This window comes from Pipistrellus hanaki, assembly GCF_964339955.1.
Source record: "Pipistrellus hanaki genome assembly, chromosome: 2".
In the NCBI taxonomy this organism is placed as follows: Eukaryota; Metazoa; Chordata; class Mammalia; order Chiroptera; family Vespertilionidae; genus Pipistrellus; species Pipistrellus hanaki.
Genome location: NC_140504.1, coordinates 38,803,560 through 39,053,352, shown reverse-complemented (window position 1 = coordinate 39,053,352; position 249,793 = coordinate 38,803,560). Strand labels below are relative to the sequence as shown.

Genomic DNA, 249,793 nt, shown 5'->3' with positions numbered 1-249,793 from the left:
AAGAACTAAGAATTAGCAGAGAAAACAAGATGGCTGCATAGGGTAGACACCTGAATGCAGCCTACCACAACAAATTTGAATTTAGAACTGGAAAACAGGAGAAACATCACCCTGAAGCGCTGGGCAGCTGGCTGAGAGGAGGCTCTACCATCTGGGAGGGAGAGAGAAGGCGCTCTGAACCTCAGGAACTGTGAAGGTGCGGTGAACTGTGCGCGCAAAAAGGCGGCTGCCAGGCTGCCAAACTTCGCTGCTGGCTTGCTTATGGAGCGCAGAGAGGGCGGGCCAGGTTTGCTACTGGCTTACTCCCTGCGTGTGGAGAGGGCAGAGAGCTAATGCAAAGCTAGCTTTCTTGTTCGGGAGGAAAATAGAACCACCCTATTGCTCTGATAGACTGCCCCAGACAGGGAGAGGCCAGACTGTCAGGCAGTGGGCAGAGATCTCTCGGAGGTGTGTGAAGCCAGCGGCCATTACTGCGGGACTTAGAAACCAGACCCTTGTAAGGAGGAGCTGAATAAAGCTTGTCTGCACCACCCAAGACTCCGCCCCATCCAAGCGGAGCACAGAAGCCTTTCCAGTGGCTAGCTTTCTCGTTTTCTGCGAATAGGACTCTCCTAGGGAGGGACAGACAGGAATCCAAAGCTTGTCTGTGCCTATACCAAAGAGGTGAGTGCTCCTGCAACCAGTCTTGCGGGATTTAACAAATTTGTCTGTGCCACCCCTAGACTCCACCCCATTCAAGTGGAATACAGAAACCCTCCTAGCTGAGACACTTCTGATCCTCATAGCCAATTGGCTTGGAGATCAACGCTTCCCAGTGATACCAACAAGAAGCAAGGCTTAACAATGACTGCACACACAGCTCACAAAGACTGTTCACCTCAGGTAACTGGGAGGCTGACTCACTGAACCATATAAGACACCTTAGCGCAGAAAGCCACCCTACAAATTCAGGGAAGCTGTGAAAATGCCGAGACAAGGAAACAGATCACAAACAAAAGAAATGGAGGACAAGAAGCAACTGGATATAGAGTTCAAAACCACACTTATAAGGTTTTTCAAGAATTTCCTAGAAAAGGTCGATAAAATAAACGAGACCTATGAGGATATGAAAAGGGATCAACTAGAAATAAAGAATACATTCTCTGAAATAAAAAAATATTTTACAGAGTCCTAAAAACAGAATGGAAGATTGCAAGACTCAAATCAAAGATTTGGAACACAAAAAGCCAGAGGACACTCCTCCGCAGAAGCAAGAAGATAAGAGAATCCAGAAAGTTGAAGATAGTGTAAGAAACCTCTGGGACAATTTCAAACGAACCAACATCAGAATTATGGGGGTCCCAGAAGAAGAGAGAGAGCAAGATACTGAAAACATACTGGAAGAAATAGTGACAGAAAACTTCCCCCACCTGGTGAAAGAATTAGACTTACAAATCCAGGAAGCGCACAGAACTCCAAACAAAAGGAATCCAAAGAGGACCACACCAAGACACATCATAATAAAATTCCAAGAGCAAAAGACAAAGAGAATATTAAAAGCAGCAAGAGAAAAGCAGGTAGTTACCTATAAAGGAGCACCCATATGATTGTCAGCTGATTTCTCAACAGAAACCATGCAGGCCAGACGGGAATGGCAAGAAATATTCAAGGTGATGAATAGCAAGAACCTACAGCCAAAAATAATCTACCCAGCAAAGCTATCATTCAGAATCGAAGGCCAGATAAAGAGCTTTACAAATAAAAAAAAAAGCTAAAGGAGTTCATCACCGCCAAAACAGAATTATATGAATTGCTGAAGGGGGTTCTTTAGGAAGAGGAAGAAGATAAAGATAAAAATTATGATCAACAGTGGAGGGGGGAAGAAATGAGGAACCTTTGTAATAATATGAACAATAAAGATTGATATAAAAAAATTATGATCAACAAATATGTAACTATCAACAAGTGAAACTAAAAGCCAAGGGAATTAAAAAACCTGATGAACAATATTAACTGGTGAATATAATAGAATCAGAGGTATGGAAGGGGAGTGGACTGACAATTCTCAGGAAAAGAAGAAGTGGGGGTGTGGGAAGAGCCTAAACATAAACTGCACCTATGGATGAGGACAGTGGGGGGGGGGGGGGAGGGCAGAAGGTGGGGTGGGAACCTGGTGGAGGGGAGCAATTGGGGGGAGGGAGGGAAAGAGGAACATTTGTAATAATCTGAACAATAAAGATTTATTAAAAAAAAAAAAAAAAAGAATTAGCTAAGCAGGGAATGAGGGAGGTTTCCAGCAGAGGGAAGTGTGTGCAGATGCCATGAGTTAGAAAGTGTGGAGCCTTACAGCGAATAAAGGAAAGTTACCGAATTATTCAGGGCTTTAGAATCTTATTAAGGATTTTCAAATCCCTGACCAGAACTGGGGATTAAATCTTCAACCTACGTCCATGCCCTTGACCAGGAACTGAACCGCGACCCTTCAGTGAGCAGGGCAGACACTCTAATCATGGAGCCACATCAACCACTGTTTTCTTATGTTCCTTCCACCATATATTGGAGAAGTTATCTTATGGAAATAAATACACAAGTGTTGCCGAAACCGGTTTGGCTCAGTGGATAGAGCGTCTGCCTGTGGACTGAAAGGTCCCAGGTTTGATTCCGGTCAAGGGCATGTACCTTGGTTGTGGGCACATTCCGGGTAGGGGGTGTGCAAGAGGCAGTTGATCAATGATTCTCTCTCATTGATGTTTCTAACTCTCTATCCCTCTCTCTTCCTCTCTGTAAAAAATCAATAAAATATATTTAATAAGTATTTAAGAGAATACAGTCAAGGATACAAACAAACCTGTTTTTAGGGACCAAAAAAAAAGAAGGGAAACAACCTGAATGTCCACCAAAAAGAGAATTGTTGAATGAATTATGGTGTGTCCATATCAAGGAACATTGTGTTGCTATGAAACAGCAGTGTACATTGGTGAAAGACAAAAAGCAAATTGCAGAATGATGTGACTCAATTTTTATAAAAATAAGTAATTATCAAAGTCCTCTAGAGATGATTTCAGTGTAGTGCAAAATTGCTGGGAGGAAAGGAATTTGTGAGAAGGTGACTGAATCACCTTGGCAGTCACTCCTTTATTACTTCTTTCCAAAACCTGAGGGCATGTCAGTTACCTCCTCCCCTCCTACTTCTCCCTCAGAGCTTAAAGGATTTAAACAGTTTGGTGGGAGGCAGCAAATGGGAGTGATCAATTGTGATGCTGTATGCTTTCTGCCCTAGGGCTGTTTCCTTCCCTTTCCTTGAATCCCCAGGACTGGATGTGAACTGGAGTGGGCCTTCAGACCTTTCCCAACACCCTCCCCAGAGGGACTGGCTGACACTCCCAGGGGAATATGAACTCCTAGGCCAAAATAACCAGACACCTGGAGGGGTGCAAGTGAAAGACAACAAACTAGACAACATATGCTTTCTAAGGTCCAAGTATTCAGAATATTCAGCCCAGTCAGTGTGGCTCAGTGGTTGAGTGTCAACCTATGAACCAGGAGTTCTCAGTTGATTCTTGGTGAGGCCATATGCCCGGGTTTCGGGCTCAATCCGCAGTGTCGGGTGTGCAGGAAGCAGCCGATCAATGATTCTCTCTCATCATTGATGTTTCTCCCTTTCCCTCTCCCTTCCTCTCTGAAATCAATAATAAAAATACATTTAAACAAAAAATGATAATGAGTGGGGTTACCCTACCAGATATGGTCTTGGTACAAAAACAAGTAGACCAATAGAGAATGTGACACATGTATTAATAAATATAATGTAATATGTTATATAAAATATGTAATACATAATATATATTATAAAAATGAAAACATAATATGCAATAAATATGGCACCACCATTACTGAAGAAAAGAGAGGTTAAGTAAATAATGTTGGAAAAACTGGTTCACTCTATGGAGAAAGGTGAAGATTGTGTTTCATACAACACATATAAGGATGAATTCTAGATGGACTGAACCTAGTAAGAAAAATAAAGCACATAATTAACAGAAAAATAATTGTATAGTGAAGCCAGTCAGAGAAAGACAAGTACCATGTGATTTCACTCATATGTGGAATCTAATGAACAAAATAAACTAACAAAAAAATTAGAAACAGACTCAGAACAGACTGACAGCTGTCAGAGAGGAGGGAAATTATGGGGCTGGGTGAAAAGGATGAAGGAATTAAGCAAAAACAAACAAAAAACATCAAACAAACAAATGAAAACCTCATAGACACAGACAACAGTATGGTGATTACCAGAGGGAAAGAGGGTGAAGGAGGGATAAATGGTGATGGAAGGAGGCTTATCTTGGGGTGGTGAACACACAACATACAGATGCTGTATTATAGAATTGTACACCTGAAACCTATATAATTTTGTTAACCAATGTCACCCCAATAAATTCAATAAAAAAAGAATGTTGCAGAAAACCTCTATCACCTACTGGTGGTAGGGAAGGACTCAAATACTTCAAAAGGACAAATCATGTTGCCAAACACTGATGATTTTGATTACATAAGAATTAAGTATTGCTTCTCCACAAGATACTTGTTAATTACAAAGGGAAGAATAGCAATTTACAGAATAGAAACCTGGCAGACATCACCTGAACCAAGTAATCAAAGTTAACATCACCAGTAATAGGACAAATTGACATCACATGCCTCCTGATCAGATGCTCTGAGAAGGCACAGCCTCTCTTCTGTGACATTCCTGCCAAAAATGCATAGCCTGAATCTAATCAAGAGGAGACACCAGACTAACCAAAATGGACATTCTACAAAAAAAAAAAAAAAAAAAAAAAAAAAAGTTCTGTACTCTTCCAAAATGTTAAGGTCATGAAAGATAAAGATCAATGGATTGTTCCAAATTACAGGAGGCTAAAGAGGCAAGATAACTAAATACAATTTACGTAGTGTGATACTATATTTAAGAAGAATTTTATAAAATAAATTGGTGGTGCCCTAGCTGGTTTGGCCTGTGGACCAAAGGGTCTTGGGTTCCAGTCAAGGGCAGGTTCCTTCCCAGCTCAGGCCCTGGTCAGGGTGCATGCAGGAGGCAACCAATTGATGTTTCTCTCACATTGATGTTTCTCTCTGTCTTTCCCTCTGTCTAAATATCAATGAAAAAATATTCTTGGGTAAGGACTAATAATAATAATAATAATAATAATAATAATAAATTAATTAAATTGGTGGTACAATTAGCAAAAATTGGTTAAACTTTATAGATTAGATAATAATACTGTCAATGTATATATCCTTATGTTGATAATTGTGCTGTGGTTATATAAGAGAAGCCCTTGTTTTTAGAAAACAACATAATGGGGTAGTTAGAATAAGTCTACAACTTATTCTCAAGTAGTTTGGGAAAAACTTATATACACATAAACACAAATACACAGAAAATGATATAGCAAATGTGCAAAATATTAACATTTAGGGAATCTTAATAAAGAGAAGAGCATAATTCCTTGTAATATTCTGCAAGTCTGAAATTATTTAAGTAAAATGTTATAAAAATTAAGAATTTGTTTAGTTCAGGACACTAAGGGGAAAGTTAATAGCTAACACATGAGATAAGGTATTTCCATATGCACAAATTTAAAGATGTAGATGTTCATATGTATTTTTTTAATTGATTGAGGAAAGGTGAGAGAGAAACATCAATCTGTCGTTCCATTTATTCTTGTACTAGAGGCACGGTACATGAAATTCATGCATGGGTAGGGTCCCTAGGCCTGGCCGGGATCAGGGCCAATTGGGGCCTTCGGGCTGCTGGGAGGATGGGGGTTGGGGGGGCGTTTTCTTTGTTCCATGCTGCCCCTGGTGGTCAGCACACATCATAGCGAGTTATCAAACTCCTGGGCTCAAACTCCCTAGGGAACAATTTACATATTAGGCTTTTATATATATATAAATGTGCCCAGGGTCAAACCTGAAACCTTGGTGTATTTGGGATGACACTCCAAACAACTAAGCTACCCAGCCAGGGACTACATGTTCATATGATTATAGATAAGGTTTGGAAAGATATCTATAAGTCTGGTAATAATGGTTTCTTTAGGGAAGAGGGTACTAGAATTGGGATGAAGTGGGTATTAACTTTATTTACATTTTTCAACTTGTTACAACACTCATGTATTACTTTTATATTTTTTAAATATTTAAAAAATCTGAATCTCAGCACATAGAAAATTTGAGATAAAGAACAAATCTCCACAACCCGTTATTTAATGTGTATTTTCTATAAATAAGGACATTCTCCTACATCACCACAACACAATTGTCAAAATCAGGAAGTTAATTCTACCTAGCAAATATATCATTTAGACTAGAAGGATAAAGAGTTTCCCAGAAAAAGGTAAAGGAGTTTATGACACAGAGAACGGATTGAAGTTTGATTGCCAGGAGGGCCTTTTGGGGACAGGGTGGAAAAGGATGTATACAAGTTCAATGGTTGATCTCTTCCCACCCACCCTCCCTTGCCTTCCCTCTGAGGTTCAACAATCTGTTCATCTTCTATGTCTGTGTCTATTTTTGTTCTGATGATGTTGATTTTGATTACTTGCTCACGGTGGTGTCAGTTAAGCTTCTCTACTGTACAGTAACTCCTTTTCCCTTTATAATGGATAAATGTTTGGGTGGAATTACTTTGAAAATATGTCCTGTTCCTCATTAAATTTTTAATTTATTCATATACTTATGTATATTATCAATTATTTTATTCAGGGGTCATAATCAACATATATTGTTCAAACTGTCTAATTTGTCCAGTGGGAGCATTTCAAGCTAACTTTTGTGTCCTTTTGCTATGTCCCAATTACTCCTTTTTTTTTTTGCTTTGTAGTATAAGATTTCTAGGCTCATCTTGTATCTCTCTCTCAGCCCTAGAATCAGCTCATTCACTAGGGAGCACTGGCACCTTACAGTGCAGAATGTTACTATGTAGAAGCTAGGATTTGGGCACTGTTCCTTGCCATTGGGGTGGGGGTGTCACTTCTCAATAGCTAGAACTGGGACAGAGCTACATATACAATTAAATCTATATTGATTTTTAAATCTACCTCCATTTATTGACAAACATGAGTTTACACCAATATCTCCAATTTTAATCCAACATCATAAGGTTCCTTCTAGTTTTCTCCCTTTCTTCTTAATATACATATATATTTTTTTAAATATATATTTTATTGATTTTTTACAGAGAGGAAGGGAGAGGGATAGAGAGCTAGAAACTTTGATGAGAGAGAAACATCGACCAGCTGCCTCTTGCACACCCCCTACCGGGGATGTGCCCGCAACCAACATACATGCCCCTGACTGGAATCGAACCCGGGACCTTTCAGTCCGCAGACCGACGCTCTACCACTGAGCCAAACCGGTTTTGGCCTTAATATATTTTTTATTGATTTCAGAGAGAGGAAGAGGGAGATAAAACATCAATGATGAGAATCATTGATCAGTTACCTCCTGCACATCCTTATTCTCACCCGCCCGCCCCCCCCCCCCCCCCCCCCCCCCGGGATTGAGCACGTGCCCTTGGCCAGAATCAAATCTGGGACCCTTCAGTCTACCCACTGAGACAAACCAGCTACGCCTTTCTCCCTTTCTGTATTTTTAATTTCCTACTCCAATGTGGGAAACTGGGCTGCCATTTTCCCTAATACATTTATCCACATGATTAATCCCTGTCACCACTGCCTTCTGCATTCGCTGTCCTTCTCACTCTTGTCTCCCATACTCTACACTGGGTTGCTTCCACCTGCCTCCTCAGTAAATACCCTCCTCACCCTAAACTTGCCTAACACCCTGTCCTGGGTTCTTCCCCTCTTCAAAACATCCTCCTTGCCCGGGCTAAAGTGGCTCAGCTGGTCAGCTGGTTGGGTGTCATCCTGTGCTTGAGAGGCCCCTAGTTTGATTCCGTTAGGGCCCATGCCTGGGTTTCAGGCTTGACCCCCAGTAGGGGGCATGAAGGAGGCAGCCACCAATGTTTCTCTCCCTCTCCCTTACCCTCTCTCTCTAAAATAAAAACTTAAAAAAAAAAAAAAAAAAAAAAAAGACATGGGACAGACTGATGAATTTTAGAGGGAAGATGGGGTTTGTTGGGGAGATAATAACCGGGGAACTTGTACGCATATGTGCATAGCCGATGGACACAGACAACAGTCTGGTGAAGGCCTGGGAGCGGCTAGTGGGGGGAGGAGGGAGTCAGTGGGGAACAAAACAAAGGGGACATCTGTAATACTATCAACAGTAAAGATGCGTTAAAAAATGATCTCCCCCTGCTTGGGCTTTGATTTCCCACCCGAGCGCAGGCCATTCCCAGGCATGAGTGCTCTCACCTCACTCAGGTTCTGACACCTCATACCGGACCACCTTCCTATACAGGTGCCCCCCTGCCTTGTTAGGTTCTGGCATTCTGCTTGAACATTGCCCATCTTGGACAATTAGGTTCAAAACACTTGCCTGAAAGGAAGGTGACATGACCCTGAGTATGCCCATGGGCAAGAGTGACAGGAGAATGCCATCCAGTGTATGAATAAATATGGAACAAAGTTGAGAACAGCGATCTGGTGAGATGTGATAAGTCTGGGGACCCAGGTACCTCTGATCTTGCCCCATTTCTGCATGCACAGAGGTATCTGAATCTAAGTACTAAGACACTTTCCATCTTTCTGCCTCAAGCTCTAGTTCTGTAAAATGGGGATAACTCATCAGGATCCACTTAATGGATTATGGAGAAGACAAGACCAAAAGAGAACATTAGTGAAAGCATTCCTCAGTGTTAAAAATGCTGTAGCATGGGTTCACAAATATTTAATTTAGGGTTTCAAAGGCCTCTCTATTTACGGTAAAGCAGAAATCACTTCCAAACCATCCATTTATTTAACATAAAGAAAACAAACCTAGAATTACCAGCAGGACATGACCTATATATATTATTAGAATGGGCTTAAATTGCATGATTTCTGCTTTACCCCATGCAACTCAGCAGGTGCCAGGCAGTCTCACGCAAGCTTGCTTTCTGATGCCTGGCTCAGCAGATGAGGGCTGAGTGGCCCTCCTGGGGCAATCGTCTTGATGATGGCCTGGAGTGTTTGCACATGTGCTAGTCTGTGTGTCTCCAGAGGAGGCCCCAGGCTGCCGCTGCCTCACTCCATCCATGAAAATGACACCCTTTGGGTCCACAGCTCTTTACAGTTCACAAAAATTTTTGTTCAGCTTACAAAAATTAAGTCTTTTGTCTCATTTAATCCTTCCAACTACTCAAAGAAGCAGGCAAGCCAAATTGAGTTATACCCATCTTATGGATAATTTCCTCAGGAAAGGTTGACTTGCCCAAGATGCTATTAGTGGTAGAGCTGTGCTAATCCCAGTGCGTGACTTGGCCACTATTTCCACGTGTTTTTTGTTATTAATTTAACAAACAACTTCACTGAACACCTGGCATGTCAGCCAATGCCAGGTACTCCTACTCATCAGTTTGCTCTTCTGAGTGAGAGTTTACTCAAAGCCCCTGCCTCCCACACCTCCCCATGCAGTTGATGAGTGTTAAGTGATGCAATGAACAAAACCATTGAGCAGGTCACAGGAGCTGAGCGATAGTACAGTATGACAGTTAAGAGTTCTAGAACCAGACTGGCCCGAATCCCAGTCCTGCCACCCACTATGTTAACTTCGTTTCCTCATCTGTAAAATGGTAGTAATAGGTCTGTGAAGATTGACTTAGTGGGGGTAAAAAACTTACAAAAGGACCTATTACACAATAAGAACTCAATAAATATTCTGTAATTATTTCCTTAGCATTGTCTTAAAAGGAAACAAGGCGAGGTTTAAAAACAAAAGGGTTCCCTTTAAATCTGTTCCTTAGGTCCCTAAGCTTTCAAGACTTTGGCCCAGAAAAAAAGTCCTTCCTTGTTTGGGCAGAGCAGACAGCTCTTTGCTGAATTTACACACCACCCTCCCTAGCCTTGTCTCCACCTGCACCGTGCCGGCCCCATGCCCTTAGGACTGGATTTTGGTTATGACCTTCTGGCTGGTTTCTTGGGTTTTCCCTCTTCTCTCTTCCAATCATTCTCTGCTTTTCTTCAAATAATTTTCCCCAATACTCATTCCTCAATCACTTTTATTGAACACATGTCTATAGGCTAGGCACTGTAGTAGGTGCCGAGATGAGCTGCCTGAACCTCCTTTCAGGAATGAAGGACTTGCTGCCCTAGCTGTTAAGAGTGCTGATGGCAAAGTCCTTCACTGTCAGTCCCTTTGGGGGAATTCTCAGCTGAAGAAAACTTCCTTTCTCAACTTCACATCTTCTTGTAGCAGCCAGCATTCAAAGACTGGTCAACTCAGCAGATAAAGGCCTGCCTGAGTCATTGTCTCAACTCAGGACAACTCTGCAGGGCTGTCCAGCTCTAGAATGTGGGGCCTTCAATGGTGCTCAGCTTCTCTGTCTGCTCAATCCTGGTGCTGGTCCCAGCAGCAAACCCCAATAAACATCCTGCATGATTTCTTCACACTGCTTCCCAGGAAACCCAACCTGTGGCAGGCACATAAGACACAAGGACGAGCAAGCCATGGTCTGGCCTTCTAGGCTAACAAGGCAAAGTGGGATTTACAACTTTAACAATGGCAAGCAGCTTATAACGGGGGAAGCACAAAATGCAATGAAGCCCACTTGGAGGAGGCAAGGTTGAAGGGAGTACACGCTCCAGGTTCAGGGACCCCGAGAGGCACTCCGGCCAGGTTGTGAACCCAGCCTGCCAGCCTGCCGGGATTTCCCCAGGTTCCAACATCCAGTCTGCATGTTCAGGCTGGTGCAGACCCATAAACTGATGATGCTAGAGATGTTTCTTACACCTGTGGATGGGCCAGACCTAGGCTTACTAAGTGGCTTTTACTAGAATTTTACATTCTAAAATGACAAATTAACCTGGGGCATAGTCAGCAAGGGTACATGGCATCTTTCCCCCTATTTCTAAATTCTAAAATTTGCCTGGAAAACAGTGAAATCTTAGCTTGACATTAGCAGGGCAGCTCCAACCTCAGCAGTTGGAAAAACCAGCTTCCCAATGGTTGGGTTAAATGGGCTCTCCAGTGTGAAAGGAGTGGCTACTGTGATAGGCCGTCTGTGGTGAACAGGGGGCTTTCCACTTATACATGTCAAATTTCTCTGCCCTGTACTTCCTGGAATGGAGTTGACATTGTCTATATTTTCCCTCAAGACAACTATCTTCTGCCAGCTCCCCTCTTCTAATCTCCAGAAATTCACCCTACCCTGAATGTAGTCGTTCTCAGCTGCTACAATTCATTCACCCCAATTTTCTGAAGGCCTGATATATAAGGCCTGTATTGTTATATACAGGCCCTTCCCATTTTGTTCCTGGAGTCATGACATTGGAAACCAACCTGAAAGAGCCCTTCTTGAGAGCCTGGCAGGGCTGAACAGTCCCAGAGACTGGAAACTTAACTCTCAGGAGGCAGCCTGAGCTATTAAAATTTTCCCTTCCTTTGAACCCAAACTTGTCTACCTCTGGAATCACTCAGAAAATTTGCTTTTCCCACAATAGTCCTTCAAATCAGACTGGCCACACTTTGTGAATCATATGCATAATGTGCTTGTCTGCTAATCCTCAATACAATCCTATCAAGAAACCAAAAAGGTCAAGTGATTTCTTACACACCTAGTATTTCTTAGTCTGGTGACTCCTATCACCAGTAATGGCACTGGGACTTGATCTTAGACCCAACTCCAATGTTCTTTGTAACAAAGTCACCCACCTTCAAAAGAAGCAGATTCTGTCACAGAACCCTTCAGCTGCACTCCCGCCAACTCTAAGGACTTAGGGAACTCATGTCGGGATTCACAAACTAGTGTGAGGTGAAGGAGCTGAGCCTGGCAAACAGGTAGGCACAAATCCCATACCAGATGGCCCCTGACTGGCCCATCTGCAGGTCTGAGGTTGGCAGAAGCGATGGGGGCTGTGAGAAGCTCTTAGGAGCATGAGGGTTCACAAAGCCACAGACATAGTTAAAAGAACCTCTCCTGTGGACTTCTGAAGGGAGTAAGAGAGGCTGAGGAGGCAGGCCTATTAGTGGCTCTTCTGCTGTTTTCATTCATCCATCACTGCCTGTTCTATGGCAAATCAGCAGAGACTTCCTGTCTTTCTTCTCATTTACTCCAAAAACAGGTATCTCCCTCCCAGCTACCTGCACCATAATCTCACCAGCTGAGTTAACATTCCCTGGTTGAACTTTGTGACTATAATTCTCCACGAAGCCAGCAAGTTCCTTCTGTTGACTGGTTTCCTTCATCACCACGGAGAGTAACACAATGTCTCTATGTTAGTGTCTTCTGTATAGCAATTACATAGAGCAGCTGAGCCCTCGAGAAACAATATTTATAAATATTACCCTGTTAAAAATCCCACCCCACACTTAAGGCTGCTTAATTTGAAAACAAAGTACTCTATTTCTTCCCATTAGACACCATTTTCAATTTCTTCCCAGGCCCCTCTTTCTATACATGGTTGAGGAAAAATAAAGAAACCACCCAAGCAAAACGGGGACAAAGACAGTTTCTCTTCAGACCCTTCTGAAGGTCCTGATCAAAGAAGCAGGGTGAGCCTGGGCCAGAGACCACGGGAGAAAGCAGATGATAAGCCTTGTCTAAAGCTGCAGGATTACAGAATCAGTTCACTCTCTTAAGCCGTGAGGCTGAAGCCACACTACAGGGACCAGCACCACAGTGATGTAACACACTGCCCTTCATCCAAACAGCCCAGCCCACCGCAAGCTCAGGCAGGTGACCTCTGAGCCCAGTGGCTTTAGATGTCTCCCTCCAGGGTCAAGGCTGGTGATGCTATAACGCCCTCCTTGTGATTGATACAAATGTCACAGGAGAATAATAAATCAGAGAGCCTACACCCCTTAACACATTGCAGCTCTGCCAGGGAACAGCAGAGATGAGGCAAGAAGATTTAATTTACACAGCAGCCACTTGGGGCCCATTCAGAGCTGGGGCAGTGGGGGAAGCATAACCCCAGAGGGTACCCCCTACCCCTTCCACTTACAAGACCAGTCCTCACAGACCCTTAGATGGGGTTCCCTGGATTGTGCAGGAGAGATTTGGGATTAAGGCTGTCCCCAAAGTCAGGGGAGGTCCGTGGCCTGGAGATGGTTCCCTACATGGTAGCCCAGGGGTCTGAGAGACCAGTCCATATCCTGGGCATAGCCCTCAGCTTGTTGGGCCTAGAGAAAGCCCTCACGGCGGAACTGTTCCTGGAGAAGGGCACGGTACTGGTCAAATCCCCCCTCAATTCGGGTGACGCCGCCTCCTTCGCACACCCACAACTCCTGGCACACCAGCCTGATGAAGCGCTCATCGTGGGATACCAGAATCACGCCACCCTGAAAGACAGGAGACCAGAGGCACTCAGGGGGGTGCGGGGCTCAGGAGTCCCAGGGCCTGGCCGGGAGTGGGCATTATGAAGACACACTCACCCTGAAATTGTTGAGAGCACGGCCAAGAGCCTCAATTGTCTCCATATCCAAGTGGTTTGTGGGTTCATCCAGAATGTAGAAGTTGGGGCTGGAAGGCAGAACCCAGAAAGGTGAATAGTTATGGGGAGCTGGAGAAATCATGAACTCTTCTGATATAAAGACAAAGATAATCATTTTGTACTAGGCCAGAGGGTACAGGGAGGGCAAGAATTCTAGAAAGTAAGGCCTTACCAGGGCATAGTCATCTGAGCAAAGGCTACCCGGCTCTTCTGGCCCCCAGACAAGCTGGCAACAGGGCGCACAGCCAGTTCTCCAGAGATGCCATACCGGCCCAGCTGGTGACGGTACTCCTCCTCAGGACGTCCTGGAATAGGCACCATTCGATCATGGCCCAACTCCCTCCCTTCACCCTCCCCCCAGCCCTACCTTCAAATATCTCTGTCCCTACACCTAGACTTGGAGGCCTAACTGTAGGCAATACCCTGAGCCTTTCTCCTGAACCCCAAGCCCTAACACACCAGGAAACTTGTGTGACAGCAGCTCCACAGCACTGACGTTCAGGTCCAGCTGGTCCACGTGGTGCTGGCTGAAGTAGCCAATCTTCAGATTCCTGCAGTCAGAAATGAAGGTGCAAGAGGGGATGAAAGGCAAGGACATAAAGAGTGCAGCTGCAAGTGTAGGGGTAGTTGGAGAGTGAAGGTGTGGGCCCTACCGGTGAGCATGTCTGATGCCTCGAACAGGTGTTAGGTCCCCCATAAGCAGCTTCAGCATGGTAGACTTCCCAGCCCCATTCTCCCCAACCTATAAGAAGAAACATGAGAACTTTAGAGTGTACATGCATAGGACACAAAAGGAAAGAAAAGGAGAATTGGACTTGGATAGTCCCAATGACTCTTTCAACTAAAATGTTTTTCAGAAACTCAAAAGAAAAATGAAGGGGGTAATAAATATGTAGAGACAGCCGAAACTGGTTGGCTCAGTAGATAGAGCTCATCAGCCTGTGGACTTAAAAGGTCCTGGGTTTGATTCCGGTAAAGGGCAGGTACCTTGGTTGCGAGCACATCCCCAGTAGGGGGTGTGCAAAAGGCAGCTGATAGATGACTCTCTCTTATCGATGTTTCTAAATCTTTATCCCTCCCCTTTCCTCTCTGTAAAAAATCAATAAAATATATTTTAAAAAATAAAAATAAATAAATATGTAGAGAACCTAATACTTGAGTACCTAGTAAGTGCTGGGGATTTAACTCTCCCAATAACTAAGTGAGGTAGACGCTATCTCCATTTTAAAGACGAGAAAATGGTTTAGTAACAAAGCTGGGAAATGGCAGAATCAGGATCTGAATCTGACCCTGAAGCCTATACTCTCTCCTCTATGTTCCATGGTTTGAGAAAACCGAGAGTGGAGATGAGCAAGACAGAATACTGCTTCAAGTATTCATCAGGTACCACATGCCGTTCTTTTCACCTCTGCAGGGCAGACCTGTGAGGCTGGAACATCAGGACAGTATAAGTATAGCCAAGTCCTTGGCTCAGGCCCTGACTCCTATCCAGTGGATCTCTTCCCCCTGCAGCCCGAGGATCTGGGCCAACCCCCAGCATGTGCTGGGGTGGGAGAGTCCTAGCTCCTGGAACCGAGAAACAACAACCATACCACACAGATGCGGGATTCAAGATCAGCAGAGACGGAGAGACGGCTAAAGATGACGTGTTTAGGATCATAGTAGAAATCCACCTCATCTAGTTGCAGAATTGGTGGTGAGAACTTCTCAAACCCATCAGGGAACCTGTGGGAGGGAAGATGGGGATGAACAGCACTGCAGTGGCCAGAAACAAGAGCTTCCAACCAGCCCCTCTGGCCCAGCACTCACTTTATCACTACTTCCAACTCCTTGTCCACGGGTTTCAGCTCTGGCCTGAGGAAAGAGGGGAACTCTAGATTTATGACTTTTATTTGTCCCATCACACAAGAAATATATGCTCAGAGAAAACTTAGAAAAGCTTGTAGTCTCACCACCCAGATAACATTCTTATTTTCAAGTATAGTTTTGTACTACATAACAAGGTTAACCACAGACCGCATACATGAGGGTGGTTCCATAAGGTTATAATGAAGCAGAAAATTCCTATCACCCAGTGGCATCAGAGCCAAGTCATAATGTCATACCACAATGTCTGTAGTGATGATGGTAAAAATAAGCCCACTGCACTGCCAGTTGTATAAAATACAGCATATGTAATTATGTACAGCACATAATACTTGATAATGATAATAAATGACTATGCTACCTATTTATGTACTTTTTGCTGTAAATATCCTGTGGCTACTATATCTCTTTTTAATACATATTTTTATTTATTTCAGAGAAAGAGAGAGAGATCAATGATCAGAGAAAATCACTGATCAGCTGTTTCCTGCATGCCCCCTACTGGGGATCAAGCCCCCAATCCAGGCATATGCCCTTACCAGGAATTGAACCGTCCCCTCCTGGTTCATGGGCTGATGCTCAACCACCAGCAACATCAGCTGGGCTTTTCTGTAACTTTTTTATGTTGAGTTACACAAATATTGTGTTACAAATGCCTACAGTATTCAGCATAACAACATGCCGTACAGACCTATAGTCTGGGAGCGATGGGCTATAACATACTGCCTATGGTATAGTAGGCTATTACCATCTAGGTTTGTGCACTCTATAATGTTTGTACAATGACAAAATTGCACAACAACACATCTCAGAATATATCCCTGCCATTAAGCAGCACATGACTGTACATTCTTCTAGTTTACTAAATGCTGGGAAAATATAGAATTATTCTTTTTGTCCTTCTAGTTAACATGTCATGATGTATGTTTCAATGTCAAAAAAATCCTAAGCTTTACGGTTTTAGGCTCTCCTACCACCAGCACTTCTAGTAAGATTATTTCAAGATTAGCAAAACAAAAACAAAACAAAATGATTTAACCTTCAGTGTTCACCAACCTTAGTCATTAAGGCATGCAATCAAAACCACAATGAGCAAAAACCAAGATGGCAGCATAAGGTATACACTTGTATGTCCTGCCTCTCACAACCACACCAAATTTACAACTAAAAGACAAAATGTCTATCACCCAGAACCACGGGAAAGCTGGCTGAGTAGCAGTTCTATAACTAGAAGGAAAGAGAAAAGAGCACTGAGACTGGATAGGACATGCACAGGTGTGGAAAGCAGAGGTAAGGAGGCACGTGAATTATGCTGGCGACTGGGTGCACTGTTGTTTTTTTCAATCAGAAGGGAGACACAAGCTCCCAACTACTCTGAACTCCAGTTTCTGGCAAGACTCTGGGGACTCACACTCCTACAGGGAGAAGCGGGACTGTCTGTCATCAGGTGGGAAAGGGAGGGTGGCTCTCTTGCAGAAGTGTTTACTGAGCTGGGGCGTGGGATGCAGGGACGCAGAAACTCGAAGATGTAGAGAGGGCTGACTGGCAGCCATGGCTGTTTGCCACGCTCTAGTGATTCCCTGGGACTCCGTCCAATTTACAAACCCACCCAAACTGTACGAAGTGGCTTTTGCATATGAATGGCCTGCCCTATCGCAGTTTAACCTAACAAACTGCAGCTGGGTCAGCTCCAAAACTTCCAAACCCCAAGCAAAAAGTAGAAATCTGCAGATCTTGCTGTAGCTCTTGCTGGTTGGCCTCAGACAGTAGCTGACATGCACCTCCTTGGAGATCCAGGAGCCAGTGTACCTAGTGGTCAGTGTGAGACGACACCAGATTTCAACTCCTCACATCCATAAGTAACACACTCAAGAGGCAGATTCAGTGAGCACCAAAGCCCCACTGAAGAAAGTCCTGCCCCATAAGGTATCTCCAGCACAGCAGTTCTTCCATTATAGACACAGTGGGTCTTCACAGCCAAATGGTCTGGAGGTCAATTCTTCCCAGTGTACCAACAGCAATCAAGGCTTAACTACAAGACTGTGCACTCAGCCCATAAAGGAGTGCACCAAGAGTGTCCACGTCAGGTGATTGGGGAGGCTGAACCACTGGGTCTCATACACAAAGCCACTCCATCAACACAGGGAAGCAGCCAAAATGCAGAGACAAAGAAACATGACATGAATGAAAGAAATGGAGGAAAGCAAACTATTGGATAGAGTTCAAAACCATAGTTATAAGGTTACTCAAGAATCTTCTAGAAATCACCAAGGAACTTAGTGAGACCTTTAAGGATCTTAATGAGAATGCCAAAAAAGGAAAAGGATGGGTCAGATATTAAGCATACATTGTCTGAAATAAAGAATATACAGAAACTCAACAGTAGACCAAAGGACCACAAGAATCAAACCAAAGATTTGAAATATGAGGAAGCAAAAAACACCCAACCAGAAAAACAAAAAGAATAAAAAAATATGAAGATAGTGTAAGGAGCCTCTGGGACAACTTCAAGCATACCAACATCTGAATTATGGGGGTGCCAGAAGAATAGAGAGCAAGATATTGAAAACCTATTAGAATAAATAATGACAGTAAAATTTCCCTACCTGGTGAAAGAAATAGACTTACAAGTCCAGGAAGCGCAGAGAACCCCAAACAATAGGAATCCAAAGAGGACTACACCAAGACACATCATAATTAAAATGCCAAGGGCAAAAGACAAAGAGAGAATCTTGAAAGCAGCAAGAGAAAAACAGTCACTTACAAGAAGCACCCATTGTCAGCTGATTTCTCAACAGAAAGTATGCAGGCCAGAAGGGAGTGGAAAGAAATATTCAAAGTGATGAACAGCAAGAACCTTCAACCAAGATTACTCTATCCAGCAAATTGAAGGTCAGATAAAGAACTTCACAGATAAGAAAAAACTAAAGGAGTTCATCATCACCAAACCAGGATTATATGAAATGCTGAAGGGTATTCTTTAAGAAGAGGGAGAAGAAGAAAAAGGAAAAGATAAAAATTTTGAACAACAAAGTGACAACAAATACATATCTATCAACAAGTGAATCTAAAAATTAAGTGAATAAAAAATCTGATGAACAGAATAAACTGGTGAATATAATATAATCAGGGGCATAGAAAGGGAATGGACTGATAATTCTTGGGGGGAAGAGGGTGTGAGGGGTGCGGGAAGAGATTGGACAAAAATCTTACACCTATGGATGACGAAAGTGGCGGGGGGGAAGAGCATAGGGTGGTGGGGAATCAAGTGGAGGGGAGCTATGGGCTGGGGAGGGGAAGGAGGGGGGCAGAGGAACAATTGTAATAATCTGAACAATGGAGATTTATTTAAAAAAAATAAACCATAATGAGATAACATGCCACACCCACTAGGATAGCTAAAATTAAAGACAATAGCCAGCCAAGGTGGCTCAGTTGGTTGAAAGAAAAGGTTTGCCGTTGGTCCCAGGTCAGGGCACACACCTGCGCTGTGGGTTTGGGGCACATACAGAAGGCAACCCATTGATGTTTCTTTCTCTCTTGCCATTCCTCTCTAAACATGTCCTCATGTGAATATTAAAAAAAAAAAAAATTAAAAAAAAAAAGACAGCCTAGTGGGCGTGACTCAGTGGTTCAGCTTTAGCCTATAAAGCAGGTCATGGTTCGATTCTGGTCAGGGCACATGTCCAGTTGTGGGCTCGATCCACAGTGTGTGGCTTGCAGGAGGCAGCCGATAAATGATTTTCTCACATCAATGATGTTTCCATCTCTTTCTACCTCTCCCTTCTTTAAAATCAAGATTTAAAAAAAAAAATAAAAAAAATAAAAATATATATATATATATTAATATATTTTATTGATTTTTTACAGAGGAAGAGAGAGGGATAGAGTTAGAAACATCGAAGAGAGAGAATCATTGATCAACTGCTTCTTGCACACCCCCTACTGGGGATGTGCCCGCAACCAAGGTACATGCCCTTGACTGGAATCGAACCTGGGACCTTTCAGTCTGCAGGCCGATGCTCTATCCACTAGGCCAAACCGGTTTCAGCTATATATTTATTTTTAAAGTTAAACATAGAATTACTATATAACCTAGCAATTCCACTCCTAGGTATGCATCCAAAAGAATAGAAAACATATGTCCATATAACAACTAGTACATAAATGTTCATAGCAGCATTATTCATAAGGGCCAAAAGGAGAAAACATAAATGTCCATCAACTGATGAATCAATAAGCAAAATATGATATTATCCATACAATGGGATATTATCTGTCATAGAAATGAAGTACTATGTGCTAGGACATAGATGACCCTCAAAAACATTATGCTAAGCCAAAGAAGCCAGAACAAGAGTCACATTGTATGATTCCATTTATATTAAATGTTAAGCATACACAAATATACACACACAGAAAGCAGATTAGTGGTTACGAGGGCCAGGGGACAAGATTAACTCTTTGAGAACAGTATAAAACTTTACTTTCTTATAAGGGAGTAAATTCAAGTTGGTTTCTAAAAAAAGGGGAGCCTATAATGAGAGGGCAAGGATGGCCTGCAAAAAGAGGCAAGAAATTAGGAGAACAGGAGCCAGGCCATGGGACATGTACTCACAGCTTCTCTAGCATCTTGAGTTTACTCTGTACTTGAGAGGCTCTGTTGGCATTGTAGCGAAACCGGTCAATGAAAACCTGCGGGTGGATGAGTGCAGGCACTGGTCAGGCTCCCTTACTCCCTGCAACTCTAATACCCATGGGATGGGGCCCTCAGCCCTGCCAGCTCCGTCACCTGGATATGCTGGCGATACTGCTGCTGTGCCTCATATTCACGCTGCTGGTTGAGTAGTCGCTCCTGTTTGGTTTTGATAAAGGTCTCAAAGTCTCCCCGGTAACCATCTAGCCGCTGGCTGTGCAGGTGGATGATGTCTGTGGCTATGGCATTCAGGAAGTTTCGATCGTGGGAGACAACCAGAATTGTGGAGGGCCACGTCTGAGGGGTCACAGGATAGTGCCCAGTTTGGGAGGGCAGTGAGCTCCCCAGCCTCTAGGTGTTCTGGAGGCAGACTTCCCCCAAACTTACTCCAGCACCTATAGGCACTCACCTGCAGGTAATTCTCCAGCCACAGTATGGCCCTTACATCCAGCATGTTTGTGGGTTCTGGAAAAGTGCACACATTTGGGATTGAAGGGCTGGAGGTGTAAGGAACTTGAGTGTTGCCACCTTTCCCCACCTGAAGTTGGAGTGTTACATTTCAAACTTACCATCTAACAGCAGAAGATCTGGCCTATGGACAAGAAGAATGCAAGGCTTGAGGTTTTAGGTCAGAGATCCATTGCAAACCCCTAACTGCCAAGGCCCATCCTCCATAATATCCATACACAGGCCCAGAAGACTCACCTAGCAAACAGGGCCCGGGCCAGAGCCAGTCTCATCCTCCATCCACCTGAGAACTCCCTAAAGACAGACAGAGCCGCATGAGAAGTGGGTGCTCACCAGCACAGGGCAAGAGCCAACAGTAACCACAGTCAAAAATGGCAAGGGCCACTCACCGTGTGGGCTGCCGCTGCATTTCAGGGGTAAAGCCAAGTCCAGCAAGAATGACTGATGCCCTAGAAGTGAAGAACCCAGTTGGAACAGGTAACAGAAGGGAAAGGTGAAATGTGAAGAAAGGGGGAATTTCAAATACCTGGCAGGTGCCTTGTCAGCCTCAATCTCCTCCAATTTGGCATAGATTTCTGCCAGCTGTGCAGCTTCTGAGCCCTCAGCCCTGGGATGGAAATGGGGGGCAGAGCAATCAGCCTGAGTAGGGACAGTTCGAGAGGATATCCCGTACCCCATGCTGTTGGAAAGCAGACCACTGGCTGGCTGCCTTTTTGCTGGGACAAGAACAGAGTACAGGAAGGACTTGCTCACAGTATTGAGGGCCTTGGGTACAATGGAAGGAACAAGGGCTTGGGTGTGCTGGTTCTAAGCTCTCCTGCTCACTGGGATGGGCATGCCAATTTTGGATTATGACAGAATGGCAGGCACTCTGTGAAGGACAGCTGCTGCTGTCCCTTCCTAGCACGGAGCCTTCACCTGCCAGCAGCAACCTGGGCACTGAGCTCCCGCTCTCGCTGCAGGAGGTCTTCTCGCACAGTGTCACTCGCCAGCACACTCTGCAGGGCAGGGGTGTCATCTCCAGCAACCTCCTGCTCTACGTGCAGCAGGGAAATGTGGGAGGGAACTCGCAGGCTCCGGGTGGCCAGCATCTTCAACAGCGTTGTCTTCCCCAGCCCATTTCGGCCCACTAGCCCATAGCGGCGGCCCCACGCCAGGTTCACATCTGCACCAGCCAGCAGTACCCTGCGGGGCAGCAGGAAGAAGACAAAGGGTGCTCTAGACCAGTGTTTCCCAACCTTCTCTCATGATGAGAATCACCTGGTGGAGTTGTTAAAACACAGATTCCTGAATCCCAACTAGGAAGTGCTAAACTAGAATTTTTGGGAACATATAGGTAAAATTGTGTACTTAACTAGTGCTCTGTATATAAAATCTGTCTTAGAGCACTAGTTAAGTATGCAATTTTACCTATATGTTCTCAAAAATTCTAGTTTAGCACTTCTTAGTTGGGATTCAGGAATCTGTGTTTTAACAACTCCACCAGGTGATTCTCATCATGAGAGAAGGTTGGGAAACACTGCTCTTGTGGACTGCAACTTTAACAACAGAAACCTAACATTACTTTTAACCCCATTGAATCTCCCCAAATTCTCTTTAATTGGTAAAAGAAAAGTATCACACCCCCCACTGCCACTCCCTCACCTATCGCCAAAAGACACGTCAAAGTTCTCAATTCGCACATCGTAGGATTTGTTCTTGCCAGATGATTCCAACCGGCTCTCCTTTCTGCTGCCTGCCTGGCTGGCTGATGCCTCTTCCAAGACTCTGTTAAAAGAATAAATGGATGGCTTTTGGCACTCCCAACCACACTTTCGTAGTAGAGTCTGCTCTGGTCTCTTAACCCTTTTTGCTAAACTCACAGAGGATTGCTGGTCTTGAGTGTGTCCTTCTCTGAACGTTTCTCCTGCTTTGCTTTTAGCCGAGCCTCAGCCTTCTCCAGCTTCTTTGCATTCACTGTCTAAGGGTCCAAACAAAACCGTTTCACTCTAGGGTGTAGGCTCAGAGAGAGCACCTTAAATTAACCCTCCCAATTTATCCGCGATGAAGAGAATTAAAGATTCAGAAATCCCCCAGGAAGATATTCCAGTATTTAGAAACAGTCAACTCCTCCCCAACCATACACAGCCCTTCCCTTTCATCCTCCTCCTCCTCCTCCTCCTCCTCACCGAGGACTGTTCCCTCTTCAGCAGTCCTGGAAGGTTGGTGCCACAGTCTGTAGATGAGAAGAAAAGCAGTCACCTTCTCCCTGAGGGAAGGGAAACTAATATTTTGAGTAACTAATATAAACCAGACACAAAGCTGATAAGCAACTCCAACAAGAGCATGCAGTTGGTTAGTAAGTCACAAAACAGGGGGTGGGGAGTGGGTGAACCCAAGTTTGTCCAGCTCCAAAGCCCATATGCTTCATACCATTGCCAAGAGCTTGGGGAGAACCCTCCAACCCTACTCCCTTCATCAATGGGCTCTTTTGCCTTCAGTAAAGACATCAACTAGCTTCTACAATCTTGTCCTATGGAAAAGAGGTGCCAGGAGTTCTGAGCTCCAGGAGGCAGGTGGCTGGGGCCTTGAGGCTGAGGAAAAGGAGAGGGTAGCTAGTTCAATATTCCCTCCTTTCTCACCGTAGTTCTCCGTCATCTTTGACAACTGGATGGGGGCGTCCAGCAGCACCTGGCTGTTTCCCTGGCTCTGTGGCTCGGCCCTACACGGCAGGGACGGCAAGCGCAGAGTTAGGGGTTGAGGAGAAAGCTCTTTGGCCATCAGACCTTATTCCCTCCTGGCCCCCGACCGTCCCCTTCCCATCTCCCCATAAGCCCCCCGGCCACGTACAGGCGTAGGGTGTTGTACATGCGCTGACACACGGCTCTGATGCCCGCGTCATCCTTGCTGTCCCCGGACACCTCTTGCAACAGTTCCCCCACAGCCTCCACCAGGTCGTCCACAGACTCGAAGTCCGCGCTGCCGCTGTGCAAGACGCCTGGGCGGGGCGGGGCAGGTCGAGGCACACACGGGGTAGGGTGGACACACAAGGAGTTTAACCCCGGAACCGCGACCCGAGAGCCTGGCCTCCGGACCTGTCCCGCCCTCGGGACAAGAGGTCACGCAGAGGCCAGACCCAGCCGCGGCCCCGGCCCTGCCCTCCCTTAGCCTTTCCCACCCGACTTCCACTTTGGCCCCCCCAGCACGCTGACTCGGTTGGGCTCACCGGTTACGTAGTCGAAGACCTGTCCGTCAATTTCGGGAAACTCGCTCCGCAGGATTTCAGCGCAAGTCGCCATGTTACAGCCCGGCTCCCTTCCGCGCAGCCGCGGTGAGACCCCGGCCGAGGCCCACCCCTGCCCTTCCCCCGAAAGCCCGTCCCTCCTCTCACGGCGCATGCGCAGTGGTGACCTAAGTAACGCGTGGATTGCGCGGAACCCGGTGGGCGGGGTCGAAAGACGCGTGCGCGGGCACCGGTGTCTACGCCGGAGCTCTCTGCGCTTGCGCAACGCCTTTTCCACTCGTGCGGCCTCGCGGCGTTCTGGGAGGTGGCTTCCGGAAGGCGGAGAACTCGAATGCCAAAGGTTCGGCGGGTGGGGACCGCCGGAAGACCCGCGGTGGGTGAAGCGCTTCATATTGGACTTGTTAGTCTAAACGCCTGAGCCAGGCTGACTCACGCTGGTTCCTGAGCTTTCAGACTATGCTCTCTTAACCCTTTTTGCTAAATTCTCAGGAGTTCTGTGCAGCCGCGGTTACTATGTTTCCCAACCTTTATGGGCTGTTGGTCTCACCCTGGAAGTTCGCCTGCTCTGCACGCATCTGGCAGCGCAACACAAGTTATGCCTATCCCACCACCCCAGGGCACAGCCTCACTCTGCCAAAGGGCAAGGAAACCAGGTGGAGAAAACCAGGTGGACAGCACGGCCTGTGTAAATTCATTGGTATGTGTTCTCTAAGTCTACCTAAACCCAAAGCAGACTTCTCTGCAGCCTGAATGTACTTCCTTTACCGGATTCTCTCAGAAATTAATGATGCTACTGCGTTACATTTACTGTAAAATTTAATGTGAATACTCTTCCAACCCTGCTGTAAAATTGTCACCTAAAATTACATTATTAATTCATCCTTGTGAGGAATCAGTCAATCCTGATATTTAAAATAAAGCTATAGAAGTTGTTAAGCTTCTAGATCTAATAACCACTTTATAGGAAACATTGGGAAATAGGAATTCTGAGGGGAAAACTATGTACTGTACAGAAATAGCTGGTTTCTTCAACATTGCAAGAGCCGAGGAGAACCTGCGGTTTATAAAATTTAAGAAGCATTCACCTACTATAATGGACCTTGTTTGGATCCAGATGCAAACTGTAAAAATTTGCCGAAGCCGGTTTGGCTCTGGTAGAGCGTGGGTCTGCGGACTGAAAGGTCCCGGGTTCGATTCCGGTCAAGGGCATGTACCGTGGTTGCGGGCACATCCCCGGTAGGGGGTGTGCAAGAGGCAGCTGGTCGATGTTTCTCTCTCGTTGACATTTCTAGCTTTCTATCTCTCTCCCTTCCTCTCTGTAAAATATCAAATAAAATATATTAAAAAAAATTTATAGGACACTTGAATTAAGTATGAACACAGATTGGACATGATATCAATGAATGGGCCATGAGCTGATAATTGTTGAAATTGGATGATGGGACATGAGCGTTCATTATATTTTGCTACTTTTTTTTTTTTTTTTTTTTTTTTTGAAACTTTCTAGATTTTTTAGGTTCAAAAAGGCTGAAACCAAGCAAGGAAAAACTGGTGGAAGGCGAATCTGCTCCTTTATCTGCCTAAAGCTAGGAGTAAATTAGAGAAAGAATCTCTACCCTCAGGGAACTGGGGCCAGGTGGGGCTGCTGGCCCTAGGAAACTGTTTTCTTTTCAGAGGAGTCAGGAGACCTGGGGTGAACACAAATTAGGATTAGGGACTGGGTGGCTTTGGAGGGGCCTAACAATTGAGACCAAGACAAGGGAAGAAGCCTTGAAAGGTCAAAACCGAAAATTGTACTCAAAGCAGTCAGTGTAAGACATGGGAAGAGCAGTCCCACCAGTCCCCATCCCCCCTGCATCAACACAGCCAGCTCCTTCACTCTACAGTTTATTGGGTCTATAACTGGACAAAGTCACACGTGTACAAAATGAAGCTCACACTATCCCAAAGCAGAACAGGGATTGAGGGCTAGGGATCCATTACTAGCTGTTGGGGGAGCTCTGAGGTGAAGGGCAACCAACCCTCCCACTTGAGAGATGTGGCCACAGGGGAGGGGAGGAGAAGCCCACCTGACTTTGGTCACAGAACTCATCGAGCCTGGCAATGGGCCAGGACAGACAGACGGATGGAGAAGCAGGAGCCCCGGAGACCACCTTGCCCAGGGAGCCCAGGGACAGCTCCACCAGTCCTACTTGCGATGTGGTTGGTCCAGACCTAGACTCAGGGGCTGGTGCAAAGGAAAGGCAGCAAAGCAGGAGGGAGGAGACACTGATGTGTGGTGGCTGGGGCACTTGGACTTGTGGAAGAGGGTGGGTGGGTGGGGAGGCGGGCTAGCTGCCACTAGGCAGCTAGCAGCGTGTCTCATAAATGCCACTTCGGCCAATGTAGCGCACCCATTTGATGACATCATGGTCGCTGTAGTTCAGCTTCGGTTCAAACACCTTCAAGTAGCGCACCTTGAGGCCAGAGGGTGCGAATGGCACCTGGGCAAGGGGACAGCTCGTTAGGAAAGTGGCCTTCCAGTCAATCTCTCTCTTCTGAGAAGTTCTGTAGCTCCGCCCTACCTTTATCTCTTTACTACTGGTGATTGAATGATTAGTGTCCTGAAAGAAGTTGGGGTAGTGAGGGGGTCCTCCTAAAGGTTACTAAAGAATAAAGCATATCTAAGAGTTTGAAGTTAGGCCTGCCTGTGATAACCTGAATAAATTCTTTTAATCTGCAGAAAGCAGCAACCAAAGACCTGACTTAGAACATCTCAATATTATGACTTAAAAAATAAGGTGGAGAAAATTGTATGTCTAACATAATTTGCACAAAGCAAGGTCAGCTCATTTTCCTGTTTGTTAAGTAAACTTTGTGTCTTATTTGGCATTCCAGCAATCTAAAGCTTTCTAAAGAATTATTTTACAATAAGCCTAAAGAAGGTAAAGATTTTGGTTAGTGTGAATAGCAATTTCTAGTTGGAAGCCTGAAAGGGGAAGAAATGGATCTGTGAATTAAAGTCACTTCCCTTCTCAAGGCCTCAGTTTGCTCATCGCAGGAAGTAGGTATAGAGGTTGACCTGAATGACTTCCAAGATCTTTCCCAGCATACCCTGCTTTGGCTCTAGGCCCCTCTCCCGCCATACCTCAAAGTTCATGGAAATGGGGGGTCGAGCCCACTTCTTCTTGTCATTGGTGGGCAGTAGCTCAATCTCTGCGCTGATCTGAGATTCCTTCATGCCTGCCATACGCTTGATCCTAGGAACACAGGAGCAATGGGCAGCAAGTGCCACTGGAAGCTTGGAGAAATTTTGAAGGGGGTGGGGAGGAAAGAACCCAGGAGCTTGTGGGAGGTGCTAGGACAAGAAAATTGATTACCACTTGCTATGGAACCTTGGGTCTGCTATTTCTTTAGCACTGTGGGCTACAGTTTCTGCTGAGATAGATGGTCGTGCCATCCCTTACTGTTTACTTCACAGACATAGGAAAATGTTAAAGCATCCTGATAAATAAATGTAGGCATGCACCCAAGTGCAAACAGGTGGCACACTCACATAGGTATAGGTGGAGAGCAAACAGAAGCTCCTGGAGAAGCAAATAGGTAGTCCAACTCCCTCCCCCCCAAAAAACACATACACACTCAGAGGACGAACAGTAAAACTGAGTAAGAGGGTACACTGAGGCTTCTTAAGCCCTGTTGTGGCCTCATGAAGGAAAGACTCACTTCCACACGATGGCGTTCTCACTGGCCTTGTACTTGGCCTTCCCCTTCATGCAGATCACCTGCACCCCACTTGTGTTCAGTGGGGTTGGGATCCTCACCTAGAAGTAACACACCTGTCAGGAAGCTCTGTCAAGCCCTGACATCAGCTGCCTTCATTCCTGAAGACAAGTGCTTCTTCCTCCCCAAGTCCCTGTCCTCACCTCAATCTTCTGAGCCAGCAGTGAGGGCTTGAAGTTGGACTTGATGACCACCTTGACCTCAAGCTTGGTGCGCCCCACTTCCCGCACCAGTGGGATCACCCGGAAAGGAAGGATGATGTCCTTGGTGGTGCGGTACCTTTAGAAGTAGAGAGCAAGGTTGGCATAGCAGAGTCTGTCCTCTTCCCTCTCCCCACTTTTCGCCCTTGCCTCCTCACACCCCAGCGGCACCTCATGAGCTCAAACTCTCCATCTGGTGGGATGAAGCTGATACTGCGTTCAGAGTCAAACTTGCTGAGTCGCACACACTGGTGGAAGGTGCAGTCATCGATGGCAATTGATTGCTTCCCGCTGCAAAAAGGGGCTCAGTGTCATCGGTACAGGAGTGTGGCAGGAGAGATTTAGGCTGGGAGGCTACCGCACCCACAAAGGCTGTCAGAGCCGGGTGAGGTTCCCACTATACACTATCAAAAGCTATCAGGAATAGCTTTTGATAGTGTAATACATTCAACAATAAAGATTAAAAAAAAAAAAAAAAAAAAGCTGTCAGAATACAGCTTTCTGACTTAAGGATCCCTGCCCCAGAATTAGGGATCAGTGGAAGCTTTGCAAGCTCATCTCTTGAGAGCTCTGCTGCTTAGGACCTAGAGGTTTCAGGTACACTGGGCAGAGGCCAGCAGTACATACAGAAAAGCCTTGGTTCTGGGGACCAAATAAAGGGGCTTACTCTGAGTAGGATGAGGGCAATCCCCTCTTCTCTCGTAAGCACAGATGTCAAGAGCAACTAGCCAAGTACATCCTTGGGAAGAGGGAGTTTGTATTACTGCAGAAATGACGTCCAGAAAGAATTTGTGATTTACCAGGCCCCCTCAACCCTCCAATTGCCACCCTCTCCCACCAGCTCCCCTGCCTCAGGCACCTCTTGCTTGTTTCATCAGCTGTGCCTTTGCCCTGCTTCTCAATTACAATCTTGTCATTCATCCCAAACTTGCACTCAGGCATGCCACTCAGGTAGCTCTTCATCACCACCCGCCCGGATACGTGGGCGCTCAGCACCTGCCCTGGTGATGGACAGACAAATGAAAAAGCTGAGTCAGGACCAGGACCTTACCCCCGCCCCCCCCAACCTTTATCGTAAGAGGCTCTCACCCTGCGGGGACATGAGCAGGTTCACACTTTCCAGCACATCCAGGAAGAGCTCGTTCCGGCGATACTTGATGCCCTCCCGCCGCCAGCCAATCTGCCCAGTCACCTGGCTGGTGATCTGGGATTGTTCCTCTTTTGTCTACATGGAAATAGAGACAAACAGCAATGGCCTCACTCCTCTCCACTGTCAATCATCCTGTCTCTGTCCCCTCTCCATCCTCATCCCTCTTTCCTTCTAGGCCCCACCCTGAAACCCATCTTCCCCCAGAGGCCCAGTGGGGCAGGACCTGAAGAAAGGGAGCGAAGCTGCAAGGGTAGAAGTTGAGGGAATACCTTACCTGATGCTGGAGGCCACAGGGTCAATGTGGAGCCCACAGGAAGCCGTAGGGGAGCGCAGATGGGGAGAGACAGGCAGAAAAGAAGGCTATGAGGCCTGGATCCCAGAGGAGGGTCCGAACTCTTTCCTCCTGAGGAACCAAGGCCTCCAGAGAAACCCCCATTCTTCCTTCCCCCGTGCAGAAGGAAACTGCTTGATCTGTATTCCCAGTAACAGAGATGCTGAGTCAGTTGCATCTCGGTTGGGAGAGGGCCACATGGGAAAATAAGCCTGCAGTCATGGCAGAAAGATCAGAGCAGCACTTCCTGTTAGAGGCAGCTTCATGAGTCAGCTAGGACACAGCTCAGGGGCCAGCTGGGACGAAGGGGTTGGGCTCCACCCGGACTGTGGCTGAATAACTCCAATACCTGGCTCTTGATGCCCTGCTGGGTAATGAAGGTTTTCAGTGCGCCTGTCTCTGAGTTCTGTGGATAGCCAAAGTCCAGGATCTCTGCAAAAGGAGGGGAACCATCAGATCCTGGAGAAAGCTGAAGGTCCCTTCATTCCTGTCCCTTCCGTGGCCTAGACATGTCTGGCCAGCACAGCCCCAGAAGAGTGTAGGATCACCTATAATAGTCTTAGAACTTTGTAGTATTAATCTGGGATTTATGCTTTGTAAGAAAATGTCAGATTTTGCCCTGGCTGGTGTGGCTCAGTTGGTAGAGCATCATCCTGTGCACCAAAAGGTCCCTGGTTCAATTCCTGGTCAGGGAACATGCCCAGGTTCTGGGCTCAGTCCCTGGGGTTGGGATGCATATGATAGGCTACTGATCAATGTTTCTTTCTCACATTTATGTTTCTCTCTCTCTCTTTCCTCCCTTCCTCTCTGTAAAATGTCAGATTTTATCAAATGGAGAAAATCAGTAGAAACGTCATGTGGTCAGTGGGTGAGAGGTCAAGAAGCACTGAGCCTTAGAAAACTCTGTTCACTTAAATCACACCCTACAGAGGAGCCAAGGTAACAATGTAATGCACTTGAGGGGCCTATGATACCTCACCCTCCTCCAGGCTCTGAGGCACGTGGTGTTGAAATGGAAAGCTGAGAGGACAGTCATGAACTAAGGCCCAAACCACAAAGGTAAGAGGAAAAAAAGTGCTTACTGCAGGAGTCCCAGCCACCAAATCCCAGACAGGTTCTCAGCCGAAAGACCTCCTCTACTCACTAGCGCCTATTTCTGTGTTCTACTTCAGAGCAGACTTTAGGTCTGGATTTGGACTAGCCTTCTCGGGGCTCAAAAGACCACATAGTCAGGAAAGGAAGTTCAGAAGGCACTGGAGCTTCAGACCTGCTCCCATCTCGAGGCCAGACCCCATCAGGTTCACCCCCACCCTAGGCCCGCCACTCTGGCCGTCTCACCATCCAGCAGCTCATATATGAGCACAAAATTGTTCTTGATGTTCTCCTCGCTGATCTTGCCAAAGTAGGCAGCCATTACGTCACACATCTTATAGAGGAATTCGAAGACCATGGCAGCATTGACATTCTGCTTGGTGACAGCTGCCAGCCAGATGTTAGACCGCTTAACATGGAAGAAGCTGGTGCGAGCGATGTTGGTGACGGGGCTGCGCACCTGTTGCCGAGCATGAATAACATTGACCCGAAAAGCGTCCACCGCGTTCCTCCTGAGGAAAAAAGGTAGACGGGCTGCTCAGCACTCAGGCAAGCCTCACTCTACAGGGATCAATCACAGCTACTAACAGCATCCCCACTTCCCTGCGGAATTCTGACACATACTCTCAAGTGCCATGTTAGGAAGACAGGTGTAACCTGAATAAAGTGAGGTCCATCAAGTTCAGGGATGCCTCCAATTTCCCAGCTGCCACTGCTCGAGCTTCTCGGTGAGCTCCAGGCCCACATGAGAAAGAGACCCAGTCTTCCCACTAGGAAGCCCACCAGTGGGGAAGGCTGGCTTCCCAACAAGTGAGACAAAGCCAGCATGACTTCAGAGAAGGCTCTGCTCCACTGAGGGAGAAGCACCGAGGAGCTGTGGAGCTGGGCCACCCATTTCTGTCTGGGATCCAATTCCAGGGCAAGCTCAGGGAATGAAAAAGGATGAAGAAAACAAGGATGGGGGCAGGACACCCCACCCTCCAGTACCTGGGCGGCAGCTTAACAGGCTGCTTACCTATTGCTACAGCAGCCAATGAGATGGGATGAGAGAAATGACGCCAGCAAGAAGAGGAGAGTGACAGCAACGAGAGAGAGGGTTAGACACACAACACACTGGGGTAGGCAGCACACACCATGAGGTAAAAACAGACAAGTAACAGGCAAGGGGTGGAGAGCGCAACAAGGCATGCAAGATGTGTACATCCTGGCCTTGGCTTAACCAGGTCCATGCAGGGCCAGAGCAGGGTGTGGATGGTGTAGCCAGCAGGCTCAGGCAATCCAGGTATTGCCACATCTTTAGCTCATGCCCCACCACCAGCCAATGGAAAAATAGACACAAAGGCCACACCAGTCCATCAGCCTGGGAGCCAAAAGCCAACGAGCTAGGGCACTGTAGCTAGCCCATTCTTTGACTGTCTATCCCAAGATCTTTGAGGAAAAACAGGGCCTAAGCAAAACAAACCAGAGGAGCCTAACCTCATTAGAGCTGCTCACTCAGGAAAGAACAGTAGCGTGCAGGATGGGGCGGAATGAGAAGTAAGGCCGTGCCCACTTGTTAAGGTCTGCGGGACCCAGAACAAGAAGCCATTCTGGGTCTACTCTGATAGGCCAGAAAGGGCAGCATGGCCTCCCTGACCTCTGCCTTTCCTTCAGTGACCCAGGGAGGGCCTCAGTGCTCACACTCTCTCCTCCAAGAATGGCCAAGAGGAACTGAAAACAGCTAAGTCAGCAGCCTGCCTCTTTCTGAGAAAGGGAGTGGAAGAGGATTTGGCAGCCGGGAGAGGCTTTCAAAAGAATCCAGTGAAGACTCGCATCATGAGAAGGGCTTTTGAAGGCAAGGCTTAGATGGATTAGTACCTCCAGCCTGGCCACTAACTCGACCCAGAAGACACGTCTCCCTCCTCCTCAAAGGAGGAATAAACCAGCCCAGGCAAAAGCACTCATCCCAGCAACCAGGTCTGTCACTAAGGGAAACAGGAGGCAGTAAAGGCAGTGGTGAGGGCCACGTCAGAATTCAGCAGGCAGAATTCCACCGCTCCCACCTGGGGGCCAGCAGCTGGGAGCCAGACCAATACTACCAGACCTCATGGGAGCCAGGCTGTACATGCTTAGCTTCCATGATGCAGCAGGGGGTGGCGGTGGGGTGGGAGTGGTCCAAGTCAAGTGACTGATAGGAACAGACCTGATCCTGCATGCTGGGGAGGAGGGATGGAAGGTGGGGCCCAGCTGGTTCAGCCAGGGGACTCACCCGATGTCATCTCGGTAGACCCGGGAGATGAGCACCTCCCCCTTGTGATTATAGATGAATAAGCCTCCAATCATGGCGGCAGCTCAGTCTCCACAGCCCATCGCTCTGAGAACAGACCTAGGACAGGCAGAGGCAGGGTAAGGGAAGGCCTCAGAACCCTTGCCCACATCCACTGTGGGGCTATGCAGGTCACAATGTGCTTTTTTCCCCTGACTCAACCCTCCAGCAAGTGACCCTGCAGCCCTTTGCAGGCATGCTCCTCCCCTTAGCCAGGCTCCAGTTCCTGTTTATCCCACATTGGTCGGGAGAAAGAAATGGTGAGGGACTTGGGCCCAGGATACTAAGGCCATTTTGATCCTCCCTTTTCTGGGACTGAGCCCAGAGAGTAGCCCCTCCCCCTCTTCACAGAACTGAGCTCAGCGAGAATCCTTTTCCGCCCCTTCCTGTGCAGACTCTCACCAGGGAGTCCCCGGGAAGGCCTGCCTGTGGCTGCAGGAATGGTGGCAGGAATTACGCCCCTGGGTTCAGGCCTGGGGCTCAGAGAGCACCAAGTCTCAGTCTCCACTACCCTTCTGAGAAGGGGCAGGGCCTGAATCTCAGGCTAATTCACTGAAAGCTAAACATTCCAGGAAAGGGTGTGCAAGGGGTGTGGGGGTGGGGAGGAGAGGAAGCCTTAGGCCCTGACTTAGATCCCCAAGTGTGGCTCCAACCTCCTCCAGGCAGTCAGATAAGCAGGCAAAAGAGCAGAGTAGAAAGGTCCCAGCCCTGACAGACTACACTTATAGGACCCAAGCTGCTTAGTAATTTTTGGCAAGCACCCCTCCTTTCAAAAAGGGAGGCTCCCTCTCAGCTCCCCAGTACAATAAAAAATAGGGGGGGGGGGGGGGAAGAGGAGGCGGGATGCAGGTACATAAAGTTAAGTGGAAATTCTGTTATTCCAGGCCCACGTCTGGCCTGGGTGCCGCCTACCTGTGAGGGACAGGATGCCCCAACTATCCAAATTATCTGGGTCAAACTAACCTAGGCTGTTTGCAAGGGCAAAAAGGGTTTGTTTAGTTCTAGATTTCCTGGATTAGCCCTGGTATTAATTTCACAGGAGGGTCATTTAGCAAGACTTTTTTTTGAAAACTGTAAAGTAAACCCTATTCCTATGGCCACCAGGGTCTCCCAGACTCAGCGAGAGGTCGGTCTCCGAAGGTGCTGGGCACAACCCATGCCTCAGTCCCTAAGGGTCCAGGGGAGAGAGAGAGGAAAGGCAAGATGGAGGCAGAGCCTGGGCCAGGAACCAAGTCCACAGGTATCCAGGCTTCGGGAGGGAGCTCGGGCCGCAGACAGGGACGGGTATTGACTTCAGCGGGAGACCTGGCGGCGGCGGCGGGCAGAATCCTCAGCCCTCCCGCCAGGTGAGCCCACAGCAGCGGCGGCGCTGGTGGGGCGCCCAGGGCAAGAGTTCGAGGATGGCAAAGGTCAGGGCTCTGGAGAGGAAAAACACGGCAGGGGGAGCCTGGCCGCGGTGTGTAGAGGACGCCAGGGAGACGGAGCCTGCTTTGGGGTTCAGGTGCGGAGGCAATGAGCGGGTGGATGGTGGGCTTCTGCCCCGGGAAGGAAGACATCGCGGGGAAAGATGGATCCGCGGGGTGCGGCGCTGTCACGGGCCTGAGGAATGAGAGCCCCAGGCTGTCACTCAGCGGGGAGGAGGGGGTGGGAGGCCTGTCACGGTCCCAGGAGGCGGCCCGGGGGTGTCACTGTCGGAGGAGATGGTGCAGCAGCCCTGGCCCCCCGGGGGCGGGGGGAGGCGCCGCGGGGTAGGGGTGCTGTCACCGCCCCAGGGAGGGGGCGCCGCGCGGGGTGCCTGCCCTGGGAGGGTTCCAGGAGATCTCCCTCTCCAGGAAGGCGCCGGGCGGGTCAGGTGGAGGGCGCGCTCCCCGAGCCCGTCCAGCAACCGCGCCCCGGGCCACTCCACCCGCCGCCGTCAGCTCCTCTGGGACCTAAAAGGCTGAGGCCACTCCCGGGTGTGGGCAGCTTCCCGCCTACCCTGTGCGCGGGGAAGGGCAACGCTGCAGTTTGGGCAAGGCGTCCTCCTTCCTCCCGTGAGGCCTGATCGCGAGCTCACCTGGTGTCCGCGGCCCGCTCTGCTCCGCCCGCCCGGCCACTCTCCGGATCCCAAGATGTCCGCCCGCCCCCTGCTCGCCTGCCCGCTGCCTCGGCTTTCACCGCAGTGCCGCGGCCCCGCCCTGGCCCCGGCCGCGCCTGCGCGTGCGCGCCGGGCTCCCGCACGGACTACAAATCCCGTCAGGCCCTCCGGCTTTCTCGTTTACAATGTTAAGCTCTCTAGATGTAGCAAAACTACAACTACCGACTGCCTTCGAGAACCTTCGAACGGGAGGGTAAGGGTTCCTTGGGGAGAGGGCTAGGAGTGGCCTTATCCAGCCTTAGCCGAAAGGCACACCCCAGCCTATCCGATTCCTCTCACGACCTTTCCCCCTTCCCTCCCACTGAGCATTCTGGGAATTGTAGTCTCTGGAGTCCCTCCAGTTCCTATTTCAATGTTTCTGAGAGCCTCAGAGGATTGCTACCATTAGAAGTCCGTCTGTTAAGTCTTGCATCGTAGGCCTTTTGTGACTCCAGAGTCCGAAGACTGGCTGTCCTCACTTTCCATACAACACACCACTTGGCAGTAGAAGTGTTTGTGCTGAATTTACTGCTTTCTAACTCCACCCCTGACTCTCCGAAATTTTAATTTTTCATTGTATATATTTGCCAGACATAAGCCTTTCTCCAGGGATCAAGACCCAAGGAAGGGAACAGGAAGAGAAGAGGCAAATACTCGGTAGAACCTAGATAAAGCTTTTCAAGACTATGTCCATGTTCCTACTTCATCTATACCTGTGTTACTGTCAGTTCCTCAAGGCCAGAACATGTGTGTCTTCTAGTGAGAGGCAGATATGTTGTTTAGAAAACCAATGGTGACATGGGATTTGAAATTCCCTCTATGAACAGAGTTAATCTTCACACCCAAGCTGAGAAGTCAGAGCCAACCCGCAAACATGAAAGGCATACCTGGCTCTTGCAGGACCTGAAAGAAATATGTTAGCTTTTCTCTTTGTATACAGAGAGATACCCTGATGCCTTCACTAGTCAGGGTTGAGCCCATCATGGGAGAAAGGACAAAAAAGGGCGAACCTGGATGCAAGCCTTACTGTCCCTCGCATCCTCTTGTCAGAAGCCAAGATTTGGCCTCCTTCATTAAAACTGTGGTCATTGCCTGAAGCCATTAAGTGGCCAAATATAGGCACTTCTGATCCTTGAACCAGCACACAAAGCTTCACTCTTACCTTTCCCAAAGATTTATCTTCAATAAATACCCTAAATCCTTACCAATTTATAGCAAATAATCATAATAATATTATTAATAATAATAGCTACCATTTATTGAGCACCTATTCTACTGTGTGCCAGGCACTGTGCTAGGCACTTCTCGTACAATATCTAATTTAAATCCTCACAACAACCCTGTGAGGTAGGTATTATTATCGTCATTTTACGTATGAGGGAACTGAGGCTCAGAGAGATTAAATAATCCTCCTATCACACAACCAAAAAGTAGTAGAGCTGGGATTCAACCCAGAACAACTTGACTCCAGATCCCATGCTCCTGTGAACTAGAGCAGAGGCAGAGGGGAGAAGGGCTGAATTCAAGAAAAGATTGTTGGAGTAGAATGGATATGATCTGCTGAATAGAAAGATATGGGAAGGAATTTAAGTCCATAAATGTTTCTAGCTGGTGAGCCTATGTTGAGTGTGAAAGTAACTAGGATTGGAATTCATGAAGTGGGGGAAATGCATTGAGTCCATACGGATATGTCCATGTAGATGTCCGGTGGATAATAAAAACACAGATCTAAAGATTGGAGGGAAATTGGGAATGGAGATATATATTTGAAAATCCCCAGCATATCCAAGGCAGTTAAGGACCTCCTGATGGATGATACCAATGGGGAGTAAATAGGAAAGAGAAATGGATTGAAGACAGAAAATAAGGAGCACCAACAGTGAAGGTATGAGCAACAGTGGAAGAATCCTCAAGAAAGTTGGACATGGCAGAGCCAGAAAAAAAGGAGAAGTACAGGAGCCAGTCCTCCTCCCAGGTGGCTAAAGGAAACCATGTCTGTGTTGGGAGCAAACCAGAACTGTTAAGAGTCAAATTTCTACCGTAGCCCTCACTCACAAAAAACAAACCAGGAAGTATTTAAATGAATGCCAAATGCCCCTTCCCTGGTTTGCCCCAAAGCCTGGTATTTAGTACTTCATCTCTTGACACCCCAGTTCTGAAAATATGGGAGCCCAAGTGAGCCAAAAGAATTTATAGAAGAGGCTTAAAGTCATAATTTGTTTAAAGTAAAAAATAGGCTAACAATACAAACCTGGCACTCCCAGAAGCCTCCCTGCCCAATCATGCTCTGGGGTATCATGGCGGTGTGAAAACAGGAAAAAGTGTGCAATGCAGGGGGCAAGGCGAAAACAGCCTGTTTTTTTGTCTAGGGAGTCCTCTGATGAGCCCCACATATGGGCTTTATCCTGGTAGGATGATGATAGGGACATGTGGGGGAGGCTTGAGGGCTATGAGGAAGGGGAGGAAGGATAGAGGTAAGTCAGGGGACCAGCCCCACAACCTGGGAGAAAATTGGGAGAGAGGCCAGCCCTCTGGACAGGGACCAGCCCTGAGGCTTAAGTGGCCTTGCATAGGCACCTGTGTGTGTGCATGTGTGTGAAAGGGAGAGAGAGCATGCACACTCTCTGGAAAGGCGAACAGTCTCTCATATTATATGGACCAAGGGCTGGAGCCCTCCCCAGAAGCCTAGTGAAGTGCTGAAGTGTGGGTGTGGGGGCTGGGTATCCTCGGGAAGCCCTGAGGGGCTGTTGAAGCAGGGTTCCTGGTTTCCTCGGAGGCTGGGCCTCCCCTCGCTGGGGGTTCACAGAAAGTCAAACAGCCCGAAATTCTTGGCTGCTCCAGGCCCAGGAAAAATTGGGGAGGAAAAAAGAAAGAGAAGAAATGTTTCAGGCCCAGAGGGGAGATGAGCCTGTTGGTTAGTAGGGTTAGGGGTCTGAAGGAACCAGCACACAATTGCAGGCAAAAGGGTGGGGGTAGAGCAGAGATGTTCCTCGGAAGCCACTAGCAGATCAGGCAGCGAAGGCCCCCACGGCTCCTGGTGAGGGCCCAGTGCAGGAGGGGAGGGCATGGGTACTTACTGAAGGTGACCCACACTCTAGGGTGCAAGCAGCAGGCAAGCGACAGTGAGGCAGCAGGCAGGGACAATTAGGAGGGGCAGATGAAGCAAGTATTTTTTTGGTGTCAGCATTGCATGTGCGTGTGCGTGTGCGTGTGCGTGTGTGTGTGTGTGTATGTGGGGGGAGTTCAGAGATTGGATACATGCTTGTGGGGACGAGGTTAATAGGGAGACTGTGTGGCTGAATGAATGGTGAAAGGGAACTGAGGTGGGGGGGGAATGGTGGGGATAAGGGGCTGAGCAGGCCCTCCCAGGCACAGTTGCATTCCTGAAGGGAGTAAGGTGAAGGGAGTAAGGAGCAGCACCAGCCAGTCGGGTCCCAGGGACACGAAGGATCCTGAGGAGTCCTGTGCAGCAGTTAGTGGGCAGAGGGACAAGCCGGGGCTGATGGCAGGTTAGGGGCTGCAATAGCTCTGTGTGGGTCACCCCACCCTCGCTGAGCTCAGCGAGCAGTTAGCGCGCCTGGATTTAGTTCCGTTTATTTCCCTTTCAGGTACCAGACAAAGTAAAAAAAAGACTGGACAGATGGAGAGAGGGACGCAGCCAGCCAGGTTAGGGGTGGGATGGGAGTGGGGGAGGGGCCCTGCTCACATCACATCCACAAAGAACTCACTGGGGTTTCCCATGGCCATGCGGAAGGACTGTCTGCTGGCAGTCAGTTCGGGGGGCACCGAGGCCAGGTCGCGGCCTGGGGGGGCTCCTGGGGGTCCCATGGCCGCGGGCGGCGGGGGCATCATCAGCATGGGGGGGCCGTAGAGAGGGGGCACCCCGGGGGGGCCGTAGCTCGGGTGCGTGTGGTGGCTGCGCAGGCTGCTGGCCAGCGAGTGGTGGCTGCGGTGGCTGTGCTCGCTGGCGGCGGGCCCCGAGCGCTCGCTGGGCGCCCGCTCCCGGGGCCCCCGCAGGCTGCTGCTGCGGGTTGTGTGGTCCGACTCGCTGCCGCTGCCGCCCGACTTGGAGTCTCCCGCCTTCGGGTCTTTCTCCTTCCGCCGGTCGCTGCCGCTGCGGTTGGAGCCACTGCTCCGGCTGCCTGCAGGGGATAGGCAGGGACAGGGCGGTGGGTGCTCAGAGCCTGCGGAGGAAGCCTGGCTCTCACCCGGGTCTCCCCTCCACCTTACTTACCTTCACTGTGCTGGCTGCTGGCACTGCCCCCGCCGTAGCTGTACCCCAGCTCCGGGAAGCCTGGGTGCGGGTTGTAGGGGTGCGGGGGCGGCGGGTACTGGTAGGGGAACGCCATGGGCCAAGGGGCGGCCCCCGGGTGCGGCAAAGGGGCCAGTGTGTCCTGGTCGGAGGCACCGCTGGAGCCGTCGTGGTCGTGGAGGGACAGGTTGGCCATGTCTGTGGAGGGCAGGAGAGGGCCGGATGCTGGGACTCTCCCACACCTTCTGTGTCAGGAGAGAGGTCCCAGCCCAGGCTGGACTGGATGCATATGAAATGACAACAGCAGCGGTAGTTCCCCGCCATTATGGGGGGAGGCACAGGCCAGTGAGCTCACATTCCTTCTTTAGACTCCCTCCACCACCGGCAGAGAAGGTAGAGAGGGAGCCCCTGCAGAGATAGCCCCGGGAAAACCCTCTGAGTCACCATTCCTAGCCTCAATGCCAAATCCTGACACCCAACTCCCAGAAAAGCCTTTGGCAGTTAGTTTCTCCTCCTTCCTCAGAGGAGTGGAAGGGAAAAACTCATTCTGTTCACTTAGCGCAGCGATTTTCAACAGGTGTGCCACAAGAATTTTTAAAACATGCAGGACCTGACTAGCGAGGGCTCTGACCTCTTTTTCCTTAGATTGTCAAATAAAAAAAGTGGCCAACACAACAATAACCCTCCCATGTGAGTGAGTCAAAATTATACCAATCTTTTTTTTTTATCAGATTGGCAAAACAATTTTTTGTGTGTGAGCCACAGAATTTTAGTAATTAGTTTATATGTGCCATGAGATGAAGAAGAGTGAAAATTGCTGACTCAGAGGGTAAAAGGTAGGGGAATGTAGGAAGCTGAAATCTCAGACAACGATCAGGTAGGTACTGCACACCTGCACTTCATTAGGCACAAATCAAAACACTATCTCATACAAATATTACCCCAACACTATGAAGAAGGTGCTAGAAGGTGCTAGGCACTTTTTTTCTGAGACGAAGTAAGTGCAGTCCAGAGAGGTTAAATGACCAGCTTCAGTTCAACCTAAATTATAGCCAGAGCAGAAGCTAAAACCTGCTTATTTTTTTACACTTCCAGATGAGGTTATTAGTAAGGAGTAGGGACCAGTTTGGTGAAATTGTGCCATTCCCCCTCACCTAACACTAAAAAAACAACACACCATTAAAAACCAGAATGCACATAGGGCCTTTCCAAACCTCCCCATACAAAAGGCCATTGGCCAGATCACTTTTCTGGTGCTGCAGGGAGGGTGGGAAGGGCCCAGAAAGAGAACAAGTTAGGTGCCTCTCTGTGCTCTCCCTCCATTCCCAGGGAGGTGTGGGTCCTCACTGTATTAACATTACTTCTTTCATGACTCTGGCTCCCCCCGTAAATTATGTACCTGTTAAGGATAAGGATGCCCCCACTAAGTTGGAACTGCCTGGAAGGGAATATAAGGAGCCACTAGACTAATGACTTGCCTCGGACACCCCTTGCTCACACCCCATCCGTACCAGGTCCCAGAGGCCTGCCAGATACAGACTGAGCCCTTAAGTAAGCCAGCCCAACCTTCCAGGGGAGAAGAAATAAGGAGAGGGGGCCCAAGGGGGCTAAAAAAGACAATGACGTCTTCCAGCCATGCCATGAACTTGTCAAGGCCAGCAGCTAGCATGAAGGGTGGTGTTGGCGGCGGGGGTAAGCAGGGGCCTGCCTTGGCTCATGCTCCAGGAGCTGGTGACTATTTCAATCTCAGGCTATCATCCCAAGGGGAGTGACTACATGCTCCTGGGGCTACCCAGGCCCTCAGCTTTTCCCTCTGAGCTTGCTACACTGCCAGCTTAGGACATCTTAGCCAGTAGCAGGAAAAGGCCTGTTATGTCAGCTTTTCCCTGAGCTGGGCCTCTGGTGGCCAGGGCCATGGGTAGAAGATCCAGGAGGACCCAGGGATGGAAGGATGTCTCTTGAACAAAAACGAGAGCTTTTCTGAAAAGCTTTATGTGTTCCTGGAAATTTGGGATCAGGACTGACTTCTGCTAAGGATGACAGTAACCACACTTGATTGAGTCTAAGAAGCCATAGGCTGTAAGATGCACTCCCATTTCAGATACTGAAATTCGAAATAAGTGTTCATCTTAAAATCAATTAAATATATGAAGAATGGAGAACTTTTTAAAGGGTACTTTCTGTGGGCTAAACATGGTACTGAAAGCATTATATACATTACATCATCCTCCAAACAGCTCTAGGATGTAGATTCTACTATTACTCCCACTTTACAGATTAACAAACTGAGGCACTGAGAGGCTGTGACACTCATATTATCACAGTAAGGAGAACTTGAACTCAGAACTGTCTAACTCCAAAACTCTGCATCTACTCCATGTGGCCACACTGGAGCTGCTGAGGGCCAGGGACCCACCCTCCACCAGGACTTGTGCTCTGCAGAAACAGCTTTTCTGATCCCTAAAACCTAATCTGAAGCATTTTAAGAGTTAGTTTTTGGACTCCAGCCAGCACCACTGGGCTCGGGTTTCAGCTCCCGACACTGGGCGATGCTGTCCTATTTTAAAAACTCCCCTTCCAAAGGAAGATAAGACGGCTTCCATGCAGACCCCTCTTGCTTACTAACCCTAATTGGTTTTGCACTCTTTCAGGACCAAGTCCAGCTCCTTGTTATAACTTGTAGAATCCTCTATAACAGCGGTGGAGAACCTTTTCCTGCCAAAGGCCATTTGGATATTTATAACATCATTCACAGGCCATATAAAATTATCAACTTAAAAATTAGCCTGTTTGCCGGGACCGGTTTGGCTCAATGGATAGAGCCCCGGCTTGGGGACTGAAGGGTCCCGGGTTCGATTCCGGTCAAGGGCATGTACCTTGGTTGCGGGCATATCCCTGGTAGGGGGTGTGCAAGAGGCAGCTGATCGATGACTCTCTCATCGATGTTTCTAACTCTCTATCTCTCTCCCTTCCTCTCTGTATAAAAAAAAAAAAAAAAAAAAAAAAAAAAAATTAGCCTGTTATATTTGGTCATGCATTTAATTAACTCACCCCTAATGCCTCAGCAGGGCAAAACCAAATGATTTCAAGGGCCTTATACCGCCCACAGGCCGATGTCCATCCCCCCCCTTTACAACCTGGCCCTGAGAGCTTCTCCAGCTCCATCCTGAAGCACAGTCCCTAACAGAGGTCTGAGGAAGCTGTGGACAGGGGGCCTCAGACAGAGCCTACGTCCTACCCTGGTGGAACTTGCTTGATGCTGGGAAGCTAAGCAAGGCCCAAGGACAGGAGCTCTGGCCTTGCTAAGACAATGTTTCTCCACCACCACACACCCGGTCAAACCCAGGTGGTGGGGCCAAAACCGGTTTGGCTCAGTAGACAGAGCATCGGCCTGTGGACTGAAAGATCCTGGGTTTGATTCTGGTTAAGGGCATGTACCTTGGTTGCAAGCACATCCCCAGTGGGGGGTGTGCAGGAGGTAGCTAATTGATGATTCTCTCTCATTGATGTTTCTGACTATCTATCCCTCTCTCTTCCTCTCTGTAAAAAAAATCAATAAAATTAAATAAAAATCTAAAAAAAAAAAAAAAAAGGGTTATAAAAAAACAACCCAGGTGATGGGGAGAACAAGGGTTCTGGAGCCAGAAAGACCTGGACCCATGGCCTAGTTCCTCTGCTTCTAGTAGTGAGGCCTGGGGTGGACTCTGTACCTTCTACTTATCTCAGTTTCCTCATCTGAACACAGGGATAGTAATCCATCTCCCCAAGGGTGGAGAGGAGGTTGTGAGGACTGAGTGACAGAGTGAGATGCTGTTTTAGAAACAATCAGCATGGTGCCAGCCACTTAGAAAATGCCGGCCCCTCCAGGGGACGCAAGGCAGGTGCAGAGACTGAACTGGGTTCTGCTTTCACCACAAAATTCTCAGGCCTAGAGCTGGGAGCCCAGCCCTGCCGCCCCCTCCTCTGGATTCCCTGGAGTCTGCTGCCACACCCGTGGGCACCGCCCCCTGCCCAGCCAGAACACAGGGAAGGAAGGGGGGAGGCACGTACTGCCGCAGAGGTCGCCGAAGATGTAGTAGCACTGCTCGGAGAAGGTGATCTTGTTGACAGTGTGGCGAATGAAGCCAGCTTTCAGCAGGTTGCTTGCGTACTTGCGGGCTTCTCGCCGGTCAGTGAAGCCTTCCACGTTGTGGTACAGCCAGTCCACCACATCCGAGCCTGCGAGCAAGGCTGCCTTTGATTGGGAGGTCCCCCTTGGGCTCATCTGGCCTCACAGAAGCCATGAGGCTGGGCCTGGTCCCAGCTCAAGGGAGTTACTGGGTGCCCAGCCTATCCTTCTCCCTCACTGCCCACCACCCCATCCTTCATCCCAACATGGGGCCCTCTCACCGATGAAAGCGTTGGGGATGGTGATCTTGAGCCACATGCGGTCGCGGACTTCCAGCCCGGACTCAGGGGAGGCCATGGCTTTCACGATGGCAGCCATGTCGCTGTGGATGGACAGGTGAAAGTCGTCTAGGCCTGGGGGTGGGAAGCAAAGTGGTCAGGCAGAAAGGGGGCGTGGAGTTAGGCAGACAGGAGTTTGCATTCCAGTTCTACCACCTAATAAATATAGACCAGTATTGGACAAATTATTGACTTCTTGGACACTCAGTTTCTTCTGTAAAAATAGGGACTTTCACATCTATTTTATAGGGATGTTTGAAGATAATTAAATAATGTAAATGAAGGTGCTTAGTACAGTGCATAATGTGTGTTATGATAATAAAAATGGCAGCCATTATTATGTGCTTGCTTTATGCCACACACTGTAATAATTGCTTCGCTTATATCCTCTCATTAACCCCCAGGAACCTGGTAAAGTGCACATCTTCAGTCCCATTTTACAAGAGGAAACTGAGGCTTACTGGGTGCTCAATACCAGTCAGAAGCAAATACTGTGTAGTGAGCTTCGGGTGTCCCCTGAGGGAAGCTGCAGTGTGAGGTAGCTGGAATGAGCTGAGACCCCTCCAGCCCCCTCTGCCTTTCAAGCAAGTCTCCACGTGGACCTCCACCAGTCCCTGTCCCCTGGCCCTGTCTGCTGGGACCAGGGGACAGGGCTGGACACTCACGCTCTGTGTCAGGGATGGAGCTGGTGATGGAGGAGCTGGTGGAGGTGATGGTGCTCAGGGAGGGGCTCATGCCGTAGGCAGGGAAGGTGCCGGTCATGGCTGCAGTGTGGGAGACCCAGGCCGCAGGGTCGATGGGCCGGATGGGCTCGCCTGCAGGGAGGATGAGGAGTTAGGGACTGCCCACTCTGCCCAGGGCTGGGCCCAACCGGGTAGATGTGAGGGTTCCGGGCTACACAGAAGACAGGACAGACAGGGCTCGTGTGTGCCAGACACCCGTTTCAGGGCCGAGTTCCCCATCCACTTACTCCTGGGCAATGTGAAGCAGCCACGTGGACTTGGGTCCCAGCACTTGGCTACAGTCAGGGTGATGGGCCTGAAAGCAAGGGGGTCCCTAGTGAGGGCAGGATGTAGGGAGGCGAGACCAAGCCCCTTGCCTGATAGCCAGCAATGCCTGGCACCTCCTCCGCAATGCTTCAGCCCAACCGTACCCTGGTTTGTGCACAATCTCCCGCAGTACCCGGACTGCGTCGTCATTACTCATGTTCTCAAAGTTGATCTCGTTTACCTGGGAAATAGGACCAGGAATGGGATAAGCGGCCGAGCTGGGGAGGGAGTTAGGGAAGCTTGGTGGATCAGGAGGTTTTCCCCACCAAGAAGGGGCCTCTGAATAGGGTAGAGAGGGTATACGGAATGAGAAGGAACAGAGGGCACCCCCACTCCTTGTCTGCACCCCCAGCCGCAGGGGACCATGGTACCTGTAACAGCATATCTCCGGGCTCGATGCGCCCGTCGGCAGCCACGGCCCCGCCCTTCATGATGGAGCCGATGTAGATGCCTCCGTCACCACGCTCGTTGCTTTGGCCCACAATGGAGATGCCCAAGAAGTTATACTTTTCTACAGGAAGTAACAAGACCTTGAAACGGGAGCAAGGTTCCTAACCAGATTCTGAGCCCCTTGTTAGAAAGAGTGGAAAGGGACAAGGACTAACATTTATGGAGCTGGAGCCAGGCACTGTGCTCAGCATGCTCATTTAATCCTTGTCTCTCAGTCTTATCTTACAGAGCAGACAACTGAGGTTCGGAGGATCTAAGTGACTCTTCTAAGCCATTAAGTGGCAAAACCAGTATTCAAACTCATTTAAATTCCAGACAAAGCTGGGGTTCTTTTCACTACATCCAGCTATCTCCTAAAAGAGTGGGTAGAGCAGAAATCAGAGAACAAGAATGCAACGGCTAAAACATGGGAAACGGGAAGGAATCAGAAATCACTTCCTCCAGGAAGCCTTCCCTGATGCTTTTCTCTGCTGCCATAGCTCCATGTGCTTCTCTCTGTCATAGCCCTGATGATGAGATACTGAAATAATCAGCGTAGGTTTAGGAAAGAGAGCTCCTTGAGGGCAGGGAACATAACTTGTGTCTCTTTAAACTCCTCGAGTCTGCCCAGTGTCCGGCATACAGTAGGCACTCAGAGTGTTGTTTCACCAGACTCACCCATGTTGAGAGTGACCGTGATGATGTTGAGTGACATAGTGGAGTCCGTGATGCTGCTGAAGGATGAGGACTGGAATAGACAGAGACTCTGAGCAGCAGGCAGGGGTGGCAGGAGCTCACTGCTCTCCCCTAGCTCCTCCTCGAGGTGAGCCTTCAGCCACCACCTTCCCTCTAAGGCTCTAACGCTGACCCGAGGGGAGGGGACCTGCGGACGGATAAGCCCCGGCCTTGCCCCACTCATCCCTAGCCTCCCAGGTCCCATACCCGCTCAATCCGGGAAACCTTCTGCTTCCGCCGCCGCCGCTTGTGTCTTCTCATCAGGCGTGAGGCACTGCTCTGCTCTGTGGAGCTGCTGAACCTGCGGGGCCCACAGTCGTTCCCCACCAGGCTGACCTAGCCCTGCCCCGTGAGAGGCACTGCAGGGCCCAGGTCCCCAGCACAAGGCCCACATCCCTCCCAGGGGCCCAGTATCCTCAGGGTTCAGAGCCCCAGAGGGGTCACCTGCCCACCAGTCCTCATGAAACCAAGGCCCTACCTGCTGGTGGAGTCATCCTCCTCGGAATCAAAGAAGCTGGTGGTCTCCAGCTCGCTGCTCATGAGGGTGGTCGAGCTGTCATAACCCCCGGGCTCTCGCCGCCGCTCCCCTTTTGCAGTTCCGTTTAGCCGGGTTGCTGCAGGGGATGGAGGCAGCTGGGTCCACAGTGCCCAGTGTGGGAGGGGAGGGAGGAGAGGCAGGTCAGGGGCTGCACTGGGGCCAGTCCTCTCCAGAGCTTGGGCAAAGGGGTGGTCAGCTGAGTGGAAGCTGTGGGGAGGGCATGGGGGCCGGGGGGAGGGGGGATGCATCTGCTCAGGGAAGACGCACTGTGCTCTGGGCCGTCCCTCCTGCGAGGCCGCTCCCGCTGGGCAGACACCAAGGAGTCCGTCTCTGTGTCGTTGTCCAGGTTCTCCTGGCTGCCCCCACCAGCATGAGGGCTGCAGGGAAGACAGGACTTGGTGGGGGAGGGGGCCGGCTGGGGGCTCCCTCCCCCAGCCCTGGGCTGAGCTGAGCTGGCCCTCCCCACAGGCCCTGTGGACCCTCAGACCACACTCACTGGAAGGACGGCGGCCGGGAGTCCCCGATGCCTCCTGTGCGCTCCATGGGAGGCGGCAGCTCCGATGGGTTATCAGCGCAGAAGGGAGCTGGCTCCGGGTGCGAGCCTTCAGCTGACACCAGCTGATGGGGAGAAAATGGGGAGGTATGGCACAAGGGCACCAGGGAGAAGTAGGATAGCTGGCTTCTGGCAGGGCATGAAGACTTGGGGCGAATGAAGCAGGGGACACGGAGGGAAAGGAGACAGGACTAGGCAGGGACGGCTGACCCACTGCCAGGCTGATGGTGGCAGGGAAGCATGGGTGGTGAAGAGGGATGGGGGCAGCGGGTAAGGGTCCAAGGCAGAGTCCAGCAGGTGGCAGAGGGAACCTGAGGCAAAATGCCTCAAAGGGCATAGGAATCCATTTTGCCTCCCATGTATAATATGTTTCTGTACCTGCCTTTTCCCTTTCACACCTGTCCCCCCGTTTTCACCCAGGCTATAGAATTTGGGGTAGAAACTGTTCAGTTAGAAACTCAAGGACCATTCAGATACTGAAACATAAAACCACCAGCTATACCTTAGCGATGTCTTCCCTCCACCCACTCCATGGCAGGAATGTGGACGGAGGGAGGGTTGAGGAAAGGGTCCTTACCCAGGATACCACCCGGCCATTGAAGCAGGGCAACTTGGCATTGTCATCTGAGATCTCCTCCTTCACCACTCTGCAAGGAAAAGAGGCTGTCAGTGAGCTCTCTGGGGTAGAAATGGAGGTGTCCTCGCAACCCCAGCTCTCAGGGGCTCCTCCGCCCTGAACTGGGAATCAAACCACCAGCACGAGCCTGTTCGAACTGCATGGGTGGGATGGCCCAGCTGCCTTTGGGGTGTCTCTCAGTCCCCAGGTGATGTGCAAATCACACCTGACAGAGCGCTGCCCCCATGAGCGCCACCACTCCCTAGAATCTCAAGAGTGCTTTATCCATCCCCAGTCAGGCTCTCAGGGGCTGGACTTTTTCTTTCCCTCTGACCCTAAACTAGGAAAAAGCACACCCTGATTACCGTCCTTCCCTTCTCAGCTGGGAATCCGGACATTCTTCTGGGAGGTGTGGGCGAGGAATTTAAGGAAATTAGGAAAGAAAAAGGGAGAAGACATTTACTGCCGTTACGATAATAGTAACGATTGCTCTCATTGATTGAATCTGTATATTATGGGCCAAGCACTAAGTGAACACTTTACTTGTATCATTTCGTTTAATACAGCAATGCTATAGGTAAGATACAGATGGGGAGACTAGGGTTCAGTAGGTTCAGAAATTCACCTATAGTGACACCACTACGTGAAGTGCTGGGATTTGAATCCTCATCATCCTGACTCCAAACCGATTATACCATCTTATCTCCACACAGTTATAACATATATTCTTCACACAGGCCTCATTGCATAGACCTGTGGTCGGCAAACTGCGGCTCGCGAGCCACACGTGGCTCTTTGGCCCCTTGAGCGTGGCTCTTGCACAAAATACCACAGCCTGGGTGAGTCTATTTTGAAGAAGTGGTGTTAGAAGAAGTTTAAGTTTAAAAAATGTGGCTCTCAAAAAAGAAATTTTAATCGCTGTACTGTTGATATTTGGCTCTGTGGACTGAGTTTGCCGACCACTGGCCTGGACAATATGATCCCCGTTTTATGAATAAGGAACTGAGAAACATTCAGTAACTTGTCCAAGGCCACGGAGCTAGAAGATGTCAGAGTTGAAATTCAACCCTAAGCTTGTCTGGCTCTAAACCCCACACTCTTTCGACAGTATTTCACGTTCTGTCCTGTACGACAGAGGGGATGTGGGTCTGTGTGGAAGGTGAGGTAGGGGAGGCAGTGATGTGAGGCATGCGGGGTGGGATGTGGTCAGAGGCCAGAAGTCACACCATGACTACAGTCTGGCGCCAGCGAAAGAAACCGGAGTAGTCTGAGGTCCCTCAGACTGCATCCAACACCCAGGACAGAGCTGGAAGGATGTGACCAGGGGAAAGAGGGAGACACACGCCTGGAGCTGTGAGCAGAGAGGGAAGGAGGCTGCGAAGCCCAGTGCTCCCTGTTCTTGAAGAAGTTCTGCCCAGAACTGGGAACGTGCTTGGCTCCTTGCGATGTTCACATTCTTGGACTCACAGCCAAGTTCGAAGGCCGAGCCTACCCTCCCCCCTCCCATCCAGCCCTGGCTCCTCCACCATTCCCAGCCCCACCACGACCCCGAGAGAGCAGCTCAAATCATCCTGCTCAGGGCCATTGTGGCAGGAAGCCTGGAGACAGAACAGGCGGGAAAGAAGGGACAGAGAGAAGCACCTCAGACCTGTCAGCCAGTCCAGCCAAAGGACACCCTAAGCTTACAGCCCCCTGTGGGAACTGGGGCGCAAAAGGAAAAGAGGGTGTGTGGGACGCATGGCAGGGGCTCTGTGACCTGCGTTAGAGAGGGTCTCCCCGTGGTGGGGAGCTGCGGCTGAATCCCCACAGCCCTCTCCCCCAGCAGGCCCCACCACACAGCTCTAGCTACAGATGTTTCCTCTCTTTCTGGGGGTCACTGACAGGTCGCCAAGGCTCTGTTGACTCATAACGATCAGCTGATCAGCCTCAGACAGCCCCCCCACCCAGTGGCGCTAAATGGCTCAGGGTTCCACTGCACGCGTGCACACACCACACTCTCACAAACTTGGGTTTAGATTCCAATTCTGCTCCTTATTAGCCCTCCCATCTTAGAGAAGTTCCTTCACTTCTCTAAGCCTTTGTCTCATCCTGGTAAGTGGGATTTGTAAACGCCTGGCACAGTCCAGACATACCATAAAAGCTAGTTTCTCACTTGGTGAATTTTTAGCAAGATCCATACCGGGAGTGAGTTTGCAAGGGCAGGAACCAAACACATCTGCCCATCATTCGCCGTTCATGCAATTAAAAAGCCTTTGCTGAGAGAGCCCAGTGAGTGTTAGCTCCCGTGCTTGCTGTTGTCTGAACCTCAAGAAGCATCGGACCTGGAGCCTGCCCTGCTCCCTGAGGTTACAGTCCAGTAGACAGTTCACATAAGCATATTCCATGTGGGAAGTGGTCAGAGTAGTCAGACCAGCAGAAGTGTTCACTGGACAGACATCTGCTCAGTGACACCGATGTCAAGTCCTGGCTAGGAGCAGGTGTATGAATGAACAGGATAAAATACCTTAACTTTAAAAGCTGCACCCAGAGGACAGGAGAATTTGGACATGGAGAGCCAGGGGAAGCAGCAGTGTCCCAGGCAAAAGGCCCAGAGGCAGGACAGTGTGAAGGCAGGACGGTGTGACATGGACAGGGAGGAACACAACCAGCGACTCTCCTTCCCATGGTGTCCCTTCCGCAGCTCAAGGCCACTCTAGCAATGGGTACTGTGTTCTACACACTGTCTCCTCAGGGGTAAAAATGCTTATTCTTCTTCCATTTCCCAAATAATGTAAGAGGGGTGGACCTACCCTGAGCTTGACAAATCGTCTGGAGACCTCACACACCAGAACCTGAGGGTGAGCCTGGAGGGATGCAGAGAGGCAGCCTTCCTCCTCTGGCCCACGGCCCCCCGTCAGCCGGGGTCACCGGCCTCTGCCTGACCTCCTCATACGGGGCTAAATGGCAGCCCTATCACCTCTACAGTTTGCCAAGGCCCAGCAGCTCCCTCAGAGAGGCTGCATCTGTAAAATGGGGATAATAATAGTAATGCCTACTCTAGTGGGATTAAGGCCTTGGGCTGAAGAGCCAGATTCCTGATGTTGAATCAAGCGTTGCCACTAACTAGCCAGACGGTGTGACCTTGGGTAAGTTACTTCAGGTTTTTGTGCTCTACTTTCCTCATCTGCAAACGGATAGTATTACTACCTACTTCATAAGGCTGTTAAGAGAATTAAATGAGTAAAAATTAGAAAAGCCCTTAGATCAGTGTCTAGTACACTGTAAGCGCCATAAAGAGTTGGTTAAATGTGTGTGTGTGTGTGCGTGGGCACACACACAGACACACACTCCTCTATTCCTCAGCTACTAGTCCTTTGTGGTAAGCCTACCAGGTCTGCTCATTACTCCTTCTGGGGATAAAAAACAAAATCAATCTCCAAAATCAATCTCCTCCATTTCATTTTTAGCATTGTTCTTGATCCTGTAAAAATGGCCTACTCTGATACTTTACAAAGGATGGTTCAAGTAACAGTGACGTATGCAAGCTGTGTTCAGGTGTTACCTGAATGAACATTGCTTAATTCAACAGTTAACATTTATTTTTAACACAGCTTATAAAGAAATATAAATAGAAAATCAGACGGGTGATTCCCTATTACTGATTTGGCCAAGCTAAGGAAGAGTGAGTGGACTGACAGTGAATTTAAAGAACAATATTGTCAAGAGTGAGCAGATGTGCTGAAACTGGTTTGGCTCAGTGGATAGAGCGTCGGTCTGCGGACTGAAGGGTCCCATGTTCGATTCCGGTCAAGGGCATGTACCTTGGTTGCGGGCACATCCCCAGTAGGGGGTGTGCAGGAGGCAGCTGATCGATATTTCTCTCTCATCGATGTTTCTAACTCTCTCTCTCTCTCTTCCTCTCTGTGAAAAATCAATAATAAAAATAATAATAATAATAATAATAATATATATATATATATATATATATATATATATATATATGTGAGATGTAATGGGGGGGGGGGGTCTCCTATGACTGCAGTTAGGCCTGGCCAGGTGTAGGGCCAGCGCACTGGACTCCAGCTGATGTGCCCTTATCCCCAGCCCCTGAGGCGGGATCTCAGACTCTCCTAACCCCATTCTTCTCTTACCAGGCCAAGGCATCACCCTCTCCCTCCCTTCCCTTGCCGATTGATGTCATCCTTCTTCAGAATTTTCCAGAGGAGATTCCCTGGAGAGGCTGGACCTCCAAGATCCAAAAGTAGGGGTGCCTGTCTCTGGGCTGAGGCCAGACTATATCAGACATCAGGAGTCCCCCACCCCGGGGTAAGCGTAACAGCAGCAGAAAGGAGGTGAGAAGCGGCACAGCACTTTCCACTGGAAAAGCACTTTCACACACAGGAGCTCTTGGGCTCATCAAACCCCGAGTTCCAGGGCGAAAGGTGACAACAAAACATGCCAGGCCAAGCGGGGAGAGGGTGCTTGCTTCCCAGGGCCAGGAGGGCTGGGGTCCTGGGAGAGAAGCCAGACGCACGAACGCTGGGGAGAAGAATGTCTGCCCTCACTCAGCTCCGGGGCCTCCGCTCCAGAGCAGGCAGGCCTCTGGCTAGGGCTGCAGCGGCTGCCTTCAGGCTTCCCCGCAGGCCTCCAGGCCCGGCGCCCAGTCAGTGTGGGGGCCTTCCCCTCCCCCAGTCCCCTAGGAGTTGGGGTGTGTGAGGGGCTGGCCCGGCTCCCCCTCCCAGGCCAGCTGCTGCAGAACCTTCCGGCTCCAACATTCCATCCCTTCTTAAAGGGGCAGTCCTTGCTTCCAAACTGGGCCCGTCCAAAGCCCACAGCTGGGGAGGAGAAGGCCAGGCAGGGAGGGAGGGGAGGTGACCCAGAGGCGCTTGCTTCCTGGCCCTCGGACCCAGGCTCTGAGGCCCTTTCCAAGACCACCCCCTGGGAGGGAAAGGCCCCAGGTTGGAGAGGAAATCAGCACCTGGGCTAGTGTGGGTTCCTCTCCTTCGGGGTCAGGCGTTCTGCTCCCTTGACAACAACATCCTCAACACCCCGCAAGGAAAAGGGGGGGGGGGACGGCTAAACTCCCTGTCTGCAGGCCTTAGCTTCCAGCCTGGCGCCTGAGCACCCCTCGCCTCCCCCTCCCCTCAAAGTCCCACAGCACAGCCCTGGGATGCACGGTACTCCAAATATGGCTCGGAGCTGGGGAGCTGAGAAGATGGAGAAGGAGAAGGCCGAGTGCCAAACCCCCCAAGTCTGTATTGATGAGGTGGCTCCGTGGGCAGGGGGGCGGGATGAGGTGGGGGTGCTGGGTGGAGGTGGAGGTGTGTGTGTGTGTGTGTGTGTGTGTGTGTGTGTGTGTGTGTGTCTGAGCCGCTGGCCTCTGAGAGGTGATGGGGCTTCCCGGGCTGGTCCTCTGATGGCTCTTGGGGAGCTGGACGTCCCCCCTAAACCAGGGGGGCCAAGGCTCCCAGAGAGGCTGGACCTCCAGGAACTGAAACGACCCAGGGGGGATCCCCAAAGGCCGAGGGGCCCCCAGCATCCAGGGCAGGGCTAGAAGCAAGGGGTGCAAGGGGGGTGCACCCTGCCCGACGGCCTCTGGAAGCCGGAGGGGCTGGGGTCCCCCGGAGGCGAGGCGAGGCGGGGGGCCGTCCTCACCCGAAATCGTCGTCCATGGACTTGAAGAAGAACTTGTAGCTGGGCCGCTGCAGGACGCCCTTAAAGTCCGCCAGGGTGACGCGCTCGGCGGGCAGGGGCAGCTTCACCAGGTACGGCGTCTCCTGCCCGTCCAGGTGGTAGATGATCTTGGTCTCGCCCATGGCGCCGGCCTCGGGCCCGGCGGCCCGCGCGCGGCCTGCTCCGGCGGCGGCGGCCGGGCCGGGCCTCTCGGGCGGCGGCGGCGGCGGCGGCGGCGCTCGGCGCGGCCCGCGGCTCAGCCCAGCCCCGCGCCCGCCGCGCCGCCCGCTCCCTTGTTCTCCGGCCGCTCCCGGGTCCCAGCGCCGCCGGCCGCCGCTTCCGCTCCGCACGCTCCCGGCCGGGCTGGTGGCGGCGACTCTTCCGGTGGCCGCGGCCCTCCCGGCTCTGGGCTGCGGCCGGCCCGCCGCTCCCCCACTCCGGCCCCGGCGCGCCCCGCCCCGCCCGGCCGGCCCCGCCCCCGGCCGCCCCGCCGCGCTGGCCCCGCGGCGGACCGCCTGGCCGCGGCCGCAGACACTCCGCCCGCCCGCCGGGCGGCGCGCTGGAGCTTGCGCTCAGGTCCCAGGCCCCCGGGGAGCGTGGCCGGGGAAGTCTAGGCCCCCCCGGGCCGGGAAGGCCGGTCTCCCCAGGGTGGCCACGTTCCTGGACACCCCTCCCCGGTCCGGGCTCCGGACACCGCGGAGACGGGCTGCTCCCCTGCAGCGGGGACGGGTGGGACGCGGAGGTCGCTCTGGTCTCCAGAGGTGAGAGGGGGACACTTCAGACCAAGTATCCCTGCCTGGGGGAAAGCGACCTCGACGTGGCCCTGTAGCGGCTGTTAAGAAACATAGCTGCTGGCTATCAAGTCTACCAAATCTAGTGCCGATGCCTTCTTACAACAGCAGTACCTAAGTGCAAAGCAGTGATTTAATAAATGCACTGAGCCCAGCTCATTTATTTAGCAGTGGTTGAGTGGCAACCTATGAGCCAGGAGGTCACGGTTTGAGTCCCGGTCTGGGCACATGCGTATGTTGTGGGCTCAATCCCCAGTAGGGGGCGAGCAGGAGGCAGCTGATCAATGATTCTCATCATTGATATTTCTCTCTCCCTCTCCCTTCCTCTCTAAAATCAATAAGACTATATTTAAAAATAATAATAATAAATGGACTGAATGCAGAATGAGTGCAAGAATGAAGATGCACGTCTGACTGGGATAAGTCTCAAACCAGAGCTAGATAGAACTGGTTCCTAACAGATCTCCTCATCCCTTACTAATGAATACTGAGTGCCAAGGCATACTGCAAGAGATAGAACAAAAACAAGACATAAGGTTGCCCTCAGGACATTTACTTATCTGGAAGGAGGCTTGCAAATAAACTTCAAAGTGACAAATGCTATGAAAAAGATAAAATGGAGTGCCAGGCCGGGGTGGCTCAGTGGTTGAGCATGGACCCATGAACCAGCAGGTCATGGTTTGATTTCCCATCAGGGCACATACTTGTGGTTGTGGGTTTGATCTTCAGCGTGGGGTGTGCAGGAGGAAGCGGATCAATGATTCTCTCTCATCATTGATGTTTCTATCTCTCCCTCTCCCTTCCTCTCTGAAAGCAATAAAAAAAAAAGTATATATGTTTTTAAATTTCTGAGTTCTATTTTATTTATTTACTAAATCCTCACCTGAGGATATTTTTCCATTGATTTTTTTTAGAGAGGGAAAGACAGAGAGAAACAATGACCACCAGGGAGGAGACTGCAATCTCAGTACATGCCCTTGACCAGAATCAAACCTAGAACCCTTTGATTTGTAGTCCAGTGCTCTACTCACTGAGCAAAACCACCTAGGGCTAAAAGTAGATTTAAAAAAACAAAAAAAAACAAAAAGATACCGGTTCGAAACCGGTTTGACTCAGTGGATAGAGCGTCAGCCTGCGGACTGAAAGGTCAAGGGCATGTACCTTGGTTGCGGGCACATCCCCAGTAGGGGGCGTGCAAGAGGCAGCTGATCCATGACTTTCATCGATGTTTCTAACTCTCTATCTCCCTTCCTCTCTATAAAAAATTAATAAAACTTATATTTTTTAAAAAGATAAAATAGAATGATGTGATGTAACAGGAGAAAGAAGGTTATGGGTGGTCAGAGGATGCCTCTCATTTGAGCTAAAACCTAGAACTAATGAGGAAGCAGCTATAAGAAGGTCTGGTCTGGAGGGAGAGCATTCCAGCAGAGGTCACGACAAGTATAAGGACTCAAGGCTGGAAAATACTTGCCTGATTTGAGGGACAGAAGAAGGCCATTGTAACCGCAGGGATAGTGTTAGGTGAGAAAATAAACTGGAACCAGCTCACACAGGTCCTTTCAGGTCACAGTAACAAGTGTGAGCTCCTTCTCACTTCATTTTGTACACTATTGCCAAATTAACATTTCAAGAATAAGTAGCTTTTTCAGACACTTCTGCTCCGAAACTTCTCCACATTCCCCAATGCTTTCCAGATATCCTTAGTATGACATGGAAAACCCTCCATAATCTAACCTATATCTTATTCAGACTTTTGTTTCATTATATATCCTCGCTAAATTTTTTTTTTTAATCCTCACCCCAGGATATATTTAGAGAGATGGGGAGGGAGGGAAAGAGAGAAACATCGATTGGTTGCCTCTCATACCCACTGGACTAGGGATCCAACCCATAACCTAGATATGTACCCTGAATGGAAATCAAACCCACGATGCTCCAAACAACTGAGCCACCCCACCAGGGCCTGACTAAAATTTTTACTTCAGCAAGGTGACCTATTAGCTATCTCCTACACTAAATATGTATTTTCATTTCATACCCTTCCCTTTATATTTTTACTAGAGGCCCAGTGCACAGATTTGTGCACCGGTGGGGTCCCTCAGGGTGGCCTGCAGGGATGGGGCGAAAACAGCAGTCCAACACTACCTGCCACTCCTGCTCATCTTGGCCCCACTGAGTTTGCTCCCCTCGGTAGGCTCGCACCTGCTCTGCTGTGGTGGGCAGTGGTGAGCCCTGAGTCTAGCGCCCTTCAATGGTCAGCTGAGTGGTGCTCCCTGAGGGGGGAGGAGAGGAGGAGACACCTCCTGCATTGAGAGTCTGCCCCCTGATGGTCAGTGTGTGTCATAGTAACCAGTCGACTGGTTGTTTAGGCTTTTATATGTATATATATTGAATTTATATATTTTAAATTGAATTTATTGGAGTGACATTGATTAATGAAATTATGTAGGTTTCAGGTGTACAATTCTATAATATGTAATCTATATATTGTATTGTCTGTTCACTACCTCACCTTCCCTTTATTTTTATTTTTTCTTATTCATTTGTTTGTTCTTTCTTTTTTTTATTTTAAATTCTTTACTGTTTAAAGTATTATATAAGTCTCCCTTTCCCCCCATTGACCTCTCCCCAGCCACCCCACCCCCCAGCACATATCCTCACCCCCACTCCCGCTGTCTGTGTCCATTGGTTATGCTCATATGCGTGCATTCAAGTCCTTTGGTTGATCTCTTCCCCTCTCCCCCACTGCCTTCCCTCATCGGTTGGACAGTCTGTTTGATGCTTCTATGACTCTGGTTCTATTTTTGTTCATCAGTTTATGTTGTTTATTCACCTTCCCTTTACTTTAAATTTCTATCAAACAAATGTGTGAATAGTCAAATAGTATTAAGAAAGCTCTGAACAGCCCTAATTGGTTTGGCTCAGTGGATGGGTCTCACCCAATGGGGGTGAGGCCAGCCGTATCTGCGTCTCCTGCGTTTTCAGAGCACGTGTGGGTGGTGGGCAGGGACTTGACTCTAGGTTCTGCAGCATGCCCAGACTCTGATAGGAGGGAGATTTTCATATACATTTTACTAATTTTCTTTCATCTCTGACACTTGTATTATAAAGAAAGGGCAAATAGCAATATTAAAATATTTCCTCTAATTCCCTTTTTAAAAAAATTATAACTGGAACTTTCTTTTTTTTTTATATATATATATCTTATTGATTTTTTACAGAGAGGAAGGGAGAGAGATAGAGAGCTAGAAACGTCGATGAGAGAGAAACATCAACCAGCTGCCTCCTGCACACCCACTACCGGGGATGTGCCCCCAACCAAGGTACATGCCCTCGACCAGAATTGAACCTGGGACCTTTCAGTCCACAGACCAACGTTCTATCCACCGAGCCAAACCAGCTTCAGACCTGGCTGGCCCCACCCCGATCAAGCCCCTCCAGGCAGGGGCCGCAGCCTGAGGTCCCCTCTCAAGCCCCGGACAGGGAGGTTGTGGACTGAGGTCCCCTGACCTGGCACTGGGGTGGGGGGGCTATGACCTAAGGTCCCCTGTCAAGCCCTGCCAGGCTGGGGGCAGAGCCTGATGTCCCTCGTTCCTGCCAGGTGCCATGCATATTTACATATTCCTCTATTAGATAGATAGATAGATAGATAGATAGATAGATAGATAGATGATAGATAGATGACTTCACTTTGTTGCAATATTTTAATATTGTTTTCAATCTTTCCTCTATCCAATTGAATAGGTAAAATATTCATAATTCAAAATTCAGAAAATATGTAAGGATGGATATAGTCTTCCTCCTATTTGGTCTCTAGTCCTCCAGTACTCAGTAGAAGGAAACAATTTATTTCTTTTTAATTTCTAAGAACTCTTTTGTTCTCTGGTTCTTCCTTTTTATATCACTTTCTTTATTATCTTTTAATTTTGAGAATTATAGTTTCATTCCTGAAGTTTTTAAAAAAACAAAAACAAACTCCTTGTCATTGTTTCCTTGGTTTCAATTTTGTTTTAGTCTCTGCCTTCTGCGCTGGAAGTCTCCTCAAATGGTTGACGGCCCTTGGCAATCTATTCACATTTGAGAGTGAAATACTAAAAAGCTGATTGGAAGCTGTCTCTGTCCAAGGCTTATTAACAGGCTTCAATGTAGGGTGATCAAGTTGGGGAAAGATAGCTTATTTTCCCACCAAAAGAAACAACAACAACAAACATTTTAGGCTCTTTTCTGCAGTGTTCAGTTTGTTTTTGCCTGGAGCTATGTAGGTGTGTGCTGATATTCATAGCCATGACACTAATAAGTCCTTCAATTTCAATCTAAACATATTTTATTGATTTTTTACAGAGAGGAAGGGAGAGGGTCAGAGAGAAACATCGATGAGAAACATCAATCAGCTGCCTCCTGCACACCTCCCACTGGGGATGTGCCCACAACCAAGGTTGCCCTTGACCGGAATCAAACCTAGGACCCTTCAGTCCGCAGGCCGATGCTCTATCCACTGAGCCAAACCGGTCAGGGTCAATTTCAATCTAGCCCCTAACCTCCCATCTCTGTATTTGCTGCTGAATCCAGAGACTAATAATGTACAATACATTTCCCCCAAAATTCTGAAATTTCATTTGTTATGCTGGGCACTCATGGGCTGTCAGTCTAGAAACTCATAACCTTTGGATTTGGGAAATCTTTGTATTTGTTTGGTAATTTCCTCCCCACCATTTCTCCAAAAACTGAATCTCCCATTTCTTTCAGGGGAGAAAAAGGGGTAATGACCTGGCTGGATCATATGATGGGGAATGGAGGGACTTTTATTTCTTAAAATTTTTATTGTTGCAAGTACTGTATTACATATTACAAAAGTCTCCTTTTGTCTCTTATTGATCTCTTCTAACCCACCCCAACCCCCTCCCCTTTGTGTCTATAGGTTTTCCCACTCACCCCACCCCACCCACCCCACCCCACCCCCTGCCTTCCCTCTGAGAGAATCTGCTCCATACTTCCATGTCTCTGGATCTATTTTGTTCATTAGATTCCACATAAATAAGATCATGTGATTCTTGTCTTTCTCTGACTGGCTTATTTTGCTTAGCACAACTCTCCCAAGTCCCTCCATGCTATCTCAAAGGATAAGAGATACTTTTTTACTGCTGCATAGTATTCCATGTACCACAGGGTTTTTTGTTTTTTTTAAAATATATTTTATTGATTTTTCACAGAGAGGAAGAGAGAGGGATAGAAAGTTAGAAACAAAGATGAGAATCATCGATCAGCTGCCTCTTGCACATCCCTTACTGGGAATGTGCCTGCAACCAAGGTACATGCCCTTGACCGGAATCGAACCCGGGACCTTTCAGTCCGCAGGCCGACACTCTATCCACTGAGCCAAACCGGTCCCGGCAACCACAGTTTTTTTATTCACTCATCTATTGATGGGCACTTGGGCTGTTTCCAGATCATAGCTATTATGAATTGTGCTTCTATGAACATAGGGGTGCACAAATCCTTTCTGATTGTGTTAGGGTTTCTTAGGATATATTCCTAGAAATGGGATCACTGGGTCAAATGGCAGTTTCATATTTCATTTTTTGAGGAAATTCCATACTGTTTTCTATAATGGCTGTATGAGTCTGCATTCCCACCAACGGTGTACTGGGGTTCCCTTTTCTCCACATCCTCACCAGCACTTGTCATTTGTTGATAGCCATTCTGACATGTGAGTTGATGCCTCATTGCATTTTAATTTGCATCTCTCTGATGATCAGTGTATTGGAGCATTTTTTCGTATGTCTCTTGGCCTTCTGTTTGTCCACTTTGGAGAAGTGTCTTATTTAGGTCCTTTGCCCATTTTTAAATTGGATTGTTTTCCTTTTGTTAAGTGGATATTAACCTTTTATCAGATGTATCATTGCCAAATCTGTTCTCCCATACAGTGTGCCCCCTTTTCGTTTTGTTGATAGTTTCTTTTGCTGCGCACCTTTTTATTTTATTTTTTTCCCAATTTACATTATTTCTTTTTTTATGTTTAATAAACCTTTATTGTTCAGATTACAGTTGTCCCCCCCACAGCTTCCCTCCACCCAGCTGCCACCCAACTCTCTGCCCTTACCACCTCCCCAACTGTCCTCATCCATAGGTGTACGATTTTTGTCCAGTCTCTTCCCACACCTCATCCCCCTAAGAATTGTCAGTCCACTCCCTTTCTATGCCCTTGATTCTATTATATTCACCAGTTTATTCTGTTCATCAGGCTTTTCTATTCACTTGATTTTTAGATTCACTTGTTGATGGATATGTATTTGTTGTGCATAATTTTTATCTTTTTAAAAAAATATATATTTTATTGACTTTGTACAGAGAGGAAGGGAGAGGGATAGAAAGTCAGAAACATTGATCAGCCGCCTCTTGCAAACCCCCCACCAGGGATGTGCCTGCAACCAAGGCACATGCCCTTGACCGAAATTGAACCCGGGACCCTTCAGTCCACAAGCCAACGCTCTATCCACTGAACCAAGCCAGTCAGGGCCATAATTTTTATCTTTACCTTTTCTTCTTCCTCTTCTTAAAGAATACCTTTCAGCGTTTCATATAATACTGGTTTGGCGGTAATGAACTCCTTTGCCTTTTTCTTATCTGTGCTTTTTATCTGACCTTCAATTCTAAATGATAGTTTTGCTGGGTAATTTTGGTTGTAGGTTCTTGCTGTTCATCACTTTGAATATTTCTTGCCACTTCCATATGGCTGTCAACTGAGAAATCACTGGCCAGGGTGTCATGATTTTTTTTTTTTTAATTTCCTTTATTGATTATGGTGTCTCATAATTGTCCTCATCCCCCCATTCCCATCCCAAACCCCTCCCCATCTGTGCCCACCCCCTGTTGTGCATGACCTCTGGATAGGCTTATATGCATACACACAAGTCCTTTGGTTGATATCTCCCCTTAGCCCCTCCCCTCCCCTACCTTCCCTCTGAGGCCCCACAGTCTGTTTCTGTTCATCAATTTATGTTGTTATTTCCCCTAGATGTGTTAGATCATGTGATATAAGGAATTCCCTTATAAGCACCGAAACTGAGACAAGCCATAATGGTTATGCTGAGAGGCAAATGAATCAGTCTGTAGTGAGTTCCTTTCTGGGCCAACAGTTCTTTTGAGTCCCCATTTCAATGTTAAACAGTTCCTTATGTGTACATGTCAGCCATGGTATTTCAGATCTGGTTGGTTGACAAATGGTGTTGATGCAGTTCAGACCATCTCTGGTTTGGTCCTGGGCATCCTTCAGCGAGGGAGTCATGTGTTTTTTAAAATAATCCTCTTAGTGGCGTTGAATAGGGTTTTGGAGTAGAAAGCCCATGTGTTTAATTTGCCGTATTTAAATGGCTCTGTTTTAAATGTTCCCTTCTATCCTTGTCTATTTTTTAGGCCACTCAAGCATCACAATCCTATCTGCCTTCCCTAATTACCATGCAAGTGGAAGGAATCTGCTCTTCCTAAAAAGTTCTATAGGTCACTCTTATCTCTGCCACCCATTCGGTACAAAGCAGAGGTGCCCTATACTTGTATTTAACTGATGCAATTGAGTCCATGACATGACCTTCATATGCTGTCCAGGCACTAGATCTTATACATGGCAAAGCAGAAACAGATTGACTAAGGAAAGTAAATAATGCCAAATCCTGGCCAGCCTGTTTTTCCTCTTTAAAAATACTTAGTAATGCCCTTTCATCATACCTCTTGAGTACAGTTCAGGATCCTCCTCTTCAGCTAACTCCATCCCACCTGACTGAAATGAAGGGAGGCAACCATTTTATTTGTGATTTCCAGGACATTTGCCACAATTTAAGTATCAGTAGAGGATAGGTTATATGAATACAACAAAGAGCTCAAAAAATGAGATAGGAGACCATATGGTTGAGATTAAAGGAGACAATACAGCAGTGACGAACTCCAGTTGTAGCGTCCTGTAACAAATCCTGGCCATATCCATTCCCAGTTACAGGACCTCTCTGAACTTCAGTCTCATATGAAAATAAGGATAAGGCTACATCATAGGGCTGATGTGAGTGAACTAACACATGCCAAGTTTTTAGCAAAATGCCTATTATACAGTAAACTCTCAATATTATGGGAAAACTTATTTTGCAGGATTTTACTGTTTTTAAGATATCCATTGCTGGCTTGGGTTAGATAAGCCTCTGTGGGCAACTTCCCTTTACCAGGCATTAAATCTGCTGAAGCAAAAAAGAACTCTGGCTTATGAGACTCAACTCCTTAGCTTTACCTCTCAAGAGTAATGAGACCTTGCCCTAGCTGGTTTGGCTCAGTGGACAGAGCATTGGCCTGTGGATTGAAGGGTTATGGGTTCGATGCTGATCCAGGACACATGCTGGGGTTGTGGGTTCGATCCCTAGTAGGGGGTGTGCAGGAGGTGGCTGATCAATGATTCTCTCTCATCATTGATGTTTCTCTCTCTCTCTCCTCTCCCTTCCTCTCTGAAATAAAAATAAAAATAAAAAATAAAAAAAGAGTAATGAGACCTTGAGGAAATTTCCTTATCCTTAAGATGAAGAGTAGCCCAGTTCCCCTGATAGTAGTGCAGGATCAACTGGACAAATCATGAGGGACTGACAGGTGGCTAATGGACTTTATACATCGTGGCATCATCACTCTTTGGCAGAAAAGTGCTTGGACTAGATGCTCTCTGGAAACAGGCTTAGGCACACTACTCCAGGGTCACAAATTGGTCTGCAGAGACTAAGTCCCCATTACCCAGGAGCCTGGCAATGGTCAATTAGCAAGGCACCACAGTGCCACCTAGTGGCCGTAATACTCCTCTTCTCCTGCTCCCCCAGGTGCCCGTCATGTCAGAGGTTCAGAATTACCTATTTCAACAGCTGATCAGACAGAGTTGGACAGAAACCAAACACACCCACTCTCTCTTTTTTTTTAATATTAACAAATACAAGCAGCAGAAAGGGCCAGCTGCTCTCTGCTGCTTCCTGAGGGAAGGCCAAAATACAAAACTGTGCCTCTAGCCTTCCTCTAACTGCAGGGCCTGCTTAGCTCCTCATTCGGCAGAGCTATTTTCCAGCCCAACTTCCCTCATCCCAGCTCCTCAGTCAGGATGTGAGGCACATGGTTGCTGGCGGTGAGAAGAATACTGTAGTTCCAGCTTCTGCTCCTTTAAGTCTCAGCCAGGATGGTGGTCACTCATATTCTGTAACTAGCCTCTCACTTGCTCTCACCCAGAAGCCAGGAGGGCCTTCACTCACACCCGCAGGAGCGGGCAGTAGGACTTCAGTCATCTTCAGATGACTCCTCTTCTGCCTCTTTTAACCACTGGATGAACCTTTGCAGCTGTAAGACAGCACAGAGGAGAGCTACTGAGGGAGGAGCACACACCCTTCGGTTCTCCTTGGTGGATAAACAGCTCAAACAATCAGAGTCCCAGGGACCAACCACCCTGTGGGCCAAGGGCCAGACAACCACCATGGCAAGAGGGGATAGCCTGACTCACCTGTTGGTTCTTACGCAGCTGCCGGCCCTTGTCAGTTGTATCCTTTTGGTTGTACCAGCTTAGGATTGTTTCCTCAGCCAGGATCTCCAACTGGTAGAAAGCCATCAATACCTGCAGGCCAGCAGAGATCTCAGGGATTATACAGATTCCAGCAAGATTAATGGAGAAGAGGAAGAGGAGGCAAGATCTTAGCACCTCTCATTACCAGGTTCTTAGCTCTCTTTTACACAATGAACAACCTTCTCCAAAACAGAAAAGAGTAAGCCCTTCACGGTGGTACTGGGACAGGTATAACTTCTGGAACTATTGCTAGGTAGTGCTCTGCGCATTCCCAGGGCAAAGCTGTACTAACTATCCCGGCAATGAACACAATACCAGAGATGGATGATGCTGTTAACCAAACTCCATATTGGATTCATGTCAGTCTCTGTCTGTAGCTCCCTGGAGGTCACCAAAGCCTGTTTCAAAGCAAATGCAGGAATACGAGTCTTAAGGTGGTATTCACCTTGGCCATGGAAGTACCAAGAGCTTCATGCTCCAGGAAGAAGTCCTCAATGGCTGCCAGCGCTTCCAAATGATCAGCTGCACGCTTTATGTAGTTCCTAAAAACAGGGCTCCAGACCTTGAGCAGCTGTGGAAGAAAGGAAAAGGGAGCTACAACATATGCCTGAGCACATACACCTGAACATCAAAGAAAATGAATATTGATAGCATCTTTCATGATATGGGAAGACAAGGAGGTGATACAGGCCTGTGGAATCATATCAGAAGGACTCAGTAACTGCTAGCAGTCAGGGTTGGGGAAAAAGAGGTTCCCCTGCAATGGTGGGAGGGGGTCAGATATGCAGGCTGCCTCAAACATACCTACTCCCAGCCTACAGGCTGCTCTCATTCTGAGTCAAATCATTTACAGTCAGAAAGTCTAAAGTCCAGATCTATTCTGGGTATACCTTTGGGGTAGGGTATAGCCTGAATCCTGGAGTCTCAAAGGCCCCTCAGTATTGAACCTAACTGGACTCTTCCGGACCAACCAAAGCTGCTCTAGAATCCAGTCTGATTCCAGAGGTGGGGAGAAAGGAACCCCGAGTAACATAATATGCCGCAACAAGACCTTCTATTCCTGATTTCTTTTAAAATCACCACGGCAAGGATGTGTATTCGCTTCCACCCAGCCCCTTGTACTCGGCCCCAATCCTTGCTCACCGGAAGCAGCAGGGCGCAGTAGCGGTTTGGGTCCAGCGGGGAATCTATCTGTTGCAGGGGGAATTCCAGGACCACGTGGCTCAGCACCTGCATCACCTCTTTCAGGCTGATGTTGTAGGCATACCTGTGGGGAGACTGTGGTGACACCAAGGCCTGCCTTGGCCCTTTCAGCATTTTAGGGCTGCCTTTGGTAGGACACGGGGGAAGAGGGAGTCAGATGGAACAACGTGGAAGGGGAGAATTCTGGAAGGAGGAATATGCTAAGACTAAGACCTAATGCTCTCCTTGCTCCAAATGCTACTGGCTTTGTACAATCGGGATGTCAAGGAAACAGGTTCCTCTGTGGGGAAGAAACAGGAGAGCCTCTGTCTGGGATTTCTCCAGGGAAAGAAAACAGGGAGGGGCTGCTCTTACTTGAGAGAGTTGATCTCTAGGACTAGGTTATCGCAAGAAATGTTCTCCTCCTTGCCCCGCTGTAGCGTTCCCAGGACTTCGTTCTGGAACACTAAAAGCAAGAATAAGTTCGTGGGGCCAACATTACTCCAGAATGTAAGTCATCTAGTTCTGACTTGATACCAAATACAAGTCTTTGGCTAGTTGATCCAGATAAAGAATAAACTGGAGGTTTTCCTCTTTAATCCCAAGATACCTTTGATGTCATCCATCTGTGGGGAGCCTGCCCGGCTATCTAGCTCCTCAGAATCCATACTTCGCTCACTTTCCGTTTCACTTTCTTCTTCTATGTTGATTGTGAGTCCTGAGAACCCATAATGGGTGAGAAGAAAGAAAAATAAGGAATGAGCCATTAACAGAGATTCAAATATATGGCCTGTCCGCGTGAATAAAGCAGTGAACAAGTAGCCTGACTCCAAAGTGTTCACTCTCCTTCAAAATGTTCTCATTTGGGAAGGGTGTGTATATGGCAGGAATAAGCCTAGCTCACCCCACAGACTCTGCTGCAGCTCCTCTTCTTCCACGTTCATATCTGTAGCTTTCCAGAGGTAGCCCTGGCCTGCAACTCCGACTTCTGCTGGATTGTAACCTGGAAAGACACTGATCTTTGGCAAAGGCCTGTGCAAGTACCCATCCCTCCAGGAGGAAACACTGGTTCTCCTATGGGGCAGAGAGACACACAGATGCCCCACACCTGCTGAGCCTCACACCTTTCAGCTTCACTTTCTCCTTTTCTTGATCAGCCCCAGAATCATCACTGAACTGGCCATCGTCCTCATCTTCCTCGGCATCTGGAGGGTGCAAAGAGATCACCGAGCCCTCAGGCAGTGTGATGTTTGGGCCCACTACCACCTAGGGGAGAAAAAAGGAGTGCGTGGCACCGATCCATTAGTGTGTTGGGGGAAGTTACATTCTGACAAAGAGAGTGACTATTTTTTAATAAGCCAAGTAGCAGGCCATGAAACCTCTGGATTTGGGATCTCAGTTCAGGCTGGATTATAGTTGGACATAGGTCCCTTCTGGTTTAGCATGACCACCACTCAGTTTGGGGCCTGTACAGAGTTTGGAACCGGTTCTTACCTGGGAAGTGAGGACACAGTGTGGCTTCAGTGTAACTTGTTCCTTGACCTCAGCATTGTCACAAAGCAGAGACTGATGGATCTGTGCTCCAGCAGCCACTCGAACACCCTTCCACAGGTAGGCTTGGTCCAGCACCACGTTATCACCTGGCTCAGGACAGGGAGAACTCCTGGTCACTCAGGGCTCCAACTCCAGACCAGGCCAATCCTGGAAGACATGGCTGACTGATACCAGCACAGCTCCCATCCAGCTCAAATACTCCATCCCCCAACTCACCAGAAATACCTGCTTCCCTTCTAAGCCCAGGCCTGAGAGTAGAACATTGCTCAGCCTGAACATTCTCCACCAGGTTTATGACAATTATAGACTATCACACAGGACTTAAGAACATGAGAACCTTCAAGATTTCTGGGGACCTCTAGAACTCAAGAAACTTATTAGATTCATGTGCATATCTAACCCCGCTCTTCTTGTACATTTCGAATTAAAATCTTATTGGTCTTTTAAAGGGACAGTTCAATTTAAAGCATCAGATTCCTACATCCAAAGTGAATCACTAAGAGGGTACCCAGGCAGTATGACAGAGTAAAAAGGACACTGGACTTAACTATCCGAATACTTAGATGTAAGCTCAAGAACCGCCTCTTTAGCTATGACCTTGGGCAACACAACCTCTTTGAGCCTTACCTATAAACTGGGGATGAGTAACACCTTTCTCACAAGGTTTTAGAGAGGACTAAATGAAATAATATATGCAAAAGGCCTTTGTAAGCTGTAATGTACAGATGTTATTATTGCACGCTAATTACCCACTTGGTCCTGAATATGAATATAGGGTAGCCTGGAATGTGAGGAATCACCCAGTAAGAAGCTCACAGGGCACAAATTAAAGCTTCCCTGTTTTTATACTCTGTTCCCTCCTTTATTAAGGTAGCCACTCTAGTTCCCTATTCTCAAGCACTATTCCTCTGTCTCCTTCTCTGGAGTCGTGGGCCTCCCCAGGTTCCTACTCTTTAGATGACTGGCTGGACTCCCCCACCTGTGCTCACCAATGTGACAGCCAGGGCCAATGACACTGTTGGTGATGGAGCAATTGCTGCCAATGACAGTGCCAGAGCCCAGGAGCACATTTTCCTCCAGGATGCTGCCATGGCCCAGGCTGACCTCAGGCCCTCGGTAGATGTTGTGCCGGGAATGAGTGCAGTTCTGAGTTGTGTTGTCAGTGAAGTTTGCCTCTGGGGTGAGAGGGTAGACCCATCGGCGGATGACATCAGCGCAGACAGCTGCATACATGTGAAGATTGGAGACCCGAGCACCATATTCCCTAGTTGTCACATGCATGTGGATCTGGTTCCCTAGAATCTGAATGAGGACAAGGAAAGGGAGGTCGCCCAAGCAAGCAAGAGAGAAAGAACACCCCCAGGTACAATATTTTTTTTTACCTTCTTAAGTTTCCCTCTGCCTCTCAATGTCACAAATGGCCTGAGACTTTCCTTTGTGTACTGCTTCCCCCCAAACCCAGCTATTTTCCTCTCGCCTGAGGCTCAATAAAACAGACAAGGGGACCAAAAGTTATCTGTATGAGCTGAAATCTTAGCCCTCTTTATTATATTTAAAACATTAAAAAAAAAATTTATCGATTGATTTTAGAAAGAGAGAGAAACATCAAGTATGCTGTCCCACCCATCCACGCATTCACTGGTTCACTCTTGCATGTGCCCTGGTAGGGGATGGAACCCCAAACCTTGGCATATTGGAAGGATGCTTCAACCAACTGAGCTACCCAGCCAGGCTTAGCGCTCTTTTAAAGAGGTACCGGGAGCCTTTCCTTACCTCCTCATTCACTAACAGGCCTCGCACAAAGTCGTCCCGAGTTTGATAGTCAAAGTTGTCTGTAAAGAGTTGAGCCACCTATGGGAGGAAGTTGGATGGGGTCAAGGTTAAGTGCTATTCTCTGGAGCTAAGATAGGTCCCCAGAGACCTATCAGACCCATGACAGTGGGACAAGGGCCAGAATCCCAATACTGGGGTCAAGATGACAGCACCTATTTGCCGTAGAACAGATTAGAGAAAGAGGGAGAAGAAATATAGCCTGGCCTTCTGGGGGCGGGGAGGGAAGTGACACATCCTCAGAGTTTACTCTTTGATGTGCAGCCCTGGCCCTGACAGGGTTCACCTGAGGAGAGCAGATGCTGATATGACAATCCAGTAAATCATAGCGAATCTCCACTCCATCTCCACTGCCCTGGAACAAGCTCTGTGGGGAGAAGTTATAAGGGTTTTAACCAGTCTCACGGAATCCTGTCACTTTCCCACTCCAAAAATCCCAGGCACCCACACACCAGAGGAAAAGAGAAACGTCGCAGGCCCTGGGTCTTCTGGAAATGGAGAACCCGGTTTGTGGCACTATCCATAGCCACCACGACATTGTCTTCATGGCAGCGAGTTGGGTGACTGGGAGATGACTCCTTGAAGATCATCGTCATCACAGACACATTTTTTTCTAGCTTTCGCCTCAACCTACAAGGATAGGAGGGAGAGTCTTAGGGCTCTGCTGGGCCCATACTGATGTCCCTACCATGTTCCCATCCTGACCTGTGTTCCTCCAGGGCTCTGGTAATGTTGATGTTTGAGATGACGTCCCCATATACCAGAAGGAAGTCAGAGCGCACCAAGGCCTTGGCATCAACGTCACGGAGAACATCCCCCAGTGATCGATATAGATCTGACGTAATTATTCGAACCACGTTGAGAGATGTAGGGCGGCACCACTTGGATTTCCTAAAGGAAGGGGGGTGGTGATGGTGAAGGGATTGAGTGAATCAAGTATAGAGATCATATAGAACTTCCCCATTTTTCTCCCTCAATCGACATTCATATTCCTTCTCTATGGCTTTTTTGAATTCCTGCCAGCGTCCCTCAACTTCAAAGAGCTTTATGAACTTATAATTAATGGTTTCAGCATCCTGTGTTACAAGGCTTGTTTTATGGGTTAGAGAAACATGGTTATTTCCTCTCCATAGCCTAACCCCCATCCTCAAACTGGATTTGAATTCAAATTCCTGCTAAGACTTAGGTTATACAAAATTTCCTGGGAACACACTTTCATGCCACTTTTTTTCCTTTAAAACCCCAGACCAAATTTAGGAACTATCTACTGGAAACTATGCTAATATCCAAGTCTTTATTTCCTAAGCTTCTATAAATCCTGACATTTACTTTTTCAAGATTTCACCAAATATTTGCTAAGTGCTTATTATGTGTTTGGTAGTAAACTAAGTACTTTAACTAAGTAAACTAAGTACTAGTAAACTAAGTAAACTAAGAATATTAAGATGAGGAACACCCACATTTAGTGGCTTACCATAGGAATACCCCCCCCCCCCAAAAAAAAAGTAAGAAAGAAAGAAAACAAAATGAGGAACAGCTCAATATTTAGAAGCTCAGTGGAAAAACAAACATTTTACTCTTATAACTTCCATATTAGAGCCATTCAATAAAAAGCAAAATCCACTGGGATCAAACTTTACAAGATTCAGGAAAAACCCAAATGTTATTCTTCAGTTTTTGTCACAGTTTCAGCTGCTCACCTCTGATAAGTGAAGGGAATGCCCTTAGACTTTATGATGGCCTCTACATGGAAACATTTTCCTGCTTATTTATTTATATTTATCCTTAAAAAACTGGACAAAAATGGTGAAACATGGAAAGAAAAGTTGCAGGGCCTTACAGTAAATGTTCCTTGATTTGAGCAGCTTTCCAACAACAAAACACAAAGGTTTCCTGTACACCCGTGGCAGTCAGAAATTCCAAAGTGTAGTCAATCAATGCCACGTTGGCCAGCGGCAAGAGGACCTAGACAGAAAAAAAAAGGTGTAGTCTTAAATCTGGCCCTCTGCTACCTTTCCCCCATTACAATTTTCACTCCTATATCAGTGTTTCCAGATGCTACAGTTTTGTTTTATCTTTCAAACTTAACCCTTTGCACTCCCAACCATTCTGGACATTGGCTACCAGCTACTCTCGATGCTACTTTGCAGCGGAAACGTGCATTTACAGACCCTCGTAATCACTAATAAACTGCAATGTCCCCTGAGAGGGGACATCCGAGTGATATGCTAGAATTCCGATGTCCCCTGAGAGGGGACAGCGGAGTACAAAGGGTTAAAAGTAATCAGGCCTCTGCCTTTGATGTTCATAAGCATGCTCTAAGCCAGGGGTCCTCAAACTTTTTAAAGTGGGGGCCAGATCACGGTCCCTCAGAGAGCTGGAGGGCCGGACTATATGAACTACTAATTCCTACTGTAACACCTCGGCTGCGCTCACTGCCCAAAAAACCTGGCGGGCAGGATCAGACTCCTCTGCAGACCGCATGTGGCCCGCGGGCCGTAGTTTGAAGACCCCTGCAAGCATTAGTCTGGTGTTGCAATTTTGATATAGTAAGTAAGCATAGAATCTACTTGCTTAGCACCAATCAGACACAGAGCTCTTACACTACCACCTCTGACAAAGGAGACTTCTGGAAACCAATGATATCTCCAGATACTTAAGCACTGCTAAGGCCTTTTCCCCATAAAATTTCCTCCTTGATCCCTTTCTAAGAGTCCGGGGTCTAGCCAACCGCAATCACCTGTCCAAAATGAGTGGCCATTACGTTTTTTGCTGGGAGTGAGGAGTTAAGAGTTCCCCTGAACTGAATGCAGTTCCCTCTCTTTGAACTAGGAATGGCTGAGTGACCCAGCAATATCCAGGAATAGCTCATAGCTCAGTCCAACCCTCCCACAGTGTCTAGACCAGGGATTTTCAATCGGCGTGCCACAAGACATTTTAAAACATGCAAATACCTGGCTAGTTACTCAGGGGCACTGACCACTTTTCCCTTAGATTGTCCAATAAAAATAGACAACAGCCAACACAATGACAGATAGCCGGTGTTAAAGAATCAACATTATACCTATTTTTTTTTTTTGGTCAGATCAGCAATATATATAATGGGTGCCACAGAATTTTTATAATTAGCCTTATGTGTGTCATGAGATGAAAAAAGGTTGAAAATAGCAGGTCTAGACAACAAGACAGAGGCTGCTGCTGGCAACCAGCCACTCAGCCTGTTCGGGTCCTTTAGACAGATGGCACTGGCTGTCATTAAACCCTGGGAGGGAAAAAGTACCCTTGTACCGAGATCCAAAAGAGCTGTTCCTCTGGGATCAGACCAGTCTGCTCTTTTTTTTTTTTTTTTTAGGCAAGAAGAAGTAATATTCCCTTTCACCTAAGGATTTCTTTTTTTCCCCCTCCGCATACAGGCCTCGCAGCCTCCTCGTTGACGCTCCGCGTGAAGGCTTCTCACAAGCGCTGCTTGTACAATTCAGCCCCCTCATGCCTCCCAAACCCGACTTTCACTCCCATATCAGTGTTTCCAAATGCTCTATTTTGTCTTATCTTTCAAACTTAAAAGTAACCAGGCCTCTGCCTTTGTTTGATGTTCATAAGCATGCTCTAAGTATTAGTCTGGCGTGCGACAAGAAATTTTAAACCATGTAAATACCTGGCTAGTTAGTCAGGGGCATGGCCACTTTTCCCTTAGGTTGTCCGATAAAAATAGACAACAGCCAACACAATGACAGATATCCGGTGTTAAAGAATCAACATTATACCTATAGACAGCACTAGCACTGCCAAGGCTGCCAGCCTCTCCCCGGCCAGGCTGTGACAGTCTGTCTGCCTTTCCCCTACCTAGATACACCCGATTTCAGGGAAAGAGCCTGGACACACGTCCTCCCGGGGCATGCCTCGCCAGGCAGACGGAAGGTTCACTGGCCTCAGCCTCCCGCCACCCGGGGCCCTCCTCCTGCTGTCCCCAAGGCGCTCACCCGAGGCTGGTCCTTGGAGATGGGGAAGAAGCGGCGGTTGAAGCTATCGGCCACCAGAACGGCTTGTAGGGGCGGCGGCGGCTCCTCCTCCGCCGCTCGGGCTCCGCCACCGCCGCCGCCTCCCCCCGGCCCGCAGGAACTGCGCTTGCTGGCCCGGCTGGGCATCGCACCCGGCGGCGCCGCCACAGGGGTCGCCATCTTCCTTCACGGCCACCACTTCCGCACGGAAACTGACACCGCGCGCGGTAGGGGACAAAAAGGACCCGGGACTCAAAACGCGGAGGACTAGCGAGGGGAGGGCGGGGAGGGAGGAGTGCGCATGCGCCTCGCCTGGGAGCCAGCCCTGGCCAGAAGGCTCAGAAGTTTGGAGTCGGCTTGGGGCGCGGCCGGCCGCCGTGAACCTGACCTGTTGAAGCGCTGGTGGGGACCGCAGACTTGACCTACAAGTTTAGTAGGCCCTCATTTGTGCAAGATGAGATTCTTGCGGGATGATGAGACTTGTGGTCTCTGCGAAGGTGCCAGATCTATTCTGGATATGTAATCTTCCCCGCCCCTAGCTTGTTAAAAATTGTAGTCTTCCGTGGTCATTCTACTCATGCAGTGTGGCCCGGCACCTTGGGGAGCTCCAGTCTGACACCCCCTTCCCGCAGGGAGCTCAGTCTACATAAACACAGAACGAGGTATATAGTAGGGCGAGCAGTCCTTCTCTTGAGCGCTGACTGTGGCCAGGTTCCACACAAGCATGATCTCAGTTCGCCACACGTCTCTGAAAGAACATAGTCGTTCAACAAACGTCTCTTGAACTCTATGAGGGGTGAGGATAACCCATCTAGTAAGTGGAAGACCTGATACTGGAACCCGATCTGTCTGACTTCATAGTTCCACTTTTTTTTTTTTGACTGTGAAATTTTTTTAATTAAATTATTATCTGTGTACATATCTTACCATTGCCCCCCCTCCCATACATGCCCTCCTTCCCCAGAGTTTTGTGTCCATTGGTTGTACTTATATGCACGTATACAAGTCCTTTGGTTGATCTCTTATCTCCCCCAGATCTCCCTACCCTCCCCGCTGTAATTTGACAGTCTGCTTGTTGCTTTACTGTCTCTATATCTATCTTTTGGTTCATCAGTTTATAATGTTCTTTATCATCCATAAATAAGTGAGGTCATGTGGTGTCTCTCTTTCATTGACTGGCTTATTTCACTCAGCATGATGTTCTCCAATTCCATCCAGGTTGCTGCAAATGATAAGAATTCCTTCTTTTTTATGGCAGCTCGTGGCACATTTTTTTTTTCTGCCAAGTTTTGTGGGTGAAAAAAATTACTCTTTCATGATTTCTTCAATCATTCATTCATTCAGCCTCTCAGCATTTATTGAAACCCTACTCTGTCTCCATCAGGGTGGAACTAGGGGTGGGTCCAAGAACATCATAAAGTTGAGGGGATCTGGAGTAAAAGCAGCAAGCTTTGCAGGCAGAAGGGACCGTGAGTGCAAAGGTCGGAGGCGCCCACTGCTTAGGGAAGGAGGCGGTGGCTGCAGGGGGTGAGCCGGGGCTGCGGAAGTGCAAGGCCCCGGGGGCGCGGAGGAGGCGAGGGGAGCCAGAGAAGGCGTCACGCGGTGATCCAGGGGCTTTCTGACAAGGAATGCATCCTTTCTGCAGGAGAACTGCCTGAATTCTAGATCCGCGGATCTCAGCAAAGGCTGTTTCCTCCCACGCGCGCGTTGCACCTCGGGACTTGTAGCTCGAAGGGCTGACGTTGCTTCGACGTGGCGGTTGCCGCTGGACCGCGTTACCGAGGCGTCCTCTGTCCCGTCTTCCCTCTGCTAGTTAAGGATAGCCCTGAGAAAACCATTTCTTAAGGATTTTGGAAAATTTAGCCTGGAGGAAGAGAGGCTGAAGGCAACTTGGAAAAAGTTCTCACTTAAAATGAGTGTACATTGTAGAAGAAGGTGCTGACTGCCCTGCAAATCCCCAGGCGGAGAGAGCAAAGAAGGGTGATTATTAGATAGCACTAGTGATTGGCCTGTAGTGGGTGCGCGCGCATGGGTGGGAACAACCTTTGCAGGGATAGGGGTGGGGATGGGTTGGGGATGGGGTAGGGGGATGGGGTGGGGATGGGGTGGGGATGAGGATGGGGGTGGGGATGGGGATGGGGTGTGGGAGCAGGTTCAATGACTCCTGAGACCTTGGAAAATGGTGATTGGTAAATTCAGGTCTTATTCTGTAGGCAAGGAGCTGATTAGATAAAGGTGTTTTTGTTTGTTTGTTAAAAGTAATATTTCCCTTTATTTTAGAGACTAAACGTGCCCCTACAGGTGGGAGGAGGGGGGCGGTATTGAATCCCAAACCTGGGTATGTGCCCTAACTGGAATTGAACCCGCCACCTTTCTGTGTACAGGAAGACACCCCAAGGACAGGGGCCAGGGCTGATTAGATAAGGTTTTAATGGATGGTCTCTGGGAGAATCTCTCGCAACTTATTTTTTTGTTTGTTTATTTGTTGTTTGTTTTAAAACTTAACCATAAAAAGCAAACAAATATGAGCAAATGTCTTAGGTAGTCATTTCTCCAAATATATATAAATGGGCAATAAGCACATGAAAAGATGCCCAACACTAAAAATTAGGGTATTGAAAAATCAAAACTGCAGAGATATCACTTCATTAGGATGGCTGCTGTAAGAAAAACAGAGGATACCAAGTGTTGGTGGAGAAATTGGAACCCTTGTGCATTGTTGGTGGCAATGTAAAATGTTACAGAGGCTGTGGAAAACATATAGGTGTAATTGTAGAAATTTTTTGTATGGTGGTTCTTCAAAATATAAAACATAGACTTGCCATATGATCCAGCAATTCTACTTCTGGATATATACCCAAAATAAGGGAAAACAAGCACTCAAACAGATATTTGTTTTAAAATGTATTTTTGTTGATTTTAGAGAGAAAGGAAGAGAGAGATAGAAACATCAATGATGAGTGAAAATCATTGATCAGCTGCCTCTTGCATGCCCCACACTGGGAATTGAACCTGCTACCCAGGCATGTGCTCTGACCAGGAATTGAACTGTGACCTTCTGGTTCTTAGGTCAATGTGCAACCATTGAACCATGCCAGCCAGACTCAAAGAGATATTTATATACCCATGCTCATAGCAGTATTATTCACAATAGATAAAACATGGAAGCAACCCAAGTGTCCATTGATAGGTGAATGGATAAACAAAGTGTGGTGTATACCTACAATGGAATATTATCTACCTCAAAAAGGAAGAAAATTCTGATATAAGCTATAACATGGATGAAAATTGAGGATATTATGCTAGGTGAAATAAGCTAGTCACAAAAAGACAAATATTGTATGATTCCATTTATATGAGGTATGTAGGGTAGTCAGACTCATAGACAGATTGTAGAATGGTTGTTGCCAGGGGCTTGGGGAGAGGAGGAAATGAGGGTTGTTATTTAATGGGTAGAGTTTCAGTTTTGCAACATGAAAAGAGTTATATGGATAGATGGTGGTGATGGTAGCACAATAATGTAAATGTACTGAATGTCACTGAACTGCACACTTAAAAATGGTTAAAATAGTAAATTTTATGTTATATATATTTTACCACAATAAAAAATTTGGTAAAAGACTTACTGGAAAGATATTGAAAACTGACAATACATAATGACACACACACACACACACACACACACACACACACACTATATAAGTAAATAAAAATCCCTTCCCCTACTTCTCATCCTACTCAACTCCTAGAGTTATAACCATCTATATCTATACTAATAAAAGGGTAATATGCTAATTAGCCCAGATGTCTTCTGGACATCCATCCAGACAAAGCCACAGTGGCGGAGTCAGAGGCAGAGGTATTTGTGGGCAACCAGGCCGGCAGGGGAGGTCAGTTAGGGGTGATCAGGCCAGCAGGCAGAGGTGGTTAGGGGCTATCAGGCAGGCAGGCAGAGGGGGTTAGGGGCAACCAGGCAGGCACGCAGGTGAGTAGTTAGGAGCCAGCAATCCTGGATTGCGAGAGGGATGTCCACAGGGATTGGGCCTAAACAGGCAGTCAAACATCCTCCGAGGGGTCCCAGATTGGATAGGTGAAGGCCAGGTGAGGGACCTCTGCCCCCATGCATGAATTTCATGCACCAGGCCTCTAGATATTAATAATTTGGTGGGTATTCTTTCCATTTCCCCCTGAAGTGTATATATTGACATATCTGTATTTATAAATATATTATATGCCTAAACACACATATACCATATACACATATTAAAAATACATATATGGCCGAAACCGGTTTGGCTCAGTGGATAGAGCCTCAGCCTACGGACTGAAAGGTCTCGGGTTTGATTCCAGTCAAGGGCACGTACCTTGGTTGCAGGCACATACCCAGTGTGGGGTGTGCAGGAGGCGACTGGTCGATGTTTCTCTCTCATTGACGTTTCTAACTCTATCCCTCTCAATTCCTCTCTGTGTAAAATCAATAAAATATATATATAAAAATAAAAATACATATATGTACACCCAGCTGATGTGGTAGTGGTTGAGCATCGACCTATGAGCCAGGAGGTCACAGTTCAATTCCTCGTCAGGGCATATGCCTGGGTTGCAGGCTCAAATCCTAGTAAATGACGACAGGAGGCATGCTGGAGGCAACCAATCAGTGATTCTCATCATTGATATTTCTCTCTTCCTCTCCCTTCCTCTCTGAAATCAATAAAAATATGTATAAAAAAACAAACAAAAAAACCCCAAATGCATATATGTACATGTATATTCACAGAGAAACTTATGTTTAGAGACAGTATACTAGATGATTATATGCTGGTACTCCAGAGTTCCTGAGTTGCATTCCAGGCTCTAGTCATTTACTAGGTGTTTAGCCTTGGGCAAATTATTTAATCTCTATGCATAAATTTCCTCATCTTTGAAATGGGATGATAATAATACCTAACCTTAAAAGATTGTGAAGATTACATGAGATAATATGTGAAAAGTTCTTAGAACACTGTTTGACACATAATCAACACAATTTAAGTATTAGCTATTATGATGATGATGCATTTTGTCTGCAACTTATTTAATATATAGTGGGATGTAGACAAATATAGCTTTTTAAATGATTCTATTCTGTAGTATGAATATACCATTATTTATCCAATTATTTCTTGATTAATAAACATAAAATATTTTTGCATTTTTTGCTATTATACATAGTACTGCAACAAGCATACAAGCATCTTCCTGTTGCTCTCTTTATATATCTGCATTTATTTCTTTTTTTAAATTGACTTTTAGAGAGAGAAGAAGGGAGAGAGAACATTGATTTGTTGTTCCACTTATTTATGCATTCATTGGTTGATTCTTTTAAAAATATATTTTGATTTATTTCAGAGAAGAATGAAGAGGGAGGAGAGTAGGAGGAGGAAGAAGAGGAAGAGGAAAGAGAGAGAGAGATATCAATGATGTGAGAGAAACTTTCATCGGCTGCCTCCTCCATGCTCCTACTGGGAATCCAGCCTGCAACCCAGGCATGTGCCCTGACTGGGAATCAAACCATTACCTCCTGGTTCATAGGTTCACACTCAACTATTGAGCCATGTCAGCCAGGCTGGTTAATTCTTGTAGGTGCCCTGATTGGGGATTGAACCTGCAACCTTGGTGTATCAGGACAAACACCCTAATCAAATGAGCTATCCAGCCAAGGCCTGCATTTATTTCTTAGAATTCCTTTTTAAAGTAGAATTACTGGTTCAAATTGAATATAATTCCCACATCAGAGGGTATGCTGTTGAACTCACTGGGAAGTCTGGGGAGGCTTAATTGTTTGTGTTACTATTTGATTGCTATCCATGAAAAACGTGCCATTTTACCCTTACACCAGCAATGTATGAGCGTGCCTTTCAACAGTTTGGACTGAAAGTCAACAGTTTGGACTTTCTGTCAGTTTATAGGAAGAAAAAGTGTAGTTTTAATTTTAATTTAATTTTTATCTTGTTTTGACTGGGATTGAACATCTTTCTATGTTAAAAGACATTTGTATTTCTTTGCTCAACTAACTGTCAGTACTGGTTCTTTTTGTAAATTAATATGTCAGCATTAGGTTTCAAAAGAAGTCTTGAATATCAGTCTAGATGTAAGCTCTGTGAAAATCAGGGCTTTCTGTCTGTTTTATTCACTACTGTATCCCATATGTCATCTGGCACATGTTTAATAAATATTTGCTGAATGAATGACTGGTTGTTGCTAGTCAGAAAATGTAATGAGAGTCTTATCAACTCTAGACAATAAATAAAAGTAATAAATAAAAGTAATTTCAGCCCTAGCCAGTTTGGCTCAATGGATAGAGCATTGGCCTGTGAACTGAAGGATCCCAGGTTCGAATCTGGTCAAGGGCACATGCCCAGATTACAGGTTCGATCCCCAGTATGGGGCATGCAGGAGGCAGCCGATCAATGATTCCCTCTCATCATCATTGCTGTTTCTATCTATCTCTCCCTGTCCCTTCCTTTCTGAAATATAAAAAATATATTTTAAATAAAATTAATTTCAGGCCCTCCCAAACTGAAGCTCATGTTTTTTGGTTTTGGCTTTGGCTTTTAATTGTGGTAAAATACACATAAAAATTTATTATCTTCACCATATTTAAGTGTACAGTTTAGTAGTGTGAAGTACTGGCAACTGCTATCCTGCTGTCTCTATGAATCTGAGTACTCCAAATACCTCATATAAGTGAAATCATATAATGCTTGTTCTTTTGTTCCTTTACATAATATCCTCAAGATTCATCCATTTTGTAGCATATATCAGAATTTCCTTATTTTTAAGGCTGGATAATATTCCACTCTATGTATACTTTATATATTGCTCATTCATTTATCTACCAATACACACTATTGTGGGTGGTAGGTGGGTGGGGGAGCAGCGGGGTCAAGCTTGGCAGACCACATTTTCTCTATTCCCCTCTAGCCTCGAGCCTGGATTCTGCCCCTGGGCTAAATCGGCAACATGAGCGGCAACAACTTGGATGAGAAAGATGACTTTGATGAGCAGTTGCGGATGCAAAAGTTGTATGGAGACACTAAGGATGGAGATACCCAGAAAGATCCCAGTGGAGAAACCGATTCTTTCAGGCAGCAGCCAGATGACACTCCCTATGAGTGGGACATGGATAAGAAGGCTTGGTTCCCCAAGATTACTGAAGATTTCATTGCTGCATATCAGGCCAATTATGGCTTTCCTAATGATGGTGTGTCTAGGTCTACTGCAAATGTTCAAGATATTAGTAGCAGGCCTGCAGAGGGAACTCCTCAAAGAAAGACCTCAGAACCCAGTGATCCCAAAAATAGGGGAGAAAAGAGAAAGGCTGAGTTAGGATGGTTTCATGTTGAAGAAGACAGAAATACAAATGTATATGTGTCTGGCTTGCCTTCAGATATTACACTAGATGAATTTATACAGCTCATGTCCAAGTTTGGCATTATTATGAGAGATCCTCAAACAGAAGAATTTAAAGTCAAGCTTTACAAAGACAATCAGGGAAATCTTAAAGGAGATGGGATTTGCTGTTATTTGAAGAGGGAATCTGTGGATCTTGCACTAAAACTTCTGGATGAAGATGAAATTAGAGGCCACAGATTACATGTCGAGGTGGCAAGGTTTCAGCTGAAGGGGGAATATGATGCCTCTAAGAAGAAGAAGAAGTGCAAGGACTACAAGAAAAAGCTGTCTCTGCAACAAAAGCAGTTGGACTGGAGACCTGAGAGAAGGGAAGGTCCATCCCGAATGTGCCATGAGCGAGTTGTCATCATCAAAAACATGTTTCATCCCGTGGATTTTGAGGATGATCCATTGGTGCTGAATGAGATCAGAGAAGATCTTCGCGTAGAGTGTTCCAAGTTTGGACAAATCAGGAAGCTCCTTCTGTTTGATAGACACCCAGATGGTGTGGCCTCTGTGTCCTTCAGGAATCCAGAGGAAGCTGATTACTGTATTCAAACCCTTAATGGACGGTGGTTTGGTGGCCGTCAAATCACTGCCCAAGTGTGGGATGGAACTACAGATTATCAGGTGGAGGAGACCACAAGAGAAAGGGAGGAAAGGTTGAAAGGATGGGATGCTTTTCTCAGTGCTCCCGAGGCCAATAAAGGTCTTGGGTGCTCAAATCCCATCTGTGATTCGGAAAGGGCAGGGCCTTCTAGGGTAAGGCATTTTCCAGAGCTCCCTAGCTCATCTAAAGTGAAGGCTCAAGAAGCTGGAACTCAAGTGGAATTTGAAGAACCTATAGATGAAAAGTTTGGAAAAACAAAGGATGGGGGAGAATTTGAAGAAGATGCTAAAGAAAGTGACATCAAGCGAGAGGCTGAAGAATGCTACCCCCAAAAAGGATCTGAAGGAAAGTATAAGGAAGGCTGTCCCCAAAGAGATCGTAGAGACTACCTTGAAAGAGAGTCTGGAGAAGGTAGTCCCAGAAAAGAGTTGGAAGAGGTTAGTCCTAAAAAAGAGTCTAAAGTGAATGGCCCTGGCAGAGAACCCAAAAAGCGATTAAAAAAGGATTTTGAAGAGAATGGCTTTGAAAAGGAGTCTAAAGAAGATGGCCCCAACCTGGGATCTGAAGAAGAGAATAGCCCCCAAAAGGAGTTTGAAGAAAATGAGTTGGAAAGGGAATCTGAAGAACACTGCTCTGAAAAGCTGTTTGAAGACGGCCCTGAAAAAGAATTAGAAGAAAATGGCCTCAAGAAACTTGAGTTTGATGAGAATGGCTATGACAAGGAGTTTCATGAAAATGTGCTCGAAAAAGAGTTAAAAGAAGAAAATGACTCTGAAAAATCAGAATTTGAAGATGACAATTCTGAAAAAGTGTTTGATGAGGAAGGCCCTGAGAGAGACTTTTATGAAGAATCAGATGAAATGGAAGGAGAAGGAGGTGCATATGAAGAAGTATTTGATGAGGAGACTGATGAAAAAGAGGATGAAGAAGATGCAAATGAAAAGGGGCTTGTAGATGCTGATGAAAAGGAGGAAGAAGATGAGGCAGATGAAAAGATGTTTGAATATTCAGATGAAAAAGAAGATGAAGTAGAGGCAAAGGAGGATGAAGAAGGAATAGATGGAAACATGTTCAAAGATGATGATTCCAATGAGAAGTTGTTTATAGAGGATTCCTGTGAGAAGCTGTTCGATGATTCTGATGAGAAAGGGATGGTGGGTGGTTTGGGGAATGCTCAGGAAGAAGGGGCCCTGTCCATAGGCAGCAGCTCTCTCCTCAGTAGTGATGATGATGATGATGAAGACATTTAATCCCTTAAATTTGCTTCTGTGGGAAATTCCTCCACTACATTTTGCCTATGCTCTAGGGAAGTGGTTGGCAAACTCATTAGTCAACAGAGCCAAATATCAACAGTACAACAATTGAAATTTCTTCTGAGAGCCACATTTTTTAAAGTTAAACTTCTTCAAAATAGACTCGCCCAGGCTGTGGTATTTTGTGAAAGAGCCACACTCAAGGGGCCAAAGAGCTGCATGTGGCTCGAGAGCTGCAGTTTGCCTACCACGGCTCTAAGGGAATTACTAGTAGTGTTAATGAACATTGCTTAGTGATAGAATGCCATCAGATTAATGCATTGACTTTTCCGTTGTTACCCGTACTTAATGATCATAAATATTTGTTAATTGGCAGTTCAGGTAAAGCTTCATAGTCTAATGCAAGTAAACTGGATATTTATCCTTTGTCAGATTTGTTAAATACATGCAGACTATTTTAAAAAGTATTCTGATGAAAGTTTGTGATATTCAAAAATAAAAAGTTCTTAATATGCAGAAACTGAAAATTGGACTTGAGTTTAATTACATTTAAAGTTTTTGCTATTTGCTTTATTCATATTTAAGTTTAGTTTTTTAAGGATCTGAAAAAATCTCATAGAATTCTTCTAGAGGGCATTTCTACACCGTCCACCAACTTGCTCCAATCAACTGAGTCACCTAGCCAGGGCAGTTTTTTCTTTTGGTTGTTAAGTTGTAGAAATTCTTTTTTAAAAAATATTTTATTGATTTTTTACAGAGAGGAAGGGAGAGAGAGAGAGTTAGAAACATCAATAAGAGAGAAACATCAATCATCTACCTCCTGCACACCCCTTACTGGGGATGTGCCCACAACCAAGGTACATGCCCTTGACCAGAATTGAACCTGGGACCCTTGAGTCTGCAGGCTGACACTATCCACTGAGCCAAACCAGTCAGGGCTGTAGAAATTCTTTATATATTTTTTATATATGAATTCCTTGTCAGATATATAATTTCTAAATATTTTCTCCAATTTTGTGGGTTTCCATTTTACTCTGTTGATAGTGTCCTTTGAAATTTTGATGAAGTCCAACTTATCCATTTTTTCTTTTGTTGTCTGTACTTTTGGTTCATGTCCAAGAAATCTTGCCAAATCTAATGTCATGAGGTTTTATTCTCATGACATGCTTTCTTTTAACTTTTGAATGGCACTTTTTTCATCTTCAGGTTTACTGATAAAAATGTCAAAATAATGGTATGTATGTCCCCTTCAGGGCACCCTTGATATGTGTACTGGATCTGGCCTTTTCCAGGTATTGCTAAAGAGGCAGGGCTCTGGTGATTGCATGCACCAAACTGATGGGCCAAAGCACTTTGAACGTAAATCTTAAGGCCTTTTGTGCTTCTCAGCTGAGCTCACTTGCTGCTGAGTGGTCAGAGTTGATCGTTTATTGCCATGAATGTTGTTTATTTTTTTAGTTACTTTTGGGCCTGGAGTTGTTCTGAAAGTTGAAGGTTCTTGGGTAGCTGAGGTTTTTAATGTTCATGTCCTAGCTTTCCAGGAAATAACAGAAGAACTCTGAGCTCTCCTTCCTGTGCTTTTCTTTTTTTTTTTTTTTCTGGAATCTTCACTATCACATCATATGATATGCCTTGTCTTCGTAGACATTAACAACCCTCTTGCCTGGTCTTCATAGATATAACAATCCTCTTTGTTTTCAGACTGAGAATTGATGGAAAATTATCCTTTAAACTTTTTTTTTTAAAGCCAAAATTACCCATTTGAAATTATATTTTCTTTTAAATATATTTTATTTTATTTATTTATTTTTTTACAGAGAGGAAGAGAGAGGGATAGAGAGTTAGAAACATCGAAGAGAGAGAATCATCCATCAGCCGCCTCTTGCACACCCCCCACCGGGGATGTGCCCGCAACCAAGGTACGTACCCTTGACCCGAATCGAATCTGGGACCTTTCAGTCCGCAGGCCGACGCTCTATCCACTGAGCCAAACCGGTTTCGGCTATCCTTTAAACTTTATAGTTCAGTTAAAACAGGTTGATTATTCAAAAGAAACTTTACTCAAAAAATTTAAGGGAAGAGAAGAAGGAGAAAAAAAAGACTCAAAATGCAGTAATACTTTGATGGGGCCTTGCTAGGATGCTGGAGGGTGGCTTGAGGAGTTAGACAACACCACCCCCTAGAGGGCATTACTATGCTGTGCACCAACTTGCTCACCAATTGTCTTAGACTGTTCAGGTACCTTTTGATATAATGTTCCAAAGCTGTGAAGTAGATCAGCCATATCCATGATGTATATGGAGCCCTGTTGGAAAGAATTTGCCCGGGATAGTCTGAGACACAGGCTGGCCTTCTTTTTTTTAAAAAAAATATATTTTATTGATTTCTTACAGAGAGGAAGAGAGAGAGATAGAAGTTAGAAACATCGATGAGAGAGATACATTGATCAGCTGCCTCTTGCACACCCCCTACTGGGGATATGCCCGCAACCAAGGTACATGCCCTTGACCGGAATCGAACCCGGGACCTTTCAGTCCGCAGACCGACGCTCTATCCATTGAGCCAAACCGGTTTTGGTGAGGCTGGCCTTCTTAAAGAGAGCTTGAGCTTCCTGGATAGGGCTGGACTGGAGAGCCAATACGGTTCCTGAGATAGAATTGCCAAAAGAAAGAAAAGCATCAGCCTGAATATTAGGGTTTTCAATCCAGATGGAACAGGGGTTGTAGGAACAGTGTGACACTGTGCCTTGGCCTTCTCTTTATCCAGCCTCCTCCAAGGAACACGTGTGTATGAAAGAGGAGAAGTAAGTAGGATGATGAACTATTTGCTCAGGATTATCCCAGAAGACAATGGCAGTCTGAGAAATGAAAGTCTGCATCCTGGACTCTAGCAAACTGGCATGGTTGGTCACCATACAAGAAAGTCACTAGGCGCCAAGAGTTATGCTGTGAAGCTCCCTCCTAAAGAGTTGACCAGCAGGATAACCAGTTTCCCTAATGGTGGCCACAGGATATTAGCAATGGTGGCCACAGGATGTTAACAACACAGTGGAACTTACTGCTGGCAGAACTGCAAAACAGCAAACACACACACACACACACACACACACACACACACACAGATTAAAAACAGAGAGCTTGGCTGGTGTGTCTCATTTGGTTGGAGTGTGGTCCCATACACTGAAGGGTCTTGGGTTCAATTCCTGTCTAGGACATATACTTAGGTTTCCAGGTGTGTGTGGGAGGCAATTGGTCAATGTTTTTCACATTGATTTCCCTCTCTCTCTCTCTCTCTCTCTCTCAAAAAATAAATGAACATGTCCTCAGGTGAGGGGAAAAAAAAAAAAAAAAAAGAACAAGCACCCTAGCCGGTTTGACTCAGAGCATCAGTCTGAGGACCGAAGGGTCTCAGGTTCGAGTCCAGTCAAGGGCACAAACAATGGTTGTGAGCTTGATTGCCAGTAGGGGTGTATAGGAGGCAGCCGGTTGATTATTCTCTCTTACATTAATGCTTTTCTCTCTCTCTCCCTCTCCCTTCCTCCCTCTGAAATCCATAAAAATATATAAAAAAGAAAATATGATAAAAATATATATGCAGCACCAAAAAAATTAATATACCTAGGGATAAACTTAACTATGGAGGTAAAAGACCTATATGCAGAAAACTACAGGACATTGAAAAAAGAGATAGAGGAAAACATAGACAGATGAAAGAACATACCATGTTCATGGATTGGTAGGATCAACATCATTAAAATGTCCATACTACCCAAAACAATCGATAGATTCAATGCACTCCCCATTAAAATACCAATGGCATATTTCACAGGCCTAGAAAGAACTCTCAAAAAATTCATCTGGAATAAAAAAAAGACCCTAAATAACCACAGCAATCCTGAGAAAGAAGAACAAAGTAGGTGAGATCTCAATACCAGATTTCAAGCTGTATTACAAAGCCACTGTTCTCAAAACAGCCTGGTACTGGCACAAGAACAGACATATAGACGAATGGAATACAATAGAGAACGCAGATATCGACCCAAACCACTATGCTCAGTTAATATTTAACAATGCGGTACCATCTCACACCTGTCAGAATGGCCAATATCAACAAATCAACAAACGACAAGCATTGGCGAGGTTGTGGAGAAAAAGGAACCCTCATGCACTGCTGGTGGGAATGCAGACTGGTGCAACCACTGTGGAGAACAGTGTGGAGTTTCCTCAAAAAACTGAAACTGGCCAAAACTGGTTTGGCTCAGTGGATAGAGCGTCGGCCTGTGGACTGAAAGGTCCTAGGTTCGATTCCTGTCAAGGGCATGTACCTTGGTTGCAGGCACATCCCCAGTAGGGGGTGTGCTAGAGGCAGCTGATCAATGATTCTCTCTCATCGATGTTTCTAACTCTCTATCCCTCTCTCTTCCTCTCTCTAAATAATCAATAAAAAACTGAAACTGGAACTCCCATTTGACCCAGTAATCCCACTCCTAGGAATATATCCCAAGAAACTAGAAACACCAATCAGAAAGGATATATGCACCCCTATGTTCATAGCAGCACAATCTACAATAGCTAGAATTTGGAAACAGCCTAGGTGCCCATCAGCAGATGATTGGATCAAAAAACTATGGTACAACTACACAATGGAATACTATGCTGCCATAAAAAAGAAGGAATTCTCATCATTTGCAGCAACCTGGATGGAATTGGAGAACATCATGCTGAGTGAAATAAGCCAGTCAATGAAAGAGAAACACCACATAACCTCACTCATTTATGGATAATAAAGAACATTATAAACTGATGAACCAAAAGATAGATATAGAGACAGTAAAGCAATAAGCAGACTGTCAAATTACAGCAGGGAGGGCAGGGAGATCTGGGGGAGATAATAGATCAACCGAAGGACTTGTATACATGCATATAAGTACAACCAATGGACACAAAACTCTGGGGAGGGAGGGTATGTATGGGGGGGGGGCAATGTTAAAATATGTACACAGATAATAATTGAATAAAAAAAGAAAAAATATTTTACAAAGGAGTAAAATACAGTCTCTTCAATAAATGGTGCTGGGAAAATTGGACAGATACATGCAAAAAAAAAAAAAATGAAACTAGACCACCAACTTACACCATACACAAAAATAAACTCAAAATAGATAAAGGATTTAAACATAAGAGGAGAAACCATAAAAATACTAGAGGAATCCACAGGCAGCAAAACATCAGACATATGCCAAAGCAATTTCTTCACAGATACAGCTCCTAGGGCAATGGAAACTAGGGAGAAAATAAACAAATGGGATTACATCAAAATAAGCTTTTGCATAGCAAAAGAAACCACCAATAAAACAACAAGAAAGCCCACTGTATGGGAGAACATATTTGCAAATGTTATCACTGATAAAGGTTTAATCTCCAACATTTACAGGGAACTCATACAACTTAATAAAAGGAATGATCCAATAAAAAAAATGGGCAAAGAACCTAAATAGAAACTTTTTGAAAGAAGACAGAAGGAAGGCCAAGAGACATATGAAACATGCTCAAAGTTACTAATTATCTGAGAGATGCAAATCAAAACCACAATGTGGTACCATCTCACACCTGTCAGAATGGCTATCGTCAACAAATCAACAAAGGACAGATGCTCTTGAGGATGTGGAGAAAAAGGAACCCTCTTGCACTGCTTGTGTGAATGCAGATTGGTGCAGCCACTGTGGAGAACAGTATGGACTTTCCTTAAAAAACTAAAAATGGAACTCCCATTTGACCCAGTAATCCCACTTCTAGGAATATATCCAAAGAAACTAGAAACACTAATCGGAAAGGATATATGCACCCCTATATTCATAGCAGCACAATTCATCATAGCTATGATTTGGAAACAGCCTAAATGCCCATTAGCAGATGAGTGGATTAGAAAACGATGGTACATCTACACAATGGGATACTACGCTGCTATAAAAAAGAAGGAATTCTTACCATTTGCAGCAGCATGGACGGATCTGAAGAGCATTATGTTAAGTAAAATAAGCCAGGCAATGAAAGAAAAATACCACATGACCTCACTCATTTATGGAAAATAAAAAAATTTTAACCTGATGAACAAAAAGACAGATACAGAGGCAGTAAAGCATCTAACAAACTGTCAAATTACAGTAAGAAGGCTGGGTAGTGTTGGGGAGGGAGGGAAAGAGATAAACCAAAGGACTTGTATGCATGTATATATGCACAAGGGGTGGGATGAGGATATGCGACAGGGGATAGGGGAGGCTAGGGGAAGGTCAATGGGGAAAAAAAAGGAGATATATGTACTACTATATGTAATACTTTTTTTAAACAAAAAATCAAATAAAATGACAACATATATATATGCATGCGTGTGTGTGTGTGTGTGAATATTGTTCTTAAAAAAAAATAAAAGAACCAGCTACAGAGACAACATATATTACCTAAAGGGGAATACAAATTAGATGGACTTCACTAGAGCTAATATGGAATCCAGAAGATAATGGCATAAAATCTTCAAAGAGTTGAGAGAAAATATTTGCAACCTAGCACTGTCTTCCCAGAGAAATTATCTTTCAAGTACATAGTTGAAGTAAATATATTTGAGATTAAAAAAGGAGATAATTGGTCACCTAAAGACTTTTACTAAATAGATATTCATATAATTTATTAAATTGTCACTATGATAAGTGTACTTTGGCATTCTTATCTGTAAACTTGGAATAATGTTAATATCCACTGTATAGAATTGTTGGGAGGATTAGATGAGCTAACAAATGTAATGGACTTTGCATATGGAAAGTATTCAGTAAATGATGGCTATTTGTAATCAAAATAACTTTTCTATGTCTAAACCAAGAAAAAGCCTAAACTAACAACCTTTATTACAACTGTAAAAGCCACCACATATTTATTTTACTGCAGGCCCATTAATTCTCAAACAAGCAGGGTTCTTGTTCCACAAGGACAAATGGAATAATAGCTCATCAACTCATTAGCTTCAATGTAGGTCAATGATGGAAGTTACAGGTGCATGTTAGTTGATACATGTTCTTTCTTTTCTTTGCAACTTTCATATTTTTTAATCATTTAAAAATTTTATTTTATTTTACTTTCATATTTCTTTTCATGTAATTTAGTTTTTTAATAAAGACATGTCACTAAGTCTACAAGGTAATTTTATTTATAGACTAGAGGACCAGTACATGAATTCATCCACTAATGGGATCCTTTGGCATGGCCTGCGGGATAGGGCCGAAACCAGCTCTCTGAAATCCCTCGAGGGGTCCTGGATTGCAAGAGGGCGCAGGCCTAGCCAAGGGACCCCACTGGAACTGATGCACAATTGGGGTCGGGGAGGGACTGGTAGGTTGGCCAGCCGGGGAGGGGTTGTAGGAGGGCTCCAGGCATGTCTGGCCCATCTCACAGTCCAGATCAGCCAGACCCCAGAAACAAGCTAACCTACCAGTTGGAGCATCTGCCCCCTGGTGGTCAGTGCATGTTAAAGCGAGTGGTTGAGCAGCCTTAGCATATTATTAGCATATTATACTTTGAACAGATGACTGGACAACCAGATACTTAGCATATTAGGCTTTTGTTATTTAGGGTTTTTAAAAATACATTTTTAAATTGATTTCAGAGAGAAAAGGAGAGGAAGATAGAGATAGAAACATCAATAATGAGAGGAAATCATTGATTGGTTGCCTCCTTGTGACTAAGCCCACCGCCCAGGCATGTGCCCTTTGTCAGAATTGAATCTGGGACCCGTGAGTCCCCAGCCGACGCTCTATCCACTGAGCAAAACTGGTTAGGGCTATTATTTAGGATTTTTATAAGGCTATTTTATAGAAATCATTTTACAAATTAGAAAAAAATCTGAAATGTCCAAATTTTAATCAGGAATATATGGATAAGGTAGGTACACTATGCATAGTCTGCCCGTTTACACAAATCCTAGGGTCACTGAGAGGCCTGAGTAAGGGCTCCCACTAGAGGGCAGTAAGGGCCCCTTGAAGGGCTGACAAATCCAAGCCCTTTCTTCAGCACTTCTTTTCAGCTTTACTTATTACTAAGAACATGCTAATTCAGGATTGGTAAAATGTGGCATTGGTAAACTAAAATTTGCTCATTATCAAAGTGTCCTCAAGATTCAAATCTGGCATTCTACTAAGATCCTGCAGCCTCTGGGAAAGTTGCAAAACTATTTCCTGCAGGAGACATGGGGGCTGTTGGAATTTTTTCAGTTTCCAGGGATTTTGTTATTAGTGCATCAACAGCATTGACCCGAGGTGTTATTCATGCTTTTTATTAATAAACTGTTAGCTATGTTCCAATATCCATCATCTATTCAATTATCACATGGATTATTTGATTCCTTCTTTAGGGTGTCCTGATCTATACTTTTATCAAAGTAGTTTTGCTTTGTGCTTAGGTCTCTATTTCTTGTGTATAAATCCCCTCAAAACCTGCTTGTGCAGTGACATTACATTGAGAGTACAAGCTAGTTAAATAACTTGTAATAAAAATATTACTTATTTTAAGTTTTTGGGCATTGTTTTATAATTTAAAAACACACCTATAAATGCATATTCTCTTACATAGTATCTAGTAAGTGAATCTATATGTAATTCTAGCAATGTTTGTTGCAACTTTCTTTTTGTTCTTTATCAATTCTATATTATCACCAGTTCTTTTTTGAGTGAGGCAGTATGCATGGATTAGTAAAATAGATTCTGTGATCAAAACTGTTTGAAAGGTACTAATTTAAGTGCTTTGAGTAGCTGAAACTGGTTTGGCTCAGTGGATAGAGTGTCGATCTGTGGACTGAAGGGTCCCAGGTTCGATTCCTTTCAAGGGCATATGCCGTACATTGGTTGCGGGCACATCCCCAGTAGGGGGTGTGCAGGAGGCAGCTGGTCGATGTTTCTCTCCCATCGATGTTTTTAGCTCTCTATCCCTCTCTCTTCCTTTCTGTAGAAAATCAATAAAATATATTTTAAAAAAATAAATAAATGCTTTGAGTGGATTGTAAAAGCTTACCCTCACAATTCTTAAACATTAAACAACAGGAACAAAAGAACCAACGTGGACTCTCCCTCCAGTTTCTCACCTCGCTCATCCAAAGACCTGGCTACCCAGATCGCTTCTCTAAGTTTAGTGCCTGTTATGCTTCACCCCAACCTCTCTTAATGACACACCAGTATGGCATATCTCATCCTTGTCTCACTCGTTTTTATTTTTTGTCATTCATTTCTGGGCTGATGCAAAGGTCACTTTCTCGGAGAGGTTTTCTTGGAACATGCTGTTAATCTATGTGTCATTTTCTGTTCTATTACCCTTTTTTATTGTCTTCAGAACAATTAAAGTACATGAAATCATCTTACTTAGTTTGTTACTATAGAAAACCAGCCTCCTCCTATCTGTCTTATGCATTGACATTTCCCCAGCACTTACAAAAGAAAATGTCTAAGGATAAGTAAGCACTTAGAAAAGACTGGATGAATCAATGACTGAATGAATGCTTCGCTCATTTACTTATTCCATGTTGCTGTTCTGGGGGCCAGATGACTGGACTGTCCACACAAGCAGAAGCTCTCATTTAAAGCCTGGTAGTGTGTTGCACGTACAGGAGCGCCACCTGCCAGCTGACCAATAGGGTTAACAGCTACCCCAGCCCAGAAAGCAAAGAGCGGCTGTTGTTCCTCATTGCACTCTCCCAGCCTCTCCTCCACCCTCATGCAAAATAAAGAGTTCAAGACTCTGGGAACTGCTGTCTTAGGTATAATATCTGAATCGCCAAATTCTATTAAGGAGCCCTGAGCTAGTCTGACTGGGAGAACTTTGAATCTAATCGTTAGAGATGGTGGCAGCTGTGTGAGAGCTGAAGCTGTGGTGATGCTGACATCAAGGAAGCTTTGAACACCTGACGGGTGAGTGGGGGGCTGAGGTCTGTGAGCACCTTGTGGGTCCTCGGTGGTGGAGGAGGACGACAGGGGCAAACACTGGTGAAAGCTGAATGAATGGGCCCAGGAGTCTGAGTGGGGGAGATGGCAGTGGGGAGCAGGGGCATGAGAAAATAAGCAGGAGGGAAGCGGTGGGCAGAGAGAATCTTGTGGTGGGGTTAGTTATTTTTTGTTAACAGCTTTATTGAGATATAATTTAAATATAATTCATCTGTTTAAAGCACACACGTCTATGGTTTTTAGCATGTTAATACAGAGTTATGCAAACATCACCACAGTCTAATTTTAGAACATTTTTATCATCATCCCCACCCCCCCACACACACACTAAATCTTGAACCCATTAGCAGTCTTCCTCACTCACCTGTCCCTTTCCCCACCAAGTCCCAAGCAATCACTAATCTACTTTTTAAAAAAAATTACGTTTATTTAGCATATGTACACATAAAAGAGAAATTGCCCTCTGATCCCACCCAGCAGAAAACATGCACAAACCCAAGGTATACGCAAGGGAAAGGGCCCGGCCCCAAGTTAGTGGTTGGAATGGTGTCAAGCCTCAGTCAGGAGAGGGCTGGACTGAAGCGTGGGGCAGGCTGGAGTCCCCCTGCTGGCTCTGAAATAAGCCTTCACCAGAGCCCAAGGCCTGTTGGATGCCCTCGAAGTGGTAGCGCTGCCAGCCCTGCCTGGCCTCTCCTCCTCGGGATCAGGGTTGCCTCAGCCTTCCACGCACAGTTCAGTCTCTCCGTTCTTATCACTGAAGGTCAAGGTGATGGTGGCAAAGTGCCCTCCTGGACAAGATTTGAACCTCCACGTCATCGCAGTATGCTTCTCAGGGACCAGATCAGCGAATTCCCCAGTGACATTGCCATCTTCCAGGTGAAACTTCCCACCTTTGTCTGCGTCTAGCGTCGCAGGAGCGTGGGTCAAAGCCTGAACCAGCTCTTGGGCAGTAAGCGCTGTGGAAAACTCTCCTGGTGATGTCAGGAAGGTGTCTCTAAGGGCGATCTTACAAGTGGGGATTCTGACACCAACAGGTCTGGTCTGGGTTTTTTTAATTTTATTTTATTATTTTTTATTTTTATTGATTTTCCACAGAGAGGAAGGGGGAGGGATAGAGAGCTAGAAACGTTGATGAGAGAGGAACATTGACTAGCTGCCTCCTGCACACCCCCCACTGGGGATGTGCCCACAACCAAGGTACATGCCCTTGACCGGAATCGAACCTGGGACCTTTCAGTCTGCAGGCTGACTCTCTATCCACTGAGCCAAACCGGTTTCATCTGGTCTGGGTTTTGGAAGGAGCAGATTTAGCCTTGTACTCCTTAGTTGTGGGTACTGGCTGACCAGTGGGGGCTACTGACTCTCCATTCAGCGCGGGCAAGATCATGCCCTGCATGAGCTCCGTTTTGAGGGTGCTGACGTAAATGCCCATTGCTTCTCTGAGAAGTTCCACCCCTTCTTTCGTTAAGGCCACAAGATCTGTGTCAGGCTCGTCTAATCTCTGCGTCATCCATGCTGTTTTCATCAGACAAATTGGGGGTCTCCACATGTCCCTGTACTGCACTCCAGACTTAGAGGTACCCGTCCAGTTTAGCGTGATACTCCACGCATAAAAGAAGATAAGCTTGCCTTTGCGATTGTGAATGGACGTCTCTCCATCAAGTTTGTTCACTTCTGTCACCTCACACTTGCCCTCCTCAGTTTGCACCCGCACTGCCAGGAACAGTGCTTTCAGCTTATCTGTGGACCCGTTTGAAGCATCCCTCTCTGCCCAGTGCCAGCTGTTGGTGGTGGCATCTGCCCGCTCCTCCTTGTCCAGCATGGGTCACCCTCACCCCACTTGGCCATCCGCTTTCTAATCACCACGTCACCAGGTCCCGAGCAGCCCCCGCAACCACCTCAGTACTGCCTGGCAGAGCGCCCGGGCAGCGCCTAGAAACTACTAGAAGCGGCCACAGAACCTTCTGGCTTGCTTTTCCCTCCACCCCCGCACCCGCCACTAATCTACGTTTTGTACCTATAGATTAGCATAATCTGAACATTTGGTGTAAGTGGGATTATATAATATGTAGATTTTTTATTTTATATTTTATTTTATTTTATTTTATTTTATTTTATTTTATTTTATTTTATTTTATTTTATTTTATTTTATTTTATTTTATTTTATTTTATTTTATTTTTGCTTTCAAGGTTCATCCATGTTGCAGTATGTGTCAAGGCTTCATTTCTTTTAATGGCCAAATAATATATCATTGTATGGATAATCACATTTTATTTCCATTCATCAGTTAATAGATATTTGGTTTGTTTCCATTCCCCCGTCCCCGCCCCCCCCCCCCCCCCCATGAACGTTTGAGTACAAATTTTTATGTGAGCATATATCTTTATTTCTTTTGGAATTGTATGTAGGAATGACATTGCTAGGTTATATAGTAACACCTGAGGAGCTGCCAAACTGTTTTCTAAAGTGTCTGCACCATTTTCCATTCCATGCTATTTCTTTATTTTTAAAAAAATTTAATATATTTTTTATTTCAGAAAGGAAGGGAGAGGAAGAGAAAGATAGAAACATCAATGATGAGAGAGAATCACCAATTGGCTGCCTCCTGCATGCTCCCCACTAGGGATCAAGCCCACAACCTGGAGCATGTGCCTATGACCTGAATCAAACCTGGGACCCTTCAGTCACAAGACTGATGCTCTATCCACTGAGCAAAACTGGCTGAGGGGTGGTGGTGGTGTTTTTTGTTTCTGAGAAAGTAGCAGTGATTCTATTTAAGCCCAGGGAGGGCTGGAGCAGGGACAGCGTGTGCAGAAGAGCAGGGTCTGCGGTGGTCATTGAGGCTGAAGGTTCTCTGGTACATCAGATCTCAGCTCCTAGGAACTCCAGAGGACGATGACTGTGATGATTGTTGAGGCCAAGAGGAGCAGGTAGAGGCGAAAGAGGAAGGTGTCCATCATGTGGCTGAACTGTACCCACAGGTCAGTTAGCTGGGCCTTTGTCATTCCTGAGCCCCCATTTAGGTCTTCCTCTCTGGGCTCCAGATTCTTCCCTACCAACCCCCTGGGCTCTGTCAGGCCTGCGGAGAGGACAGAGACCTAGCCATGAAGTGGATGGAAATATGATTAGAGAAGTAAATGTGGGCAGTGTGGCTTCTCTTACCAGGCAGGTGGGTGGGGGTGAGTCCTGGGCCCACATTCTCCTTCCAGAGTGCAGCGGAGCAGAGTATCTTTGGGCTGGCGCAGTAGAGGAGCAGAGGGTGGAGCCACCGGGGCATGGGTGGGGGCTGGGTGGTGGCCAGGTGCAGCAGGTAGGTGATAAAAATGGTCTCCAGCAGGCTGACCACCATCAGAGACAGGCACAGGGCAAAGTAGATACCTAAGGTGGGGGTGAGAGCGCGCCAGAGTGAGGCAGCTCCAGAAGGACCTCTCCCTCCCTCCTTTTCTCTGTCTCACACAGACAGCCCTTTCTAAGATGCTTTCTTTCTCCTTTTTGCCTTATCTGCTCAGCAGGTCTGGCCAGGTCACCTGCCTACCCTGCCTCATTTTTTCCCTTCTTCTCATTACCCAGTAGTTGGGTGAGGGGTGCATACTGATGAGGGGGGTGCCACTGGCAGGGAGGAGTTTATTCATCATGAGCAGGAAGACGTTGTAGCCAAGCAGAAGGGTTATCTTGAACGGGGCACGGCTCTCGCTTTCCGCGGGCAGGAAGAAGCTGAGGGCATCGATGACCATCAGAAAGCTACTGGGCATCAGGAGGTTGACGACATAGCGTCTGGATTTGCGCCTGATGGCCACCTGGTGGGGAGGAGAGAGCCGGGTGAAGCTAGGAGACCTAAGGATGGCTACAGCCTCTTCCTTTATTGGTGTCCTCCCCACGACAAGGGCTACTTCTGGAGCTGAATGACGAGGAGCAGCTTACATATGACTGACAAGACCCTCCCCTCCCCACCATGTCCACCAAAGAAAACCAAGGCCAGAGCTGACAGGCTAAGAAAAAGGGACTGCTTTGGGGGACTCAGGAGAGAGGAAGAATGAAGGTGATGGTGCCCAGGGCCTTTCTGGTCTTGGGGCAAGAAGCAAGAGATCCCGTGATGGAGGTCCGGGGGATGGAGATCCCTTCCTACACCTCTGGGCTTACATAGAACATGATCTGGTCATAGATATTAGAGCCCATATTCAGCTTTGGGTTGGCCTTGTTGATGCCCAGGAGCTCCCACTGCCCGTGTGTGCTGACAAAGTCACGCGAGGTATCCACTATCTCCCACACTTCCTTCTCCATGCCCAGCAACATGTTTTCCACTGCAAGGGAGACAAAAAACATTTATTCAACATAGCTTCAGTCCCAACTTGGGCAGGGCTCCAAGATGAATTAGAAAACTGTTTGAGCTACCTCTTTCAGACTGCCCTATAACATCACTTCCTTGCTGCTCAATGGCCTGTTTTTTTGTTTTTGTTTTTGTTTTTTAATATATTTTTATTGATTTTTTACAGAGAGGAAGAGAGAGGGATAGAGAGTTAGAAACATCGATGAGAGAGAATCATCGATCAGCTGCCTCTTGCACACCCCCTACTGGGGATGTGCCCGCAACCAAGGTACATGCCCTTGACCTGAATCGAATCTGGGACCTTTCAGTCCGCAGGCTGACGCTCTATCCACTGAGCCAAACCGGTTTTAGCAATGGCCCGTTTTTGATTCTGGGCTTTCTCAGGAAGTCTTGTCCCAGCCTAAGTTCCCCATCCCACCATCCACATCCTATCCAGTCAGCAAATACTCAACTGTCCCTTTTTATGCGTTAACATGACTCTGCTTGTGTGTACTTTTTTGTTGCTGAATGATCTCATTTTACCCCAAACCAGAACCTCTACTGCCACTCACCTGTGTAGAGGAAAGAGCTAAAGGTGAACGTGCAGTTCTGCCGGTCAAAGGGGAAGTAGAAGATGTCCAGTCTACAGATGCTGGTCACGCGCATTGGTTTGCTATATACAATGTGGCCATCACTAGCCACATATGCAGAGAGGCCTTCCATGGTGTGATCCACATCCATGCTAGGGAGCAGGACGGGAGGGAGGAAAGTGTTCTGGGTTACACACCAGTTTAAGTTTCTCTGTTAAGGTAGGGCTTCCCAATGCTGCTCGTTATGGCCACTCTGCCATCTTTTGGGCCCACCACTTCCCAATCTCTAGGGGACAAATTAGCAAGCTGTGACTGTGTTCCTCTCCGAAATCCATTTTTAGTGGCCCCACAGAATGAGTTTGCCCTGCCCTACCCTGGTCTTCTCCTTGCAGGAGGGTTTTCCCTCCAGCTTCCCAGCCCTGATACCCACGATTCCACAATGAAGATGTCTGGGAGCCACAGGTTCTCGGTTGTCACTGTGAGTTTATTGATGTGACCACATTCTTCTGGGTCCCAGCTGATGAATGGGTTATTCCAGATCTAGAGCACAAGACACAGAGGTATGGGATGGCTGAAACCTGGAGATAGTGATGTCAGCATCTCCTGCCCTTCCATTCCCTTAAAAATATATACATATGCATGTCTATTTCCTAAATGTATGTACTAAGGATATCTGATAAAACTTCAACCACTCCAGAAAGTGATAATAAAGTTATAAAAAGAAGTCTTCTCCCTCCTCAACACTCCAACTCTGTCCACATCCCCAACTCAGTGCCATTATTAACAGTTTCTTGTGTATCATTCTAGAAAAAAAAATTAATACATATTAAAAAAAATACATATTCCAGCATTGGTTTTTATTTATAAGATAGAATCATACTATGCACGTTGCTATGCATGCTGCTTTTCTGAGCTCATTTTGAACTCTGATTTGTCTTCTTATCCTCATGATAACGCCTCCCCTTCTCTAATTAACAGTCTTGCTGGATTTCACTTTCCACGGAGGGAAATCTTTAAGTTGGGTATTAGATACAGCTTAAAGATTTCCCTGAAACTTCCATGGGGGCTTCCAACTGTATTGTCCTTCTTCCTGTATTTTCCATTTGTCTTGGATTGGCAGCCCAGAACACGATTTGTCATCAGCTTTGGCCCCATTCTGGTTGGATGTGTCTATGCCTTTGGGCACTGTCAATTGCAACAAATGTGATTTTTGCAACAAAGCCAGAAAAAAAGGGAAGGAGAAAGAGAGAAGAAAGCAGACGTTACATACCATATCTAACCACATAAATGATGTCAGCAGCTGAAGTTGTGCATCCTGACCAAACAAACAAACAAACAAACAAAACCATTTAGGATGATTAATGACACAAAATCAGGTCCTGGTCTACTCCTCCCTCTGTTTCCTAAGTGGTCCTAGGTGACAGTTCAGCTTCTCATTCACAAGTTCTAAATGAAAGGTAGGTCAGAAACACGTAGGCTGAAGGAAAAGTATAGGGGGGAAAACAGCATGGGGACCCACTGGGAATATGCTTTTTATAGAATATTCCCATCAGGCCGAAACCAGTTTGGCTCAGTGGATAGAGCGTCGGTCTTCGGACTATAAGGTCCCGGGTTCGATTCCGGTCAAAGGCATGTACCTTGGTTGCGGGCACATCCCCAGTAGGGGGTGTGCAAGAGGCAGCTGATCAATGATTCTCTCTCATTGATGTTTCTAACTCTCTATCCCTCTCTCTTCCTCTCTGTAAAAAAATCAATAAAATATATTAAAAAAAAAAAAAGAATATTCCCATCAGGGCAGGACTCAAGGACACGTGTTCCCTGCAGAAATGTCACTGCAGCACTCCCCTTCGTGTTTCTCCATCCCATAGGATGAACCTCTAATTTGTACCACATCCATTCAGGGGATTCATTGCTCACCACTGGGCCACCGTAACGTTGGGTTAACAGGGTAAAGACCCTTTGTTCCCTATTAGCAGCCTATGGGGAACAATGTAGTCAGAACTTACCACTTCCAGGATGGCAGACAGAGTGAAGGAGATGTTGACCTGAGTAGGGATGCTGTAATTGATGACTGGACGGAAGTTCTTCTGTTTAAATGCAGTTCGGAAGGCCAGAGGGTCCACCCCATGCCGATCAAAACCTGAGCAATTGATGGTGAAAGCGTTCGCCCTTCCTGTAGAGAGCAGAGACCTTGTGAGGTGGGGATGGGGCTTTTGTGTTTCCTAAGTCAGAGGAATGTCCGGGTGAGGGGGTCTGAGAGGAATGCCCGGGCGGGCGAGGGGGTCTGAGCGCGTCTCTGCAGAGATAAACACGCAGACAGGGGGTGAGGCATGGGAGCCCCTCCTCCTGGAAGGCCAGGCTCTTCCTGCCGGGGCTGGGAGGGTAGGCTGGTTTGGTAAGCAAATGGCGGAAACTGATGTGGTGAGCTGACCTTTAAGGGCTCGGAGCTCAGACCTTTCTTTTTGCTCCTGTATAAAAAGTCTACCCAAATTTGTATGCAAACAGCCTCTCCGGGGAGTCCTATTCCTTTCATAGTTGCAACCTTTATTTTTTACTTTTAAAAAATATATATTTTATTGATATTTTACAGAGAGGAAGAGAGAGAGATAGAGAGCTAGAAACGTCGATGAGAGAGAAACATCGACCAGCTGCCTCTTGCACACCCCCTACCAGGGATGTGCCTGCAACCAAGGTACATGCCCTTGACTGGAATCGAACCTGGGACCTTTCAGTCCGCAGGCCGACGCTCTACCACTGAGCCAAACCGGTTTCGGCCATAGTTGCAACCTTTAGATGCACCTAAAGTTTTGGCTCTTTGTTGGCCATACTTTTTCTCTCTCTAGCTCTCTTATGATTCTGCCTCATAGTCACTGACCAAAATTTCCCTAACATCTTCTCAATGTTCCCTTCCCACGTTCATGTTCCCCCACTTCCTTGAAAGGAAAAGTTTGGAAGAGACTTAAACATGGGCGTGATGTGAAATATGTGGAAACTTAAGGACGTTGTATTCAATGTGAATTTATTGACTGCCTGCCGGGTGCTGTGCTCTGTGCCTTGCTCAAATTTCAGAGACTTCCTCTAAGATCTGGGTGCCATTTTCATCATCCACCATCTTGAGAAGATCTCTTTGATCATTCACTATGTGGTTGGTGAAGCTATATAATAAACTGTAAAAGCCTTTCTGCCCACCTCACCTGCACCCCAATCCTAGATGGCTCCATGGTTATTTCTGTACCATAGCCAAGCAAGTTCTTTCCCATGCCCCTTTTCACTATTCATCAGACCAGTTCACTCATTAGGCACATATCCAGACTAAGGAGAAAGAGGGAAGCAAATGTTCTCTTCTTCCCTCCATATACCTCTTCCACAAGATCTTCCCATGTTTTGACTGGACCAAGCTGCCCTGTTCATGCCTACTATATCTTGGTAGAAAGGAGAAGTTGGACATTATAAAAAGGTGGAATCGGATAGGTGATAAAATGGTAGGATAAACAGTTTGGTAGCTACCTATACAGGCCCATGAGAGAGGGACTGTGTTTACCCATCAGTGAAATGCATTTTTCATCTATTCCCCAAAGGAAACTAAAACATACCTACTACAAAGAAAGGAAATGGTTTAACTCAATTATTTTAGATACACTCTACTCGTTCTGGAGAATGAGAGAGTTTCTGGGTTTTTCCCAGAAAACCTTCCCATCTTTCTCTGTTCTTGCCCCATCTTACCTTGAAGCAGAAGGCTGGCAGTGAGGCAAAGTAGGAGTCCCCCGCTACCAGACCACCCCCCTTCCATCCTCCTCCTCTTCTGAACTCTTCTGTGGGGACTCACCAGGAGCCCCCAAACCCTTGAGCTTAAAGGAGCTCAGACCACACCTTGGTTCCTGGTTTTGAATACTGTTCACGACCGGTGACCACTCCCTGGTGAGAGGCTGTGGCCAGAGAGGTCACAATAGAGTGTCCTGCGTTGCCCCTGTTCAGGTATGTCTTCTGGGCTCCAGGAAGGGAAGAAGTTAGGCCAAGGTTTAGCAGCCTTGTCTAGGTGAGTGGTTTTACATCTGAGTCCCAAGTACTTTTTAAGGAAAATGGGTGACTTGAGAGATGGGGGAGGTGAGGCCATCGATACCGGCCTCATGAGGTCCTTCTGGGAGTTGCTGTGTCTCAGAGAACGTGCATGGAACCCTGAGAGAGGGAGAGTTATGCAGAGACTTGCTCATTTCGGAAGGCAAGAACATGTAATTATTGTGTTGATGGGTAAAGTGAAGTTAATGAAACTCTTTGTTGCAGAGTAACAAAGATCTAGAAATGCATCCTTTATCCAATTATTGTCGATATTGAGGTAAGTAGCTTGATTGAGAAGTTAAGATCCTTTTTTGTTACATAAAACTGACTGACAAACCCCTGTCTCCACAGTTAGCACCACAGTGTGGGTCTGCATCATCCTTTGTTCACACTGTTAGAATAGCTTATTCATCAGGTGTCTTCCAGATAGTCCACCCTTCCCAGGCTAATCCTTCATTTTGCCATTCTCCTAAAACAGAACTGTCCTGCTTACCCTTCCTTCTCTAATGTTTCCAAAAGCCTACAGCCCTGAGGCTACCAGGGAATGTGTGGAAATAAAAAATCATTTGATGAGCTTTTTGAAAATACCTGCACTCACATCTTCCCACACCTATAGAGGTGTGTGTGTGTTTAAAAGCCCTAGCCAGGCCGCAACCGGTTTGGCTCAGTGGATGGAGCATCGGCCTGCAGACTGATGGGTCCCGGGTTCGATTCCGGTCAAGGGCATGTACCTTGGTTGCTGGCACATACCCAGTGGAGGGTGTGCAGGGGGCAGCTGATCAATGATTCTCTCTCATCGATGTTTCTAACTCTCTATCCCTCTCTCTTCCTCTCTGTAAAAAAATCAATAAAATATATTAAAAAATAAATAAATAAAAGCCCTAGCCAGTTTGGCTCAGTAGCTAGAGTGTGGGCCTGTGGAATAAAACGCCTCAGGTCCCATTCCAGCCAAGGGCATATACCTCGGTTGCAGGCTCAATCCCCAGAAGGGGCCGTGCAGGAGGCAGCTAATTGATGAGTTCCTTTCTCATTGATGTTTCTATCTTTCTTTCCTTCTCTCTCTTTACTCTCTAAAAATCAATAAAAAATATTTAAAAAATAAATAAAAGCTTCCCAGATGGTTCTGATTCACACTCATTTCATTGACAATAGAAGTGTTGGTGAGGCTCTGGAGCCTCAGGAACTCCTATGCACTGTGGGTGGGAGTAAAACATTTTGGAAAACATTTATCATGGCCTCACAGAAGTTGGGAGTAATCCAGGGAGACCAGATAGATCCTGGGATGGGGCAGCAGCTCGAATCTTTTCCGATTCAACGAATGTACCTCCAGTGGGTGTGCTAGCCTCAGGCAAACCCCAAGGCTGAAGAGAAGGAGACTGATACAATGACCATTTCCCCCAAACAAGAGGGTTTCCTTCAGGAAAGAAGAAGGGGAGACCCACTGGCAGTGTGAACAAGCCTCCCTCAAGCCCCCTCAAAAACCAGAAGGTTCTGCAGATGGATGGAGAGCCAAAGCCAAAAAAGCAGAGGCAAAGGAGGAAGAGAAGGGGCACAGCCAAGGAAGTGGAGAACCAAATAAGCAGTGTAGAACACCACTGCCTAAAGAATGCCACCCAGCCACTGGGTAAGACTGTTACAAAGTTCCCGAACAATCAAGCAATGCAGGAGGAGAGTTTGGAGAGACTCACTGTATTCATCGCGAGATGGGCTTAGAGAAAATGAATTCAAATTCTAAGCAAAGATACAAGCAGAGCTTCCCTTTATATAAAGGAGCCACTCTGTGTGCAATTAGTGGTTATCGCGCTGCTGTCCTTGAAAACAAACACAGCTAAATTTACGGGCATACCTAGTCTTGACCTGCAAGGTCAGACAGCTAATTTTATGATCCTCATTTTACAAGCAGGCTAAAGCAAACATTTTTAGAAACAGCAAAAATTCCAAACAGCAGGGTTTTTTTTTTTTTTTTTTTTTTTTTTTTGTGTGTGTGTGTGTGTGTGTGTGTGTGTGTGTGTGTTTTACAAAATAGGGGTTTTCCTTCTCAAGACTGATGCTGAGAACAAGCCTTCCCCCTTATATCCAAGCAGTAAACTAGTGCGAACTTGGAGCTGTTTGTACAATCACCAACGCTGAAGAAGAACAGACTAAATTGCTGAGGAGGCCAAAACTGGTTTGGCTCAGTGGAGAGAGCGTCGGCCTGCAGACTGAAAGGTCCCAGGTTCGATTTCCATCACGGGCATGTACATTGGTTGCGGGTACATCCCTGGTAGGGGGTGTGCAGGAGGCAGCTGGTCGATGTTTTTCTCTCATCGCCGTTTCTAGCTCTTTATCCCTCTCCCTTTCTCTCTGTGGAAAATCAATAAAATATATATATTAAAAAATAGGAGGAGGATCCAAGATGGCTGCACAGGTAAACACCTAACCGCAGCAGCACACAACAATTTTGATAAAATACAACTAAAATATAAAATAGACATTGCCCGGAGCTACAGGAAAGTTGACTGACTGGAAATTCTACAACAAGAAGGAAAGAGAAAACCAGAAGGAAAAGCAGAGGAGCTGTAAAGGCCTAAGGCATGGAAACACACTGCATGCACGGAGAGGACGGAGCCAGAGAGGAGGGGGAGGCTGAGTGCCTGGCTGGCGTTCCCTAGCGGAAAGTAGATAAAAGCTCCGGACTGTGCTGAACCCCAGATCCGACAGCGCTGAACCCCAGTTCTAGGCCAGACCCTGGGGACCCAGGCTCAAACAGAGGGAGCCTGGGCTGTGAGGCGGAATCCCAGGGGAGCAAAGAAAGGCAGAGTCCCCGGAGTCGCACACATTGCACGCAGAGAATGGATGGTTGGCTGTGCCTCGGGATTGCCCTGGCGGGAAGGAGACAAAAGCTCCAGACTGGGAAGAGCGCGATGAGGAGCTGATGAGCTGCGCGATGAGCTGCTGCCATGGGCATTGGCAAGGAGCTGGGCGACAGGGCCCCCGGGGGGGAGGTGCCGCTGGGCCCTCAACCACTGATCACGGGCCATGGAGCCGAGACCGGGGGCTGCTTCCTGGGCGGCGTCAACCCTGGCAATAGGCTGAAGCTGCGCAGGAGGCCGCGGAGAACAAAGGGGCACCGTGGGCCAGCCTGCTGAGCTTCCAGGATGAGGAGGAAGAAACTGAAGAAGTTTTCAATGTGAAGAAGTCAAGTTATAGCAAAAAGATAGTAAAATTACTTAAGAAAGAATACAAAGAAGATCTTGAAAAATCGAAGATTAAGACAGAACTCAACTCATCAGCCAACATTGCAACATAAATGCGTTTTAAAGAGAGAGAGAGAGAGAGAGAGAGAGAGAGAGAATGTTGGAGCGGCTGTGGCCAGGCCCAGAGTGGCCAGGCTGAGGGCAGTGGCAGCCGGGCCCGGAGCAGCAGCAGCCAGGCCCCAGAACAGCAGCAGCCAGACCCAGAGCAGCAGCAACCCAGGCCAGGAGCAGCCAGGCCTGGGGCAGTGGCCGCCAGGCCTGGGGCGGCCAGGCCCAGGGTGGCCAGGCCCGGAGCAGCCGGACCCAGAGCAGCCGGGCCCGGAACAGCCGGGTCGGGAGCAGCCAGGCTTGGAGCAGCAGCAGCCAGGCCCGGAGCAGCAGCAGATGGACCTGGAGCAGCAGCGGCCAGGCCCAGAGCAGCTGGGCATGGAGCGGCGGCAGCCGGGCCAGGAGCAGCCGGCCCCGGAGCAACAGAGGCCAGGCCCAGAGCAGCCGGGCCCAGAACAGCTCGCTCCTCGCCTGCCCATGCCCCAGGGCTGCTTCTCAGACATGGCTGGAAACTTTTGGGAGAACTTGAGGGTCTGCTGAATCAAGTGATGAAGGCTTAGATTTGGATGTGTTGAGTTGTTGTAGTGCTGGGGTGTTGATCTGTGAGTGCCTTGTGTGGGGTCTGGATGAGGTTGGTTGATCTATTTGGATGTGTCTTCTGTTTGAAGTGTATCCTTGGGAATGTGGAGGTATTATTGATTAGAGAAAATGCTAAGTAATTGATTTGCTACCTGAAAAATTTAAAGTTCTGAAAATTTAAGGTCTCTTGCCAAAAAGAGGTTTTAAAGCTAACACCTTAATTTTAATGGAGAAAGGGGAGGACAAGCCATTCCCACCCAGAACAGGTAATCCAATTCTAGCCAGCAGCTATCTTTAAACAATGTGTTCATTTACATTTGAATTGCTATGCCTTTTGATAGCCCAAGGGCAAGTTTACATGTAAACAAGTTTGCTTCTCAGTTCCCGGGGCAGAAAAAACAAGGCTTAAAATTATTAGATTTTAAAATTTATTCTTAAAAATATAAAAGTTTATTAATTTTAAAAAAACAAGGAAATTAAAAAACCTGATGAACAATATTAACTGTTGATTATCATAGAATCAGAGATATGGGAGGGGAGTGGACTGACAATTCTGGGGGGGGAGGGGGGGAGAAAGGGGAGTGGTGGATTCAGGAAGAGACTGAACATAAACTGTGCGTGCACCTATGGATGAGGACAATGGGGGGTGGGGAAAGGGCAGAGGGTGGGGTGGAAACCTGGTGGTGGGGGGAGGGGGAAATATGGAACTTTTGTAATAATATGAACAATAAAGATTGATTTAAAATTTAAAAAATAAATAAATAAACTGCTGAGGGGCCAGAAGGAGCAGGGGTCTCTGACCTTCCACCCATCAGCACTGAAAGCAAGGTGCTCTCAGCCTGTCCTTCCTGCTGCAGGGGCCGGTGGTGACAGGCAGTCTTCTGCTATGGGGCACCAGGTTTGGTGGCTGCATGGCAAGTGGGATAGTTACCAGAAACAGGGGCGACCTCTTTTATCCTCAATATTATGCAGCTACTGTCCCAAAGAGCCCTGCTCCTAAGAGGGCCACACACATGCAGAGCAAAGTGTAAGGCAGAGAAGAATGAAAAGGAAAGTAGTTTGTGAACTCAAGATTGCTGAGACTAGGAGTCTAAGCAGATCTTTCTTCAGCAAGTATGAGGAAATAGGCAAGAGATATGGTCTCAACTTACTTACCCTGTTTCCCTGAAAATAAGACAGTGTCTTATATTAATTTTTTCTCCCAAAGTTGTGCTAGGTCTTATTTTTAGGGGATGTTTTATCTTTCCATGGGCTAGGCCTTATTTTCGGAGGATGTCTTATTTTCGGGGAAACATGGGTAGTAGGAATTAAGTAAGCAGGTAGAATTACTGCTCTTTTGGTATCTAGCGAAGGTCATAATAGAACAGGGCGGAGCAGGTAGCCAGGGAGTAAGTGAAACCTGGGCGTGGGAAACATTGGCTTTGGCCCTAACCAGTTTGGCTCAGCAGATAGAGTGTCGGCCTGTGGACTGAAGGGTCCCAGGTTCGATTCTGGTCTAGAGCACATGTCCGGGTTGTGGGCTCGATCCCCAATAAGGGGCATGCAGGAGGCAGCCAATCAATGATTCTCTCTCATCATTGATATTTCTAGCTCTTTCTCCCTTCCTCTCTGAAACCAATAAAAATACATTGTTTTAAAAAAGAGAAAATGTTGGCTTTGGGTAGCTTGGCAGAATTACTCAATTACTCCCAGAGGGAGTATCCTAATGATCTATTTCATAATTGCATTTACTTTCTGCATGCTAAATTGTGCCTTTATGAGTCCTCGTGCTTGCTTAGTGAGAAGCTCCAAACCTTTCTGGTGGTTCCCTGAAAGAGGCAGCTAACCACACATGTTAAGAAACATCTTCATGGTGTATTTAAAAAATGTTACTTATTTTGTACAAAATTCGTGCACCTTCTCTAATCTGGGACATCCCTCTCACAATTTGGGACTGCTGGCTCCTATCTGCTTACCTGCCTGCCAGCCGATAAGCCCCTAACCACTCCACTGCCAGTCTGATCAATGTCTAACTGCTCCCCTGCCTGGTGATTGCCCCCAACTGCCCTTCCCTGCTGGCCTGGTCGCCCCCAACTACCCTCCACTGCCAGTTATCTTGTGGTGGCCATCTTTGACCACATGGGGGCAGCCATCTTGTGAGAGGGTGTGAGGGTCAATTTACATATTACCTCTTTATTACTCTGTTTCCCCGAAAATAAGACAGTGTGTTATGTTAATTTTTTCTCCCAAAGTTGAGCTAGGTCTTATTTTCAGGGGATGTCTTATCTTTCCAGGCACTAGGTCTTATTTTTCGGAGGATGTCTTATTTTCGGGGAAACACGGGTATATAGGATAGATTTCTACAACCATGCATTAAATGTGAAATAATCTGTGTCAAGGCTATTAACTGTTTAGCTTCATATTTTAGGCCATAAGGCTCACCTCAAACCTAACATATGAGCAGGTTGTGTTTTTTGCAAAGGACATTGCCAATTATAACAATCTTGGCACAGAAAACCTAGTCACATGTTTATGAGATGGGAAAAATATGGCAAGATATCTAGAGAAATATAATGTGGAGGTGAGAAAGGGAAAATGGTGCAATGTGGTCTTGAGAAATTTGAAACTTCTCAACTATGTGGCAACCACTCTTCATTTTAAGTTATTGCAAAAGTCAAGAACAAGCTTCTGAAGGAGAAATGTGTTCCAAGTGATGGAAAGAAGGAAACATAAGAGAATCGGTAAGCAGAAATGCCTTCACTAGTATATAAGTAACATGTCTAAGAACTCAAAGATACTGAAGTTCACACATAAAAAGGGGCTGCTAACTTTCCACATTAATTAGGGAAAAATAAAATAAACTATTCCAGGATGGGATAAAGGGATTATACCTAGAGCTAGAAAAATAGTGGTTCTTTAAAAAAAAAAATTATTGTTGATAGTATTACAGATATCTCTCGTTTTCTCCTCCTTCCCTTCTTCCTCTAAAATAGTGCTTCTTGATTGGCTAGTATACATTCATACATTAACCCTTCAACAAGTCCGTATTAAGCACCTATGATGTGTTAGGCATGGTGCCATATATTGAACAATAAAAATGGATGAGCGCCCCAGCCAGTTTGGCTTAGTGGATAGAGCCTTGGCCTGCAGACTGAAGGGTCCTGGTTCCATTTCGGTCTTCTTTGTCCCAAGTAGATCCGGGAAAGGATCTGGGGTGTTTATCGAAGGCGCCCCTTGAGATAAACTTTAACCGTGCAGGAGTTAGGACATTCAAGTAGTTGCTAGCAAAGAGGCTACTCTATGCAAGCAGGACCAAGGGCAGGCATAGGACCAAGGAGACCAGGAGCTTTAATTTAAATTTTAAGCATACGCAAAATAATTAACTGCCAGAGGAAGCACACACACGAAACATATGCAGTTGCAAATCACACAGCACTTTATTACCCACATAAGTTCCTGATGCTGCCAGTACAGGCTGGATGGAGAGGCCGAGGTCTGCAGCTGGGCTAGGCTGGTCCGGATGCAGGGACCGGCGTTCCTAACCCCAAGGGGAGCTCGGTTGCGTCTCCATCGAGAGGTACTAGCCATTCTTTTGTTGTCTGTCAGGAAGAGGAGTGTGGAGCCGGTCTGACTGACAAAAGGACGTGCCTTTGTGGCTGCCTCGATAGGCGAGCACCGCGCTGGCCCGGATCTATTTTTAAAGCCTGTTCCGTACCCGCAGCAGTTGAGGTGGCTATCAATGATTAGGTCAATGCACACATGCTAATCTCAAACAGGGCGAGGGGCTACATGTGGTTATCTAGGGAGAGTACATCATTCACACAGATGGTTATCTTGGCAAGTCACTCTAAGTCAGTAACTGAAGTTCAAATCCTTATCTCTGGGGTACACATGCTTCAGGGCAGTGGGGAACGTGTCCTTCATATCACACTTTAAATTTCAAGGAAACACTTCAAAACCTTGCTAACGCTTTTAGACATCCTTTAAGCATTTTTAAACATTTCTACATTTCACTACGACATTCTTTTTCTTAAAGAAGACACTTTCAAATTTCTTGTGATACTAGTTTGATGGTGGTGAACTCCGTAGTTATTCTTGACTGGAAAGCTCTTTATCTGTCCTTTGATTCTAAATGATAGGCAGTAATAAAAACAATGAAATCTTGCCATCTACATCAACATAGATGGACCTAGAGCGTATTGTGGTGAGTGATATAAGTCAGACAGGAAAAGATAAATGCCACATGATTTCACTTATATGTGGGATCTAAAAAACAAAATACACGAACAATCAGAACAGAAACAGATTCATAGATACAGAGCACATTTTGATAATTGCCAGATGAGAGAGGGGTTGGAGAGGATGGGTGAAAAAGTACAAATTGGTAGTTACAGAACAGTCATGGGGATGTAAAATATAGCACAGGGAATATAGTCAATAATATAGTAATAATTAGTATGGTGTCAAGTAGCTACTGGAAATATTGGAGGGATTATTTTGTAAGTTACAAAAATGTCTAATCACCAGGTTGTATATCTGAAACTAATATAATATTATATGTCAACTGTAATTAAAAATTAAAAAATAAACATTTAAGATATGATTTTTGATAGTAAAGATAATATTTGTTCATTGAAAAAGTTAAGAAAAAATAGTTAAATATATAAAAGAAAATAGCAATCACTCATAATCCCAATCCCATTCATTATCCAGCACAAAGTTTGCTCATGTTTTGGTGTTTAGACATACATACCTTTTTCTCTGCCTTTTTTTTTTTCCTACAGAAATAATGTATACATATTGTTTTCTCTACTTTATATACCATGGACCTGTTTCCATGTTTATTAACATAGATCTATATTCTCACTTTAAATAGCTACAAAGCATTCCATCATGTGGCTGCATGACAATTTATTTAACTTGAACTTTTTTTTTTTTTTTTTTAATATATTTTATTGATTTTACACAGAGAGGAATTGAGAGGGACAGAGAGTTAGAAACGTCGATGAGAGAGAAACATCGACCAGCTGCCTCTTGCACGCCCCCAACTGGAGATGTGCCCGCAGCCAAGGTATATGCCCTTGACCGGAATCGAACCCGGGACCTTTCAGTCCCCAAGCCGACGCTCTATCCATTGAACCAAACTGGTCTCGGCCATTTAACTTGAACTCTAATTGAGGTCCTTAACTATCTTTCAGGCCCTCCCCTTAACTATCTTTCAGAAGGCCCTCTCTGTCTAATTTTGTGAAATCAGAGGAATCTGTCAGTATTAAAAAAATGACACAATGTTTATTTCAAAGAGCAATTTTAGAAATGAGAGAGGTAAAGGAAAATGAAATGGAAATGATTGATGAAAGAAATATTTTGCAATTATAACTATTTTATAGTAATTTCTTGCAAATGAGATTTTACTTTTGTATTCTTTTAATCTCTGAAAGTGTCTGAGAGACTTAAAATTAAATAATATTACAATACACTTGTTTAGGGTGAAGTATCAAAACTTCTGCAGGAGGACTCTCCACCCTAGAGTTTGTGGACCTATCTTAAAGGTACTGAGGGGTCAATGCTTCCTGGAAAGTCATTTATTGGGCCAATCAATCAAGGAGAGATTGCACTGACCTGGACCTTGATTGATAAGGAAGTCAGAGTTAAGTTAGGTGTGGACACTAAACTTGTGCAGGAATGATGACCATGGGATATGAGAGGACCATGGCTGTTCTGAACCTACTCGGTAGGACTGTGTTGAAGTTTTGAGAATGTAAAGAGGATATGGTAGTCATTGGAGAAGTAAGTGGTTAAGATTAGGAAAGAGGTCAGGGTTTGGCTGATCCTAATACAAGGAGAAACTCAAACTGTGGTTTGCCGAGAGAGATGGATGTGGTTGTCCGTTAGGTGCTCCAGAGGATGATGACCGAGGTGATGAAAGTGGCCATGAAGAGCAGGTAGAGGCGGAACAGCAGGGTGTCCAACAGCAGGCTGAACTGAACCCACAGGCTGACCAAGTGCTGCTTCTGAGCCTCATCTTCCTGTTGGCCCCTTGTTGGCTCAGGGCACCCATTTAACTCTGCCTCTGGGGGACCTGGCGCCTTCTCCACCAACTCCACAGGTTCCTTCAGACCTACAGAGAAAAATAGACTCAGCCATGGGCTGTGAAGGTTAACTGGGAGGGAGGAGGCTGAAGCAGAGAAACGAAGGTGTTGGAGGAGAAACTGTGGGCAGTGCTGACTTCCTTACCAGGCAGGTTGGCAGGGGCGAGACCCAGACCCTTGTTTCCCTTCTGGGGTGCAGTGGGACAGCATTTCATTGGGCTGGTGCAGTGCAGAAGCAGGGAATGGAGCCACCGGGGCATGGGTGGGGGCTGGGTGGTGGCCAGGTGCAGCAGGTAGGTGATGAAAATGGTCTCCAGCAGGCTGACCACCATCAGGGACAGGCACAGAGCAAAGTAGACACCTGGAGACAAATGCAATTATAATTAAACGAGGGTGGATCATCTCTACACGTTTCTTAAGCCTCTTTCCCCAAATCCAATATTCCCCCAGAACGCCTTTCCTCCTTAAGTGGAGAGGCAGCCAGTACTCTGGGTTCCCTTCTCTGTCCTCTGCTGCCTTCTCTTCCCCAGAAAACGGGAGGGGCCATACTGATGAGGGGAGTGCCACTGGCAGGGAGTAAGTCATTCATCAGGAGCAGGAAGACGTTGTAGCCCAGCAGAAGGGTTATCTTGAATGGCGCGCGGCTCTCGCTTTCCGCAGGCAGGAAGAAGCTGAGGGCATCGATGGCAATCAGAAAGCCACTGGGCAGCAGAAGGTTTATGATATAGAGTCTGGGTCTGCGCCTGATGGCCACCTGGTGGGGAGGAGACAGTGTGGAGAAATGCGTCAATTAAATTGATGCTAACGGCTCAATTGTCTATTGGACTCTAATTTCTGCTGATGTGCAGTTTGCCTGGTTACGGGATGATGTCTTTAGGTAACACATGCCCTTCTACAGAAATGCCCCCAGTTTGCCTTCTAATTTTCATTTGTGTCCAACCTGCTGGGAATACAACTCTAGATGTTTAGGGGAAAGTAGGGCCCTTTGCACCATCCGATGGTGGTTTTTCCATCGAGGTGGGAGCCCGGCTGCTCCTCTTCTCTGTAAGGCAGAGGCCCTTGGCGATCCTTCTTTAGGACCATTGGGGTATAGGTTGGAGTGGGGAGCAGATGCTTAACCCCCTAAAGCTTTTTTTTATACCTCAAGAAGCCTTGGAATGAGAGAAAAATCACAGAGCAGTTGGGATAGGAAGCCAAAGAGTGATTCCTGGACTTACATAGAACGTGATCTGGTCATACACGTTGCTGCCCACAGACATCTTTAGGGTGGACTTGGTGATGCCCAGGAGCTCCCACTCTCCCTGGGTCTGAATGACGTTACGAGACGTATCTGTTATCTCCCTCACTTCCTTGTCCAGGCCCAGAAGCATGCTGTCCACTGCAAGGGGGTCAGGGCAGCTCAGTCCACAAGTTCCTAAGCCTCCTGTCCACAAAATTCAATTCCTCCCCACTGAGTTTCCTCAACAAACTTTCCTCTTTGCCTTTTTAAAAGCAGGGCATCAGGCTTTTTCAGCAGTGGGTTCCAGGACCGGCAATTCATCTGCGTGTGCTGCGGCACTGATTTTGTTATTGTTGTTGAAAACAAGGATGAGTCAAAGTTGTTATGGGAATTTTGGATGTGACTCAAATGAGAGCCATTCCCATTTTCCTTCTCAATTCCCCGGGTGTATGGGGCTCTTTTAGTGGAATCAATCATGAACAGCTCAACATTTTTATCATTACCTGTATGCCCATTTAATGATTGATGTATTCAATTCTGCCACGTGATACCTGGTGGCATTCAGTTACATTGATTTAGTGTTTTAAGTGTGTTAGCTATTAAAGAAAAAGGGTTGAGCCAAAAATTATAGAGGTTCAGTAGCTCAGGGTCAAATACGGTGCAAAGGCCATTTAAGACTAAAGCAATAGTTTGGTGGCTTAAAAAAATAATTTATTGAGGAATTAAAGCAGTAATTCTTAACTCTGCACACTAGCAAAACCTGGGGAGATACATACAAAATAACAGTACCTCCTAGTGGATGTGGCTCAGTGGTTGAGTGTTGACCTATGAACCAGGAGGTCATAGTTTGATTCCCTGACAGGGCCTTTGGGTTGGGGCTCAATCCCCATTAGGGGACGTGCAGGAGGCAGCTAGTCAATGATTCTCTCTATCATTGATGTTTCTATCTCTCTCTCCCCCTCCTTTCCTCTCTGAAATCAATAAAAATAAATATATTTTTCAAAATATTTTTTTTAAATTATTTTTTTACAGAGAGGAAGATAGAGGGATAGAGCGTTAGAAACATCAATGAGAGAGAGAGACATGGATGTTTCCTGTACACCCCCTACTGGGGATGTGCCCACAACCAAGGTACATGCCTTTGACCGGAATCGAACCTGGGGCCTTTCAGTCCGCAGGCCGATGCTCTATCCACTGAGCCAAACCGGTTTCGGCAATAAAACTATATCTTAAAAGTTAAGAGCATCTGGGCCCCACCTGGAATAAAGAAATTGTTCTAAATGGAGTTATTTGGTCTCAGAAAGATATGCTCTAGGGTGTTGTATAGTTATTGCTATTTTTAAGAGCTTTAATGGGCAGCCAGAGTTGAGAAACACTGGTCCAAAACTTTCCCTCATAATAACTACACCACTTATTGTCTTCCTGTGAATCCAAAAATAGCGGCCAAAACGTGTCTCACTCACCTGTGTAGAGGAAGGAAGTGAAGGTGAAGGTGCAGTTCTGTTGGTCAAAAGGGAAGTAGAAGATGTCCAGATTACAGATGCTGGTCACCCGCACTGGCCTATCGTACTGTATCCGACCGTCACTGCTGATGTATGCGGAGAGACCTGGAGGTGCCCGGTCCACATCCATGCTGTTTTCGAGAGGAGAAGTGGGTGCTATGGGTGCCTGAATCAGCCTGTGTCTCCCTTTCTTCCCAGGCCTTCCCTTCTGGGCTCTGCTTTTGGGTTCTTTCTCTAATGTCCCTCCATGTCGCCTGTGCTACTCACTCCTCATGTGTTTTGTGGGAGTCAATGAATTGAGGCCATGCCCCTGTCTGAATCTTTTGGTGTCCCCGTCCCCTGCACTTGATCCTAGGCTGTTCTTTTCAGATGGGCTTCATACAGGCTTTTTCCAGCCCAGATACGCACGATTCCATAATGAAGATATCTGGAAGCCACAGGTTTTCTGCCGATACAGTGAGTTTATTGACATCGACACACTCTTCCGGGTTCCAGCTGATGAAAGGATTATCCCATATCTACAGGCAGGGCAGTGGGAAACAGAGGTCCAATCAACCTCTCCTATTCTTCTTTAGACTCCGATCCTCTAACGCCACTCATGTCCCTACTGACCATATCCTACCTCCTCCTTTATCTAGCCAGCTGTCATTGGCAAAATGCCTCACAATGGCCTTTTTTTTCAGCCAGCCTTTAAATATAGTCTAATATCACTTAGACCCAGGAACACATCAAGAGATTGGCTTACAACCACTTGGCCATGTTCTTGGGTCACCATTTCTGCCTTCCTAAGATGCTCGGGGAGATTTGTGTCCACATTGTTCTAAATGGAGTTATTTGGTCTCAGAAAGATTTATACATGGGCTATAGGTTTGGACTGGAAAACCTTAAAGTAACTCCTCAAAAATCCCTTGTAAATGGAAGTGGGAAGGGGATAGTTGAAGCTGCCTTACCAAAACAATCCACAGGAATGACGTCAGAAGCTGGAGATGTGCATCCTGGTGAAGAAATTCCCACCCAGGGCCATTAGTGCATGAGTGCAAGAAAGACTTGCCCTGCTCCAAGGTCATAGTCTTAATAATATTGACTAATGTATTGGGCAAGGGATAGTTCTAAATGTTGGACTGTCTAGCCAAAACCGGTTTGGCTCAGTGGATAGAGCATTGACCTGTGAACTGAAGGGTCCCAGGTTCTATCTGGTCAAGGGCATGTGCCTTGGTTGCAGGCACATCCCCAGTGGGGGGTGTGCAGGAGGCAGCTGATCGATGTTTCTGGCTCTCCATCCTTCTCTCTTCCTTTCTGTAGAAAATCAATAAGATATATTTTTAAAAAATAAATGTTGGACTGTCTTTTCATTACTTGCCTCCTCTTGTATCTAGGTACCATTCAGGTTTTAATCAACAGACAGATCACTTCCTTTTAGAGCTTTCAGAAAGAACAGGACTCACGGACAAATCAGTCCTGAAAAAAATACCACTGCAGCTTTCTTCTTTATGCTTCCCCATCCCATAGGGAACCCCTCTATTTATACAAAATCCATTCCGAGTACCTATTGCCCATCACTAGACCAGTACAATGCTGGGTCGACAGGACAGAGGATCCTTGTGCCTTATTAGAAGCTATGGAAAGTGGGGACCAGGCCTCACCACTTCCAGGATGGCAGACAGGGTGAAGGAGATGTTGACATGAGTGGGGATGCTGTAGTTGATGACCGGACGGAAGGCCTTTCTGTCAAACACTGCTTGGAAGGCAGCAGGATCCACCCCATGCTGGTCAAACCCTGAGCAATTGATGGTGAAAGGGTCGGCTCTTCCTGTAGAGAGCAGAGACTCCGTGAGAGAGGGTCTCCATGGCCAGGCCGGAGCCCCTTTACAGAGAGAGAAAACAGGGGACACACTGGGAGGAACAGGTAAACCCTCCTTCCTGTACCCAAACCACCCAAGGCCAAAGCCCTTCCTGCCAGGGTCGGAGGATGAGCTGGTCTGGTAGGCAAATGGTGGAAGTCTATGTGGTGAGCTGAGTCAGGGCTCTATCCTCATTCCCATTGTTTCATCCTCATGCAAAACCTGCCTAAACCTATATGCAAACCAGCCTTTTAGTGGGCCCAGCACAAGGCTCTTGGGCTCTTGGGCCCACCGAGTAGACCGCCCTAAAATGGGTAGTTAGTCTTCTCTGATGTATTTCTCTTTTGCATTTCTTCCTCAGGGACTTCTGCAAGAATGGATGCATCAAAAAGATACGAGAAGCAAACAGCAGCACTGACTAGGTGGATGTGGGAAATATGTAGTAGGTATTCTGAATGGATGTTTACTTTGAATCTATGCATTTTTATGTTGCTTGTCTCAGATTTAGTGACCCCAGATATGTTGGGGTTTGTTCCCAGCACTGGAATTATTAGGTGATAGCACTGAGCATATACTGTATGCCGATCACATAGTGAGGCCTGTGCGGTGGTGTTCCTTGGCCGTGGCCAGGGAGTACCTGAGCAGAATCTTTGCCCCATTTTCATCTTTGTTTGTTCTTTTTCTCTGCCTGCTCCTCTTCATCTCCATTTCCTTTCATGCTGTGGAAGCTATGTACCCTGACTTGGAACAAATATTCCCCTGGGGAAGCAAAGTATCTACTTCCTTTTGCCTCAGATTGTCCCCCACCTTCCCTCAATGCTTCACTTCTCCTTCAGGGCATGTTTAAAACTAGTTTGCTCTTCTCATAGATACCATATAAAAGGAAAGAGATAGATAGGAGAGTGGTGGAAGGAGCAATGGGGTCAGTGGAATGGTGGGATTGGAGAGGTGGTGAAATGGGACAGTTTGGTAGGCCCCTATGCAGGTAGGAATAGAGGAAGGCTGCATGCCCTAATCAGTGGAACGTCTTTCTATCTGTCACCAAAAGGGAATCAAGACACAGACATTATGGAAGAAATATTTAACATCTTAATTCTGAACGTCCTCCAAGTACTAAAGGGGAATTTCTAGATGTCCTTCAGAACCACTCTCTGGTCTTCCCTGTTCTTGCCCCGTCTTACCTTGATGCAGAAGGCTGACAGTGAGGTAGAGGAGGAGTTCCCCCCCAGGGGGCCACTCCCCTTCCATCTTTCTCTTCTGGATTCTTCTCTGAGGACTCACCAGGAGCTCCCAAACCCTTGGGCTTAAAGGAGCTCAGACCACACCTTGGATCCTGGTTTTGAATACTGCTCATGACAGGTGACCACTCCCTGGTGAGGGCTGTGGCCAGAGAGGTCACTGCAAACTGTTCTGCTTTTGCCTTCAGGCTCCGGGCAGGGAGGAAGTTAGGCCAAAACTAAGGGAGAAGGGCCGGCCTGTTCGGCTACTCTGTGCTGAGATCAGTAACAAAATAACTTGCCTTAGTGAGGAGTGTGGGCTGGGGAAATAAGAATTATGTTCTTTTTTTAAAAAAATATATTTTATTGATTTTTTACAGAGAGGAAGGGAGAGGGATAGAGAGTTAGAAACATCGATGAGAGAGAAACATCGATCAGCTGCCTCCCACACCCCCCCTACTAGGGATGTGCCTGCAACCAAGGTACATGCCCCTGACTGGAATCAAACCCAGGACCCACTGAGCCAAACTGGTTTCGGCAAGAATATTGTTCTTGTAAGACCAAGTAATCTGCAGATTTGGAAAGGTGACAATATTTAAGGATTTGGTTATGTATTCACTAGGTTTAATTGCAAATACCAAATTATAATTTTGGCTCATATCTTCATTATCTATTGTTTATATTTTCCCAACACCGTTTATCTAGATTTCCTCTTTCCAATCTCTCTGCCTCCCTGATTCATTCTCCACCAAATCAATGTTCCGAATACATTTTTTTTTTTTACTCTATGCATTAATTACCTGACACTAGAAGCCATAATATTAGCAGATAGCAGAGCTGTTTTTAATGTTTTATGTTATCAATAGTGTTATACATTATCATAAACTAGTAATCTCAGATAACATCCATATTAATGGCATGTATCGATATTATATCTTATGTCACACCTCTATAAAAAACAATCAGATGCCGAAAGAGTGAATTGAAGCATTGTTTTGTTACATTAGTTACATTTCCCAGAAAGACTTGGAAATTTTTTTCTTGCAGAAGGGTAAAGTTTCTTTTAGAATACAAAAGAGACTTTGTTCAGAATGAGAGATCATGACAGCACTCACTATAAAGTGCTGAGGAAGAGGGTAGGAATGACTCAGGGGCCCAGAAGAGGAAAGTATAGGAGAGAGGGCTGTAATATCTTCCACTTGGAGATGTGCCATGTGTGCAGTCTTTCAGCCCACAAATTCTGTACATCATTTCTTTCCTTCCTTAGAAACTTGGTCAAAAGATTGGACCATCGTGTCATGTAGGACCAAAGTCCTGCTATGTCTGTATCCACATGGACACATACACGTGACACAGGGGACTCCTGGACTGGATAAGAGAGAAGAACTTCTTAAGAATTATTTTATTTGTTTTTCTATTACAGCTTGCACTCAACACTATTTTTTAAAAACATGCTTTTAATGACTTTTAGAGAGAGAGGAAGGGAGAGGGATAGAGAGATAGAAACATCATCCATCAGCTGCTTCCTGCACACCCCCTACTGGGGATCAGATGCAAAACCTGGTATGTGCCCTGATCAGGAATGACCTCAACACCTGAGCCACACCAGGCAGGCAAGAATGAAGGACTTTTGAGGGGTGCTTGAGTTCTGCAGGTGGGCTAGGCTACCAGATTTGGGGTCCAGGAAAGGAAGGTTAGCATCGAGCCCTGCTGAAAGTGGCTGAAGATGGTTGCTGTAGATCTCGTTTTTATCCAGGTTGGCTGAAAAACTGCACCTACGTCTACGGGTTGGTTTCTAAAGTAAATTTAGCTGCCAGGGGATGGAGATGATAGGGGCAGGAGAAATAAAGTAGTCAGGCATGGATTTATCCTACCTGGGGAGTCAGAGTTGCAACTCTGGGATCTGGAAATCTCAGGTAATACTGCTGCTGGTGGTAGTAATGATAACTAACATTGAGTACCTTACCATATGCCAGGCATTGCGATGTCTTTCTTACCTACCTCACTTTAAGTATGCCTCCCAACAATCCTGTAGCGCAGATATTAGGCAGCAGTATGTGGTAAAAGCAATGTGGCCAAGGAAATAGATGGCGATTGGACCTTATATTTTCTGACCATATTTTAAAACACAGTAAGTTTGAGGAAAAATAAATCTTATCATTAACAACAACAACAAAATAATAATAATAATAAATGAACACCCCCAATTAATTGATCACCCTATCTAATGAAGAGGGAATATGCAAGTTGACTGTCATATCCACAAAATGGTGGCACCCAGTCCCCTCAGCCCTGCTGGAGTACACAGTCCTTCAGCCCAGCCAGGGGGGCAGTAGGCCCATGGTGTGCCCAGACCCACCCTCAGCTTCCAGTCACCCAGGGCCCGCCCGAGGCACAAGCAAGCCTTGGATGATGGCTGCCCAGCCACCCAGTGCCGCCCTAGGCTCAGATAACCAGGGCTGCCCGGTGTAGCCCCAGCAGAGGTGTGATGGGGACATTGCCTTCCCCTGATCGCCAGGTCGCCTCCCACCCCTGAGGGCTCCTAGACTGTGAGAGGGGACAGGCTGGAGTGAGGGACACTCCCCCCCCGCCCCCCCCCCCCCCCCCGCTCCAGTGCATGAATTTTCATGCACTGGTCTCTAGTCTTTTATAAGAAACATCTGAAATGATGAATGAGAGACCATATTCAAGTAAAGCAATAAAAATGGTAGTACTTAAAATAACGAGGGTTGCAGGTTTTCTAATGCTTACAGCGCATAACAAGCCATATAAGACTCACATATAAGTCTCGGCATGGACATGGGGCCCCTTTCAGCCTTCAGAGTTCTTGGGTGTAGTGTATGCTTCCCACACTCGCCAGCCCTCCGTCTCAGTCAAATAGTTAAGCACCTGGAATGCCTGTTTGGAAGGCCGGCTCTCCGAGTTCATCCCAGGACAGAGTTCCTTGTTACAAATGTGCTTTGGACATTCCTCCTGGGTGTGCCTGCCTCCTCCTTCCCTTCTCCAGTTGGCTCTCTGATATTTAGACAGGGCTTCAGTAGCTGGGTTATCATTTTCTAGGGCCATTAAGGAATAGCTTTACCCTACATTCCCAGGAATATCCTGGGGAGTCCCTAAAACTCCCATTTTAGCTCCAGGCACATGTCTGTCCTAAGCCAAGCTGTGGGCTTCCCTGGTGACCTGGGATTAGGAGGTGGTTCAAAAACTCTTAGCTGATTCGGGGGTCACTGTGTGAGGGCCAGGGACTTCCTCCACATTCCCTGCTTTCTCTGGGCATCTTTGGAGTCTCCATCTTGGTTTCACATATCTCTAGGATTCTTAGGCACTCAGCTGGGACAGCTGTAGACAGAGGCTTTGCATTTGGACTTTAACTGCCTCCTTGGGCAAATCTGGGGCCAGTTAAGGTCTCCAGTGAGCCTGGGATTGCCCAGAGCAGAGATTCCCATTCGTGGTACTATTGACATCTGGGCTGAATATTGATTTTTTTACAGAGAGGAAGAGAGAGGGATAGAGAGGGATAGAGAGTGAGAAACATCGATGAGGGAGAATCATCGATCAGCTGCCTCTTGCACACCCCTCACTTAGGATGTGCCCGCAACCTAGGTACATGCCCTCGACTGGAATCGAACCTGGGACCTTTCAGTCCGCAGGCTGATGCTCTATCCACTGAGCCAAACCAGTCTCGGCTGGGCTGAATAATTCTTTTTTGGGATGCTGTCCTAGGATTGTAGAATGTTTAGCAGCATCTCTGGCCCACCAGATGCCAGTAACATGCCCCTAAACCGGTTGCAACCATTAATAATGTCTGCAAATATTGCCAAAGGTCCAGCTGGGGTAAAATTGCCCACTGTTGCGAACCACTGGCAACTTGGATTCCTAGGGATTTAACAACTTTGTTGATCCCAAATCATTATAGGATGGCCACCATGTCCTCTCCTCTCATTCCTTGTTCTGACTGGCAGGGCAACTTCTGGTCTATCTCCATGGAATTTCCAGGATGCACAGTGAGTAGCCACCTGAATATCCTTTCCAAGCTTCTTGGTATTAGTATCTGATATCTCCATGGCTGTGCTCTGGGGAATCAGGAAAAGTGAGGTTGGGCAATAGAGTCCCCAAGGCTTCAGGCTACTGAGGCCAGAGGCACAGACACTGGGCTTAGGGTCCCAGGTGAGCTACAGTGTCTGGGGTTCAGAGACAGGGGTCCAGCGTCCAGACCAGCCAGGAGGGTCTGGGGAGGTAGGCTTGAGAGCTTGCTCTACTCTGAGAGTTGGGCAAGTATCATCTTGTTCAGTTACGTAGGCCCTGTGGAGGCACCAGATGGGTATGGTCCTTGCCCGGGGCACACATCTTGTTCTGGCTGAGGGCTACCCAGGGTGTCTGAGCAGAAAGAACCACGGAGCTTCAGAGGGGCCAGAGGCTGGGCTCAGAGCACTGGGCATGCCTTCAGGGGTTAAGAGATGTCAGCAGTGGTTTGAGTTAGTGCTGAGGATATGGCTGGGTTTCTGAGTCTCATATTTGGGAGCAGTCTTAGACCTACTAGAATTGGAAGATACCATCGGCCTAGGGCAGTGGTCTGCAAACTCATTAGTCAACAGAGCCAAATATCAAGAGTACAAAGATTGAAATTTCTTTTAAGAGTCAAATTTTTTACACTTAGACTTCTTCTAATGCCACTTCTTCAAAACGGACTCACCCAGGCCGTGGTATTTTGTGGAAGAGCCACACTCAAGGGGCCAAAGAGCCGCATGTGGCTCGAGAGCCGCAGTTTGCTGACCATGGGCCTAGGGGATGGGCGTTTCCTTGGAATCTTTGTTTTCCCCTGGAGTTTCCTTCACTCCAGTTGCAGCTCAACAATGGGCCCCCCCAGCTGGGAAAGCATATCCTTCATCTTCATGCAGCATAAGCCAGCTTTTCTAGGAGTGTAGAAAGCCAAAGTAAAGAATCTCTCATTCTGTACGTGTTGATATGATTGGCCAAGGAAGAGTGGCTCTCTTTTCCTCCCTGGCTGCCTGAAGATCAACCTTCATCATGAATGAAACAGTAACTATCCGGACCAGGAAGTTCATGACCAACAGACTACTTCAGCGGGAGCAAATGGTTGTTGATGTCCTTCACCCTGGGAAGGCAACAGTAGCCAAGACAGAAATTCTGGAAAAACTAGGCAAAATGTATAAGACTACACCTGATGTCATCTTTGTGTTTGGATTCAGAACCCACTTTGGTGGTAGCAAGATCACTGGCTTTGGCATGATTTATGATTCCTTGGATTACGCAAAGAAAAATAAAACATAGACTTGCGCCGAAACCGGCTTGGCTCAGTGGATAGAGCGTCAGCCTGCGGACTGAGGATCCCGGGTTCAATTCCGGTCAAGGGCATGTACCTTGGTTGTGGGCACATCCCCAGTAGGGGGCATGCAAGAGGCAGCTGATCGATGACTCTCATAGATGTTTCTAACTCTCTATTTCTCTCTCTTCCTCTCTGTAAAAAAATCAATAAAATATATTTAAAAACAAACAAACATAGACTTGCAAGACAAATAAAACATAGACTTGGCCTGTATGAGAAGAAAACCTCAAGAAAAGAGAGAAAGGAATGCAGGAACAGAATAAAGAAAGGCAGGGGGACTGCAAAGGCCAGTGTTGGTGCTGCAAAAAGTGAGCTGGAGATTGAACAACAGAAGGAGTAAAGATTCTTCAGGGACTTTATCTGCTGTGACTGTGCAGATTTTTCATGAGAAGATTAATAAGCTAAACTTTTATGTGGAAAAAAAAAAAAAAACTCTCTAGAAACTATGTGGTACCATCAGCGCCCTCTGGCTTCACACCTGATCACCTCCTTAGTGATATCACTCCCAGTCTGGCTTCTTCTAAATTAGCCTCCACTGTGCAGCCTGTGTGATTTGTTTGAAATGCAGATGGGACTGTATCCTTCTTTTTTTATTTTAAAAAATATATATTTTATTGATTTTCTACAGAGAGAGGAAGGGAGAGGGAAAGAGAACCAGATCCATCGATGAGAGAGAAACACCAATCAGCCACCTCCTGCACCTCCACCCCCCTCACCCCACTGGGGATGTGACCTCAACCAAGGCACATGCCCCCGACCGGAATCGAACCCGGGACCCTCCAGTCCACAGGCCAACGCTCCATCCACTGAGCCAAACCAGTCAGGGCAGACCCTATCCTTCTTATGTTTGAAATCTTTCCATGGTTTCCATTGTCTTTAGAGTTATGTTAAGAATGCCTGGGCTGAAAATTTGTATTTCCAACCGATTTCTGGGTGAGACTGTGTCTCCATGCCCTGGGACCACACTCAGAAAACCGCTGGCCCACAGGATGAAATCTAGCTCCTCAGCAAGACTAAAAGGCTCTTTGTGACTTATCTCCCACTGCTCTTTCAATCATTTTTGCCTTGGATTTTATGTTCTAAAAGAATTATTCTTTAAAAAAGAAAAAAGGAATTGTTCTTATCTCTTAAATGTGTAAGGATTAGCTTACACATTTGACCCTCACCTCTTTGGCCATAAATCAGAATCTTCACCCCATATCAGAATTGCAGGCAGTAGTGATCAAGAATTTACATTTTTAACTAGATCCACAGCTGATTTGAATGTTCATGGGCCTCGGACTAACATGGAAAAACACTGTGTATTATATAGCACCCCAATACTCACTATGTGATTTTACTCCTCCTCCCTCAACCTAAAATGTATCTTCTACCATTGACCACATGTTCCACTAATAAATTATTTTTAAAAAAATATATTTTATTGATTTTTTACAGAGAGGAAGGGAGAGAGATAGAGAGCTAGAAACATCGATGAGAGAGAAACATCGACCAGCTGCCTCTTGCACACCCCCTACCAGGGATGTGCCCGCAACCAACATATATGCCCCTGACTGGAATCGAACCTGGGACCTTTCAGTCCGCAGACCGACGCTCTACCATTGAGCCAAACCGGTTCCGGCCACTAATAAATTCTTAAAGATTCAGCTCAACTCAAGCTTTAGTCATCTATGAATACCTCTCTCTCTCTCTCTCTCTCTCTCTCTCTCTCTCTCTCTCTCCCCCCCCCCCCCCTCTCTCTCTCTCTCTCTCATACACACACACACACACACACACACACACACACACACACACACTGCTGAAATCTGTTGTGATCCTTCTATTGGAAACATCCTTTACAAGTGCGCCTACCCTCTTGCTCTGTAACCTGAGAGCAGAATGCATATTTTGTTCCACCCCCACCTTCCCTCAGTGTGTGGCTTACATTGGTGTTTAATCAATAAATGTCAAATACCTGGTTGTCAGTTCACCATGGATGCGGAAAGACACAGCCACCTTGGACAGATGTAAGAAAGGAGGTTTGGAACCTCAGGGGAGTCCTGAGGCCATAGCAGAGAAGTCACTCGCTGTTCCCCCATGTGGCTGAGGCGTGGGCCTTCATCCTGGGTGCAGGTAGGTGGGGGTGGGGGCTGGCAGAAGCACAGCAGTATGAAGCAGGTAGGATCCAGAGGGTAGGAGCCAGGGCTCAGCCTTTTCTTTCTGTCTGCTCCCTCTAAGTTTCCAGGAAAGGGCAGGCTCAGAATAGCTTAACCAGAGCTACCATTTATTGAGTTTGTGCCATGTGCCCTATACTATGTTAGGCATTTTATTTATAGTACTCATAGCCTCACCACTGCTTTGAGAGGTCAGCACTATTACTCTCATTTTACAGATTAGGAAACAGGTGCAACGAGGTCAGGTCATCCTGCTCAATGCCCACCCATGTGGGAATAGGAAGAATCCAGATTCAAACCCAGGTCAATCTGATTCCATTGCTCTTTCCTTGCTCTTTTCGTTATTCTACAGCCGGGAAGTCTGATGGACTGGATCAGTAGACCCTCAGGTTTCCCAATGAAATCCCAGGCCTAGACAATGCCTGAACATTGTTTAACAAAGTTAAACAGTGGGGACAGGAGTTATACTTTTGCAAGTCACAGACAGGAGCAACTTTCTCCTTAGCTAATTCTAAGGTGGTAGTGGGGGCAAGGGAAGGGATCACAATGCATGGCATTCTGGTGGCTCCATTCATCTGCAATCTGGGGGAATCAGGTTGAGAAAATAGCTTTAAACTGGCAAGGGCAGAATTAGTTGGTGGATGGGGAAGTGAGAGTCATTGTTTTGCAGCCCAAATGGATGGCACCCACAAGCAGAGACTGTTGCCAGGGCTCAGGAGTTAGGAGCCCAGGACGCAGGCCAAACGTCCTGCAGGATGGGGTAATAGTTGAGGTCAGACTGGCTATGGTGCCTGGAGCAGGAGAGGTGGAGGGTCAGGAAACTCTTGAAAGGCACCTGGGAAAAGAGCCCCAGAGACAAGCACTCACTTGTAGCTGCCACTTTGACAGGCCCAACCTCAGATCCGAGCTTCTTTGTAAGTGTGGCAACCCATTATTTGTCATTTTACTTTTCTCCACTTCATTTTTCTTATCTAAAAAAATGAGAGGATTGAACTATAAAGTCTGTAATTCTTTATGTCTATTACCTCCCACCTACAAGTCAATTCTGCTCTTTAGGTGTCAGCCTGCATGATAAATAGATGTTCTTTAGTGTGTCACATTTGGCTTTCTAGTTTCTGTACACTTACCAGTGATTTATAAAAAATATTTTATTGCTGCTCAGCCAGCGTAGCTCAGTGGTTGAGCGTCGACCTATGAACCAGGAGGTCACAATTCAGTTCCCAGTCAGGGCACATGCCTGGGTTGTGGACTCAATCCCTAGTGTGGGGCATGCTGGAGGCAGCAGATCAGTGATTCTCTCTCATCATTGATATCTCTCTCTCTCTCTCTCTCTCTCTCCCTTCTTATTTGAAATCAATAAAAATATTTAAAAAATATTTTATTGTTGATAGTATTACAGATATCTCCCATTTCCCCCTTTCCCTTACTCCCAGTCCCTACTCGCCCCTAGGTCTGTGGGCTGTACATATAAGTATATAAGTTTTGTGGTTTATCTCTTCTCAACCTTACATCAAGATATGTCAGTCTGTTCCATGCCTCCATGCATCATGCCTTATTTTATTGGACAATTGATTTTGTTCACTAGATTCTACAAATAAGTGAGGTCATGTGATATTTGTCTTTCTCTGTTTGGCTTATTTCACTTAACATATTTTCCAAGTCCATCCATGCTGTCGCAAAGGGTAAGAGATCCCCCTCTTTTTTTTTTTTTTTTTTTTTTTTTTACAGTTGCATAGTATTCCATAGTGTAAATGTTCCACAGCTTTTTTATTCATTCATCTACTGATGGCACCTGGGCTGTTTCCAAATATTAGCTATCATAAATAATGCTGCTATGAACATAGGGGTGCAGATGTTCTTTATGATTGGTGTTTTGGAGTTTTTTAGGATATATTCCCAGAAGTGGGATCACTGGGTCAAATGGGAGTTTCATTTTTAATTTTTTGAGAAAACCCCATACTGTTTTCCATAGTGGCTGCACCAGTCTGCATTTCCACCAGCAGTGAACTAGTGTTCCCTTTTCTCCACATCCTCACCAGCATGTGTTGTTTGTTGATTTTTATTTTTATTATTTTAAAAATGTATTTTATTGATTTTTTTGCAGAGAGGAAGATGAGAGTTAGGAGCATTGTTGAGAGAGAGACATCAATCAGCTGCCTCCTGCACACCCCCCACTGGGGATGTGCCCGCAACCAAGGTACATACCCTTGACCAGAATCGAACCCGGGACCTTTCAGTCCTCAGGCCGACGCCACTGAGCCAATCTGGTTTTGGCTGTTTGTTGATTTTTACAATAAAATGATAGCCATTCTGACAGGTGTGAGGTGATATCTCATTGTGGTTTTAATTTGCATTTCTTCAATGATTAGAGACTTTGAGCATATTTTCATATGCCTCTTGATCATTCATTCGTATGTCCTCTTTGGAGAAATGTCTATTCAAGTCTTCTGCCAATGATTTTTTATGGTGTTATTGTTGTTGTTTTGTTAATCCTCACCCAAGGATATTTTAAAAAATATGTTTTTATTGATTTTAGATAGGAAGGGAGAGGGAGAAGGACAGAGAGAGAAGCATCAATTGGAGAGGAAGGTAGAGGGAGAGAGAGAGAAACATCAATGATGAGAGAAAATCACTGATTGATGCCTCTTACACACCTTCTACTGGGGATGGAGCCCACAACTCTGGCATATGCCCTAATGGAATAGAACCGTGATCTCCTGATTCATAGGTTAAAATTCAACCACTGAGGCACACCAGCCGAGCCCCTTCACTGCAGAAATATTAATGTTGGATTATAGGGTGCTGAACCATATCCTACTTGGGTGTTTGGTATATACAGCTGAAAATATCTGAACTCCAAAACATTTGGCTCTAAGGGTTTGTGGATCTGTAGTACTTATAGGGTAATTGTGAGGATTAAATGTCACATATTAATAACTTAATAAATGTTGGTGACTAGCATTACTATACTGTGTCCTTTCTAAAGGCCCACTTTGTAGAAAGCTATGAGTTGAAGAAGTGCCAAAGTAATCACAGGTAGACTCATTTATGTAGGTGAATGCCAAGACTCCTGATTTGAGCCTAGATTGTATGCACTGGGCCTTGGTCATGCCTGGAGGCCTGGTGATGGTCAGGGGAATACTTGACAAGGTTCTGGAAACTGAGGAACCAAACACCTTCTTGGGAAAACAATGCAGAGAGGGGAAAAAGGGGAATTAAGGGGTACAAGTTTAAGGGAAGACCAGGAGCTTGAGCGAAAGAAGCGATTTGGAATACAGCAGAGTATTTCTGCCTCCATACTCCAGTTCCCATGGACTTCTGCCTGCAGAAGGGGACTGCATGGCAAGAGCAAGTAACAGCTGGTCCTGGCAACTCAGCATCCAGCTGGGAATATCTTCACTACAGGATTCAGCCCTCTAGTGGCTTGGGCTGGGGAGGGCAGGTGCTCCTGCAGAGAACACTGGGGTAGGACCATAGGCCCACACCACTACAGCAGCACTTCTGGTGGACATAGGCATCCTTGCCATTTTGGTCATCTACAGTGACTGGAGGGGGCCCAAGGCGTGTGAGGAAGAACAGTGAAGATGAGGATCCAGGAAAATACTGTTTAGTGAACAATATTATGACTCTCTTCTTACTCCTAACCGGTTGTGACCTGGGAAATTTAGGCTTCAGATGGAGAATAGAATAAACAAAAGAAAGGACAAGAGAGGGTTGTAGAAAGAAAGATCATGTTTGAGTTGTAATTAAGTTGCTCTCAAATCTGTACTTTTCTGAGCCTGGGGTGTCCAGCAAATCATGCCACAGCTCTCATGTACAGCGACACAGTGGGGTCTCTACCTTCCCAGGCAGCTAGTGGGAGCGGACCAATAGACAAAGACTTTCAAAACCATAAGGCAAGTGCTAGGAAGGGACATTTTCCAGCTCATTTGTGTAACTCCCAAATAAAGCAGATGCCATTTTCAAATGTGCTTTTCTTGGCCTAATGTTCTTTTTTTTTTTTTTTTTCATGATTAAGGGCAGATCAACTCATTGCAGCACAGTTAACGTTAATTTGGGATTATGTTAGCACTCTAAGTGCTTAATGATGAATGACTCATATGTCAGGCTGTGACAAAAGGCTTCACACTTCAAGCAAGAGATGCCTGGTTCTAGCACATTATTAATTTCTGAAGCTTAAATGCAGGATAAGTGGATTTAGGAGGTTAATTCCTCTTCTATTATAATTTCTTGTAATACATTTGGTCTCTTCTCTCCCTTCTTCTACTTCCATATGTTGTCTGATATGGAGGGGGTTGGGGAGAGAGAGAGAGAAGAAAAACACTATTTTTGTAATGAGAAGTTTCTTCAAGAAGACTCTTAATCCCAAGTTTTTTTTTTTTATACTATAAATTCAGGGAAGAAACAGTGCTTTCTGCAAAGGGGTTTATTGGGGTGATTCAATCAACGAAGTATTCCTGAGGAGTCAGGCAGGTAAGACTTATGGGAAGGCTGAGGGGCGTTGATGGCGTGCAGGAGCAAGGACCCAACTCTGGGAGGGTATAGGAAACCACCCAGGTCTGTCCTGACTGCACAGAAAGACTAGATTAAAACTAAGGTGAGGCTGGGATTCGATGGGCCTGAGAGCATCGCTGGTGTCCAGAGGCCAGAGAAGCTGCAGGCTGGAGCTTGCAGATGGGCATCTGCCTAGGTGCTCCAGAGGACCACAACCGTGATGATGGAGGTGGCCATGAAGAGCAGGTAGAGGCGGAACAGCAGGGCGTCCATCATGTGGCTGAACTGTACCCACAGGCTGACCAAGTGCTGCTTCTGAGCCTCGTCTTCCTGCTGGCCCCTTGCTGACTCAGGGCACCAATTTAACTCTGCCTCTCGGGGACCTGGTGCCTTCCCCACCAACTCCATGGGCTCCTTCAGACCTGAGGAGAGACAGAGACCCAGGCATGGGCTGCAAAGGTCATTTGAGGGTGGAGAGGAACAGGGAAGGAGGCAAGAACAGAGAAGTAGAGGTGTTACAAGAGGAAGTGAGGGCAGTGCTGACTTCATTACCAGGCAGTTGGATGGGGGTGAGACGCAGGCCCTTGTTTCCCTTCTGGGGTTCAGTGAGACAGCGTTCCCTTGGGCTGGTGCAGTGCAGAAGCAGGGAGCGGAGCCACCGGGGCATGGGTGGTGGCTGGGTGGTGACCAGGTGCAGCAGGTAGGTGATGAACACAGTCTCCAGCAGGCTGAGCACCATTAGGGAGAGACACAGGGCGAAGTAGACACCTGGTGGGAAGGCAAGCCTATGTGAGGGCCAGTGACAAGTCCCAGGACTTCTTGTTTCCTATTTTCTTTAAAGTACCCTTTTTAAAGATTATTCCTTTTCACACTGAACTGGTTCCACTATTCTCTCTCCCCACCTCATGCCCCCAACCTTGCTTTTATTCTCCTGAAAGAGGGAGGGGCCATACTGATGAGGGGGGTGCCCGTGTCCGGGAGTAAGTCATTCATCAGGAGCAGGAAGACGTTGTAGCCCAGCAGAAGGGTTATCTTGAATGGCGCACGGCTCTCGCTTTCTGCAGGCAGGAAGAAGCTGAGGGCATCGATGGCCATCAGAAAGCCACTGGGCACCAGGAGGTTTATGATATAGAGGAAGGGCCTGCGCCTGATGATCACCTGATAGGGAGAAGAGAGGGGCCAAGTGAAGAGTGGGTTAGGAGGCTGCCAAGCAAGTTAAGAGCAAGAGTTGAGAATTGGCCTGGTCAGTGTGGCTCAGTGGTTGAGCGTGAACCCATGAATCAGTAGGTCACAGTTCAATTCCCAGTCAGGGCACATGCCTGGGTTGCAGGCTCGATCCCCAGTACAGGAGACAGCTGATCAATGATTCTCTCTCATCATTGAGGTTTCTATCTCTCTCTCCCTCTCCCTCCCTCTCTCTTTGAAAATGAATAAAAACATCTTTGTTTGTTTTTTTCATAAAGAGTTGAGATTTGTCCCAGAGCAAACTGTCTAGTAAGAAAAAGTCACATTTACTGTCCTGTCTCTTCAACAGAGTCATCTTAATCACCACAGTCTGCCTTCCCAGGGTTTGATTTTTTCCATGCTGCTTACTACAGAAACATATCTCATTCCTTCTTGGCTCAAAGTGCCAACTTTTTCTACTTACATTTTTATCCCTACCAATGTGCTCTTAGCAAGGTTGAGGGACCAGATTCTTGGATTATCATGTGCATTTTATCCTGTATTTCTGCCTCCTCTCTTCATCAAGGTCCAATATAGTGAATTTGCTAGAAAATTTAAGACCAATGGGAGGGAAAGCAAGACAGTGGCAGATACTGTGGGGTCACTAGGATTTGAAATCATATCCCCAAGACAGTGTTTCATAACTTTCCCACCATCTCTTTTTATTTAAAAAAAAATTTTATTGAACTTATTGGTGTGACACTGGTTAATATAATTATATCAGTTTCAGGTGTACAATTCTACGGTACATCATCTGTGTATGGTATTGGTTGTTCATCACCTCAAGTCAAGTCACCTTCCATCACCATTTATCCCCCCCTGGACTCTCTTTTACCTCCCTCCCCTCTTTCCCTCTGGTAATCACCAGACTGTTGCCTGTGTCTTGCACCAACTCTTTGAAAAGGTGAACATAAACATTCAAGCCCTTCAAAAAGTTCTGATGTCCCTAGGTTGGAACGCTCCCTCTCATTGTAATCACTGCCATAGGAGCTTTGTTTCTTTGTCAGGGAGGATTGATTCCATCAATATTTACTGAGTGCTAGATACTGTGCTAGGTACTGGAGATTTATCAGTGAAAAAAGTGATAAAAATCTCTGCTTGTGTAAAGCTTGTTTTCTAGTGGGAGAGCTTATGCTCTAGTGAGGGACATAAGCTACGCATCTTAGGAGAAAATCACAACCAGGGCCCCTGAGCTCACATAGAAAATGATTAGGTCGTACTGGCTGCTGTCCAGAGTCATCTTCTTCGTACTCTGGTGGATTTCCAGAAGTATCCACTCCCCCTTGTTTTGAATGAGCTTCTGTGATGTGCTAGAAATCTCCTGCACTTCCTTCTCCATGCCCAGGACCATGTTCTCCACTGCAAAGAGATCCAGACAACTCAGCCTCCTCAACTCAACCTCCTTGCCCAGACTGTTAGATTTCTCGCCACTTTGCTTCCATATCACTTTCAGTGAGATTTCCTCACTGTTCCCAGCTTCCTGTTCTCTCCTCTTCCAAAACCCTTTCTCTGCTTCTCAACAGACTACTGTATACAAGCCTCACTCACCTGTGTACAAGAAAGAGGAGAAGCTGAATGTGCAGTTTTGTTCATCAAAGGGGAAATAGAAGATGTCCAGGTTACAGATGCTGGTCACCTTCATTGGCTTATCATATCTGATGCGCCCTTCACTGGTGACATAAGCATTGAGCCCTCTAGGTGTTTGATCTATTTCCATGCTGTACAGAAGGAAGATGAGGAGGTGGGTGCTGCGGTTCCCCATTAGACTTGGCCTTCTTTCTCTCTCAAGTCCCCTCATTCCTGTGCTCCAGCCCCACTTGTCTGGTCTCCCCCTTCTACCTATCTCCATGTTCTGGAGATTTTGTAAGTTCCTCAGTTCAGATTCTGCTCCTTTATGTGTCTTTGTGTGGCCCCTATGGACTACATTATGCTCCTCTCTGCAGATGTGGTTTCCTTCTTGCCTTTTTCATCCTTGGTACTCACAACTCATTGATGACGACATCTGGAAGCCACAGGTTCTCAGTTGCTATGCTGAGCTTATTGATGCCCCCACATTCCTCTGGGTTCCAACTGATGAATGGATTGTACCAGAACTAAAGGAAACCATGACATGGGCAAATGGGCTAGGAACTAGAATTTAAAAACACACACACACACATATATATATATATTTTATTGATTTTTGTGCAGAGAGGAAGAGGGATAGAGAGTTAGAAACATCGATGAGAGAGAATCATCTATCAGCTGCCTCCTGCACACACCCCACTGAGGATGTGCCCGCAGCCAAGGTACATGCCCTTGACCGGAATCAAACCTCGGACCTTTCAGTCCGCAGGCCGAGGCTCTATCCACTGAGCCAAACCGGTTTCCGCTGGAAACTAGTTTTAGTCCTGCTCTATTTTCTGCACTTTACATTCCTTTTTTCCTCTGGTGACAGCTGCCACAATGTCACTAACAGCCTTACTTACTTCCACTTCTTTTTCAGAGCTTTCAAGGGAGACCTCGAGTTTGGCTTTGGATTTCGTTGGGTAGAGCCATTTAAATATTGACTTCCATGACCTTTGTTTATTCTACCTTCTCCCTGTGCCCCATCTCTTCCCTCCTAAACTGGCAGAATAGTCAGGAAGCTTTGTGTTTTCATTGTTGGTCTCAGTCTGTTTGAAATTTCTAATTCGTTGGTATTCTCAGCTTTATACATTGTAATCTGCAAAGTTGGACTGAGGAGTAGAAAAAGGAAGGTACTATAGTAAAGAAGAAACTAAGAATATCATACCACATTTAGCCACAGGAATGATGTCATCAGTTGAAGCTGTGCATCCTGGAAAGACAATTTTCAATCCAGGATCGTTAATAAATATATGAAGTCAGGTCCAATGCCAACACTTACCTCTCACTCATTTCCAGTGTGGCGATCATGATTTTTAATCACAAGCCACTGAGAAATGTAGGTCAAATAATCCAGGGCACATGGGAAACATAAGAGAAAGAAAGCAGTATGAGGCCATTGGGATTATGATTCTTGTGGACTATTCCAAAAAGGGACAGACTTTACCTGCAGTGATATTGTAGCATTCCCTCTCATGTTCCTCTACCCATAGAATGAGCTCTTAATTTTACAAATTCCAGTCAGGAGACCCACAGGTTACCACTATATTATTGCAGTGTTGGGTCAGGACTTACCACTTCCAGGATGGCAGACAGGGTGAAGGAGATGTTGACTTGAATGGGGATGCTGTGGTTGATGACTGGAGGGAAGGCCTTTCTGTCAAACACTGCTTGGAAAGCAGCAGGATCCACTCCATGCTGGTCAAACCCTGAGCAATTGATGGTGAAAATGTCGGCTCTTCCTATAGAGAGCGGAGACTCTGTGAGAGAGGGTCTCCATGGCCAGGGCTGGGGCCTGGGGAGGTTTCTGCACAGTGAGAACATAGGAGGCGTGGGAGAAGCATATGTGTTCCTCCTTCCTGAGCAGGGAACATGGGCTGAGCTAGTAGGCAAATGGTGGAAGTCGATGAGGTGAGCTGAGTCAGGGCTCCATCCTTAATTCCATTGATTCTGTCTCCATGCAAAACTTATCCAAAGGTGCATGCAAACTCAGCCCTGACCACTGCTTTTCAGTGTCCTGCTATGTTCTTAACAATCTCACCACCAACCTTCTCACCTCCAGGCAATGTCCTTCCATTGCTCATCTCTGTCCTTGAGCCATCTGGGTGATGTGCTAGTGACAAATTTTGCAACCACAGTTCTCTTTCTCCCTATATTACTAAGGTGTAGATGTTGATAAATTAATGAAGAGGGGAGTAATCAGATAGGTAGTATGAGATCAGGCACGTTCAGGGTGGCGTGGCCTTACACGTTGTTGGCTTCAGGTAGGTAGTATGAGATATGTGAGACCTTAAAGAAGGGACCCAATTTTTCAATTTAATGAATATTTAAATGAGTTTCTACTATGTGCCGTGATTGTTCTGTTCTAAAACTTAGTAGTCATCACCACTGAGACTACCTTTTTATTTTTTGTTAATCCTCACATGAGGACATTTTTTCCATTGATTTTTGGAGAGAAAGAAAGAGGAAGGAGGAAGGGAGAGAGAGAGAGAAAGAGAGAGATCAATCTGAGAGAGACACATTGATTGGTTGCTTTCAGCACCAGAGATTGAATCTGCAATCCAGGTATGTGCCCTTGACTGAGGATTGAACCCAAGATCCTTTGATGTGAAGACTGTTACTCTAATCACTGAGCAACACTGGCCAGGGCACCACTGAGACTATCTTTTTAAAAAATATATATATATTTTTTTTATTGATTTCAGAGAGGAAGGAAGAGGAAGGAAGAGCTAGAAACATCAATGATGAGAGCAAACCATTGACTGGCTGCCTCCTGAGCTCCCCACACTGGAGATTGAGCCTGTAACCCAGGCATGTGCCCTGACCGGGAATCAGACCATGTACTCCAGGTTTATAGGTCAATGTTCAACCACTGAGCCACACTGCCTAGGCTGAGACTACCTTAAAGAGAGTTCCTTGATACCAATCTTATACCCAACCCCTTTCTAGTCTTACTTTGTGGAGTAGAAACAGAGAATGATGTGGTAACATCTATATTTACTTATTTATCTCTGATGTTGTACTCTTCCTGGTTGTTCATTTTCAATAATGAACAGGAAAAAATACTCTAGACTGGGAAAAATTATACTGGAAAAGTTTTCATCTTCATTACATCTTATCCACATTCTTTTCCTTAGCTTCCTTCCTGTTCCATTTCATTTGTTTCAAGAGAGCTAAAAAGGAATTTTCTTCTTAACATTACCTGATATTCAGAAACCATGGGAATGGATTATATGCTTGGAAAGAGAAAGACACAGGGAAGAGGAGGACAATGGGAGCAGGAGAGTGATGAAGTAACTGGAGAGAAGAGTGAACTAAATGTTAGGATCCTAGAAAGAGATACAAAGCTATCAGTGTTATAAGTTTCTGTTTTCACCAAAATGAATATCCAATCATTGGCTGCCTAGGAATAACAAGAATTAGCCTGGTTTCTCTGTTCCCCCAAAGTTATATGTCTGCTTTGCTCCTGCTCTTGTCCCGTCTTACCTTGAAGCAGCAGGTGGAAAAGGAGGCAGAGGAGGAATCCCTCCCCATGGAGCCAGCCTCTTTCCATCCTCCTCTCCTTGGCTCTTCTCTGGAGACAGTGGTGATGTTGACCTTAAAAAGGCCACACCTAGAGCCCTAGCTTTGAATAACAGAGGTGTCAGGTGGCATTAGTCACCCCTCTAACAAGCACCCCTGGTGCTAAAAGAATGTCATGGAGGACTACCCACCCTGTTACCTAATTGGACCTGAGTCTAATCTCCAAAATTAATCTGGAAAATCAGTTTGGAGAGGAGGAAGCAAAAATATTTGATCACTGGAGCAGTGCCTGTGACTTCCTCATACTGTGGAGTCACTTTGGCATACAATGCATCCTACAGAAGGAACACAATGACTGCATTGTCTTCAAGTGATTCATGCACTTGTTTTAACCCTCTTGCCATCTTTTTTTTTTTTTTTTTAGTGGGGTCTCCTTTTATATATATATATATATATATATATATATATATATATATATATAACACCATCTTTAGACTCTAAGGTTTTAAACATGACTCCAGTACTGATAGGTCTTAACTTTTGATTTTTTTGAGTGTATCAAAAGCAACGTGCACCCAGGTCTACTGGATGGAGGGAGTGATTAGTGGGGTAGAGGGGAGGTGGCAGAATATTGCTTTTAGTAGAAGTTGACTTATGAGGTTATGAACGATCAGCCTGCAAGTTTATGTTGTTTGGGGCAGTGCCAAAGTTTTAAAGAAATTAGTTGTTGCCCGGCCAGTGTGGCTCAGTGGTTGAGTGTTGGCCTGTGAACCAGGAGGTTGAGGTTCAATTCCCAGTCAGGGCACATGCCTGGGTTGCGGGTTTGATCCCCAATAGGGGGCGTGCAGGAGATAGCTGATCAATAATTCTCATCATTGATGTTTCCATCTCTCTCTTTCCCTTCCTCTCTGAAATCAATAAAAATATATTAAAAAAAAAGAAATTAGTTATCAACATTTTGGAATTGGGAGACTTCACATAAAAACTGTGTTTCCAAATTAATTTGAAAAATATGATCAAAGAATACTGGGCTCACATTTGTGCTTGACAACAATGGGGTAAAAGCTAAGAAACAGTTAAGCCCTGTGGTGGAGCAATCACAGTTTGTCACCAACTGTTGTCTTATTTCTGACCAGCTCCCCTCATTTATGTTATCTGCTTGGCCTCTCTAAGTGTTTGAGTTGGTTTTGACTGTTAAGATTTATTTTCTTGTGTGATTCTTTAGAACAAAAAAAAATTTTTTTTAATTGATTTTATGGAGGAAGAGAGAGATAGAAACATCAATGGTGAAAGAGAATCATTGATTGGCTGCCTCCTGCAAGCCCCACAGTGGGCATCAACTCTGCAACCTGGCATGTGTCCTGACCAGGAGTCAAACTGTGACTTCCTGGTTCATAGGTTGATGCTCAAAGGGCCTTGAGAAGTAATTTCAAAATATCATGTCCTGCCTAGGTGATCAGAGGTCTCATCAGATTTAGGGTGTGCAAATATTTGGTTCATAGAGGAAACCAGACATGGTATAGTTAAGTGGGCCAAATAATCAATGGTTTAACTTGTTTTCTCTAAAATTATTTCTGTCAGGGAATACTCCAGAGAGGGTAATCAGTGGTTTTGAGAACAAATGGAGAGCAGTTGAGTCAGTAAAGAAGCTTTAGACTGAGTAGGTAAGGTGCAGGAAGATGGGTCTAAGACCAGATCCTGTTTCTGTTGGAATAATTTCACTTTCAGCCTCAGATTTCTTATCTCTAAAATTTGAAGGATGGTTCAGCCAGCATGGCTCAATGGTTGAGCGTTGACCTATGAACCAGGAGGTCACGGTTGAGGCTTGATCCTCAGTGTGGGGCATGAAGGAGGCAGCTGATCGATGATTTTTCTCTCAACGTTGATGTTTTTATCTCTCTCTCCCTCCTCCTTCCTTTATGAAATCCATAATAATAATAATAATAATAATAATAAGTAATTGTTAAAAATAAATACATACATACATATAATTTTTAAAAAATCAGATGAAACCTATCTTGCAGGAGTTTTATGTGGTTAGAGATAATGTATGTGTAGTGCCTTTCCATCCTGAGCAATTAACAAATTGAAGCAGAAATAATGGCAGTAATAGTTGTTACTGTTATCCTGGCTCACCTGAGATTTGTTTGGGTTACTTCAGGCAGACAGGAATCTTCTGGACTTAAGCTGTCTGGTTTGACTGAAGCCACCCTGTTCCTATGAGCGCTTTTCACTCAGCCTCACTCAAGTAGGTACTGATAAGGTCCATCCCTCTGCTTTCCACAGCTGGAGTTCCTTTCCTGTTGTTATTTCACATTCAAATAAGTCTGAGAAATACTGAATTAAACAAGTCTAAATAGGGTTTTTGTGTGTGTGCGTGCTTTGGTTTTTATTTTTTTTATTAATCCTCACCAGAGGATATTTTTTCCATTGATTTTTAAAAAGTATATATTTTTTGTTGATTTCAGATAGAGAAATAGAAACATCAGTGATGAGAGAGAATCATTGATCGGCTGCTGCCTGCACATACCCAACTGGGGACTGAGCCCACAACCCAGGCATGATCCCTTGACCAGAACTCAGGACCCTTTAGTCATGGACTGATGCTCTATCCACTGAACCAAACTGGCTAGGTCTAACTAAATAGGTTTTATTTCTCAGAGTATTTATCTAAAATTTGTTCATGTGACTTGAATACCATATACATAATTTTCCACTTAGTTGATTTTGATAATATCTGCATCTCAGAATATCTTGCTGGACTAGTACTCCATTGATTATTTGGGGGTGGGAGGGGTGGAAATTGCTTTAGTTAAATAGAATAAATCCAGAAAAAAAAAATTACTACAAGTTTGAAAAAATTGTCTTAAAACTTACTATAGATAGAATATAGCATGCAAGTTGCAGATGTACAAATAAATAATTTAAAAATAGGTAAGTATCTTATTATTATTTGTTAATCTCACCCGAGGATATTTTCCCATTGGTTTTTAGGGAGAGTGAAAGAGAGAGGGAGAGACAGAAACATCGATGTGAGAGAAACACATCCACTGGTTGTCTCCTGCGTGAGCCCAGCCAGAGCCCTGGCCAGTGGGGAGCCAGCAACCAAGGTAGATACATGCCCTTGACTGGAATCAAACCCGGGACCCTTAGGTCCATAGGCTGACGCTCTCTATCCACTGAGCCAAACCAGCTAGAACTAGGTAAGTATTTTAAAACCTGAAATTTTATCTGAGCTACAAAAATCTACAAGCAAATAGAAGTAAGATATGAATTGCAAGCTGTTTCCGAATCTCTGGGCAATATAAATTTTGACTCAAGGAGGAATATTTTTCCTTTTCTTTTTCTTTAGATCAACGGGCTGTCAACTGCAAGCCACATATCATCCACCTAAATCTATATCTAATTTTGGGATAAGTGTTTAAAAAGATGCTTGGGTATAGTTACTTCTAAAATACACTCCGTAACTTTTTAGTAGCTGAAAAGTAACAAGTTTTTCATTAGTGGCCTTGGAATCAATAAAGCATATAATTTTTGTTTTAAGAATACATATGATTTCAGCCTGGGACTCCATAAATGAACTATTTGAAATGAAAATTAAACACAGCTTGTATAGATGTTTAGTTTTTCTGATCTGACATCTGTGCCAAAAAGGTTATCACCAATGTAGACCAAAGTTCTTTATCTCCTCTTCTGATAAAACAAAAACAAAAACCCACAAGCACCAGTATTTATAAAGCAAGACATTTGGGAAGTGTCTAGACCTGTTTGGGGCAGAAGGTTCCATCGTGGCTGGGCTGCTGGTTCCGGTCTCCCTTAGTGAGACTGTAGTGCCTCCCCTGTGGTGGCCTTACAGGTGTCCAGCCGTACTTTTCAGTAATGGAGGAGAGTCCTCATGTGCCTGTTCCGTTAGAGATGCTGGGCATTCTGTGTCCTTCTATTCATTTCAGTAAATAATGCTTCATTATTACTCTGGGAGGATTAACATCCCAAGGCATGTCTATGGGCTGTGGTGTTTGTTGTTTTAGCTGAGTAGATTTAGATGGCTTGTTCTGGGTGGAGGGAACAGCTAAGAGTAAAAACATGGAAATTACAGTGTTGCCAGGACCTCAGATTTGAGTAGGAGAGCGGCAGGAAACGAAGCTGTGGTATTATGTGGGGCCCGATCACGGAAGGTCTTGCAGACCAAACTGAAGTTGGTTTAATGCCCAGAGTCTCCCAAACTTGCATAAGGTTCAGACCTATTTGAAGGGAAATAATGACCCTAAAGCTCTGATGCTTATTTAAATTTATATTATAATATTACTTAAATATGTACTTCCATGAACCCATGTATAAAGTCCTTCTACTTACTGCTCTTCTACTACTATAAAGTTAACTTTAATGTATACACAAGACTGCAGAATTAAAACAACACTAATTTAATGTGGTGGATAATACTATTTTGCTAAAATTAGATAGTTGCTATACATCATTTTCTTTTTAATAAGGAACTAGCTTTTGAACACCTCTCTGTTATATTTGGGGTCAATTTGATAGTGCATCTCAATATAAGTACTTCAAAAAAAATTTAAAGCAATACTTTATTTTATTCTAACTATTAATTTTACTGCTAATGAGCTTGGAAAGTTATTACTACAAAGATGGCAAGTGTGTAATACTTTCCTTCATGAAATGAGTACGTGATGTGACTTATTAATATAACTATACTACTGTGTAATACACGGACACTCAGTTAATCCCACTGCTAATCTCTACTAATGCCACAAAACCTTTGTGTGCAAAACATGGTATGATATCAGTTGGCCTTTATTTGGCATTGTTTACATCGTAAATACTCTTCTAATTTTCCCGAGACCATTAAAGAGGTACCTTATTCTGTCACACTATGCTGTTTCTATGATGTCAAATAAAAGATTTAATTATTTTATTTTTTATAATGAAATAAAAATATAATAAAAATAAAGCCTTATATTTATAAGGCTTTATTTTTTAAAGCCTTATTTCATGGCAACGTTGATCTGCAAAAGAGATATTTTTGTCTTTATCCCTGGCAGAAGAATTCCAACGTGAGTACCACAGCCGATGTGGGATGATGGTTACCACTGGACATTAATTAGCTCCTGACAAGCCGGGTGGAGGAGGGTGTCAGAAGGCTATTGTAGCAGAATGCTTCTCATGTCAATCAATGGTCATCGCACCGTCCATCCGGTTCTGCAACCAGAAACCTATGTGTTTCCCTTGACACCTCTCTTTCTTAGCCATTACATGTGATTCATCAACAAGGTCTATGATTTTCTTTCTTTTAAAAAAAATATATTTTATGGATTTTTTACAGAGAGGAAGGGAGAGGGATAGAGAGCTAGAAAACATCGATGAGAGAGGAACATCGACCAGCTGCCTCCTGCACACCCCCTACTGGGGATGTGCCCACAACCAATGTACATGCCCTTGACCAGAATCGAACCTGGGACCTCTCAGTCACAGGCCGATGCTCTATCCATTGAACCAAACCAGTTTCGGCTGATTTTATTTCTTAAATTGCTCTCAAGCCCACTTCTCTCCCTCTTTTCCAACACAATCCCAGTCCAAGCCAGCACCCTCTTTCCTGGACAACAATCACTTCTAGCTAGACTCTTCTGTTCCATTCTAGCTGCCTTATTCTTTCTCCAGTCTGCCAGTGTCTTCCAAACTTGCATAAGGTTCATATCTATTTGAAGGGAAGTATTATCCTAATGCAAATTTGATCTCTGAACCCTTACCTAAGCATTCACCTTTAAAAAATATTCTGTTAAATTGCATGTATCTTTATGGAGAGGAGAAATATTTGTTTCTATTATATTAAAACTTTTTTTTTATGATACTAGCTGAACTTTACTCAGCTTGAATTTATAGCTGTACCTTCCTTTCACGCCCCATTCACCAGACACACCCAATCTGTTCAACATAACAAAGGCCTTACACACAACATGTCATGTCCACATACATTTGTTTTTCAGAATAAAACAACAGTTATGCTGGCAAGGGTACTGAATTAAAGGGGACCCCTAAGTTCCCAAAGCAACATCATTTTTCATGCCTACAACGTATATATTTATTTTCACAAATGTGGCAAATTGTACCCTAACAGGACTTTTTTCACCAAATCATAGATGTAGATGTGGAAATCAGCATCAAACTTGATGAAACCCACAGAGGGTTTGGCTTTCACTTGGTGAATGGTCATGCCAATCCATTTGGAGCCATCTTCTTTGGGATACTCCACATGTTTGCCTATCGGGCCATCTACAGCTCCTCCTGGCTCCAACTCTGCTCTAAGAGACTCACTGGCATGATATGGAGGACTCCTTTTTTTTTTTTTTAAAATATATTTTATTGATTTTTTACAGAGAGGAAGAGAGAGGGATAGAGAGTTAGAAACATCGATGAGAGAAAATCATCCATCAGCTGCCTCCTGCAAACCCCCCACTGGGGATGTGCCCGCAACCAAGGTCCATGCCCTTAACCGGAATAGAACCTGGGACCTTTCAGTCCACAGGCTGACGCTCTATCCATTGAGCCAAATGGTTTTGGCGTCTCCTTTTTTTTTTTTTTTTTTATATACTCACCAGAAAGCTGATACCAGACAGATGCATGTACAAGATAGGATCTTTCTCAATAGTGATATACGAGTGTCCCCCCACATCCCGCGTGGTTCAGGGTTCGGGTTCTGGAGGAGGCCGCACACAAATGAAGGAGACTAAACAAGAAGATATAATTTTGGGAATTGGGGGCCAGGCAGGAGCCCAGCTCAGGAGGAAGGACTCAGCTTTGCTCGGCCTTGCCATCCCCTTTATTCAGGATACACCCCTAGCCCTTAGGCAGGCAATTCCAATGATAGCCAATCAGAAGGATTTACGTAAGACTAAAAGGTAGAAGCTGCTTCAGCTACCATTGTCTCAACTAGACAGTGGATGCTTGGCTCCGACCTTTCAGAGCTTCAAGGTTGACCAGCCTTCCGGGTTCCTTGTCCACACCTCTCTGCTAGTGAAGACAATGGGTGGCTTCCAACAGTGATATAAAACCAGGCTTTCATTACTGGTGCTTGGGCTCAGACCATCCCTCTCCATTCATCCTTAGAACCATGCCTGTCCTCAGCCGTATGTTCTGCAGCTTTGCCAAAGATGGTATTTGCAAGGTTTGCATCTCTGAGTTGAGATGATGCCACCCGGTCCGAAAGAATTTTAAGAGACAAAATTCTTTCATCTTTGTGAAGTTCCAGTCCATAGACACAGTCAATTCCATCATATTTCGCCGAAAGAGAGAGGGATTTGTAAGCACTTGATCCAGAATGGCTTCTTTCCACAGGGTGAGATGATGGGCTCATCGCCTTCCTCCCATCTGTGCGAATTCTGTAGCCCAGGATGTGCCTGTGGGGCTGGGATAACGGTCTGCCCCTATGTTTCTTTAAAAAAAAAAAAAAATCATGTTTGCAGACCTAGTGGCCCATCCTGCTGGTGACCTGGGTTGTTTCTCTTCAGCTACCTGTGGGTTGGGGGTCTTTATGCCTGTGTGGCTTATTTGTGGTCCTTCCTTTTTCTTCTTTTCTTTCTTCCTTCCTTCCTTCCTTCCTTCCTTCCTTCCTTCCTTCCTTTTCTTTCTTTCTTTCTTTCTTTCTTTCTTTCTTTCTTTCTTTCTTTCTTTCTTTCTTTCTTTCTTTTAATTAGCATTGTTGGGTAAAGCACCTATTCTCCTGCTCTGGAAAGGGCAATGTTATTTCTTTTTCCCCCCAAATATATTTTATTGATTTTCCACAGAGAGGAAGGAAGAGGAATAAAGAGTTAGAAACGTCCATGAAGAGAAACATCCACCAGCTGCCTCCTGCACACCCCACACTGGGGATGTGCCTGCAACCAATGTGCATGCCCTTGACTGGAATAGAACCTGGGACCTTTGGTCCACAGGCCAATGCTATATCCACTGAGCCAAACCGGTTTCGGGTCTTCTTCTTTTTCTATATTAAAACATTTAAATTACGAAATACTTAAAAGCTACCCCAGACGAAACTGGTTTGGCTCAGTGGATAGAGCGTTGGCCTGTGGACTGAAGGGTCCTGGGTTCAATTCCGGTCAAGGGCATGTACATTGGTTGCGGGCACATCCCTGGTGGGGGGTGTGCAGGAGGCAGCTGATCGATGTTTCTCTCTCATCGATGTTTCTAGCTTTCTATCCCTCTCCCTTCCTCTCTGAAAAAGTCAATAAAATATATTTTTAAAAAATAAAAGAAAATAAAAGCTACCCCAAATACAGCAAATAATATTTGAAGCACTAATATACCCACCTCCAAGCTTTGTTAAATTTTAACATTTATAAGTCACTTTAAAAAGAAATAAAATATCACAGAAACATGTGAGCCTTTGTATGTCCCTCTTTTATCTTAGGCTTCTCCCTCTCTCCAATGGTAGAGATAACTATCTATACATTGAAATTGTTGTGTATCATGCTCAATACACATGTGTATCCTTCCTTAAACAATGTATCACATTTTTTCATGTTTATAAAATTAATACAAATGGAATCACACAATTTGAGTCTTTTTGTAATTTATTTATACTCGACATAGTTCTTGACATTTGTTCATATCTATATCTATATATCTATATATCTATATATCTATATATCTATATCTGTATCTATATCTATATCTATATCTATATCTATATCTATATCTATATCTATATCTATCTATAAACCCAGCGACTGGAACCACAGAACAACCAGAACAATGGGAATGACTGGTGGCTACGATGTGCACTGTGGCAGACAACCAGCCTGATCTGGCCCCCATCAGCCCCCAATACCCCAATCAGGGTTGGGCTGGCTGGACCCCACCCATGCACACATTCGTGCACCGGGCCTCTAGTTGATACATAATGGCCCTTGTTTTTTGACTACTATATAATATCCCATTGTACAAATACCATAACTAGTTATCTGTTCCTTTATTAGTGAAATTTATATTCTTTCTACTATTACAGACCATGCACAATGAATGTATCTCCTTGTGCAGCTGTGTGGGAGACCCTTTGGGTCACCTTTTCTCAGCTAATGGCATGAAGCCCTCATGTCCTAAGGTATTCATTGTGTGTGATGAATTCACTTCTCCGCTGGGTGTCTAGAATGATACTAGCTGTATGCTGTCCTTGGGAGAAATAACAGTCGCTCAGATAATTTTGTGTAGGGCTTAATTCACCTGCAGAAGCTCCTGCTGATAAAGGCTAGTCTAAAGCATATGTGCAAAAGTGGAATTGCTGGGTTTAAGAATGGGCATTAAAAACCATTAGCTTTTACCAAAATCTCTCCTTTTCTTCTGCCATTTTAATAGGGCTGTTGATGGCTCATAACCGCCATGTTGAGCATTGCATTTCCCAGTTTTTTTCTCAGTTAGATGTGACCATCTGACTAAACTGTAACCAACAGAATGTGATTAGAAGTGAAGTATTCAGCTTCCTGGCTGGTGCCTGAAGACCAGCTCACACCTTCACACTCTTTTTCCTTCCTTCCACCTGGGTGACTGGTGGTAGCAATGAGTGGAGCAACTTAGGAAGCCAAAAGTTGAACCTGAGAGAGCCACGGTCACCTTGGGTCTCTGATGAACTGCAAGAAGCAGAAATGCATGCCCTTGACGGAATCGAACCTGGGACCTTTTCATCTCCATCACAGCCCTGTGTGTAGGTACTAGGATCATCTATTTAAGAGATTGCGGGCACCCAGTAGGGGGTGTGCAAGAGGCAGCTGATCGATGATTCTCTCTCATCGATGTTTCTAACTTCTATCCATCTCTCTTCCTCTCTGTTAAAAATCAATAAAAATATATTTTAAAAAGAAGAAGAAGAAGAAGAAAGGGATGAGTTGGCATACCGCGTCCATGGCTCTTGCCACTCTGTGACAACTGCGATCCCGGCATTTTATTATCTAGAAGCAGGCAGCACCCACGACGCGTCGGGCAGTGGGATAAAAGCAAAGCGATATGGGGGAATGCAGGATTCCTGAGCGGTGCACAAGCAGATAAGGTTCGGGACTGGCTGGCGACCAGGACCTACGAACACGGTGACCTTCACGGTGTTTCTGGTGTAGACACGGCCGCTCGCCGGCGGCATCACCTGCCTGCAAACACCGGGCTGCTGGGCCACCCGGGCTCCAGCCCGCCCTCCCCGCCGCCCCCGAGGGCGCCCGGCTCCGGAGAAGGACTGCGGACCGGGTGGCCGGAGCCCCGGGCAGGCTGCTGCAGAGCTGGGATCGCGGTGGACAAGCACCCCGCCCCGCCCCCAGGGCGGCCGCGGGGCTTCTGGGAAATAGAGTCCTTCGCCGCACCCCCCGCCTCGGGCGCCTGGACGCGGGACTACAATTCCCTTCAGTCTTAGGGAAGGCTTTGTGCAGCACGCATGCGCAGTCCGGCGGCCAATGCCGCTATAAAGGCTTGTTTTGCCCCCGGAGCTGATGCTCGGGAGCGTGGTCGAGTGGCCGGCTCGGCGGGCTGGGACCCGGGGCACAGGTAAGTGGTGGCCGCCGCCGCCCCCCTCCCTTCTCCCTCGGTTGTCACGTGGCTCAACTCCCCTGTGCTTCCTCTGGGGCCGGTGGACTGTGATCCGGGGACAGGGGGGCAGTTCGGGAGAAGCCAGACACCTGAGGAACCGGGCCTTGGCCTTCCTCAGGTCCCCCGCCGCCCCCTCCTTTGGATTCGAGCCCTCGGGGCACGTGGGGAGGTGCAGGCCTGGGAAGGCATGCAAGGGTGGGATGAGCGGTCAAGAGTGCTGGCTCCATTCCCGGCTGCGGCCACCAGGGGGTGCTGCGCCCGTGGGTGTGGGTGTGGGTCGCTCTCGGCTCGCCAGGCCCCTACTGGACATGGGAACGCCCTAGGGTCCAGGGCATTCCAGGCGGAGCTGGCCCGAGAGAAGCCCCCATCCTCAAGTTGTGGGGAGGACGGCCTGGGGCACCCCGAATTAAGCCACACACACCGGACACTGAGCTGCCAGCGACCTGAGAAGCCATCCTCTCGTGTGTGTTTTTGTTTGTTTGTTTTTGCAAATGGGCAAATGAGGTTCGTGACTGAAGCACGCACGGCAAACCCTGGGCAAGGCCCAGGATGGGACCCAGATCTCTTGACTTGCATCAGTGCCCTTTCCACTCCCATCACACAGAGCTGCATGATGCTTTGTGTTTATCACACAGGGCAGGGCCCCTTTGGTTTCTGCACAGACATGTGGAGGCAGGAGGCACGGCGATGGTTGGCAAAGTTGCAGGTTTTGATGGAGGAGATGGGTAGGTTACACTGGGGTCCAGCGTAAGTAAAAGGTGCAGAAGGTTGGGAACACAACAAGTGGATTGGAAGAGAGTGGTAAATAGGAATTCTTGTAGCCTCAGGCCAGGTTCTCTCATGCAGCTTCAGGGCTTGGAACCAGATTTCCTGAGATGTTGGAAGCCGAAGTTATGAAGGCAATTTGGGGACACCTGACTGGCTAATTGAAATTCTTGATCCTGTGCAACGCCCATCTCCCAGGCCGGGTCACCTGTTTCACTGTACACTTGTATCACTGGAAGGAGAGTCTTGATGCAAAAGCAAGAGTGTTAGAGGTGATGGGAAATTGCTCCCCACGTCCTTCATATGTAGAGTAAATTGAAATCAAGTGATAGAAAGAAACTTTGGTTATTGTGAATTCTCATACCGCTGAGGTGATCTTCATGTTCCTCTTGACAGGGCATTTGATCATATAAATGAGTTCCTTTGGCCTCCTCCTTGCCCTCCTCCTGTCTTTTTTCCAAAGTAGGACTAATCTTTTCAGCTTCCAGAAATTAGGTAGGCTCCGGAACCTTTGGAGGGGAAGGTTGGACTTTTGTGACCCCGGTAACAAGGAGGATTACTAATATCTGCATCCAGACACTGCCAAGTGCCAGCTCTGTTTATAGTTGAGGCTTAATGAGGTCTCAGTGACGTGATTGCTTATCGTGTGATTTGCCATTGGACAAGGTGACTTTTTATTTTATTTTTTTAAGATAAGGAACTAAGTTTATCAACTCCGAGTACGAGTACTCGACTCAGACTTCTGAAAGGTAAGAAGTCAAGCTGTCTTTGTGCTGGAAGCACTGATCTCAGGAAATTTCGTCCTTCTTATTTAGAGGATTATTAAGTGTTCTCCTTTTTTCCTGATACCTTAAAAAAATGAATTGTAGCTGTCAGAATTTGGTTTGAAGAGTAGTTCTTTTAAGTTGAAGTGATTGCTAGCAAGAGTTTATGGCATTTAAGAGGCAACATGGCTGCACTTCTTTAATTTCTAGCGAGGCTGGTATGAATGGGGTTTCCTCAGCTTGTATCTGGGAAGGTTTGAGCCATCATAGAGTGGGGGAAATGTTTCAGAGAGCTGTGTATGTGTTTTATTTTTTTCAAAAGTAATGGAAGTTGGTACAGATATTGATTAGAATTAGAACAGTTTCAGGTCACACTAGGTAAGCCTTCATAGGGCAGGGTGAGAAGTTTGTTTTGGTTATTGCTTTTGAATAATAGCTTTGTTGAGATGTACTGTAATTTTTAAACCATGCGTGAAAATTCAGCCTTTTGAAGTGTTTTGTTAGTATAGTCACAGAATTGTGCATCACTACTATCTAATTTTAGAACACTTTCATATCCGTTTTAAAAGTGAAGGCATGTTATTGTTTTGTATGTTAGCTATGTAACTCCATGGTACTTTAAAGTAATATCAGTTTCTTCACTGTCAATTATAAAAATGCAAAGATGGGATAGACCATTGGTAAAATAAGTATTTTGTAAGTTTTCATGTAGGAAAACTTAGTAGGAGGAATAATGCCCATTTAAAAAATATATATATTTTATTGATTTTTGTACAGAGTGGAAGGGAGAGAGATAGAGAGTTCGAAACATCAATGAGAGAGAGAGTCATCGATCAGCTGCCTCTTGCACACCCCCTACTGGGGACGTACCGGAAACCAAGGTACATGCCCTTGACCGGAATCGAACCCGGGGCCCTTCAGTCCCCAAGCCGACGCTCTATCCATTGAGCCAAACCGGTCCCGATAATGCCCATTTTTAAATTGTGAAGCTTATAATCCTTAGAACAAACTCAAATTGTTTCCAGAAAGTCTTTTTTTTTTTTTTTTTTTAAGACCTATAAATATTCCCCTTTGAACCTAAGGGAAGAAGTTGGGTGTCTCTTTACCAGTGTGTCTGTTTTTCTTACCTTTTTTGTTTTCCTTAGCAGTGGGAGGAGAGAATTCTTGATCCTATTATATTGATTTTTTTTCCCCTTGAAAATATGAAGTGGTACTTGAAAAAGATTTCAAATATTTTTTTGTAGCTATAGAGGTAGAAAATCTCAGTGCTTTTGCCCTTTTTCCTATTTTAAAGCATTTTTGCATATTATAAAGCACAATTTAGGAAATATCTGTTCTTGGTGAATTTTTAATTTCAGAAATTATCAAGTGAAACCAGGAGTCTGTGAGCCCTGGCGTCTCCAATCAGAGAAGATGAAGGACCTCGACATAGGAAAAGAGTATATCATCCCCAGTCCTGGTTACAGAAACGTGAGAGAGAGAACCAGTACTTACAGACAGGACAAAGAGGACTCCAGATACAGGAGAACTGGGCAGGTCAGTATTTCCTTTCTGAGCTCCTTGTCTTAGCTGCTTGTTTTGCTAGACCACACCTTCTTTTATCACATAATGCATAGTTTCCTTTTCTTTATTGGCTTTACATCACTGTTAAAAATTTATGGGGAACACTTGAGATCTTGTTCCCTGGCATGTCAGTTTGGCACAGGTAAACTAAAAAGAAAAAGAGTTTATGGTTATTTACGAAAGAGGAGCCTTCTCTCTGCCACTTATGCTCACCTTTGGTGCCTTCTGCAAAGGTTTTGCTTAAGAGAAGACAACTTATGGGAGGGGAGGGGGGACGGAGCAGAGGAAATCTGAACCATTAAGCTTCATTCATGGGCTTAAAGTTATTTTCTTCCCCTCTGCTTCTGTTGGCTGTGTTTAAAATGACTCCTTCGGAGAGACTCATTCAGAATTTATACAATACTTGGCACAATTCTAGATTGTTGTAGGATAATCAGTAAGCTTTTCAAGTAAAAAACCTGTAATCTAGTTTCTCCTAAGGGAAGTAATTTTAAACAGGAGAAAGTGTCTTTTTCCTAACAAAAGAGATCATGCCTTTTCATGACTTGCAAAAGTCATGAAAAGGAGACGGGGAGATGACTGGTCTTAAGAAGACATGCGTTTGTGTTCGTGTGTATGTTTTGTGAAAACTTGAGGAAGATGTGAGCTTTGCAGCTGACACTGGAGTTTCATTAGCCTAACGTTAGCTGTCCCTCTTTGGCTGTCTTATTAACATTTTCTCACTAATGGGTGTTTTCTGTCCCCACTATAACCTGTACAATACTTTCCCATTCAATCTTAACTTTGGAGAAGCAGAGATTCAGTGTAATCAGTGTCAAATCTTTAAAGTGTCAGTTTTATAACTTTGTGTCCTTTTGTCTAGACCTTGTTAATTAAATATTTATTAACATCTTCTGAGTTTTTGACCTGTTAGTATAGCACTTAAGTCTAGAAGAAGTCACAAAGGTACCATTGGAGCAGGGCTTTGAAGGATGATTGGGTGGTGATGCTATCAAGCTACTTACCAGTACATCATCTGTGCCTTAGTGGTTTGGGAATAAAATAGTAGTCACAGGCCCTGGCCAGTGTGGCTCAGTTGGTTGGGCTCTGCCCTATATATGGAAAGGTTGCCATTTCGATTCGCGGTCAGGGCACATGCCTGAGTTGTGGGCTTGATCCTTGGTAAGGGATGTGCCGATTGATGTTTCACTCTCACATCGATGTTTCTCTCTCTCTCTCTTCCTCTCTATAAAAATTAGTTTTTAAAAATCTTTTTAAAAAGTTTCTTAAAGTAGCATTGATGGTAGAACCAATCAATGTGGAATCATTGATCATTGAGGATTAAATGAGGATTAAATGAGATAATACATAAAAATGCTTAGAATGGCACCTGCCATGTAGCCTGTGTTCTAAGATGTTAGCTCTTAGAACTAGTTGTCTCGATTGTCGGAGGTGTAAGGGAAATTCTACATGCCATGCTTTACTATGGGTATTGGGGAACTGTTAGTTGTCATTGAGGCGGGGTTCATCCTTTAGCTTTTTATTTTGAGATAACTGTAGAGCCGCATGCTGCTGTAAAAAATAATATAGAGAGATTCATATGCACTTTATCCAGCTTCCCCCAATGGTAACTTCTTGAGTAATTACAGTAGAATATCACAATAGGAGATTGATTGACATTAATATAGTTCATCCACCTAATTAAGACCTCACCAATTTTACAAGCACTCATTTATGTGTGTGTATTCTGTGCAGTTTTTTTTTCACATGTATAGATTTGTATGAACCTCTACCACAGTCAAGATACAAAACACCCTCATCCCATGCTAGCCTTTTATAACCACAGCCACCTCCCTGCCCTCTGCCCTAAGCTCTGGCAACCATGATTCTGTTCTCCATCTCTATTTGTCATTTTGAGTATTGTATATAAATGAAATCTAGAGTATGGAATCTTAGAGATTGGCTTTTTTTCATTCCGTGTTCGTCCCTTGACAGCCATCTAACTTGTGGTGTTTCAGTATTTCTTCCCTTTTAATTGTGAGCAGTATTCAGTGTTATAGATAAACCATAGTCTGTTTAACCATTTACCTGTTGAAAGACATTAGAATTACTTCTAATTTTTCACTATTACAAATACAACTGCTTTCAATATTTGCATGTAGGATTTTGTATGGGTAAGCTTCATTTCTCTGGAATGCCCAGGAATGCGATTGCTGGGTCATATGATAAGAACGTGCTTAGTTTCGTAAGAAACATCGATACCCTTTTTCATAGTAGCTGTACAGGTTTACATTCCCACCAATAATGTGTGCATCCAGTTTCTCTGCATGCCTGCCAATATTTGGTGTTATCATTATCTTTATTTTTTTTATTGAATTTACATGGGTTACATTGGTTAATAAAATTATATAGGCACAGTTCTACAGTACATCATTTGCACATTGCATTGTGTACCCGCCATCCAAAGTCTAGTCTCTTTCTGTCACCATTTATCCCGTTTACCTTCTTCCAGCTGATCCTTCTCCCCCTCCCCTGCCCAATAATCTTTATTTTAGCCGTTTGGATAGGTATGTCTGCTATCTCACTGTAGTCTTAATATGTGTGACCTAATGACTAATGAGGTTGAGCTGATAAGGGATTTTTAAGATTAGTTTTGAGGCATTTAAGGAAAAAATACCTGTAAAAGGAGAGAGAGAGAACACAGAGAGCAGGCTGGAGGCTCTTGTGCTAGCCCACGTGAGAGAGGCCCCGGGTCTGTCGTCAGTGTAATAATGAGGTGGAGGAGATGGGAGAGATTTAGGGGCATTTCTGGAAGGGGCGGGACACATCGGGGTGCCTAGGGTTGCGGGTAAGAATGAGTTTGCTTTTAAGCATGTAGAATTTGAAGTGCATCCAGGTAAAATGATCAGTAGCTAGATAGAGCATGGCAAGAGGAGAACAGGAAACAAATTTAGAGTCATTCGTGCATCCTATGTAGATCAGGGGTGGGGAACCTTTTCTCTGCCAAGGGCCATTTGGATATTTATAACATTTGCTGGCCGTATAAAATTATCAAAATTTTAATTAAACGTTAGCCTGCTGCCCAGCCAGTATAGCTCAATGATTGAGCATTGACCTATGAACCAGGAGGTCACGGTTTGATTCCTGTCAGAGCCCATGCCCAGGTTTCAGGCTCAACCCCCAGTAGGGGACATGTGGGAGGCAACCAATCAATGATTCTTATCATTGATGTTTCGCTCTCTCTCCTTTCCTTTCTGAAATGCATAAAAATATATTTTTAAAAAATTAGCCTGCTACATATGGTCAAATATTTGGTGGTGTTCTTCACCCCTGATGTAGATGAAGCGTTGGGAGTGTGCAGGCTTGTCCAAAGATGGCTTGTTGAGCAGGAAGAGGTCAAACCTGGGAAGCTGGGGTGTGGTCCTGTGAAATTTCTGGGGACAGGATCCCTCCCAGTTGGGTAGAGAAGAGTTGACATTGGGATTGCAGTGGCAGCAGTAAGCTTTTTCTTTGTAAGTGGAGATGTCCCCCAATTAAAGTGAGGCATCAGACAAGTTTACTTCATGTGATTGAGCCTTATCGTAACCCCTCCCTCGGTGACTGACGGACACTATACTTTCTGTCCGGAAGACAAAACAGGCTGGGCGCTAACATGTTAATGAAACAGGAAGGCTAATATCACTTTTATAAAATTTCAGGAGTCTATGAATTTCATTTTTATTATCCTTTTATCTTTCTAAAACTTGGAAGTTTGAATCCTGTGGGGTTTTTTGTTTTGTTTTGTTTGTTTTTTAGTATTTACCATATCCTTGTACCTTCAGAACTTTCATTACTTAAAATATTTTTCATTAGTTGTTTTTTTTCTTTTTGCTTAGCCTTGACCTAAGCAATCAAACCATAGGTTTATGCAACCAATATTTTTATACACACTAAAGTGAATACATATCAAATGCTTTCACAAGTTTACATGCCACCTAGAAGGCTCTTGCATTTAACCTGTCAAAAACCAGAATTTCTCAAGATTTATAGATCTTGAATTTGTCTGCTATATTCACAGTTTGCTGGCTGATAGATGGAACGAAAAAGGATGACAAAAGATTTTTGATTCAGAGATGATATAAAAAATGAATTCTTTAAGTAGCTGGGAAGTACAATGGCTACGTAAAGCATATCGTTTTTTTAAATGTAAGCTGGTAATTGGATAAGAGATTAAAATTTCATGTCATATAATCATAGCCATCATTTCTATATTAGTTAGAAAACCAGACATTCCAATTGCCATGTGTAGTTACTGTCCCTCAGAAAGAAAAAAATTACTCCATGGAACAAAAGATCTGTGGCTCTTAATTGAAAAACAAGGTTTTACTTACCACCATTAGCCTTTGATAGGCCTAGTTGACCTGAAACTGTGTTAAACAGAAGTCAGAAGCGAAGCTCCAAGGAACAGATTCTGATTTTAAACAGGCTGGTGATTTTTTTTTTCCCCCCCATTCTGTAAGCAAAGTTGCAGAGTGCACAGTTTGCCCATTTCTTAGTATTGTGGCCAAATCTTTCTTTTGAAATACTCTTTGGGAAAATTGCTCTAATCAGTCACATCTTCAGATATTTGTATCACCTCTGCTCAGAGATAATGAAGGTAAAAATAGTGTTAGTCACCCCAACAATGGGGTGACTAACACCTACGTTGGTTTAGGACTATTAAGTTAATGCTGTGGCCACACACAATTCCATGCTTAGCAGACACGCTTTAATCCTGAAGTGCTAATCGGGATCTCCTTTGTTGCTGTTAGTTCTTTGGGCTTAAATACTAATGTTGGCTGGCATTATTTCAGTAAACATGAAGATTTATGTCTTGACCACTCCTTCACACTGTTTCTGTGTCTGAGGCACGGTTCAGGCACGGCTTCTTTTTCTCATATATATATATATATATATGAACATGTAGATCACATAACTCCATGAGCCCTGGTTTGTTTATTTGTTTATTTTAAGATGAGATATTTATTCGTTTTCTTAATCAATGAACATTTGAACACTCTCCAAGATACATGCACAGCACGGAATGAAGTGGTCTGATGCAGATGAAGATACGTTGATGCTGGGCTTGCCTGTCCTCCACTAGAAGCTTAAACTCAGAAGCATGTACAACATAGATGAGTGTAATTTAGATGCTATGGATATTAATATGAAGAAGAAGGGAGTGTTTCAGTCTTTGAGGTCAGGGAAGACTTCAGGAGGAGGTAATGTTTGATTGGAGAGCTTTGGAGAGGGCCAACTAAGGACCCTGTTGGCTTTGAGCATGAAGTGTGAAGTCATAGAGGTAGAGGGATAGGTTGGTGAGTTTCAGATGATGCTCTTCGATAATAGGCCAGGGAATTTGGATTTTAGTTGCTTTAAATTAAAATTTAAGCAAAAGCAAGACAAATGCTTTATAATCCTTTTTATTATGTAGGTGTTTTTTTTTAGGTTTTTTTTTTTACTTTATTTCTTTTTCTTTTTTTAAATTTCTTTATTGACTAAGGTATCACATATTTGTCTTCAAACCCCCATTCCACACACACACCCACTCATGCCCCCACCCTCCTATTGTCCTTGACTACTGGTTAGGCTCATATGTGTGCACATAAGTCCTTTGGTTGATCTCTCCCTTTTATCCCCACCCTCCCTTTGAGGTCCAACAGTCTGACCCATGGCTCCTTATCTCTGGGTCTGTTCTTGTTCATCAGTCTATGTTGTTCACCATTTTTCCCCTAGATGAGTGAGATCATGTTCTACTGGAAATATACTTGTAAGAATAAAAAATGAGACAAGCAATAATCATTATGCTGAGAGGCATATGAATCAGTCTGTAGTGAGCTTCTTTCTGGGCCACCAGTTCTTTTGAGACCCAATTTCAATGTCAAACAGTTCCCTATGTGTACATGTCAGCAATGATATTTCAGTTCTGGATGGTGGACAAATGGTGGTGATGCAGGTCCAACCCTCTCTAGTTTGGTCCTGGGCATCCTGCAGTGATACACAGCTGTTGACTGCTATTATGGCAAGACATCGTCAGCAACTTCCATCTCTGGACTGCTTCTCTTCTGTCTTCATGGTTGGAGTAGTCCTGTCAATTACTCTCTGTTGCCAGAATCCACATGGTCTCAGAGTTGTTTTCTGAAAATATACAAACATATTCTTGACCAAAAGTTAATAAAATAATATTTTCTATAAATTTGACTTGGGATCCTTTTTCATTTTTTGCCCAAATGGTTTTCCTCTGGCTTGTTTGACACCATGTGTGTTCTTCATGGGTGTCTTGCTGATAGCATTACAATTAATTTTCTAAAGTACAAATTTTCTAGATGTAATTTACTTTCAGGATATTTTTCCTTATATGATATTCTTCTACTTTCCCCCTTTTTTGATTTAAATATTAAGAGGCTTTTGAAATTTTTATAATGTAATCTTGATAGCTTTTAAATTTTAATTTTTGCACTATAATTTGACTGCTTTAGGTTCATTTCCTGTTGTGAAATTTTATCCTGAGATGAACTACCAATAAAAATTTTAGTTAACACTTTAGGAACAACTTTTTGTCCAGTGCAATTAGTTTTTCTAGGATGCAGTTGTTTTCTTACTGCTCCCAGACCAGGGTTTAGGGTGACTTGTTTTTTATTAGCATATCTAACCTGGAAAAGGAGGAAGAATGGCTAATAAGCAGAAGTCAACCCAAGTTCATGTGCCCTTATGACTGCTCTTTTTCCCCCCTTCGCTCAAAAGTGTTCCATTGGTGGAATTTTCTTTCTACCATGTTAGGGCAGTGGTCGGCAAACTCATTAATCTCCAGAGCCAAATATCAACAGTACAACGATTGAAATTTCTTTTGAGAGCCAAATTTTTTAAACTTAAACTTCTTCTAACGCCACTTCTTCAGAAAAGACTCACCCAGGCCTTGGTATTTTGTGGAAGAGCCACACTCAAGGAGCCAAAGAGCCTCATGTGGCTCGAGAGCCGTAGTTTGCCGACCTTCTGCCTCTAGAAAGATGAGAAAGCAAGTATTCACAAAGCCCAGTGCCCTTCATCTAGTATTTCCTTTAGTTTTGTGTTGGGCTGACCCTTGAACCTTGGTTGGAGTTTTCATAATTAGTGAGTTGAAATGTTTTGAAATTATATCCTAGAAATCACCCTTATCCCCTCTACCCAGAGATAGTTATTGTTATGAAGTAGTTTTGTTTAGTGCCTTAGATTTTTGAGAGTTTGAAAGCTTTTCTTTAGGGACTCAGGGTGTGTGGATTTGTCCATGCCCTAGTGTTTTCAGAGTTAAGAATATTACCTGAGTCTTCTTGCTGTTAGGAAGGAGGAGGGCAGGGTGAAGGAGATGAGTATTTGCAGTCTCTGCATTTTTTTTACTCTTGATTGGTACTCAGTGACTCAGCACATTTTCTCAACAACCAGTGACAGGAGGAGTAGGAACACCTGCTCTGTGCGGCCCCCTCTCCCCCCTCCATCCATAAAGCCTCATAGAGCTCAGTGTGTATGATACGGGTATGGGGCCTGGTGCCAGGTGCTGGCCACCAATAGCAGGCCAGAGCTCTCTGCTAGAGATGACAACAGTGCTGCTATTGGTGCAGCACCCAAGTGGCTCTGCTGGGTGGTGACTGAACCCGCAGCGCACGGGTCTCCTGAGGTGGCCTGGATCATGAGCTCCTTTACGCTGTCTGCAGCAGGGCTGCTGCTGCCTTGCTAGGAAATGCTGCCTAAGGGGAATAAATATAGCCTGTTGGCGTGAGTAGTTAAAGGAGCTTCTGTTAAAGAGGAAGAAAAGTATTAGAACTAGCTTCCTGTTTATTTTTTGTTTGTTTTGTTTTTAAATATGTTTTAGTTGATTTCAGAGACAGGAAGGGAGAGGAAGGGGACAGAAATATTAATGATGAGAATCATTGATCGGGCCAGCCGGTGTTGCTCAAGTGGTTGAGCATCGTTGACCTATAAATCAGGAGGTCACAGTTCCTGGTTAGGGCACATGCCCAGGTTGTGGGCTTGATCCCCAGTGTGGGCATGCAGGAGGTGGTTGATCAATGATTCTCTCTCATCAATGATGTTTCTATCTCCCTCTCTCTTTCTCTCTGTAATCAATAAAAGTACCTTTTTTAAAAAAAGAAGAAGAAGAATCACACCTGCCTCCTGCATACTCCCCCCACTGGGGATTTAGCCCACAATCCAGCATGTATCCTGACCAGGAATTGAACCTTGATCTTCTGGTACATGGGTAGATGCTCAAGCTTCCTATTTCTTTTTCTTTTTCTTTTTTTTTAAAAATATATTTTATTGATTTTTTACAGAGAGGAAGGGAGAGAGAGATAGAGAGCTAGAAACTTCGATCAGAGAGAAACATCGACTAGCTGCCTCTTGCACACCCCCTACCGGGGATGTGCCCGCAACCAATGTACATGCCCTTGACCGGAATCGAACCCAGGACCCTTCAGTCCACAGACCGACTGCTCTACCACTGAGCCAAACCGGTTTCGGCAAGCTTCCTATTTCTTAAGCAGTTTTAAATACCCCAGCTTTATTTGGTTAAGATAGATAACTTGGAAGTTACAAATAGTTAATGAAAACTTTTTCAATGAAATCTTGGTTCTGCTTCTAGGTAGCCTTCTGTGAATTTTTCTTTAATGCCTCAGCATTCATTTCCTCTCTCTTATAAAAAACAAAAGGTCAATGCTAGAACAGGAAACCAGCCTACATCTTGTACCTTGGTCGCAGATTCCCCGGCCCTGGTCATGCATGCAGGAGGCAACCAGTCAATATGTCTCTCTCACTTTGATGTTTTTCTTTTTCTCCCTCTCCTTTCCACTCTCTTTAAAAACCAGTGGAAAAAATATTTTTGGATGAAGATTAACAAACACACACACACACACACACACAACATTGCAGACTAATGTTAATTTGCCACACTGAAGCTCACTGATTAGCAGAATTAAGCTTTTCTCTCTGTTTTTCACCCCCTTGTAGGGAGTTAGCCTATTTAGATAAGTAGATGTTATATGTGTTTAAATTATAAGATTATTTTTTGTATTAGCTGTTCAAAGAATCAACTTAACTCAGTTCTATCAGATGAAAACTTTTGTTACCAAAGCAGACATGGTGTTTAGCAATCACCTAGTTTTCGTAACTAAGAAAACTAAGGAGAAGAATAGCCAAACTGCTCAAATCTTCATCTTTGTGTTTGCTTCTCAGCATTGTCAGCAGTTCTAGCCTGCTCTGCAGTCCCGGGGTCACATGATGGAACCACTGATGTCTTATACTAAGCATTTAACATGAGCATACACATGGCACTAGGCACTGAAGAAAGTTTTATTTATAAAATTTTAAAAATATATATTTTATTGATTTTTTACAGAGAGGAAGGGAGAGAGATAGAGAGCTAGAAACGTCGATGAGAGAGAAACATCGACCAGCTGCCTCTTGCACACCCCCCACCGGGGATGTGCCCGCAACCAACGTACATGCCCCTTGACCAGAATCGAACCTGGGACCTTTCAGTCCGCAGACCGATGCTCTACCACTGAGCCAAACCAGTTTCGGCTATAAATTTTTTTTTAAGCCAAAGCCTGAACTTACGGGATTTTTGTCAAATGCAAAAGACCAGTATTCATCTATCTAAATCTGTGGTTCTCAGCCCAGGATGCCTATTAAAGTTGCTTGAAGAGCCTTTGAAAAAATACCGATGCAGCCGAAACCGGTTTGGCTCAGTGGTAGAGCGTCGGTCTGAGGACTGGAAGGTCCCAGGTTCGATTCCGGTCAAGGGCATGTACATTGGTTGCGGGCACATCCCCGGTGGGGGGTTTGCAGGAGGCAGCTGGTCGATGTTTCTCTCTCATCGACGTTTCTAGCTCTCTATCTCTCTCCCTTCCTCTCTGTAAAAAAATCAATAAAATATATTAAAAAAAAAAAAAAAATACCGATGCAGGACCCTATCCCAGGCCAGTTAAGCCAGTCTCTGGGGCTGGAGTTGTTAAAGCTCCCTGGTTATTCTGTTGTGTAGCCAGCACCCAGAACCTCTGCCCTGGGTCCCTGGGTCAAAGTCTCTTCCTCTCAAACAACCGGGCTCCAGTGTTCCCGGTGAGGTTTTTTCCCCTGTGATTCAGGTTCAGTGTAATCTTTTGAAACCTTATCATTGTAACAACAAAGTTAATCTCACACACCAGTGTAATAGGAACTTTGAATAAGTTCCTTGGGAATTAGTGTATTTATAAAACAACTAAAAGCCCTCAAATTTCTGCTGATTATAGAGTAATACCAGACTATGACGTGTGGGAAAACACCTGTTTTACTGTGGGGATGTTGTGCAGTTATATTCCCTGGCGCATTAATAGCTGATGCTCAGCACGAGGCACTGCAGCATCAGGAGTGAACAGGCAGTTACCGATGTGATGCATGGTTTAATTCATAGCTGCTAAGCTGGAGAATTTTTCTGTCCCTCTTGATTGAAGTGGCCGCTGTTTGGAAGTTCTTTAGGGAAGAGCTTGGGATGGTCAGGAGCATGTAAATGCTCAAGGATGTGTTGCGAATTGGGAGAGGGAATGTCCTTGGTAGTTTCTTTAACTTGAGGGTAGGGACGATGGGGAAGCCTCATGTCAGCTGTCCTTGGGAGGACACCATCTCTTTAAATTTAAAATAAAAGTTTAATTTCCTTTTAATTTTGTTTTTAATATGTTGAGTCTCTTGAAACCTGTATCTAAAATTGGACAACAGGTCCCCTTAAAAAGATGTGTCCCAAGAGGTTTGTCATCAAGGCAGCTATGGGGCCGGGGCAGTACAGAAAAGGTTGATAAGAAGAGGCTGCCCGTTCCGTGTTGGTGTTAAAACCTTGTGATTAAGGAGAGGGGAGGGAGAAGATCCTGTAGGATCTGAGGCCTCTTCATTCTGATCATGCCCCGGGGACTGGACAGGAAAGAGTATTGCCGCCTTCAATCCCCCGGGGAAATGCGAGGCGCCTGGGTGTTGCCAGTCGCTGCCTGCCCTCTCTGCGTTCCTAAGAACTTGGATGAGCCCTCCGTCTCCCGGTTTAGGAAGGCCACCTGCTGTTGTCCCGCTGTCAGCAGGGGCTGCTCAGCCTGGAGAATGATTTCTGGCCCCTGCCACCTTGTCCCGGAGGCCTCCATGCAGGGGGAAGCCGTGGTTGCCCTGTCAGCAGACGTTCCGCTCGGGCAGCCTGAGAAAATGAGACGGGACAGACCCATGTCCCAGGGCCCCGCAGGGCGGTGGGTGCACTGATGGTCGCAGCCTCGGGATGGTGTGGGTGCGCACAGCAGGGAACGTCTCTTGCGCAAGCATGGCCCTTTGCTCGTGGATCGAATGTTTCTTGTTTTCCTCGCCAGGTGGGCACGTAGGTGGCTGTGTGCTTCCCTGACCTTTGCACAGTAGCAGAACCTGAATTTCATTGTCCCCTATGAGCTCTCCCAAGTGTCTCCACCCTGCCCCGATGGTATCACTTTGATAGGGAGAAAAAATGTTCATTGTTTCCTAGCCATGTCGTCCTCAGGAAGATATAAATGGCAACAGTATTTCCTTGTTTCATGTTTTCTCAGCTCCTGGATCAAACAGTGTTTCCCCTCTGGAAAGAATGAACTGGTGTGGACACCTTGCCCTGTGTCTGTGCCATCTGGCCACGGAGAGGCATTCAGTCTATAGATGGTGCCCCTGGAGGGAAATAGAGATGGGGGCCTCCTCCCTTCTCAGGAGAGGCTTTAAAAAGTTACTTCTAAAAGGGGTTTAAAGTACCATAACTTAAAGAACATGCCTCATAAAATACATCACCTAGACCAGGGTACAAGCACTGACTTAGCTGTGTAGCTAACTAGAGCTACCTTAGCAGGACTGACATTTGGGGCCACAGATACTACTCAGTTTCGGGGGCTGTCCTGTACATGGATGGATGGATGTTCAGCAGTGTTCCTGGCCTCTATCCACTACATGCTAATAATGACAAATGTCTCCAAACATTGCCAGATGTGCCCTGGGCAAGCAAAATCGCCCTCCCTTCAGAACTGCTGGGCTACACTGTCCAGTACTTTAGCCATGAGCCACATTAGCTATCCAGCATTGGAAACGTGGCCAGTCCGAATTGAGTTGTGCTGTTTATATAAAATACACACCAGATTTCCCCTGATGATCCTATTGTGTAGCCAGCCAGACTTAGTTGTAAAATAGCTCATTAATAAGTTTTTTACTGATTACATGTTTCCCCTCCACCTAATTCCCCTCCACCTAATCCCCACTCCCCCCTCTGCCCTTATTCCCCTTCCCCCGCTTCTGTCCTTATCCATAGGTATATGATTTTTGTTCGGTCTCTTTCCATACCCCCCACACAGACAGACACCCCTTTCCCCCTGAGAAATATCAATCCCCTCCCATTTTATGCCCCTGATTACATTATATTCACCAGTTTATTCTGTTCCTCAGATTTTTAATTCTGTTGATTTTTAGATTCACTTGTTGATAGATATGTATTTGTTGTTCATAATTTTTATATTTACTTTTTTCTTTTTTTCCTTCTTTTTAAAGAACATCTTTTAGCATTTCATATAATACTGGTTTGGTGGTGATGTACTCCTTTAGCTTTTTCTGATCTGTGAAGCTTTTTATCTGCCCTTCAATTCTGAATGATAACTTCGCTGGGTAGAGTAATCTTAGTTGTAGGTTCTTGCTATTCGTTACTTTGAATATTTCTTGCCACTCCCATCTGGCCTGAATAGTTTCTGTTGAGAAATCAGCTGATAATTATATGGGTGCTCCCTTGTAGGTAACTAACTGTTTTTCTCTTGCTGCTTGTAAGATTCTCTATCTTTTGCTCTTGGCATTTTAATTATTATATAATGTGTCTTGGTGTGGTTCTCTTTGGATTCCTTTTGTTTGGGGTTCTGTGCGCTTCCTGGACTTGTAAGTCTATTTCTTTCACCAGGTGGGGGAAGTTTTCTGTCACTATTTCTTCCAATAGGTTTTCAGTGTCTTGCTCTCTCTCTTCTTCTGGCACTCCCATAATTCTGATGTTGGTTTGCTTGAAGTTGTCCCAGAGGCTTCTTACACTATCTTCAACTTTCTGGATTCTCTTCTCTTCTTGATTCTCTGGAAGAGTGTCCTTTGCCTCTTTGTATTCCAAATCTTTGATTATATAAAATACACACCAGATTTTCCTGATGATCTCTGATTTTGGGTCTCTGTATAATATTTTTTTATTTCAGTCAGTGTATGTTTAATTTCTAGTTGGTTTAATTTCTTTTTCATACCCTCTAGGGTCTTGTTAAATTTATCGGTCTTTTCTAGGAAATTATTGAAAAACCTTATAACCCTGGTTTTGAACTCTATGTCCAGTCTTTTGTTCTCCATTTCTTTTGTTTGAGATCTTTCTTTTCTCGGCATTTTCACTGCTTATGCAAAAGCAGCTATGTGGAGCCTGAATGTATAGGGCGGGGCCTCAGGGCGGGGTGGGATCTCAGGACATCACTAGGCCGGGGCGGGGCGTGGCAAACAGCAATGACTGCCATCAGTCCTCTCTGCCTTTCAGCGTTTCCAAGTCTCCGCCCTCCAATGCAGTAAACAATGATTGCTGTGCACACCTCTAGGCTTTTCAGCTTTTCAGCGGTTATGCTCCTTTCTCTTTTAGCTAGCTTTCCTGTGGTTTTGGTTGGTAGACCTTTTGTCATTTAGTTGTAGTTTTGAAATTGTGCAAGGTGGCAGATTAGTTGCTCACCTACACTGCCATCTTGGTTTCTCCTTTTATTTTATTTTAAAATATATTTTATTGATTTTAGAGAAGAAGGAAGAGGGAGAGAGAGATAGAAACATCAAGGATGAGAGAGAATCATTGATTGGCTGCCTCCTGCATGTCCCCTCCTAGGGACGGAGCCTGCAATGCAGGCATGTGCCCTTGGCTGGAATCGAACCTGGGTCCCTTCAATCGACAGGCTGATGCTCTATCCATTGAGCTAAACCAGCTAGGGCATGAAATGTATTTTAATAAACACTGTCTTTATAATTATTCAAAGTGTATATATACACTTTTTTGGGACACCCTATATTATTAAAATTAATTCCACTTAGACAAGGGAGTGGGGTTAGGTGGGGACAGGGTGAGGCTGGGTAAAAAGGAGAAATAAGGGACATCTATAATAGTGTCAACAATAAAAAATAGCCAAAACTGGTTTGGCTCAGTGGATAGAGCGTCGGTCTGTGGTTGGAAGGTCCCACATTTGATTCCGGTCAAGGGCATGTACTTTAGTTGCAGGCACATCCCGGGTGAGGGGTGTGCAGGAGACAGCTGGTTGATGTTTCTCTCTCATCGATGTTTCTAGGTCTCTATCCCTCTCCCTTCCTCTCTGTGGAAAATCAATAAAATATATTAAACAAAAAACAATAAAAAATAATTTCACCTGTATCTTTTTCTTTCTTAATGTGCATACTAAAAAAATTTAAATGACATTTGTGACTTGTGTTATATTTACATTGGACATCACTGAGGTGTAGTTTAACCATTTATCTTGTTGAGGCATTTAGTTCCCAGTAAAATACTGGATTTAAATTTCCCTTCATATAATGGAGTTATGGAGACAGAATATTTAAAATGTTTCATCTTACCAGTTGGTTTTCCTGAGTACCCACTAGTGGCATATTACATATTGGTGCAATGGACATTTACTTTTTATTCAGTTTCTTCTTAAAGTGGAGAAAACTCTTTGTAAATGTCCTAAAGAAATATAGTAGCTTTCTGTTCACCCTTTGCAAGTAAAAAGGGTGGATCGTTCCACTACTGACATACACACATCTATAATAACAAAAGCGCAATATGCTAATTAGACCGGACAGCCAAATGACCTTCTGGACATCATTCCTGATAAAGCCGAGGAGGCAGGGGCCATGGCAGAGGTGGTTAGGGGAGATCAGGCAGTCAGGCAGAGTGGTTAGGGGCGATTAGACAGGCAGGCATGCAGGCGAGCGATTAGGAGCCAGCGATCCTGGATTGTGAGAGGGTGCAGGCCAGGCTGAGAGACCCCCCTCCCCCGTACACTAATTTTGTGCACCAAGCCTCTAGTATAAAGGTAAGACAAACATAAAATCATCTGAACACTGCACCAATTATATATATATAATTATACACACACACACACACACTAGAGGCCTGGTGCATGAAATTAGTACATTGGGGGGGCGTCTCTTAGCCTGGCCCGCACCCTCGCAATCCAGGATCACTGGCTCCTAACCGCTTGCCTGCCTGCCTGCCTGCCTAATTGCCCCTAACCACTCTGCCTGCCTGCCTGATCTCCCCTAACCGCCCCTGCCTCCTTGGCTTTATCCGGAATGATGTCCAGAAGGTCATTTGGCTGTCCGGTCTAATTAGCATATTGTGATTTTAGTATTATAGATTGGTGCAGTGTTCAGATGATTTTATGTTTGTCTTACCTTTCTCTCCTTCACGTATTAGATTTTATCTCTATTTTTATTAAGGTATATATAATTTTATTTTTAAACTTAACTTATATTTCTTGGTTGGTGACCTTGAATTTAGAGTTTGAGAAAACCCATTTAGAAGGTTATTCTGGATTTTGACCTTTTAAAAATACTAGAATGTACCCAGCATTAAGGTGGTGATGTTGAGGTGCGGGTCTGTTTGTTTACTCCTGCATCCCCAGCTCCTAGAACAGGGCCTGGTCCTTAGCCCTTCAACAAATACTCATTGAGTGATGGACTATAAAAATCATGTCTTTTTCAGAAAAGCTAGCTGTTCAAAATATATTATATAACCTGGTCACTTCTTTAGCTTTATTCTCCTTTCGCTTAATGTTAATTTCATTATACAAAAAGTTCTCCTCTTCATATTTAAACTCTGCCATCTTACCTTTAATCGTTTCTGGCTTTGGGGGGAAATGGAGGCGATCTCCCTTCCATAGCTGGATTAAATATGCCATTTAATTTTCTCTGCCCTATTTATTTTATCATTTTCATATAACTTTTTGGGGTTAATTCCAAATGGATCAATGTACATGTGAAACCTGGATATCAATTAATTCTTCTCCAGTCACTATTTACTCGTCCCCAAAATAGTCTCTGACTCACGTTTCTCTACCCTGTCGCGTTATTTGTGTCTTCCTATAGTATAGTTTGAACAAATTAAGTCTTTTCTTTTGGTTCATTTCTATTTTTAATTCATTCAACCTTAGAATTTTGATAACTCACTTTACAAAATGTTAATGAGGTAGAATAAGTTTATGTTTACCTTTACACAGACATCCTTTTTTTTTCCTGGCATGCTTGGCCAGGTAAGCTTTTTTAGGAAGGCTAGAGAGGAAGAGAAATTAGGCATCTAACCGAAGAGTTACAAGCAAGTCTGTACAGTTGCTGATGTTTTGTGCTTTGCTTGGTTCTGTTTTATGTTTAAATTCCAGTCTATAATGTATCTATCTTTTAGCTTCTGCTCATCTTTGGCTTAAAAACAATCAGAAGTACATTTTTGTAACTAAGTAAAAATAGTTCATTTACATCCTAGTGTTCCAAACATGAACTTGAGACTTTGACTCTGGAAACTACCATTTCCTTATAATGAGATTAGTTAGGAGAGTCAGAGAGTCATAGTTTACTTTCATCTGATCCTCACCCTGGGGAAGAGAGGAGGGCTGTCTGAAAGGGTGCATGTGAGGTCATTGTGTACAGTCATGATTTGTTTGCTTATCTTTTTCTTTTAAAGGCACATAACGTAATGATTAGGAGCCTCAGCTGAGGAGCCTGGGTTCACATCCCTGCTGTTATTTAACACGTGTGCCTCAGTGTCCTCGCTGTACAATGGGGGTAATAATAGTACCTGCCTCATAGGGTCATTACGAGGATTAAGTGAGTTAGTATCTGTAAAGCATTGAAAAACAATGCCTGGCACATAGTAAAGGCCGTGCTAGTTTGTTATAAATTAACTGTCATCTTCGAGGAGGCAGTTTACAGATTCATGATAGTCATGAGCTCTGGCAATAAACAATGAAGTTGCTCTTGTGGTGGGGTCTCAGGTATTCACCAGAGTTCATCAGGCCCAAACCACCCAAGATTTGGCCTTGTGTAGGGAGAGCTCTGCATAGAGACGGTAGCACCAGTCGAGTGTCCAAGAGGAAATGGCCCCGCCTCAGAGCCACACAACTCAGTCTCGCTTTCCTGGAGAGACCTTCAAGAGAGTATGTACCAAGGGCCCAAGCTGCATAGCCAGCTGACGGCTCTGTAGGGGCCACTAGGAGTTGGGAAAGTGGGACTGGTAGATCTCCCCTGTGGGGCTGCACTGGTTTGGTGCTTGCGGAGGGAGGGATGGCCCCTGCCCGGAGCCTGTATACAACTCAGTCTCTGAGGGCTCTGAATTCATCCTCAAGAGCCCTCCAAGAACCGAAACCGGTTTGGCTCAGTGGTGGATAGAGCATTGGCCTGCGGACTGAAAGGTCCCGGGTTCAATTCCGGTCAAGGGCATGTACCTTGGTTGTGGGCATGTTAAGGCAAAGATGAGCAAAAGCTAAAAGATAGATACAAAAATGTACTTCTGATTGTTTTTAAGGCAAAGCTGAGCAGAAGCTAAAAGATAGATACAAAAAAAAAAAAAAAGCCCTCCAAGAAAATCTACACGGTGGACCCCGGAAGCTGATTCCTTCGCAGGGTGTGAGCTCAGCAGGGTGGTGACAGTGGTTGGGAGTATGGGCTAATGCCATATGGAGGGGAGTGCTCAACTCAGGTAAGATGGAGTGTATGGAAGAGAAACTTAGCACAGGGACCCTGGCAGCTGCCCCTTCAGCTCTTTCCCTGGAGCCACCCAACCCAGTCTGTCCTCCAGAATGCCAGTCCACTCCAATCCATCCTCCCTCTGCTGGAGCCCAGGGTGAGTGGCCACAAGGGAGATTCTGCGCATTGGCCCTTTAAGAGGGCGCCTGGGTTTCAAGCAGACTCGTCTCTTCCCGAGAATCCTTGCTGGTTTTCACAGCCAGATGTTTGTGGGCTTCTTTCTGGCTCTGGTGCTCTAGTCTGGGAGCCCGGCATGGAGTTGAGATCCCACGCTCCTCACAAGGACCTTTGCAGCTCAGATATCCCTCTGGATTTTTAGCTGCCACATGTGGGGGTGGGGCCAGCCCTTTCTATCTCTCTGCCCTCCTATAAATTTCTATGTGGTCTTTTGTAAATTAAAAAAAATTTTTTTTAATACATTTTATTGATTTTTTTACAGGGAGGAAGGGAGAGGGACAGAAAGTAAGAAACATCGATGAGAGAGAAACATTGATCAGCTGCCTCCCACACACTCCCAACTGGGGATGTGCCCACAATCAAAGTACATGTCCTGGGACCCTTGAGTCCGCAGGGCAACACTCTATCCACTGAGCCAACCTGGTTAGGACTCTTTTGTAAATTCTTGGTTATAAGACTTATGTTCAGTCTTCAGTTGGTTATTCAGGTTGATAGTTCTATATTTTAGCTGTGATTCTAGTTTGGACCTGGGCGGAGGTCAGTGTAACTTCTACCTTACTCTGCCGCCATCTTGGATCTCCAAGCTAAGCACTTTTTAGAAAATATATATATTTTTTTTTTTAATTGAATTTTAGAATTATAGAGAGAGGGAGAGAAAGGGGGAGGAGGGAGAGAGAGAAGGAGAGGAACATCACTGATGAGAGAGAATCATTGATTGGCTGCCTCTTGCATGGCCCACATTGGGGATCAAGCCCACAACCCAGGCATGTGCCCTGACTGGGAATCAAAGGCGTTTATAGGTGGACACCCAACCACCGAGCTTTTGAATTTGGCATTTTCCAATACAGGAAGTGATTTACTACCCAGGAGATGGCAGAACATGGCCTTGTTATATAGAGTCAAAGAAACAAACTTATGCAATAAGAGGACTTCATCGTTAAGTTTGTTCACTTTTTGTTCATGAGGTTTTTGTTTGTTTTTATGGCTATTAGTAGTCTTTATTTTACTTTTGTAATTTGTTTTTTTCAGAAGAATGTACCAAAAATGCTTTATCTCCCCCTCATAATGTGTTTGTGTTGTTTATCTCTTACATATATTCACTCACCACAAACCTCAGAGCCGGGAGCCCCATGTGGGAGCTGGCCCTTCAGTCTCCCTGCTTCCCCAGCTGCCTCTTCAGGCTCCACCTAGAACCCCTGGCCTGCCTTCGGACAGGTCCTGGAGAGCGGGTTTCTGCTTCAGGCACTAGAGCCTCTGGCCTGGGGTAGGGGCACAGCTCCTAGATAACCACTGAGGTTTCTCGCAAGAAACAGGCCGGGGGGCCCGGTTGGAGCGTCGTTCCGTACACCAGAAGGTAGCAGGTTCGATTCTGGGTCAGAGCACATACTCAGGTTATGGATTTGATCCCTGGTTGGAGTTGGGGTGCGTGTGGGAAGCAGCCAATCGAAGTTTCACACTCATGTTGATGTTTCTCTCCTCCCTTCCTCTATAAAATCAACAAAAGCATTTCCTCAAGTGAGGAGGATGGATGGATGGATGGATAGATAAGTAGATAGATAAATAGATAGATAGATTGATTGCCTTTAAAAAAAAGAAAGAAACTGGATGCTTTGGAGCCTGGAGAACTCTGCTCCAGAGTTCACGTGCCATCGTTGTGTGTGTTGGGATGGGCTCGGGCCATCCAGGTGTTATCCAAGTGGGGTCCACTGAGTTTCTTTCACTGTGTTCTGGTGGGTTTGATTTCCTTAGCAGTTGGGCTCCCAAGATCTTGGCTTGGTTTGCAAGTCAGGCTTGGGTGTGTGGGGATGATTCTGGAAGGATGAGCTGGGCCAGCCGCTCATTGCTGGTAGATAGGCCGAGTTAGGTTTTTCACAACAGGAGATGCAGGCAGGGCAGGGCTGAGCATGACGCAGCCCTTGGGAAGAGAGGGTGAAGGAGCAGAGGAGCCCATTGGCCTGCCCTTCGGCCCCAGAGTGAAGGAAAGGTGGACTCTGCACTGTATCTGAGAGCAGGACGAGAGCAGGAAGGGAGGAGAGGCCACCTGGGAGCCAGGCTGTGGAGACAGCTGGTGGTGAGGGCTCAGGTACTTCACAGGAGCCCTGGGCCAGGTGTGATCCCCTGGCGGGTTTCCATCTGCAGTGCCCAGGCTGGCAGAGCCACTACAGGGCGTTTGTAGCCAGAGACCCCGAGTCCTTCCCATTGGTGCCCAGGCTCCCACCTGCCTCCATCTGTAGTTGATGTTCTAATACTTGCGGTTTTATGTTAAACGCCCACTCTCTCACCAGCAAGATAAGTAATGTGGCATCTGAAGGGGGTTTATGTGCATCTGTGCCTGGGATGTCTCTAGGGGGGAAGTACCTAAGAAATCTGGGCAGATAGATGTCCCCTTGCCTTGTGACAAAATTTTACACTTAAAAATGGCAAATTGTATGTTATATATATTTTGCCCCAATAAAAAAAAAGCCATTTAATTCAGCCATTCGGTAGCTTCCACCCAACTTCCAATTAGAAACGATTAATTTGCAGTGTAATCCTATATATAAAAGCCAGTTGGCGGGGGGCGGGGCCTGCGAGCAGGCGGCACCAAGCCAGCCAAGGCAGGTGCCAGTGGGCAGAGAGAGGCGACCAGGCGCTACCTTGCCCTCCCTCCCCCTCCCCCCCATCACCCACGGGCGGCCTCCCACAGAGGTTTACTCAGCTCTGCCGCACTGGCCTTTCTACTTTTATATTCCGGTTCAACCACAGCATTTATGAGATGGGGCGTGGGGAGCAAGTGCCCTTTCTGCTGGACACGGACTTGAATGCGGGTCGCATGTATGTCCCCAGGTCACCAGCAGAGTCGCCAGCAGATGATGGGCTGGCCCAGGAACTGGCTCTTCCTCCCGGTGCCCTGTGCCCTCCCCACCCCCTTCCTCCTCGGGGGCCCGAGACCCTGACCGCAAAGCAGCTCTCTAAGGTCCCTCTCCCTGGCCAGCCCCGCCCCCCCCCCCCCCCACACACACACACACACCTCCCATCGGCCTGTCAGGGACCCTGACAGGAGGGAGGAGGGAGCCCAATTCCTCCTGGCCAGAATATGTCTGAAGCCCAAATGATATATGTAAATTCGATTTATTTGGCAAAATAATAGCTAAAATTCATGTCATTGAATTTCAGAAACACGGACTGCCTCATGCTCATATATTATTGATACTAAATAGTGAGTCCAAATTACAAACGGAAGATGACATTGACTGTATAGTTAAGGCAGAAATTCCGGGTGTAGAACAGTGTCCTTGACTTTATGGTACATGGGCTATGTTGAATACAAAATCCACATAGTTCATGTATGGAAAATGGAAAATGTTCAAAGGGATATCCGAAAGAATTTCAAAATGCGACCATTGGAAATATTGGTCGATATCCCAAATACAAACGAAGATCTGGTAGCACCATGTCTATTAGAAATAAAGTTGTCGCCGAAACCAGTTTGGCTCAGTGGTAGAGCGTCGGTCTGTGGACTGAAGGGTTCCAGGTTCGGTTCCGGTCAAGGGCATGTACCTTGGTTGCGGGCACATCCCCAGGAGGGGGCGTGCAAGAGGCAGCTGACCGATGATTCTCTCTCATTGATGTTTCTAACTATCCCTCTCTCTTCCTCTCTGTAAAAATTCAATAAAAATATATTAAAAAAAGAAATAAAGTTGTCAATAACACTTGGATTGTCCCTTATAACCCATATTTGTGCCTTAAATGTAACTGTCATATGAGGGTTGAAATCTGTGCATCAATTAAAAGTGTCAAATATTTATTTAAATACTTCTATAAAGGGCACGATTGTGCAGATATTCAAATTTCTGAAAAAAATATCAATCATGACGAAGTACAGGACTTCATTGACTCCAGGTATGGGAGCGCTCCTGAGGCTGTTAGGAGACTTTTTGCAATGCGAATGCATGACCAATCTCATGCAATCACAAGATTAGCTGTTCATTTGCCAAACGATCAGAATTTGTATTTTCATACCGATGATTTTGCCAAAGTATAGGTTGGGCTAAAAGGCATAACTCAACTTTGATGGCTTGGTTCATATTGAATAGAGAAGATTCCGACGTGCGTGATTATTATTATTGGGAGATTCCACAACATTATGTGTTTAATAATTCCCATGGAGAAAAATGCCAAAAGGGTGAGAATAAAAGATTAGGTAGACTGTGAGCTTTAAAGAACCAGGACAATATTACCTTAGACTTTTGCTTCTGCATGTAAAAGGTGTGGTAAGTTTTGCTGACCTGCGAACTGTAGGAGGTGTAACTTATACATTTCGTGAAGCTGCTAGACATCGAGGATTATTAATCGACGACACTGTCTGGAAAGATACAATACAATTGATGATGCGATCATCCTTAATATGCCCAAACAACTACAATAACTTTTTTTTTTTTGCATATATATTGTGTTTGAATGTCTTTCTGATGCAGACAAATTATGGGATCAGAATAAATTTCATTTTATTGAAGATTTTTGTTGGAAATTACACCGAAGAGAAGGTGTCTGTATGAACTATGAAATGCATGCCCTTGATGAAATTCAAGAGGTATTCACATTGCATGGAATGAAATGTTCACATTTCAAACGTTCGGACTATCCTTTATTAATGAGTACAGATACATGTGATGAATCGTACAAACGACAACAGGCAAAGGTTTTGATAAATTCTCTGAATGATGAACAGTTGGCAGCCTTTCAGACTATAACTTCAGCCATCGAAGATCAAACTGTACACCCCTAATGCTTTTTCTTGGATGGTCCAGGTGGTAGTAGAAAAACATACCTTTATAAAGTTTTAAAGCATTATTTTAGGTCGTGGTGGTACTTTTTTACCCATAGTGCCTATAGGAATTGCTGCTAATTTACTTCTTGGTGGAAGAACCTTTCATTCTCAATATAAATTACCAATTCCATTAAATGAAACTTCAATTTCTAGACTCAATATAGCGAGTAAAGTTGCTAAAACCATTAAAAAGGCCCAACTTCTCATTATTGATGAATGCACTATATGGCATCCAGTCATGCTATAAACACCATTGCTAGATTATTAAGAACAATTATGAATTTGAATGTTACATTTGGTTGGAAAGTTCTTCTCGGAGGAGATTTTCGACAGCGTCTCAGTGTTGTACTTGTTATGTAGTACAAACAAGTATAAAATACTGTCATGTTTAGGGATGTTTCAGAAAGTTGTCTCTTTTTAAAATATATATATATATTTTATTGATTTTTTACAGAGAGGAAGGGGGAGAGATAGAGAGCTAGAAACGTCGATGAGAGAGAAATATCGACCAGCTGCCTCTTGCACACCTCCCACCGGGGATGTGCCCGCAACCAATGTACATGCCCTTGACCGGAATCGAACCCAGGACCCTTCAGTCCGCAGACCGACGCTCTATCGCTGAGCCAAACTGGTTTCGGCAGAAAGTTGTCTCTTAAAACAAATATGAGATCAGAGGATTCTGCTTATAGTGAATAGTTACTAAAACTTGTGCCTACTCTACATATTTCTAGTTTCCACTTTCATATATTAGGAGGTGTTTTTTTTTGTCTGTTTTTTGGTAAATGATGGATCCTCCCTTCCCCCAACTGGTGGGCGGAATAACAGAAAATATGACATAACCTGCAGCCCGGAAATACCTGAGTGCCTAACCATGTACCTTATATGGACTATACATTAAACCACCAATCAGCACCTGCCAAATGCCCTAAGCCCGTGGTTGGCAAACTGCGGCTCGAGAGCCACATGCTCTTTGGCCCCTTGAGTGTGGCTCTTCCACAAAAATACCACGGCCTGGGCGAGTCTATTTTGAAGAAGTGGCGTTAGAAGAAGTTTAAGTTAAAAAAAAGTTGACTCTCAATAGAAATTCCAATCATTGTCCTGTTGATATTTGGCTCTGTTGACTAATGAGTTTGCCGACCACTGGCCTAAGCCCTTGTTCCTAAGTACCTCAGTGCCTAACTATATACCTTATATAGACCATACATTAAGCCACCAGTCAGCACCCACCGAGTACCCTAAGCCCATTCCTTCCCATTCCTCCCCTCAGAAGGAGTGCGCACCTCTGCACTGGTTGCTGCTCTCCCTTTGTGAGACAGCCCTGCAGGTCTTTCCTCTAATAAAGCCTGTGTCACCTGGTTTTCGGCTCCCGACTGATCTTTCAGTAAAATATATTTTTAAAATCGATTTCAGAGAGGAAGGAAGAGGGAGAGATAGAAACATCAGTGATGATAGAGAATCATTGATTGGCTGCCTCCTGCATGCCCCACTCTGGGGATTGAGCCCACAACCCAGGCATGTGCCCTGACTGGGAATCAAACCATGACCTCCTGGTTCATAGGTCGCCACTCAACCACTGAGTCACACCGTGGGTGGTATGTTTGCATTTTTAGTGTAACCTTCTTTTTTATCAATCCAGTGTTTTCTTTTCTTCACCTTGTGGTTATGGGCAGCCAAAAAACACACCTTTGTGATACTTGAATCTCATCAGCCTTTATTAGTTCATAATTAGGTACCATAGTCCCTACCCACTAAATAAGTGTTCGCCTTATGCCTAAGGACTTGGTAGAGCAATTAATTCTTATCTTGGTGTTGACTCATTTGTCATTGTGTTGTTACTTTCTTGAGATTGATCTGCCTTGCCTTTGACAAAGGAAAAAATGTGCTTTCCCTTTGCCTGGGCTGTGCAGTTTCCTGATCCTAAGCAGCAGCACCTCGCCTGTCAATCAGAGCTATTGTACCTGAGGAACAATCCACTGAGGCGCCCACGCCTGTGATCCCTGGCTCTTCCAGTTCAGCTAATATTTGGCCTCTGTTCTGTGTGGAAAGGAGGTGGGAGTGTAACAACACTTCATGTAAAGCGCAGTGTGTTAGGTGCTGCAGCCCTTAGCCCTCGATCTGGGGAGATATTTGTGGCGATGTGAGAAAAGGATGATGTACTTAGAATCCTCTCTTGAGGGGAAAAATGCTCCGTTTCCGGAACAGGAAGGCATGTGTTTTTTTGTTCCTTTTAGAGAAAATGGGGCTAGATTCTTGGCCCACCCTCTTCTGCCGCAGTCAGACATTGAATTTCATGCATTTCTGTTCACCTGATTAATGGATATTTATAAGTTTTATAGCAAATATGTGTAACTTTGTATTTCACCTCCTGGGACCCTCGGCTTCACGCTGCAGGAATTTGGGGACGGAGCTCGATCATCAGCTGTGCAGCCAGGGCGGAAACCCTGTCCTGCTCTCCCTGTTGCTGATAAGAGGGGAGGACAGGTGGCACGTCTATGTTTTCTTCCTGCATGATGGGAATGCCTCATTGGGGGTGATCTTTAATTTTTTTGTCATAGAAAATGGGCAAAAGAATTTGCTGTTATTAGTGAAGTGATTGTCTCTCATCCCATACTGGGAAATGAAAGATAAAGCATTCTGGTGGCAAACATATAAATTTTAGAACGTACAACACAAAGAGTGAATTCTAATGTAAACTCTGGGCTTCCGTTCAGAGTAATTGTGTCAGTAGTACATGAGCCACGCTAATGTAAGGTATTTCTGACGGGAAATGGATGGGAAGGAGAGAGGGCAGATGACACGGTACATGGGAAAACTCTGTACTTTCTGCTCAATGTTTCCGAACCTAAGAGTGCTCAGAAAAATAAAATGAAGTCTATTCGTTTAGAAGCTTTAGGTATCTGGTTTTTAATGCTCCTGAACAGGTACGTACATACCATACAAGATGTTTAACCCACTGACCTTTGGAATGTCCCAGTCGAGATGAACCTGGCTTGCAGTTTGATCTGTTATGTTTCCATGCTCTGTCTGATGTCTTCTCTCCCTGTCTGCTCAAACAGTTGGAATGCCAAGATGCCTTTGAGGCTGCAGCCCGAGCTGAGGGCCTTTCCCTGGATGCCTGCACGCGTTCTCAGTTCAGATTCCTGGATGAGGAGCATCCCAAGGGGAAGTACCATCACAGCTTAAGTGCTCTGAAGCCCATTCGGACCACTTCCAAGTAAGAGGTTCTCCCGGTGACGTCTCCGTGAAGCCCCAAAAGCAGTGGGCGGAGAGGAGACCACCCGGGGAGCCCCTCTTTCAGCCCGGAGCTCTGTTTTACCAAACAGCGTATTGTAAGTGCCGGCTGGCCTCGCGGTGTGTGTTAACGGTTTTGTGCTTTGGGTTTTCTCTCCGTAGATACCAGCACCCAGTGGACAATGCTGGGTTCTTCTCCTACATGACTTTTAACTGGCTTACTCCTCTGGCCCGCCTGGCCCACAAGAAGGGAGAGCTCTCCATGGAGAACGTGTGGCCTTTGTCCAAGTACGAGTCTTCTGAGGTGAACACCAGAAGGTAGGCGTCTCTGGTCCAGCCCGGTGACCCACATACTGGATGCGTAGGGCCTGAGCTAGGGGTGCGGGTCCAGCAGTGCGAAGTCCGCAGCTCTGTCCTTTTAAGATCGGGGCTAGGGGGTGGAGGGAGGGCAGCTGGGATGACTTCCTCTTTGCTCTTCTGCTTTATCTCCTATTTGACCTTTAATCCTGTTTTAACCACAGGCTTTCTCTCTCTCTCTCAGCCCTGCTTCTCTTCCTGAGTCTACAGGGAGATTATGTTGCTGCCTTGTGACAGAGTACATTTTTATGGTAGCTGATTGTCATGATTAAAATCTAGTTTACAACTCTCCATCTTACCACAGGGTCCTTCAGGAAGGGTTAGGGGATCCTTGAGAAAGGAAGTTCTTACCCACCAACAGAGGCTATGCAGGGATAATCTTTCTGGGTGGAAGGAACGACTTTTGTTCTCATCTGTATTTTCTGTGTCCTGAGAGGCTCCCTGTGCAGGGTAGATATGTAGGCACCCAGGAAGGGCATTTTCCCCCCCAGAAGGTGAAGGCTAAGTGCATAATTTGGAAAGGAAAGACTCTTGTGAGTGGTGTCAAAGCCCGGAGACAGAAAGCGATGGCAGGAGGGAAGCTAGGGCGTGTACGTTCCCTGGGGAGATGTGTAACAGAGGACATGTGCCCTTGTTAAGACTAGAGAGACTGTGGCAAGAAGAGCTGAATGAAGTTGGGCCAGAAGCTGCCTCCCTCCGAAGGGTTGTGTGGACCTTCTGCCGCACCAGGCTCATCATCTCCATCGTGTGCCTGATGATCACGCAGCTGGCTGCCTTCAGTGGACCAGTAAGTTCTGACCATCCTTTCCGACAGCGTCCAGGGGCCCGGCCGCGGCCAGCTCTAACACCCTTGTTCCGTTGCAGGGGTTGTGCTCACCTTCAGGCTAGTTAGCAGCCTTAGAGATGCCTCCAGGTTTAAGGAAAGGGAACACATTGACTTTGGAGTGAGTGGCTTGTCAGCAGCTGGAAGGACATGAGGGCCGCGTGGCCAGATGAGAAACGGAACTGGCTTGCTGTCCTGGGGCGGAGGGGAAACCGAATGAGTCTGGCTCCGCACAGGACTGTGCTCCTCTGCTGTGTGTGGACATGAAATGACAGTCTCGGTTTGGGAAGGTGTGTCTCTCAGTGCTGTGTGTGGGCGAGAGCAGCCTGTGTGGCGTAGGCTGTTGAGCTAGTGCCGGTGACACACCGAACACCTGGAGGCAGGGTTGTCACATGTTTAATGGTTCTGTAGCACATGAGTCCTGAAGAAACGAAAGGGCTGTTGAGGTTTCTAGAGTGTAACCTGGAGTCCATGCTCAGTCTGGTCTGTATTGTACACTGTGCGGCAAATGTTGGGGTGGCAACCGTGGTTTTTTCCTAGTGTGTACCGAAGCAGAGTAGGTAAGAGTGACGGTCACCCGTCTTCTGGACACCTGTTTCTTACACCTGCTGTGCTGCCTTACACTTGAGCCTTTGATTAAATCTATTCTCTACATATTTGCCTTGAGGCATCGGAGCAGTAGTGCTACTATACTGTGCATTTCCCATGTGTGGGTAAGCTGGAGGTCATGGGTTGGGTAAGTACGTGCCTAAGATGCATTGTGATTAGGTAAAGCTAATTTACAGTTTTCCTGCTTTAAAAAAAAAAAAAAAAAAAAAAAATGTTTGATGCCTTTAAAAAAAAAAAGTTTTGACCTCTTTTCTGAAGCAAAAAACACACTCCTTTTCTGGTATTTGGTTTCTCCGTTTATTGACCAACTAACACATTTTTTGTGTAAGTTTTAAGTAAGAGGGACTGTGTAACTGAATACTACGTTATCGACCAGAATGGCAAACGTTTTCGTAGGGCCATCTTCCCCCAAGAAGAGCTTCTGTCATTGTTTCACTACAGGGCTGGTGGCTGCTCTGATCCTTCATAGAATTCTTTCCACTGGGTAGCACGCTCCGCAGGCTTTATCGATTCCATTTGGCCAATGCAAGAACTTCTTTGGTTCCTCTCACCAAAAAAAACTATTATTCCTTGGATGGTTGGAATTTCCACTTTTTACTTGGGGAAAAAAAATTACCTATGCATGTTCACTTTGGGGGCCTACCGTCATTCCCTTGAGCATCTGAGCATTCCTTCATCTCTTTCAAAGCACAGCTCACTGAAACACTCATCTTTAGTAAATTCTCCTGGGTGCCAGGGAGAGCTGGGCGAGTCTTCCTTAAATAGGAAAAAAGCAGCATGCTTTTTCTCTCTCTACCCTTAGGGAAGAGCACCGTAAGGCCTGTATTAGTTCGTGGGATTCATCCTAGAACAGTTGAGAAAGCAATGGTCCCTCTCTCATTGACAAAAAGATTTAAAATTGTAAGCAATGCAAACTTTTTTTTTTTTTTTTTTTTAGCTCCAATTCTAATAACTTTTTCAATTGGAAATTGAAGAAACAGGCTGGCTTTGAGATTAGTACCAACCACGCTTAAATCCTTTTGAGGAACATCTGTTTTAGATTTTTGCACATTTGCTAATATGGCACAACTTTCCAACTGGCTTAGTCTGTTCTTACAGAAATCTGCATAAGAACTCTCTCCCCAAATATGGCATATTTCTCATCTCCCCTCGGGGGCCTCACTGCCCCTTGCTGGCTTATGCAAAGCAGGTGAAACACAATCAAGTTATTGCATTTTGTTTTTAAACTGCTGGCCAGCCAGGGCCGCCCATCTGTGATCAAGGTGATCCAAGGATTCAGTGATGCCCATGGAGCAGCACTCTGTGCAGGGTGTGTCAAAGGGTTGCCATAACGTTAATGAATCTATAAGGACATGGCCCCCACCTAAGATGAGGGGCCAAATGGCTGAATTTACAGAGCTGATTTGTGTGGCCTTCTTGGATTAAGAGCTTAAAAGACCAGGCCTGACCTATGACGTGTATGCAGAGAATTAGCACCCTCCCTGTAGATCTGCAAGAGAAGGCCACCTCCTGCAGAGCTATCTCTTGGTGAATGCTAACTCAGCTCAAGGGCCCTTTGGGGAAAGGACGGTGAAAAGCCTCTAGAGAGGTAAGTTTTCCACCCTTCCGACCTCTCTCCAGCTGCAGCTTGCTTGGTGCTGTCAGAATCTGGATTTGGGGGAGTATCTCTGTAGTGGAACCAGTGATAGAAGCTGTTCTTTAGAATTTTCAGGATTGGCTGTATTCTGCGGTCAGAATGAGAGAGTCAAGCTGGGCAGAATCTCTCGCCAAGAGTTCAGGTAAGGTAATGTTTATTCACTGGGAATGTTTTCCACAGCCAGACAGCTCTGCTGACAGTCTCACATTTTCTCCCAGTTTGTTTAATTTACATGATAAATCTGTAACTTTTTTAAACATAATTTTGGATTTGCCATGAAAAACTTTTTTTTTTCTTCCTTTATTCCATACAAAATGGTTTGGAATGTAACTGTTTTTAAAAAACCTTATTGTTGGAAATGCTTTAACCTGCTCTGCTGTTTCCTCTCCTCCCCTCCCCCTTTGAAAGCGTGGCATAGTGTAAGCACTCATTATGTCTTTTACCTTCCCTGGCTCCTCCCCCGTGGGAGGTAGTTACGCTATTACCGGTGCTGAAAAATGGCACCCAAAAGGTATGGGAAAGAAAGAACCCCAAACTACAACCTGCTGTCTTTTCACGCCTTCCTTTGGAGACTGTTCCTTCGGGTGCCGAGGTGTGTGAGAAAATGCTTTACTGCATCGCCATCTTGCTGAGTTGCTTCACATGAGGAAAATGGGGTTCTGACCGAGCCACTCAGCGACTCAGTTCCACATTTTGGATTGCATAACTGGAAAAGAAGCCAATCTTCTTGCTAGTAAACCAAAAGACCAGCTGTATGCAGTGGTGACCCACACCATGGATATAAACCTAAAAATGAGGGAGGGGGAAGGTGGAATACGATAGTTCTTACAATCTGAAATCTCCTACTTATTAAATCAGGTTATTTACTGAGACTTGACGTAAATCTGGTTGGTGGGGATCTCTTAGGATCTAGCGGACATCTGGTATTAGTTTCCTCTCAGGAAAAACGAGAAATGCCAATTAACCCAGAGAGAGCCTGGGTTCTGGGGTCAGCGTTAGCTTCTCAGGACAGCTGTGCCTGGCCTCCGTTTTTGTCTGTCGTTCAGAGCTGGTTTCCAGCGTGAGCCCCCTTTGCTGGGAGGATCTGGGTAGGCGGGTGGCTGGGTTTCTTGTTCATTTCCCCCCCCCCCGTCCTTCTGGGTGGGGGATTGGTTTGGCTTTCTTTTGTTGTGGCCTTGTTTCGTTTCATTTTGGGCAAGATCAGTTTTTAGCTGCAAGGATTTGAAAAGACTGAAGGATGCTACCCGTTTTTCCTCCAGGCCTAGATTTTTGTATTCTGTCCTGAGCAGAACTCATTCCTCATAGCCTAGCGAACCAGCAGTGTCAGTGGTTTTACGCAGTGTTACGTCTTTGGGGAGGTTGGGGCTTTGTTTTGTTTTAATTCTCTTTCCTTAGCAGCAAGGTCTTTATTCCTGGAGAATCTACTCCACTGCAGACTCCCCACAGCGTCAGGAGCACTGACCGATTAAGTGCTGCCAGCTTGACGTACTGCTCCGGACTCTGGAAACAGATGATGGCTCTATTCTGTGTTTCCACTGCGTGCGGCTGAAACAGCGGCCAGTGGCCAGATGACCTGTTAGATGGCTAGCCTTGTATACCTCGACTCTGTATGTTCTCATGTATGTTACCGCAATGCTCCTCCTGTTGTACAGTGTCTGTGAGATGCTCTTTGAAGATGGTACTTTTTTTTTTTTTTTTTTTTTTCCTTTTTCAATAAAAGTACATTACCTCCCACTTCCTGGTATTTAATCCTGTTGCCGAATGTGCCTTGTGTGAGTGTGTGCTCCGGCGTTGCAGGACCTCAGAGCTGGAGGTGGCGCTCGGTGGTCCTTGGGGGCTGGCTGCCTTCCTCCCTGCAGGTGGTGTTAGACATGTGCTACCTGAGGTAACATGTTTTTGTTTTCGGGAGGGAGCGGGGAGCGGGGCGGGCCCGCGGGAGGGTCTCTGGATTTGTGAAAGTCTGCTCTGTTTGCTCCCTTCTGTGCCATTAAACTGCGGATGTTTATTTTCAGGAATGTTTTGCAAATGCACTTCTCACTCCTCCCCAGTCCAACTGTAGGTACACTGTTCCTTTTTATCAAATAAGCACGTTTGGAACGATTTCTCCCCCCGACCCCTCCCAACAAAGGTCTTAATTTCATTTTAAGAAATGTATCAATGTGTGGAGCTGCTGGAATAAGGTCAAATATCTACTTTTTTACTGACTGTGTGTTTAGAATTAATTTCAGCTCATGGACAGGTTTATGTTACATTAGAAAGAGTAACAGTTGTGGTGGTGGAAGAACTTTTCGAGTTAGAACTCCCTCCTGCCAGGCGCCCTGAGGAACTGACTGCAGGCAGGGCGCCAGCGATGTTCGGTCCTCGCAGGAGGCGTTTCCCTGCTTAGGCGCTGGCCACTGAACAACGGACTGCCTCCTCTTTCTAACTTAACATAAAGCTGTGGCGCTGTGTGAGGGTGCCGCGCCCATGCTGACAGCGGTGTGTGTTTCTCCCTGTAGGCCTTCATAGTGAAACAACTCTTGGAGTACTCCCAGGGCACAGATTCTAACCTCACATACAGCTTGCTCTTAGTCCTGAGCTTCCTCCTGATAGAGATCGTGCGCTCCTGGTCACTTGCAATGTGTTGGGCACTGAATTACCGAACCGCCGCCCGCTTGCGGGGGGCCATCCTCACCATGGCCTTTAAGAAGATCCTCAAGTTAAAGAGCATTAAAGAGAAGTCCGTGGGCGAGGTGAGTGAGGGTTCTTGGCTTCGGGGCAGAGAGAAAGCTCCCTGCTTGAGCTGTTCTGTTCCTTTAGGTCCCCTACTTTGTCCTGTATCCTCCTCCCGAGACAAGAAGGCCGGCCGCTCACTGCTCTCCGTGTCTCCTAGCTCATCAACCTGTGCTCTAACGACGGGCAGAGGATGTTTGAGGCCGCCGCCATGGGCACCCTGCTGGCCGGAGGACCCGTTGTTGCCATCTTGGGCATGATTTATAGTGTAAATATTCTGGGACCGACAGGCTTCCTGGGATCAGCCGTTTTTATCCTCTTTTATCCAGCAATGGTGAGTAAGCCTCCTTGCTGTATTTTGGCAGCATCTTGTTAGATAAGTTACTTCCACTGGGTTATGTCTAGTAGGTACCACTGAAGTTTCACATTATCTCATTGGAAATTTCCTCAAAGCTGGCCCTACGTTGGAAAATTTTAGAAGGAGCTAGACATTGCTCAGTCCACGCAGGCAGAATCTGGACTTGAGAGGAAGTAAGGTATCGCTTGAATAGGAGCCTCATTAGCGGTGGCTCCCAGGGAGATTTTAAAACAGAGAGGATCTGAGTGAAGGAGAAAGCCAGCAAGTGCACCCTGCCCCCAGGAGACACAAGAGTGTTTGCGTCACTCGGTCTCACGTTGGTACTGATAGGGTCCTCCTTCTTCCGTTTGACAGCACCCAATATCTGTGATTACTATGAGAACAAATGTTTGTCTTAGCTTCCTTACCAAGGGATAAGAATTAAATATTTGATTCTAACTTAAAGGACCAGTTTTATTAAAGATATTACAACTACATGACACTCATTTTATTTATAATAATCTTAAACAGATTTGATAAACTCTGATTTTGGCATAACATCTCTTTTTTTCTTTCAGATGTTTGCGTCACGGATCACTGCATATTTCAGGAGAAAATGTGTAACTATTACAGATGACCGTGTTCAGAAAATGAATGAAGTTCTCACCTACATTAAATTTATTAAAATGTATGCGTGGGTCAAGGCATTTTCTCAAAATGTTCAAAGTGAGTTGACAGACTTTGTGTGTGCATATGGTAGAAAGACTGAGGTTTCTCTGCTTCCAGATCACCTTAGCTACTAGGAACCTTAAAGTCATAGGATCTCCATAACTTAAGTTCTTATAATACCTTACTAGAGGCCCGGTGCACGAAATTCGTACACTCTAGAAGGGGGGGTCCCTCAGCCCAGCCTGTGCCCTCTTGCAATCCGGGAGCCCTTGGGGAAGTGGGCCTAAGCTGCCAGTTGGACATCCTTAGCATTGCTGCATGGAGGCGGGAGAGGCTCCCGCCGCGGCGCTGGCCAGTCTCGAGGCTGGTTTCTGGCTGAGCAGCACTCCCCTGTGGGAGTGCATTGACCACCAAGGGGCAGCTCCTGCATTGAATGTCTGCCCCCTAGAGGACAGTGTGCATCATAGCGACCAGTTGTTCTGCTGTTGGGTCGATTTGCATATTAGCCTTTTTAAAAAAAATATATTTTATTGATTTTATACAGAGAGGAAGGGAGAGAGATAGAGAGTTAGAAACATCGATGAGAGAGAGTCATCGATCAGTTGCCTCTTGCACACCCCTACTGGGGATATGCCCGCAACCACGGTATATGCCCTTGACCGGAATCGAACCCGGGACCTTTCAGTCCCCAAGCCGACGCTCTATCCATTGATCCAAACCAGTTTCGGCGCATATTAGCCTTTTATTATATAGGATGAACTTTATATTGATAGGGATCTTAGCGACTTGTACCCATGACTCCATCTCACCGATGAGGAAATTGAGACCTGAGAAAACTGATTTCCCCCACCTACGAAAAAATTCAGCTAGCTATATGCATTTTATTCAGTTTCAAAGATCCATGTCTATAATCTCATCCTGCCCATAATTTTTGGGTCTGGTCATGGGGACATCACAGAAGACAGTATCCAGTGGCTGCTGAGAGCTCTGCTTCTGCTCTCTGTGCTCTGTGGGTGCATGAGCCCCAGAGGTAGGGAGACGAGATCCCGGGGAAAGGGTTGCTGGGAGAAGCACTGGGCGAGATGTCCAGATGGCTGGACCTAGCTCTGTTACTCACTCATGGGGTTTATTTTTATATTTTCAAGCAATTAATTTATGTTGAGTCACGAGATTCTCAGTGCCTCGCCCTATCATGATCCATAAATTCACTACAGACATAAATGTGTTATCTGTTAAGCCACAAAGCTTGGAAGAATAATTAGCATAGACTGGGCATTCAAAGAGATCTCAACAAAAGTTGAATGGTGGGCCTTTAAAAAAGGTAAAATTTAAGTGGGATATATTTAAAGACATTTTAGAATTTTTTAAAAAAAAAAGATATAGTTACACATAAACTTTATTTAAAGTATAAAAGCTCTGTTAATTGACCATAACCTCAGAGTGAGCTAACCTGAATACAGTGCAATTTTTAAGTTGGATAGAAGTACAGTGTTCAGATCAAGAAAGCTGTTTAATTTTCACTGCGTGGCTTGTTGATTAAACCTTCAGGAACCTGCCCTGACCGGTTTGACTCAGTGGATAGAGCGTCGAACTGTGGACTCAAGGGTCCCGGGTTCAGTTCCGGTCAAGGGCATGTATGTATCTTGGTTGTGGGCACATACCCAGTTAGGGGGTGTGCAGGAGGTAGCTGATTGATTTTTCTCTCTCATCGATGTTTCTAACTCTCTACCCCTCTCCTTTCCTCTCTGTGAAAAAGTCAATAAAATATATATTTTTATTTTTTAATTTTATTTTATTTTTTTAAAATATATTTTATTGATTTTGTACAGAGAAGAAGGGAGAGAGATAGAGGGTCAGAAACATCGATGAGAGAGAGTCATCGATCAGCTGCCTCTTGCACACCCCCTACTGGTGATGTGCCCGCAACCAAGGTACATGCCCTTGACTGGAATCGAACCCGGGACCTTTCAGTCCCCAAGCCGACGCTCTATCCATTGAGCCAAACAGGTCCCGGCTAAAATATATATTTTTAAAAACAAACAAAAAACTTTCAGGAACCTTATGTCCAGTTCCTAAGCTTTTTATGTGAACAGCCACCCAGAGCAGCATCACTTGGAAGTGTGCAGCATTGGATTATAAGCTGCTTCATTAAGTAGTGAGTTTGTTGCCCTTAAAATGGAACAGATGGATGCTAAGTGGACATCTGCCAAGCATGCTGTTAGCAGGGTGACCGCTGATGGGCCCTCTGACTCTCAGGTCTATCGTTTTATAATCTTTCTGATATTCCACTCACCCTTCAGCCCCTGCCTTTGGTATCTTCATCTGTGTGTATTGGCTTGAAAAGAGCATTCTTGCTCAGGATAGATTTGGACAAGGTGAAAGCAATGAGTTGGATTTCTTTTTTTAATATGGCTAATTTGCTATCTGAAGGTACTTAGTTTCCAATGTCTTGAGCAGTGGTCATACCTTTCAGGTCAGTGCACAGCATCTAAAAAAATTTATTTAAGTTTAAAAATACCTCGCCACTTTTTCATCATACTTCCTGTGCCACGGTCACAGTACTCTGGGGTTGCTCTGTGAATAAGGGTGTCGGTTTTGCAAATATTTAAGAAAACCATTCTGCCTAAAAAGGTTGTATTCCACTCACCCTTCTGCTTTTTGTGTGGAAGTCTCCATCCCAGTGTCAGCTTACAGTGGGCACTCTGGCCGGTCTTACTTCCTTTTCATTCTCCATTGCTGTGGTACTTACTGGCTTTTCTGTAAGCACCTAGACAGGAAATAAACAACAACTAGATCAGCATGCAGAACTGCTCATTGCGGATATAAGTAATGTGTTTATCTTTATAACAGAAGGAATTTGCAAGGAGAATCAGACTTAGGCAGAAGATGATCATTGTGATGATATCTAGTACTGCTGCTGTCAGATTCATTCCTGTGATTCGATCCATTTCAAACCTCCTCAGGCTTGTGTGCCAGCGTTAATGATAGGAATTGATAGTCCTGGTGACCTAGTCTTTGTTTTAAATCTTGTGTGTGGCTAAAGACCTCCCATGTCTTTTTTGGTGGCAGAGGAGCAATATTGCAGGGAGGTTTTTTTGTTTTTTTTTAGCTTGCCTTTTAGAGATTGGCTTCCTTTCTGTTCTTAGAAATCCGAGAGGAGGAGCGGCGGATATTGGAAAAGGCCGGGTACTTTCAGAGCATCACCGTCGGTGTGGCTCCCATCGTGATGGTGATCGCCAGCGTGGTAACATTCTCTGTTCACCTGACTCTTGGCTTTGATCTCACAGCAGCACAGGTCAGTGAGCCCTCGGAGCTTGGGAAAATGAGATGCTCTGATCCTCTTGTTTCTGGATTTGGAAGTTCCCCCAATAATCAGAAGCCTTTTTTTTTTCTTTTTTAAAAAAATATATTTTATTGATTTAAAAAAAAAAAAAAAAATATATATATATATATATATATATATATATATATATATATATATAATTGATTTTTTTTACAGAGAGGAAGGTAGAGGGATAGAGAATTAGAAACATCAATGAGAGAGAGACATCGATCAGCTGCCTCTTGCACACCTCCTACTGGGGATGTGCCCGCAACCAAAGTACATGCCCTTGACTGGAATCAAACCTGGGACCTTTCAGTCTGCAGGCCGATGCTCTATCCACTGAGCCAAACCGGTTTCGGCCAGAAGGCATTTTTTTTTTCATTTATGTGATTAAACCAAGAAGTAGAAGAGTGAAGATTCAGCCGTAATGCACAAAGAATGGATGGGCAGTGTTTAGACAACTCAACTTTGGGTCTAATTCTGAAAATACAGATCACTCTGGTTCAGATTTACTAAGAATTTTAATTGAAGATCTCATAAAAACTCTACCTTTAAGAAAGGTGTCTGTCTCATACCAGTTTTTGACAGTTAAGCAGCAGCCTTGCTTAACTTGAAGGGAAATTGATGGTGTCTTGTTATTTTGGTTGCATGGCCTAGTAAGGCTCAGTTTCTGCTCTTTTCCTCCTTTTAGGCTTTCACAGTGGTGACTGTCTTCAATTCCATGACTTTTGCTTTGAAAGTAACTCCGTTCTCAGTAAAATCCCTCTCAGAAGCATCGGTTGCTGTCGACAGGTTTAAGGTAAGTGGCTCCCTCTCCTCCTTCGCGTCAGGACCCGTCCCTGACAGAACTACCTGCCTTTATTCCAGTGGGTCACACAGGCTCACTGCTCTTGGCTTTTGTTCACCTTCAGCCTTTTGGCAAGTTGGTAAGAAAGGGGCCATGCAGGGGGGTGGAGGGGGAGCGGGCGGGAACGGGGAAAAGGAAGGAGCCAGTGGAGAAGACTGACTTACGGGGCGGAGCTAGTTACATGAATTTGCACCTTTTGTCGCTGGCGCACCTAGGTTTGGGTTCCCAGGATTTCAGTGTTTCTCTTCAGTTAGTCCCTCCTGCCTGGACCTGACGTGGAAATAAGTCATAACTTACTGGCCTTTTTAGTGACTCAAACCTGGAGGATCAGAGCTGTCAGGAGACTGTCAGCTTTTTCTTTCTTTGACCTACCATTTGCCTCTACCAAAGTGCGTCATTTTGATGGGTCAATATGCTAAGCCCTTTTTAAAATATATATATTATTGATTTCAGAGAGAAAGAGAGAAGGGGAGAGAGAGAGAGAGAGAGAGAGAGAGAGAGAGAGAGAGAGAGAGAGAGATATGATGATATCATTGATCAGCTGCTTCATGCACGCCCCCTACTGGGGATCAAGCCAGCAACCCAGGCATGTGCCCTTGACCAGAATCGAACCCGGGACCCTTCGGTCTGCAGTCTGATGCTCTATCCACTGAACTAAACCAGCCAGGGCATGCTAAGCCCTTTTTGATACTTCCCTGTTCCTGGCCTGTGGTTGCCACTCATGATGCAGGAACTCCAGTGACATGATAGTCATAAAACTAGATCATGTTGAGAAATGCAGAATTATCAGGGTTTTTCTGGTAGGGTTTGTTGATCATGCCTTGGCCTGCCTTTGTGCCTCCAGAATAATGCAGGAGGGAAGTATATTTGGGAGGGTGGGGTGAGATGGGTGTTTGGAAGTGGGTAATACTTTAAAAAAAGGAAAAGGAACAGCACCGGTGTGGGCGGGGATTCTTGGACAGAGCCACTGCAGAAAGCAGCTCTTGCATTCCTGCAGCAAAACAAGCGGTGTTCGTGGCTAGAAGGCGTGAGCTCAGGCGTTTGCGGGGTTAATATCATCTCCTTAGACATTTAGGAGAAAACAAATTGGGTTTACCTTTTAAGAAGAATAAAGAAGAACTTGCCAAATGATATTGTACTCATTTATGGTTAGCTAGTTGAATTTTGTTTAAGAGTGTACCCCAGCCCCTGCCCTCCCCCACCCCAGCCTGGCTGCTAGCAGGCTAAGGGCCAGAGCCATATTCGTAAAGAGAAATGGTCTAATTGTAACTGGAGCTTGATTTTGCTGACCCCACAATATCCAGTCATGGAAGAAAGCAAATGATTCAACTATAAATGTGTCCCACCTCCTTGTTAGTGAATGGGTTTGGTGGCATTTTAGATGAAGAAGTAGGGGTGTGTATAGCTCCTTGTTTCTCAAGAGCTCTCTTTACTTATTAGCGAGAACTTGTATTGGCAGGTGGCTTTTCTCGTAGCTCTTTTCTCTATCCAGGTAGCTTCAGAGTTAATAAAGGAAGCACAATCGGCCACAGCTGTATTATATTCCCCACCGAGACCTCAATCCCCTTCTTTCATATTCCTCTTGCAGTTTCCTCCTTTCCAACCTCCTTCTCCCTCTCCTCTCCTCCACTCTCCCCTCTCTCCCCCCCCCTCCTTTTTCTAGGATAGTAACCTGTAGAAAGGTAGTGAGAAGCCACCTTGTGACTTTCCTGATAAGATTGTCACCAGTATAAAGTTGCTAGCTTTAGCAAATAAAAACATGGGACATCCATTGAATAATTTACTAACATGGGATACTCTGAAAAAAAATCATTCATTGTTTATCTGGTATCAGAACTTAAAGTGCTGTGACTCAGCACCTCAGGGCAGAGTGGCCCGAAGCTGAAATCCTCCTGGAGGAGCGCGGCTGCAGGGAGCCCGTGGGGAAGGGGCCGTGGGGAAGGAGCCGTGCAAACTAGCGGCGTGAGCATGTTTCTGAAGAATCCACTGGGGTGCAAGGTTGTTTAGTAACTCTCCGGGGAGAGATGATGGGAACACATGGTTTACTGTGTGAAGGTGGTGACACTCTCGGACAAGTTATCCTTAGCTCAGTCTTTTAGGAAGGCTGTGACCAAATGAAACCAACAGCTGTCTTCAGAGACGAAACCTGAGGTTGACTAAGTGTGAGGATTATCTAGGAAACTTAATTTTGTTTTCTTTTAATCTAGGAGACTTAGAACCATGCCACTTTTGGGAAGATGAGGGAATAGGAGTAAGGAGGAGATGTGGCAGTTTAAGGGAGGAAAGGAGCAGGCTCTGAAGTTTCAGATCCAACAGAAAGAGGTTGGGAAGGGGACTGTAAGGTGCATTTAATGGCACCTGCACACTTAACATAGTCGGGGGTTCTCAGCAACTGAGTGGGGAGTTCTGGCCCTAAAAAGTCATCTTTACTCTGAAAAAAAAAAAAAAATAGAAAGAAAGAAGGAAAGAAAGATAAAATAAAATAAATATATACATAAAATAAAGACTTTCTAATGTTATTTTTACATTTGAAAAAGATTTTTTTTTTTAAATCATATTGGGACTCCAACTGAGATACCATTCTGTAGAGAAGACCACTGGTTGAAGAGGGCTGTCGGAAGGGGGTTCAGAGTGATGGGCACGTCCAAGTCCTGGGCTGAGATTTGTTTCGGTCAGTGTTGCAGATCTGATTTCAGAAGTGTTCCCGTTTTCTTCCCCTTACAGAACTCAGTGGGACGCGGGGGATGAGCGGGGAAGGTCCTGTTCTCTTCCCAAGGATGTTTCTGAGGGAAATAACCTTCACTTCCACGCAGGTCCCTTCCTCGGGTGGTTTGAGTTTCCACAAGTTCTAAGGCAGGCTTCTGAAGACATGAGACTTACTGGCAAGAAGGAGTTCTCTGCCGTCAGTCATACTTTAGGCCCTCCTCTCTGGGTTACTCCTCAGCGAGCTAGGCCGAGGCACTGTCTCAGCTCAGCCTCGCCCCCAGACATGCGCCATGTTTGGGTGAGGGAAGCACACAGGCTTCGAGGTTCTACAGGGGTGATCCGGAAGGGAAGCAGTGACGAGGGTCTGGATGGGGGAGCAGCACGCCCTGTGGTTTTTCTGCTGGCATTTTCCCACTGCTGCTCAGCAACTCCTGGGTGAGCACAAGGGCCGGCACACGCGTCAGTTCCGTGTCCTTTGGTCACACGGACTGGTAGGAAACGGAGAACCAGTGTGGCGTGTCATCGGTCGTGTCGAGTGTTGAGCCACTGACAAGGTCCCATTCCTCCTGAGGGTGTCCCCACACCCCCGTGACCTTTCGCCGGGCCTGAGGCTGGGCTACACTAATGAGCTACCTTTTGCCCTTCAGCTCTCTTCCACTGTATAGCCTGATGTGTTTTGCTACGTGCGTGTACGCCCTAGGCTTGTCTCCCTGGTCTTGATCCAGTGTCTCATCTTTGCACCTCTCTCACAACTCCTATCAGAGCTTGTTTCTGATGGAAGAGGTTCACATGATAAAGAAAAGCCCAGCCAGTGCTCACATCAAGATAGAGATGAAAAATGCCACCTTGGCATGGGACTCCTCCCACTCCAGTATCCAGAACTCACCCAAGCTGACCCCCAAAACGAAAAAAGACAAGAGGGCTGCCAGGGCCAAGAAAGAGAAGGCGAGGCAGCTGGAGCGCACCGAGCACCAGGCGGCGCTGGCGGAGCAGAAGGGCCACCTCCTCCTGGACAGCGACGAGCGGCCCAGCCCCGAGGAGGAAGAGGGCAAGCCCGTCCCCCTGGGGAGCCCCCGCCTGCAGAGGACACTGTACGGCATCGACCTGGAAATCGAAGAGGTAACCGCCGGGCCCCCCCCCCCCCGCCCGCTGTCCGTCTCCCAGGTGTCTGCCGTGGCACGAGCAGGCAGCTGTCGCTCCTTTTAGCAAGGTCCTATTTTGTGGCTAGGAGTGGTTTTGAATCAATGAGCAGTTCTAGCCAGCTCCACCTCTCAGAGGAATATTTCGGCATTTAACAGTAGCAATGAATAACAACTGGTCTCATGAGATAACTCATTTTATAAGCAAGGAAGTGAAACATTCAGGTGGGTTTTCCAAGATTTTGCCCTGAATAGATTCTTACCGATTGTAGTTGTATGTGAGCTGTAACAGTTAGTTCTGGTTATTATAGCTCTGTGTAAGCTTCTCATTACCCCCAGGCTAATCACAACACAGAACCTGGAACATAATAGGGATTCTCAGTGATGTTAACATTACTGACAATTCGGTTATAATTGTTTATTTTAACGCAAGTAAAGGATAGTTGTGGTGTGTAATATCACAGCCCAGGCACACAGAACTGGATTCTCTCAGCGGCCTTGCTTTAGGGAGTGGCTGGAACAGACAGTCCTGGGTCAAGGCTTTTAAAGTACAGAATATGACTGGGAGTCAGAACCATGTTGAGGGCTACTTCATACACAGGGTCCCAGATGTAGTTATATATTCACTCATTTAACAGCCATTTTTTCATGACCAGCCCTGCCGGCAGTGTTGTAGGGCTGGGGTCTAGCAGGGAAAATCCAAACAGTCAAACCTCCACCCTCTTGGAGCTTACATTCTAGTGGCAAAGACAGTAAACAAGTGGGGAATATGTTCCAAGAACCTGCAAATCCCTGAACCCACCTATAGTGTTGAATCCTGGTAATTTTTTCCCTGTGCATGCATACCTATGACAACGTTTAGTTTATAAATTAGGCACGGTGAGAGACTAACAATAATAGCTAACTACAGCAGTTTGCTCTATACTCTAATAAAAGGTAAGTGAATTCGGTGGGTGTCTCTCCAGCAATTTTTCTATTTTTCACCCCAAACCTATTCTGGAATCTGAGTAACCATCCCTTACTTGCAGAAAATGGCTTGTGTCCCTTGTTTCAGGGATCCCTTGCTGAAGGCTTCACATAGCTCAGTGCTTTTTGGCACAACGCTTTGTCGTCGTTCAGAATGTGTTTTCTCTTCATGTCTTCCACCCACAGCTTTAATGCCTCTTCCATCTTAACTGAGCACTTATCGTGCACTTGTGGCCACAACTTTTACAGTTAAAGATGGGACAGCAAAACTAGCATGGATTTCTTTTTCCTTATTCACAGTTTCAAGGATGGAAGATCTGCTCTTACTATCCATTTTAATAACGTCTTCATATAATTTTTCCTTACTAAGTCGACATTTTTTGCCTTTTCACTTACAAGAAGCACTTACTTTCTAGCTGTGCTTTTTAACATATCTAAGTTGCCAGCATCACTTTTTAAGTAAAATAAGAGAACACAAGCACTTTGATATGGAGAGAGATGTGAAAAGAGTCGAAGTGACTAATGAACAGGAAGTGTATACAGATCTGGCTCGTGTCCAGGGCAAGACCGAGCAGGACTGCATGAGATTTCATTACACTAGTCAGAGTGCCACACTGTTTAAAACTTATGGATTGTTTATTTCTGGAATTTTCCACTTCATGGTTTTGGACCACAGTGAACTGCAAGGAACTGAAACCACAGAAAGGGAGGGAAACCATGGATAGGGGAGAATACTGTATATTGTATGTCAGAGGGTGGTAAGGGCGGTGAAGAAGAGGTGGTAGAGAGTGCTGGGGCAGGGAGCAGGTGGTTGCAATGTAAATAGGTTGCCTGAGGGAAAGGCTTCCTTTACGAGGATAGACCTGTGGGGTAAGGGAATGAGTCATGTGAATATCTGGGGGAGAAGAGCATTCAGGCAGAAGGACAAAACTGCAAAGACCTTGAGGCTATTACTGGAGCAGAGTGAGCAAAGGAGAGAGTAGTAGATGCCAGGGCAGACAGGGAGCTAGGTGCAGAGCCTCCTGTAATGACTTTGGTTTTACTCTGAGTGGAAAGAGAAGCCATTGAGGGCTTGGAGCAGAAGAATGATGTGACCTGACTTACATATATACTAGTGGACTGATAACATGAAATTTGTGCACAGGGAGAGGGGGTGTTCCTCAGCCCGGCCGGCCTGCACCCTCTCCAATCTGGGACCCCTCGAAGGATGTCCTACTGCCGGTTTACAGGGATTGGACCTAAACCAGCAGTCAGACATCCCTCTCACAATCCAGGACTGCTGGCTCCAGCTGCTCACCTGCCTGCCTGATTGCCCCTAACCATTCTGCCTGCCAGCCTGATCACCCCCAAATGCCCCCCACCCCCCCTTGCTGACCTGCTCACCCCCAACTGCCTCCCCTGCTGGCCTGCTTGCCCCCAACAGTACCCCTGCTGGCCTGCTCACTCTAAACTGTCCCCCTGCTGTCCTGATGACCTCCAACTGACCACCACTGATGGCCTGCTCACCCCCAACTGGTCCCCCTGCTGGTCTGCTTACCCCTAACGGCCCCTGCTTTCCCATCCTGGCCTGATCACTCTTTCCCCCTCTCCCCCACCCTGCCACGACCCCAATATCCCAGCCCCTCCTTTTTTTCTTTTTATTTTTCTTTTTTCCAGCGTCTCTTTGAGCAGAGGCCAGGGCAGGCTGGAAGCAAGTATCTAAAATTTATTTATCTTCTATAATTGGAACTTTGTAGCCTTCAGCAGAGGCCAGGACCAGCCAGGAAGCTTGGCTTCCTCCATCACCAGGGGCAACCCAAGCTTCCTGCTTGCTCTAGCTCAGTGGCTGCTGCCATTTTGGGGGGGGATTTATTTATCTTCTATAATTGAAACTTTGTTGCCTTGAGCAGAAGCCAGGGCGGGCCAGAGCAAGCGGGAAGTGTGGCTTCCTCCATTGCCAGGGCAACCTAAGTCTCCTGCTTGCTCCAGCTCTGTGGCCAGCTGCCATCTTGGTCGGGTTAATTTGCATACTTACTCCCGATTGGTTGGTGGGCGTGGTTTGGTGTAGCAGAGTGATGGTTAATTTGCATGTTTCTCTTTTATTAGTGTAGATGAGAGAAACATTCTAGCTTCTGTATTCAAAAGAGTATGTTGGGAAACAGGAAGGAGGCAAGGATAACAGTTAACCTAGGAGAACATTAGGGTGCCTTGGACTGAGGGCAGTGGTAAAGAACTGTTTACCTACATCACTGGAAGTAGGGAGTGCTGGGTTCTAATGTGTTTATCAAGTCAGCAACTAACTAGAAGCAAGTCACACAGACCTAGAACTAGACTGCAGGGAAAATGAAAAGCTCCCAGCTTTTGAAAGCTATGACCAAGAAGGGAAGATGGTCCTAGGTGAGACCACTGGAAATAAGTAGTGGTTGTGTGGAGGGCATTCAAGTCACTTTAAAATGTGTGTGTGTGTGTGTGTGTGTGTGTGTGTGTGTGTAATTATATAAATTGATTTCAGAGAGGAAGAGAGAGGGAGAAAGAGATAGAAACATAAATGATGAGAGAGAATCATTGATTGGCTGCTTCCTGTATGCCCCCTCACTACCTCACTAGAGCTCAAACCTGTAATCCCAGCATGTGCCTGATTGGGAATTGAACTGTGACCTCCTGGTTCATAGGTTGACACTCAAGCACTGAGCCAGGCTGACTGGCTCAAGTCACTTTTTTACTTCAGTAAACTCTTAACAGGCTTCTTATTGAATAGCAATGATCTTATTTATTGAGGCAGTTCTATCACACTACTAATCAGCTCTATTCGAGGGTTAGTCCTGATAGTCAGTGGATGTTTACTCTCTTACTTTCTATTGATCCTCATTCTGCCCTTTAGAGCCCACATTCACAGAACTTGAGCTCTTTTGAAGAGAGACCATAATTCTCCAGACCCCTCCTTTAGGGAGGGGAAGGGAACTTGGTGTCTTCTGATGTCTCACTTACTTCATTGCTGGTGTCTCCTTTAGTCATCTGAAATCAATAAAAATATATATATTTAAAAAATAGATTATCAACAAAACAGGAAAGGAGTTGAGTCTTTTTAAAAGTGATATAGGGTACCTTAGCATCTTTAATTTTTGCAAAAGTTTACACATCTGTTTTCTTAGTGTATCTCCACAGAAATCCTATGGAGTAGGTGACTGACAAGGGACAAAAGAGTTAAGTGACTTGCTTGGTGAATTGGGAAGGCAGTTGCCATATTGATGGATTATGGTTAATGTGTTTTTCCTCAAAGAAATAGGAAGTCCCTGCAGGTGAGTGGTCAGTAGTCCTTGAATGACCTCCTCTCTCGCTCTGTTTTTTTCCAGGGTAAACTAGTTGGAATCTGTGGCAGTGTGGGAAGTGGAAAAACCTCTCTTATCTCAGCCATTTTAGGCCAGGTAAGATTTTGTTATTGTCCTTGGCATTTTTTGCTCCTTTGTATTTTGCTTAGCAAAGGCCTCAGAAAAACTGAATTTATTTCCTAGAGAGGATCAGGAAAAATAGAAACAAAATGAACCCTTCATCCGCATCTCCCTGCCCTCCCCCCACTCGCCACTACGTTCCCACCCCTTCACAGCACTGTGTCTAAAGGAAGCTTAGTGATCACCTGTATGTGTACACTGTATATTACAGTGTTTGAGAGGACAGCTTTATGTGCAAGGACTACGCAGACTGGTCAGTGAAACTTTGTTCCAAGTTATAATATCCCTCCCCCAAGACAAATTGTCAACGATCAGTCCCAAAAGGAACCCTGAAAGAAGGTAAAATGGGTAAATCAATTTATATCAATTATCATGACTGAAAACAATTCCAAGTGAACAGGTCCATCATGCAGTTTCTTCATGTTGGAGGGGACGGTTCACCATCGTTGTATGGATACTCAGTAATACTAGTTGATGTCGAACTGGATTCCCCCCCCCCCCCCCCCTTTGATCCTCATTTTACAGAAGCAGCTGATCTAGCTAATAGCCTGGGTTAATTCTGTAGATGAGTTGGCCTGCCCTAAAATTGAGGCTGTAAATCCTTACAGCGTCCTCCCCAGGGGATTCTGAAAGGGCCTTCCGCTTGTGCTTCCCTTAATTAAAGCCGTTTGCAATTAGAAAGGAAGGACATAAAGTAGCCCAGAGGTTGCTGAATGAAGTGTTGGTTCATTCAAGTCACGGGTCGTCCGTGCTCCCATCGCTCATAAGCAAGGAGTCCTTTGCTTTTCTCTGCTGCCGAAGCTCTCAGTGGGACAACGGTGGGGTCTGGTTTTGGGTCCAAAAAGCAACCAAGGAAACTGCCAAAACTTTCATTGTGGAACATGGGGGGTTCTGCCGGCTTTAGGGCGGTGGTTTTGCATTGTGATGCCATTGGGCGGTGTCTGTCTCCCTAGATGACACTCATCGAGGGCAGCATTGCAGTTGGTGGAACCTTCGCTTATGTGGCCCAGCAGGCCTGGATCCTCAATGCCTCGCTGAGAGACAACATCCTCTTCGGGAAGGAATTTGATGAAGAAAGGCAAGGAATGCTTGGTTTCTATCATGCTTTCTGTCTGTGAGACACAAGGCACCCCAAGCCACAGGCTCAACTCCAACCGTGTCCCTGATGCTAGGTCTCTTTATGTTCTTCAGATACAACTCTGTGCTGAACAGCTGCTGCCTGCGGCCTGACCTGGCCATTCTCCCCAACAGTGATCTGACTGAGGTACAAGCCTCCTGCTCCCGATGGGGGCTTGTATGTAGCAGAGAGGATTCTGGGAGATGAGTGGCAGGGCTCTGCTGGAGTCACCTCCTAGGAGTGCATCTTAAATGCGTGGGAGAAAAACCGACACAGTGAGATTCACTTTCACTGGTACTTTACGTTAGGAAAGCATTTATGCCCTGGGGCTGGCATATCAACACTACCTGTTTTAAGCATATAAATATGTCCTGTGTCAGGTGGGTTTTAAACAGAATCCCGTTTTTGGTTCAGAGTTTGTGTTTTCTGACTCCTGGTTTTTAAAACCACGAGTCAAGCATGTGCACATGGAGCTTCTTCCCTGAACCTCATTCTGCCAACCTCCTTGTTCGGATGCAGTCTGCAGAGAGCCCTCTCCCATTAGAAAGGAAGAGGCGACTGCACAAATCCCTTTCTTTGGTTCTCTGCCCTGGAGCAGTTTCCAGAGCTGTGTCTTTGGAACTGGCTTTGTGAGCCCTGAGACATCACCCATGACCTGCCCTGGAGGTCTCTGGGGCTGGCACTTGTGTGCCAGCTGACTTCAGGTATTAAATCCCTCCAACCAGGTTTGGTGAATGGTTTAGTTTACCGGCTTTCAAATCAAGGTGCCCAGATCAGCAGCAGTCGGTGACACTGGGAACTTGTTAGAAATGCAAATTATTAGGCCCCACTCCAGACCTCCTGAATCAGAAACTCCAGGGGTGGGGCCCAAAAACCTGTTTTTACAAGTCCTCAGGTAATTCTGATCCCTGTTCAAGTTTGAAAACCTTTGCATTAACTGAATGTTTTATTTTTTTAAGGACAAGGTTTTTTAAAATTACAGGGCCCATTATCATTTTACAACGGATGTATTCACTTGTCCATTTAGTAATGTTCATCAGATGCTTGTTGTATGCCAGCGGCATGTGCAGACATTTCTGGGTGTTGGGAATGTAAAGGAAAGACAATAACTTGCACCCTCAGAAAGCTTAAGTGGAGAGGATGGGGCACCCACACATGAGGCTCAAAACAAGCTGATGAAAAAGAATCCCTTTCTTTTGAGTGTTAGTAAGGAAGAGATGGGGGGGGGGGGGGGTATTTCAGAGGAGAGGATGCCAGAACTGAGCAGGAATAGAGCAGGAGAAGGTGTGACATTAGTCATGGGTGTTCATAATATATCCACAATCTAATGGCTTCTATCCCAGGGTGTGCTGGGGGATTGGCAATGGATGCTGAGAGATGCTGGGAACCTGCTTCTAATGCCAAGTTTGGTTATTTAAGTTCTATCCGTCAGGGCTTTTGAAGAGTTTGAGGAAGGTTGTTCATGGTTAGCTTTATGTTTTGGAAAGCTCATTCTGCCCATAGAGAATGGACTGGAGTAGGGTGTCCAGGGGGTGGCAAGGCCAGAAGAGGATTGATTAGTAACCAGATGATTGTGGGAGTGAAGGAGGTATCTAGGCCAACTCCCCCCTGTGGGCCCTGGAGGATCATAGTGGCCACTCATCCAGGGTGGGAATTCAGTAGAAGATGCCGCTTTGGGTGGAGGAGAAGAATGACTAGGGTAGACACTAAACTCAGTTCTGGTCTTGAGCTGGCGGCTCCACTATGCTTTCTGGGCTCCTATAGATTGGCGAGCGAGGAGCCAACCTGAGTGGTGGGCAGCGCCAAAGGATCAGCCTTGCCCGAGCCTTGTATAGTGACCGGGACATCTACATCCTGGATGACCCCCTCAGTGCCTTAGATGCCCATGTGGGCAACCACATCTTCAACAGTGCTATCCAGAAGCAGCTCAAGTCCAAGACGGTTCTGTTTGTTACCCACCAGCTGCAGGTACGGTGCTTTCTTCCTTCCCCAGGCCACCCACTGTGTCCTGAGAAATCACACGGGAGGCGGGCTTGGTCCTTCTTGGTACTATCAGTGTTCATTTCCTCAGCAAATAGCCGCCTGGCCCACTGTAGCAATAAAGCTCGTTGAACCACTGCACGAGGTTGGCTATCTGCATCAGAGATACTTGGGGCATGTTAGCTTCTGCATATAAATCAGTAAGTGAAGAAAGGAGGGGAGGGGTAGGTAGAAAATAGAGTTTGAGTATGCAATAGTGTGGAAAGCCTTACATTTAAGCAGGAACTGTTCAGGGAAAACAGGTCTTCTCCCTCTGTCACTCCATGACAAGTTGCGTCTTTGAAGGGCAGCTGAAGAATATTGCCATCTGTTTTGCATATGTTGTCAGGTTTAGGGGTTAACCCCCATCCTGCCACAGGAAGCCAGTAATGGTGTGTACTTCCGAGCGTAGTAACAGGGTGAAGCTTAATGCAAGGCTCTTATGCTTCCACTGGATTTACGTCAAAAACTGGAGGAACTGTACTTGGAACTACATCTCAATAAAGCAGCGCAGAGCTTCTCAGTCTTGGCACTACTGACATATTGGGCCACATCGCTCTTTGATGTGGGGGCTGTCCTAGGCCACCCTGGCCTCTGTCCACTAGATGGCCAGTAATACCCCTCTTCCCAATTAAAACAACCAACAGTGTCTCCAGATATTGCCAGATGTCCCCTGGGGGGGAGGGGGCTCAATCGCTTCCAGGTGGGAAGTGCTAGACTAAGGTATGAGGGATTGAAATATTTGCACAAATATCAGTAACACCGTGTCATCCCTGCCTTTGTCTCTAGTACCTGCCTGATTGTGACCAAGTGATCTTCATGAAAGAAGGCTGTATTACAGAAAGGGGCACCCATGAGGAACTGATGAATCTAAATGGTGATTATGCTACCATTTTCAATAACCTGTTGCTGGGAGACACGCCCCCAGTTGAGGTAAGAGTTTTATGACATTTCTGCATCTCTCCTTTCTAGCAGGGGAGGCATGACCTTACTGAGGGATGACCGGTCTTGGCTGAGTTCGATGCCTGTGTTTTACTGGCAGAGCCCTATTTTCTGATGACCAGATTGCTGTGCTTTGGTTCACATACTAATTCTATTCTAGGAGAGCAGGATTGTGGGGTTGTTGAGCCAAGGACTTCTGTCAATGAGAACTTATTAATGAGGCCAATATGGGCTCTGTGTGTTGTCAAAGTAAGATACGTCCAAACCTGTAGAGAATTTTTATGAATTTATTTGAGCCAAGCTGATGACATTGCTGGGAAGTAATATCTTAAATGCTCTGGAGCAGGGGTCTTCAAACTACGGCCCGCGGGCCACATGCAGCCCCCAGGGGAGTCTGATCCTGCCCGCCAGGTTTTTTGGGCAGTGAGCGCAGCCAAGGTGTTACAGTAGGAATTAGTAGTTCATATAGTCCGGCCCTCCAGCTTTCTGAGGGACCATGATCTGGCCCCCACTTTAAAAAGTTTGAGGACCCCTGCTCTGGAGATTACATGGACCTGGGAAAAAGCAGGGCAGGGATTAGATTACATGACAGTTTACAAGCGGATGTACTCTCTTGAGGGTGGTTAAGCTTAAGGGGTCTGGGAAAAAGGATTACTCTGGCATTTCAAAGGTTTATTAACCTAGATGCACAAGAATAGGGCTTGCTTAAGGCAAAGATAAACCTTCCACTATAGAAGTTATAGAAGGCATCATTACCCACCTTGACCTGTACAGTTAGAAATTAATGTTTAGATCACCCTGTGAGATTACTTTCATATGAAGCTCCTTTTTCCATAAACAAGTGAATAAAGAACCAGGGAAGAGAAATTAATCATTGCATACATTTGAAAATGATCCGTGGTACCCTGGCTGCTGATTTTTCACTCATTAACTGACAACTATTATGTCCCAACTAGAGGCCCAGTGCACAAAATTCGTGCATGGGGGAGGGAGGTGTCCCTCAGCCAAGCTGGCACCCTCTCCAATCTGGGACCCCTCAAGGGATGTCCGACTGCCCTCTAACAATCCAGGACTGCTGGCTCCCAACTGCTGGCCTGCCTGCCTGATTGCCCCTAACCACTGCGCTGCCAGCCTGGTCACCCCCAACTGCCCTCCCCTACAGGTCTGATCGCTCCCAACTGCCCTCCCCTGTAGGCCTGGTCCCTCCCAACTGCCCTTCCTGCTGGCCTGATCGCCCAAAACTGCCCTCTCCTGCCGGCCATTTTGTGGCGGCCATCTTGTGTCCACATGGGGGTGGCCATCTTTGACCACATCTTTGTGTGTTGGAGTGATGGTCAATTTGCATGTTACCTTTTTATTAGACAGGATTACTAGATTAGGCACTTCATAGATGTCATCCTATTTTAGTCATTTAAACAAAGTTCTGTAGCAAAATATGATTATCCTTTACTTTTACAGCTGAGGAAATGGAAGCTCAGAAAAGTTAAGCAACTGGTGTTAAACAACAAAATTCAACTGTGTAAATTTGAAGATTTAATTGGCTTTCTCAAGTGATTTGTGAATTGGACAGCATCCCCTCTAGCAACTAGAAGGGCAGAAAGAGGGTGTGAAGAAGAGATTTAAAAAGTGGATTATTTCAGGTGAAGTCATCTTTTCTTAGGGAAAGACAGGGGGCCTTAAGAGGCAGGTTACTTCACTAGCGTTGATCAGGAAATTCCAGACTGAGGGATTTAAAATTGCACTCCTGGAAGAGGCTGAAACGGCAGTTAGGTTAGGTACTGAATCTTGGTGTGGCTTAGCAAAAGTGACTCCATTTGGGGCCTTTTTAAAAAAATACTAACAGGGCATTTTGACTCTGAAGTGCTCTTTCTGGCAGGCTGCCCGCCCCTGTGGCAACAGAAAGATGGCAGCTTTCCATGGCTTTACTCTCGGCTCCAAGTAAGACAAATCCGAGGAAGTACTTAGAGCTCGCCAAATTGCATGTTCTTCCTTCTTGCCAACCTGCTCTCACGCAAAGTCCTCATTCTGTAGGTACGTTGGGTCCTAGGAGTATACTCAGACTGGGCTATAGGCTACTTCTTAGCTACCAGGTCATTTCGATGTCTGTGAGGGCTAACAGCAGGCAGTTGTTGGGATATTTTCTGGGAGTCCTTAGGCTTCATCTTGTTTGATTTTGGGTGCAGTACAACTGTTCATGGCCGATTTGTTTTCGGCCTTTTGGAATAACTCAAGCATTTTTCCAGGTGTATCAGTAACGTCCATAGAGACACCCTAATGCAGATTTGGATTTATGATCTCTCCCTGCGACTCTCAGAGTACTTACTCTTCAGATCATTTCCTCCTCACTGTAGACTCAGAGGAAAATGAGAAGAAGGGAATCTTAAGTATGAAATGTCCAAGGAACAATAGACTTGGGCAGCTTGTGAGCTGTAGTGGAGGAGCACACTTTCAGTGTGTCACTTACCTCTCCTAGCTTCCGTTTCTTCATCTTACAAATGGGATGGCATCTGCCTCTTATTGTAGAATTGTTGCATCAGTTAAATGAAATAATACGTAATGTTCTTATGCTAGTAAGTGGTCAGCAAATGGACGTATTCTCTTTAGACCGGCGGTCACCAACCGGTGGTCCATGAAGTCCGAAAGGTTGGCCACCGCTGGTTTAAGGAAAGCTTTGGAGCAGTGGTTGCCAACTGGTGGTCCACAGACCACTGGTGGTACGTGAGGTTCGGAAGGTTGGTGACCGCTGCTTTAGACAGTGCATTTATTCACATACTGCAGTCAATAAATTTAGGCTCCTGTGAAGAGATAAGAGGAACTTGGAAAGGAGAGCGTTATATGGTTTCTAAACTACTGGGTTCAATTTGATGCACATTTACCAAGCTCCTCTGGGCCCCGCTATGGGAAGTTCTGGGTGTTAGGCCCTGTGGGGTTCTAACCACGAGTGAGATGGCATCTCCCTCCAGAGGGACTGGGGTCTCTGGGAAGACAGTGCACTGAGCTCTTCACCAGTCCCATTTACAGCGACTGTGCTGTCAGGGAGTGCTACTAACAAAGTGCCTGGGGACAGGGCTGAACTCGATTCCAGACACATCTGCGTTACCTCAGGGAGGGTGTAGGATTTGAATCTGCTTGAATGAAGACAACTGTGACTGTGTTGGGACAAGGGAAGAGCATTCCAAATGAAGGACCAACGAGGACAAAGTGGGAGGTCACGGTAATGCCAGGAATGGCAGGAAATCCAGTTTGGCGTGAGAGTGGGAGCCCCAGGAACAGGAGCAGAGCTTGCAGTGAGGCTGGGGCCAGGATGTGGAGTTCTTACAGCACCAGGCTGAGAAGTTAGAGGCTCTCCTCTGGTAGCAGCGGGAAATGATCAGCTCTGGTTTTATCTAGTGACGTGGGGATCGGAGGTGGGAGGAATGGAAGTGGTCCAGCCTTAATACTTGGGCCGAGTTGGAGTGGATGAGAACGTAAAGGCTGCTGTGTTTGGAATTCGGGTCTTCAATGACTTGGGGAGGGGCAGTGTCAATGGAATAACAGTGTAGGAACCCAGAGCTCAAAGATTGAAGGAGCTGAGGAAGTACAAGAAATGAATAGTTGGAAGGATTGCTTTTCAGTAATGCCAGCAGCTTGACATGATTCTCTCACATGTGGCATGGACATTTGTCTGAATGGCCATATCATAAACGGAGACACTTTTTTTTTTTTTTTTTAGATTAATTCAGAAAAGGAAACCAGTGGTTCACAGAAGTCACAAGACAAGGGTCCCAAAACAGGATCAGTAAAGAAGGAGAAAGCAGTGAAGCCAGAGGAAGGTAACGACCTATTTTGAGATTTGAGATTTGTCATAAGTACAAATTTGTCATAAAGTATATCATAAGTCATGCCATGTGGATGATTAACCCATGATGTTGGATAAGACTGTGGATGTTTGATAACACTGTGTGTGGTAGAGTGCCTGGCCTTATATGCCTGGAATAACAGCATTCTTATATAATATCAGAGACTGTGAGGCACCTTCTGTTTGCTTAAACAGACCAAGGCAATAAGAATGGCCTTTGATCCCATCTCTTCCTGTGCAGGGTGGGGTCGGGTATAGGTAATTATAGCTGAGTCACCCTGAGAATGAAAAAAGGGGAGAGGTGAGTCACCGTCCTTCCCGTGACTCACCTGTGCTTTTTAAAACCAGTGCCCATCACGGCAGAGGTGGTCCAGCTGCAGGGACTCCTGTGTTCTCCCTGTTAGAAGGGGACGCTCCTTGGAGTTTGCCCCAGAACTATGGCACAGTCACACCTGGGTTTCTCCCAGCAACTTTCCCTATCCAGAGTTCTGTTCTTTCAACACTTTATCTTGTCAACTGAAACAAATCTTGGGAGTTAGAAAAACAATCCTATCTAATAAAGAGGGAATATGGTAACCGACCATCACTCCTTCACAAAGCTGGCTACACCCACAGCTGAGGCCAATTTCCCGTAAGGAGCCTTAACGAGCAATCAGCAGGGACCTGAGGCTACGCCCTCCCCCGGCCCCACAGGGCATGACAGGAGACCTCAGGCCGCGCCCTCGACCCCAGCACTAGGCTGGGGTACCTCAGACCGCACCGCCGACCTGGCGGGCTTGACGGAGGACCTCAGGCCAGGCCCCCATCAGGGGACAGGGGACCTGAGGCTACTCCCCCCTGCCTGGCTGGGCTTGACAGGGGACCTCAGGCTGTGCCCCCCACCAGCGGGGCTTGACAAGGGTGGGACTGGCCAAGTCTGGATCTGGCCCAATTCGGAGGAGAGGGGGGGCAGCCAGGTCTGGGTCTCAGCGATTTTGAGGCACATGTGGGTGGGCAGGGACTTGACTCTGGGTCCCATGGTGCACCCCAGACTCTGACAGGAGGAAAGTTTTCATATGCATTTTACTAATTTTCTTTCATCTCTGACACTTCTATTATAGAGAAAGGGCAAATAGCAATTTTGAAATATTTTCTCTAATTAATCCCCTTTTAATGTGCATGAATTTTGTGCACTGGGCCACTAGTTTACAGTACTTAAGATGTTTTTACCTTGGTGAATTTTAAGCTGTAAATCTGTCCCTCACCACCACCACCCCACCCCCCACCCCCCAAAAAAATGCAGTCCTGTTTTAAAGCTCTCTTTCTGTTGTATCATGTCCTCACCTGAGCTTTTGAATCTGAGGTTTTAAATCCTGAGTTTGCCTCTGTTTTCACTTCCTGGTTCTTAAAACTGCAGCAGGTGTTTGGTGTTAGGAGTTGACCATGCTGATTTACCACTCCCTGCCTCTTCTTCCTTTCAATAAACCAGGTAATAATTCTGAGTTCAGATGTGATTTAAGACAGCTTACTCACACACACTAAACAAACACAGCACAGCCGGCTGAGACATCTATCAGTTCCTGCCAGAAGCAGTACAAAAAGCCAGAATGTCATCAGGGAACATTTGTTCTCTGCGGAGCCACTAACCTGGAGACTGGCAACTGTTAAAGTGCTCCTGGCCTTTGTGGCTTGTGCCACATAATTAAAAGTGTGTGATGAAGAGGAAGAGGTGGCCTGTGGGGCATCAATCATCTGACATGCCAGGGAACCCCTGGGTGCTACCTTTGAATCTTTTCCCTTCCCCTACTACACAGTCGTCACGTCCTACTGAATTTTCTCCCGAGACTCCATCCCTATTGCCACGACCTGGTTCTGGCCTTTATCATCCCATACCCATGTTCCTGCTGTCCATCCTGCACGCAGACAGCTGGGTGATAGGGTTGAAAACAGGAGACTCACCAACTCACCTTCTTGCATGGAGTCTTCAGTGGCCTCCTCCCAGTTTTAAAGCAGTGTTTTCCAATCCTTTTCCCTGATACGGCACACACAGAAAATGCCATTATTTGCGTGTGATGCTCAGGTGCATGGAAGAGGCTGCTCGCTGCCAGAGGTGACTAGATTGGCCATCCCAGGCCCATCTAGCCCAGTAGGGCTGAGGGTCAAATCTCCACACACCTGTAGCCCATTCTTTTTTTTTTTTTTTTTTTTTTAATATATTTTATTGATTTTTTACAGCGAAGAGGAGAGAGGGATAGAGAGCTAGAAACGTCGATGAGAGAGAAACATCGACCAGCTGCCTCTTGCACACCCCCTACTGGGGATGTGCCCGCAACCTATGTACATGCCCTTGACCGGAATCGAACCTGGGACCTTTCAGTCCGCAGACCAACGCTCTACCACTGAGCCAAACCGGTTTCGGCTTTTTTTTTTTTTTTTTTTTTTTTTTTTTTTTTTTTTTTTTTTAAACTGTAGCCCATTCTTGAGAAGGGTAACGCTCAAGTACCCTGACAGAGCATAGCCTGCCTAACCCACCTGGTCCCTGTCACTCCACGAGCAAACACACTGTCAGGCCGCACTGGCCTGGTTGTCTGTACTTACTGTCCTGCTGTTTCCCCACCTCTGTGGTGGTGCTCACGTTATCTCTTCTGCCCATTGTTCCCCCAACTGGCCCACTCTGGCGTACCTTCAAGGTGCCATATAGACTGCACACAAAGTCTTCCCTGAACCCTCCCTGCTAACCACTGCGCGGCTCCCCCAAGTAGGTGAGCTATACCCCCTGGGCGGCCCATGCTGCCCTGCATGTAGCTCTAGCATTACATTTAACACATTTTATTAGAATTATGTGTTTACTTACCTGTCTGCCTACCAGACTGTGGAAGGACCCTCAAGGGCAGGAACCTGGTCTTACTCATCTGGACCATTCCAGGGTCTCATCCTGGGCCTGTTGATAGGAAGTGCTTAGTAAATGTTAAAAGGATGAATGAATGCTTCTGATAAAGAGGAAATAATTCTGAACTACAGCCCTGTGAAGCTATAGGCTCTTTGATTTTGCTCTTCTATAGAGGGGCCTTCGTTTTGGAAAAGTCGCTGTTTCCTTCTGAGTTCATGTTTCTTTTTTCTCCCCTTAGGGCAGCTGGTGCAAGCAGAGGAGAAGGGGCAGGGATCTGTGCCGTGGTCAGTGTACGGTGTCTACATTCGGGCTGCCGGGGGCCCCTTGGCCTTCTTGTTCATTATATCCCTCTTCACGCTGAACGTGGGCAGTATCGCCTTCAGCAACTGGTGGTTGAGTTACTGGATCAAGGAAGGAAGTGGGGTAAGTTCCTCATGAATGGGAAATTATATGCCTAGGAACATGGCCATCTCCCCATACTCCCTGGCTGTTCTTAAGGAAACTCGTTTTCGATGAAAAGACACCACGAACAAGGGTCACCCAGGATGAAGAAGAGGGGTCCCTAATGTAACCTCACAATATAGTTGCTCCCTGACCAACTCAAGACGCGGTAGAGCTTATCCTAGCACGCCTGTGGGCTGTCTGCCCTCGTCGTTAGAGAAGAGTGAAGGGGGGACAGAGCCCTCGCTGTGTTTGCCACACCAGCTCCCCAAGTCCTTCCCCCACGCCCTCCCCTGAGCTGAGCGTGGCCCTGAGCAGGGTTCCTGGCCGTCCCTGGGGTCTGGCCTCACAGAGCCCTGCCTCCAAACAGAACAGCACGGTGAGCCACGGGAACACGACCTCCGTGAGCGGCAACATGAAGGACAATCCTCACATGCAGTTCTACGCCAGCATTTACGCCCTCTCCATGGTCGTCATGCTGATCCTGAAAGCCGTCCGAGGAGTGGTCTTTGTCAAGGTATGCAGTGGCGGCCTCTGCTCCCGCTCACCCAGCTGGCCGGGCCGGCTCCACACACCTCCCCCAGGCTCATCCTGAGGAGGGAGCGCCTTTGAGGCGCAGTGGCCTCCCCTGGAATGGCCTGTACCCCGTTAGCCTCAGCCTTTTCCCATTAGCCACCGCCGCCTCCACGTGCCCCTCTCCGGCTTTGGGACGGCGGCCTGTGGAGCGGGACGGAGCCGCCGGGGTGCCGGTCCCCGGGCCCCGCTCACTCCGCACTCCGCTCCGCAGGGCACGCTGCGCGCCTCCTCCCGGCTCCACGACGAGCTCTTCCGAAGGATCCTCCGGAGCCCGATGAAGTTTTTTGACACCACCCCCACGGGGAGAATCCTCAACAGGTTCTCCAGAGACATGGACGAAGGTATTCCTCACCACCGTTCCCTGTGCTCTCCGGCCGTCTGGCTGACACTCCCCGATGGTGCAGGTCTGTGCCGCCGTGCCCTCTGAGAGCGCAGCGGCTGCTGGTGCCGGGACCAGGGACATTGCAGTTTTGGCATTTTCGTCAGGTGGCAGCTTATATTTGAGCAAAAGCCCCATCTTATTTTCCACGTTTCTTTTTTATTTTATTTATTTATTTATTTATTTATTTATTTATTTATTTATATTTTTATTGATTTTTTACAGAGAGGAAGGGAGAGAGATAGAGAGCTAGAAACGTCGATGAGAGAGAAACAACGACCAGCTGCCTCTTGCACATCCCCTACTGGGGATGTACCCGCAACCAAGGTACATGCCCCTGACCAGAATCGAACCCGGGACCTTTCAGTCCGCAGACCATTATTTTTCACGTTTCATCTAAGTTTTCATTCAGTCTTATTTAACCTGAAACAAATTCAGAGGCTTGAGTTAGTCTAAGGGCTTTGGACCTTGGCGGGTCATTTGAGATTCCAAAACATTTATTTGGAGGGCAGTTTGCTGTTTTTTGGACACACACAGCCTCCGGCAGGTTTTCTGGGTGCTGCACAGGGCAGTGCCAGCACCAGCACTTCAGTACTTCCCAGCGCCCAGACTATTCGTGATGCCCCCTGGCATCTACTGAGGGCGGGCGTCCTTGGTGCTGAATGTTCTCCATGCCCTGTCCTGAGCCTCACGGCAGCCCTACAAGGCGGGTATTGTTTCACCCACTAAATACGCGAGAAAGCTGATGCCTAGAAGGTTAAATAACTTGCCCAAGATTGCACAGCCATTAGATAGCAAAGTGGGAATTGAGCCCAGATCTTTTTGACCCAGAGCTAATGTTTTTGCTGCTCTGCGTTGCTCCCATAGAGGAGTTTATTACAGGTGCTGGTAAGCATTGTCAAGCCGTGGCTACAGGTAACAAGGGCTCAAGACCATCACTGATACACAGAACTGATGCATAACATGATCCCATTTCTGTTAAGCATACGCACAAACGGAGAAAAGACTGAAATTAAAAAAATCAGTGGTGTCAATATATCAGAGTTGTATAGAAAATACTCCAACTCCTCTTTCCTCAAAAAAAAAAAAAAAAAAAGGTATGGGGAGGAGATAGTGAAAAAGGAGGTGAAGAAAATGTTGATAACTTTTTGAGTTTCTATACTCTTGACTTTTGGGCATGTTTGACTTTTCATGATGAAAATTTTCTTTTCCTTTTTATTTTTTTAAATTTGTCTTTATTGTTGAAGGTATTACAGATGTTCCATTCCCCCCCCCCCCCACACACACACACACACACATCCCACGCCTTCACCACACTGTTGTCTGCGTCTATGGGCTATGCATGCAAGTTCCCCAGTTCATCTCTCCCCACCCAACCCCACCTTCCCTCTGAGATTCGCTAGTCTGTTCCATGCCTCTATGTCTCTTTAAATGTTAACAGCAAATTCATTGTGTTTAGTGAGAATGAATATTACATGTAATCTTTTTATTGCATATTTTCAAAATATTTTATAGCAAGCATATATTAAATCTTTGTAAAAGGAGGAAGTGTTTAAAGGGTTGGACAACATAGTGAACAGGGCATATGCCTGGCATATTCGGTGGTTGAGCTTCAACCTATGAACCAGGAGGTCACATTTTGATTCCTGGTCAGGGCACATGCCCAGGTTGCAGGCTCGATCCTCAGTATGGGGCGTGCAGGAGGCAGCCGATCAATGATTCTCTCTTATCATTGATGTTTCTATCTCTCTTTCCTTCTCTCTTCTTCTCTGAAATTTTAAAAATGAGGGTACAGGGGGAAATAATACTTACATTTTCTTGGGACAAGAAAAATTAGAGCAATCGGGGTGTCTAGATTTTTATTTATTTTTTATCAGACTGTTTAAAAGGCAGCACACAAATCTTAGATAAGATTTTGAGGAGTGCCTGGCCTGCGTGGCTTTAAAGATTTTGGGGAATGTCTCTTTGTATTTTTAATTTTGGGTTCCGTGTTTCCTGTCTGCGGACCCCCACAGCCTGACACTTGTTTCTTTCCGGTTTCCCCAGTCGATGTGCGCCTGCCCTTCCAGGCTGAGATGTTCATCCAGAATCTCATCCTGGTGGTCTTCTGTATTGGGATGATCGCAGGGGTTTTCCCATGGTTCCTGGTGGCAGTGGCGCCCCTGGTCATCCTCTTTGTCATCCTGCACATTGTGTCCAGGTAACGCCGAAGGGTCGGTGTCTTCCAGGGCAGAGGACGGGGCCGGAGTTGCTGTCCACCCTCTGACGCAGAACTCCTTCTCTCTCCAGGGTCCTGGTTCGAGAGCTGAAGCGTCTGGACAACATCACGCAGTCACCTTTCCTCTCCCACATCACATCCAGCATACAGGGCCTTGCCACCATCCATGCCTACAACAAGGGGCAGGAGTTTCTGCACAGGTGAGCGCAGAGGGGGCCAAAAGGCTCAAGCATAGGCAGCATCCCTGAATTTAATCAGAGTCCAAGAATAGGGGGTTATAACTCTCCTCACCAGTGATTTAATTGTCTCTGATTAAAGCTCCCTCGCTTGGTGGAACTCCCTTCTGAGCAAATGAGAAGACAAAAGCTCAGATTTGGCATCCGTGACTTTTGGTCCTAAATGACCATATTTGATGGAGCTTTGCTGGGGTTTTTTGTTTTTTGTTTTTTTTTGAACTGTAAAAGACAGGCATTGATGCTAGACTGACATTTTATTTGGTTGAATATTGTTTATATGAGATTTTTAGTACCTAATCGTTGTGGAGATTTGTATTGACAAGAGATTAGAACTAACTCAGTGATTTCCAATGTGGAGCATACGCCCCACAGAAGGGCAATTCAATTATTAAGGGGGGCAATTTGAGAATGAGTTATTAACTGTTAATTTTTTTCAATTCTTATGATTCTAGGGGCCTCATATACAGTATATAAATATATATTGTGACATATTTATGCACTCAGTCCTCTATTTTATGTTTTGAAACTTTATTTGCTATTTTTTTTATATCACTTATTATTTTTTCAACAATTTCTTTGTGATTTCTTTCTCAGTACTTCAACTGGACAGTACTTCATTGTTTTATTTTTCTCTTTCATAGATGTTGTTTGGAAACTCGTTTAGACCAAGTTAATGGCCTTTTAGGTTTCCTCCACGTAAATAGGAATAATAAGAATTATATGGGAGGGTATCAGGATTTTAGAGATGCATAGGTAGGGCATGGCCATAAGAAAGGCTGGGAACCACTGAACTAACAAAGTCATTCAACAGAGGATTGGTTAAAGGAGCTACAGTATCCTTGTAGAGTGGAATATTGTGTGGACTTTCAAAAAATGAGACAAGCCCTGCCACATAGCTCAGTTGATTAGAGCATCATCCCAAAATGCCAAGGTTGTGGGTTTGATCCCTAGTCAGGGCATATACAAGAAGCAACCAATGAATCCATAAATTAGTGGAACAGCAAAATGATGTCTTTCTCTCTCTCCTTCCCTTCCTTTCTCTTTCTCTAAAATTAATAAAGCAAAACCAAAAAAATAGAAATAAAAAAATGAGGCAGCTCTAAAGGTACTGATCTAGAATGATTTCTAAGATATATTAGTGAAAGAACAAGGTACCAATGTGTCTATGCTATTCTCCCTTTTAAGTGTGTTTGTATATATAACATGTAGAATATCTCTGAAAGGATACACAAGAAACGAATAGCCACTGAAAAGGGGAATGGGGTAGCTGGAGAATGGACGGGAGAAAAACTGACTTTTCATGGTAAAACTTGTGTACCCTTTAAATAGTCTGTCTTATGCATATACTGTCTATTCCAAAAATTAAGCAATTAATTTTTTTAACCTAGAGTAAAAAAAATTAGACTAAACAATGTAGAAAAATAATCTTAATTTTCGGTGAAAAAGAAGAAAATATACTGACTATGTACAAGTGTGTTTATGCATGTGTGTGTATATACATGTACATGTAAGTGCATTAAAAAAGTGCTGGAAGGAAATGCAGTCAGATATTAACTCTGGTTTTAACTGGTAAAGTTATGGACTTTTGCATTTTTCCCTTTAGTGCATTTTCTAGTTTTCTCTAAAGAGCACATTATCTTATTGTAAGGAAGAAATGTGATTTTTTAAAAGCAAAGCACGTTTGCTAGAAAGACTTGCTGCTCTGGAATCCTGGTTATGGACTCCAGATGGGGTCTCGTCTGCTCCCTGGGCCCCTCGTGACAGTGGTGTGTCCCCTCCTCCATTGGCAAAGATTGTCTGTGTATTTGCTTGTTGTGGTTCAGCCCCTGGCTCTTTGCTCCATGGCCGTGGCAAACAGTAGCATTCTGCCCAGTGATGGTGTGTCGGCAACAATTTCTACTTTACTGTGTTCATTCTGAGAGTTTCCTTGTCCTGGCTTTGGGCCATTTCTACAGTTTGCCTTGTAACCTTTATTTCTGTGAGAAAATGACCCCTAACCTATGACATTTTTTTCTGATGTCTAGCACAGCCTCTTTATTTGATCTCCTTCCCCCTACTTTCCCTATGCTGTTAAAGTAGGAATTTTCCCCTACCATCTTCAATTACGTTTCTTTTAAAGGGTAAAGCTATAAAGCCCCATGTCCTCCTGTCTGTGGAGCATGGAGTGCTCCGTGCTCTTCAAGTTTCCATATCATTCTCTTTATTACAAACAGAAAATACTGAAGTATTAGCCCCCGTCCATAATTCACCAGAGCTTTGACATCATCCGTGACCAGGGCTGCCTGGTTCCTTATTTGCCTGTTAGCGGTTCTGTCTTCCTCACAGGTACCAGGAGCTGCTGGACCACAACCAAAGTCCTTTCTACCTATTCACGTGCGCGATGCGATGGCTGGGCGTGCGGCTTGACCTGATCAGCATCTTCCTGATCTCCACCACGGCGCTGATGGTCGTCCTCATGCATGGGCGAATTTCCCCGGCCTACGCTGGTCTCGCCATCTCCTACGCTGTCCAGGTCAGTCTCTGGGATGGGGCATCATCACCTTTGCTCCTTTGAGTCCTTCCTGTGTTGGCCTAGGAGAGGCATGGGAGGGGCCTCTACCCTAAGTCACTGTTTCACCTCTGACTCCCAGAGTGCCGTGCAGACTGCTTTATAGTAACCATCTGGGGCAGGAGGCTGGGAGGGCGGGAGGGGTGGTATCTATCTATCTATCTATCTATCTATCTATCTATCTATCTATCTAAAAGGCTAATATGCTAAGTATTCCCTTGGGAGTTCTACCAAAAAGATCAGGAGTTTGATTGCTCACTATGATGTGTGCTGACCACCAGGGGGCCACGCAGAATGAAGGCAGGCTCCGGCTGGCAGCCAGAAGGCCCCATTGGCCCTGATCACTGGCCAGGCCTAGGGACCCTACACTTGCACGAATTTTGTGCACGAATTTCGGGCCTCTAGTCTATACTAATAAAAGGGAATGTGCTAAATAGACCAGGTTGACCGGACATCTTCCAGACATCCGACTTCCTTCTGGACAAAGTCATGGTGGCGGGGGCCGAGACAGTTAGGAGCGATAAGGCCAGCAGGGGAGCAAGCAGTTAGGGGTGAGATCAGGCCAGTGAGGGGGAGCAAGCAGTTAGGGGGCAATCAGGCCAGCAGGGGAGTGGTTAGGGGATGATCAGGCAGGCAGAGGCAGTTAGGGGCAATAAGGCAGGCAGGCAGGAGAGTGGTTGGGAGTCAGCAGTTCTGGATTGTGAGAGGGATGCCTGACTGCCTGTTTAGGCCCAATCCTACCGGGCAGTCAGACATTCCCCGAGGGTCCCAGATTGGAGAGGGTGCAGGCTGGGCTGAGGGACAACCCCCTCCCCATGCATGAATTTCGTGCACCAGACCTCTAGTGTAGGAATAAAGGGATTTAAGACTGTTGCAAGTGTTTTAAGAAATAGGTGCTATTTTCTTAATAAAGGTGCTTTTGAAAATAGTTTTTAATTGTAGATTTCTGAATTCACCATCCTGTCATCTCTGGCCTCTTCATGTCTTCAAAGAAATACTCTATTTGCTTCTTATGTGCATTTTTCCCCGAGGTGCCTGCTTTTTCCCCCCAATACTGTTACATGTGAAAAGCTTTCTGGTCTCTAGGAATGGTTTATGGTTTTTAGCTCAAAAAAACAACAGGGAACTTGAGCGCTGACTAGGTATTTGAAGATGTTAAGGAATTATTAGTAATTTTTTAGATCTCATCATGGTATTCAATAATGGTATTGTGCTTTTAAAGATTTTATATTTTATATTTTAGAGAGATACAAGCTGGAATATTTATGGATGAAATAATAGGATAGCTTGGATTTGCTTACAAATAATATAGAAAGATGAGGTAATATAAAGGAAACAATATTATCTGTGAGTTGACCATTTTTTAAGACGGATGTTTAGTACATGGGAGTTTATTATAATGTCCTCTCTCCTCTTGTTCACTTTTGGTGTTTTTCCATATTGGAGAGGTACACTAAAAAATAGCCAAAGAAACCCGAGAAGGGATACGTACATGTATCTGTACAGATACCCCAAAGCTGTCCATGCTCTGCAGACTCCCCTCATCTTTGGATGGGCAGTAGTAGGATCCTTCATCTGACTACACAGGGGCTCTGCCAGCACTTTCTGCTCAGCCTTCTTTCCCTTTGTTGGCTTTCCTGGAAGCCTGCCCACTGGCTGCTCACAGGTTGATTCGCTGTGTCCGCCTCAGCAGGTGCAGGTACAAGTATGCAGCTTCAGACACGTGTTACTGGACACGCAGAGATGGGTGGAAAGCCGTTGGATGCAGGATCGTTAGTGCCATCAGTACCACGATGCCACCTGCGTTCACAGAGAATTACAGATGACTGAGGGGTGGGGGTGCAATGGGCATTGTCTTAAATGTTTCTAAAACCAGCTGCTGTATGTGCCCAGTTCTTACGATTCAGCTGTGGTCCCCTAGGTGCAGGAGGCTTTCTAGCGTTGGCATCGATAATGAGCTCTCTCTCCTACCTACATTTCTGCTTCTCACCGCCAGCTAACGGGGCTGTTCCAGTTCACCGTCAGACTGGCCATCGAGACAGAAGCTCGCTTCACCTCTGTGGAGAGGATCAACTACTACATCAAGGTCAGACTGCGACCTCACCCTCCATGGAGGCGTTTTACCCTTTTCTCCTGCCTCAGGTGGATGTGCAAGGAGGCAGCATGTCTTCCTGCCTTCTCGTCCCTCGGGAGAGGACCGGCGGTCTCTCCAGCAGGCATGGAGTGGAGAAGGAATTAGCATACGAGTTTCTAAATCTATTTGTGAATCGTCTGATTGAGAACTTACGTTCAGCAGCTCATTTCCAAAATGTTTGAAACTTTGTTAGGCTGGCTAATGTAGCATTTTCTTTTTCTTTTTTTGCACTGTATAAAACTATGTATTTTTTTTTTCTTTTTAAAAAATATATATTTTTATTGATTTCAGAGAGAGGAAAGAGAGAAATATTAACGATGAGAGAGAATCACTGATTGGCTGCCTCCTGCACACCCCTTACTGAGGATCAAGCCCGTAACCTGGTCATGTGCCCTTGATTGGAATTGAACCCGGATCCTTCAGTCCACAGGCTGGTGCTCTGTCCACTGAGCCAAACCGGCTAGGGCTTTGTCAGCATTTCTATTATTGTTTATATGGGAAGAATACATTCCAACTTCCAAATAATGACTTACAAGCATAGTGTTGAGAAAAACTTGCCATTCGTTTGTGAACTAGTGTGTTACATAAACTGCATTTTCTCACAGAGACATGCTTCGCCAGCTTGTTTTGACAATGGACCTCATTAGTCATAGGATATTTCTCAAACTTACGAATGATTATTCCGGGAAAGAATGGCAATCTGATATAAGTGCTAATAGCTGTTCCTTAGGTTTATCCACTAGCCTCTTCGTCCAGTGCTCTGGTCGGGATGGTACATGGTTGTCTATACGAATACATAGTGTTTGCTTTACTCACTGTTGGTGAGTCTCTGGCTGAAGAGGTGGGGGTGGGTTGTCAGCCCCAGGCTGGGGACTGGCAGTAGTAGTACAGCGTAAATCCTGCATAGACCAGTCATATTTCTAAGGACTGGCTTCCCACTGCCAGTCCTCAACCTGGATGCCTGTCCCAACACAGACCCTTCCAGCTTGGAGTGTTTGGGGTCTTTTTTTGTTTTTTTTTTTGTTTTTTTAAATATATTTTATTGATTTTTCACAGAGAGGAAGAGAGAGGGATAGAGAGTTAGAAACATCGATGAGAGAGAATCATCGATCAGCTGCCTCTTGCACACCCCCTACTGGGGATGTGCCCGCAACCAAGGTACATGCCCTTGACCGGAATCGAACCTGGGACCTTTCAGTCCACAGGCCGACGCTCTATCCACTGAGCCAAACCGGTCCCGGCAAGCTTGGAATGTTTGAATTCAGTCTCCACACCCCCGCTCCGACCCCAGAGCAGTAGTCTTTTTGGGAAGCCCTTACTTCCCTAGAAGGCTTTAAGCCCCATGACTAGTCGCCAGAAAGTTTTAAAACATTGCAAGGTTTAACTATTGATAACAAAAATTACAAGCCGTTATATTAAACACAGAATTTTAAAGCTGGAATGGATGGGGGTGGGGGAGTGGGGATTGGTAAGGTATGTACACATATAATACCTTAATAAAAAAAAGAGAGGGGGGGGGGGAAATGGAATGGATTTTTAAGATTATCTAATCCAGTCCCCACAATTTGCAAATGAGAAACTAAGACCTAGAGTGAAGAAGTGATGTGTCCAGTCACACAGCTGTTAGTGGCAGGATTAGGATTAGAGTCTATTTCTCCTGGATTGGCAGATCTGTCAGGATGCCAGGATCTGATTACAGGTTCAATATTATTATTATTTTTTGTTAATCGTCACCCAAGGATATTTTTTCCATTTATTTTAGAGACTAGTGGCCCAGTGCACAAATTCGTGCACATTGAAAGGAAATTAATTAGAAAAAATATTTTAATATTGCTATTTGCCCTTTCTCTATAACAGAAGTGTCAGAGCTACATTGTGCCAATAATTGGTCTTCAGACATATTCTGTCGATGACACCACTTTCTCTCAGCTTCAGAATGTCAACAAAAACAGTCAAATTCACGATCGACTATGACAGGTCAAAACACACGCGTGAGACTGGCATCAGCGAGAGCTGTGTATCGTGCACGCGCAAGTCAACATTTATTTTTAAATTGACAGTGTGCATCATATGTACTGGACGGTCAGGCAGAAGTACAGTCGGTCACTTAGCCTTTTATATATATATATAGGTAGTGGAAGATAGGAAAGACAGAGAATGAGAGAGAGAGAGGAAAAGAGAGAGAGAGAGAGAGAGAGAGAGAGAGAGAGAGAGAGAGAGACAGACAGACATCGATGTAAGAGACACACTTATTGGTTGCCTCCTGCATACGCCCTGACCAGGGTCGGTGATCAAACTTATAATCCAGGTACATGCCCTTGACCAGGAATGGAACCTGAGACCCTTTGGTGCATGGGCTGGCACTCCAACCACTGAGCAGCACCAGCCAGGGCTGATTACATGTTCAATAAATGTTATTACCTTTCTTTGGATTTAAGCCAGTGGTTTCCAAATGGCAGAGTCCTGTTTGGAGTGTAATATTTTCAAAGAATTCCAATAAAAACTGCAGGGCTGAAGAGGAATAGAAGGGCTCATGGCTCCACCCTTGGCCTCCAAGGCAGTTTTGTGGAAGAAATCCTCAAGACAGGAGGCAGTTTGAAAGTCAGTGCCCTGCTCAGCTGCTGCGTAATCATAGCCACTGCAGAATTAGTAGCCATCGTACTCTGTCCCTATCTAAGGGATCTTTCACAGCAAGGGGCCAGGGCTACCACTGTGTGGCGGCTGTGGATGTCCTGGTTTAACTTCTCTACGGCAGAGCCCCCGGAGTCTGGGCCGATCTGACCTGGCCGCCTCTGTCTCCCCAGACTCTCTCTCTGGAAGCACCTGCCAGAATCAAGAACAAGGCTCCCCCGCCTGATTGGCCGCAGGAAGGAGAGGTGACCTTTGAGAACGCAGAGATGAGGTACCAAGAAAATCTGCCTCTGGTCCTAAAGAAAGTGTCCTTCATCATCAAACCCAAGGAGAAGATTGGCATTGTGGGGCGGACGGGGTCGGGTAAGGACCCTGTCGGAGTTCAGTCTGTTGCCCATGTGTATTGCTTATCAACTATCACTCGCATCCCTTCTAACCAGGTCCCCAGGACATGCACAATTACTGTCTCAAGTCTCACTGAAACCACTTCTCCAGGATTATTTTCAAACCCTGCTTTTCTAACACACTGTGTTTTTTCCAGTCATAAAAGTACACATTCTCACTGTGGAACACGTGGAGCATATGGCAAATTACACACAGGGGAAGCGCACCCTTAACTCCACGGAGCAGGGATAATTACTGTTCACATTTTAGTGGGTATCTTCCAGGTGTTTTCTATCAACAAATATGTTTGCAAAAATGAGGTCATTTTCACTCACTGTTTCATGGCCTGCTTTCAAAGCCAGCGAGTATTTTCCATGCCAGTTCCTGCTCCCGGCGTGATTTCTACGCAGCATGACGTGAAAACCCTTTTTATGGGCCTCTGAAGTTTATATTGAATAAGCTCGAGTCGTGGGCACTGAGGTGGCTGCCAGGTTGACTGTTCGGGAGAGCTGTGCAGGGGACTTCTCCTACTGTGACGCCGGGTGTTTGCGGACTCTGTGACTTATGGCCCGGGTGGCCCCATGTTCATCAGAGGCCAGCCCAGCTCTCCACAAGGAGCCTCTGTCCCTTTGGAGACAGAAACGCGTTTCGTGTTCTGACATAAGTTGCAAAGAACTGGAGAATAGGCCTTCCTTTTGGGCATTTCACCTCACTCATGCTTAGAAGTGCACTGACCTGGATTTCTAGGGTCAAGACCTCAGTAATTTATTTCTTTTCCTCTTTCCTTCTTGAATAACGTTTCAAAATTGTGTCTTGTCTCCTTTCACACTCTTTACCCTTGTATAGGGGTCTCTCTGAGGCAGTCCTTATAAGCTTTCTGGGCTTCATGTTCCTTTCCATCAGAATTCTTCTAGCTTTTTTTCTTGTCATTAAAAAGCAAGAACAAACAACACACACAAAAAAACCATACCTGGCATCTTTTCTGGCCCGTTTACTTTTTTTTTTTTTTTTTTTTTTTAATAAGTTTTTATTTTTCATATTACTGTATTACAAATGTTCCTCCCCCCCCCCCACCATTGCTCTCCTCCACCAGGTTCCCACCCCACCCTCTGCCCTTTCCCCTCTCCCCATTGTCCTCATCCATAGGTGCACAGTTTATGTTCAGTCTCTTCCCACGCCCCCCTCTCCCCTTTTCCCCAAGAATCGTCTGTTCACTCCCCTTCCATACCTCTGATTCTATTATATTCAACAGTTAATATTGTTCATCAGATTTTTTTAATTTCCTTGGTTTTTAGATTCACTTGTTGATAATTACGTATTTGTTGTTCATAATTTTTATCTTTGTTTACTTTCTCTTCTGAAAGAACCCCCTTCAGCAATTCATATAATTCTGGTTTGGTGGTGATGAACTCCTTTAGCTTTTTTTTATTAGTGAAGCTCTTTATCTGGCCTTCGATTCTGAGTGATAGCTTTGCTGGGTAGCTTATTTTTGGCTGTAGGTTCTTGCTATTCATCACCTTGAATATTTCTTGCCATTCCCTTCTGGCCTGCATGGTTTCTGTTGAGAAGTCAGCTGACAATCGTATAGGTGCTCCTTTATAAGTTACTACCTTCTTTGCTCTTGCTTCTTTTAATATTCTCTCTTTATCTTTTGCTCTTGGAATTTTAATAATGATGTGTCTCGGTGTGGTCCTCTTTGGATTCCTTTTGTTTGGAGTTCTGTGCGCTTCCTGGACTTGTAAGTCAAATTCTTTCACCAGGTGGGGGAAGTTTTCTGTCACTATTTCTTTCAGTATGTTTTCGATATCTTGCTCTCTCTCATCTTCTGGAACCCCCATAATTCTGATGTTGGTTCACTTGAAGTTGTCCCAGAGGTTTCTTACATTATCTTCAATTTTCTGGATTCTCTTGCCTTCTAGCTTCTGTGGAGGAGTGTCTTCTGGCTCTTTATGTTCCAAATCTTTGACTTGATTCTTGCGATCTTCCCTTCTGTTTTTAGGACTCTGTAGAATATTTTTTATTTCAGACAATGTATTCTTTATTTCTTGTTGATCCCTTATCATTTCTTGTTGACTCCTTATTAATTCTAGTTGATCTCTTTTCATATCCTCATAGGCCTTATCCATCTTTTCTAGGAAATTCTTGAAAAACCTTATAAGCGTAGATTTGAACTCTATATCCAGACGCTTTTTGTCCTCCATTTCTTTCGTTTGTGATCTATTTTGTTGTCGCATTTCGCAGTTACAGATGGGACGGGGTTTCAGGGTGGAGCCTGCAGCTTTGGCTTCCGTCAGCCCCGCCCGATGCGGGTCCTTCAGTGCTCGCTGCCGGCGCCTCTGAGAGAAAGGTGCCCTCGATTTTCGCCTGCTGCCAAACAGTCTATGCTCTCCCACAATGAGCCCGGTATTGGGGTTCAGTTCAGTTGGAAGTGGAGTTGGAGGTGGCGTTCACAGCAGTCTGGAGCCCCAGTCTCCTTCCCGTCAGGGCAATCCCGCGGCACAGCCGACCGGCCCTTCTCTGGGGGCAGTGTGCGCGCCTCCGGGACCTCCTTTCTCCGCTACCCCGGGGTTCCGACTTACAGCCCAGCTCCCTATGGCTGAGCCTGAGTCCCCGGGGTATGGCCCAGAACTGGGGTTCAGAGCAGTCAGGGGCCCAGCACAGTCGGAGTTTTATCTCCTTTCCGCTAGGGAACGCCCGCCAGGCACTCGGCCTCCCTCCTCTCCGGCTCCGTCCTCTTCGCGTGCGCCGCGTGTCTCCGTACCTTAGGCTTTTACAGCTCCTCCGCGCTTCCTTCTGGTTTTCTCCTTGCTTCTTGTTGTAGGATTTCCAGTCAGTCGACTTTCCTGTAGTTCTGGGTAATGTCCGTTTTATATTTTAGTTGTATTTTATTAAAATTGTTGTGTGCGGCTGCGGCTAGTTGCCTACCCGAGCAGCATCTTGGATTCTCCCTCTCTGGCCCATTTACTTTATTTTATTTTTTTTTTTCATTTAAAAAAATTTTTTTATTGTTGAGAGTATTTCAGATGTTCCCCCACCCCATTGCCCTCCTTCATCCAGTTTCTGCCCCACCCTCCTTCACCACCCTACTGTCTGTCTGTCTGTTTTTTTCATTTATATTTTACAGAGAGGAAGGGAGAAGGATAGAGAGTTAGAAACATCAATGAGAGAGAAACATATGCCCATAACCAAGGTATATGCCCTTGACTAGAATCAAACCAGGGACCTTTTAGTCTGCAGGCTAACACTCCATCCACTGAGCCAAACCGGTTAGGGTTGTTACCATTTTGCACTCAGAGATCTCAGCCTGTCAAGCTAGCAAGTAGAAAAGCCAGATTTGACCCCATTCTGACTTACGTAGATTTTTAAAAATATGATTTTATTGATTTCAGAGAGCGGAAGGGAGAGGGAGAAAGAGAAACATTGGTGAGAGAGAGAGAGAAACATCAATAGGTTGCCTCCCCCACACCCCCAACTAGGGATCAAGCCCACAACCCAGGCATGTGCGCTGACTGGGAATCAAACTGGCAACCTTCTGATGCATGAGATGACACCCAATCCACTGAGCCACACTGAATGTGGCCCATTTACTTTAAAGAACCTGCCAGGAAGAAAAGAAAAAGTCATTTCCTGCTCCCTGTTTGAAGGAAGTACTTCATGTCAAAGCAAAAAGGTGTTTTGCACTGGCAAGAGCATGCTCAGCCAGGGAGGGTAGCTGCCACAGCTCTCACTCTGCTCTCCCCCTCGGGCTCCCTGGGGTGCCCTGCTCTCCCGAGAGTTCTGACTGGTGTCCCTTCTGTGTTTCCCTTTTACACGAGTAAGACAGACTGAAAAAAAAAATTTTTTTTTAAATATATTTTATTGATTTTTTACAGAGAGGAAGAGAGAGAGATAGAGAGTTAGAAACATCGATGAGAGAGAAACATAGACCAGCTGCCTCCTGCACACCCCTACTGGGGATGTGCCCACAAGCAAGGGTACATGCCCTTGACCGGAATCAAACCTGGGACCTTTCAGTCCGTAGGCCGATGCTCTTTCCACAGAGCCAAACCGGTTTCGGCAACAGACTAAAAATTTCACCAAGACTTGAGTAAACCATAAGTAGTGGCAGAAGAGAAATAAATAAGAAAAATAACGTAATCATAAATAGCCTTGACTTACAAAGTCTAGACTCTAATCCTAGTTTGCTTCTTCCAAGGCTCCTAGACTCTGGCCCTGCTGTGGTTGTGAGGACTTTTTGCCTATTTTACCAGCACATTCTGTCAGAGATTCAAAAAAACCATAGTCTCCCAGTCCAGGTGTTCCAAACTGAGGCATCTTTTATTAAGATGGAGCAACGTAACCTATTATTTGAGCCCCATTCCTTTCTTAGTCTGGATCTTAAACTGCTGCCTTGGCACTGAGGGACAGTTTCTCCGCCACCACTTCCTGGGGAAGGGGCGCCTCACCAGCCCACCCCAATCCTGAATACAGCCAGTCTCTCTTAGGGGGAGAAGGCCTCCTTAACATCTGCCCTGCTGCATGGGCTTGGGTTCCAATGCATTTCTGGTAGATGGAATGGAGGCCTGCCTTAGGGAGGTGGACACTTCTCCAGGTTCCCATTCGGGAACAATATTGACAGCAGGGACGTGGCTGCAGACGCGGCCAAGGCAGGATAGTTGTACCTCAGTGACCACTGAGTAGATGAAGTCATGTGGCTCTCGTGAGAGGTCTTTCAGAGCGTGGAGACAAAGAGGGTGAGCAGTGTGGTCTAACAGCTGAATTCCTGTAGTTCTCAATCTAAACCATGGGCCTGAGCTGCAAGAAAGTAGATAAGACAGCACTGTGTCAAGCTATTTTGGGGGTGTAGGGAGCATTAGAGCTTTTTAATGTTTAATGTTTTGACAGAGTAGTTTCAATTCTGAGAATCTATCCCAAGGAAGTCATCCTATCCTATCCTATCCTATATAATAAAAGGCTAATATACAAATTGCCCCCTTGACCAGGAGTTCAACCAGGAGGTGGGGCCAGCTAGCCAATCACCCGTGGCCCTTTCCCTGGCCAGCCTTCTGCATCCCCTCCCTCCAGCTGACCTGGATGGGCCGGAGAGACCCACCCATGCACAAATTTGTGCACCAGGCCTCTAGTAACGTTATAATAATATGTTTTAAATAAACTACACATCCCACATTAGAGGGCTAGATGAGTTAGAGTGTATACACAGTATGGACTGTACTGCAGCCATCAAATTTTTATTCTGACAAGTTAATAATATGGTTGGATGCTTGTTATGTTTGTGGGAAAATCCATTACAACATCATGTCTCTGGTATGCTCTTAACTCTGAGAAAAAGACTAAAAGGAAGTGTGCCATAAAATAACAGTAGTGATTATGAGAGATTAATGTTATCTTCTTGAATTACTTATATAACTTAACATGAAGATTCCAGTAAGAACAGCTGTTCTGCTTGTCACAGTGACAATGCACTCATTGTTTTCGCCCCCAAAGCTGCTTTTCTGCCACAGTTCCCTGTCTGGGCAGGGACACCGCCAGCCGCTCACTGGCTCAGTCCAAAGCTTCTTCCATCCCCCAGCTGCTGCTCCAGCGATGGAAGGCCTCATCTTTCCTCTCTCAGCTACGTCAAAGGGACAAGAGAGGGTGCCTCTTGTCCCCTGGTTTGCCCTAGCTCCTTGCCATGAGACTGCTGTTCTCCCATTTTGCTGAGAAGCATTAAACACTGTGCACCTGTTCCTAAGGTGAAAAGGAGGCATTTTTCCATTTTACTCTCATGAGAGTGTAATGGTCCTGCCCATTCCTTCTCGGACTGAGCTGTGTGATTTAAATGTATATGCTTAGTAGTTCAGGAAAAATTCATCGTGTTTTCTGTTTGGTGGTGGTGGTGGTGGTGTGTGTGTGTGTGTTCCTGTTTCTGACTATCACTTTATAATTTCCTGAGTTAATCAGTTGCAATAATGACTGCATGGAAACGGAAAAGTAGGTGATTTTTGCCCTGGGAATAAACCAGTTTCAAAAGTTGCTAATGAGCTACTCCTCTGCCTGTCTCACTCATCAGGGAAGTCCTCCCTGGGGATGGCCCTCTTCCGCCTGGTGGAGCTGTCCGGAGGCTGCATCAAGATTGACGGAGTGAGAATCAGTGACATTGGCCTTGCTGACCTCCGAAGCAAACTCTCCATCATTCCTCAAGAGCCAGTGCTGTTCAGTGGCACTGTCAGGTGAGGACCTGAGCGCCCATGTGTTTGTGCCTCATTTCAAAGCCAGGCAGGCATGTGAGAGCCTCCGTCTGGGACTGAGATCTAGGGAGCGCCCAGTCCAGTGCTTCTCCCACTCCAGAGGGCACCTCAGCCACACGGCGGGGCTCGGAGGCCTGCCGCAGGCGGGTGGGGAAGTCAAAGATTTGGGCTCAGATCTTTCTCTGCCATTTTGGACAAGCTACTTGACCACTCCTACACTTGTTTCCTCATCCATGAAATGGGGATGTTATTAAGACCTGTAATTGTCAAGAGTGAATCAGTTCATACAAATTATACAAGCACAGAGCCTCGCAAATGATGGACATTCAGTAACGGTAGAACCATTATCATCCTCGTCACCATCTTCCTCCGTCCTCCATGCTCTTCTCTCCTCAGTGCACTCCAAGTGGCAATGCTAACGATGGTTTCCAGGCATTATTACTACTCATGTTTTTCTATTTTCCAGTATTTTTCCCACCTGTAATGCTCTGGAATGATGCCTCTCTTGCAATCTGCCAGCATGCCAAAGATAAAATTCTTCTTGACCTGATAAAATCGTAAGAAGGAAATATATTGAATCCCATTTTCCTTCCTTATAATTTATCCTACCTTTAGCCTTAAGCTTTGCCTCCTAAAAATAATGGGTTTCCATTATTTGTGTCTATTCCTATTCATGTTGCTTCTCTTTCTAAATAAAACAGTTTTACTATATAAGCAACCCAAATAGGACTTCACTTTTTTTTTTAAATACGTTTTTATTGATTACAGAGAGGCAGGGAGAGGGAGAAATAGAAACATCAGTGATGAGAGATAATAATTGATCGGCTGCCTCCTGCACATCCCCTACTGGGAATCAAGCCCACAACCCAGGCATGTGCCCTTGACCGGGAATCGAACCAGGGACCTTTCAGTCCGCAGGCCGACACACTATCCACTGAGCCAAACCAGCTAGGGCAGGACTTCTGCTTCTTCTTTTTTTAATCACTCTGAAAGTAATATTATCATTTCCTCTTTAATTTCAGCAGTTTAAAAAAAAATGGTACTAATCTAATTTCAAATAACCAAGGGCAGTGTTCACACTTGTCTGAATGGCATTTGAACTCACTCATTCAGGGAGGTTTGGTAAGTAAACTGAATTCTCACCTACTTTCATGTATGGTCAACATTCCCGGTGTGTTTATTTTGGCATTTCTCTAGAACACTAATGAATTTGGACAGTGTAGACTGGATCTGTTGATCCAGTCATTCCCTTTGGCTACTGAAATAACAAGGTCAAATAAGCAATGTCAGAAGAGAATTAGAATTTATTGAAGATTAAGATCTAAAAGTAGGAAATTGGGAGCTATTGCCAAACCTGCTCTTCCTTCCTATAGACCTCTCTATTTTTAGACATTACAGGAGCACCTTTGGGAATAAAATTGGCCTTATAATTTTTAGCTCAGTACAAAACCATATTTTTCTTAAGTTTTTAATCATCATATGGAAGAGCGTTAGGATATAAGGCATGTTAAACTTTAGACTTCCCTTGAATATGCTGGCACCAGGAGGCCAGTGTTCATTGGAGAATTTTACAGCACTTCACATGGGTCTGGACTCAGGCTTCTAGAACTCATGGTAAAGAACTGACCTGCTGGCGTGTGCAGCTGTTGTTTGTAGAACATCGTGGAAACACAGCTTTTGCGGGAGTCGGGGCCATTTGTTTTCAGCTCCAAAGACTTGTTGCTTTTTTTTTTTTTTTTTTGCTTTTTTTCTTTTTTCTTAAGACATTTGTCATGTCTTTATTTTTTATTTACTTTTTAAAAATATATTTTATTGATTTTTTTTTTTTTTTTTACAGAGTGGAAGGGAGAGAGAGGGATAGAGAGTTAGAAACATCGATCAGCTGCCTCTTGCACACTCCCTACTGGGGATGTGCCCGCAATCAAAGAATTGAACATGCCCTTGACCGGAATCGAACCCGGGACCTCTCGGTCCGCAGGCAGATGCTCTATCCACTGAGCCAAGCCGGTTTCGGTGAGACTTGTCGCTTCTTGATGAACAAGCTCAGTAGTTGGTGTGCTAATGCCAACTGAGCTCAGTTTAGTTACTGAGCTCAGAGTGCTGCTCTGGCATCAGCTTTGCAAACTTAGGAAATCATAAGTTTCATTGCTGCCATCTATAATTTTGGCTTTATTTCCTTCCTTTTTAAATATATTTTTATTGATTTCAGAGAGGAAGACAGAGATAGAAACATCAGTGATGAGAGAGAATCACTGACCTGCTGCCTCCTGCACCCCCACACTGGGGAACAGACCTGCCACCCGGGCATGTGCTCTGGCCAGGAACTGAACTGTGACCTGGTTCAACCACTGAGCCATGCCGGCCAGGCTGTAATTTTTTGCTTTTTTTAAAATCAGTGATAGACACCGAGAACATATAAAATCCTAAAACTTCTATCCTCCTTTAATCTCTCAGGTTTCTTATAATTCCTAAAAAAAACATTCAGCTTTTGGAGCCTTTTTTGCTTTTCTTAGAAAATTAGAAAGAAAGCCTATGCAATGAGTTTCCTGGAGCAAGGGAAGGATGATTAGCCATTTCCTCAGCTTCCTCCTGGAGGCTCCGTATTTGGAGACTGAATCTCCATCACCATTAACCAGCATTATGGGTGAGAACATCTCCTTGAGATACCAACATGCAGTTAAAACATATAAAGAATGTGCCGAAACCGGTTTGGCTCAGTGGATTGAGCGTCGGCCTGCGGACTGAAAGGTCCCGGGTTCAATTCCGGTCAGGGGCATGTACCTTGGTTGCGGGCACATCCTCAGTAGGGGGTGTGCAGGAGGCAGCTGATCGATGATTCTCTCTCATCGATGTTTCTAACTCTCTATCCCTCTCTATTCCTCTCTATAAAAAATCAATAAAATATATATATTTTTAAAAACATATAAAGAATGCTTAGAGGAGCTGGCCAGTGTGGCTCTTGTTTCTCTTTTTTCCTTTTGGAACTGGTAAGGACTTGTTTTATAAAAAGGCAGTCCCTGTGGAACTGGTAAGGACTTGTTTTATAAAAAGGCAGTTTCACAGTTTTAGATTATCCACAGATCACCTCTCCTTTAATTAAGAGGGCTCTTCCTAGCTGGCATCCCTGTAGAGATCAGTCTTCCGCATCCAGACCGTTCACAGGTAGAACTTTATCAGATCCTGGGACGATTGTGTCCCTGGGGAAATGCATTGAAAATATGGGTTAGAAACCACCAGTATTGGAACCAAGGTATCTGATGTGTCCCCACGGACCTTGGCAATTTAACAGCTGCCAGTTATTGAGTATCCGCCATGTTCTAGGCACTGTACATATACTCTAAACCCATGGTCGGCAAACTGCGGCCCATGAGCCACATGCGGCTCTTTGGCCCCTTGATTGTGGCTCTTCCACAAAATACCACGGCCTGGATGAGTCTATTTTGAAGAAGTGGTGTTAGAAGAAGTTTAAATTTAAAAAATTTGGCTCTCAAAAGAAATGTCAATCAATGTATTGTTGATATTTGGTTCTGTTGACTAATGAGTTTGCCAACCACTGCTCTAAACCTACCAAGCCATTTTTCTATGTCCCTATTAATACAGAAGAGAAAACTGAGGAGTAATATGTCCAAAGTCGCGCAGATGGTAGGAGGCCGAGCAGGGATTGACCCCAGTTCTGTTTGTATTCTCTGTGTGTACACACACTCCTCCACGAAGTGCTCTTTGCCTCTGTTATTTCTGAAAATACTTAAAAGTTGTGACAGCCTGGCTCAGTGGGGGTTGAGCATCAACCTATGAATCAGGAAGTTCAATACCTGGTCAGGGCACATGTGCAGGTTGTGGGCTCAATTCCCAGTGTGGGGTGTGCAGGAGGCAGCCAATCAGAGATTCTCTCTCATCAGTGATGTTTTTATCTCTTCCTCCCCCTTCCTCTCTGAGATCAATAAAAATATTTTTTTTTAAAAACAAGTACAGACCCAGAGATAAGGACCCAGACTGTTGGACCTCAAAGGGAGGGTGGGGATAAAAGGGAGAGATCAACCAAAGGACTTATGTGCACACATATGAGTCTAACCAGTGGTCGAGGACAATAGGAGGGTAGGGGAATGAGTGTGTGTGTGTGTGTGAGGGAATAGAAATGGGGGGTTGAGGACAAATACCTGAGACCTTAATAAAGAAATTTTTTTAAAAGTAGTGACATATTAATACCTTTTATGAGTCCATTAATGATAGGAATAAATTATTTTATTTATACAAAAAGTACTAGATGGTATACATGGGATACAACAGTGAACAAGATCCAGACAGGGATCCTGTGCGGTGGGCAGAGAGACAATGAACAGAGTAATGCATGCCATAAGGGTGAGCATAGAGACACCTCATCCAGGCTTGAAGGCTCAGGAGACACTGCCTAAAGGTAGCATCTGAGCTGAGACCTGAAGGACAAGAAGGAATCATAGCCCAGAGGTAAAGCCACAGTAACAATAGCCGTCACACACACCGTGCCCGTCCTGCAGCAGGTACTCCCGCAGCACTGCACACACATGCAACGCGGTGGCCACACGCAGTCCTCGCCGCAGCCCTCCGAGGAGTGGTCTTCTGTCCCGTCTTGCACATGAGGAACTGGGACGTGGCGTCGTTAGGTCGACGCGGCCAAGCACACACAGTTGTGATCGATAGACATTGTATAGGAATCGGGCAGGCTGGCTCCCGAGTCCCTGTTTTTACCAGTGTCTCTCCAGTACAAGGTGAGCATGTTGCAGGCAGAGAGAGGGCACCTGTGCAAAGGGCCTGGGGCACCGAGAGCAGGGTCGGGCAGAAGACGCGGACGTGGTGTGCGTCTGCCATCTCCTCCGCTCGCGCAGAGCTCCTCTGTGATTCTGCTTGCGTTCGCATGCCTGGAATTAGTGGCCCCAGACATGGACACAAACATGGCACAGAGCTGAGGTTCCCCCAAAGATTTTCCAACCCACCAAGCAGGAGTTATGAGCAAAGCAAATTGTAACCTAACCCCTTTCCGATGACTAGACTTAACAAAACTTGGTGTTGAGATTGAGACAAGACTCCCCCCATCAGTGTAACATCCCATTTCCACCAAATCTGTTCCACCACCACTCTACCCTCATCCTCCGTGACTGAGAGCTGTTTGTCCCGTCTTTAACGTATCCAGCAGTGCCTGGTCCCATTGCGATATCCGAGGTGTCCATGCGGCAGATCCTGTGGGGACAGTCAGCAGGAATAGCCCCCAACCTGGTTTTCTAAGCCAGACGACAGGAAGTCCTTCCTCTGTGGTTCCTCTCTCTCGTTCCCTCTGCCTTCCGCTGGCTCGTTTTCCAGGTCAGCGAGCTGTCAGGTCCCTGCTCTCCCCCTGGTGCACAGGAACAAAGAGCATTTCCCTGTGCATGTAGGGAGATGTATTTTAACATGTCTGTGCTAGGAAAAAATCTAGCATAGAGGCCAACATGCTAACACCTTTTGTTTCTATGGATCTGACTAGAGATGATTAAAACATGCTTTGGTTTGTGTTTTGTAATTTGCATATCTATTTCTTAATTGTATAACTATTTCTTAATTTTATTTCTTAACGTTTTATAAAGAAGAAATTCTGTTCTCAGAGGTCGTCCTGCCTGGGGCAGGCATCAGTGCTCGCCTCTGGCTGCTTAGGGGATGAGCCCTCTGTGACCTTAGCGGGTTCAAGGCCGTTTCCGGTGCTTGTTTGGACTTTTAGCCCGGACAGCCTGTGCAGTGTGGCTGCACCCGTGAAGGATCCCTGAGACATTCCTCTTGCCTTTCTCTCTAGATCAAACTTGGATCCCTTCAGCCAGTACACGGAAGACCAGATCTGGGACGCCCTGGAGAGGACGCACATGAAGGAATGTGTAAGTAGAGAACCACGGGCGAGCAATGCTGCGGGCACTGCCCGTCCTGCCCGGCGGCCTCGGGCCAGCCTGTTCTGTCCTCCACCTCCAGGGTATTCATGGAGGAGCCCTCTGAGCAGGACTTCCCAGACATTCCAGAAAGGGCATAAAGGTTGATATTTCTGGCCTCCACCTCCTCCCTCTACCCCCACGCCCATGAGCGTATTACCCTTTTTACCACCCATTGACTGAAGACATGTCAACGACAACTACTCAGAATTCAGTCGTGCTTTTACATTAACTTCTATTTTATTCATCATAACAGTACAACAGGCTTCCTATGGGCAAGAGGGATCTCACTTATTGAGTCTGCAGAAAGCATCCAGTCAGCCCATGGATTCACAGATCTCCGCGGGTGCTCGGCAGGCCCCTCCAGGGGCCACAGTCTACAGATGGATATCCCTCACCTGGGGGAGGGTGTCTGTGCCTCTGCTTAATCACTCAGGATCCCTTGTCCTAACTCAACTAGATCAGCTCTGCTTTTATCTCTTTTAGTTGAGCTTTCTCTCTCTCTTTTTTTTTTTTTAATGTTTTTGAAGCTTTTTAAAAATATTTTTTTATTGATTTTTTTACAGAGTGGAAGAGAGAGGGATAGAGAATTAGAAACATCGATGAGAGAGAATCATCGATCAGCTGCCTCTTGCACACCCCCTACTGGGGATATGCCCGCAACCAAGGTACATGCCCTTGACCGGAATCGAACCTGGGACCTCTCAGTCCGCAGGCAAATGCTCTATCCACTGAGCCAAACCGGTTTCGGCAGGTTGAGCTTTCTCAAATAATTTTATTTGAAGACTAGTTGCATAGCTTACAAAAAGAAAAGTTTGACAGCCATGGGCCTACAGCTTTAGACTTAAGAAAGACAGCAGTTTTATTTTCCCTTTTTCCTATTGCATGACCATTTTTTTCAGTGGCTCAAAAATTAAAATCACTATCTGCCAGGATTTGGGGACATGCAAGTATTGGAATTTCTGGGACGTTTTGAGAGTAGGAGACTAACAGAATGGTATATTTGAAATAGGGGTCCTAGAAAACAGAGTCCTGGTCACGTGGCTATCACACCTGTTCCTTCTTTCTAGGTGAGCCAGGTTCTCAGCTAGTATTCCTTCTTCTGTTCCAGAATAATTTACCTTTGCTACTGGATTTTTGACAAAAGTTAGGGTGTTTTTCCCCCCTCACTTTAATTTTTGACCCTTCTCATTTCTGCTTTCTTTCTTCCTAGATTGCTCAGCTACCTCTGAAACTTGAATCTGAAGTGCTAGAGAATGGAGAGAACTTCTCAGTGGGGGAACGCCAGCTCTTATGCATAGCAAGAGCCTTGCTCCGTCACTGCAAGGTGCGGCGGTGTGGGGGGAGCTGGGGAAAGGGAGGGGAGGGCAGGAGAGAACCGGGAGGTGGAGGAGCACCCTTCCCTGTGGCACGTGGTCTGAAGGCGTTCCAGGCTCCCAGCCCAGTGGCACTTTTAAGAGAATGCCCAGAGGTGTTTCTGGATTAACCTTGACATAATCTTGGTATATGTGTGGGCTGTTGTTGTTGTGTGTGTGTGTGTGTGTGTGTGTGTGTATGTGTATATATATATATATATATATATATATATATATATATATATATATGTTTTTATTGATTTCAGAGAAGAGAGGGAGAAATAGAAACATCAGTGATGAAAGAAAATCATAAATAATCCTACCTAATAAAAGAGTGATATGCAAATTGACCATCACTCCAACACAAGATGGCCGCCACAAGATGGCCTGCAGGGGAGGACAGTTAGGGGTGACCAGACTGGCAGGGGAGGGCAGTTAGGGGTGATCAGGCTGGCAGGGGAGGGCAGTTAGGGGTGACCAGGCTGAAAAGGGAGGGCAGTTAGGGGTGACCAGGCCAGCAGGGGAGGACAGTTATAGGTGACCAGGCTGGCAAGGGAGGTCAGTTAGGGGTGACCAGGCTGGCAGAGGAGGGCAGTTAGGGGCAATCAGGCCAGCAAGGGAGCAGTTAGGCATGGATCAGGCTAGCCCAGGAGTGGTTAGGCGGTGATCAGGCTGGCAAGCAGAAGCAATTAGGGGCAATCAGGCAGGCAGGCTGATGAGCAGTTGGGAGTCAGCAATCCTGGATTGTGAGAGGATGTCTGACTGCCTGTTTAGGCCCAATCCCGCCATGAAGCTTTAAGGAGGGAAGGAGGCCTCCTCCCTCTCACTCACACACCCCGCCCCCGCCTGGGCCTCCTCTCTCTCTGGTTCCATTTTCTCCACTGCTGGGAGGCCCAGCCAGTACCTCAGGTCTCCCTTCAGAGCCGGGGTGAACCCTCGGGAGAGCCAGGTGGGGGAGAGTTGGGCAAGGGTCAGGGGAGAGCGAGCAGTGGCCCTGGTGAGTTTGGGGGAAAGTAACCAGGTGGGGGAGGGAGCCTCAGGGCCCGCGCGGCTCACCACCCCCCCATTATGGACGAGCAGCTGCTGGGGTTGCCCCCTCCAGGCAGGAGCTGGGGGGCCTGGGGCTGGGGGGTGAGGAGCCTGGGGGCCCTGGCAAGCCTCCCACTGGGGGGTAGAGAGGGTCTCAGGAGGCTGAGGAAAGCAAGACTCAGAGACATTCTGCAGCAGATAATGACCATCATGGACCAGAGCCTGGACAAGGCCCAGGCCAAGAAACACGCCCTAAACTGCCGCCAAATGCAGCCCGCTCTCTTTAGTGTCCTGTGTGAGATCAAGGAGAAGACCAGCCTCAGCATCCGAAGCTCCCAAGAGAAGGAGCCGATGAACCCCCAGCTTATGTGCTTGGACAACGTGTTCTGGCAGAAGGCGTGGCTGAGCCTGAGAAAGGGAGTGGGGGGGCTCGGTGGCAGCCACTGCAGCAGCTTCCAGGAGCGGCGGGTCCCCTGACTCCTCCATCGAACACTCAGACCATCAAGCAAACTGGCCCAGATCCGCCATGTCTCCCACTCGGAGCTGGAGAAGTATGAGCAGGCATCTAACGAGCTCATGACCCACGTCATGAACCTGCTGAGGGAGCAGACACACGAGGCCCGTGGCACCCAAGGAGTGCCATCAAGACCGCCGTGTCTGTCACCCAGGGGCCACAGCCGCACCAGCTCCCCGACACCCCCTTCCTCCGCAGGCTCTGGCGGCCCTTTCAGGCTTTCAGGATCCGGAGACATGTTTCTGGGGGTGCTCGGGCTCAGTGGAGGTTCCTACCCTGCTTCCCAGGCGGAATCACTCCGACACTCGATGGGCCCAGGGAGCTACGGAGATAACCTCGGGGGAGGCCAGATGTACAGCCCTCAGGAAATGAGGGCAAACGGCGGTGGCCGGCAGGAGGCTGTGACCCCGTCCTCAGTGACGTCCCCAACAGAAGGACCAGGGAGTGTTCATTCTGACCAGAGACAGACCTACTGATCCAACTGATCTCACCCCTCAGGGCCACAGGGTGGGGGCTCACGAGGTGGCTCTTGCCAAGAGGACAAAGGCATCCAGAGGACAAGCCCCAGACACAGGAGAAGCACAGATGGAGAAGGGCAAATGGGGTCACTCTACGCCAGCCCACTCAGTGGTAGCTGCTACATGGCAAGGAGAAAGGGGTCCCCTAAGGGGAAAGGGGGTCTGTCTCCCCTTTTTTTCCCCTTCTTTTCAATCTTTTGCTCTCCCCATTTCTTACACAGAAACACACACAGAACCCTATCTTTCATATCCTCTCTCATAGACACATACACAACTATTCTGTTTCTCTCTCATAGATACATACACAACTATTGTTTCTCTATAGACATATATACACTCTCTCTCACATATACAACTATTCTCTCTCTCTCTCTCTCTCTCTCTCTCTCTCTCTCTCTCTCTCTCTCTCTCTCATTTCACCCATTCTCTCTCCCCCACCCCTTATCTGCTCTGGGATCTGTAGAGATGCCAGCCTTGCCTTACCTACCAGAGATGCCAAAAATGGGGACACTTTGTCTGGATAGATGGCCTGGCCATGCCTCCGGGCCTCCCACCCCTCCCCTCCAGATGGCTTTAGTACCTCATATGCAGCTCATCCTAAACCAATAGAATTGCTCGGTGAAAAGAAAAAAAAAAAGAAGGGAAGGAGAGAGGAAAAACTTTATAAAGAAGTCAATAGAGAGCAGAGTTAAAGAAGGAAAGAGGATGTATGAGTGAATTGTAGGAGCTATAATGAAAATCAAGTATTCTTGTGCACTGCAGACAGATTTTAAAAGTAGGAGTCAGAAAAAAAAAGATAAGTGGTAGTGAATAATTAGGCAGGAAGATAGATATTAAAACAGTAGAAGTAGAAAAGAATGTATTGGAAAGGTAGGATGACAGAGAAAGAGGGAGGAAAGTAAGGAGGAAAGAAAAGTTTAAAATGATGAGTCAGTAGGAGAAAGTGTTACATGAAAGAGAGAGAGAAATTGTGTGAGAGGGAGAAGCCAATAAGGAAGTCAAATACAATTGTGTATGAAGGGGATAAGATTGAAAAATAAAGTTAATAGGGCGGCAGGCTAGCAGGAGAGGGCAGTTAGGGGGATCAGGCAGACAGGCAGGTGAGTGGTTAGGAGCCAGAGATCCTGGATTGGAGAGGGTGCAGGTTGGGCTGAGGGACACACACACACTCCATGCATTAATTTTGTGCACCGGGCCTCTAGTATATGGTATAAAATTCAAATGCTAAAATACATTTTAGTAAAATCTTAATTAACCAGAATGCTTAAGGAACTGTTTGGATCCTCTTTCTCCTCTCTTCCCTGGCAGATTCTGATTCTAGATGAAGCCACAGCTGCCATGGACTCAGAGACAGACCAACTGATCCAAGAGACCGTCCGAGAAGCGTTTGCCGACTGCACTATGCTGACGATTGCCCATCGCCTGCATACAGTACTAGGCTCTGATAGGATTATGGTGCTGGCCCAGGGACAGGTACTGAGGCTGTGGCCTTGTCTGGGAGGACTGAGCTGATTGGCATCTGAGGGTGGTTCTGAACATTTAGAAAAGCAGCCATAGTAGCTCTAGTCCTGTCCATTTGGAGAGAGATACAGCCCCCTCAACAAAGCACTGAATTTGAGGCATTCCTGGGTTATTGTTTTGCCTTACTACCTGTTATTTTGTTACTTGAAAATAGGGCACACTGGCTTAGGTCAGTGAGCAAGTTTAGTTAGTAATTAATTCACATCCTATATAATAAAGAGGCACTATGCAAATTGACCATCACCCCAACACAAGATGCCACCCTCATGTGGACACAAGATGGCTGCCACAAGATGGCCAGCAGGGGAGGGCAGTTATGGGTGATCAGGCCAGCAGGGGAGGGCAGTTGGGAGGGACCAAGCAGGGGAGGGCAGTTAGTGGTGACCAAGCTAGCAGGGGAGGACAGTTAGGGGCAAACAGGGCGGCAGGGGAAGGCAGTTAGGGGTTACGGGGCCATCAGGGGAGCAGTTAGGCATCGATCAGGCTGGCATAGGAGTGGTTATGGGGCAATCAGGAAGGCAGACAAGTGAGCGGTTGGGAGCCAGCAGTCCTGGATTGTGACAGAGATGTCCCAGATTGGAGAGGGTGCAGGCTGGGCTGAGAGACATACCCTTCCCCCCTCTCCACCCTTGTGCACGAATTTCATGTTTCAGACCTCTAGTAAATAAGAATTGCCCAAGGCATGTTGAGACCTGCCATCATGTGTGTTTGCTTTTTGCAATCATGTAGGGGTGTAAAACTTGTATCCCGCTGTTTCAAGCTTCCCCACAATCTAGTCCAGCCATGCCTTCTTCATTTCCCTCTCTTTCCTTGCAAGTGCTTTTAGCTATAGACCATCTTGCATCCCCTAAGCTTTTCCATCTTCTGTGTCTACTCATACAGTCTACCTAAAGTGTCTTTTCCCCTGCTTTCCTTTCCCATATCTACCTGCTTACAACCGGCCTATCTCTCAAAGCCAGTGTCTCCCTGTCCACAGATAGTGCTGTGTCTGCTCTAGCACCAGCGTCACACCCTCAGGCAGCCAGTCCAAAGGAAGGATGCTTTGTCCTTAGGCCTGTCTCCCCTGGGCAGGACCCCCTCTCCTAGAAGCACCCCCGGAGACCTCCCCTTTCATCTCCTGGCAAAGGTGTGTCCACGCCTTTGCCCTGCAGAAGGGAGGCTGGGAAGTATGTGGCACAGTCAGCCACACCATGGGAGGCAGGAAGGGCCTGCCAGCACGCCATTCACTTTTCTACTGCAGTATGGTTTCCAGTGACTGCATAGAAGTCCATCATAGGAATGGATAATTGATTGAGTCTACCCTTTACTCACTTTTTTATTTTTACTTTTTATTGATTGATTTCAGAGAAGAAGGGAGAGGGAGAGAGAAACATCAATGATGAGAGAGAATCATTGATCGGCTGCCTCCTGCGTACCCCTACTGGGGATCAAGCCTGCAACCTGGGCATGTGTTCTTGACTGGAATTGAACCCAGGACCCTTTAGTCACAGGCTGATGCTCTATCTACTGAGCCAAACTGGCTAGGGCTCTTCTTCTTTAAAAAAAAAAAGTAATAATATATATATATATATAAAATTGGTTTTTAGAGAGAAAGAGGAAGGGGGAAGAGAGAGAAACATCAATTTGTTCCATGTATCTGTGCATTCATTGGTTGACTGTTGTCTGTGCCCTGACCGAAGAGATCGAATCCACAACCTTGCTGTATCAAGACGACACTCTAACCAACGGAGCTACCCGGCCAGGGCTCACACTTCCTCTTTTATTTCTTTGCCAAGTAGGTCTCCTGATCCGTTCCTTTTCCATCTATAGGTTTAGATGAGCTTGCATAACTAGATGCCATTGCCTGCTAAGCCTTTGACTTGTGCTGGAGTGGGTTCCCTGTAATATCTTGTCGATCGATTCCTGCCTACCTAAGGCTGAATGAATTAGGTAAAGAAGGTCTAGAGGTGTTTCTCTCCAACCTTTCCCTGGTGCCCTGGTTAGCTTTAAAAAATAAAATAGTCGAAACCAGTTTGGCTCAGTGGATAGAGCGGCAGCCTGCAAACTGAAGGGTCCCAGGTTCGATTCCGGTCAAGGACATGTACCTTGGTTGCGGGCACATCCCTAGTGGGGGATGTGCAGGAGGCAGCTAATCGATGTTTCTCTCTCATCGATGTTTCTGACTCTCTATACTCTCTATCCTTCTCCCTTCCTCTCTGTAAAAAAAAAAAAAAAAAAGAGAGAGAGAGAGAGAGAGAGAGAGAGAGAGATCAATAAAATATATTTTATTTTTTTAAAAAATGAGTAAAAAGGACCCCATTTGGGCATGGCAGGGCTAGTAGGAGTGTCACCCTGACTCCATCCTCAAGGGGCATTTGGGCTTGTGTCCCCGTTCCTTCCCCCCCACCCCTGAAAGTGGGTCCTCTAGCCACATCCTGATGCCGTCTCCTTCCTTTGCAGGTAGTGGAGTTCGACCCCCCATCGGTCCTTCTGTCCAACGACAGCTCCCGGTTCTACGCCATGTTTGCTGCTACGGAGAACAAGATCGCCGTCAAGGGCTGACCCCTCCGCGCCGCCTCCGTCTCTGTCCTCCCGGGGCCGCGCGCCTCCTGTCCTGCCGAAACCTTGCCTTTCCCGACTTTATCTTTCGCACAGCAGTTCAGGATCGGCTTGTGTGTTTCACTTTTAGGGAGAGTCCTATTTTGATTATTGTACTGACTCCAGATTCACGTAAACAAGATTTAGTTTTTGTTTTTAATTGCACTCTACAAGGTTCAGGGAACCGTATTATAAATGTATCAGAGGCCTATACTGAAGCTTTATACGTGTAGCTATATCTATATCTATATATATATATATATAATTCTGTACATAGCCTATATTTACAGTGAAAATGTAAGCTGTTTATTTTATATTAAAAGAAGCACTGTGCTAATAACAGTGCAGATTCCTTTCTATCATTTTTGTACAGTTGGGCTGCACTGGAGACCTGGTTTTGCTATTAGACAACAGAAAGGGTAGCCTATTGTTCTTTGCCAGCTGGTTTTTCATGGCGCCAGGTTTCTGGGTGTCAGAGAAGGAAGCCGTGTGGCCACGGCGGGCCCCCCAGCGGCCCCCGCTGCCGCCTCCCACCCGGCCCCGCCCGGGGCCGTGCAGAGCGCCGTGAATTCTCAGGGCTCCTGCTTTCTGTCCTGGTGTCACCTCCCTGTGTCCGTCAGGAGAGCAGTGGGGCAAAGCCCCCGACCCCCTTTCCCCTCCCCGCCTTCCTCTTCTTGCTGTCATTTCTAAACGAGAATAAGTCTCTCCACAGAGGGTCCCACTGCCTCAGGTTCCTCACGCTGGCCGCTGCACAGAGCTCCGGCTCCCACACCCGTCGGCTCCCGGCCCCGGAGCCGGCCGCTGCTTTCCCGGTGGCCCTTCTCCATTGGCCTGGTCCGCGCCTCCACAGCTCAGTGACAGGGTTCAGGATTCCGTGGGTCTGTCTCCTTTCCTTGCTGCAGACACCGCACAGTCTCCTCCTCTCTCCAAAGTCTGCGACTTCAAGCAGCTCCTGCTACTCAGTGTCTCGCACTGGCGCGGAAGTCTTTGTACTGTAAAGAGACCTACCTCAGGTTGCTGATTGCCGTGTGGTTCGGTGTGTTTCTGCAAACCCCCCTTGTGCCGTGGGGCCAGTAGCTCAGGTGGGCGTGGTCGCTGCTGTCATCCGTTGGAATGGTCAGCGTTGCATGTCGTGACCAACTAGACATTCTGTTGCCTTAGCATGTTTGCTGAACACCTTGTGGAAACAAAAAACCTGGAAAAGTGAATAATAAAGTTATTTTGGATTTTATAAAACTCTGGTGTAGAAACTGGTTCTCTGGGAAGGGAGCAGGGTGTCTCTGAGTGACCAGAATCCCAGAGGCGGGCTCTTGAGTAGCCGGCGATGGAGTTAACATCTGAGAAGGGCCAGGAGCAGAGCTGGTTGGTTGCCAGGGGCACGGGGCCCCGCGTGCCTCACACACCCGGTGGGCCCTGCCCCGTAAGACTGTGTCACCAAATAAAGCTCCCGTGCTGCCCAGGAGAGGGTTGGGAGTGGCAGGGTGAATGCTTGGGCGAGGTGGGCGGTTGCGGTGAAATACATTTCAAATGAACAGTTGGTTAAGGGTTCTCAGCAACTCAAACAATATAACTGCCTTTTTGGCCAACTCATTCAGCTTACCTCATTGAGAACTAAGTACCCATTCAAAAGGGCAATCATGATGGTGTTTCTCAATCAAGCGTATTGCATGCAGCCAAGAAGCTTTCAAACTACTTGGTACTGGTTCTGCCGGCCATCAGCAGAGATCACCCCCCTGAACCCAGCCTTTTTTGTAAACTGCTGTCTTGGAAACACAGAGGCTGACTCTAAAGTTAAAATTTTCCTTCCACGTTTCGAGTGCTTGGAGTCACACGTGTCCTGTGGCTACTGTGTCAGACACTGACAATTAATGCATAAATATAATCAATGAATGCATAAGTAAGTGGAACAACAAATTAATGCTTCTCTCTCTCAAATAAATAGTAAATTTTTAAAAAGCCCTTTCAGAATGTGATATCAGGAAATTATTCCACTTCTCAGCGAGGAAATTTGTCAAAGTTCAATATATTTGGGAGCAGAGCAAGCAAGCCTCCCGCCAGAGTGGAGACGCAGCGGGGAAGGCACTTCAGGCGGAGCGAGCTGCACGCGCCAAGGCGGAGAAACGGGAAAGCAGTGGCTGTGTTGACGGGGAGGTTGGTGATGGGTTTTCCACATTAAAACCATTAAACAATGTCTCCTGAGTCTTTAAGACTTGAGCATAAAGGAGACTCCATCATGGCTAGTTCTTATGCCTGCGTTTTTCCTAACTCCTGTCCATGTAAACATTCTCTTTATTAATCTATCCTCAGTTTACCCAACTTGAGTGTACTGTGTATCTCCTGCTAAAACTGTATGAGGCGGTTGGCTAAAATCATGATCTCCATTGTACAAATGAGGAAGCTGAGGCAAGGGGAGGCTAGGTAACTTACCCAAGGTCACCCTAGTGTGAGATAGAAAGTGGCTCAGTCTGTCCCCAGGACAGCTGAAACTAAAGCAGAGGCTGCAGAACTTGACTACTGACAAACAGGGGGCCCTGGGCAGAATTCACACTAACCAGAGATTGGAGCTGGGGTGCAAGTGGGATGAGGGGGTGGTGGGTGACTGGAAGGCTGATGAGGCCTCTGGGGACGGTGCTTAGCGCCTGGGCAGAGGAGAGCAGGAACCCAGTTTCCATCACGCTGAGATGGAGTAGTGTATCTCGAGGGGCTACGATGCCACCTTCAGTGGTGGTCCCCTGCCTCTCCCTGAGCTGCCCCATGCAACCAGGAAGTCTGCCAGTCAGAGGTCCATGGGTCAGAGGGAGGCTGTTCTGGGAGTGAAGGTGTCCCAACCTGTCCCACACCGGAGCCCTGTGGCCCTGCAGAGGAGCAGGCCTGGGAGTGACTGGTGTGACCAAATGGATTTCCCCCATTGGGAAAAGACTCCTGGGGCTTGCCAGCCTTCATGACGCTGCCCAAGAGCGCTGTCATAAAAGCAGAGCTCAGGGAGAGGAGGGTGGCCAGAGAGGGCTGTAGGGAAGGCAGGCTGCAGTGCACCAGAAGCAAAGGGGTGATGGGAGGCACAGGTCCCAGATGTTTTCCCTGCACAGTGGGCTGGTTTGATTGACTGCCTGCTTCCTGCCCTGAAACTTGGTGCCTTCTACTAGGACAGGAGCCACCTTCCTCCTGGTCCCTTCCCTTCCCCACCCTTGGAAACCTGTGGCAGCTAAGCTTTCAACTGCACCTGTAGATACTCCTCCAGGTATGAATTCTGTCCTCAAGTCCCTGAAGGGGTGAGCAGATGAAGCCTCCATCTCTCTCAGTCCAAGGACACTGGAAGGAAGGAATCCATGTGAGTCACACGTGGGTGTGAGCACCGGTGTGTGATCTCCACCCATGGGGTTAGCTACTCTGTGCCCAGGGGAAGTGGCCCAGGTGTGGCCCCATGCCCAATCCAGTATCAGCAGAAATCACCCTTCCCTGGCCTTCCTGCCCAGCAGAGCCACCTGCTACAGCTTCTGCCTTCCTGCTGTGGGCTCCCAACCAATTGGCTAGCCATCCATCCATTCATCCATCCCAATCTATGGCATTTGGGACAGAGGGCTATGATTATAAAAGACTATCCTCTTCGGGAAATAATTCATAAAGTTCCTTATTGTTTAGAGCAGTGGTTCCCAATCTTTTTTTTGGCCATGCCCCACCTAAGCATTGCTGCAATATTTTGCGGCAAGGATTCAGAATCTGGAGAAGGGGCTATGTGCAAATGGATATACTAGATAAGAAATATAAATTTAGAAGGCATGGGGAAAAGCCAGGTAGATGCCTCAAACTCTAGGGGTGTGTCTCCCTGAATCTCTGGACCCATGGCTTTTTATTTACTAGAATACACATTTTCCCTTTAGCAAACCAAACAGACATATCAAAGGTAAGGTTTGGTAAATAGTAAAAGATTATCATATTAGGAGATTGCCTTTAGCCACCATTGTCTCAACAGAACAATCTGTGCATAGCTTTGCTAAAGCCCAAAGTCCATCAGCCTTCTGACAGACCTCTTGCATTTATTATGCTAACTACTTGTTGGTCTTTGCCTCCGGCAAAGCATCTCTAAATTTCTGATGTGCCCCCCCCCCACCCCGCCAGTGACATATAATTCTTATTATTCAAAAAGGGAACTCCTATTCACATGGAGGAAGCCTAAAAGGCTACTAACTTGGTCTAAACAAGCTTCCAAAGAACATGGCATCTGTGAAAGAGAAAAATAAAAGAACAAAGGGATAGTTGAATTACTGAGGAAGAAATCACTAAGAAATTGTTTAAAAATAATAATAATATGGCCGAAACCGGTTTGGCTCAATGGATAGAGCGTCGGTCTGTGGACTGAAGGGTCCCAGGTTCGATTCCGGTCAAGGGCATGTACATTGGTTGTGGGCACATCCCCAGTGGGGAGTGTGCGGGAGGAAGCTGGTCGATGTTTCTCTCTCATCGATGTTTCTAGCTCTCTATCTCTCTCCTTTCCTCTCTGTAAAAAATCAATAAAATATATTTTAAAAAATAAAATAAAATAAAATAAAAAATAATAATAATATGAAGTGATAAGAAAAAATAGCAAACAAAATTTCAAAACATATAATAGAGAATTGAAATGCATAAATATGTCACTATATATTAATATATATATATATATTTAAATATATTTTATTGATTTCTTTACAGAGAGGAAGGGAGAGAGATAGAGAGCTAGAAATGTCGATGAGAGAGAAACATCGACCAGCTGCCTCTTGCACACCCCCTACCGGGGATGTGCCCGCAACCAATGTACATGCCCTTGACCGGAATCGAACCCGGGACCTTTCAGTCCGCAGACCGACGCTCTACCACTGAGCCAAACCGGCTTCGGCAATATATATTTTTTATTTACACTGAGTGGCCAGATTATTATGATCTCTGAACGCATAATAATCTGGCCACTCAGCATAATAATCTGCCTCCCATGCCCTCTGTATAAAACCATAGAGGGACCAGGTCTGGGGTCTGTAGGTCTGGATGACCGGGACCAGACCCCTCCCGTAAGCTGCAATAATGCAACTAAAAGAAAAAAATGTCTTCAGAAAGTACATTATTCTAATTTCTGCATCCCTTACTAACTCCTATTTGGGATGTAGGCTTCAAACTCTACTGAGTTGTTGGTGTTTTTTTGTTTGTTTTTATTCTGTTTTGCTAATCCTCACCCAAAAATATATTTTTCCAATTGATTTTTAGAGAGAGTGGAAGAGAGAGGGAGAGACAGAGTGAGACATCAATGTGAGAGAGACACATCAATTGGTTGCCTCCTGCACGTGCCCTTGACTGGAATCAAACCTGGACCCTTCGGTCTGCAGGCCGATGCTCTAACCACTGACCACCCAGCTAGGGCTAGTTTTGTTTTTAATTTCAAGATTCCTTTGTCAAAACCTAGAATCCCGTGGCTAGTGCTCTGGCCCCCCCAGGGGTGGTTGATTTCATTCTCTGGTGGTTGTTAAATGAGCCTTCCTCAGAACCCCTGGGTGTCCCAGGTCCCGGGTCCATAACCAACCCCATCCTGGCTGGTTCCACTTTGGCCTCCTGGTCAGCCCAGGGCCCACGTGGTAAGGAGCAGAAATCCCGGACAGGAAGTGCTTTTGGCCCCTTTCGGCTCCCATCGGATCCGTCACATTCTCCTTCCAATCACTCTCTTCTCCCTTGAGGTACAGTGAGGGCGAGGGTTAGGGTTTACCTCTCCTCTCCCCAGTCCTAGAGTGAAGCTTTCTGTCTCCTCTCCTTCTCATTACTCAGTCTTTCTTTCTCTTAGTCTGTCTGCCATGTCATTTCTTCTCTCTCTCTCTCTCTCTCTCTCTCTCTCTCTCTCTCTCTCTCTCACACACACACACACACACACACACACACACACACACACACACACGCAGTGTTTGTTGCCCACAGTGTTTGTGCAGAACTTGGTCCCTTCCAGCCATGCCTACAGCTTCTCCATAGGAGGCAGTGGCCATCTCTGGCCCGGGTTGGGAGCTTTCAGGGTAGAGGTGGGTGGCCCTTAGCGTTAGCCAGAAGAGTAGATGCTCAGCCACGTCACTGACGTGATCCTGGCGGGAGGGAACCCAGAGAGGATGAGGCAACCTGGCCCCTGGGCAACTCTCACCAGCATGTGGGTGCTCGCTAAGCTCACTGCAGCCCAGTGTCAGGACTGGGTGCTGGGCCAGCCGAGGCCCCTGAGCTACACCAGCTCCTCGGAGCAGGGAGGGCACCGTCATCTTGCCTAACGTGGCCTCTGTGCTCTATGATCCTGAGATTTGGGGGACACCCCGACAGTTCATCCCAGTCACTTCCTAGAGAAGGGTGGAAGCTCCGTGGTCAGTGAGGCCGTTCTGCCATCCTCTGCTGGTACTGGGCACAACACTGTGTCCTGGTGGTGAGTAGGGGGTGTGGTAGGACAGGGACAGCTGCCACCTTCTGACCTTTCCCTCTGCTTCCGGGGCATGGGGTGTGCCCAGGGGACCAGCTGACTAAGGTGGGGCTCTTCCTGATGTTTGCCACCCTTCTTAGGACGTCTCAGCTCCACTGCCAGACGGGAGCCAGGAGCTCAGACTGGAGTACAACTCCGGGGGCACCCTGCAGCCCCAGCCCCAGAGGATCTGTGCAGTACTGTCTGTTTCCCATCCCGGGCCCATGGGAGAGCGCTTATAGCTAGCTGGCAGGTGGGAGACCTATCCCCCTACCTTGGTGTCTCTTGGCTCCTGCAGAGTTGGAGGTGATGAAGTACAGGAGCTTCTAACTCAGCTGCTCACGAGTTCCCCTAACACAAGCTCTTCCGAGTGTCATTAGAGGGTAGAGTTAATAAGGATTCTATAAAGGTAGCTCAGTTTCGGAAGTTCAGTTAGGTTAGGTTAGTGATGCTTTGGCATGGAAGGGTGTTACAAGGTTAGTGAAGGTTTGACATTGAATCCTGACACTAGGTTAATTTGTCAAGCCTCATAAGGTGTCAGCTATGTAGGTTCAGTGGGAATGGCATTTGAGCAAAACTGTAAATATAACCGTGTGTCCAAATACAATCAATGAGGATGCCTGATAAGCCCCAGAATGGGCAGCTCATTTTCTGCCCTCTCCTGCCCTCTGCTGACCAGAGGGAGGACATGCAGGTCCCTGCAGACCTAGGATGAAAAAACATCTCTATTCTCCCTATCAGGTAAAGCCGGCAGCCGTGCAACTGCTTCCATCCAGCCAGTTCTCCACCAAGGACTCTACTTCCTCCCAAGGATGGCCAAGTTTTGAAACATTGTGTGTCCAGACACGTCTTGTTTATGTAAAAAGAATAAATTGTATTAAGGAAACACAAATAAGATGCCACCTGGCCTGGTAACTCAGTTGGTTGAGCAGTGGTCGGTAAACTGCGGCTTGCGAGCCACAGGTGGCTCTTTGGCCCCTAGAGTGTGGCTCTTCCACAAACTACCACGTGTGGGCACGCACTGTTGAAACTTAGTGGCCCATGAGCAGAAGTCGGTTTTCGGCTCTCAGAAGAAATTTCAGTCGTTGTACTGTTGATATTTGGCTCTGTTGACTAATGAGTTTGCCGACCACTGGGCGAGAGCATCCTCCTGATACCCCACAGTTGCGGGTTCGATCCCCTGTCAGGGCACATACGGGAATCACCCAATGAATGCGTAAATAAGTGGAATAACAAATCAATGTTTCTCTTTCTCCTTTCTCTATCAAATCAATCAATAAAAAAAAGATGCCAATACACACCTATTATAGTTGCTAAGAACAAAACCCTGACAACCCCCAAGGTACTGGAACTCCCATACACTGCTGGTGAGAATGCAAAATAGTACAACCAGAGGTCTTCTTTGGCTATTCTGCCTGCTCTCGGTCCTGCCCACAGTTATCGATTGGGGGCGGGGGGCGGGTGCTGGCTGGGCAAGAAGCGTGATAGAGACTTGGCTCTGCCCCATGTGGGTGAAAGACCGAGTGCCCACTCCGAGTCCACATGGCAGCATTGCTTAGGGCTGTGGTCGGCAAACTCATTAGTCAACAGAGCCAAATATCGACAGTACAACGATTGAAATCTCTTTTGAGAGCCAAATTTTTCAAACTTAAACTTCTTCTAAAGACCCTTCTTCAAAATAGACCTGCCCAGGCCCTGGTATTTTGTGGAAGAGCCACACTCAAGGGGCCAAAGAGCCACATATGGCTCACGAGCCGCAGTTTGCCCACCACGGTCCTTGGGCATGTACTTCTCTTCTCTTGACACTCTGCCCTGTATCTCTAGCATTTCTCCAGCACTGTCAATCACATGCTCACTGCCTCTCTTTTATTGACATCTCAGGATTCCACTCCAGGTTCTGCTATCATCCTCGTGACTCCAAGTTAATGTAAACAGCCCACTCAACATCCGGGACTCTCACTTTCTGAGCTTCCTCATCTTTAGCAATTTCCAGCTTCATTCCTCTTCAGCCATCAGCCTACGGCCACCCCACGTTCTTGTCAGCACCTACAGAAGCTCTCACTCTGAAATGAAAATTCCAGTGTGGACAAAAAAAGGGGCTCTATAGAAAATAACCTCACAGAGTGATTTGATCATAAACTCCTAACTGGATAGATCATGGTGGCAGCATACCTCAGGCATATAATCTTTTTAAAAATTTTTTATTGATTATGGTATCACATAATTGTCCTCATCCCCCCATTCCCATTCCAGAACCCTCCCCATGTAGGCTCCCCTCCCCCCCGACCCCGTTGTCCATGACCACTGGTTAGGCTTATATGCATGTACACAAGTCCTTTGGTTGATCTCTCCCCCTTATCCCCACCCTCTCCTGCCTTCCCTCTGAGGTTTGACAGTCTGATCGGTGCATCTCTGTCTTCTCTGTCTCCAGGTCTGTTTCTGTTCATCAATTTATGTTGTTCATTATTCCCCCCAGATGCGTTAGATAATGTGATACAAGTAATTCCCTTATAAAAACCGAAACTGAGACAAGCCATAATGGTTATGCTGAGAGGCAAATGAATCAGTCTGTAGTGAGTTCCTTTCTGGGCCAACAGTTCTTTTGAGTCCCCATTTCAATGTCAAACAGTTCCTTATGTGTACATGTCAGCCATGGTATTTCAGATTTGGTTGATGGACCAATGGTGGTGATGCAGGTCCGACCCTCTCTGGTTTGGTCCTGGGCATCCTGCAGGGATGCACAGGTGCTGTCTGCTAGTATGGCAAGGCGTCGTCAGCGTCTTCCATCTCTGGGCTGTTTCTCTTCTGTCTTCATGGCTGGAGCAGTCCTGTCAATTCCTCTCTGTTGCAGGAATCCACATGGTCTCGGAGTTGTTTTCTGAAAATATACAAACATATTCTCGACCAAAAGTTAATAAAGGGATATTTTCTATAAATTTGATTTGGGATCCCTTTTTTTTTTTCTTTCTTTTTTTTCCCAAATGATTTTCCTCTGGCTTGTTTTGACACCCTGTATGTTTTTCATGAGTGTCTTGAGGTGGAGGTCCCGGTGTCTGCAGGTCTGCAGCTGGGTTAGCAGGATATTGGCTGGAATTGGTGCTGGGTCAAGGGGCAGTTCCAAGGCCTGTCTTGTTGGTGATGTTGATGAGTTTCTACAAAAGGCCTTTCTCCGCTCAGGATGGCATGGGCTCCGTGCTGGAATCCCACTGTCCGTCTGAGGAGTGCCCACAGCGGGAGCTGTCGTCCAGCTCCTGCTGCTCCTGTGTGATTTAACTTTCCCTCACTCACTCACATGCACCCCCCACACACTCCTTTCATACCCTCACTCACTTCCTCTCTCAGGTCCGTCCTGCCAGCTGCCACATGAATCTCCATATAATTCTTTAGTAAAATGTTTGTCTTTGCCTTAAGCAAACCCTGTTCCTTGTTCTTGTGCATCTAGGTTAATACAGCTTTGAAATGCCAGAGTAATCATCTTTTTAAGACCCCCTTGGAGGCATAACCACTCTCCAGGAGCATATTTGCTTGTTAACTATCCTGTAATTCAATTCCAGCCTTGCTTTCTTCTACCTTCACATAATCTTCCTTAACTACAAACCCATAAAAGAAATTGTAAAACTGTCATTCTCCAGAGCAGTTTTTAATCTTGCTTCCCAGCAATTGTCATCAGTGTAGCTCACAGAAACCCATAAAAATTACCTACAGCTTTGGAGTTTACTGTGTCGACAATAGGTCCCACTTAAGAGCTGTGAGTGCTCTGACATTTTACCCTACTTGAAAGCTAACATGATAGCCTGACAGTTTTATGGGTGCTGGTAGAAAACAGGAGAATTTTGAGTCAGAGGTGAAGGACAAATTATTGCTCAGAGCAATAGCATTGGCTATTGGAGTGTCAGCATTTCTGTGTTGGGTCCCTGAGTTCCAATTCCCATGGGGCAACTCCAAGAGGGCTGAAGGCCACCTGCACACTCAGGGGTGGATTGCATTATAGGAGAGGAATGCCGAGTTTAGGGAATCCAAATCTTTTATAATAGGCAGCAAGTGTGCATTTGCTCTGTAGTTTTTTCTTCCAAAGTATTATGGACTTGCCCCAGCTGGTTTGGCTCAGTGGACAGAGCATCAGCCTGCAGAGTGAAGGGTCCCAGTTCTCACTCAGGGCACATGGATCAGGAAGTAGCTGATCCATGATTCTCTTTCATCATTAACGTTTCTCTCCCTTCCTCTCTGAAATCAATAAAAATATATATTTAAAAAATTAAGGGGAACATGCCCAGGTTTTGGGCTTGATCCCCAGTAGGGGGCGTGCAGGAGGCAGCTGATCCATGATTCTCTTTCATCAATGTTTCTCTCCCTTCCTCTCTGAAATCAATAAAAATATATATTTAAAAAATTAAGGGAAACATAATTCAGTCTGTAACACTTTGTTTTATTTTTAATATATTTTTATTGATTTCGGAGAATAAGGGAGAGGGAGAGAGAGATAGAAATATCAATGATGAGAGAGAATCATGGATTGGCTGCCTCCTGCACATTCCACTAGGGGGATCAAGCCAGCAACCCACGCATGTGCCCTGTCCCGAAATCAAACTGAGACCTCCAGGTTCTTAGGTTGACGCTCACCACTGAGCCATGCCAGCCAGGCATGTCCCCCTTAATTTTAAAATTTATATGTTGAAGCCCTAGTCCTCAATGTGGTGGTATTTGGAGATGGGCCTTTGGAAGATAATCAGGTGTAGATGAGACCATGAGGGTGGGGCCCTCATGGTGGGATTAGTGCTCCTTGAAGGAGAGACACCAGAGAGCTTGCTGTCTCTCTTTGCCAAGTGAGGACACAGCCAGGCGCTCACAGCAGAACTTGACCATGCTGGCACCTTGACCTCAGGCTTCCACCCTCCAGAACTGTGAGAAATAAATGTCTGTTGTGGAAGCCACTGGCCTATGGTATCTTCTTATGGAAGCCCAAGTAGACTAAGACAGAAGGCTGTAAACACACCGGTCCCTCTGCTCTGGAGAAAAACATCTGTATCTTACAAGGTGGGTTGCTTGCTTACCACTTACTATTAAAATGGGAGATTCCCCAAGTTCAGTTGAGGGTCAAATCTACCTCATATTCAGCATTCATCTGGCCCATGGCATTGCTGCTGTGGGACTTAGAGAACAAGGGAAAACCATGGAAACATAGTGCTCAAACTGCTTGTTGAGCTGTGGGCAATAAGCTTATATCTCAGACTCAAGAGTCTTCTGGTTTCCCTCAGCACCCAAACTTATTAGCTTGCAAAGAGACTCAAATCCAAATCCCAGACTAGATACCTATGACAAAAGCAAAGTGAATTTATTTTAGTTTCTCCACGTCATGCCCTGGAAGACATCACAAATGCTCCTCTTTATATCTAGAACATTTTGGCCTTTCACTTCTCATGGTGACCTACCTCAGTTTCTCTGGGGAGTCTTCTCTCCTGGTTCCCATTCCCCATCTCTCCACTGTGTTATTTCCCTCCTCTAAACTCCCACAGAGCCGTCTTCTCTAATTGTAGCACTTCCCCCCAGTGTCTTGCAATTGCCTTTTTATTTACTTGGTCCCTTTTCTCCCAATAGAGTAGGATCTCTGTGAGGCCAGAGACAGTGTTTTCTAAAATACATTCCAGCCGAGACCGGTTTGACTCAATGGAGCGTCGGCTTGGGGACTGAAAGGTCCCAGGTTCGATTCCGGTTAAGGGCATGTACCTTGGTTGCGGGCATATCCCCAGTGGGGGGTGTGCAAGAGGCAGCTGATCGATGACTCTCTCTCATTGATGTTTCTAACTCTCTCTCTCTCCCTCTCCCTTTCTCTCTGTACAAAATCAATAAAATATATTTTTTTAAATAAATTAATTAAAAAATAAAAATACATTCCAGAATTGGTACATTGCCTGCCATATTGTAGGGATGCTTAATAAGTACTTATGGAATGAATACAGTGCTATTTTACTAATATGTACAGAGCTGTATTAAAGCACAAATAAAGGCCATCTGAATTAGAATGAAGGTCTACGAAGGGCCTTAAGGGAAACCAGAATATGTCACCACAACATATGCCTCTTTGACACAAAAGTTATTTTGGGCTAAAGGCAATTAAGAAGCAGTACATGGAGAAAATGTTTCCACTTTTCTGCCTAAAGGCAAGAAATAAATGTCTCCTTTCCTGGAGACAGACCTTATTATTATTATTATTATTTTTTTTTTTTAAACCTCACCTGAGGATATTTTCCCATTGATTTTTAGAGTAGATGAGACAGGAAAAGACGGTAATATCAATGTGAGAGAAACACACCAATTGGTTGCCTCCTGCACGTGCCCCAACCAGGGCCCAGGTCCAGGGCCCAGGTTGGGGAGGAACCTGCAACTGAGGTACGTGCCCTTAACCGGAATCAAACAGTGGAGACCACAGTCCAGAAAGGATGCACCTGGAAAACTGCTGACTAGTCTATTGAGATCTTCCCCTGAGACCTTCCCTAAACTCCCCACCCTGAAGGCCCTGAGGATGGAGGACCCAGTGCGCTCTCTCTCCTGGGAGCTCACCTATGCTTTCCCTTTCCCCTCCCTGCCCCAGGCCCCTCACCATTAGCTTCCTCACTCCCAGTCATCTGGAAGGCACCAGATGTCTGACCAGTGGGGTCAGACCAAACCTGGGTTCAGCAACCTCGGTACTTGGGTTCTGGCCAGGAAAGAATTCAGAGCCAAGACCCAGACTGTAGGAGAGCATTTATTTGGTAAGTCACAGAGGGAGAAAAATTCCTAGAAGAAATGGGCTTAGAAAACAAGTTATGGAGGCAAAGGAAGGGCCCTTGGAGTTTGGGAGTGAGGAAGCTAATGGTGAGGGGCCTGGGGCAGGGAGGGGAAAGGGAAAGCATAGGTGAGCTCCCAGGAGAGAGAGCGCACTGGGTCCTCCATCCTCAGGGCCTTCAGGGTGGGGAGTTTAGGGAAGGTCTCAGGGGAAGATCTCAATAGACTATTCAGCAGTTTTCCAGGTGCGTCCTTTCTGGATTGTGGTCTCCACTGATTGGTTGTCTGGCACCAGGGCAGGGGGCATTATTCACTGCAGCTAACTCTGAGGTCAGCTATGTCTGGTTTTGTTGCTTGTCTGGGCCTGGAGCTGAAATACATACAACTGAGCAGAGATGTTATCTCTATGGAGGAAAGGTCAGGGAATCCAAACCACTGAGACCAGCTATACACTAGGGGAGGAAAAGTCACCAACACATGGCTGTCTGTTGCTAAGCACCTGGGGCTTTCCACCCTGGTGACCTCCTGTAATTGGCCCATTGTCCTTGATCTGCTCATGTCTGTCTAACCGCCTACCACACTTTGTCTAAAAGATATAATACCTTTCTTTTCTTTTCACTTCATTTCATTTCATTTCATTTCATAAAGACTACCATGTACACTAAAAATTCAATAAGATTTGTGTGCTTTTCTTCTGTTACTATGTCATTGTCAGCTGATTTTCAGACCCCACTAGGGACCCTAAGTATCAAGGAAAACTTTTCCATCCCGAATAGTCTCCTGGAAGAGGTGATGATTGGGGTTGGTCTGAAGGACAAGTTGGTTAGGTAGGTTGAGAAGGGAGAGACAGGAAAAGGGTCTCGGACAGCGACAATGTTATGTGAATTTGGAAGATGTATGTGCCTTTTAGAAAGAGCAAATGAGTCAGTATGGCTGCAGCTGAGGTCGGAGGGGGTGACCCAGTGGCAGGAAATAAAGCTGACTGACGGAGTAGCAAGAGCTGAATCCTGCAGTTTGAATTTTTATCTAGAATCCATATTTTCAATTCTTAGACTTTTTAGTAAATATATGACACACATTATTTAGTAGTAGTAATATATGCATGTGTAATATA

At 46.0% G+C, this 249,793-nt stretch overlaps 10 protein-coding genes and 1 pseudogene across 20 annotated transcripts; 3 read left to right on the top strand and 8 right to left on the bottom strand.

The window, feature by feature from the left end:
• Positions 1-12,945: 12,945 nt before the first annotated feature.
• On the bottom strand, positions 12,946-23,967 carry ABCF3 (ATP binding cassette subfamily F member 3). Of its 2 annotated transcripts, XM_084872573.1 has the most exons (21): positions 23,813-23,967; positions 23,437-23,584; positions 23,229-23,308; positions 22,776-22,822; positions 22,470-22,567; positions 22,252-22,374; positions 21,526-21,792; positions 21,134-21,214; positions 20,997-21,056; positions 20,845-20,901; positions 20,709-20,731; positions 20,549-20,604; positions 20,236-20,436; positions 20,062-20,138; positions 15,387-15,431; positions 15,170-15,302; positions 14,231-14,319; positions 14,037-14,128; positions 13,750-13,882; positions 13,519-13,606; positions 12,946-13,425 (listed from the first exon to the last, which is right to left on the bottom strand). In XM_084872573.1, the coding sequence occupies exons 1-21, from the start codon at positions 23,883-23,885 to the stop codon at positions 13,267-13,269; spliced, it is 2,130 nt and encodes a 709-aa protein (XP_084728699.1). In that variant the 5' UTR covers positions 23,886-23,967; the 3' UTR covers positions 12,946-13,266. The 2 variants fall into 2 exon arrangements, with proteins under 2 accessions (XP_084728699.1, XP_084728700.1); XM_084872574.1 differs by lacking the exons at positions 22,252-22,374; positions 22,470-22,567; positions 22,776-22,822; ... (1 more) ...; positions 23,437-23,584; positions 23,813-23,967 and having other exon boundaries at positions 21,134-21,246; positions 21,527-21,758.
• Positions 23,968-25,704: 1,737 nt separating this feature from the next.
• AP2M1 (adaptor related protein complex 2 subunit mu 1) lies at positions 25,705-34,852 on the bottom strand. Its single transcript, XM_084872576.1, has 11 exons — positions 34,727-34,852; positions 32,614-32,730; positions 30,612-30,877; positions 29,623-29,705; positions 28,882-29,017; positions 28,652-28,793; positions 27,964-28,083; positions 27,736-27,871; positions 27,536-27,633; positions 26,958-27,069; positions 25,705-26,313 (listed from the first exon to the last, which is right to left on the bottom strand). Exons 2-11 carry the CDS (start codon positions 32,685-32,687, stop codon positions 26,179-26,181), a joined length of 1,302 nt encoding a protein of 433 aa, XP_084728702.1. The 5' UTR covers positions 32,688-32,730; positions 34,727-34,852; the 3' UTR covers positions 25,705-26,178.
• A 1,167-nt stretch (positions 34,853-36,019) lies between these two features.
• DVL3 (dishevelled segment polarity protein 3) lies at positions 36,020-53,306 on the bottom strand. Its single transcript, XM_084872575.1, has 16 exons — positions 53,039-53,306; positions 47,366-47,435; positions 46,732-46,853; positions 46,503-46,612; positions 46,176-46,311; positions 45,905-45,998; positions 45,641-45,710; positions 44,905-45,044; positions 44,638-44,714; positions 44,455-44,522; positions 44,150-44,299; positions 43,428-43,559; positions 43,089-43,256; positions 39,021-39,236; positions 38,515-38,928; positions 36,020-37,618 (listed from the first exon to the last, which is right to left on the bottom strand). The coding sequence occupies exons 1-16, from the start codon at positions 53,197-53,199 to the stop codon at positions 37,587-37,589; spliced, it is 2,160 nt and encodes a 719-aa protein (XP_084728701.1). The 5' UTR covers positions 53,200-53,306; the 3' UTR covers positions 36,020-37,586.
• Positions 53,307-53,582: 276 nt separating this feature from the next.
• Positions 53,583-81,758, top strand: LOC311617644 (17S U2 SnRNP complex component HTATSF1-like). Of its 3 annotated transcripts, none has more exons than XM_084874197.1 (2): positions 53,583-53,817; positions 78,946-81,758. In XM_084874197.1, exon 2 carries the CDS (start codon positions 78,985-78,987, stop codon positions 81,274-81,276), a length of 2,292 nt encoding a protein of 763 aa, XP_084730323.1. In that variant the 5' UTR covers positions 53,583-53,817; positions 78,946-78,984; the 3' UTR covers positions 81,277-81,758. The 3 variants fall into 3 exon arrangements, with proteins under 3 accessions (XP_084730323.1, XP_084730322.1, XP_084730321.1); XM_084874196.1 differs by lacking the exon at positions 53,583-53,817 and adding an exon at positions 72,129-72,209; XM_084874195.1 differs by lacking the exon at positions 53,583-53,817 and adding an exon at positions 73,365-73,962.
• EIF2B5 (eukaryotic translation initiation factor 2B subunit epsilon) lies at positions 60,638-72,162 on the bottom strand (the record flags this gene model as incomplete). The annotated part of the gene is made up of 16 exons (XM_084874198.1): positions 60,638-63,198; positions 63,359-63,469; positions 63,864-63,989; positions 64,562-64,685; positions 64,976-65,066; positions 65,211-65,318; positions 65,505-65,603; positions 65,725-65,866; positions 66,095-66,240; positions 67,144-67,456; positions 67,928-68,005; positions 68,271-68,351; positions 68,437-68,614; positions 68,690-68,875; positions 69,825-69,949; positions 71,965-72,162. 16 exons carry the CDS (start codon positions 72,160-72,162, stop codon positions 63,139-63,141), a joined length of 2,166 nt encoding a protein of 721 aa, XP_084730324.1. The 3' UTR covers positions 60,638-63,138.
• Positions 81,759-91,969: 10,211 nt separating the features above from the next.
• LOC311617333 (activator of 90 kDa heat shock protein ATPase homolog 1-like) lies at positions 91,970-93,103 on the bottom strand (annotated as a pseudogene). The gene is made up of 2 exons: positions 92,536-93,103; positions 91,970-92,291 (listed from the first exon to the last, which is right to left on the bottom strand). The product of its transcript is annotated as an activator of 90 kDa heat shock protein ATPase homolog 1-like (transcript).
• A 530-nt stretch (positions 93,104-93,633) lies between these two features.
• On the bottom strand, positions 93,634-108,031 carry LOC311617510 (5-hydroxytryptamine receptor 3C-like; the record flags this gene model as incomplete). The annotated part of the gene is made up of 10 exons (XM_084873846.1): positions 93,634-94,336; positions 94,420-94,635; positions 94,850-95,054; positions 95,398-95,558; positions 96,136-96,305; positions 96,584-96,693; positions 97,424-97,468; positions 98,160-98,293; positions 107,500-107,557; positions 108,020-108,031. 10 exons carry the CDS (start codon positions 108,029-108,031, stop codon positions 94,134-94,136), a joined length of 1,314 nt encoding a protein of 437 aa, XP_084729972.1. The 3' UTR covers positions 93,634-94,133.
• Positions 108,032-109,939: 1,908 nt separating this feature from the next.
• LOC311617652 (5-hydroxytryptamine receptor 3C-like) lies at positions 109,940-115,950 on the bottom strand (the record flags this gene model as incomplete). The annotated part of the gene is made up of 9 exons (XM_084874211.1): positions 109,940-110,169; positions 110,286-110,501; positions 110,690-110,894; positions 111,358-111,518; positions 112,823-112,992; positions 113,270-113,379; positions 113,812-113,856; positions 114,505-114,671; positions 115,884-115,950. 9 exons carry the CDS (start codon positions 115,948-115,950, stop codon positions 109,940-109,942), a joined length of 1,371 nt encoding a protein of 456 aa, XP_084730337.1.
• A 4,911-nt stretch (positions 115,951-120,861) lies between these two features.
• LOC311617659 (small ribosomal subunit protein eS24-like) lies at positions 120,862-122,325 on the top strand. The gene is made up of 2 exons (XM_084874235.1): positions 120,862-121,207; positions 121,444-122,325. Exons 1-2 carry the CDS (start codon positions 120,948-120,950, stop codon positions 121,604-121,606), a joined length of 423 nt encoding a protein of 140 aa, XP_084730361.1. The 5' UTR covers positions 120,862-120,947; the 3' UTR covers positions 121,607-122,325.
• A 5,508-nt stretch (positions 122,326-127,833) lies between these two features.
• Positions 127,834-144,544, bottom strand: LOC311617651 (5-hydroxytryptamine receptor 3C-like). Of its 4 annotated transcripts, none has more exons than XM_084874208.1 (8): positions 144,164-144,476; positions 132,318-132,484; positions 131,121-131,230; positions 130,686-130,855; positions 130,336-130,496; positions 128,867-129,071; positions 128,466-128,681; positions 127,834-128,335 (listed from the first exon to the last, which is right to left on the bottom strand). In XM_084874208.1, exons 1-8 carry the CDS (start codon positions 144,207-144,209, stop codon positions 128,106-128,108), a joined length of 1,305 nt encoding a protein of 434 aa, XP_084730334.1. In that variant the 5' UTR covers positions 144,210-144,476; the 3' UTR covers positions 127,834-128,105. The 4 variants fall into 4 exon arrangements, 3 of the variants coding, with proteins under 3 accessions (XP_084730334.1, XP_084730335.1, XP_084730336.1); XR_014794143.1 differs by having other exon boundaries at positions 128,202-128,335; positions 128,830-129,071; XM_084874209.1 differs by lacking the exon at positions 131,121-131,230 and having other exon boundaries at positions 144,346-144,544.
• A 94-nt stretch (positions 144,545-144,638) lies between these two features.
• ABCC5 (ATP binding cassette subfamily C member 5) lies at positions 144,639-236,702 on the top strand. Of its 4 annotated transcripts, XM_084874179.1 has the most exons (30): positions 144,639-144,797; positions 147,727-147,904; positions 173,741-173,898; positions 174,078-174,233; positions 174,912-175,059; positions 179,839-180,072; positions 180,213-180,386; positions 180,968-181,115; positions 184,205-184,353; positions 185,075-185,182; positions 188,699-189,055; positions 193,374-193,445; positions 194,423-194,547; positions 194,661-194,733; positions 196,351-196,554; positions 197,395-197,538; positions 201,260-201,359; positions 204,493-204,677; positions 205,066-205,212; positions 205,483-205,612; positions 207,697-207,850; positions 207,940-208,068; positions 210,430-210,616; positions 212,649-212,738; positions 215,591-215,780; positions 221,851-222,010; positions 227,826-227,904; positions 229,166-229,279; positions 232,677-232,841; positions 235,329-236,702. In XM_084874179.1, the coding sequence occupies exons 1-30, from the start codon at positions 144,688-144,690 to the stop codon at positions 235,428-235,430; spliced, it is 4,470 nt and encodes a 1,489-aa protein (XP_084730305.1). In that variant the 5' UTR covers positions 144,639-144,687; the 3' UTR covers positions 235,431-236,702. The 4 variants fall into 4 exon arrangements, with proteins under 4 accessions (XP_084730305.1, XP_084730307.1, XP_084730308.1 ...); XM_084874180.1 differs by lacking the exons at positions 144,639-144,797; positions 147,727-147,904; positions 173,741-173,898; ... (4 more) ...; positions 180,968-181,115; positions 184,205-184,353 and having other exon boundaries at positions 185,085-185,182; positions 188,584-189,055; XM_084874181.1 differs by lacking the exons at positions 193,374-193,445; positions 194,423-194,547; positions 194,661-194,733; ... (14 more) ...; positions 232,677-232,841; positions 235,329-236,702 and having other exon boundaries at positions 188,584-188,722.
• The last annotated feature ends 13,091 nt before the right edge of the window (positions 236,703-249,793 follow it).

Bases quoted from the DNA above. Each gene is read 5' to 3' on its own strand.
- ABCF3 (XM_084872573.1), bottom strand. From the start codon at position 23,885: ATGGCGACTTGCGCTGAAATCCTGCGGAGCGAGTTTCCCGAAATTGAC. The intron at 22,568-22,775 runs GTGAGGAGGAGG...TTGGACCCTTAG, and splicing joins TGAAGAGGGAACAGTCCTCG to ACAGTGAATGCAAAGAAGCT. The intron at 20,139-20,235 runs GTGACGGAGCTG...ATCCACCCGCAG, and splicing joins AGTATCGCCAGCATATCCAG to GTTTTCATTGACCGGTTTCG.
- AP2M1 (XM_084872576.1), bottom strand. From the start codon at position 32,687: ATGATTGGAGGCTTATTCATCTATAATCACAAGGGGGAGGTGCTCATC. The intron at 30,878-32,613 runs GTGAGTCCCCTG...TTTTTTCCTCAG, and splicing joins GTCTACCGAGATGACATCGG to GAGGAACGCGGTGGACGCTT. The intron at 29,018-29,622 runs GTATTGGAGTTA...ATTTCCATGTAG, and splicing joins AGCAGGGCATCAAGAGCCAG to ACAAAAGAGGAACAATCCCA.
- DVL3 (XM_084872575.1), bottom strand. From the start codon at position 53,199: ATGGGCGAGACCAAGATCATCTACCACCTGGACGGGCAGGAGACGCCG. The intron at 45,711-45,904 runs GTATGGGACCTG...TGTCTATTCCAG, and splicing joins AGGTTTCCCGGATTGAGCGG to TCCTCATCCTTCAGCAGCAT. The intron at 43,257-43,427 runs GTGAGAGGGCCC...CCTTGCTCGCAG, and splicing joins CATCCCCAACGCTTTCATCG to GCTCGGATGTGGTGGACTGG.
- LOC311617644 (XM_084874197.1), top strand. From the start codon at position 78,985: ATGAGCGGCAACAACTTGGATGAGAAAGATGACTTTGATGAGCAGTTG.
- LOC311617659 (XM_084874235.1), top strand. From the start codon at position 120,948: ATGAATGAAACAGTAACTATCCGGACCAGGAAGTTCATGACCAACAGA. The intron at 121,208-121,443 runs ATAGACTTGCGC...AAACAAACATAG, and splicing joins TACGCAAAGAAAAATAAAAC to ACTTGCAAGACAAATAAAAC.
- LOC311617651 (XM_084874208.1), bottom strand. From the start codon at position 144,209: ATGCCGGGATCGCAGTTGTCACAGAGTGGCAAGAGCCATGGACGCG. The intron at 130,497-130,685 runs GTGAGTGAGGCT...ATCTCTTTGCAG, and splicing joins CTCCTCTTTCTTGTACACAG to TGGAGAACATGGTCCTGGGC. The intron at 129,072-130,335 runs GTGAGCTCAGGG...TCTCCCTATCAG, and splicing joins ACGACCTAATCATTTTCTAT to GTGATCATCAGGCGCAGGCC.
- ABCC5 (XM_084874179.1), top strand. From the start codon at position 144,688: ATGCGCAGTCCGGCGGCCAATGCCGCTATAAAGGCTTGTTTTGCCCCC. The intron at 184,354-185,074 runs GTCAGTGAGCCC...TCCTCCTTTTAG, and splicing joins TTGATCTCACAGCAGCACAG to GCTTTCACAGTGGTGACTGT. The intron at 194,734-196,350 runs GTACAAGCCTCC...GGGCTCCTATAG, and splicing joins CCAACAGTGATCTGACTGAG to ATTGGCGAGCGAGGAGCCAA.